Below are 288358 nucleotides of genomic sequence, written 5' to 3' on the forward strand. Positions count from 1 at the left end.
TCCCTCTCCCCTCCTCCTCCCCCCTCTCCCCTCCTCCTCCCCCCCGTCTCCCCTCCTCCTCGCCCCCTTCTCCCCTCCTCCTCCCCCCTCTCCCCTCCTCCTCCCCCCTCTCCCCTCCTCCCTCTCCCCTCTCCCCCACTCCACCCCTCTCCCCCCCTCTCCCCCCTCCTCCCCCCTCACCACCCCTCCTCCCCCCTCTCCCCCTCCCCACACCCCCCTCTCCTCACCTCCCCACCCCCCTCTCCCATCCACTCCCCTCCCCCCTCTCCCCTCCCCTCCCCTCCCCCCTCTCCCCTCCTCCTCCCCCCTCTCCCCTCCTCCTCCCCCCTCCTCCTCCCCCCTTCTCCCCTCCTCCTCCCACCCTCTCCCCTCCTCCTCCCCCCCTCTCCGCTCCTCCTCCGCCCCCGCTCTCCCCCCCTCCTCCCCCCCGCTCTCCCCCCCCCCTCCCCTCCCCCCTCTCTCCCCTCCTCCTCCACCCTTCCTCCTCCCCCCTCCCCTCCTCCTCCTCCTCCCCCCTCTCTCTCCCCTCCTCCTCCCCCCTCTCCCCTCCTCCTCCCCTCTCTCTCCCCTCCTCCTCCCCCTCTCCCCCCTCTCCCCTCCCCCCCTCTCCCCTCTTCCTCCCCCCCCTCTCCCCTCCTCCCCCCCTCTCCCCTTCTCCCCCCTCTCCCCTCCTCCTCCCTCTCCCCTCCTCCTCCATCTCCCCCTCCTCTCCTCCACCCCCATCCCCTCCTCTCTTCCTCCCCCCCTCCTCTCCACCCCTCCTCTCCTCCACCCCCCATCCCCTCCTCTCCTCCTCCTCCTCCCTCTCCCCCCTCCTCTTCCCCCCCTCCTCTCCTCCTCTCCCCCCTCCTCTCCACCTCCCCCCCTCCTCTCCTCCTCCCCCTCCTCTCCTCCTCCCCCCTCCTCTCCTCCTCCCCACATCCCCTGCTCTCCTCCTCCCCTCCTCCCCCCCTCTCCTACACCCCTCCTCCCCTCCTCTCCTCCTCCCCCTTCATCCCCCTCCCTCCCCTCCCCTCCTCTCCTCTCCTCCTCTCCTCCTCTCCTCCCCCCCCCCGGGCCCAGGGGCTGCACTCGGTGTTGTTGCCCCCAGCGTTTCTTTAACCCACTCCCTGGATGTCGCTCACCTCCTGTGTCAGCGTCTGCCACCGCCGCCTGCACATGCTCAGCTCACACTGCCCGGGTGATTGACGGCAGCTCCCCACCAATAGGAAGATTGGGGCGGGGGTGGAGGACCGAATGGGCGGTTGGTCCTCCAACCAATTGGAGTGTGTGAGTGGCGGGGCTTCCGGCAGGCTGTAACCAGTGGGGTGCAGCAAGGATCAGTGCTGGGACTTCAGCTATTTACAATCTATATTAATGATCTAGATAAAGGGACCGAGTGTAATATTTGCTGACGATACAAAGCTAGGTGAGACAGTAAGCTGTGAACAGAACACAACAGTGCAAAGATATATAGATAGACGATGTGAATGGGCAGTAAGGTGGCAGATTGAGTATAATGTCAGGAAATGTGAGGTTATTCACTTTGGTCGGAAGAATAGAAAAACAGAATAGCTTTTAAATGGTGAGAAACTTTAAATGTTTGTGTTGAGAGAGATTTGGGTGTCCTTGTGCAAGAAACACAGAAAGCGAGCATGCAGGTACAGCAAGCAGTAAGGGGGTGGAGTATAAGAGTAAGGATCTATTGCTACAATTGTACAGGGCCTTGGTGAGACCACACCTGGAGTACTGGGCAGTTTCGGTCTCCTTATCTAAGGAAATATATACTTGTCTTGGAGATGATGCAACGGAGGTTCACAAGATTGATTCCTGGGATGAGAGAACTGTCTTACGATGAGAGATTGTGCAGAATGGACCGATACTCTCAGGAGTTTAGAAGAATGAGAGGGGATCTCATTGAAACATACAAGATTCTGAAGGGTATTGACAGGGTAGATGCTGAGAGCTCGACTACCCCGGGCTGGAGTGACTAGAACGCGGGGGCTCAAGATAAGGGGGAGGCCATTTAAGACAGAGATGAGAAATTTCTTCACTCAGAGGGTTGTGAATCTTTGGAATTCTCTGCCCCAGAGGGCTGTGGATGCTCAATCTATTCAAGGCTGAGATAGATAGATTTTTGGACTCTCGGGGAATCAAGGGATATGGAGATCAGGTGGGAAAGTGGAGTTGAGGGCGATGATCTTATTGAATGGCGGAGCAGGCTCGATGGGCCGTATGACCAACTCCTGCTCCTATCTCTGATATTCTAATATTGACATGTAAGGTGCTCTAGATTTAATAGTCCCACCCTTTATCTTAAGGGAACATACTTGCTCTGAACCCTCACTATCTCCTCCTTGAATGCCCCCCACTGCTCTGACACGAATTTACCTTCAAGTAGTTGTTTCCAGTCCACTTTGGTTAAATCACATCTCTGCTTAGTAAAATTAGCCTTACCCCAATTGAGAACTTTTATTCCTGGTCTATCTTTGTCCTTTTCCATAACTACCCTAAATCAAACTGAATTATGATCACCAGCACGAAAATGCTCTCCCACTGATATCCCTTCCACCTGCCCAAGCTTCATTCATGAAACCTAATTCCAGAACCACCCCCTCTCTTGTTGGGCTTGCTACGTAATGGCTATAAAAGTTCTCCTGGATGCATTTTAAGAATTCTGCTCCTTCTATATTTTCATACTAATTCTATCCCAGTTAATATTTGGGTAGTTGAAATCCCCGACTATTACTGCCCTATTATTTTTGCACGTATCAGAAATGTGCAGACATATTTGCTCTTCTGTCTCCCTCTGACTGTTTGGGGGTCTATAGTACATCTCCAGCAGTGTGATCGCCCATTTTTTGTTCTTCACTTCTCCCATGTGGCCTCATTTGATGATCCTTCGAACATATCATCCCTCTCCACAGCTGGAATTGTTTCTTTAATCAACACTGCGATGCGCCCGCCTTTTTTTATCCCTGTCTCTATCTCGTCTTAAAACCCTGTAACCAGGAATGTTGAGCTGCCATTCCTGCAGTTCTTTTAGACGTGTTTCATCAATAGTTACAATATCATACCCCCACATGTCTGTCTGTGGCCTCAGCTTATCTGCCTTAATCCCCAGACTCCTTGCATTGGCATTGAAGTATTTCTAGATTGATTCCTGTGATGAGAGAGCTGTCTTATGATGAGAGTTTGTGTAGAATGGGCCTATACTCTCTGGAGTTTAGACGAATGAAAAGTGATCTCATTGAAACACACTGGCACTGGCATTTAGTGCTGCCAAACTCCCTTATTGTCTATTTCCTAGCCTTTGTTTCCTCTGCCTTCCAAACACTATCAAAACCCCCAGTGAGGATATTGTCCGGTTCTGTTGAGGTGCAACCTGTCCGGCTTGTACTGGTCCCACCTCCCTCAGAAACACTCCCAATGCCTCAGGAACCTAAAGCCCTCCCTCCTGCTCCAAACTCCAGCCATGCATTCATCTGCTCTATCCTCTTATTTCTGTACTTACCAGCACGGGGCACCGGGAGTAATCCGGACATTATACCTTTGAGGTCCGGTTTATTAATCTCTTTCCTAGCTCCCTAAAATCTGGCTGCAGTATCTCATTCCTCTTTCTACCTGTGTCATCGGTCCCGATATGGACCACAACCTCTGGATGTTCATCCTCCCCCCTCAACAATGTCCTGCAGCCGCTCAGTGACATCCTTGACCCTGGCACCAGGGAGGCAACATACCATCCTGGCATCATGTCTGTGCCTGCAGAAGCGCTTGTTTGTTCCCCTAACTATCAAATGCACCACCACTATTGTTCTTCCACTCTTCTTCCTCCCCGCCCTGTGCAGCTGAACCACCCACGGCGTCGTGGACATGGCTCTGGCTGTACTCTCCAGAGAAACCATCGCCCTCATCAGTATCCAGAACTGAAAACCGGTTAGCGAGCGAGATGCACTCAGGGGACTCCTGTCCTACTCTTGCCCCATAACACTGAAAGTTTTTTAAACTCATGTTTATCTCTTTTGAAAGTTACAAGTGAATCTGCTTCCAGCACCCTAACAGGCAGTGCGTTCCAGGCCAGAACATCTCGCTGCTTCATTAGTCCCCTCATGTAGCATCTGGTTCATTTGCCAATCACATTCAATCTGTGCCTCTGGTTACTGAACTTTCTGACACTGGAAATTGTTTCTCCTTATTAAGAGGACTGGCGGGCTGGAGGAGGTTACAGAGATAGGGAGGGGCGAGGCCTTGGAGGGGTTTGAACAAGAGGATGAGAATTTTAAAGCCTGAAGCCACCAGCCGTCTCCCCCAGTGCAGAATGTGACTCACTGCTAACAGAAAGGATTTTTGTTTACTTACAAAAGATGCATAATGAAGGGAAATCAATCTCTGTATCGTTAACTAACAGCGACATGAGGGAAATGAATGATCTTTAAACACCTGGTCCACTTGGCACCGAAGTGTCTGAAACTCATAATACGAACTCCAGGGAAATAAAATACTGACAAATGTTAAACTGTTTTGCTGACAAAAGAAATCTCGATTAACTTTAAAAGATAAATCGTTTAACAGGGGTTCACACAGACTCACCTGACAGGCCGACTCAGGATCCACCCCTCAAGCACCGCGATTGGTTGCAGAACACGCTGCTCGCTGGGCCCTCCGGCCTCTGACCTCTCTTCCTGTTGGTTCCCAGGGCAATCAATCACCACTCGCCAACATTAGCTGCCACATTAAGTTGAGAGGCTCAGAGGAAGAAATAAAATGTGGCCGTGAATCTGAGTTAAGAAATAAAATTAGAGAAATATAATTAAATTCATAAACAAAACTATTTAAAGTAAAATCAAATTAATTGTTGCATTTAATACATCCATCTGGGCCAAGTGGGAAACAAGTGATGTGTGGGCTGTGCAGAGTGTCTGTGCCCGGTTACACAGCGTGTCCCTGGCTCCCCGCTCCAAGTGCACATGTTTCAACTCACATCCAACTGACTGGATAAACCTCGCCCGTCTAAACCCCATCACACAAATAGCTGCATTTGATGTTTAGTTATGCTCAACCTTTATAAAACACTGGTTAGGCCTGAGCTGACACATTGTGCTCAATTTTGGGCACCACACTTTCACAAGGGTATCTACATCTTAGAGAGGGACCAGAAGAGATTTACTAGAATAGTACGAAGGAGGAGGGACTTCAGTTATGTGGAGATACTGGAGAATGCGCGGTAATTCTCCTTGGAACAGAAAAGGTTAAGAGGAGATTTGATGGAGTGTTCAAAATCATGAATGGTTTTAATAGACTAAATAAGGAGAAAAACTTTCCAGTGGCAGAAGGGTCAGTAACCAGAGGACACAGAGTTCAGGTGATTGGCAAAATAAGCAGAGGCGACATGAGGGAACCATTGTATAAGCAGCGAGTTGTTGCAATCTGGAATGCACTGCCTGATAGGGCGGTGGAAGCAGATTCAATAGTGGCTTTCAAAAGTGAACTGGATAAATACTAAAGGGACAATATTTGCAGAACTCTGGGGAAAGAGCAGGGGTGTGGAACTAACTGGATAGCTCGACCATAGAGCCAGCACAGGCACGATGGGCCGAATGGCCTACTGCGCTTTCATTCTATGAAAATGGCGGATGATCTTATCCAGAATGCTGCGACCACATATCCCCAGAAAACCAAGACCGCCTATTTCCACCTGTGTAATATCGGCCCTCTCCACCCCAGCCTCAGCTCACCCTCTACTGAAACCCTCATCCATTCCTCGGTTACCTCAAGACTTGTCTATTCCAGCACACTCCTGGTTGGCTTCCCACATTGTACCCCACGTAATCTTCACCTCATCTAAAACTCGGCTGCCCGTGTCCTAACTAGCACCAAGTCTCGTTCACCCATCACCTGCTGTGCTCACTGACCTACATTGGCTCCCGGTTAAGCAACGCTTAGATTTAAAAATTCTCATCCTTGTTTACAAATCCCTCCATGGCCTCACCCCTCCCTATCTCTGTAATCTCCTACAGCCCCACAACCGCCAGAGATGTCTCCTCCAATTCTGCCCTGCTGAGCATCCCTGATTATAATCGCTCAACCATTGGTGGCCGTGCCTTCTGTTGCTGAGGCCCCAAGCTCTGGAACTCCCTCCCTAAACTGTCTGTGCCTTATCCCTGAAAGTACTGACTCTGGCTTTGTTCAGTTCCACACTCATGGTTCCCCTCCCCTGAAGGTACTGACTCTGGGTGGGTTCAGTTCTACACTCACTGGTTCCCCTCCCCTGAAGGTACTGACTCTGGCTGGGTTCAGCTCTACACTCACTGGTTCCCCTCCCCTGAAGGTACTGACTCTGGCTGGGTTCAGTTCCACACTCACTGGTTCCCCTACCCTGAAGGTACTGACTCTGGCTGGGTTCAGTTCCACACTCACTGGTTCCCCTACCCTGAAGGTACTGACTCTGGCTGGGTGCAGTTCTACACTCACTGGTTCCCCTCCCCTGAAGGTCCTGACTCTGGGTGTCTGTGCTCCCGTCACCTCTTTGTACACTCTGACCCTCCCTATATATCTGTAATATCTCCCTGTTTTGGTGATGGGCTCTCCCTGACCACTCACTCCCTGACTCTAACCATTTCAGGGAATTAATACGGCACAGAATGAGGCCATTCGGCCCATCGAGCCTGTGCGACTCACTGAAAGTCCCACTCCCTGCACCTGCCCCAAAACACCAGAAAATGTTCCCTTTGACCATTGCTGGTTTTGAAAGTTATTATTGATGTCCCAGAATTGAGGCCAACCCTCAATATCTGAGTGTAACTAGTGAGTGATAAAGGTTGACCAGAACTTGCTTGTTGTACTCTATACTGCTATTAATGCTGGAACAGATTGATCAGCGGACCCTGCCCCTCACAGCTTTGTGTTCACCTGCAAATTGCACCATTTGCTTTAGAATGTCTCCCATTTTTCCTCCTTCCCAAATCCCAGCTGGCGGCCGGTGACCCCGCTGACCCCGGGCCTGTCACCGCGGGTCAAGCCCGGGGTCAGCCTCTGGGCTGTGATTGGCCCTGGGTCCTACACCACGTGTTTATGACGCTCACCAGCCCCACGCGCGGCTCCAATTCCTGCCCCGCGCCGACAACCGACATCATCCGGGCTCCACCAACTGTCGCCGCCGCCGCCCGCACATGCTCAGTGCGGGAGATCCGGGCTCAGCCCCGCCCCTCGCATACTCCGATTGGTTGGAGGACCCATCGCCCGCTCGGTCCACCAGTCCCGACCCTGCTCTTCCTATTGGCCCGAGCCGCCGTCAATCACACGGGCAGCGTGAACCGAGCATGCGCGGTGGGGCGGCTGTGTCTGAGGTAGCGGCTGAGATGGGCGGAGGGAGGGAGCGGGTTAATAAACCCCGGGGGGCCGCGGGCTTCACACACACCGAGTGCGGGCCCAGGCCCCGCCCGCCCGAGAGACAACACTCCGCATTATCCGCTTCACACACACCCGCTGTGGGCCTCAGGCCCCGAACAACAACCTGCGGCTCCGGCCTTTCCCCGAGCGGGGCCCCCGGGGAGGTGGGCTCTGGGCCCGTGCGGGGCCCCCGGGGAGGTGGGCTCTGGGCCCGTGCGGGGCCCCCGGGGAGGTGGGCTCTGGGCTCTGGGCCCCCGGGGAGGTGGGCTCTGGGCCCCCGGGGAGGTGGGCTCTGGGCCCGTGCGGGGCCCCCGGGGAGGTGGGCTCTGGGCTCGGGGCCCCCGGGGGGGTGGGCTCTGGGCCCCCGGGGAGGTGGGCTCTGGGCCTGTGCGGGGCCCCCGGGGAGGTGGGCTCTGGGCCCCCGGGGAGGTGGGCTCTGGGCCCGTGCGGGGCCCCCGGGGAGGTGGGCTCTGGGCTCGGGGCCCCCGGGGAGGTGGGCTCTGGGCCCGTGCGGGGCCCCCGGGGAGGTGGGTTCTGGGGGAGATTAGATTATTAAACACACCCTGTCCACACAATGTAAAGTGTTTCAGGAACAAGTATTTCTGGAGAGACTTTTAATCCATTGAACATTTACAGATTTTTAAATTTGTTCCGGGCTGTGGCCGTTGCTGCCAAGGCCGGCATTTATTGGCCATTCCTAATTACACTGGAGAAGGTGGTGGGGAGTCACCTACTTGAACCGCTGCAGTCTGTGTGGTGAAGGTACTCCCACAGTGCTGTTAGGGAGCCAGTTCCAGGATTTTGACCCAGTGACGATGAAGGAACGGCGATATATGACCAAGTCCGGATGGTGTGTGACTTGGAGGGGAACTTGCAGATGATGGTGTTCCCATTCACCTGCTGCCCTTTTCCTTCTGGGTGGTAAAAGCCGTGGGACAGGTTGGGTGGCAGGTTCGCTTCCATCAGAACATAAGGATTAGGAGCAGGATTCAGCCATATGGTCCTTCGAGCCTTCTCTGCCGCTCAATACGACCATGGCTGATCTTCGACCTCGACTTGACTCTCCTGCCCGATCCCCAGATCGCTGAAGGACATTACTGCGCCAGTTGGGATTTTAGTGACAATCCAGCAGCTTTCATGGTGACTGTTTTTCTCGAGCCTTCCCCACAAATTCCCCAATTCATTAAGCTCAATTTTACAACAAGCCTTTGTTTTTTTCTGGGTTCTCTCTCTCCCTTTTATTTGATTTATGTTCATTTTACAGGTTATTAGAAGGGGAGGATTTGTACACGGGAAATTTAACTCCAACATCACATCAAGATCGGCCGGTCTATTCATCGGGATCTGAATATTATCAAACATAACATGGAAGCAAAAAGCAGAGTTGACAGCGGGGAGAAACCGTACACGTGTTGTGTGTGTGTACGAGGATTCAGCCGATTCTGTGGCCTGGCACAACACAAACGCGGTCACACTGGGGAGAAACCGTGAAAATGCGGGGACTGTGGGAAAGGATTCAATTACCCGTCTGAGCTGGAAACTCATTAACACAATCATACTGGGGGGAGGGAGGCTGTTCAGCTGCTCCGTGAGTGGGAAGAGATTCACTCGGTCATGTGAGCTGCTAACACACCAGCGAGTTCACACTGGGGAGAGACCTTCACCTGCTCCGTGTGTGGGTCAGGATTCATTTCCTCAACCCACCGACTGACACACCAACTTGTTCACACCAATGTGAGACCTTTTAAATGTTCTGCATGTGAGAAGAGCTTTAAAAGCAAAAAGGAACTGCTGACACACCAGCGCACTCACACTGGGGAGTGGCCGTTCACCTGCTCCGTGTGTGGAAACACATTCAACAGTAATTACTGTAGTGTTTGCCAGCACTCGAGTAATGACTCCACGAGGTAAGGTATTACACTTGCACTGTTGTGACCTTAGTCCTTTTATTGCAGCTCCTGAATGAGGTGACAGTAAGGTGGGCTCCCTTTTATACCTGCGGTGTGCAGGTGACCTCTAGGTCTCCACCTTTTGCACCCTCTGGTGGTACAGGCTTATTGTATACAATTTAAAGATACATTCATAGGTCTTATGTAACTGTACATTGAGTGTACAGGGTATATACATGCACAACAATTACCACCTTCTGAGACACCAGCGAGATCAGACCGGGGAGAGGCCGTTCATTTGCTCCATGTGTGGGAAGGGATTCACTCGATCATTCAGCCTGCTGAGACACCAGCGAGTTCACAAGTGACTGCAGGGTTTGGATTCTGCTGTTATTGCTGCTGTTAGTTACATTAAGAACTGAACCATGTTCATTCCACCGCTGGAAGAGACACCGTGCAGCAGATTTAAAGGGACCGCGCACATTGGTGAGAACAAAGTGCTAAATTGTTAAATTTGTAACAGTCCCACTCTTGGGGCCCAAATTTGACCAGTAGAGATTTCTGGCGAACTCACCAGAGGTCGCCACTTTTCTACACCGATTAGGGTGCCAAAAATGGAGGCGCAGCCAGGTCCCGGAGCTGAAAACAGTGCCAGGACCTCTGCACATGCGCGCTAGAGTGTGCACGCATGTGCAGTCGCTCCTCAGCCCCAGAATCTCTGCGTGTGCTCTACAGGCTGTGTGGGAGGGGCCCGAAGCACGCCGCCCCTATCCCTGGCCGAATGGGCTCCCTCATCGGCGGCCCGCTGATGCTAGGACTTCTATTTTTTGTGTGTTTATTTATTTATTGATTGATTGTGGTCTATTTTTTATTTTGATTTCTGGGTTGCAAGAGATCTCGAGACCCCAGTTTAAGTTGACTGAAGAGATTCTGAGCTTTCTCTGAGTTTTGACTGCACATACATGCAAGTTGAGTTGCAGTCAGTCGGAGGTTGAGGGTATATCACCAGGAGCAGATCTACACAGTGAGAAAGAACCGATTCTCCGACATTTTTATTTGTTATTGATTGATTGCTTATTGCATAGAAACATAGAAAATAGATGCAGGAGTAGGCCATTCGGCCCTTCGAGCCTGCACCACCATTCAATAAGATCATGACTGATCTTTCACCTCAGTTCCCCTTTCCTGCTTTCTCTCCATAACCCTTGATCCCTTTAGCCGTAAGGGCCATATCTAACTCCCTCTTGAATATATCCAATGAACTAGCATCAACAACTCTCTGAGGCAGGGAATTCCACAGGTTAACAACTCTCTTGAGTGAAGAAGTTTCTCCTCATCTCAGTCGTAACTGGCTTACCCCTTATCCTTAGACTATGTCCCCTGGTTCTGAACTTTCCCAACATCGGAAACATTCTTCCTGCATCTAACCTGTCCAGTCCCGTCAGAATTTTATATATGTTTCTATGAGATCCCCTCTCCTCCTTCTGAACTCCAGTGAATACAAGCCCAGTCGATCCAGTCTCTCCTCATATGTCAGTCCTGCCATCCCAGGAATCAGTCTGGTGAATCTTCGCTGCACTCCCTCAATAGCAAGAATGTCCTTCCTCAGATTAGACGACCAAAACTGAACACAATATTCCAGGTGAGGCCTCACTAAGGCCCTCAACAACTGCAGCAAGACCTCCCTGCTCCTATACTCAAATCCCCGAGCTGTGAAGGCCAACATACCATTTGCCTTCTTCACCGCCTGCTGTACCTGCATGCTAACTTTTAATGACTGATGTACCATGACACCCAGATCTCGTTGCACCTCCCCTTTTCCTTATCTGCTGCCATTCAGATAATATTCTGCCTTTGTGTTTTTGCCACTAAAGTGGATAACATCACATTTATCCACATTGTACTGCATCTGCCAAGCGTTTGCCCACTCACCTAACCTGTCCAAGTCACCCTTCAGCCTCTTAGCGTCCTTCTCACAGCTCACACCGCCACCCAGTTTAGTTTCATCTGCAGACTTGGAGATATTACACTCAATTCCTCCATCTAAATCATTAATGTATAATGTAAATAGCTGGGGTCCCAGCACTGAGCCCTGCAGCACCCCACTAGTCACTGCCTGCTTTTCTGAAAAGGACTCGTTTATCCCGACTCTCTGCCAACCAGTTCTCTGCTACGTCAGTCCATTACCCCCAGTACCATGTGCTTTAATTTTGCACACGAATCTCTTGTGTGGGACCTTGTCAAAAGCCTTTTGAAAGTCGAAATACACCACATCCACTGGTTCTCCCTTGTCCGCTATACCAGTTACATCCTCAAAACATTCTAGAAGTTTTGTCAAACATGATTTCCCTTTCATAAATCCATGCTGACTTGGTCCTATCCGGCCATTGCTCTCTCATCCTTAATGATTGATTCCAACATTTTCCCCACTACTGATGTCAGGCTAACTGGTCTATAATTAACCGTTTTCTCTCTCCTTTTTAAAAAAAGTGGTGGTACATTAGCTACCCTCCAGGCCATAGGAACTGATCCAGAGTCGATAGACTGTTGGAAAATGATCACCAATGCATCCACTCTTTCTAGGGCCACTTCCTTAAGTACTCTGGGATGCAGACTATCAGGCCCCGGGGATTTATTGGCCTTCAATCCCATCAATTACTTTGGTCTTGGTGCTTTAGAAGCAGGGTTCCTTTTATTTTTTATTTGTTAATTAATTGCTTATTAATCTTTTTGCTTTGTAAATCTTGGTGCTAGATGCAGGTTCTCTCAGCTTCCTTGTATTTTTTATTTGTTATTGAATGTTTATTTTTGTTTCGTGCTTGGTGCTTTCTTAATCTCCACAAGGTTTTTCTGTGTGGCCAGATATGCTGGACGAAGTTAGTTTGGCGCAACTATTAGCTATTCAAACTAGCTTAATGACATCACTGCAGTGCCTAGCAACCAACCTCCCTGGGCACTGCTCATTATGGGCACAGTTTAGCATTTGTAGGGACAGTGTCGAGGGAGCTTTATTCTGTATCTATCCCTTGCTGTACCTGTCCTGGAAGTGTCTGATGAGACAGTGTTCCACATAAGAACAAATGAACATAAGGAATAGGAGCAGGAGCAGGCCATACTCGAGCCTGCTTCACAACCCAATACGATCATGGCTGATCCGATCATGGACTCTGGACCACTTCCCTGTCTTCGCCCCATATCCCCTTATTGGTTAAAAAACTGTCTATCTCTGACTTAAATTTATTCAATGACCCAGCTTCCACAGCTCTCTGAGGCAGCGAATTCCACAGATTTACAACCCTCCAAGTCAAGAAACTGCCACCAAAGCAAGTATATCCTTTCGTAAATATGGAAACCAAAACTGTGCACAGTATTCCAGGTGTGCCCTCACCAATACCGTGTATAACTGTAGCAAGACTTCCCTGCTTTTATATTCCATCGCCTTTGCAATAAAGGCCAAGATTTCATTGGCCTTCCTGATCACTTGCAGAACCTGCATACTAACCTTTGCAATTTTTCTCCATTTAATTAATAACTTGCTCTTTGAATTTTTCTGCCAAAGCACATGACCTCACACTTTCCAACATTATACTCCATCTACCAAATCTTTGCACACTCATTTAGCCTGTCTGTCCTTTTGCAGATTTTTTGTGTCCTCCTCACACATTGCTTTTCCTCCTGTCTTTGCATCGTCAGCAAATGTGGCGACGTTACCCTCGGCCCATCGTTAATATAGATTGTAAATAGTAGGGGTCCCAGCACTGATCCCTGCGACACCCCACTAGTTACTGATTGCCAACCCGAGAATGAGCCATTTATCCTGACTCAGTTTTCTGTTAGTTAGCCAATCCTTTATCCATGCTAATATATTACCCCCAGCCCCATGATATTTTATCTTGTGCAGTAACCTTTTATGTGGCACCTTGTCAAATGCCTTCTGGAAGTCCAAATACACCACATCCAATGGTTTCCCTTTATCCACCCTGTCTGTTGCATCCTCAAAGAATTCCAACAAATTTGTCAAACATGACTTCCCCTTCATAAATCCTTAGGGACTCTGCCTGACTGAATTGTGCTTTTCCAAATGTCCTGCTACTGCTTCTTTAATAATGGACTCCAACATTTTCCCAACCACCGATGTTAGGCTAGCTGGTCTATAGTTTCCTGTTTTTTGTCTGCCTCCTTTTTTAAATAGAGGTGTTGCATTTTCAGTTTTCCAATCTGAATCCAGGGAATTATGTTAAATTTTAAATCAATGCATTCACTATCCCTGCCATTACTTCTCTGAAGACCCTGGGATGCAAGCCATCAGGTCCAGCGGATTTATCCGCCTTTAGTCCATTACCTTACTGAGTACCACCTTCTGATTGTGTTAGGTTCCTCCCCCCAGTATAGCCCCTTGACTATCCACTGTTGGGATATTGTTTTTGTCCTCTACCGTATATACAGATACAAAATATTTTTACAGAGTTTCTGCCATCTCCATGTTCCCCATTACTAATTCCCGGTCTCGTCCTCTAAGGGACCAACATTTACTTTAGCCACTCTTTTCCTTTTTATATACCTATAGAAACTCTTGCTATCTGTTTTTATATTTAGTGCTAGTTTACTTTCATAGTCTAACTTCCCTTTCTTCATTTTTGTAGTCTTTCTTTGCTTGCTTTTAAAAGATTCCCAGTCTTCTGTCCTCCCACTAGTTTTGGCCACTTTGTATGCCCTTGTTTTTAATTGGATACCGTCCTTTATTTCTTTAGTTAGCCACGGCTGGCTATCTTTTCTTTTACACCCTTTTCTCCTCACTGGATTATATTTCTCTTGAGAGTTGTGCAATATCTCCTTAAATGTACACCACTGTTCAACAACCGTCCAACACTTCAATCTATTTTCCCAGTCCACTTTACCCAACTCTGCCCTCATACCTACATCGTCTCCTTTATTTAAGCTTAATACGCTGGTTAGAGATCTAACTTTCTCACCCTCCATCTGAATTTGAAATTCAGATCATGCTATGATCACTCATTCCAAGGAGATCCTTTTCTAGGAGATTGTTTATTAATCCTGTCTCATTACACAGGACCAGATCTAAGATAGCCTGCCCCTGGTTGGTTCCGTTACATACTGCTGAAGGAACCCGTCCCTTATGCACTCTATGAATTCTTCCTCAAGGCTATCCTGACCAATTTGATATGTCTAATCAATATGGAGGTTAAAATCGCCCATGATTATTGCTGTTCCCTTTTTACAAGCCCCCACTATTTCCTGGTTTATGCTCCGACCAACTCAGTTGCTACTGTTAGGGGGCCTATAGACTACGTCCACCAGTGACTTTTTCCCTTTATTATTCCTTATCTCCACCCAAACTGGTTCTACATCCTGATCATTTGAGCCAATATTGTTTCTTCTTATTGCAGTGATTTCATCCTTTATCAATAGAGCTGCCCCACCTCCTTTTCCTTTCTGTCTGTCCTTCTGGATTGTCAAATACCCCTGAATATTTAATTCCCAGACCTGGTCACCTTGCAACCACGTCTCTGTAATGCCTATCAGATCATACCAATTTGTATCTATTTGTGCCGTCAACTCATCTATTTTGTTATAAATGCTACGTGCATTTAGACAAAGTGGCTTTAAGTTTGTTTTTTTTACCCTTTTTTCCTCTCTCCTTCAAACTCACTTTCTTTAATTTTGCTTTCTAATCCCAGCTTTACTCCCCTCCCTACTGAATCTGTTTTCAGGTTCCCATCCCCCTGCCAAGCTAGTTTAAACTCTCCCCAACAGCACTAGCAACCCCCGCCCCCGCGAGGATATTGGTCCCGGCTCTGTTGAGGTGCAACCCGTCCGGCTTGTCCCGGTCGGACCTCCCCAGAAGCAGTCCCAATGCCTCAAGAAACTAAAGCCCTCCCTCCTGCACCATCTCTCCCGCCATGTATTCATCTGCTCTATCCTCCTATTTCTGTACTCACTAGCTCGTGGCATCGGGAGTCATCCGGAGATTACTAGCTTGGAGGTCCTGCTTTTTAATCTCTATCCTAGCTTCCTAAACTCTGCCTGCAGGACCTCACCCCTCCTTCTACCTGTGTCATTGGTCCCGATGTGGACCACAACTTCCGGCTGTTCACCCGCTCCCCCCAGAATGCCCTGCAGCTGCTCAGTGACACCAGGGAGGCAACATACCATCCTGGAGTCACGTCTGTGGCCACAGAAACACCTGTCTGCTCCCCTGACTATTGAATCCCCTATCACGATAGATCTTCCATTCTTCTTCCTCCCCCCCTACCCCCCGTGCAGCTGAGACACCCGTGGTGCTGTGGATTTGGCTCTGGCTCACTCCCCAGAGCCACCATCGCCCTCTCCAGTACTGAGAACAGAGAACCAGTTGGAGAGCGAGATGGACTCAGGGGACTCCTGCACTACCTGCCTAGTCCTCCTCTTCTGTCCAGGGGTCACCCAATCCCTATGTGCCTGCACATTCTTAAGCTGCGGGGTGACCACCTCTAGAAACGTGAGATCCCCGGAGCTCTCAGTCTCATGGATGCATCGCAGTGTCTCCAGCCGCCGCTCAAGCTCCAAAACGCGGAGCTGGAGTTGGTGCAGCTGGAGACACCTCCTGCACATGTGGTCATCCCGGCTGTGTGAAGCTTCCGGGATTTCCCACATGCCACTCGATGTGCAATCCACAGGATTGAGCTGTCCTGTCATCCCTCGAGTTACACTCGCAAATATCAAGTAGAACTAAACTCTAAACCTTAGAGAAATACACCCAGCAACTACTCAGCAATCCGCTGATTTAACTAACCTTTATTTACAGACTAAATACTAACTTAACAGAGAAAAAACCTTCATGGGAGGAGAGGGAGGGGAACCAGTGAGTATAGAACTGAACCCAGCCAGAGTCAGTACCTTCAGGGAGGAGAGGGAGGGGAACCAGTGAGTGTGGAACTGAACCCAGCCAGGGTCAGCACCTTCAGGGGAGGGGAACCAGTGAGTGTAGAACTGAACCCAGCCAGAATTGGTGGTGAAAACTGGGAGTGGAGGAGAAACAGTTTAGAAATGTGTGTTGATTTGGATTTCAGCACAGCAGGAGGGACAATGTGTGGGATAGGGATTTACAGCTTTGGAAGAACAAGAGAGGAAAGAATATTCCATGGAAACTAGATGTGTCTATCCTGAATTTCTGCCTTGTACTGACAGTGATGAGTTTTGTTATCTCCTTTTACAGCGTATTATAAGGGGAGATTTTCAGACAGGAAACACAAACCAAACATCGCGTCAAGATGTGACGGAGTCAATCGATTCATCAGGACCTGAATATCATCGGTCTTTGAAAGTGGAAGGAGAAATGTTTGTCTGTCAATGCCTGTGCGAAAATATTTCAAACATCAGTGTGAGTGGAAAAGCACCGAGACACACACACACACGAGCGAGTGTTCCAGTGCACTGCCTGTGGAAAGAGCTTTAACCAGTTACACAGCCTGAAAAAACATCACACCATTCACAGGGCGGAGAATCTGTAAACGTGTTGTGTGTGTGTGGGCGAGGCTTCAACTGATCGTCCAACCATGGAGAGTCACAAGGACACCCGCACCATGGAGAAACTGTGGGAATGTGATGACTGTGGGAAGGTATTTAGGTCGCCTTCTGTGCTGGAAATTCATCGACGCATTCACACTGGGGAGAGGCCGTTCACCTGCCCCATGTGTGGGAAGGGATTCACTGGGTCATCCCACCTTGTAACTCACCAGCGAGTTCACAATGGGGAGAGGCCGTTCACCTGCCCCATGTGTGTGAAGGGATTCACTGGGTCATCCCACCTGCTGACACATCAGCGAGTTCACAAGTGACTGCAGGGGTAGGAATCTGCTGTTAATGCTGCTGTTAATCACATCCCGACTGAACCATGCTCATTGTGACAGTTGGGGTTTGTTTCTGCTGATGTTAATAACCCTATAACTGGGCTGGATTTTAATACTCTGGATATATTGCTGATTGTGTTCTCGGGGCTGCAATGTCCATTTAAGAAACGCTGTGTGTTATCGTTTCCCCTTAATTCAGCGAATCTCAACAGTATTTCAGTTTGCAATAAAATTATGCATTTTTACTTTAATCCTACATTGATCTTTGGTACAAAATCTACAATAGTGTCAAACTTTCCACTGAATATAATCTCCAATTAGAAAGAGCTTGTTGACAATGCTTACTGACTTGCACATTACACACAGTGGTCCCTCCATTATCCACCAGAAAGGAGGAGAATGGGAATTGGTGGGGAATCAGTGTCCCCAAATGATGCCCCTCCCGTCTGGTGTAACAGTCCCCTCGGCACGGGAATGGAGACAAGTCGAGATCAAAACTGTGCGCAGTACTCCAGCTGTGGTCTTACCAACGCCCTGTACAGTTGTAGCAGGACTTCCCTACTTTTATACTCCATCCCCTTTGCAATAAAGGCCAGCATTCCATTTGCCTTCCTGATTATTTGCTGTACCTGCATGCTAACCTTTTGAGTGTCTTGTACAAGAACCCCCAGATCCCTCTGTACTGCAGCATTTTGTAATCGTCTCCATTTAAATAATAATTTGTGCTTTTATTTTTCCGACCAAAGGGGATAACCTGACATTTTACCACATTATAGTCCATCTGCCAGATTTTGCCCACTCACTGAGCCTGTCTATATCCTTTTGTAGATTTGTTGCATCCTCCTCACAACTTGCTTTCCCACCTATCTTTGTATCAGAAAATTTGGCTGCGTTACTCTCGGTCCCTTCATCCAAGTGATTAATATAAATTGTAAATAGTTGAGGCCCCAGCACTGATCCCTGTGTCACCCCACTAGTTACAGTTTGGCAACCTAAAAATGACCCATTTATCCTGAGTCTCTGTTTTATGTTAGTTAGCCAATCCTCTATCCATGCTAATATATTACCACCACCTCCGTGAGCTCTTAGCTTCTGCAGTAACCTTTTGTGTGGCAACTTATCAAATGCTTTCTGGAAATCTACATATAAGACATCAACTGGTTCGACTTCATCCACTCTGCTCGTTACATCCTCAAACAACTCCAGTAAATTTATCAAACATGATTTCCCTTTCATAAAACCATGCTGACTCTGCTTGACTGCAATATGATTTTGTAAATGACCTGCGACTACTCCCTTAATGATGGACTCCAGTATTTTCCCATTGACAGATGTTAGGCTAACTAGTCTATAGTTTCCTGCTTTCTGTCTCACTCCTTTCTTAAATAGGGGTGTTACATTTGCTGTTTTTCAGTCGGCTGGGACCTCTCCAGAATTCCGGGAATATTGGTAGATTACAACCAGTGCATCCACTATCTCTGCAGCCACTTCCCTTAAGACCCTGGGATATATGTCATCAGGTCCAGGAGACTTGTCCACCTTTAGTCACATTAGTTTGCTGAGTACTTTATCTCGAGTGATAGTGACTGTTTTACGTTCCCACCCACCCCCCACAATAACAACTGTTGGGATGTTTTTAGTGTCCTCTACCATGAAGACCGATATAAAATATTTGTTCAAAATCTCTGCCAGTTCCATGTTTCCCATTATTAATTCTCCAGTCCCATCCTCTAAAGGACCAGCATTTACTTTAGATACTCGTTTCCTTATTACATACCTGTAGAAGCTCTTGCTGTCTGTTTTTATATTTCTTGCAGTTTGCTCTGATCTGCTATCTTCTCCGTCTGTATCATTTTTTTAGTCGTCCTTTGCTGGTTTCTAAAAATTTCCCAATCCTCTGGCCTTCCACTGTACTTTGCAACATTGTATGCCTTTTTTTTCAATTTGATACCATCCTTTACTTCCTGGGTTAGCCAGAATTGGTTCATCCTTCTCTCAGCATCTTTATTTCTCACTTGAATAAGTCTTTGCTGAGATTATGAAATATCTCCTTAAATATTTGTCACTGCATTTCTACAATCTTACCCTTGAACATATTTTCCCAGTCCACTTGGTGTCAGTGACAAGGGTTGGTTTATATCACATGGGAGGAGATTGGTGTCAGTGACTGTGGGTTTGGGTCAACCTTCTTTGACCTGACTAAGGCCTTTGACACTGTCAACCGTGAAGGATTATGGGGTGTACTCTTCAAATTCGCCTGTCCTCAAAAATTTGTCACCATCCTCCACTTGCTTGGTGATAACATGCAAGCTGTGATCCTGAGCAATGGATCCACCACAGACCCAATTCATGTACAGACCGGGGTGAAGCAAGGCTGTGTCACTGTACCCACGCTCTTCTCCATCTTCCTTGCTACATCTCACCGTCAGTAAGCTTCCCGCTGGAGTGGAGATAATCTACAGAATAAATGGTAAACTGCTCAACCTCCATCGCCTTCAGACCAGATCCAAGGTCGTGCCATCCTCTGTCATCGAATTACAATATGCAGATGATGCTTGTGTCTGCGCTCACTCAGAGGACGAGCTCCAAACCATCGTCAACACATTCACCGTAGTGTCTGAGAGCATCGGCCTTACACTAAACATCTCCGTAAAAGAAAGCTGCTCTATCAACCTATCCCCACCACACAGCACTGCCCTTCACCCCCACCCCACCCCGGATGATCAAAATCCACGATGGTCCATTTTTTATAACTCGGGAGCCTACTGTCAACAAGGGCACATATCAATGACTAGGTCCAACACAACCTTCTGTCTGCCAGCGCAGCCTTTGGTCGCCTAAGTCATAGAGTGTTTGAAGACCAGAACCGTAAAACCGGCACAAATCTCATGGTCTACCGAGCAGTAGTGATACCTGCCCTCAGACATGCTTCTCAGACATGGACTATGTACAGCAGGCACATCAAAGCACTGGAGAAATAAAATCAAAACTGCCTCCTGAATATCCTGCAAATCCATTGGCAGGATAGACACACCAACGTCTGTTCTCGCACAGACCAACATCCTCAGCATTGAAGCATTGACCTCGCTCGATCAGCTACGATGGATGGGACACATCGTCCACATGCCCGATACGAGACTCCCAAAGCAAGCACTCTACTTGGAGCTTCAACATGGCAAGCGAGCCCCGGGGGGCAGAGGAAACGCTTCAAGGACACCCTCAAGGCCTGCTTGAAGTTCAACATCCCCACCGACACCTGGGAATCCCTGGCACAAGATCGCTCAGAGTGGAAGAGAATAATCCGTGAGGGCGTCGAACACTTCGAGTCTCTCCACCTGGAGCAAGCGGAGACCAAGTGCTTACGGCGGAAGGAGCACACGACAACCCAAGCACTTCAACCAACCGGCACTTCAACCAACGTACTTTCATCCACCGTCTGTCCAACCTGCGACAGAGACTGTAGCTCCCGCATTGGACTTAACAGACATCTGAGACCTCATTTGTAATATGGAAGCAAGTCATTCTCGACTCCAAGGGACTGCCTATGATGATGGTTGTTTTATATCAGACAGGAGGGGATTGGTGTCAGTGACTGTGTGGTGGGTTTATATCAGACAGGAGGGGATTAAGATCAGTGACTGTGGGGTGGGTTTATATCAGACAGGAGGGGATTGGTGTCAGTGACTGTGGGGTGGGTTTATATCAGACAGGAGGAGATTGGTGTCAGTGACTGTGGGATGGTTTATATCAGACAGGAGGGGATTGGTGTCAGTGACTGTGGGGTGGGTTTATATCAGACAGGAGGGGACTGGTGTCAGTGACTGTGGGGTGGGTTTATATCAGACAGGAGTGGATTGGTGTCAGTGACTGTGGGGTGGGTTTATATCAGACAGGAGGGGATTGGTGTCAGTGACTGTGGGATGGGTTTATATCAGACAGGAGGGGATTGGTGTCAGTGACTGTGGGGTGGGTTTATATCAGACATGAGGGGATTGGTGTCAGTGACTGTGGGGTGGGTTTATATCAGACAGGAGGGGATTGGTGTCAGTGACTGTGGGGTGGGTTTATTATCAGACAGGAGGGGATTGGTGTCAGTGACTGTGGGATGGGTTTATATCAGACAGGAGGGGATTGGTGTCAGTGACTCTGGGATGGGTTTATATCAGACAGGAGGGGATTGGTTTCAGTGACTGTGGGGTGGGTTTATATCAGACAGGAGGGGATTGGTGTCAGTGACTGTGGGGTGGGGTTTATATCAGACAGTAGGGAATGGGTGTCAGTGACTGTGGAGTGGGGTTTATATCAGACAGTAGGGGATTGGTGTCAGTGACTGTGGGGTTGGTTTATATCAGACCGGAGGGGTTTGGTGTCAGTGACTGTGAGGTGGGTTTATATCAGACAGGAGGGGATTGGTGTCAGTGACTGTGGGGTGGGTTTATATCAGAGAGGAGGGGATTTGTGTCAGTGACTGTGCAGGAGGAGTCTCCAGCTTCAACTACTCGAGCTCCACTTTTCGGAGCTTGAGCGGCGGCTGGAGTCAATACGGTGCATCCGCGAGGCTGAGAGCTCCCTGGATAGCACCTTTCAGGAGATGGTCACCCCACAGCTTAAAAGCGTGCAGGCAGAGGGGAAGTGGGTGACGACCAGACAGAGTAAGAACGCTCGGCAGGTAGTGCAGGAGTCCCCCCGTGAGTCCATCTCACTTTCAAACCGATATTCACTTCTGAGCATCGGTGAGGGCGATGGTGCCTCTGGGGATTGCAGGTCGAGCCAATTCCAAGGCACCACGGGTGGCTCAGCTGCACAGGGGAGAAGGACGAAGAATAAAAGAGCTGTAGTGATTGGGGATCCTATAGTTACGGGAGCAGAAAGGCGTTTCTGTGGCCGCAGACGTGACTCCAGAATGGTATGGTGCCTCCGTGGTGCCAGGGTCAGGGATGTGACAGAGCAGACGCAGGGAATTCTGGGGGGGGTGGGGGGGAAGAGGGTAAATAGCTAGAGGTCATGGTCCACATCAGGACCAGCACCATAGGTAGAAACAGGGATGAGCTTCTACAGGCAGAATTTAGGGATCTAGGAAGAAAATTAAAGAGTAGGACCTCAAAGGTAGTAATCTCCGGATTACTACCAGTGCCACGTGCTAATGAGCACAAGAATAGAAGGAGAGAGGGAATGAACGCGTGGCTGGAGAGTTCGTATACAAGGGAGGGCTTTAAATTATTGAGGGATTGGGACCACTTCTGTGGGAGATGCGACTTGTACAAACGGGACGGGTTGCACCTCAACAGTGCCGGGACCAATATCCTCGCGGGAAGCTTTGCTAGTGCTGTTGGGGAGAGTTTAAACTAGCTTGGCAGGGGGATGGGAACCTGAGAACACATTCAATAGGGAAGGAAGTGAAGCAGAAATTGGATAGCAAGAATTTAGAAAGCGAATCTGTAAAACAGTGGAAACATGGGTTAATAAGTAGTAATCAAGGAGGTCTTCCTGTGCGAAATGGCATATACTTTAATGCAAGGAGTATAGCGAGTAAGGCAGATGAGCTAAGAGCACAGGTAAATACTTGGGAGTATGACATTATAGCCATCACAGAGACATGGCTGAAAGAGGGGCAGGTTTGGCAGATCAATATTCCTGGTTCCAGGATTTTTCGACAAGACAGAGAGGGGGGTAAAAAGGGTGTCACGGTATTGATTAAAGAAACTATTACAGCGGTGAGGAGGGATATTTTAGAGAGATCATCAAATGAGGCCTTATGGGTCGAATTTACAAATAAAAAAGGGGCGATCACACTGCTGGTCGTGTATTATAGACCCCTAAACAGTGGGAGGGAGATAGAGGAACAAATATGTTGGCAAATTGCTGTGTTGTCCAAAAACCATAGGGCAGTAATAGTAGGGGGTTTTAACTATCCTAATATTGATTGGGACAAATTTAGTGTGAAGGGTATAGAGGGTGTGGAATTCTTAAACTGCATTCAAGAGAACTGTTTTAGTCAGTATGTAACAAGCCTAACACGAGAGGGGCCGGTTTTGGATTTAGTTTTGGGGGATGAAGCTGGGCAGGTTGAAGGGGTATTAGTGGGAGAGCACTTGGGTGCCAGTGACCATAATTCAGTCAGATTCAAGTTAGTTATGGATAAGGACAAGGATAGGCCTCGAATAAAAGTTTCAAACTGGGGAAAAGCTATCTTTGCTAAGTTGAGGAGTGATTTGGCCACAGTGGACTGGAAACTGCAACTTGTAGGTAAATCAGTGTCGGAACAGTGGGAGACATTCAAGGAGGAGTTCTGGGAGGCTCAGGCCAAACATGTGACTTTAAAGAAAAAGGATGGAATAACAATTCTAGAACTCGCTGGATGTCTAAGGACTTACAGGGGAGGATTAAAAAAAACGGGAAGCTTATGTCATACACCAACGACGAAATACTGTAGAATCTTTGGAGGAATATAGGAAGTTAAGAGGTAAAATTAAAAAGGATATTAGGAATGTTAAGAGAGAGCATGAAAAAATCTTGGTTAGTAAAATTTGGGAAAGCCCAAAGAAGTTCTATAAATGTATTAAGAGTAAGAGGAAGCTAAAGAAAGGGTAGGGCCTATTGGAGACCTTGGGCCCAAGTTTCCACGTGATTTGCGCCTGATTTGTAGGAGCAACTGGTGGAGAACGGACTATCTTAGAAATCACAATTCTCCACATTTGTTTTTCTGCAGTTCCAGTCAGTCAGAACAGTTTCACTTTGGAACAGCACTACATGTATACTTAGCAGCGGGAGCAGCATGGTATAAACAGGGCTAAGCAATCCCACAATCAATGAATCAGATCAAAGCTCTGCAGTCCTCCCACATCCAGTCGTGAATGAACACAAGAACATACATAACAAGTAGGAGCAGGAGTAGGTCATACGGCCCCTCGAGCCTGCTCCGCCATTCAATAAGATCACGGCTGATTTTCTAAAACAGCTCCACTTTCCTGCACTATCCCCATCTCCCTCGATTCCCTTAATATCTTATGCTGGGTTCAGTTCTACACTCACTGGTTCCCCTCCCTCTCCTCCCCTGAAGGTGCTGACTCTGGCTGGGTTCAGTTCCACACTTACTCGTTCCAGTCCCTCTCCTCCCCTGAAGTTGCTGATTCTGGCTGGGTTCAGTTCCACACTCACTGGTTCCCCTCCCCTGAAGGTACTGACTCTGGCTGGGTTCAGTTCTACACTCACTGGTTCCCCTCCCCTGAAGGTACTGACTCTGGCTGGGTTCAGTTCTGCACTCACTGGTTCTCTTCGCCTGAAGGTGCTGACTCTGGCTGGGTTCAGTTCTGCACTCACTGGTTCTCCTCCCCTGAAGGTATTGACTCTGGCTGGGTTCAGTTCTACACTCACCAGTTTCTCTCCAATATGTGACCCATGTGCCCAAACTCCATGTGTGAACCTCGACAGTGAGTGACGACTGACTATTCTATTGTCCTCACCGGAGGCCTCACATGAGCATTTTCCAGCAAGGCCACCGGACCCTCCTCCCAATGGCTGAGTGGATAAAGGCATGTAGGATCTGTTCCCCACCCCCCTCACCCCAACTGTAAAATGGACTGTCGAATGCAATATAAAACCTACGGACGGTGGGACGGGTTAATAAAAAACAAACCTCAGTACAAACACCCAGAAGGTGGGCTACACAGTAAGGGGTTCATTCAAACATTGCAGTGAAATGATGATTCATTGAGAGACTGGAAGCACATCATCAATGATACAGGATACCTGCCATCGATCTAATCAACACAGGCAATAGCACCAGACGCCGGCCATGCACACCTTCAATGGCCCCTGGTCCCCGTCAAGAAGGAAGAGGGACATTCACACATTCCCCAAATGTGGAGCCAGATCTATTCCCAAGTAAGATTTGCATTGTACGACACAGGAAGATAGCTGATCGTGCCCCTATCTGGGCCAGGGAGTGGAATACACTGATGATCAAGAGGTTATTAACCATCGGAAGAGTCGACAGGGGAACAGCAGGAAATATGTTTGATGTTGTGATTATGAAGCCCCATAAAAAGAGGACCACTTCGGAGCGCGGGCAGTGAAGTGAAGGAGGATGCAGGGTGGTTACCTGGTCCCGGCCTACAATCCACACCACAACCATAAGCTGTGTGGGTGATTATAAGTTTCAGTCAAACCGTCGTGGAAATTGTCCGAGTCGTTTTATAATCGCAGTCGAATCGCGGAAGGGCGTTAAACTGTGATATTTCCTGTTAGGTTTCAGGTAACCTTGTGTAGGGAGTTTGTATTATGGGTTTATGTTATTCCGGTCGGAATCTCAGGGAGGTTGTGTACTGGGGAATAACGCAAGTTCAATAAACATACAAGTTTAAGGTTGAGCCAAAACCCTGTGCCGAGTGTATTTTGTTCTTGTAAATCCTGAAGTCAAGAACTGTTGGTGAGGGTTTAGCGAATCTCTCACAGGCACCACCCAGTGTGACTGAGTCATAGTTCCACCATTCAATTAGATCGTGACTGATCAGTATCTTATCTCCGTCTACCTGCCTTGGTTGCATCACTCTTAATACCCTTGCCCAAGAAGAATCTAGCAAGCACAGTTTTGGAATTTTCAATTGGGCCCCAGCCTGAGTTTTATGGGGGACAGAGTTCCAGATTTCCACAACCTTTAAGAACATAAGAAACAGGAGCAGGAGTAGGCCATACGGCCCCTCGAGCCTGCTGCACCATTCAATAAGATCCAGGATGATCTTGTACTTCAGCTCCACTTTCCCGCACTATCCCGGTATCCCTCGATTCCTTTAGTGTCCAAACAGCTTTCTATCTCAGCCCTGAATATACTCAATGTCTCAGCATCCACAGTCCTCTGGGGGAGAGAATTCTAAAGATTCACGACCCTCTGAGTGCAGAAATTTCTTTTCAGCTCAGTCCTAAATGGCCGAGCCCGTATCCTGAGACAATAACCCTTAGTTCTCGACTCTCGAGCCAAGAGAAACAGATTCTCACCATTTGTGTGAGGAAGTGCTTCCTGACATCACTCCGGAACCTCAGTGGTGGGAAAATTATTGGAAACAAATCCTGAGGGACAGGATAAATCTTCATTTGGAAAGACATGGATTAATTAAGGACAGTCAGCACGGATTTGTGAAGGGAAGTTCAGGTCTGACTAACTTGATTGAATTTTGAGAGGAGGTAACCGTGAGGGTCGATGAGGGTAGTGTGTATGATGTAGTGTATATGGTTTTTATCAATGCTTTAGATAAAGTCCCACGTGGCAGACTGGTCACAAAAGTAAAAGCCCATGGGATCCAGGGCTAAGTGACAAGTTGGATCCAAACTTGGCTCAGGCTGGAAGCGAAAGGTAATGGTAGATGGGTGTTTTTGTGACTGGAAGGCTGTTTCCAGTGGGGTTCTGCAGGGCTCAGTGCTGGGTCCCTTGTTTTTTGTGGTATATATCAATGACTTGGATTTGAATGTTGGGGGTAAAATTAAGAAGTTTGAAGGTGACACTAAAATAGGCTGTGTGGTTGAGAATTAAGAAGAAAGCTGCGGACTGCAGGAAGATATCAATGTACTGGTCAGGTGGGCAGTAAAGTGGTAAATGGAATTCAATCCGGAGTAGTGTGAGGTAATGCATTTGGGGAGGTCTAACAAGGCAAGGGAATACACATTAAATGGTACGACACTGAAAATTGTAGAGGAACAAAGGGACCTTGGAGTGTAGGTCCACAGATCCCTGAAGGGGGCAGGCCAGGTAGATAAGGTGGTTAAGGCGACATATGGAATACTTACCTTTATTAGTCGAGGCATGGAATACAAGAGCTAGGAGGTTATGCTTGAACTGGTTAGGCCGCATTTGTAATACTGTGTGCAGTTCTGGTCACCACATTACAGGAAAGATGTGATTGTACTGGAAAGGGTACAGAGGAGATTTACAAAAATGTTACCTGGACTGGAGAATTTTGGCTATGAGGAAAGATTGGAGATGCTGCATGTGTTTTCTTTGGAACAGAGGAGACTGAGGGGAGACCTGATGGAAGTCTATAAAATTAAGAGGGGCCTGGACAGAGTGGCTAGGAAGGGCCTGTTTCCCTTGGCAGAGGGGTCAACAACCAGGGGCATAGATTTAAAGTAACTGGTTTAGAGGAGATACGAAGGGAAATTTCTTCACCCAGAGGATGGTGGGGGTCTGGAACTCACTGCCTGAAAGGGTGGTAGAGGCAGAAGCACTCACCACATTTGAAAAAAACTTGGATGTACACTTAAAGTGCCATCACCTACAGGGCTACGGACCGAGAGCTGGAGAGTGGGATTAGGCTGGATAGCTGTTTGTCGGCCGGCACGGACACGGTGGGCTGAAATGATCTCCTGCCGTGCTGTAAATTTCGATGATTTTATGATTAATGACCTAGATGAAGGGACCGAGTGTAGTGCATCCACATTTGCTGATGATACAAAACTAGGTGGGACAGTAAGCTGTGAGAACACAAGAGTCTGCAAGATATACATAGAAAGACTATGTGAGTCGGCAGTAAGGTGGCAGATGGAACATAATGTTGGGAAATGTGAGGCTATTCACTTTGGTAGGAAGAATGAAAAACAGAATATCTTTTAAATGATGAGAAATGTTTAAACATCGGTGTTCAGAGAGACTTGGGGTGTCCTCGTACAAGACACACAGAAAGTGAGCATGCAGGTACGCAAGCAATAAGGAAGGCAAATGGTTTGTCCTTTATTGCAAGGGGGTTGGAGTATAAGAGTAAGGAGGTCTTGCTACAATTGTACAGGGCCATGGTGAGACCACACCTGGAGTACTGGGCACAGTTTTGGTCTCCTGATCTGAGGAAGGATATACTTGCCTTGGAGACAGTGCTACAAAGGTTCACAAGATTGATTCCTGGGATGAGTGGGCTGTCTGATGATGAGATAGTGTAGAATAGGCTGAGACACACTCGAGTTTAGAATATTGAGAGGTGATCTCATTGAAACATACAAGGTTCTGAAGGGGACTGACAGGTTAGATGCTGAGAGGTTGATTCGCCTGGCTGGACTGTCTAGAACTAGGGGGCACAGTCTCAGGATAAGGGTTAGGACATTTAAGACAGAGATGAGGAGGAATTTCTTCACTCAGAGGGTTGTGAATCCTTGGCATTCTCCCCACCAGAGGGCTGTTGATGCTCAGTCTATTCAAGGTTGAGATAGATAGATTTTTTGGCTCAAGGTGAATCAAGGGATATGGAGAACAGGCAGGAAAGTGGCGTTGAGGGCGATGATCAGCCATGATCTCATTGAATGACGGAGCAGGCTCGAGGGACCTTATGGCCTCCTCCTGCCCCTATTTCTTATGCTGATATCCAGGGGGCTCTAGATTTTTTAGTCCCACCCTTTTTCTTGAAGGTAACATACTTCCTCTAAACCCTCATTATCTTCTCATTGAATGCCTCCCACTGCTCTGAGACTGATTTAACTTCAACATAAGAACATAAGATTTCAGAGCAGGAGTATGCCATTCGGCCCCTCGAACCTGCTCTGCCATTCAATGAGATCATGACTGATCTTCTACCTCAACTCCACTTTCCTGCACTATTCCATATCCCTTGATTCCCTTAATAAACAAAAATCTATCGATCTCTGTCTGAAATATGCTGAAAGACAGAGCCTCCACAGCCCTCTGGGGTAGAGAATTACAAAGATTAATGAGTGAATACGTTTCTGCTCATCTCAGTCCTAAATGGCCAACCCCTTATTTTGAGACTGTGGCCCCTGGTTCTAGACTCCTCAGCCAGAGGAAACATCCTCCCTGCATCTATCCTGTCAAGCCTTGTAAGCATTTTGTATGTTTCAATGAGATCATCTCTCATTCTTCTAAACCCTAAAGGATAAATGCCTAGTCTACGCAATCTCTACTCATAGTACAATCCGCCCATCCCATGAATTCAGTTTAGTGAACCGTCTTTGCCATCCTCAATGGCAAGTACATCCTTCCTTTGGTAAACAGCCAATACTCCAGGTGTAGTCTCACTAGGGCCCTATATATCCTTACACTTGTACTCAAATCCTTTTGTAATAAAGGCCAACATACCATTTGATTTCTTCATTGCTTGATGTACCTGCATGTTAACTTTCAATGATTTGTGTACAAGGACACAGAGGTCCCTCTAAACACCAGCATTTCCCAATCTCTCACCACTTCAAATAGCTGTTTCCAGTCCACTTTGGCTAAATCACATCTCAGCTTAGTAAAATTGGCTTTTCCCCAATTGATAACTATTATTCCTGGTCTATCTTTGTCCTTTTCCATAACTGCCCTAAATCTAACTGAATTACGATCACTAGCAGCAAAATGCTGTCCCATCGATACCCCTTCCACCTGCCCAGTTTCAGTCCCTAATACTAAGTCCAGAACTTCCCCCTCTCTTGTTGGGCTTGCTACGTACTGGATAAAATGTTCTGCTGGTTGCTGACCCCTCTGCGAAGGGAAATAGGTCCTTCCTAACCACTCTATCTAGGCCCCTCATAATTTTATACACCTCATTAAGCTCTCCCCTCAGCCTCCTCTGTTCCAAAGAAAACAAACTATTTAAGAGGGTTGGTGGGCTGGAGGAGGTTACAGAGATAGAGAAGGGTGAGACCCTGGAGAGATTTGAACAAGAGGATGCGTATTTTAAAGGCTGATATCACCAGCCATCTCGCCCAGCACAGAATGTAACTCACGACCAACAGGAAGGATGTTACTTTAACTACTACAAATGCATAATGCGGGGAAATCAATCTGTCCCTTCAACTAACAGCGACATGGAAAGAGGGAAATGAAAGACCTTTAAACACCTTGTCCACCTGGCACTGAAGTATCTGAAACTCATAATAGGAACTCATAAATAGAAATAAAATACTGACAAATGTTGAACTGTTTTGTTGACAAAAGAATTCTCGATTTAACTTTAAAAGGTGAATTGTTTAACAGGGGTTCACACAGACTCACCCGACAGGCCTACTCAGGATCCACCCCTCAAGCACCGTGATTGGTTGCAGAACACGCTGCTCCCTGGGCCCTCCGGCCTCTGAGCTCTATTCCTGTTGGTTCCCAGGGCAATCAATCACCACTCGCCAACATTACGCTGCCACATTAAGTTGAGAGGCTCGGAGGAAGAAATAAATTGAGGCCGTGAATCTGAGTTAAGAAATAAAATTAGAAAAGCATAATTAAATGAACGAGGAGAGACAATATAAACTAAAGGGTAAAATCCTAAAGGAGATGCATGAACAGTGAGACCTGCGGGTATATGTGGACAAATCACTGAAGGTGGCAGGACAGGTTGGGAAAGCAGTTAAAAAAAAACTTTCAGGATCCTGGGCATCACAGAGTACAAAAGCAAATAGGTTATGATGAACCTTTGCAAAACACTGGTTCGGTCTCAACTGGTGCATTGTGTCCAATTCTGGGCACCACACATTAGGATGTGATGGCCTTAGAGAGGGTGCAGAAAAGATTGACAAGAATGATTCACGAGCTGAGGGACTTCAGTTCCGTGGATTGACTGGAGAAGCTGGGGTTGTTCTCCTTGGAGCAGAGAAGGTTGAGAGGAGAATTGATCGAGGTGTTCAAAATCATGAGGGGTCCGGACAGAGTAGATAGAGAGATACTGTTCCCATTGGTGGAGGGGTCGAGAACCAGAGGAGACGGATTTAAGGTGATTGGCAGAAAAACCAAAGGCGACATAAGAAAAATCTATTTTGCGCAGAGTGGTTAGGATCCAGAAAGCACGGGCTGAAAGGATGGTGGAGGCAGACTCAATCACAGCTTTCGAAAGGGAATTGGATAAGTATCTGAAAGAAAACATTTGCAGGGCTGGGGGAAAGGGCGGGCAGTGGGACTAGCTGGGAGCCGGCAAGGATTCGACGGGCCGAATGGCCTTCCGTGCTGTAACCATTCTCTGATTGTGTGAGCAGAACCACTCTGTTCCCTGACTCAATCGAAAGCCTTTTTGATTGTGAGCGCCTCTTTTAAACCTGTCTATCTCTGCTTTAAATATATTCAATGACCCAGCCTCCACAGCTCTCTGGGACAGAGAATTCCGCAGATTTACAAACCTTAGAGAGAAGAAATTCCTCCTCATCTCAGTTTTAAATGGGCGGCTCCTTCTTTTCAGACTATGACCCTAGTTTTATTTCCCTCTATAAGTGAAAATATCCTTTCTGCATCCACTTTGTTGAGCCCCCTCATTATCTTGTTAGTTTTAATAAGATCTCCCCTCATTCTTCTAAACTCGAATGTGTACAGGCCCAACCTACTCAACCTATCCTCATAAGTCAACCCCTTCATCTCCGGAATCAACCTGCATTCACTAGTTCCCCTTCCTCTCCTCCTCTGAAGGTGCTGACTCTTTCTGGGTTCAGTTCCACTCACTGGTTCCCCTCCCCTGAAGGTACTGACTCTGGCTGGGTTTAGTTCTACAATAACTGGTTTCCTCTCCCTCTGATTGTGCTGGCTATCTTCGATCTGGTCCTGTGTAATGAGACAGGATTAATAAACAAACTCCTAGTAAAGGATCCCCTTGGAATGAGTGATCATAGCATGCTTGAATTTCAAATTCAGATGGCGGCCGAGAAAGTTGGATCTCCAACCAGCATAGTGAGCTTAAATAAAGGAGACTACAAATGTTTGAGGGCAGATTTGGCTGAAGTGGACTGGGAAAATAGAATAAAGTGCAGGATGGTTGATGAACAGACTCGTACTTTAAAGTTGTATATTTCACAACTCTCAATAAAAATATATTCCAGTGATCAGGAAAGGGTGTAAAAGAAATGATAGCCATCCGTGGCTAACTAAAGAAATAAAGGACGGTATCCAATTAAAAACAAGGGCATACAAAGTGGCCAAAACTAGTGGGAGGACAGAAGACTGGGAAGCTGTTAAAAGCCAGCAGAGAATGACTAAAAAAATGATTAAGAATGGGAAGATAGATTATGAAAGTAAACTAGCACAAAATATAAAAACAGATAGCAAGAGTTTCTATAGGTATATAAAAAGGAAAAGAGTGGCTAAAGTAAATGTTGGTCCCTTAGAGGACGAGATCAGGGAATTAGTAATGGGGAACATGGAGATGGCAGAAACTCTGAACAAATATTTTCTATCAGTCTTTAAGGTAGAGGAGACTAACAATATCCCAACAGTGGACAGTCAAGGGGCTACAGGGGGGAGGAACTTAACACTAAGAAGGTGGTACTCAGTATGATAATTGGACTAAAGGCGGATAAATCCCCTGGACCTGATGGCTTGCACCCTAGGGTCTTAAGAGAAGCAGCAGCAGGGACATTGGATGCATTGGTTGTAATTTAGCAAAACTCCCTGGATTCTGGGGAGGTCCCAGCGATTGGAAAACTGCAAATGTAACGCCCTTATTTAAAAAAGGAGGCAGAAAAAAAGCAGGAAGCTTTAGACCAGTTAGCCTAACATCTGTGATTGGGAAAATGTTGGAGTCCATTATTAAAGAAGCAGTAGCAGGATATTTGGAAAAGCAAAATTCGGTCAGGCAGAGTCAGCATGGATTTATGAAGGGGAAGGCATGTTTGACAAATCTGCTGGAATTCTTTGAGGATGTAACAAACAGGGTGGATAAAGGGGAACCAGTGAGTGTGGTGTATTTGGACTTCCAGAAGGCATTTGACAAGGTGCCACGTAAAATGTTACTGCGCAAGATAGAAGTTCACGGGGTTGGGGGTAATATATCAGCAAGAATAAAGGATTGGCCAACTAACAGAAAAGAGAGAGTCGGATAAATGGTTCATTCTCTGGTTGGCAACCAGTAACTAGTGGGGTGCTGCAGGGATCAGTGCAAGGACCCCAACTATTTACATTCTATAATAAAGGACTTGGAAGAAGGGACTGAGTGTAACGTTGCCAAGTTTGCTGACGATACAAAGATGGGATGAAAATCAATGTGTGAGGACACATAAAATCTGCAAAAGGACATTGACATGCCAAGTGAATGGGAAAAAAATTGGCAGAAGGAATATAACATTAGAAAGTATGAGTTCATGCACTTTGGTAGAACAAAATCAAAGAGCAAGTTATATTTAAATGGAGAAAGATTGCAAAGTGCTGCAGTACAGCGGGACCTGGGGGTACTTGTGCATGAAACACAAAAGGATAGTATGCAGGTACAGCAAGTGATCAGGAAGGCGAATGGAATCTTGGCCTTCCTGATCCATGTTTATGAAAGGATAGACTTGCTTTGGAGGCAAGTCAGAGAAGGTTTCGGGGATGAGGGGGATGACTTATGAGGAAAGGTTGAGTAGTTTGGGCCTCTACCCATTGGAATTCAGAAGAATGAGAGGTGATCTTATCGAAACGTATAAGATTATGAGGGAGCGGGACAAGGTGGAGGCACAGAGGATGTTTCCACTGATGGGAGCGACTCGAACTAGAGGGCATGATCTTAGAATAAGGGGCCACCCATTTAAAACTGAGATGAGGAGGAATGTCTTCTCTCAAAGGGTTGTAAATCTGTGGAATTTGCTGCCTCAGAGAGCTGTGGAAGTTGGGTCATAGAAACATAGAAAATAGTTGCAGGAGTGGGCCATTCGGTGTTTTTGTGACTGGAAGACTGTTTCCAGTGGGGTTCTGCAGGGCTCAGTGCTGGGTCCCTTGTTTTTTGTGGTATATATCAATGACTTGGACTTCAATGTTGGGGTATGATTAAGAAGTTTGCAGCTGACACTAAAATACGCTGTGTAGTTGAGAATTAAGAAAACTGCACACTGCAGGAAGCAAAAAATGTACTGGTCAGAGGGACAGAAAAGTGGCAAATGGAATTTAATCCAGATAAGTGTGAGGTAATGCATTTGGGGACGGCTAACAAGGCAAGGGATTACACATTAAATGGTACGACACTGAAAATTGAAGAGGAACAAAGGGACCTTGGAGTGCAAGTCCACAGATCCCTGAAAGTGGCAGGCCAGGTAGATAAGGTGGTTAAGAAGGCATATGGAATACTCGCCTTTATTAGTCGAGGCATGGAATACAAGAGCTAGGAGGTTATGCTTGAACTGGTTAGGCCGCAGTTGGAATACTGTGTGCAGTTCTGGTCACCACATTACAGGAAAGATGTGATTGTACTGGAAAGAGGAGATTTACAAGAATGTTGCCTGGACTGGAGAATTTTGGCTATGAGGAAAGATTGGAGATGCTGGATCTGTTTTCTTTGGAACAGAGGACACTGAGCGGAGACCTGATGAAAGTGTATAAAATTATGAGGGGCCTGGATAGAGTCGATAGGAAGGACATGTTTCCCTTGGCAGAGGGGTCAACAACCGGGGGCACAGATTTAAAGTAATTGGTTTAGAGGAGATGCAAAGGGAAATTTCTTCACCCAGAGGTTTGTGGGGGTCTGGAACTCACTGCCTGAAAGGGTGGTCGACGCTGAAACCCTCACCACATTTAAAAAATACTTGGATGTGCACTTAAAGTACCATCACCTACAGGGCTACGGACCGAGAGCTGGAGAGTGGGATTAGGCTGGATAGCTGTTTGTCGGCCGGCACGGACACGGTGGGCTGAAATGGTCTCCTGCCATGCTGTAAATTTCGATGATTTTATGATTTATGACCTGGACGAAGGAACCGAGTGTAATGTATCCAAATTTGCTGATGATACAAAACTAGGTGGAACAGTAAGCTGTGAGAACACAAGAGTCTGCAGATATATATATAGACTGTGAGTGGGCAGTAAGGTGGCAGATGGAGTATCATGTAGAGAAATGTGAGGTTACTCACTTTGGTAGGAACAACAGAAAGACAGAATATCTTTTAAATGATGAGAAACTTTTAAACGTTGGTGTTCAGAGAGATTCGGGGTGTCCTTGTGCAAGACACACAGAAAGTGAGCATGCAGGTACGCAAGCAATAAGGAAGGCAAATGGTTTGTCCTTTATTGCAAGGGCTTTGGAATTCAAGAGTAAGGAGGTCTTGCTACAATTGTACAGGGCCTTAGTGAGACCACACCTGGAGTACTGGGCACAGTTTTGTTCTCCTTATCTAAGGAAGGAAACACTTGCCTTGGAGACAGTGCAACAAAGGTTCACAAGATTGATTCCTGGGATGAGTGGGCAGTCTTATGATGAGATAGTATGCAGAATGAGCCGATACACTCTCGAGTTTAGAATAATGAGAGGTGATCTCATTGAAACATACAAGATTCTGAAAGGGATTGACAGGTTAGATGCTGAGAGGTTGATTCCCCTGGCTGGACTGTCTGGAACTAGGGGACAGAGTCTCAGGATTAGGGGTCGGCCATTTAAGACAGAGATGAGGAGGAATTTCTTCACTCAGGGGGTTGTGAATCATTGGCATTCTCTTCCCCAGAGGGCTGCGAATGCTTAGTCTATTGAAAGTTGAGATCCATAGATTTTTGTATATTAAGGGAATCAAGGGAAACGGAGATCAGGCGGGAAAGTGGAGTTGAGGGCGATGATCAGCCATGATCTCATTGAATGGTGGAGCAGGCTCGAGGGACCTTACGGCCTACTCCTGTTCCTATTTCTTATGTTGATATCCATGGGGCTCTAGATTTATTAGTCCCACCCTTTTTCTTGAAGGTAACATACTTCCTCTGAACCCTCATTATCTCCTCCTTGAATGCCTCCCACTGCTCTGAGACTGATTTAACTTCAACATAAGAACATAAGATTTCAGAGCAGGAGTATGCCATTCGGCCCCTCGAGCCTGCTCTGCCACTCAATGAGATCATGGCTGAGCTTCTACCTCAACTCCACTTTCCTGCACTATTCCATGTCCCTTGATTCCCTTAATATACAAAAATCTGTCGATCTCTGTCCTGAATATACTCAAACACAGATCCTTCACAGCCCTCTGGGGTAGAGAATTACAAAGATTAATGAGTGAATAAGTTTCTGCTCATCTCAGTCCTAAATGGCCAGCCCCTTATTTTGAGACTGTGACCCTTGGTTCTAGACTCCTCAGCCAGAGGAAACATCCTCACTGCATCTATCCTGTCAAATAATTTTGTATGTTTCAATGAGATCACCTCTCATTCTTCTAAACTCTAGAGAATACATGCCGAGTCTACTCAATCTCTCCTCATAGGACAATCCTCGCATCCCAGGAATTCAGTTTGGTGAACCTTCGTTGCCATCCTCAATGGCAAGTACATCCTTCCTTAGGTCAGCAGCCAAAACTGTACACAATACTCCAGCTGCAGCCTCACCAGGGCCCTATATAATGGCAGAGAGACGTCTTTACTCTTGTACTCACATCCTCTTGTAATAAAGGCCAACACACCATTTGCTTTCTTCGTTGCTTGCTGTGCTTGCATATTAACTTTCAGTGATTCGTGTACAAGGACACCAAGGTCCCTCTAAACACCAACATTTCCCAATCTCTCACCATTTCCAGGAGCTGTTTCCAGTCCACTTTGGCTAAACCACATTTCAGCTTAGTAAAATTGGCTTTTCCCCAATTGAGAACTTTTATTCCTGGTCTATCTTTGTCCTTTTCCATAACTGCCTTAAATCTAACTGAATTATGATGATTAGCACCAAAATGCTGTCCCACTGATACCCCTTCCACCTACCGAGCTTCAGTCCCTAATACTAAGTCCAGAACTTCCCCCTCTCTTCTTGGGCTTGCTACGTACTGGCTAAAAAGTTATGCCGGTTGCTGACCCCTCTGCTAAGGGAAATAGGTCCTTCCTATCCACTCTATCTAGGCCCCTCATAATTTTATACACCTCATTAAGGTCTCCCCTCAGCCTCCTCTGTTCCAAAGAAAACAAACTGTTAAGAGGGTTGGTGGGCTGGAGGAGGTTACAGAGATAGGGAAGGGTGAGACCCTGGAGAGATTTGAACAAGAGAATGCGTATTTTAAAGACTGATGCCACCAGCCATCTCAACCAGCACAGAATGTAACTCACTACCAACAGGAAGGATGTAATTTTAACTACTACAAATGCATAATGCGGGGAAATCAATCTCTATCCCTTTAACTAACAGCGACATGGAAAAGGGGAAATGAATGACCTTTAAACACCTGGTCCACTTGGCACTGAAGTGTCTGAAACTCAGAATAGGAACTCCAGAAAAACAAATAACTGACAAATGTTGAACTGTTTTGTTGACAAAAGAAATCTCAATTTAACTTTTAAAAGATAAATTGTTTAACAGAGATTCACACAGACTCACCTGACAGGCCGACTCAGGATCCACCCATCAAGCACCGCAATTGGTTGCAGAACACGCTGCTCCCTGGGCCCTCCGGCCTCTGAGCTCTCTTCCTGTTGGTTCCCAGGGCAATCAATCACCACTCGCCAACATTACGCTGCCACATTAAGTTGAGGAAGAAATAAAAATAGACCATAAAACTGAGTTAAGAAATAAAATTAGAAAAGCATGATTCAATGAATGAGGAGAGACAATATAATCTAAAGGGTACAATCCTAAAGGGGGTGCATGAACAGTGAGACCTGCGGGTGTATGTGCACAAATCGCTGAAGGTGGCAGGACAGGTTGAGAAAGCAGTTAAAAAAGCTTACAGGTTGCTGGGCATCACAGAGTGCAAAAGCAAGGAGGTTGTGATGAACCTTTGTAAAACATTGGTTCGGTCTCAACTGGAGCATTGTGTCCAATTCTGGGCACCGCACATTAGGATGTGAAGGCCTGAGAGAGGGTACAGAAAAGATTGACAAGAATGATTCACGAGATGAGGGACTTCAGTTCCGTGGATTGACTGGAGAAGCTGGGGTTGTTCTCCTTGGAGCAGAGAAGTGCTCAAAATCATGAGGGGTCCGAACAGAGTAGATAGATAGATACTGTTCCCACTGGCGGAAGGGTCGAGAACCGGAGGAGATGGATTAAAGGTGATTGGCAAAAGAACCAAAAGGTGACATCAGAAAATCTATTTTATGCAGCGAGTGGTTAGGACCTGGAATGCACGGCCTGAAAGGGTGGTGGAGGCAGACTCAATCACAGCTTTCAAAAAAAAGTTGGAGAAGTATCTGAAAGGAAACATTTGCAGGGCTGGGGAAAAGGGCAGGGCAGTGGGACTAGCTGGGAGCCGGCAAGGGCTCGACGGGCCGAACGGCCTTCCGTGCTGTAACCATTCTCTGATTCTGTGAGCAGAAACACTCTGTTACCTGACTCAATCTAAAGCCTTCCTGATTGTGAGCACCTCTGTTAAACCTGCCCTGCACCTTCACTGCTCCAAGGAGAACCACCTCAGATGCTGCAGTCATCATCTTATTGAATGGCGGCAGGCTCGAGGGGCCAAAGGGCCGACTCATCTCCTATTTCTGATGTTCTCATGTATTCTCGTCACCAGCCCACCCAGCGCGCTGCTCCGCACCAATCACTGGTCCCTGAAGGAACTGACTCTGGCTGGGTTCAGTTCTACACTCACTGGTGCCCCTCCCAGGGAGGTGGGGTAGCTCTGTTAATAAGGGATGATATCAGGGCAGTTGTGAGGGATGATATTGGCTCCAATGAATAAAATGTTGAATCATTGTGGTGGAGATTAGAGATAGTAAGGGGAAAAAGTCACTGGTCGGTGTAGTTTATAGGCCCCCAAATAATAACTTCATGGTGTGGCGGGCAATAATCAAGGGAATAATGGAGGCATGTGAAAATGGAACGGCAGTAGTTATGGGGGATTTTAACCTACATATCGATTGGTCAAATCAAATCGCAGGGGGTAGCCTGGAGGAGGAATTCATAGAATGCATATGGGATTATTTCTTAGAACAGTACGTAACAGAGCCTACAAGGGAGCAAGCCATTTTGGATCTGGTCCTGTGTAACGAGACAGGAAAAATAAACAATCTCCTTGTAAAAGATCCTCTCGGAATGAGTGATCACAATATGGTTGAATTTGTAATACAGTTTGAGGATGAGGAAGTTGTGTCAGAAACGAGCGTAATATGCTTAAACAAAGAGGACTACAGTGGGATGAGGGCAGAGTTGGCTAAAGTAGACTGAAAACAAGGACTAAATGGTGGCACAATTGAGGAACAGTGGAGGACTTTTAAGGAGCTCTTTCAAAATGCGCAACAAAATATATTCCAGTGAAAAAGAAGGGCGGCAAGAGAAGAGAAAACCAGCCGTGGATAACCAAGGAAATAAAGGAGAGTTAAAATCAAAGACCAATGCGTATAAGGTGGCCAAGGTTAGTGGGAAACTAGAGGATTGGGAAGATTTTAAGCAACAGCAAAGAATGACTAAAAAAGCAATTAAGAAAGGGAAGATAGATTATGAAGGTAAACTTGCGCAAAACATAAAAACAGATCGTAAAAGCTTTTACAGATATATAAAACGGAAAAGAGTGACAAAAGTAAATGTTGGTCCCTTAGAAGATGAAAAGGGAATGTGGAAATGGCCGAGAACTTAAACAATTATTTTGCTTCCGTCTTCACAGTGGAAGACATAAAAACCATGCCAAAAATTGCTGGTCATAGGATTGTGGGAAGGGAGGTCCTTGAGATGATCACTATCACTAGGGAGGTTGTGCTGGACAGACTAATGGGATTGAAGGTAGACAAGTCCCCTGGTCCTGATGAAATGCATCCCGGGGTATTAAAAGAGATGGCGGAAGTTATAGCTGATGTACTTGTTACAATCTACCAAAATTCTCTGGACTCTGGGGAGGTACCAGCGGATTGGAGAGCAGCTAATGTAACGCCTCTGTTTAAAAAAGGGAGCAGGCAAAATGCAGGTAACTATAGGCCGGTTAGTTTAACATCTGTAGTGGGGAAAATGTTTGAAACTATCATTAAGGAAGAAATAGCGGGACAACTGGATAGGAATAGTGCAATCAAGCAGACGCAGCATGGATTCATAAAAGGGAAATCATGTTTAACTAACTTACTGGAATTCTTTGAGGATATAACGAGCATGGTGGATAGAGTTGTACCGATGGATGTGGTGTATTTAGATTTCCAAAAGGCATTTGATAAGGTGCCACACAAAAGGTTACTGCAGAAGATAAAGGTACGCGGAGTCAGAGGAAATGTATTAGCATGGATAGAGAATTGGATGGCGAATTGAAAGCAGAGAGTCGGGATAAATGGGTCCTTTTCCGGTTGGAAATCAGTGGTTAGTGATGTGCCACAGGGATCAGTGCTGGGACCACAACTGTTTACAATATACATAGATGACCTAGAGGAGGGGACAGAGTGTAGTACAACAACATTTGCAGATGACACTAAGATTAGTGGGAAAGCGGGTTGTGTAGAGGACTCAGAGAGGCTACAAGGAGATTTGGATAGGCTAAGGTTTGGCAGATGGAATACAATGTCGGAAAGTGTGAGGTCATCCACCTTGGGGAAAAAAAAACAGTAAAAGGGAATATTATTTGAATGGGGAGAAATTACAACATGCTGTGGTGCAGAGGGACCTGAGGGTCCTTGTGCATGAAACTCTTTTAGAGTTTATCTCTAAAACAAAACATGAAACCATGCCATACGACCTGGATGACACACCAGACATTTACAAGGCCCTTTTTTTTTCCTTTTTTTGTTTTTTTTTGTGTTTTCTTTTTTTTTTGTTTTTTTTTTGGACACTAAAATCACATTTTTTCCCCAGTGCCCCCTATAAAAGGGAAGGGGGCCACTAAAAGGACTGGCAATTAAAACAAATTAAACTTTAAAACGTAAAATCAAATTAAAATTTGGTTGCCGGGCGTGATGATGCACTCCAGTCCCTCCGGTGCCCACCTCTCGCGGAAGGCAGCGAGCGTACCGGTGGACACTGCGTGCTCCATCCTTGTGCATGAATCCCAAAAGGTTAGTTTGCAGATTCAGCAGGTAATCAGGAAGGCAAATGGAATGTTGTCCTTCATTGCGAGAGGGATGGAGTACAAAAGCAGAGAGGTGTTCCTGCAACTCTATCAGGTATTGTTAAGGACACACCTGGAGTACAGCGTGCAGTTTTGGTCACCTTACTTAAGGTAGGATATACTAACTTTGGAAGCGGTACAGAGACGATTCACTAGGCTGATTCGAGAAATGAGGGGGTTACCTTATGATGATAGATTGAGTAGACTGGGTCTTTACTCGTTGGAGTTCAGAAGGATGAGGGGTGATCTTATAGAAAAATTAAATTCATGAAAGGGATAGACAAGATAGAGGCAGAGAGGTTGTTTCCATTGATGGGGGAGACTAGAACTAGGGGGCACAGCCTCAAAATACGGAGGAGCCAATTTAAAACCGAGTTGAGAAAGAATTTCTTCTCCCAGAGGGTTGTGAATCTGTGAAATTCTCTGCCCAAGGAAGCAGTTGAGGCTGGCTCATTGAATGTTTTCAAGTCAAAGATAGATAGATTTTTAAGCAATAAGGGAATTAAGGGTGACGGGGAGAGGGCGGGTAAGTGGAGCTGAGTCCATGACCAGATCAGCCATGATCTTATTGAATGGTGGAGCAGGCTCGAGGGGCTAGATGGCCTACTCCTGTTCCTAATTCCTATGTTCCTACCCTGAAGGTACTGACTCTGGCTGGGTTCAGTTCTACACTCACTGGTCCCCCTCCCCTGAAGGTACTGACTCTGGCTGGGTTCAGTTCTACACTCACTGGTTCCCCTCCCCTGAAGGTACTGACTCTGGCTGGGTTCAGTTCTACACTCACTGGTCCCCCTCCCTTGAAGGTACTGACTCTGGCTGGGTTCAGTTCTACACTCACTGGTTCCCCTCCCCTGAAGATACTGACTCTGGCTGGGTTCAGTTCTACACTCACTGGTTCCCCTCCCCTGAAGGTACTGACTCTGGCTGGGTTCAGTTCTACACTCACTGGTTCCCCTCCCCTGAAGGTGCTGACTGTGGCTGGGTTCAGTTCTACACTTACTGGTTCCCCTCCCCTGAAGGTGCTGACTCTGGCTGGGTTCAGTTCTACACTCACTGGTCCCCCTCCCCTGAAGGTACTGACTCTGGCTGGGTTCAGCTCTACACTCACTGGTTCCCCTCCCCTGAAGGTACTGACTCTGGCTGGGTTCAGTTCTACACTCACTGGTTCCCCTCCCCTGAAGGTACTGACTCTGGCTGGTTTCGGTTCAACACTCATAGGTTCCCCTCCCCTGAAGGTACAGACTCTGGCTGGGTTCGGTTCTACACTCACAGGTTCCCCTCCCCTGAAGGTACTGACTCTGGCTGGGTTCAGTTCTACACTCACTGGTTCCCCTCCCCTGAAGGTACAGACTCTGGCTGGGTTCAGTTCTACACTTACTGGTTCCCCTCCCCTGAAGGTGCTGACTCTGGCTGGGTTCAGTTCTACACTCACTGGTTCCCCTCCCCTGAAGGTACAGACTCTGGCTGGGTTCAGTTCTACACTCACTGGTTCCCCTCCCCTGAAGGTACTGACTCTGGCTGGGTTCAGCTCTACACTCACTGGTTCCCGTCCCCTGAAGGTACTGACTCTGGCTGGGTTCAGTTCTGCACTCACTGGTTCCCGGCACCTGAAGGTACTGAGTGGCTTGGTTCAGTTCCAGACAGTGACATCTTTCACTTTGTGCCTGCACCAAGATGGCTGCGCATGCGGTGTGCTACTCACTGAATCAAAATGGTGGAACGCGGTACCTACAAACCTTTACCACGATGGCCGCCCTTAGCCTGTGCCTTTGACCGGAGAAAGCCCCGAAGCTGCAACCGCCGATATTCCGGGCTTCCGGCGGGCACCGGTTGTTAGTGAAGCCTCCCCACCTCCCCGCTGGTCCCTTATCCCGCTCCGTTCCGCTGAAAATGACACTTCTGATGAGCCTGTCCAAAACATGTCTTCTCCGCAATTACAAACCTCGCGCATGCTCCAAACCAAGGCAAGGCACGCGCCTGCGCACTGAGCTCCTGTAGTCTGCGTGCAGCACATTCTACCCCGGGGCATGCTGGGTACAGAAGACCATGTGAAATCGGAGCAGGAGTGGGCAGATACTGCACGGTTCTTTCCAGAGTAAAGCTCCCTCTGTACTGCCCTACAGAATCCCAGGGCAGGTACAGCACGGGTTAGTTACAATTTAAAGCTTGCTGCACGCTGACCTATCAAACACTCCCAGGGCAGGTACAGCACATATTAAATACACAGTAAGGATCCATCTGCACTGTCCCACCAGGTATTCCCAGGGTATGCACAGCACAGGTTAGATACAGAATAAAGCTCCCTCTCTCTTGTCTCAAGAAAAAATCACAGGGCAGGTACAGCACAACTATTTTGTTGTTGATCTGTAAATCAAATGCACCCTGATTAAAGGGGGGAGGGAACACTATAACCGGCAAAATAAACCAATTAAACTTTGGACTGTTAACTTAAATCAAATTAAAATTTGGTTGCTGGAGGTGATGATGCACTCCAGTCCCTCCGGTGCCAACCTCTTGCAGAAGGCTGCAAGCGTACCTGTGGCAGGTACAGCACATGTTAGATACAGAGTAAAGCTCTCTCTACAGTGACCTATCAAACACTCCCAGGGCAGGTACAGCACGGGTTAGATACAGAGTAAAGCTCCCTCTACACTGTCCCATCAAACACTCCCAGGGCACGTACAGCACATGTTAGATACAGAGTAAAGCTCCATCTACAGTGAGGAATGAAACACTCCCAGGTCAGGTACAGTATTGGTTAGATATGGAGTAAAGCTCCCTCTACACTGTCCCATTAAACGCTCCCAGTGCAGGTACAGCATAGGTTAGATACAGAGTGAAGCTCCCTCTACACTGTGCCATCAAACAATCCCAGAGCAAGTACAGCATAATTTAGATGCAGGGTAAACATCTCTCTAAACAGCCAATCCAAAAATACACAGGGCAGGCACAACACAGGTGAGATACACATCATCATTATCACAGGCTGTCCGTCTAAATCGAGAAAGACTTGCTTACACTCTAAAGATGAGTTCTTAGGTGACGAAACAGTCAAGTACGGGAATGACATTCTCTGTCACAGGTGGGACAGAGAGTCGTTGAACGAATGGGTGGGTGGGACTGGTTTGCCACATGCTCCTATGCTTGGTTTCTGCATGCACTCAGCGATGAGACTCGAGGTGCTCAGAGCCCTCCCGGATGCACTTCCTTAATTTAGGGCGGACTTTTTTCAGGGACTCCTAGGTATCGGGGGGTTGGTGAATTTCATCAAGGAGGCTTTGAGGGTGTCGTTGAAAGGTTTCCTCTGCCCACTGTAGGCTCGCTTTCCGTGTAGGAGTTCCGAGTAGAGCCTTGCTTTGGGAGTCTTGTGAACAATGTGTCGAGCCATGGTATCCCTGGAGATTGAGCATGGAGTGTCCACTGGTAGATTCGTGGCCTTCCATGAGAGGTGAGCACCAGAGAGACTGGAGTGCATCATTCAAGAGGGAACAGAATTGTAATTTTAATTCATTTGATTTGATTTGACAAAAGTTACCTTTATGTTGAATTGTTAATTTGTGTTTTTGGTTCCTTAAAAAAAACAAAGGGGCACTTTAATGAAAGTTTCTGGAGTGTGACCCCCCTCCACCCTTTAATCAGGGGGAACTTGATTATTGTTCTACTTAAAATAGTTGTGAACAATGTGGCCAACCCAACGCAGCTGGTCGAGTGTGGTCAGTGCTTCCATGCTGGGGATGTTGCCCTGATCGAGGAAACACCAGGACTGGTTTGATGAGAATGACCAGGAGATCCAAGAGCTAATTAATCTCAAGCACAGGGCAATTCTGAACCTAAAACAACAACCCAACTCTGGAGCAGCAAAGCAGCATTACAGATGGCTTAATGCCGAGGTCCAAGAAAAAACCTGTGACCTAAAGCATAAATGGTGGGTGGAGAAATCACAGGAGTTTCAGCAGCTGGCCGACAGCCATGATGTGCGAGGATTCTTCATCACAGTTAAGGCCACCTATGGCCCAAGCACCCAAGGCACCGCTCCACTGCTGGCCAAGAATGGGGAAACACTCATCAAGGACACTGAGGCAGTCAGGACCCGCTGGAAGGAGCACTTCGAAGATGTCCTTAACCGAGACTCTGCCTTTGACTTGAGTGTCCTCGACTCCATCCTGCAGCATGCTACCCCCCAACATCTCAGCAAAACCTCAGCCCTGCACGTGATAGAAAAGGCCATCCGCCAGCTCAAGAACAACAAGGCAATGGGAGCGGATGGAATCCCCGCTGAGGCACTAAAGTATGGTGGAGAGGCAATATTGGCATGAATACATGACCTCATCTCTCTCATCTGGAAGGAGGAGAGCAGGCCTGGAGATCTCAGAGATGCAGTAATCATGATCATCTATAACAAAGGGGACAAGTCCGACTGTGGCAATTACAGATGAGTCTCCCTGTTACCAGCCACTGGGAAAGTCATCACTAGAATCCTCCTCAACCGTCTTCCCCTGTGGCTGAGGAGCTCCTCCTGGAGTCACAATGAGGATTTCGTCCTCTACGGAGTACAACGGACATGGAGTACATACAGATTAAAGCTCCCTCTACACTGTCCCATCAGATATTCCCAGGGCAAGTACAACATGGGTTATGTTATGTATGCAACCCAATGAAACCAGCAATCTACCGCCATCAGAGGGCATATCTGTTGGAGTCCCAAGGAATCCCAGTATCCCTTGGGAGCACTGTATATAAGCAGGCCTCCCATGCTGTACGTGCACTCTGGAGTTAGAAAAAAGAGACCAAGGTCACACTTACTCATGTCTACAGTACTCAATCACATTACTTTATTCTGGACATAACAATTAGCGACGAGATAATGAACCATCATGTGAAAGTGCAGAGAACTGTTGATATCCTGCAGAAATTCTCAGAAGGGGACGATTGGGAGGTCTTCATGGGAATGTGAATGATGCCAAACAAAGGGCGATCCTCCTCACTCTCTGCAGGGCAACAACCTATGGTCTCATGAAGAATTTTCTTGCTCCGGTGAAACCAACAACCAAATCGTATGAAGAACTGTGTACGCTGATTCAGGAGCACCTACATCCGAAGGAGAGCATTCTGATGGGAAGGTATCAATTTTACAGATGTCAACGGTCTGAAGGCCAGGAAGTGGCGAGCTACGTCGACGAAATAAGGCACCTTGCAGGACATTGCGAATTTGATGGATGCCTGGAGTAAATGCGAAGAGATTTTTTGTGCTTGGCATTGGCCATGAGGATATCCTTCGCAAACTATTGACTGTTGAAACACCGCACCTGAGCAAAGCCATAACGATAGCCTAGGCATTTATGTCCACCAGCCAAACAAATTTCGCAGCATACAGATGTTTCGGCAAGTACTGTACACAAAGTAACATCGTTTTCAGGCAGAAATGCATATGGCAGAATGTACACGCCTGCAGCTGCATGATCTCAGATGACTCAGACTCTGCCATCAAGCGTTTGTGCGAGGCAGTTAACAGCTTGTTGGCACTGCGGAGGTGATCATCGTGCCCATTAATGCAGCTTCAAATACTATGCGTTCAAAGGCTGTGGAACAATGGGACACCTCCAGCGAATGTGCAGATGAGCTGCAAACACTGCAAAGCACTACATTGCAGTGGTAGACCGATCCATGGTGGATCAAATGAACTAGAGACTCAAACCGAGGATGCAGAAGTGTACGGCGTACACACCTTCACCACGAAATGTCCACCAATCATGTTAAATGTTGAGCTGAACGGAATTCCAGTATCTGTGGAATTGGACATGGGTGCGAGTCAGTCCATCATGAGAAAAGGGCCTTCGACAGGCCCAAGCTGAGCCCCATTCACACCAAACTGAAAACTTACACTAAAGAGCTGATCCCAGTAATTGACAGCACAGTATTAAAAGTCTCTTATAATGGAACAGTACACGAACTACCACTCAGGATAGTGTCAGGAGATGGACCCACACTGTTCGGCAGAAGCTGGCTGAGAAAAATACATGGAACTGGGATGACATCCGAGCGCTTTCATCCATCGATGACGCCTCATGTGCCCAGGTTCTGAGCAAGTTTCCGTCATTGTTTGAGCTAGGGATCGGAAGTTTCTTGAGGGTGAAGGTGCAGATCCACTTGATTCCCGGTACATGACCCATCCATCACAAGGCACGGGCAGTGGCAGAAATGATGCGAGAGAAAGTGGAGATCGAGTTAGAAAGGCTTCAACGAGAGGGCATCATCGCACTGGTGGAGTTCAACGAGTGGACCAGTCAGATTGTTCTGGTTCTCAAGGCTGATGTCATGGTCAGAATTTGCGGGGACTATAAAGTAATGATTAACCATTTTTCGCTACAGGACCAGTACCCGCAACCCAAGGCAGACGAACCTTTTGTGACACTGGCAGGAGAAAAGACATTCACCAAGTTGGACCTGACCTCGGCCCACATGATGCAGGAGCTGGCGGAATCTTAAAAAGGCCTCACCTGCATCAACACGCACAAAGGTCTGTTCATCGATATTAGATGCACGTTTGGAATTCGATCGACCGTGGCTATTTTTCAGAGGGACATGGAGAGTCGGCTAAAGTCGGTTCTTCACATCGTGGTTTTCCAGGATGATATACTGGTCACAGGTCGGGACACCATCGAGCAATTGCAGAACGTGGAAGAGGTTCTAAGTCGGCTAGATCATGTGGGACTCAGGTTGAAACGCTCGACGTGTGTTTTCCTGGTGCCAAAGGTCGATTTCTTAGGGAGAAGAATCGTGGCAGATGGCATCAGACCCACTGACACCAAGACGGAGGCCATCAAGAATGCGCCGAGACCACAGAATGTGATGGAGCTGTGGTCCTTCCTGGGGCTCCTCAATTATTTTGGTAATCTCCTACCCGGGTTAAGCACCTTGCTGGAACCTCTACACATGTGGCTGCGCAAGTGAGATTATTAGGCATGGGGGAGATCAAAAGAGACTGCTTTTGAGAAAGCCCGAAATCTGTTATGTTCCAACAAACTGCTTGTCCTGTATTGATCCATGTAAACGTTTACTGCGAGCTTGCGATGCATCTTTGTACAGGGTCGGGCGTGTGTTACAATAAGCAAACGAATTGGGAACATTGCAACCGGTCGCCCATGCGACCAGGAGTTCGTCCAAGGCCGAAAGGACCTACAGCATGATTGAAAAAGAAGCGCTCGCATGCGTTTACGGGTTAAAAAATGCACCAGTATCTGTTTGGGCTTTAGTTCGAGTTAGAAACTCACCATAAGCCGCTCATATCGCTATTCACAGAGAGCAAAGGTATGAATACCAATGCTTCTGCTCGCATCCAAAGATGGGCGCTCACGCTGTATGCATATAAGTATGTAATTCACCACTGGCCAGGCACAGAGAACTGCACTGATGCCCTCAGTCGGCTACTTTTCCCACCACCGGGATGGAAATGGCACAACCTGCAGACTTGCTCTTGGTGATGGATGCATTTGAAAATGAAAAGTCACCCGTTACGGCCGCCAGATGAGGATCTGGACCAGCCAGGGTACTTTACTGTCCCTTGTAAAAACTGTATCCTCCATGGGAGCTGGTCCAGCGTCCCAGCGGAGATGCATGAAGAGATCAAGCTGTTCCAGCAGCGTAAAGACGGACTGACTTTTGTGGGGTAATCACGTGGTTTTGCCCAAGAAAGCGAGGGAAATGTTCAAACGTTACCTACACTGTGCCCACCCAGGCATAGTAATGATGAAAGCTATAGTCAGACCCCATGTGTGGTGGCACGATATCGACTCAGATTTGGAGTCTTGCGTGCGCCAATGCACCACTTGCTCGCAACTGAGCAATGCACCCAGGGCACCCAAGTTTGTGTTCATGGCCCTCCAAACCGTGGTCTAGGATCCACGTTGACTTTGCCGACCCATTTTAGGCAAAATGTTCTTCGTTCTTGTGGATGTTTATTTTAACTGGATTGAGTCTGTAATAATGTCTGTAAGCACGTCCACTGCCATCCTCGAAAACCTACGAGCCACGCCTGATGTCCTTGTTAGCGACAACGGGCCATGCGTGCTTCACCAACGCTGAATTCAAGCATTTAATGACACGTAATGGGATCAAGCACATCACATCTGCCCCGTTCAAGCCCGCATCGAATGACCAGACAGAACGTGCAGTCCAAACCATCAAGCAAAGCTTGAAACACATGTCAAAAGGCTCTCTGCAGACCCACCTATCCCGAGTTCTGCTCAGCCACTGCAGCAGACACCATGCTCTCACCGGGGTTCCCCAACTGAGCTGCTCCTGAAAAGGATGCTCAAAACAAGGCTTTCTCTTGTTCACCCTGATCTCCATGATCAAGCCGAGGGCAGGCGGCATCAACAAAGCATGTACCGTGATCGCACAGATTTGTCACGCAATATTGTACTCAACTATGGACATGGTCCCAAATAGCTTGCTGGCACTGTCATAGCCAAAGAAGGGAGGAGGGTATTTCAGGTCAAACTCGCGAATGGATTAACTTGCAGAAACATTTGGACCAAATCAAACTTCGATTCACAGACAGCCACAAGCAACCAACTTCGACCCTCCGACACACACACAAGTGGCAACCAGCATCATGGTTGACCACGAAATTGAACTCATCATCCCCAGCAGCCCAGCAAGGTCAGCTGCACAGCAGCACAGCGAAGAACCAACCACCTCACCTGCACCTGTATGTGTACCGAGACGATCGACTCGGGAGTGAAAAGCCCCAGATCGTCTCAACTTGCAAATAGGAGGGAGTGATGTGATGAAAATAACTCGATGTAACCAGAATTCTACCACCACCACAGGGCGTATCTGTTGGAGTCCCAAAGGATCCCAGTTTCCCTTGGGAGCACTGTATATAAGCAGACCTTCCATGTTGTAGGTGCACTCTGACGTTAGAATAAAGAGACAGGTCACACTTACTCACGTCTATAGTACTCAATCACGTTACTTTTTCTGGACTTAACAGGTTAAATATAGAATAAAGCTCCCTCTATACTGTTCCACCAAACGTTTCCAGTGCAAGTACAGCACAGGTTAGACACAGACTACATCTCCCTCTAACTTGTCCCAGCCATTCTAGGGCAGATACAGCACATGTTAGATGTAGAGAAAATCTCCCTGTATACTATTCCAGCGGATATTCGCGGGGCAGGTGCAGAACGGGTGAGATACAGAGTAAAGCTCCCTCTACACTGTCCCTTCAAACACTCCCAGGACAGACACAACACGGGTTAGAGACAGAGTAAAGTTTCCTCTACACTGTCTCATTAACCATTCCCTGGGCAGGTACAACCAAGCTCATGGTCTACAGGGCTGTAGTAATACCCGCCCTCCTGTATGGCTCAGAGGCATGGACAATGTACAGTAGACACTTTTCCTCGCTGGAGATATATCACCAACGATGTCTCCGCAAAATCCTACAAATCACCTGGCAGTACAGGCACACCAACATCAGCGTCCTCGTCCAGGCTAACGTCCCCAGCATTGAAGCACTGACCACACTCGATTAGCTCCGCTACGCAGACCACATAGTTTGCATGCCAGACACGAGACTCCCAAAGCAAGTGCTCTTTGCGGAGCTTCTTCATGGAAAATGAGCCAAAGGTGGGCAACGGAAACGTTACAAGGACACCCTCAAAGCCTCCCTGATAAAGTGCGAGATACCCACTGACATCTGGGAGTCCCTGCCCAAAGACCACCCTAAGTGGAGGTAGTGCATCCGGGAGTCTCATCGCCAAGGGCATGCAGAATACAAGTGCAGGTAGTGGAAAGAGCGTGCTGCACCCAACCACCCCTTCCTTCAACGACTATCTGTTCCACCTGTGACAGAGTCTGTGGCTCTTGTATTAGAATGTTCAGCCGCCAAATAACTCACTTCAGGTGTGGAAGCAAGTCTTCCTCGATTTCGGGGGACTACCTATGATGATGATGATGATTATGACAGGTTAGATACAGAGTAAAGCTCCCTCTACAATGTCTCACCAGACATTCTCAGGTAGATACAGTCTTGGATATTGAAGGTTAAATCACCCTCTAGCCTGTCCCAAACAGTCCCAGGGTAGGTACAGCATTGGTTAGATGCAGAGTTAATCTCCCTCTACACTGTCCCATCAAACACTCGCACAATAGGCACATGGGTTAGTCAGAGTGTAAAGCTCCCATAGACTGATCCATCAAACACTCCCATCGCAGTTACGGCATGGGTTAGATATAGAGTACAACTCCTGCGACATTGTCCCATCAAACACTCCCAGCGCAGGTACAGCACAGGTTACATACACTGTAAAGCTCCCCCGACACTGTCCATGGAACACTTCCAGGACAGGTAAAGCAAGGGTTAGATACAGAGTAAATCTCCCTCTACACAATCCCATCAAACACACCCAGAGGAGGAACAACGCGGGTTAGATACTGAGTAAAGTTCACCCTACACTCTCCTATCAAACACTCAGTGGAAAGATGCAGCATGGATTAGATAAGAGAGAAAAGCTTGCTCTGCAGTAGCCCATCAAGAACTGCCAGGGCAGGTACTGCACAGGTTAGACAGAAAGGTTTAGGCTGGGTTTTCAAGAACTTGGGGCCTGGACAACAGAAGGCACAGCCACCAATTATAATCAGGGATGCTCAGGAAGATAGATATCTCATGGGTGGGCGGCGGGGGGTGTGGGGGGGGGAGGTGGCGGTGTGGTGCTGGTTGGGGCTGGAGGAGTTTACAGAGCTCGGGAGGGGTGAGGCCATGGAGAGTTTTGAAAATAAGTATTAGAATTTTGAAATCAAGTTGTTGCTGAACCAGAAGCCAATGTAGTTCAACGAGCACAGGGCTGATGGGTGAGCTGGAATTGGTGAGAGTTAGGGCACTGGCAACCGAATTTTGGATCAACTCTAGTTTATGCAGGTGAGATTGTGGCAGGGGTGCGTTGTAATAGTCAAATCCAGAAGTAAGAAAGGCAGGGATGAGGGGTCAGCAGCGGATGAGGTGAGGCAAGGGCGATGTTACAGAGGTGGAAATATGCATTCTTAATTATGCTGCGGATATGTGGTTAAAAACATAGAAACGTAGAAACATAGAAAATAGGTGCAGGAGTAGGCCATTCGGCCCTTCTAGCCTGCACCGCCATTCAATGAGTTCATGGCTGAACATTCAACTTCAGTACCACATTCCTGCTTTCTCGCCATACCCCTTGATGCCCCTAGTAGTAAGGACCTCATCTAACTCCTTTTTGAATATATTTAGTGAATTGGCCTCAAAAACTTTCTGTGGTAGAGAATTCCACAGGTTCACCAATCTCTGGGTTAAATATGGCACCAAGGTTGCAAACAGTCCGGTTCAGGCACAGACACAAGTTGGGGAGAGGGATTGAGTCGGTGGCTAGAGAGCTGAGTTTGTGGCAATGACAATTACAAATATCAGAATATTTCACAGGCTATCACGTGCAAAATGTGTGGATGCATTTTAAAATTCAATCGGTTCCAAAACCAGGTTACAGAAAGTAACGGATTTCAAATCTTTTGCAAGGCAGTTCAATAAAGGGGTGGTTCAAAGGATTTCAGCTGAGTTTAAAATAAGACACTGCAGTTAAGTCTACTACAATTGCAACTCATGTACTCAAACGGGACAAGTTTGGGGTTTGATTTGATAGAAGAATAACGAGGTGAGAAGTGATATAAGTTAGATTAAGAAAAAGCACTAAAATGGAACAGTCGGTAGCAGAACATCAATTAGTCTCCTCTGATCATGGAGGAATTAAATATTCGACACACTGTGTTTGAAACGAAGATAATTTGTTCTACATTTATACAAGATATTAATCTCCAGCCCATATATAGGGGTTATTAAGATAATCAGAAACAAACAAGAGCTGCCAGAATGAACATGGTTCAGTGCCCAAAGCAATCCCAGTAAATCCTGTTCTATTTACAAATGCAGCCTTTCTCCTCAGACCATTTAAAAATGAGATGAGGAGGAATTTCTTCTTGCAAATCTGTGGAATTCTCTGCCCCAGAGAGCTGTGGAGGCTGGATCATTGAATATATTTAAGGCGGAGATAAAGAGGTTTAAAAGAGGTGCTCACAAACAGGAAGGCTTTAGATTGAGTCAGGGAACAGAGTGGTTCGGCTCACACAATGAGAGAATGGTTACAGCACGGAAGGCCATTCGGTCCGTCGAGCCCTTGCCGGCTCTCAGCTAGTCCCACTGCCCGCACTTTTCCCCCCCCGGCCCTGCAAATGTTTTCTTTCAGATATTATCCAATCCCCTTTTGAAAGCTGTGATTGAGTCTGCCTCCAGCATCCTTTGAGGCCCTGCATTCCAGATCCTGACGATTCGTAGCATGAAATAGATTTTTCTAACATCGCCTTTGGTTCTTCTGCTCATCTACCTTAAATCCATCTCCTCTGGTTCTTGACCCTTCCGCCAATGGGAATAGTATCTCTCGATCTACTCTGTCCGGACCCCTCATGATTTTGAACATCTCTATCAATTCTCCTCTCAACGTTCTCTGCTCCAAGGAGAACAACCCCAGCTTCTCCAGTCAAGTCACAAAACTAAAGTCCCTCATCTCGTGAATCATTCTTGTCAATCTCTTCTGCACCCTCTCAAAGGGTATCCCATCCCAATGGGCGGTGCCCAGAATTGGACACAATGCTCCACTTGAGGCCGAACCAGTGTTTTACGAAGATTCATCTTAACCTCCTTGCTTTTGTACTCTGTGATGCCCAGGACCCTGCAAGCTTTTTTAACTGCTTTCCGAACCTGTCCTGCCACCTTCAGCGATTTGTCCACATATACCCGCAGGTCTCACTGTTCATGCATCTCCTTTAGGATTGTACCCTTTAGTTTATATTGTCTCTCCTCGTTCATTTAATCATGTTTTATCTAATTTTATTTCTTAACTCAGATTTACGGCCTCATTTTATTTCTTCCTCCGAGCCCCTCAACTTAATCTGGCAGTGGGATGTTGGCGAATGGTGATTGATTGCCCTGGGAACCAACAGGAAGAGAGATCAGAGGCCGGAGGGCCAAGGGAGCAGCGTGTTCTGCAACCAATCGCCGTTCTTGAGGGGTGGATCCTGAGTAGGCCTATCGGGTGAGTATGTGTCAACCCCTGTTAAACTATTTATCTTTTAAAAGTTAAATCGAGATTTCTTTTGTCAACAAAACAGTTTAACATCTGTCAGTATTTTAATTCCATTTATGAGTTCCTATTATGAGTTTCAGACACTTCAGTGCCAAGTGGACCAGGTATTTAAAGGTCATTCATTTCCCTCTTTCCATGTAGCTGTTAGTTAAAGGGACAGAGATTGATTTCCTCAAATTATGCATTTGTAGTAGTTAACGTAACATCCTTCCTGTTGGTAGTGAGTCACATTCTGTGTTGGGCGTGATGGCTGGTGGCATCAACCTTTAAAATACGCATTCTCGTGTTCAAATCTCTCCAGGGTCTCACCCTTCCCTATCTCTGTAATCTCCTCCAGCCCATCAACCCACTTAATGGTTTGTTTTCTTTGGAACAGAGGAGGCTGAGGGCAGACGTTAATGAGGTGTATAAAATGATGAGGGGCCTAGATAGAGTGTATAGGAAGGACCTATTTCCCTTCACAGAGGGGTCAGCAACCAGCTGAATCTTTTAGCCAGTACGTAGCAAGGCCAGCAAGAGAGGGGGGAGTTCTGGACTTAGTATTAGGGACTGAAGCTGGGCAGGTGGAAGGGGTAGCAGTGGGTGAGCATTGGTGCTAGTGATCGTAATTCAGTTAGATTTCGGGTAGTTCTGGAAAAGGACAAAGATAGACCAGGAATAAAAGTTCTCAATTGGGGAAAAGCCAATTTTACTAAGCTGAGATGTGGTTTAGCCAAAGTGGACTGGAAACATCTACTTGAAATGGTGAGAGATTGGGAAATGTTGGTGTTCAGAAGGATCTTGGTGTCCTTGGACACGAATCACTGAAAGATAATATGCAGGTACTGCAAGCAATTAAGAAACCAAATACTATGTTGTTTATTACAAGAGGATTTGAGGATAATAGTAAACATAAGAACATAAGAAATAGGAACTGGAGTAGGCCAGACGGCCCATAGAGCCTGCTCCGCAATTCAATAAGATCATGGCTGATCTGATCATAGACTCAGCTCCACTTACCCGCCCGCTCCCCATAACCCCTTATCTCCTTATCATTGAAGAAACTATTTCTGTCCTAAATTTATTTAATGTCCCAGCTTCCACAGCTCTCTGAGGCAGCAAGTTCCGCCGATTTACAACCCTCTGAGAGAAGTAATTCCTCCTCATCTGTTTTAAATGGGCGGCCCCTTCTTCTAAGATCATGGCCTCTAGTTCGAGTCTCCCCCATCAGTGGAAACCTCAGCTCTGCATTCACCTTATCAAGACCCCTCATAATTTTAAACGTTTCGATAGATCACCTCTCATTCTTCTAAATTCCAATGAGTAGAGGCCCAAACTACTCAACCTTTCCTCATAAGTCAACCTGCTCATCCCTAATATAAACCTAGTGAACCTTCTCTGAACTGCCTCCAAAGCAATTATATCCTTTCGTAAATATGGAAACCAAAACTGTACGCAGTTTTCCAGGTGTGGCCTCACCAAAACCTTTTATAACTGCAGCAAAGCTTCCCCACTTTTATACTCCATCCCCTTTGCAATAAAGCTCAAGATACCATTGGCCTTCCTGATCACTTGCTGTACCTGCATACCATCCTTTTGTGTTTCATGCACAAGTAACCCCAGGTCCTGCTGTACTGCGGCACTTTGCAATCTTTCTCCATTTAAATAATAACTTGCTCTTGGGCGTTTTACTGCAATTATATAGGACCCTGGTGAGACTACACCTCGAGTATTGTGTACAGTTTTGATTGCTTACCTAAGGATGGATGTACTTGCCATTGCGGATGTCAACGAAGGTTCACCTGACTGATTCCTGGGATGGGGGGATTGTCCTGTGAGCAGAGATTGAGTAGACTAAGCCTATATTCTCTACAGTTTAGAAGAATGAGAGGTGATCTCATTTTAAAACAAACAAAATTCTTATTGGGCTTGACAGGGTAGATCAGGGGTGTCAAACATATGGCCTGTGGGCCCCCACCCCCCGCCCATGCCCTAACCGGCCCGCCATGTGTTTTAATTTATACGAGCCCTCTCCCCGCGCTGCCCGGATATTTTTCTTGCTAACTGGAACACAACCTGAATTTGTCGGCCGTCATGGAACAGGAGGGGGGCGGCGGAGGCACGGGGAAGGTCAGTCGGTGTCCAAGGGGAGCAATCCTGGGACGGCGAGGGCACTCACACGGACTGTCAATGGGAGATAAGCTTTGAGTGAGGCAGTGAGTACATAAATACCAAGAGAGAGAGGGAGGAGTGTCGCAGGAACTCCAGGTGATTTAACAGATGATGGGGGTTAGTGCAGGGTAGGTAGTGAGGGGGTTGCGTTCCTGCACTTCTCCCCCCTCCTCGGCCCCAGCGAGGCGCTGCTTTTAAAATTCTCAGCCTCGTGTTCAAATCCCTCGATGGCCCCGCCCCTCCCTATCTCTAACCTCCTCCAGCCCCGACACCCCTCCCTATCTCTGTAACCTCCTCCAGCCCTACACCCCTCCCTATCTCTCTAACCTCCACGGGCCCCTACACCTCTCCCTATCTCTATAAACTTGTTAGGGTTAACTTCAAACCACCACTCGGATTCTGTTAGCCTTAAACTAAATGCAGGTTTTATTAATACAAGCCGGCAGGGGAGCTATCCTTGAAAGAATGCTCGAAGATACTGTCAGAGACAACTTACATTATACAGTTGCAAATTATAGCATTACGTAATTACGCAAGTTACAATTAATAAATGCTGATTAATACATGAATGATTGGTACAGCGATTCCTCCAATCTGGCTTCTATATGCCTTAATTGGGAAATCCAAACACATGTTGTTATGATTCTTTTTATTTAACTCTTATCTTGCTATACAATTCAAATTCTCTGTTATCTGTGTCCGTGCCCAGCTCCCTTTGGTCTATGAATTGGAACACCTGCTCCTCTGTGGAAGGCATCCCACACATGCTTCCCACAGTCTGAAAAACAGGCTGTGGGTTCCATTTTAAAAACCTGTTAACTCCATTTTAAAACATGGCAATTATTATTATTAATTGTAATTACAATTTGTAATCTGCCCTTTCAGTCTCTCCTGTTGGTCCCTGATTATTTCTAAATAATCAGCTGAGCACATATATGTTCTGAGCCATCTGCTGGAAATGGTGATATCAAGTCCATATCCGTGGGATCGCTCGTAGTTCCATCTTTTGCGGAGTCTTTACATACTACCCCTGACCATTTCCCTGGGATATTGGCACGCCACTTATATTTCTTTTTGTACAGACAATGCATAAGCTCGGGGTCTTGGTTTTTTCCCAAATGCATTACAAAATCAGTCGCCTCCCTATCATGCCTACATTACATACTTAACAAGGCTGTTTGCTGTTCGGCTAGAACCACGTGGTTGTATATCTCTCTGATCTGACACATCCGATATATTTGGATCACGATACATATCCCTTCCACTACCATTATTACCTCAATTGAATGCCACATCAATTTGAGGACTGCTTAGGCTTCAGGTGGCCAGCCCTTAAAAATATCGCACCATGAACAACAATTTTCCTTTCCCTGCCTTATTCTGTCTTGATTCGTGTATCTCCTGCCCCGGTTTCGTTGAACAGGCGATAGGATTGGGACACTCACGACTCAGATCAGGTGTTCATGCCGTCTTTTTGTTTGATTAATCTTCTTTGGATCTAGCAAAGGCGTTCTGCGTTCTTGGTTACGGGCCTTGGCCAACCTCTTCTTTCTGCGTCTCTTGTATCTGCCTCCACAGTCTCCCAGGAGCATCAACACCACTATCAGCTGCACTAGGACTAACACATGGGATATAATTCTAATCACTATCTTGCAAATTTGCTCGGGTAAGCCTCGCCTATCTTTGTTACATAACATCACCAACCAACTCAATGCTATAACAATCTGTACTGCCACTAGGTTATGTGAAAGGATCGTTATCCAGGGATGTATAATCTCAAGTACTATGGCAGGTTTTTCAGGTTATCCTTTATTTCACTGTCCAGTTCTTTTGCTTTATCCTTCAGCTCTTGATATCTTTTACTGTTATTTCTTGAGCTAGTTAAATCTTCAAGTAACAGGGGAATTGATTGTGCTTGCTCTTACATTTAAACATCAATATCTTGCTTAATCTCAGCGCTTATATTTCATGTCATTGTCTTCCTGGCATGTCATGCGTGCTCTTCCCACTGCCACCGACAGTCTTGGAGTAACGTAAGTTCCCAGGCTAGTTACCGCACAATATTCTCCTCGCGCTTGATAGTTGTAATGTGTGGGTTCGGTTCGGGCAGGGTTTATTTCACTGACACATCCTTCCGTAGTATTGTCATACCCGCAGCTATCCTTGCTCCCGTATCCCACTAGGCGAGGACCTATAGTTAGGCTTCTTTCCCTCCGGCACACGGATAACGATATTCCCCTTATATTTCCATTCATTTTGATCTCGTTGGGTCCATCGCGGATGTACTCTTCCCATCGTATTATGTTTGTTTCCCCTCACATCCTCCTGTAACCGCATATACCCTTGTCATTCCTTTCAAAAAGGGCCACATTATAGCAAAAGTCTAAAGGGACAAAGTTGTTAAAAAGACAAGCCTGAAGGCTCTGTACCTCAATGCGAGGAGTATTCGTAATAAGGTGGAAGAATTAACTGCACAGACAGCAATTAATGAATATGATATAATTGGCACCACGTTGACATGGCTGTCCTAAGGCTGTGTCCCCTGGTTCTGGACTTCCCCAACATCGGGAACAAGCTACCCGCATCTAACCTGTCCCATCCCGCCAGAATCTTTATGTTTCTATGAAATCCCCTCTCATCCTTCTAAGCTCCAATGTATAAAAATCCAGTTGATCCAGTCTCTCCTCACATGACAGTCCAGCCAACCCGGGAATGAGTCTGGTGAACCTTCGCTGCACTCCCTCAATAGCAAGAACGTTCTTCCTCACATTAGGAGATCAAAACAGAACACAATATTCCAGGTGAGGCCTCACCAAGGCCCTGTACAACTGCAGTAAGAATCTGTTGAATCTGCATTTTACTGTAACTCTATGACATTCTGAACCGATAAAGAAATGGAATCGTGAAATGTATCTCTGTCTCTCAGTTTCTGCCTCACTCTCTACCTCTGTCTCTTTAGAGATCTGTGCATGTGTTTGCGTGTTTGAGTCTTTGTCTCCCTCACTCTGCCTCGCTCTGACTCACTCTGTCTCTCACTGTTTCTCTGTTTGTCTCGGTCTCTCAATCTGCCCGTGTCTTTCTCACAGTGTCCAGTTCTGTTCCAAAGGGATTCTCTCAGTCTCTCTGTCTGATGTCTCTCTCTTTCCCATCATCACTGTCTGTCGATGTCTCTGCCTGTCTGTCTCTCTTTGCCTGTCTCTGTTCGACCCTGTCTCTAACCTGTTGAGTATTTCCATCATTTTTGTGTTTATCTCTGTCTCTCTCTATCTTCTCTCTCACTATCTCTCTCTCTCTTTGTTGCTCTCTTTGTCCATGTCTTTGTCTTTGTCTCTGGCTTTCCATTACTATTTGCTTCCCTCTCTTTATGGAGCACACAAACACACATCTCTGTGTATGTGTGTGTTTGAGTCTTTGTCTCACTCAGTCTGCCTATCCCTCTCAGTCTCACACTTGCTCACTCACTCTATTTCTCTAGCTCGCTGTCTGTCTCTCCCTGTTTCTCTTTTTGTGTCTGTCTCTCAATATGTCTGTCTCTTTCTCATGGTGGCCAGTTCTTTTCACAGCGCGATTCCTGCTGTCTCAAAATCTACACCCGTCAGCACCTCGTTAGTATCGTCGTGAGTATCCCCGCCTGTCATGCGGGAGGAAGCATTTTCGAAATGTAGAATTGTACTTCTGTTATTAGGTATAGATTCATATTAAAAGTTCCAGAGCAACATAGAAGAGTAAAAATACAGCAAGAGGAGATTGGCTCTTCCAAATTTTTCGGAAACGGAGACTTTTTCAGGACACTGTGGCGTTCTGATGCAGAGAGATAGATGATTGAGTTTTATCTGAGTAACATTTAAAGAAGCAGAAACCCAGTATCGTGCCTGGTTGGTGAATGCAACGGACGAAGAAACTCATTGGGGTTTTCCTGCGCAGGTTCGATCCTGCCGACTACTGATTTCAGCATTTTTCATTCCATTTCACAATTTAACCAGATCTCTGCAAAACGGATCCAGAGTTAGGTAGAATAATGTCCCACACCTTTCAACACTGACATTTTTTCTAATTTACATTAATCTGCAATATTCACGATACATAGGGATAGAAAAACGCAAAAATCAGCCAAATTAGCGACAGTGATTCAGCCTGTCTATCCCTCTATATGTCTAAGGCACTCTGTGTATGGCCGTTGGTGCATGTACATTTTTGGTAGTGTATGTGTGTCTCTATGTGTGCCTATCTGTATGTATGTCACTGTGTGTGTGCAACTGTCTGGATATCATCACCATGAATTTGGTATGTACTGGAACTTGTTAAAAAGACTTGGGGAAAATAATACGGTTGTGACATTTGATATCGGCTTTGGTTCAGCGGCAGTATTTTCGACTTCAAGTCCCACTCCTGAGACTTGAGCATATAATCTTGGCTGACACTCAAGTGCAGTACTTGCAGAATTTTGCATTGTCGAAGCTGTTGAATTTCGGATGAAATGTTAAATTGAAGCTCTGTCTGCTCTCTCGGGTGAATGTTAAAGTTCCAACAGCATTATTCGATAAAGAGTAGTGAGTTGCCCCGTGTCACTTTTATATAAATATTCTGAAATGCTCACTGAAAACCTCTGTGTATGCGTGTGTCTGTGAGGGTGGAGCTCAATCCCAGATTCTCACAGAGACAGAATGTGAAGGTTCACAAGTCCCGAATGGCCGAGTGTATATGTCGTTGCATTTAAGATCAAATGGGTTTATACCCGCGTGGTGTCGAATCCCACTCCTGGTAACTCTTGAATTTAACACCGATTTTCTCCCATCCTGCTCAGTGTTACCCGAATGGCTTCTGTTGAATTTGTAACTCTGTCGCACTCTCAACTGACAAAGAAATGGAATCGTGAAATGTATCTGTGCCTCTCACTCTCTATCTTGAGAGAGCCCTGTATATGTTTGAGTCTCTGTCACTCTCTGACTCACTCTGTCTGAGGACCGACAAGCTGAATTCAGGGAGCTCGGAGTTAAATTAAAAAGTAGGACCTCAAAGGTCGCAAACTCAGGATTGCTACCAGTGCCACCTGCTAGTCGGAGCAGTAATCGCAGGATAGCTCACGTGAATACGTGGCTTGAAATGTGGTGCAGATGGGAGGGATTCAATTCGTGGGACTTTGGAACCGGTTCTGGGGGGGATGTGGGACCAGAACTAAACCGGAAGGTCTGCAGCTGGGCAGGACCAGAAACAATGTCCAAGGGGGAGTGTTTTCTAGTGTTGGGGCATGTTTAAAGTAATATGGCAGGGCGACGGGAGACAGAAGGATGTAGAAGGGGCGCAGAAGAGAAAAAATAAAAGTAAAGGTGGAGGGCAGAAATCAAATCGAGCCACTTTACAGGAAAGTTTTCAGGGTCAAAATGTACTAAAATAACAAGCCTGAAGGCTCTGTGCCTCATTGCGAGGAGTATTCGTAATAAAGTGGAAGAATTAACTGCCCAGCAGCAATTACTGAGTATGGTATAATTGGCATGATGGAGACATAGCTCCAGGGTGACCAAGGCTGGGAATTCAACATTCAGGAAGCACAGACAGAAATGAAAAGGTGGTGGGGTAGCATTGCTGGTTAAAGAGGAAATTAAGGCAATAGTAAGGAACGACATTAGCTTGGATGATGTGGAACATGTATGGGTGGAGCTGCGGAATACCAAAGGGAAGAAAACGCTAGAGGAGTTTGTAGAGATCAGTAAACAGTCGAAGTGAAGTTGGGAACAGCATCCAACAAGAAATTAGGGATGTGTGCCATAAAGATACAGCAGTTATCAAGACCTTACTCTACATGTAGATTGGGTCAACCAAACAGGAAGCAATACGGTGGAGGAGGATGTCGAGGTGTAAATTCCTGGATTCTTTTACCTTAATCTGGTTCAGAAAAATTACTCAGTCGAATACCTCTTGTGCTTTGAACAAAGCAGTCTTTATTACCGGCCAGTAAGACCCATCAGACAGAAGATATACTCTCTGGATAGAGCGTACACACACCCTACGGATAGGTGAAGTTACATCGTAAAGCATTAATAGTTATACAGTTTTGAAATCAGATAACAAAATACAAATGGATTGACAGTCTAACTCAGCCACTCATTAGTCAATCTATATGAGATGTTTTTCTTGAAAGCTCAAGCATTGCCTCTAAATGTTCCAATCTAGTGGTGTGACTATTCATGTTACAATTAGATGTTATTGGCAGGAGTAGTGACTTGAAACCTTGAGACAGACTGTTAGCTATGCTATTTGCAATCTGACATTCTCCCAGCTATTCCTCCATGGCTTATACATTTTCATATATCCCGTTTACCTTACTGCCTTAATTCCATATATTCCGTTCAGATATCCACATACCCCCTTTTATCATTCTATGATAACATTTAGGATCATTCTATGAGTATTGCATTGTTGAGTAGTTCGCTAGTTTGTTGGATCATAACCCGGGAACCCTTGACCACAAGAGGGTCTGCTAACCTTGTCATTACTTTACAGCAGAGGTTAAGGCAACCAACAATCAAACAGCAGGTAATTACGATGAGAACAATTGCCCCATGTATTAGATAGGATCTCCAAGACTCACCCAGAAACCAATCAAACCTGCTAAGTTCTTTTGCTGGTGTGGATAACTTTTTCACCTCCCTCCTTATGTGATCGGCAAGGTGGGTTATGTTTTCTGAACTATCAGGAATGTAAGTGCAACATTCAGATCCTATCAGGGCACACGTTCCCCCCTTCTCAGCTAACAGGTAATCGAGGGCCATTCGGTTCTGTAATGCTACGGTCCTTATCACTATCATTTCAGCTGTGATGCCCTCCAGAGCCTAAGCAGTGCTGTTCGCTACCTGTTCCAATATCGTTTCTTTGAATCCATCTAACAGTCTCAGTTAGGGTCAGGGGAACGGTGCGCAAAGGAATTCCCCCTTTGGAATGTATAGGGATATGTGAACACACCCAGCATCTAGTGAAGCGCCCTTTTTCCGCATAAAAGTAAGATGTATACAAAAAGGTGTTTACATGGAGCTCCCGCCTTTGTCTTCCTTCCCGTGCGCCAAAACTGTCATATATCAACACTATTATGCAGACAGTGGCATACAGACACAGTCTCATCTTAGAAATAGTCCAATTATTTAGCTGATAAAAATAGTTCTGTTTTCCCGTTTCCCTTCTTCAGGTCTCCGTCAGTGTATTTGGCTGTCTTACGGGTAAAATTTCAAACTGATCCTCCTTCAACTGCCTTGTTCACCTATGGGGAAGAGGAGACCTGGAGCAGAAATAGGAATTAGACTAACCAGCAAAATTTGTTTAAATGTTGATGAGCTTGCAGTGGTGCAGGTGAACCCAGGCACTTTTCCCCTCAACCTTGGCTGCAGTGGGGTTAGTGAGTGACACCTAAAAAGGCCCCTCCCATTGTGGCTTTAATCCCTTCCGAATCCATACTTCCCTGGTGCCACGAGGGACAATTCGGGTAAAACTGGGAGGTCGAGGTGAGCATCTAGAACCTCGTTGTGAACTAGTCGCAGAGCCTGAGTCAGAGAAAGAACATAGGTGGTCATTAGTCTAGCTGAGATCTAATATCTAGGAACAATTTCCCTCATTAACACCTTAACAATAGTCTGAGTCTTATTGTCCAGGTTAGGGTAGGCTTCAATCCAACTGCTAAACACATCTACTATTACTAACACATATTTGTAACACTGAACTTTTTGCAACTCAATGTAGTCCAACTGAAATGTCTCAAAGGGACCTTCGGGAAGGGGCGTTTTACCCCAATTACAGGGGACTCCCTTCCCTGGATTATGTTGCTGGCCAACCAGGCAACGACTACTGATGTTCTGCGTGAGCGCCTGGAGTCTAGGGTGCCACCAAGTAGCCAAAAGCGTATCACTTGTTGCCCTTGCTCCACAATGAATAGCAAAATGCAGACATTCTATAACCCATGAGGCCAACTCTTCAGACATGCAAGTCTGTTCCGCGGGAATGGTCCAGAGTTTAGAAACATTGTCATAAGTACATGCATAATATTTCCACAACAGTTTATCTTTTTCAGGAGCGTCCCCCTGTGCTTTTATAACATCTTGGATGGATGGCATTGGTTTTTCCGAGGCTAACTTATCCTTCGCAGGATTTTTAGTCTGACTCATAATTTTAGGCACTACCATCTGTTGGTCACGAGAGGCCTGTTTGGCCTCTTGGTCAGGACAACGATTCCCTATATCAACCAGAGAATTTCCGGTAGTATGGGCGATACATTTGACAATGGCAATGCGTTTGGGGAACATGACGGCTTGCAACAAATCAGATACTAACTGTTTATGAGATATCTCATTCCCCTGTGATGTTAGGAATCCTCTATTTTTCCATAATTGTCCGAAATCATGGACCACCCCAAAGGCATACCCAGAGTCGGTATAGATATTAACCTTAAGGTCTTTAGCCAGGATACAGGCTCTGGTAAGGGCGAATAGTTCAGCTTATTGGGCAGAATAGGCGGTTTCAAAGCTGCAGATTCCAAGACCTGATTCTCCTAGTTTACTATGGCGTATCCTGAGATTCGTGTATCTTCTGGATTAATAGAAGTACTTCCGTCAACATACATAATCAATCATGACTGGGTTCTTCCTCATCTTGGGGTGGCTCAGTAAGAATACAGGCCGGATTAATTGCAGTACAGTGCCGAAAGGTCAGTTTAGGATTGCCTGTGATTGCCCTGCACTGGGATCTCAATCGGATCAATGGGAGTATAACCCACTTGGGAGGGGTCCTCTGCCCACACATGAGGATCCACATAGTCAGGTATGTCCGAGCCAGTATGATGCTGTAGAGTCTTTAAGACCTTCTCGGGGTCCCCATGAAATTGGACTGTTCGGCCATGTTTTACGATTTGCACATCCCGGCTGGTAGGGTCAGCCTCATCTATGGCCTTGCGTACCATAACTCCCAAATCTTTAGCATGGTGAGGGGCTAATACTTCACGAGCAATATGTGGTGCTATTGTTAGGGGCTGTTTCCACAGATTCTTATTCACTTCCACAAAATCTGCCTCTCTTTCCAGTTCAGTCACTCTAGCCCTCAATAGAATTCCCTTCACTTCCCCTTCGTGATCCTGATAAGAGTTCTGCAGGGCCTGATTCTTTCCACTGGGATCGTATGCTAGGGTCACGTGATAGGGAGCCTGCGGCAGGTCCAGAGACCACCACTGAGGGGTTCTAGTGGTATAATACTGCCGCTTAAGGGTTTCCTGTTTTACAATAATCCCATTATCTCCACACTCCAAATGCAACTGGAATTTGCGGAGGAGGTCTCTAGCCATCAAGTTACAGTCCAGATTGGTTGTGATAACAACTCGATGTTCCACCGATTCTTCCTGGTAACCCATTTTAACCGGTTCTGACACTGGGAATGTCGAGATTTGTCCCAGGAATCCTGAAAGTTCCTGTGTTTCAGTAGAGGCAGGGAGTTTAAGCTTTGATTGTACAGAAGGCATGAAGGCTCCCGTATCTATCAAAAAGGGTTGCCACTCATTCAGAATGGGTTCGTCGTCCGGGGAGGATCCCTGCACAATCAAGCTGTGTAGTCAATTGGGGGACAAGTGACCAAAGGGGTTGTTCTGGGAGAAGTTAGTGTAAAATCCACCTCTCCCCCCTTGCCCCCCCCCTCCTCTTCCTTTTCCATGTTGACGGTAGGGGCAATTTTTATTCCAATGTCCTTCCTTTCCACAATTAATACAGTCAATTCCTCTTACCCAGTCCCGGCCTCTTCCCATACCATGCCGGGGAAAATAGGGAGGTTTATTAGCAGGGCTCGGCCCGTTTGGTTGTTTAGTATAACCGTATCCTTGCTTATTCATCCAATCCTGTATGCAACACTACGGTTCTATTGATTCTTCCTCCCGAGATGGCTCTTCCTTTCTAGTCATGTATTCTGTCTTGACCCGGGTTGGGGGTGCACCTCCCCCCTCCCCTTTCTTTTCCTGCCAATAATATCTAACTGTCCTCTGCATCTGTCCGGATAGCGTGAGCAATCAAATAGTTGTTTGAAGATCACAGACATCTATAGAGAGGTGGTCTGCAGCTTGTTGTGCATCAGGGTTTGGCATTGGTCTGACAGGGAATTGGTGTTGGGACTTTGGGATCTTGGAAATCATTTCTAGGTCGGAGGATGTTTCGGAGCTGTCTGACTGCTTGACAGTTCTGCGTCTCGATCGGCGGGGGTGTTTGAGATATAGTTCTGCCATTTCGAGTGTGAGATCTGGTCCTTTCGGCTATATTGCCTGTGAACTGGGGATCCGTATCACTATCAGAGGATGAGGAGTCAGTTTGGGTTAGTTGCTTTGGTGATATGGGGTTGTTCCTAACTCTTTTTACCGGAGTGTTAGGTGGAGGGTGTTGGGAAGAGAACTGGAGCAAGAGGCCAGAGGGTGCGGGAGGCGCCGTTGGGCGCTGAGTCCGTGACCACTCATCAATTTCATCATCAGCCTCGGTTAACACAATGCCAGCCATTTTAACTCGTAATTGCTCAATACCTTTCTCAGAGGTCCCAGAGGATCTCTTAGTAAGTTTCTCGTGCGCACATTCTCTTCTTTTTTTGAAGACATCTGCAGTTTTAACATGTGTTCCCTCTGTCAATGCAAGTCCTAATTTAATAGCATTTGTTTGCCAACTTGACAGAAGTGATGCATCTTTTAATTTCTGGCAATAATGTCGCCAGGTTGCAATTAAATTTTTATCCCCTTTTCCTCGTCCCCTTCTCCAAATTAATCCCTGTGCGTTTTTTGCTACCTCTACGCTTCTAGCGCCACCTAGAGGCCACTGGTCATCCCCTAATAATTTATTCAGGGCTCCTGATAATTTTCTAAAGTCTTCAGCTCTTTCAGGGAATTCCTCACATAGCTTTTTAGCAGACTATCCGCATCCGTGGTTTTATCTAACTGATTACCCATTTTCACACTGCCCCTCGTATTACTGTGTCGCTACGCGTTCGTGTCGTCATGCAATTTAAACAAACTTAAATATAGACACAGACTTTACAGAAACTAACACTGACTTTAACTAACTCCAAATAACCAAACTTTACTAATGCTAACACTTACCCGCATCGCCGCGCGGTTCGCGTCGCCGCGCGATTTCAATACTAAAACTACCACGTCGCCTCGCAGTTCACGTCGCCGCGCAATCCGCGTTGCCTCGCAGTTCACGTCACCGCGCAATCCACGTCGACCCGTGGCTCACGTCGCCGCGCGAGTTAAGATACTTAAAACTTTAAAAGATAAACAAGGACTTCTAATACTTACCCGCGTCGCCGCGCGATTTCAATACAAAATAGACAAAGACTACTAACACTTACCCGCATCGCCACGCGGTTCGCGTCGCCGCGCGATTTCAATAATTAAAACTTTACTTAAAACTCTAAACACTTAAGACTTACAAAGACTTACTGCCATTAGCACTGACTTTTGCGATTCGCGTTGCTGCGCCTCTGCGTCACTACGCGTCGGCGTCACTGCGCGTTTACATCACTGCGCGTCTACGTCATTGCGCGTTTTCATCACTGTGCGTTCGCTTCACTGCGCATTCGCTTCCCTGCGCATTCGCTTCGGCCCTTCTCCTCTCGGCCGCACGCTCGCACCGCTGCGCGTCTTGCGTTGTTTGTGCGTCTGCGCCGCTGCGCGTTCGCGTCGGCCCTAGCTTCCGAGTTGCTGCGGGGTTTGTTTTTTTTTTAAATTCAATCAGAGCCTAGAAGGGCCAAGTGATATACAAGGTCGACGTCGTACCTGAGTTGAACACCTATCCTCTATTTAAATCCCCATTTTATTCCCTGTGAGCCTAACTTTCTAAATTTGATTTCTTATGAGCCTCAATTAATTTCTTTTAGTCTCCAAATTTCTCTATCCTTTCGCGTTACTGCGCAGTTTAAATTCAATCAGTCAATGAAAGCCCTAATTTAATCGAGCTTTTCTGCCAACTGGACAGGAGTGATGTATTTTTTTCATAATTTAAAATCTCAGAACATTTTTTTCTTTCAGCACCTATTTAGTACGTTACTTTTTTTTATAACTAGAGAGAAGTCTGGCACGTAGGCCGTGAACTGCTTTTCGTTATCTCAATTGTTCCAGTCTCAAGGTCGTGTTATTTAATATAATTTTTTTTTTAAAATCCTTTTGAATCCATCTCAGTTGTTTTGCTGTGCCTTCTCTGAATGTTTTCTTTCAACAAGTTTTTCTTTTTTTTTAAACCACCTGGTCCATGTAATTTTTTCTTTTTTTTTTCAACAAACCTATCCTTTTGGCATTTCCTGGCTCCGTAACTTATCATCAGAATATATGTAATTCAATAATATTCACACTCTTAAACTTCCCACATACAGGACAACACTACGAAGGGTTAAAACAAACTTTCATTCTGTTTGAGATAAAACAAACCACAACTCCCCGGCTTTTTTTTACAGTAAAAATCACAGAAGCATTTCTCATTTAAACAGATATTCACAAGAGTATCTTTTCTTTCCTATAAATTTTTGGATCCATGATTGATCATCCCTATCTAGCTCTAACTATAACCTATCTTTCCAAGTCGCTGCTTGGTTTGCGTCATCGCGTAATTTCCCTATCTCTATCCCTATTCTAAGTTTGAAAGGTATTCACCAGATTGTCCTGGATCTCGTTCAGACAGTACCTGAGAACCAGCGAGTGGCTAAACTTTCCTCAGACTTTTGAAACCGAGGGAAACTGCAGCAGTATTGAAATCATACTCACTCCAGTGGCCATTTTCCCCTCGTCTCGTCCAAGGCTAGACTGGCTCTTAATTCGCAAGTTTTCGGCAGTCGTCCGTTGAGATCCCACTTCTGACACCAAATGTAAATTCCTGGATTCTTTTACCTCAATCTGGTTCAGTAAAATTACTGAGTCGAATACCTCTTGTGCTTTGAACAAAGCAGTCTTTATTAGCGGCCCGTAAGACCTATCAGACAGAAGATATACTCTCTGGATAGAGCGTACACACTCCCTACGGATAGGTGAAGTTACATCGTAAAGCGTTAACAGTTATACAGTTTTGAAATCAGATAACAAAATACAAATGGATTGACAGTCTAACTCAGCCACTCATTAGTCAATCTATATGAGATGTTTTTCTTGAAAGCTCAAGCATTGCCTCTAAATGTTCCAATCTAGTGGTGTGACTATTCATGTTACAATTAGATGTTATTGGCAGGAGTAGTGACTTGAAACATTGAGACAGACTGTTAGCTATGCTGATGTTGCACTATTTGCAATCTGACATTCTCCCAGCTATTCTTCCATGGCTTATACATTTTCATATATCCCGTTTACCTTACTGCCTTAATTCCATATATTCCGTTCAGATATGCACAGAGGGACCATCTAGAGGGCTGGCCATCCTAGACTGGGTGATGTGTAATGAGAAAGGACTAATTAGCAATCTTGTTGTGCGAGGCCCCTTGGGGAAGATTGACCATAATAAGGTAGAATTCTTTATTAAGGTGGCAAGTGACACAGTTAAATAAGAGACTAGGATCCTGAACTTAAGGAAAGGTAACTTCGATGGTATGAGACGTGAATTGGCTAGAATAGACTTGCACATGATACTTAAAGGGGTTGACGGTGGATAGGCCATGGCAAACATTTAAAAATCACATGGATGAACTTCAACAATTGTATTTCCATGTCTGGAGTAAAAATAAAACGGGGAAGGTAGTTCAACCGTAGCTAACAAGGGAAATTAAGGATAGTGTTAAATGCAAGGAAGAGGCATATACATTGGCCAGAAAAAGCCGTAACCTGAGGACTGGGAGAAATTTAGAATTCAGCATAGGAGGACAAAGGGTTTAATTAGGAAGGGGAAAATAGATAATGAGAGGAAGCTTGTTGGAAACATAATAAAGTTCTACAGATATGTGAAGACAAAAAGATTAGAGAAGTCAAACGTCGGTCCCTTGCAGTCAGATTCAGGTGAATTTATAATGGGGAACAAAGAAATGGTAGACCAGTTGAACAATTACTTTGTTTCTGTCTTCACGAAGGAAGACACGCATAACCTTCCAAAATACTAGGGCACCAAATATCTAGCGAGAAGGAGGAACTGAAGGAAATCCTTATTAGTCAGGTAATTGTGTTAGGGAAATTGATGGGATTGAAGACCGATAAATCCCCGGGGCCTGATAGTCTGCATTGGAAAGTACTTAAAGAAGTGGCCCTAGAAATAGCGGATTAATTGGTGATCATTTTCCAACAGTCCATGGACTCCAGATCAGTTCGTATGGACTGGAGAGTAACTAATGTAACACCACATTTTAAAAAAGGAGGGAGATAGAAAACGGATAATTATAGACCGGTTAGCCTGACATCAGTAGTGTGGAAAATGTAGGAATCAATTATTAAAGATGAAATAGCAGTGCATTTGTAAAGCAATGACAGGATCGGTCCAAACTGCATGAATTTATGAAAGGGAAATCAAGCTTGACAAATCTTCTGGAATTTATTGAGGATGTAACTAGTATAGTGGACAAGGGGAACCAGGGGGTAATGTACTGGCGTGGATAGAGAACTGGTTGGCAGACAGGAAGCAGAGAGTCGGGATCAACGGGTCCTTTTCAGAAAAGCAGGCAGTGACTAGTGGGGTGCCACAGGGCTCAGTGCTGGGACCCCTGCTATTTACAATATACATTAATGATTTAGATGAAGGAATTGAGTGTAATATCTTCAAGTTTGCAGATGATACTAACAGGGTGGCGGTGCGAGCTGTGAGGAGGACGCTAAGAGGCTGCAGGTTGACTTGGACAGATTAGGTGAGTGGGCAAATGCATGGCAGATGCAGTATAATGTGAATAATTGTGAGGTTATCCACTTTGGTGGCAAAAACACGAAGGCAGAATATTATCTGTATGGCGGCAGATTAGGAAAAGGGGAGGTATAATGGGAGCTGCGTGTCGTGGTACATCAGTCATTGAAAGTTGACATGCAGTTACAACAGGCGGTGAAGAAGGCAAATGGTATATGAATATGTTTGAGTCTTTTTCTCACTCAGTCTGTCTCTCCTTCTCAGACTCACACATTCTGTCTATCGTTGTGTCTATCTCGCTGTCTGTCTCTCCCTGTTTGTTCCAGAGCAATATCGAACTGTAAAAATACAGGTAGAGGAGATTGCCTCGTCCAGATTTTTAGCAAACGGAGAATTTTTCAGGAGTCTTTGGCCGTCTGCTGCACAGAGATGGATGAATGAGTTTTTTCTGAGAAACGTTTAAAAAGGCAGCGACACAGTAGTCGTGGCCGAGTGATTAAGGCGATAAACTAAAAATCCATTGGGTTATCCTGCGCAGATTCGAATCCTGCCGACTATGATTCTCAGCATTTTTCATTTCATTTCACAATTTAACCGGTTCTCTGCCAAACTGATCCTGAGATAGATGGAGTAACGTCCCACACCTTTCAACACTGACATTTTTTTCTCATTTTTACGAATCTGCAATATTCACGATACATCCGTTTCAAAAATCGCAAACATCAGTCAAAGTTGCGACAGTGATTTAGCCTGTCTATCCCTCGAGATGACGAAGGCATCTGTGCATGCCCGTTGGTGGGTGCAAATTTTTGGTTCTGTGTTTGTGTGTCTCTATGTCTGTCTATCTCTATATATTTCTCATTTTTATGTGCAACTGTATGTGGAAATCATCACCATGAATTTGGTATGCCCTGGAACTTAGAAAACAGACTTGGGGGAAATAATAAGGTTGTGAACTTTTGTATCGGCTTTGGTTCAGTGGCAGCATTCTCGACTGAATCGGGAGTTTGTGTGTTCAAGTCGCACTTCTGAGACTTGAGTATTATCATCTTGGCTAACAATGAAGTGCAGCACTTGGGGAATTTTGCAAAGTTGAAGCTGTTGGCTTTCGGATGAAATGTTAAATTGAAGCTCCGTCTGCACCATCGGGTGGATATGAAAGTTCCAGTACATTACTCGAAAAAGAATAGGAGAGTTGCCCCCGTCTCAATATTACTAAAAATGTTCGTAAATGCTCACTGAAAGCCGATGTGCATCTGTTTGTATGTGGGGTTGGGGTTGAAGACCAGATTCTCACAGAGACAGAATGCAGGTTCTCACAGGACCAGGATAGCCGAGTGGTTGAGGCGTTGGCCTTAAATTTTAATGGTTTTTTCCCGCGTGGGTTCGTACCCCACTCCTGGTATCTCTTCAATTGAACACGGATTTCCTCCCATTCTGATCAGTGAGACCGGATTTTCATCGGTTGAATCAGCAATTTTCTGTAACAATCTGAAACTCTGAACCGATGATGAAATGAAATTGTGAAATGTATCTGCGTCGCTTGGTCTCTACCACTCTCTCTCTCTTCAGAGAGTTGTGTATGTGTTTATATGTTTGAGTCTTTGTCTCTCTCAGTATGACTCACTCTGTCTGTCCCTGTTTCTCTGTTTGTCTCTGTCTCTCAATCTGTCAATTTCTCAAGGTGCCACGTCTGTTCCAATTGGATTCTCTCAGACTCTTTGTCTGACTGGCTCTCTCTTTCCCATCATTTCGGTCTGTCCATGTCTTTGCCTGTCTCTGTTAGTCCCTGCCTGTAAGCTGAGAAGTATTTCCATCATTTTCTGTTTTAGTCTCTATCGCTCTCTCTCCATCTGTCTCCTTGTCACTGTCTTTATCATTGTCTTTCTATTACTCTTCCCCTCTCTCTCTTAATAGGTCACACACACACATCTCTGTATATGTATATGTTTGAGTCTTTTTCTCACTCAGTCTGCCTCTCCTTCTCAGACTCACACTTTCTGTCTCTCGTTGTCTCTATTTCGTGTCTGTCTCTCCCTGTTTGTCGGTTTGTCTCTGTCTCTCAATGTGTCTGTCGACTTCTCATGGTGTCCAGTTCTGTTCACAGTGGCTCGATTCCTGCTCTGACAGAACTGGTGCACGTCGGTTCCTCGTTACTATAGTGGTGAGTATCCCTGCCTGTCACGCGGGAGACCGGGTTTCAATTCCCCGACGGGGAGGCAGTTGTTTCAAATTGTAGAATTTTACTTCTGTTTCTTGGAAGAGATTCATCTTAAAAAGTTCCAGAGCAATATCGAACTATAAAAATACAGGTATCACAGATTGCCTCGTCCAGATTTTTAGCAAACGGAGAATTTTTCAGGAGTCTTTGGCCGTCTGCTGCACAGAGATGGATGACTGAGTTTCTTCTGAGTAACGTTTAAAAAAGCAGCGACACTGTAGTCGTGGCCGAGTGGTTAAGGCGATGGACTAGAAATCCATTGGGTTATCCCGCGCAGGTTCGAATCCTGCCGACTACGATTCTCATCATTTTTCATTCCATTTCACAATTTAACCGGTTCCCTGTCAAACTGATCCTGAGATGGATGGAATATGTCCCACACCTTTCAACACTGACATTTTTTTCTCATTTTTATTAATCTGCAATATTCACGATACATCCGTTTCAAAAATCGCAAACATCAGTCAAAGTTGCGACAGTGATTCAGCCTGTCTCTCCCTCGAGATGACGAAGGCATCTGTGCATTCCCGTTGGTGCGTGCAAATTTTTGGTTATGTGTGTGCGTGTCTCTGTGTCTGTCTATCTCTATATATGTCTCTGTGTATGTGCAACTGTCTGTGGAAATCATCACAATGAATGTGGTATGTCCTGGAACTTATAAAAAAGACTTGGGGGAAATAATAAGGTTGTGAACCTTTGTATCGGATTTGGTTCAGTGGCAGCATTCTAGACTGAATCGGGAGTTTGTGTGTTCAAGTCGCACTTCTGAGACTTGAGCATTATCATCTTGGCTAACACTCAAGTGCAGCTCTTGGGGAATTTTGCAATGTTGAAGCTGTTGACTTTCGGATGAAATGTTAAATTGAAGCTCCGTCTGCACCCTCGGGTGGATACGAAAGTTCCAGTACATTACTCGAAAAAGAATAGGAGAGTTGCCCCCGTCTCAATATTACTAAAAATGTTCGTAACTGCTCACTGAAAGCCGATGTGCATGTAAACGTATGTGGGGTTGGGGTTGAAGCCCAGATTCTCACAGAGACAGAATGCAGGTTCTCACAGGGCCAGGATAGCCGAGTGGTTGAGGCTCTGGCCTTAAATTTTAATGGTTTTTTTCCCGCGTGGGTTCGTACCCCACTCCTGGTATCTCTTGAATTGAACACGGATTTCCTCCCATTCTGATCAGTGAGACCGGATTTTCATCGGTTGAATCAGCAATTTTCTGTAACAATGTGACACTCTGAACCGATAATGAAATGAAATTGTGAAAGGTATCTGCGTCGCTCGGTCTCTACCTCTTTCTCTCTCTTCAGAGAGTTGTGTATGTGTTTATATGTTTGAGTCTTTGTCTCTCTCAGTATGACTCACTCTGTCTGTCCCTGTTTCTCTGTTTGTCTCTGTCTCTCAATCTGTCAATTTCTCACGGTGCCACGTCTGTTCCAATTGGATTCTCTCAGACTCTTTGTCTGACTGGCTCTCTCTTTCCCATCATTTCGGTCTGTCCATGTCTTTGCCTGTCTCTGTTAGTCCCTGCCTGTAAGCTGAGAAGTATTTCCATCATTTTCTGTTTTAGTCTCTATCGCTCTCTCTCCATCTGTCTCCTTGTCACTGTCTTTATCATTGTCTTTCTATCACTCTTTCCCTCTCTCTCTTAATAGATCACACACACACATCTCTGTATATGTATATGTTTGAGTCTTTTTCTCACTCAGTCTGCCTCTCCTTCTCAGACTCACACTTTCTGTCTCTCGTTGTCTCTATTTCGTGTCTGTCTCTCCCTTTTTGTCGGATTGTCTCTGTCTCTCAATGTGTCTGTCGACGTCTCATGGTGTCCAGTTCTGTTCACAGTGGCTCGATTCCTGCTCTGACAGAACTGGTGCACGTCGGTTCCTCGTTACTATAGTGTTGAGTATTCCTGCCTGTCACGCGGGAGACCGGGTTTCAATTCCCCGACGGGGAGGCAGTTGTTTCAAATTGTAGAATTTTACTTCTGTTTCTTGGAAGAGATTCATCTTAAAAAGTTCCAGAGCAATATCGAACTATAAAAATACAGGTATCGGAGATTGCCTCGTCCAGATTTTTAGCAAACGGAGAATTTTTCAGGAGTCTTTGGCCGTCTGCTGCACAGAGATGGATGACTGAGTTTCTTCTGAGTAACGTTTAAAAAAGCAGCGACACAGTAGTCGTGGCCGAGTGGTTAAGGCGATGGACTAGAAATCCATTGGGTTATCCCGCGCAGGTTCGAATCCTGCCGACTACGATTCTCATCATTTTTCATTCCATTTCACAATTTAACCGGTTCTCTGTCAAACTGATCCTGAGATGGATGGAATAACGTCCCACACCTTTCAACACTGACATTTTTTTCTCATTTTTACCAATCTGCAATATTCACGATACATCCGTTTTAAAAATCGCAAACATCAGTCAAAGTTGCGACAGTCATTCAGCCTGTCTCTCCCTCGAGATGACGAAGGCATCTGTGCATTCCCGTTGGTGCGTGCAAATTTTTGGTTATGTGTGTGCGTGTCTCTGTGTCTGTCTATCTCTATATATGTCTCTGTGTATGTGCAACTGTCTGTGGAAATCATCACCATGAATGTGGTATGTCCTGGAACTTATAAAAAAGACTTGGGGGAAATAATAAGGTTGTGAACTTTTGTATCGGATTTGGTTCAGTGGCAGCATTCTAGACTGAATCGGTAGTTTGTGTGTTCAAGTCGCACTTCTGAGACTTGAGCATTATCATCTTGGCTAACACTCAAGTGCAGCTCTTGGGGAATTTTGCAATGTTGAAGCTGTTGACTTTCGGATGAAATGTTAAATTGAAGCTCCGTCTGCACCCTCGGGTGGATATGAAAGTTCCAGTACATTACTCGAAAAAGAATAGGAGAGTTGCCCCCGTCTCAATATTACTAAAAATGTTCGTAACTGCTCACTGAAAGCCGATGTGCATGTGTTTGTATGTGGGGTTGGGGTTGAAGCCCAGATTCTCACAGAGACAGAATGCAGGTTCTCACAGGGCCAGGATAGCCGAGTGGTTGAGGCGCTGGCCTTAAATTTTAATGGTTTTTTTCCCGCGTGGGTTCGTACCCCACTCCTGGTATCTCTTGAATTGAACACGGATTTCCTCCCATTCTGATCAGTGAGACCGGATTTTCATCGGTTGAATCAGCAATTTTCTGTAACAATGTGACACTCTGAACCGATAATGAAATGAAATTGTGAAAGGTATCTGCGTCGCTCGGTCTCTACCTCTCTCTCTCTCTTCAGAGAGTTGTGTATGTGTTTGTATGTTTGAGTCTTTGTCTCTCTCAGTCTGACTCACTCTGTCTGTCCCTGTTTCTCTGTTTGTCTCTGTCTCTCAATCTGTCTCTTTCTCACGGTGCCACGTCTGTTCCAATTGGATTCTCTCAGACTCTTTGTCTGACTGGCTCTCTCTTTCCCATCATTTCGGTCTGTCCATGTCTTTGCCTGTCTCTGTTAGTCCGTGCCTGTAAGCTGAGAAGTATTTCCATCATTTTCTGTTTTAGTCTCTATCGCTTTCTCTCCATCTGTCTCCTTGTTACTGTCTTTATCATTGTCTTTCTATCACTCTTTCCCTCTCTCTCTTAATAGATCACACACACACATCTCTGTATATGTATATGTTTGAGTCTTTTTCTCACTCAGTCTGCCTCTCCTTCTCCGACTCACACTTTCTGTCTCTCGTTGTCTCTATCTCTCTGTCTGTCTCTCCCTGTTTGTCGGTTTGTCTCTGTCTCTCAATGTGTCTGTCGACTTCTCATGGTGTCCAGCTCTGTTCACAGTGTCTCGATTCCTGCTCTGACAGAACTGGTACACGTCAGTTCCTCGTTAGTATAGTGGTGAGTGTTCCTGCCTGTCACGCGGAAGACAGGGTTTCAATTCCCCGACAGGGAGGCAGTTGTTTCAAATTGTAGAATTTTACTTCTGTTTCTTGGAAGAGATTCATATTGAAAAATTGCAGAGCAATATCGAACTGTAAAAATACAGGTAGAGGAGATTGCCTCGTCCAGATTTTTAGCAAACGGAGAATTTTTCAGGAGTCTTTGGCAGTCTGTTGCACAGAGATGGATGACTGAGTTTCTTCTGAGTAACGTTTAAAAAAGCAGAGACAAAGTACTCGTGGCCGAGTGGTTAAGACGATGGACTAGAAATCCATTGGGTTATCCCGTGCATGTTCGAATCCTGCCGACTACGATTCTCATCATCTTTCATTCCATTTCACAATTTAACCGGTTCTCTGCCAAACTGATCCTGAGATGGATGGAATAACGTCCCACACATTTCAACAGTGACATTTTTTTCTCATTTTTACTAATCTGCAATATTCACGATACATCCGTTTCAAAAATCGCAAACATCAGTCAAAGTTACGAAAGTGATTCAGCCTCTCTATCCCTCGAGATGACGAAGGCATCGGTGCATTCCCGTTGGTGCGTGCAAATTTTTGGTTGTGTGTGTGCGTGTCTCTGTGTCTGTCTATCTCGATATATGTCTCTGTGTATGTGCAACTGTCTGTGGAAATCATCACCATGAATTTGGTATGTCCCGGAACTTATAAAAAAAACTTGGGGGAAATAATAAGGTTGTGAACTTTTGTATCGGCTTTGTTTCAGTGGCAGCATTCTCGACTGAATCGGGAGTTTGTGTGTTCAAGTCGCACTTCTGAGACTTGAGCATTATCATCTTGGTTAACACTCAAGTGCAATTCTTGGGGAATTTTGCAATGTTGAAGCTGTTGACTTTCGGATGAAATGTTAAATTGAAGCTCCGTCTGCACCCTCGGGTGGATATGAAAGTTCCAGTACATTTATCGAAAAAGAATAGGAGAGTTGCCCCAGTCTCAATATTACTAAAAATGTTCGCAAATGCTCACTGAAAGCCGATGTGCATGTGTTTGTATTTGGGGTTGGGGTTGAAGCCCAGATTCTCACAGAGACAGAATGCAGGTTCTCACAGGACCAAGATAGCCGAGTGGTTGAGGCGTTGGGCTTAAATTTTAATGGTTTTTTCCCGCGTGGGTTCGTACCACACTCCTGGTATCTCTTCAATTGAACACGGATTTCCTCCCATTCTGATCAGTGAGACCGGATTTTCATCGGTTGAATCAGCAATTTTCTGTAACAATCTGAAACTCTGAACCGATGATGAAATGAAATTGTGAAATGTATCTGCGTCGCTTGGTCTCTACCACTCTCTCTCTCTTCAGAGAGTTGTGTATGTGTTTGTATGTTTGAGTCTTTGTCTCTCTCAGTATGACTCACTCTGTCTGTCCCTGTTTCTCTGTTTGTCTCTGTCTCTCAATCTGTCAATTGCTCACGGTGCCTCGTCTGTTCCAATTGGATTCTCTCAGACTCTTTGTCTGACTGGCTCTCTCTTTCCCATCATTTCGGTCTGTCCATGTCTTTGCCTGTCTCTGTTAGTCCCTGCCTGTAAGCTGAGAAGTATTTCCATCATTTTCTGTTTTAGTCTCTATCGCTCTCTCTCCATCTGTCTCCTTGTCACTGTCTTCATCATTGTCTTTCTAACACACTTTCCCTCTCTCTCTTAATAGATCACACACACACATCTCTGTATATGTATATGTTTGAGTCTTTTTCTCACTCAGTCTGCCTCTCCTTCTCAGACTCACACTTTCTGTCTCTCGTTGTCTCTATTTCGTGTCTGTCTCTCCCTGTTTGTCGGTTTGTCTCAGTCTCTCAATGTGGCTGTCGACGTCTCATGGTGTCCAGTTCTGTTCACAGTGGCTCGATTCCTGCTCTGATAGAACTGGTGCACGTCGGTTCCTCGTTACTATAGTGGTGAGTATCCCTGCCTGTCACGCAGAAGCCCGGGTTTCAATTCCCCGACGGGGAGGCAGTTGTTTCAAATTGTAGAACTTTACTTCTGTTTCTTGGAAGAGATTCATATTGAAAAATTGCAGAGCAATATCGAACTGTAAAAATACAGGTAGAGGAGATTGCCTCGTACAGATTTTTAGCAAACGGAATATTTTTCAGGAGTCTTTGGCCATCTGCTGCACAGAGATGGATGACTGAGTTTCTTCTGAGTAACGTTTAAAAAAGCAGCGACACAGTAATCGTGGCCGAGTGGTTAAGGCGATGGATTTGAAATCCATTGGGTTATCTCGCGCAGTTCGAGTCCTGCCGACTATGATTCTCAGCATTTTTCATTCCATTTCACAATTTAACCGGTTCTCTGCCAAACTGATCCTGAGATAGATGGAATAACGTCCCACACCTTTCAACACTGACATTTTTTTCTCATTTTTATTAATCTGCAATATTCACGAAAGATCCGTTTCAAAAATCGCAAACATCAGTCAAAGTTGCGACAGTGATTCAGCCTGTCTGTCCCTCGAGATGACGAAGGCATCTGTGCATGCCCTTTGATGCGTGCAAATTTTTGGTGATGTGTGCGTGTGTCTCTGTGTCTGTCTATCTCGAAATATATCTCTGTGTATGTGCAACTGTCTGTGGAAATCATCACCATGAATTTGGGATGTCCCGGAACTTATAAAAAAGACTTGGGGGAAATAATAAGGTTGTGAACTTTTGTATCGGCTTTGGTTCAGTGGCAGCATTCTCGACTGAATCGGGAGTTTGTGTGTTCAAGTCGCACTTCTGAGACTTGAGCATTATCATCTTGGCTAACACTCAAGTGCAGCTCTTGGGGAATTTTGCAATGTTGAAGCTGTTGACTTTCGAATGAAATGTTAAATTGAAGCTCCGTCTGCACCCTCGGGTGAATATGAAAGTTCCAGTACATTACTCGAAAAAGAATAGGAGAGTTGCCCCCGTCTCAATATTACTAAAAATGTTCGTAAATGCTCACTGAAAGCCGATGTGCATGTGTTTGTATGTGGGGTTACTGTTGGGGTTGAAGCCCAGATTCTCACAGAGACAGAATGCAGTCTCTCACAGGAACAGGATAGCCGAGTGGTTGAGGCGTTGCCCTTAAATTTTAATGGTTTTTCCCGCGTGGGTTCGTACCCCACTCTTGGTATCTCATTAATTGAACACGGATTTCCTCCCATTCTGATCAGTGAGACCGGATTTTCATCGGTGAATCAGCAATTTTCTGTAACAATGTGATACTCTGAATCGATAATGAAATGAAATTGTGAAATGTATCTGCGTCGCTCGGTCTCAACCGCTCTCTCTCTCTTCAGAGAGTTGTGTATGTGTTTGTATGTTTGAGTCTTTGTCTCTCTCAGTCTGACTCAGTCTGTCTGTCCCTGTTTCTCTGTTTGTCTCTGTCTCTCAATCTGTCTCTTTCTCACGGTGCCACGTCTGTTCCAATTGGATTCTCTCAGACTCTTTGTCTGACTGGCTCTCTCTTTCCCATCATTTCGGTCTGTCCATGTCTTTGCCTGTCTCTGTTAGTCCCTGCCTGTAAGCTGAGAAGTATTTCCATCATTTTCTGTTTTAGTCTCTATCGCTCTCTCTCCATCTGTCTCCTTGTCACTGTCTTTATCATTGTCTTTCTATCACTCTTTCCCTCTCTCTCTTAATAGATCACACACACACATCTCTGTATATGTATATGTTTGAGTCTTTTTCTCACTCAGTCTGCCTCTCCTTCTCAGACTCACACTTTCTGTCTCTCGTTGTCTCTATCTCGCTGTCTGTCTCTCCCTGTTTGTCGGTTTGTCTCTGTCTCTCCATGTGTCTGTCGACGTCTCATGGTGTCCAGTTCTGTTCACAGTGGCTCGATTCCTGCTCTGACAAAACTGGTACACGTCAGTTCCTCGTTAGTATAGTGGTGAGTATCCCTGCCTGTTACGCGGGAGACCGGAGTTCAATTCCCCGACGGTGAGGCAGTTGTTTCAAAATGTAGAATTTTACTTCTGTTTCTTGGAAGAGATTCATATTAAAAAATTGCAGAGCAAGATCGAACTGTAAAAATACAGGTAGAGGAGATTGCCTCCTCCAGATTTTTACCAAACGGAGAATTTTTCAGGAGTCTTTGGCCGTCTGCTGCACAGAGATGGATGACTGAGTTTCTACTGAGTAACGTTTAAAAAAAAGCAGCGAGACAGTAGTCGTGCCCGAGTGGTTAAGGCGATGGACTAGAAATCCATTGGGTTATCCCGCGCAGGTTCAAATCCTGCCGACTGCGTTTCTCAGCGTTTTTCATTCCCTTTCACAATTTAACCGGTTCTCTGCCAAACTGATCCTGAGAGAGATGGAATAACGTCCCACACCTTTCAACACTGACATTTTTTTCTCATTTTTATTAATCTGCAATATTCACGAAAGATCCGTTTCAAAAATCGCAAACATCAGTCAAAGTTGCGACAGTGATTCAGCCTGTCTGTCCCTCGAGATGACGAAGGCATCTGTGCATGCCCTTTGATGCGTGCAAATTTTTGGTGATGTGTGCGTGTGTCTCTGTGTCTGTCTATCTCGAAATATGTCTCTGTGTATGTGCAACTGTCTGTGGAAATCATCACCATGAATTTGGGATGTCCCGGAACTTATAAAAAAGACTTGGGGGAAATAATAAGGTTGTGAACTTTTGTATCGGCTTTGGTTCAGTGGCAGCATTCTCGACTGAATCGGGAGTTTGTGTGTTCAAGTCGCACTTCTGAGACTTGAGCATTATCATCTTGGCTAACACTCAAGTGCAGCTCTTGGGGAATTTTGCAATGTTGAAGCTGTTGACTGTCGGATGAAATGTTAAATTGAAGCACCGTCTGCACCCTCGGGTGGATATGAAAGTTCAAGTACATTACTCGAAAAAGAATAGGAGAGTTGCCCCCGTCTCAATATTACTAAAAATGTTCGTAAATGCTCACTGAAAGCCGATGTGCATGTGTTTGTATGTGGGGTTGGGGTTGAAGCCCAGATTCTCACAGAGACAGAATGCAGGTTCTCACAAGACCAGGATAGCCGAGTGGTTGAGGCGTTGCCCTTAAATTTTAATGGTTTTTTCCCGCGTGGGTTCGTACCCCACTCCTGGTATCTCTTTAATTGAACACGGATTCCCTCCCATTCTGATCAGTGAGACCGGATTTTCATCGGTTGAATCAGCAATTTTCTGTAACAATGTGACACTCTGAACCGATAATGAAATGAAATTGTTAAATGTATCTGCGTCGCTCGGTCTCTACCTCTCTCTCTCTCTTCAGAGAGTTGTGTATGTGTTTGTATGTTTGAGTCTTTGTCTCTCTCAGTCTGACTCAGTCTGTCTGACCCTGTTTCTCTGTTTGTCTCTGTCTCTCAATCTGTCTCTTTCTCACCGTGCCACGTCTGTTCCAATTGGATTCTCTCAGACTCTTTGTCTGACTGGCTCTCTCTTTCCCATCATTTCGGTCTGTCCATGTCTTTGGCTGTCTCTGTTAGTCCCTGCCTGTAAGCTGAGAAGTATTTCCATCATTTTCTGTTTTAGTCTCGATCGCTCTCTCTCCATCTGTCTCCTTGTCACTGTCTTTATCATTGTCTTTCGATCACTCTTTCCCTCTCTCTCTTAATAGATCACACACACACATCTCTGTATATGTATATGTTTGAGACTTTTTCTAACTCAGTCTGCCTCTCCTTCTCAGACTCACACTTTCTGTCTCTCGTTGACTCTATCTCGCTGTCTGTCTCTCCCTGTTTGTCGGTTTGTCTCTGTCTCTCAATGTGTCTGTCGACGTCTCATGGTGTCCAGTTCTGTTCACAGTGGCTCGATTCCTGCTCTGACAAAACCAGTACATGTCAGTTCCTCGTTTGTATAGTGGTGAGTATCCCCGCCTGTCACGCGGGAGACCGGAGTTCAATTCCCCGACGGGGAGGCAGTTGTTTCAAATTGTAGAATTTTACTTCTGTTTCTTGGAAGAGATTCATATTAAAAAGTTCCAGAGCAATATGGAACTGTAAAAATACAGGTGGAGGAGATTGCCTCGTCCAGATTTTTGGCAAACGGAGAATTTTTCAGGAGTCTTTGGCCGTCTGCTGCACAAAGATGGATGACTGAGTTTCTTCTGAGTAACGTTTAAAAAAAAAGCAGCGACACAGTAGTCGTGGCCGAGTGGTTAAGGCGATGGACTAGAAATCCATTGGGTTATCCCGCGCAGGTTCGAATGCTGCCGACTACGATTCTCAGCGTTATCCATTCCATTTCACAATTTAACCGGTTCTCGGCCAAACTGATCCTGAGATAGATGGAATAACGTCCCACATGTTTCAACACTGACATTTTTTTCTCATTTTTATTAATCTGCAATATTCACGAAAGATCCGTTTCAAAAATCGCAAACATCAGTCAAAGTTGCGACAGTGATTCAGCCTGTCTGTCCCTCGAGATGACGAAGGCATCTGTGTATGCCCTTTGATGCGTGCAAATTTTTGGTGATGTGTGTTTGTGTCTCTGTGTCTGTCTATCTCGATATATGTCTCTGTGTATGTGCAACTGTCTGTGGAAATCATCACCATGAATTTGGTATGTCCTGGAACTTATAAAAAAGACTTGGGGGAAATATTAAGGTTGTGAACTTTTGAATCGGCTTTGGTTCAGTGGCAGCATTCTCGACTGAATCGGGAGTTTGTGTGTTCAAGTCGCACTTCTGAGACTTGAGCATTATCATCTTGGCTAACACTCAAGTGCAGCTCGCGGGGAATTTTGCAATGTTGAAATGTTAAATTGAAGCTCCGTCTGCACCCTCGGGTGGATATGAAAGTTCCAGTACATTACTCGAAAAAGAATAGGAAAGTTGCCCCGTCTCAATATTACTAAAAATGTTCGTAAATGCTCACTGAAAGCCGATGTGCATGTGTTTGTATGTGGGGTTGGGGTTGAAGCCCAGATTCTCACAGAGACAGAATGCAGGTTCTCAGAGGACCAGGACAGCCGAGTGGTTGAGGCGTTGGCCTTAAATTTTAATGGTTTTTTCGCGTGTGGGTTCGTGCCCCACTCCTGGTATCTCTTTAATGGAACACGGATTTCCTCCCATTCTGATCAGTGAGACCGAATTTTCATCGGTTGAATCAGCAATTTTCTGTAACAATATGACACTCTGAACCGATAAGGAAATGAAATTGTGAAATGTATCTGCGTCGCTCGGTCTCTACCTCTCTCTCTCTCTTCAGAGAGTTGTGTATGTGTTTGTATGTTTGAGTCTTTGTCTCTCTCAGTCTGACTCAGTCTGTCTGTCCCTGTATCTCTGTTTGTCTCTGTCTCTCAATCTGTATCTTTCTCACGGTGCCACGTCTGTTCCAATTGGATTCTCTCAGACTCTTTGTCTGACTGGCTCTCTCTTTCCCATCATTTCGGTCTGTCCATGTCTTTGCCTGTCTCTGTTAGTCCCTGCCTGTAAGCTGAGAAGTATTTCCATCATTTTCTGTTTTAGTCTCGATCGCTCTCTCTCCATCTGTCTCCTTGTCACTGTCTTTATCATTGTCTTTCTATCACTTTTCCCTCTCTCTCTTAATAGATCACACACACACATCTCTGTATATGTATATGTTTGAGTCTTTTTCTCACTCAGTCTGCCTCTCCTTCTCAGACTTACACTTTCTGTCTCTCGTTGACTCTATCTCGCTGTCTGTCTCTCCCTGTTGGTCGGTTTGTCTCTGTCTCTCAATGTGTCTGTCGACTTCTCATGGTGTCCAGTTCTGTGCATAGTGGCTCGATTCCTGCTCTGACAGAACTGGTACACGTCAGTTCCTCGTTAGTATAGTGGTGAGTATCCATGCGGGAGACCGGGGTTCAATTCCCCGACGGGGAGGCAGTTGTTTCAAGAAGTCGAATTTTACTTCTGTTTCTTGGAAGAGATGCATATTAAAAAGTTCCAGAGCAATATAGAACTGTAAAAATACAGGTAGAGGAGATTGCCTCGTCCAGATTTTTAGCAAACGGAGAATTTTTCAGGAGTCTTTGGCCGTCTGCTGCACAGAGATGGATGACTGAGTTTTTTCTGAGTAACGTTTAAAAAGGCAGCGACACAGTAGTCGTGGCTGAGTGGTTAAGGCGATGGACTAGAAATCCATTGGATAATCGCGTGCAGGTTCGAATCCTGCCGACTACGATTCTCAGCATTTTTCATTCCCTTTCACAATTTAACCGGTTCTCTGCCAAACTGATCCTGAGATGGATGGAATAACGTCCTACACCTTTCAACTTTGACATTTTTTTCTCATTTTTATTAATCTGCAATATTCACGAAATATCCGTTTCAAAAAGCGCAAACATCAGTCAAAGTTGCGACAGTGATTCAGGCTGTCTATCCCTCGAGATGTCTAAGGCATCTGTGCATGGCCGTTGGTGCGTGCAAATTTTTAGTTATGTGTGTTTGGGTCTCTGTGTCTGTCTATCTCTATATAAGTCTCTGTGTATGTGCAACTGTCTGTGGAAAGCATCACTATGAATTTGGTATGTCCTGGAACTTATAAAAATGACTTGGGGAAAATAATACGGTTGTGAACATTTGTATCGGCTTTGGTTCAGTGGCCGCATTCTCGACTGAATCGGGAGGTTGTCTGTTCAAGTCGCACTCCTGAGACTTGAGCATGTCATCTTGGCGAACACTCAAGTGCAGCACTTGGGGAATTTTGCAATGTTGAAGCTGTTGACTTTCGGATGAAATGTTAAATTGAAGCTCCGTCTGCACCCTCGGGTAGATATGAAAGTTCCCAGTGCATTACTCGAAAAAGAATAGGAGAGTTGCCCCCTTGTCAATATTACGAAAAATGTTCGTAAATGCTCACTGAAAGCCGATGTGCATGTGTTTGTATGTGGGGTTGGGGTTGAAACCCAGATTCTGTCAGAGACAGATTCCAGGTTCTCAAAGGACCAGAATAGACGAGTGGTTGAGGCGTTGGCCTTAAAACTCAATGGATTTGTCCCGCGTGAGTTCGTCCCCCACTCCTGGTATCTCTTTAATTTAACACGGATTTCCTCCCATTCTGATCAGTGAGACCGGATTTTCATCGGTTGAATCAGCAATTTTCTGTAACAATGTGACACTCTTAACCGATAATGAAATGAAATTGTGAAATGTATCTGTGTCGCTCGGTTTCTGCCTCTCTCTCTCTCTTCAGAGACTTTTGTATGTTTGAGTCTTTGTCTCTCTCAGTCTGATTCACTCTGTCTGTCCCTGTTTCTCTGTTTGTCTCTGTCTCTCAATCTGTCTCTTTCTCACGGTGCCACGTCTGTTCCAATGGGATTCTCTCAGACTCTTTGTCTGACTGGCTCTCTCTTTCCCATCATTTCGGTCTGTCCATGACTTTGCCTGTCTCTGTTCGTCCCTGCCTGTAAGCTGAGAAGTATTTCCATCATTTTCTGTTTTAGTCTCTATCGCGCTCTCTCTATCTGTCTCTCTCCTTATCAATGTGTTTATCATTGTCTTTCTCTCACTCTTTCCCTCTCTCTCTTAATAGATCACACACACACATCTCTGTATATGTACATATTTGAGTGTTTTTCTCACTCAGTCTGCCTCTCCTTCTCAGTCTCACACTTTCTGTCTCTCGTTGACTCTATCTCGCTGTCTGTCTCTCCCTGTTTGTCGGTTTGTCTCTGTCTCTCAATGTGTCTGTCGACTTCTCATGGTGTCCAGTTTTTTTAACAGTGACTTGATTCCTGTTCTGACCGACCTGGTACCCGTCAGTCCATCGTTAGTGTAGTGGTGAGTATCCCTGCCTGTCACGCGGGGGACCATGGTTCAATTCCCCGACGGGGAGGCAGTTGTTTCAAGAAGTCGAATTTTGCTTCTGTTTATTGGAAGAGATGCATATTAAAAAGTTCCAGAGCAATATAGAACTGTAAAAATACAGGTGGAGGAGATTGCCTCGTCCAGATTTTTAGCAAACGGAGAATTTTTCAGGAGTCTTTGGCCGTCTGCTGCACAGAGATGGATGACTGAGTTTTTTCTGAGTAACGTTTAAAAAGGCAGCGACACAGTAGTCTTGGCTGAGTGGTTAAGGCGATCGACTAGAAATCCATTGGATAATCGCGCGCAGGTTCGAATCCTGCCGACTACGATTCTCAGCATTTTTCATTCCCTTTCACAATTTAACCGGTTCTCTGCCAAACTGATCCTGAGATGGATGGAATAACGTCCTACACCTTTCAACTTTGACATTTTTTTCTCATTTTTATTAATCTGCAATATTCACGAAATATCCGTTTCAAAAAGCGCAAACATCAGTCAAAGTTGCGACAGTGATTCAGGCTGTCTATCCCTCGAGATGTCTAAGGCATCTGTGCATGCTCGTTGGTGCGTGCAAATTTTTGGTTATGTGTGTGTGTGTCTCTGTGTCTGTCTATCTATTTATATGTCTCTGTGCATGTGCAACTGTCTGTGGAAATCATCACTATGAATTTGGTATGTCCTGGAACTTATAAAAAAGACTTGGGGAAAATAATACGGTTGTGAACTTTTGTATCGGCTTTGGTTCAGTGGCCGCATTCTCGACTGAATCGGGAGTTTGAGTGTTCAAGTCGCCTGAGACTTGAGTATATCATCTTGGCGAACACTCAAGTGCAGCACTTGGGGAATTTTGCAATGTTGAAGCTGTTGACTTTCGGATGAAATGTTAAATTGAAGCACCGTCTGCACCCTCGGATGGATATGAAAGTTCCCAGTGCAGTACTCGAAAAAGAATAGGAGAGTTGCCCCCATGTCAATATTACTAAAAATGTTCGTAAATGCTCACTGAAAGCCGATGTGCATGTGTTTGTATGTGGTGTTGGGGTTGAAGCCCAGATTCTCACAGAGACAGAATCCAGGTTCTCACAGGACCAGAATAGCCGAGTGGTTGAGGCGTTGGCCTTAAAATTCAATGGGTTTGTCCCGCGTGGGTTCGTCCCCCACTCATGGTATCTCTTTAATTTAACACGGATTTCCTCCCATTCTGAGCAGTGAGACTGGGTTTTCATCGGTTGAATCAGCAATTTTCTGTAAAAATGTGACACTCTGAACCGATAATGAAATTAAATTGTGAAATGTATCTGTGTCGCTCGGTTTCTGCCTCTCTCTCTCTCTTCAGAGAGTTTTGTATGTTTGAGTCTTTGTCTCTCTCAGTCTGACTCACTCTGTCTGTCCCAGTTTCTCTGTTTGTCTCTTTCTCTTTGTCACGGTGCCACGTCTGTTCCAATGAGATTCTCTCAGACTCTTTTTCTGACTAGCTCTCTCTTTCCCATCATTTCGGTCTGTCCATGTCTTTGCCTGTCTCTGTTAGTCCCTGCCTGTTAGCTGAGAAGTATTTCCATCATTTTCTGTTTTAGTCTCTATCGCTCTCTCTCTATCTGTCTCTCTCCTTGTCACTGTGTTTATCATTGTCTTTCTCTCACTCTTTCCCTCTCTCTCTTAATAGATCACACACACACATCTCTGTATATGTACATATTTGAGTGTTTTTCTCACTCAGTCTGCCTCTCCTTCTCAGTCTCACACTTTCTGTCTCTCGTTGTCTCTATCTCGCTGTCTGTCTCTCCCTGTTTGTCGGTTTGTCTCTGTCTCTCATGCATCTGTCGAATTCTCATGGTGTCCAGTTCTGTTCACAGTGACTCGATTCTTGCTCTGACAAAGCTGGCACCCGTCAGTTCCTCGTTAGTATAGTGGTGAGTATTCCCGCCTGTCACGCGGGAGACCGGGGTTCAATTCTTCGATGGGGAGGAAGTTGTTTCAAGATGTCGAATTTTACTTCTGTTTCTTGGAAGAGATGCATATTAAAAAGTTCCAGAGCAATATAGAACTGTAAAAATACAGATAGATGAGATTGCCTCGTCCAGATTTTTAGCAAACGGAGAATTTATCAGGAGTCTTTGTCCGTCTGCTGCACAGAGATGGATGACTGAGTTTTTTCTGAGTAACGTTTAAAAAGGCAGCGACACAGTAGTCGTGGCCGAGTGGTTAAGGCGATGGACTAGAAATCCATTGGGTTATCCCGCGCAGGTTCGAATCCTGCCGACTACGATTCTCAGCATTTTTCATTCCATTTCACAATTTAACCGGTTCTCTGCCAAACTGATCCTGAGATCGATGGAATAACGTCCCACACCTTTCAACACTGACATTTCTTTTCTCATTTTTATTAATCTGCAATATTCACGATACATCCGTTTCAAAAATCGCAAACATCAGTCAAAGTTGCGACAGTGATTCAGCCTGTCTATCCCTCGAGATGACGAAGGCATCTGTGCATGCCCGTTGGTGCGTGCAAATTTTTGGTTATGTGTGTGTGTGTCTCTGTGTCTGTCTATCTCTATATATGTCTCTGTGTATGTGCAACTGTATTTTTGAAAAATCACCATGAATTTGATATGTCCTGGATCTTACAAAAAAGACTTGGGGGAAATAATAAGGTTGTGAACTTTTGTATCGGCTTGGTTCAGTGACAGCATTCTCGACTGAATCGGGAGTTTGTGTGTTCAAGTCGCACTTCTGAGACTTGAGCATTATCATCTTGGCTATAACTCAAGTGCAGCACTTGGGGAATTTTGCAATGTTGAAGCTGTTGACTTTCGGATGAAATGTTAAATTGAAGCTCCGTCTGCACCCTCGGGTTGATATGAAAGTTCCCAGTGCATTACTCGAAAAAGAATAGGAGAGTTGCCCCCGTCTCAATATTACTAAAAATGTTCGTCAATGCTCACTGAAAGCCGATGTGTAGGTGTTTGTATGTGGGGTTGGGGTTGAAGCCCATATTCTTACAGAGACAGAATGCAGATTTTCACAGGACCAGGATAGCCGAGTAGTTGAGGCGTTGGCATAAAGTTTAATGGGTTTTTTCCCGCGTGGGTTCGTACCTCACTCCTGGTATCTCTTTAATTTAACACGGATTTCAACCCATTCTGATCAGTGAGACCGGATTTTCATCGGTTGAATCAGCAATATTCTGTAACAATGTGACACTCTGAACCGATAATGAAATGAAATTGTGAAATGTATCTGCATCGCTCGGTCTCTACCTCTTTATCTCTTTTCAGAGAGTTGTGTATGTGTTTGTATGTTTGAGTCTTTGTCTCTCTCAGTGTGACTCACTCTGTCTGTCCCTGTTTCTCTGTTTGTCTCTGTCTCTCAATCTGTCTCTTTCTCACGGTGCGACTTCTGTTCCAATGGGATTCTCTCAGGCTCTTTGACTGACTGGCTCTCTCTTTCCCATCATTTCTGTCTGTCCATGTCTTTGCCTCTCTCTGTTAGTCCCTGCCTGTAAGCTGAGAAGTATTTCCAATCAGTTTCTGTTTTAGTCTCTATCGCTCTCTCTCCATCTGTCTCTCTCCATGTCACTGTCTTTATCATTGTCTTTGTATCACTCTTTCCCTCTCTCTCTTAATAGATCACACACACACATCTCTGTATATGTATATGTTTGAGTCTTTTTCTCACTCAGTCTGCCTCACCTTCTCAGTCTCACACTTTCTGTCTCTCGTTGTCTCTCTCTCGGTGTCTGTCTCTCCCTGTTTGTCGGTTTGTCTCTGTCTCTCAATGTGTCTGTCGACTTTTAATCGTGTCCAGCTTTGTTCACAGTGGCTCGATTCCTGCTCTGACAGAACTGGTACACGTCAGTTCCTCGTTAGTGTAGTGGTGAGTATCCCCGCCTGTCTCGAGGGAGACATGGGTTCAATTCCCCAACGGGGAGGCAGTTGTTTCAAAATGTATAATTTTACATCTGTTTCTTGGAAGAGATTCATATTAAAATGTTCCAGAGCAATATCGAACTGTAAAAATACATTGCCTCGTCCTGATTTTTAGCAAACGGAGAATTTTTCAGGAGTCTTTGGACGTCTGCTGCACAGAGATGGATGACTGAGTTTTTTCTGAGTAACGTTTAAAAAGGCAGCGACACAGTACTCGTGGCCGAGTGGTTAAGGCGATGGAGTAGAAATACATTGGGTTATCCTGCGCAGGTTCGAATCCTGCCGACTACGATTCTCAGCATTTTTCATTCCATTTCACAATTTAACCGGTTCTCTGCCAAACTGATCCTGAGATAGATGGAATAACGTCCCGCACCTTTCAACACTGACATTTTTTTTCTCATTTTTATTAATCTGCAATATTCACGATACATCCGTTGCAAAAATCGCAAACATCAGTCAAAGTTGCGACAGTGATTCAGCCTGTATATCCCTCGAGATAACGAAGGCATCTGTGCATGCCCGTTGTTGCGTGCACATTTTTGGTTATGTGTGTGTGTGTCTCTGTGTCTGTCTATCTCTTTATATGTCTCTGTGTATATGCAACTCTCTGGAAATCATCACCATGAATTTGGTATGTCCTGGAACTTATAAAACAGACTTGGGGGAAATAATAAGGTTGTGAACTTTTGTATCGGCTTTGGTTCAGTGGCAGCATTCTCGACTGAATCGGGAGTTTGTGTGTTCAAGTCGCGCTTCTGAGACTTGAGCATTATCAACTTGGCTAACACTCAAGTGCAGCACTTGGGGAATTTTGCAAAGTTGAAGCTGTTGCTTTCGGATGAAATGTTAAATTGAAGCTCCGTCCTCACCCTCGGGTGGATATGAAAGGTCCCAGAGCATTATTCGAAAAAGAATAGGAGAGTTGCCACCGTCTCATTATCACTAAAAATGTTCGTAAATGCTCACTGCAAGCTGATGTGCATGTGTTTGTATGTGGGGTTGGGGTTGAAGCCCAGATTCTCACAGAGACAGAATACAGATTCTCACAGAACCAAGATAGCCGAGTGGTTAAGGTATTAGCCAAGTGGCTAATGTGTTGACCTTAAAATTAAATTGTTTTTTTCCCGCGTGGGTTCGTACCCCACTCCTGCTATCTCTTCAATCTAACGCGGGTTTCTTCCCATTCTGTTTGTCATCCGTTGAATGAGCAATTTATGTAACTATGTGACACTCTGAACCGATAATGAAATGAAATTGTGAAAAGTATCTATGTCGCTTGGTCTCTGCCTCTCTCTCTCTTTAGATAGGTTTGTATGCTTGATCCTTTGTCTCTCTTTGTCTGACTCACTCTGTCTGTCCCTGTTTCTCTGTTTGTCTCTGTCTCTCAATCTGTCTCTTTCTCACGGTGCCACGTCTTTTCCAATGGGATTCTCTCAGACTCTTTGTCTGACTGGCTCTCTCTTTCCCATCATTTCGGTCTGTCCATGTCTTTGCCTGTCTCTGTTAGTCCAGCCTTTAACCTGATAAGTATTTCCATCATTTTCTGTTTTAATCTCTATCTCTCTCTCTGTGTCTGTTCCTCTCCTTGTCACTGTCTTTATCATTTTCTTTCTCTCAATCTTACCCTCTCTCTCTCCTAATAGATCACACATACACAGGTCTCTGTATATGTATGTGTTTGAGTCTTTTTCTCACTCAGTCTGCCTCTCCTTCTCAGTCTCACACTTTCTGTCTCACGTTGTCTCTATCTTGCTGTCTGTCTTTCCCTGTTTGTCGGTTTGTCTCTGTCTCTCAATGTGCCTGTCTACTTCTCATGGTGTCCATTTCTGTTCTCAGCTCGATTCCTGCACTGACAGAATCCACACCCGTCAGCTCCTCATTCGTGTCTTAGTTAATATCCCTCTCTATCACGCGCGAGATAGGTGTTTAATTCCCCGACGAGGATGAAGCTTTTTTAAAATGTTGAATATTACTTCTGTATGTCCTGAAACTTTATAAAAAGACTTGGGAAAATAATACGGATGTGAACTTTGGTATCGCCTTTGGTTCAGTGGCAGCATTCTCGACTGAATAAGGAGGTTGTGTGTGTAAGTCCCACTCCTGAGACTTGAGCATATAATCTTGGCTGACACTCAAATGCAGTACTTGGGGGATTTTCCATTGTTGAAGCTGTTGACTTTCGGATAAATTGTTAAATTGAAGCTCCGTCTGCACCCTCGGGTAGATGTGAAAGTTCCCAGAGCATTACTCGAAAAAGAACAGAAGAGTTGCCCCTGTGTCAATATTAATATAAATATTCGAAAATGCTCATTGAAAACCTGTGTCTGTGAGAGTGGAGCTGCAGCCCAGATTCTCACAGACATAAAAACCGAATACTGAGAAAACCAGGATGGCCGAGTTGTTAAGGCGTTGGACGGAAAATCCAATGGGTTAATACCTGCATGGGTTCGATCCCCACTACTGGTAAATCTTTAAATCCAAACCGATTTCCTGCCATCCTGCTCAGTTATCCCCGAATCTATTCTGTTGAATCTGCATTTGTCGATAACTTTGTAACATTCAAACAAATGGCATTGTGCAATGTATCTGTCCCTCTCACTCTCTGTCTTTAGAGTGCTCTTTATGTGTTTGAGTCTGACTCTCTGTGTCTGAGGAATTAGAAGCTGAATTTCGGGAGCTGGGAGCGAGATTAACAAATCGAACCTCAAAGGTAGCAAACTCAGGGATAGCTACCACTTTTCAGAGCAGGAATCGCAGGATAGTTCAGATGACTGTGTGTTGCAGAAGGGAGGGATTCAATTTCTTGGGACATTGGAACCGTTCTGTGGGAGCTGGGACCTGTGCAAACCGGACGGTCTGCACCTCAGCAGAATGAATGTCCACGAGGGAGAGTTTGCTCGTGTTGTTGGGTAGGGGTTAAACTGATATGGCAGCGGGATGGGAACCTTTGGGTGCAGAAAAGTAAGGGTGGAGGGCAGAGAAACCCAAAGGAAAAAATCAAAAAGGGCCACATTGCAGCAAACTTCTAAAGTGACAAGGTGTGTTAAGATAACAAGCCTGAAGGCACTGTGCCTCAATGCGAGGAGTATTCGTAATAAGGTGGACAAATTAACTGCACATGCATCAATTAATGATTATGATGTAATTGGCATCACGGAGAAATGGCTCCAGGGTGACGAAGGCCGGGAACGCAACATCCAGGGGTATTCACCAGTCAGGAAGGATAGACACAAAGGAAAAGGAGGTGGGGTGGCATTGCTGGTGGAAGAGGAAATTAATGCAATAGTCAGGAAGGACATTCGCGTGGATTCTACGTGGGTGGATCTGTGGAATATCAAAGGGAAAAAAACGCTAGTGGGAGTTGTGTACCACCAAACAATCGTAGTGAGTTTGCTGCCAGCATCCAACAAGAAAGTAGGGATGTGTGCAGTAAAGGTACATAAGTTATCATGGGCGACTTTAATCTACACATAGATTGGGCGAACCAAACTGGTAGTAATACGGTGGAGAAGGATTTGCTGGAGTGTATTCGGGATGGTTTTCTCGACCAATGTGTCGAGGGACCATCTAGAGGGCTGTCCATCCTCGACTGCTTAATGTGTAATGAGAAAGGACTAATTAGCAATCTTGTTGTGCGAGGCCCCTTGGGGAAGCATAACCACAATAACGTAGAACTCTTTGTTAAGGTGGAGAGTGAAACAATTAATTCTGAGACTGGGGTCCTCAACTTAAGGAAAGGTAACTTCGATGTATGAGACATGAATTGGCTAGAATAGATTGGGAAATGATACATAAAGGTTTGACGGCAGATAGGCAATGGAAAACATATAAAGATCACATGGATGAACTTCAACAATTGGACATCCCTGTCTGGAGTAAAAATAAAATGGGGAAGGTGGCTCAACCGTGGCTAACAAGGAAAATTAAGGATAGCGTTATATCCAAGGAAGAGGCATATAAATTGGTCAGAAAAAGCATCAACCCGAGGACGGGGAGAAATTTAGAATTTAGCAGAGGAGGACAAAGGGTTTAATTAGGAGGGGGAAAATAGAGTATGAGAGGAAACTTGCTGGGAACATAAACACTTCTATAAATATGTGAAGAGAAAAAGAGTAGTGAAGGCAAACGTAGGTCCCTTGCAGTCAAATTCAGGTGAATTTATAAAAGGGAACAAAGAAATGGTAGACCAGTTGAACAAATATTTTGGTTCTGCCTTCACGAAGGAAGACGCGCATAATCTTCTGGAAATGGTACGTGACCGAGGGGCTAGTGAGAAGGATGAACTGAAGAAAATCCTTAATTGTGGGAAATTGTGTTAGGGACATTGATGGGACTAAAGTCCGATAAATCCCCGGGGCCTGATGGTCTGCATTCCAGAGTACTTAAGGAAGTGGCGCTAGAAATAGTGGATGCATTGGTGATTATTTTCCAACAGTCCATCGATTCTCGATCAGTTTGTATGGACTGGAGGGTAGCTAATGCAACACCACATTTTGAAAAAGGAGGGAGAGAGAAAACGGGTAATTATAGACCGGTTAGCCTGACATCAGTGGTGGGGAAAATGTTGTAACTAATTTTTAAAGATGAAATAGCAGCCCATTTGGAAAGCAGTGACAGGATTGGTCCAAGTCAGCATGGATTTATGAAAGGAAAATCATGCTTGACAAATCTTCTAGAATTGTGTGAAGATGTAACTAGTAGAGTCGACAACGGAGAACCAGTGGATATGGTGTAGTGGGACTTGCAAAATACTTTTGACAAGGTCCCACACAAGAGGTTGGTGTGCAAAATTAAAGCCATGGTATTGGGGGTAATGTATTGACGTGGATAGAGAACTCGTTGGCAGACAGGAAGCAGAGAGCCGGGATAAACGGGTTCTTTTCATAATGGCAGGCAGTGACTAGTTGGGTGTCGCAGGGCTCAGTGCTGGGACGCCAGCAATTTACAATATACATTAATGATTTAGATGAAATAATTTTGTATAATATCTCCAAGTTTGCAGATGACATTATGCTGGATGGCGGTGTGAAATGTGAGGAGGATGCTAAGAGGCTGCAGGGTGATTTGGACAGGTTAGGTGAGTGGGCAATTGCATGGCAGATGTAGTGTAATGTGGATAAATGTGAGGTTATGCACTTTGGTGGCTGAAACACGAAGGCAGAATATTATTTGAATGGTGGCAGATGAGGAAAAGGGGAAGTGCAACGAGATCCGGGTATCATGGTACATCAGTCATTGAAGGTTGGCATGCAGGTGCAGCAGACAGAAAGAAGGCAAATAAAATGTTGGCCCCATATCTTGGGGATTTGAATATAGCAGCACGGCGGTCTTGCTGCAGCTGTACAGGGCCTTGGTGAGGCCTCACCTGGAATACTATGTTCAGTTTTGTTCTAATCTGAGGAAGGACGTTCATGCTATTGAGGGAGTGCAGCAAAGGTTCACCAGACTGATTTCCGGGATGGGAGGACATATGCGGAGAGATAGGATCGACTGGGTCTGTATTCACTGGTGCTTAGAAAAATGAGAGGGGACCTCAGAAACATTCTGACGGGACTGGGCAGGTTAGATGCACGATGAATGTTCCCGATGTTGGGGAAGTCCAGAACCAGTGGTCACAGTCTGAGGACAAGGGATAAGCCGTTTAGGACCGAGATTAGGAGAAACGTCTTCACTCAGAGAGTTGTTAATCTGTGGAATTCTCTTCCGCAGAACGTTGTTGATGCAAGTTCATCAGATATATTCAAGAGGGAGTTGGATATGGCCCTTAAGTTAATGGGATCAAGGGGTGTGGAGCGAAAGCTGGAAAGGGGTACTGAGTTGAATGATCAGCCATGATCTTATTGAATGTTGGTGCAGGCTCGAAGGGGCGAATGGTCTATTCCTGCAACCTTTTTCTATGTTTCTATGTTTCTATGTTTCAGCGTGCATGCATCTAATTGCCCAGTGTGTTGTGCCATTTCTTTTAACTGGGTGCTATTTATTGAATCTGTAACTCGCCCGGTTTGTATCTGATCCATATTGTGTCTCACCTGACCAATCATCCACATCCCATAGGCATGACACATGTCTCTTTTCCTGTCCTCGGCATCGTCCTCTCAATTCCTGCTTATTTAGCTCGTTAATTGTTCGTGCATGGCCTTCCAATACGGATACACCCTGTAGCATTTTTTTGGATGTTTTGGATCCTAACTCTGAAGATTCTATCCCAATCCTGGTCTGTTTCCTGATTAGTAAATCCGTTGTTCACCTCAAACTATCTACACTTGCCTGGATCGCCTGTTTATCTGGTGCACCTACTAGAGATGTCCCTGTACAGTTAATACGTCATTAGCTATAGACCTCCTCTTTCTTCCTTCTTTGTGTCTCAGCTGTTTGTGTTACTCCCTTGCTCAAGATGTGTCACTAGCTATTCTCAGGATTGTGTCTAGCAATCATGTTTACAATGCTTTAGTCTTGTGGCTAATTTTATCTGGCTGTACAATTTATGCTCACAGGTCACATTTCATGCTGGACATTGTCAAATAACAACATTACTTCTGTTCCAGGTTTAACTACCACGCATAACTATCACGCAATTTCCCAAGGTTTATTCCCCTGGTTTACAATATTCAGGTAACGTTTTTTACACAATTTATTTAAAAATACTTTTACTGAGCTAGAAGCTTTTGCATCAAGTGTTTACACAAAGGAATATGGGGCGTACTTCCCCAGTAATTCTTTTTTAAACCAACATGCATTTTTTATCTTTTGCTTAACAAATCTATCCTTTGTGCATTTCCTAGCTCCAGAACATATCTTCACAATAACTCCACAACTGGGTTTCTAAATTAAAATGTAATTCAATTCTAGGTTCATGCTTTCTTAAAACTTCCCTCATACAGGACAACACTGCAAAGGGTTAAAAAAAACTTTCACTCTGTCTGAAAAAGTGGGTGGAGCCAAAACAGCAGACAACTCCACCACCTTACAAAGCAGGCTTTCAGACACATGAAAAATTCATTAATTCCCACCTCAAATATTCCGCAGTCAAAAATCACACAATCACTTTCATTCAAAGACAGACATTCACAAAATTCTCTCTTCATTCAGCAAAGCTTATTGTTTGGCCGGCTCTAATTTCGGATCCATACTTCACTTAAGGTAGTCAGTAACAGTTTTTATTATGGTCTTCGGGAAAATATCTACTAATCTAGTCTTCTGGCCCCCAATGAATCCTTTATTTTCCTCTGCTCCTAATCATAACCCTGTTAGTGTGGGGATACAAATTTGGGGCAAATTCCTCTGTCCATTCCCTTCTCTCATCTATATCTATTTTTATACTTACATCCTCTTGTCTTTTGTCACTTTTTCTGTCCATCTCACCTTCGGGTATCTTTCTATTCATCTTTCCGGCTGTTAAACTGCTCTTTTCCGCTTCATCATATCCTGCCTTAACCATCTTCTTAACCTTTTCAGATTTATCTCTCAGAAACTGTTCTGATAGTTTATACCTCACCCCTCCAAATGCCTTGGCAGATTCCTTTGCCATTTCTTACACAGGGGCTTTTTCCCCAGTTCCCGTTTTGCCATCTTTACTTAAGCGGAACTATTTACACCGAGGCTTTTACCCCGATATCCCGTATACGTACTTATTCTGCCGACACATGTATTTACTTATTTTGTCCTGATGCACCCCTCAACTGGATTTACTGGCTGCATGGACTCTGCTTCAGATTCGTTGGATCTGGTTACTTTGCGAGGAGAATTTCTCGAGGTAATTCTCTACTCACTCGTTGTTAGGTTGGTCGGCTTTTTGAGTCTAATCTGCCCGTCCAGTAGATCCTGCTGACTGCGCCAAGTTGTTAGGGTTAACTTCAAACCGTTAGCCTTAAAGTAAATGCAGTTTTTATTAATAAAAGATACAAGCCAACAGGGGAGCTATCCTTGAAGGAATGCACAGAGAAACTGCCAGAGACATCTTATTTTATACAGTTTCAGATTATACCATTATGTAATTACGCAAGTTACAATTAATACGTGCTGATTGATTAATACATGATTATCTGGTAGGTTGCTTCCTCCAATCTGACCTCTATATGTTTAATTGGTATTTCAGGATACATGTTGTTATGATTCTTTTTATTTAACTTGTATTTTGTTATAGAATTCAAATCCTATGTTATCTGTGTCTGTGCCCAGCTCCCAAGGCCTTTGGTCTATGAATTGGAACATCTGACCCTCTGCGGAAGGCATCTCACATATGCTTCTCACAGTCTGAAAAACAGGCTGTGGGATCCATTTAAAAATCTGTTAACTCCATTTCAAAACATCCCAATTATTATTATTAATTGTAATTACGATTTGTGATCTGCCCTTTCAGTCGATTATGGGGCATCTTATCGAAGGCCTTTGGAAAATCTAGATAAATTACATCTACTACATTCTGTTAGTTTACGCTATCTGTTACTTCTTCGAAAAATTCAAAGAATTTGGTCAATTCAAGACTTTCCCTTTTATAATCCATGCTGACTATTCATTTTTGGTTTCTAGTTGTTCTTCCACTTTCTCCTTTATTAGGGATTCCATTATTTTTCCTACCAACGATGTTAAGTTGACTGGGCTATAGTTCCTCAGACACGTTCCATCTCCCTTCTTAAAAATAGGTATTACATTAGGTATCTGCCAATCCTCCGGCACTGCATCTTATTCTAACGAAATATTAAATATGTTTATTAATGCCTCTGCTATCTCTTCCCAAGATGTAATTCGTCCGAAGCAAGCATTTTATCCTTTTTCGGTTTGATTAGTTTAAATAATATTTTGCTTTTGTTCTTATTAGAAATGAAATAACTGCATTTAATATCATCCGATGTCATGTCCACCTTTTTGTCTCGCTGATAAATACTGATGCAAAGTAATTGTTTAATATTTCTACCTATCTCTGCCTGTGGACAACCTTCTGAGCCACGTACCTTGGTATGTATTGTGGCTGTCCTCCACTCAATCTGTATCCTTCTCGTTAAAGGTAACGAGTATATCTTACCTTTTGGACAAGAGCAGTGTCTCATTCTCAGCCTCTCCTCAGTTCTCGCTACATGGCACCCAACCAGCCACGGACTTTCCTGAACCTGCGCTTTTCTGTGGGGTGTGACTGTTTTCTGGCTTAAACTATCCAGAAATCACTTCTCCTGTGTGTTTCAGAATGTGTCGAACTCGCACTCCAGCACAATTACCCTGAGCCAGAGAGAATAAAGCAGAGACATTTCCTGCAGATGTGGAAATGCGGGACAGATTTGCTGTCCACAAACTCTCACACACTGCAGTCTCGACTCATTGCCTACCCTGCCATCTTTAGTTATTTTTTAAAAATGTATTTGCTTATTTACACACTGAATTAATTTAAATAGTTAGTTTTTATTCAAACGGTTATTTATAATTATATTAATTAATTAGGTTATATAGTTAAATTATTAATTTAATTAAGTGTTGTTATTGCTCCCAGGTCTTAGTTTAGACCAAGCTTCGAGAAAAAGGCAATACTCACCAAGCATTCATCTACCTGCTGTATTTTGGAGACCAAAGCAGCACCTCCTTCCATCACTGTTCCCATTCCAATTCTCTCCAATTTCCGTTTAATATCACTGTGCTGAACACACTGTGCATCAGCAGTTCGTGTTTATTCTTACCTTTGGAGCCACACACAAGTTGTCTCAGCTCCATGCCCATTGCTCGCAGTAATGAGCACATATTGAAGACTAACACTTACAGCTGACTGATATTTAACTACCACTAACAGGCAGTTTCTGCTAACTACATTTGTTAAAGTTCTAATTTCAATTCAAAACGGTAAACTAAATTTCCCTTCTTTCAGTTAATACTCAGCCAGACTCACCCAGGACTTACCATTGAATCCCACTCGCTCCCCATTCCCAAGTTTAACACTCTCTTTGTGCCCTCCGTTTAAGATCAGGATGTGGTGATAGAGTAAACTCTGGCATGGTGTGCTGGGCCGAAATGGGACGGGGTGGGGAAGGTCGCTCTGTAAATTTGCAGTCTACAGGCAGTCGGGCTGCTGACTCCACGAGCCCGCAGGGAAACCACAAGAAACAGGCTCAGACCAACGTGCAGCCGTGGCCACCAAATGACCCCTTTCTATGTTGCAGACGTTAAGTAACTCTCTGTAAGGTGATGGGTGAAGGAGAAGGGATGTCTGAAATGCGATTGTGGGTCAACAACAGACCAGGGCTTGGTCAGAAGGGCAGATCTGTGATGTCACAATGCTCAGGCACAGTGTCATGGGGGTTTCACCGCTCTATTACTTCACATGTACAGCAATACCTAGCAACAAACTCTTTACCACCCTCTTTGAACACTGAATATTATGGGCTATGTTTAGCAAGGAGAATTTACAGAGAGTGATGAGGAGCTGAGTTCAATTTGCGGGGATCACTTCATCCTGCAGATCACTGCATTGTTCAGGCAGATTTACAAAGGAACGTTACAGTGGTGAATGTCACTGGGACATACTCCGTCTGCAGAAGACCCTTTAATCCCAAAGGTAGATTATCTGAAAGAAGGATTCGTCGCTATCAGCAGGCGCTGGGGCTGCTCAGGTTAAACCCCACTGGGAGAAAAACACAAGGAGCCTGTAAAAGGCTGAAAGCACTGAGCTTTGAGCCTTTGAAAGCCTCCCTCCCTGGCTGTTGTTTGGTCCCAGGCCATTTCCACCGTGGTTTCCCTGGGAGTGCTGGGACTGAACGGCCCTTCCGCCCGTGGAAGGTACAGTAACAGAGACACTTTCCCCACGCCTTTGGGTAACCACTTCAGACCCGAGCCTGGCGGTCGGGAGCTTTATAAACCTGTCCCAGGCAGCACCAGAGGTCTTAGCGGGGTTAAAACCTGCAGGGGCCCAGCTGTACTGATCCCCGTGGACTTCCCCACCTCCAACATTTTTGTTAGTCGCTGAATCCGCGCGGTGAAAGATGAAAACAGGCCTCACTGTGCATGAATCACAGAGATGAGCGGATTGGGCAGAACACCCGCCCAACACATTGTGTGATTCTTATTATTTAATACATTTAAAAATTACAGTAAAGGGATATTTCACCACATTCTTCAACTCCTCTCTGAATTTCACAGCAAAAATACATGTGTTGATGCATCAGCTCAGGAGCTGAAGCATAAATCCCAATTCCTGTATATAATCAGGTAGATATGCAGAAAGAAATTTTAACGAATACAATCGATTAACCACAGAAGACAACAGAAACACTGCCCATAAGAGGATAAAATTGCCGGATATAACAAAGAGTAAAATGATGGATTTCCTTCGCATCTCCATCTCTGGGTCACTGGGACCCTCCCCACTAATGTGGGCCCGGAGTCGCCTACGAGATCTGCTCGATACTAAAAGTGTTTGACAGTTAAAGCATTGAGCAGAAGAATCAGAACAAATGGAAAAACGGTGTAATAATATAATGAAGGAATTCAATTACTGCCCATGCTAGTGACGCATAGACATCCCATGTAACAAAACAAAACCAGGGATTATTGGAAATCTGATACATACCTCCAAACATAAACTACCACAAAGTGTTCTTTGCACAGAACAGCGCACTCACTGTTCCCACAACCCCAGTCACCGTTTTCTCGGTGCAATATTTGGGTTTGAGCTTCTGACAACAAATGGCTATACATCGATCAAAGGTGAAATCAACTGTGAACCAGACGGAACAGTCTGTGACTGCGTAAAGCAGGATGGCATGGATATTACACACTTTAATGGTCCACATGAACTCAAAAGCGGTTGAATAACGAATAGGAATCTGCTTGGATATCAGGTCGAGGATAACGACCAGTCGATCCACCGCTGCCATTGCCACCAGGTAACGGCTGACACACTTGGAGAGACCGCACCTTCGTCGAGACAGGATCATTATTGTCACTAAGTTCACTGCAGGGAAGAGAAAAACAGGGAATTTATATTTCAGATTGAGAGCAATAACAGCTGTCTCAAACAATTACGTGTGAAATGTGTCAGGATTAAATGAACCAGCCAATGGGACTTGTGGTGTGTGGGTCAGGACTGATGAAATCATCGGATGGGACGTGTGCTGTTTGGCACAGGTACAGAAATAATCAATGTATGGGACGTGTGGATGGTGGGACATGAACTGAATGTACCAGTGGAAGGGATGTTTGGGTGTTGTGACAGGGAGTGAGTGAAGCGGTGGATCTTATGTGAGGGTGCTGGGTCATGACCGAAATAATTAATGGATTGGACTTTTGCCGGTGGGTAAAGCGCTGAATGAGACTCTAATATAACGCCATATCCAAGTCAGAGGAAGGAATACTTCAGCACAAGAAGAAGTGGACGTGAGTCTTGCCCACGCCCCACCATAGCCTCAAGAAGTACCTCAACTTCTCCATCGCTGTCATGCTCTGCGGGGCACCGGAGCGGTCTCTCACCTCGAGGGTGCAGTTAAAATCCCCCCCGAGGACAATGCAGTCGCCGACGTCGACGGAGCCAAGAAGAGCGGACACCTCTTCAAAGAAGCGCGTTTGCTGCAGTCCGGGCTGAGGGGCGTACACGTTCACGAGATGGAGCGGCACGTCCCCCAGGCGAACCGTGATGTGCAGCAACCGGCTGGCACGGGCTCCTCGACCCCCAAGATCTCAGGCTGAAAATGCGGGGCCAACAATATGGCCACCCCACTAGAAGTGGTGGTGAGGTGGCTCATGCGGACCTCTCCTTGCCATTCCAGGAGCCACGTGGCTTCGTCTCCCGGAACGGTGTGGGTTTCTTGCAGGAAGCACACCGCATATTTCCCCTCCCGCAGGAGCGAAACATTGTTAAATCTACGGCGTGCCTCTCTGCCGCCGGTGATGTTGAGGCTGGCTATGGTTATCTTCATGACAAATGCATAGTGCAACCTCTACCTAACCTATTGTGGTGGGAGGAAGCGGAGTCTTTTGTTGACCTCCACTCCTTTAGCAGCCAAGCGAGGAACCCTTTGAGCCGGCGCAACTCAAGGCCTTGCGCTTTTGATAAGGGCCCGCCCGCGGCCATGGTTTTAGCGGCGGCGCGGACGGACGCGACGAGCAGCCCCTGCTCGGATCATCTTTCCAGGGACAGACGGGTTCGGTTGCGGTGACCCTGTCTCTGGCCCAAAAAGTCCCGGAGCTCCTTTGCAGGAATGAGGGGGGACTCAGCGGCGGGCACGAGGAGATCCATCGCCTCACTGGCGATGGACTCGAGATCTTCTCCCGAGTCCCCCATCGAGTTCCCGTCCTCCTCCGGGAGGTCGCCACCAGCAGCCGGACCGACGACCGCACGAGGTACAGCAAACGGCCCGACCGCTCCATCCGACCCTGGCTCTGCCCCGATCCCACCCCATGGATCGTCGGCAGAGCATTCCGCACTGGGCTCTTTTAAAAGTGGTGCTGGGTCAGGAAGCGACAGCGGAAGGGGTTCCTCCTCCGCCCCAGGAACCGGGCAACACGGAGAGACCTGGTCAAAGAAATGTTCCACGTCCTCCAAGTACCCCAGCTCCAAAGGAGGGGGCGAGGGTTGTTGCTCTTCCCCCTCCCCGCCGCCACCCTCCGGCCCAGCGTGTGCAGATTCATTAAAATTGTTAATGCTGTGTAATTCTGCCGAGTCGAGCAAATCCCGGGGGAAGTTGGATAATAGCTGGGCATGCTCAGGTTCGGCCCTGAGACGCTCGACCCGGCGGCATCGTATTCCTCCGCTGGCCCCACGCCCCCCACGACAGGCAGATCATCCTCGACTGTGCAGCCTCGACTGCCCCTCCCTCCCCGGGGACAGATTCCTCCCGTCTACGGCGCAGTTTGGGGACGCTGGTGGGGGATGCGGGACACGCGGCGTGCACCGACTCCTCCGCAGAGGGATGTTGTTCCCCCTCCGCCTCATTGGAACGCGCCTCCTTTTGTTCCTGGGGGTGCGCGGAGGCAGGGAGACCTCCATGTCTGCCGAGGCCTCCCGCTCCGCCCCCCCCCTTTTTCTTATCTTGCCCGCGCCCGAGCCCCTCTGTGGTATTGGTCAAGGGCACGGGCAAGGGCTCAGGGCACCCCGCGCTCGCCGGTGACGGGGTTGGGCTGAGCGCGGTGGTCAAACTTTCTGGCGCACTGAGGGGACCCGCCTCTAGATGGTTCGCCTTGTTCCGCGCCTTCTTTCCGGTCGGACGCTCTCCCTCGCCCCCGCCAGAGGCCGTGAAAACAAAGGCCCCCGACGATGCCTGCGCACCAACGGTTCCCGGCACGCGGATGCTACGATGGGGAGTGGTGGCGGCGGCGCCAGCCTTGGCTGCCTTCGGTGGTTTGGTTGCCTTGGAGGCGGGGCAGTTCTTGCGAACGTGCCCCATCTCCCTACAGGCATGGTACCGCACGCCGTCTGACGTCCAGAAGACGCGGTAGGCAGTCCCCTCATGCACCACATTAAAATGCCCTCTGTTGTCTCCTCCCGCGCAAGCCGGACAAGAGCTAATGGCGGAAGGAGAAGACGTGGCACAGGCTGCTCTCCCTGAGGCCGAGCGGTATGGGGTTGAGCCCTGACCTTACCTCTCCCAGTTGGTGCAGGCGAGGGAGGAGAATCTCAGCGGGAACAAAGGGCGGGACGTTTGAAATGATGACCCTCTGCATGGTGTCCTCGAGAGGGTCCACCGGCAGGAACGTCCCGCCCACCGTGAGCCCATTTTCGAGGGCCAGGTACACCGCCCGCTCCGACCCCAGGAAGAATACAGCCTTCCCAGACATCTTGGAGGCTGCGACAATGGCCGAGGGGCAGACTACCCCAGCCATCACCCGCACGCACTCCTCGATGCTCATTGTGGGGTGAGTCTAGCTCTTAACCCCGTTTTTCTTAGTAATTAGTCTGTATGGTGGCAGGGCAGCAGGAGGCACAGGAGGCGCTGTGGATGTGGACGCCGCCTGCACATAAGTCTTAGCTGGCCCTGCCACCGGTGTGGATGGAGTCGATATCACGGGGTCCCTTTAAGGGCTACACCCACCCCAGAGTCACAGGCCTTAATGGTCTTAAATTGGCCTCGTTTGAATTTATGAGCAGAGGAGCTCTCAATGAGGCACACCTCTCCCCTAGTTCACAATTGGGGAGGGACCTAGCTCCCTCTGCTCAGTTGTCTTAATTGTTTTTCCAATTAAGGAGGAAAGGAGCTCTCAGAGAGAGAGGGGAGAGACAGAGTGAGCGTGGAGGGTGGGAAAGAGGGAAGCTGTGAGGGCAGGTCTCCCCTCACAGCGATGGGTGGGTGTTTTTCTGGGGCGCACTCCCTAGATGATGGAAAACAAAGCAAGGCACAGTCTTATGGGATGGTCTTCGGGTGGGAGGAGAAGATGTCTTCACCTGGGACAGCTGGAGCCACCCAGGCACACACGCACAACGATGTTTAATAGGGTGATTTGTAAATCTTCAGCCAGGTAGCTCCAGCTATCCCAGGCTAGGCAATGGGGGAGGGGTGCTTCAGTGGTGTGTGGGGCCTAGCTGTAAGCAAGACCCCCAAACACTTCCACACACACACCCCCCGCGATGTTCCGGGCCTCGAAGAAAATCTTCTTTTCTCCCCCCACCAATAAAACAATGTCTTTCGGGGAATGCACCAACACCCACCTGTAGAATGTTGTAGAATCTCCCTCCTTCCACACAGGTTGTTGCTCTTTTCCCACTCTCTCCAACTCTTTGTAGAAGTAAATAAAGTTGTTGAAATTTTCAGCTCTTCTCCTCTCCCTCCAGACGTTGTATTGTAGCAAGCCAGCCCTTTCCTCCTACTCCTGGGCTGGTCTCAGGGCTCACTCTCGGCCTTCCAGACAGGAGCTTCAGCAGGGAATTCCTTCTCTCTCAGCAGCACAGCTCCAACTGAATAGGCCACGCCTCCAAAGTTCCACCATTGGTCCACAGATCCCTGAAGGTAGCAGGTCAGGTGGATCAGGTGGTTAAGAAGGCAGACAGAATGCTTGCCTTTATTGGCCGAAGCACAGAATACAAGAGCACGGAGGTTATGCTTCAATTGTATAATACTCTGGTTAGGGCACAGCTGGAGTTCTGGTTGCTGTATAATAGGAAGCATGTGATGGCACGAGAGATGGTGCAGAGATTTACTTGGATGCTGCCTGGAATGCAGCATCTTAGCTGTGAGGGCAGATTGGATAGGCTGGGTTTGCTCTCATTGGAACAGTGGAGGCTGAGAGGAGACCTCATTGAGGTGACAAGATTTTGAGAGGCGTGGATATAGTGGATAGCAAGGGTCTATTTCCCTTGGTGGAGGTGTCAATTACGAGGCATTGTTTTAAGGTGGTTGATGGACGGCTCAGAGGTGATTTGAGGGGAGGCTTCTTCACGCAGAGGGTTGTGGGGGTCTGAAACTCACTGCATGGAAGGATGGTGGATGCAGAAACGCTCACCACATTTAAAAGGTGCTTGGATGGGCACTTGAAGTGCCGTAATCTGCAGGGTTACAGACCTAGAGCTGGTAATTAGGATTAGACTGGATAACCTCCTGTTGGCTGGCGCAGATGCGATGTTAAGTACTGCAGCAAATCGAATATGGCCAGGGTGATCTCCTGGGCTCGTTTCGATCGCCTGGATGGGTCAGAGAGGAATTTTCCCAGATTTTATTTCCCCGAAATTGGCCTGGGTTTTTATCTGGGTTTTGCCTCTCCCAGGAGATCACATGGCTCCGGTTGGGGTGGAGTGTAGAATGTTTCAGTGTAAGGGGTGTCGCAGTTGTGTGAGGCGGACTGGTTGGCCCGGGTGCTCTTTACCTTTCCGCCATTGTTCATTGCTCACAGGTTTATATGTAACCTTCAGGGCTGCTGACCGAGGGCCGTGCGGCTCTTTATCGTTCGGCGTGGACACGATGGGCCGAAATGACCTCCTGCACTGTAAATTTCTACGTTTCTACCAAATACTTTAAATCTATGTCCCTAGTTATTGACCCCTCTGCTAAGAGGAATAGGTCCCTCCTAACCACTCCATCTCTGCCCCTCATAATTTTAGAAAGCTCAATATGGTCTCCCCTCAGCCTCCTCTGTTCCAAAGAAAATAACCCCAGCCGATCCAATCTTTCCTCATACCTAAAATTCTCTCGTCCCGGCATCACCCTGGTAAATCTCATCTATACCTTCTCTTTACTGTAATGTGATGACCAGAATTGCACGCAGTATTCCAGCTGTAGCATAACTAGTGCTTTATACAGTTCAAGCTCTTGTATTCTATGCCTCGGCTAATAAAGTCGAGTATCCCGTATGCCTTCTTAACCACTTTATCGACCTGTCCTGCTACCTTCAGGGATCAGTGGACAAACACTCCAAGGTCCCCCTGTTCCTCTACACTTCTCAGTGTCCGACCATTTTTTGTGTATTCCTTTTCCTTGTTCGCCCTCACCAAATGCATTACCTCACACTTCTGCGGATTGAATTCCATTTGCCACTGATCTGCCCACCTAACAGGTCCATTGATACCTTTCTGCAGTCTGCAGCTTTCTTCTTCATTATCAACCACACGGACAATTTTCGTATCATCTGCAAACTTCGTAGTCATACCCCTGACATTCAAGTCTAAACCATTGATGTATCCCAGAAACATCCCTCCAGTCACAAAAACACCAATTGACCATTAACCTTTGCTTCCTACCTTAGCCAATTTTGGATCCAAGTTGCCACTTTGCCTTGTATCCCATGGGTTATTACTTTCATTACCAGTCTGCCATGTGGGATCTTATCAAAAGCCTTGTTAAAATCCATATACACAACGTCAAACACAACACCGTCATCGACCCTCCGTGTGACCTCCTCAAAAAATGCAATCAGGTTAGTCAGACACGACCTTCCATTAACAAATCCGTACTGAATGTCCCTGATTAATCCCGGTCTTTCTGAATGAAGATTTATCCTGTCCCTCAGAATTTTTTCCAATAATTGGAAGTCCAAACTGGGAGAACTGAATTTTATTTTGTCATGCTATCGAGATTGGGGCCAGAAGGACAATAAATAATAATAAATAAATTATTTTAAAAATCGGTGATCAGACCTGCAGTATGATCAAAATCTCCAGCTGACGCCAAAAATGGGGAGCGCGGGGCTCTGTGAAGCGAACTGTAAGTGAGCTCAGTCTGAATGCACAGGTTTGTAAATGGGCTGGATGAATGGCAGATGAAATTTAGTGCAGAGAAATCTAATGCAAAACATTTTGGAAGAAAAATGGAGGAAATGTACATTAAATGGTAACATTTTAAAAGGAGTGGAGGGGTAGAGAGATTTGGGGATGTAAAAGTCCCTTTTCTTATTAATTAGCAAGTTCCAGAGTCCAGTGTCAGCAACGTTAATACCTTAATAAGAAATAAGGAAGGATAGAATAAAAGGAAAAGGAGGTGGGGTAGCATTGCTGGTTAAAGAGGAGATTGATGCAATAGTTAGGAAAGACATTAGCTTGGATGATGTGGAATCTAGATGGGATGAGCTGCAGAACACTAAAGGGCAAAAAACGTTAGTGGGAGTTGTGTACAGACCTCCAAACAGTAGTAGTGATGTTGGGGAGGGCATCAAACAGGAAATTAGGGGTGCATGCAATAAAGGTGCAGCAGTTATAATGGGTGACTTTAATATGCACATAGATTGGGCTAGCCAAACTGGAAGCAATAGGGTGGAGGAGGATTTCCTGGAGTGCATAAGGGGTGGTTTTCTCGACCAATATGTCGAGGAACCAACTAGGGTGGGAGGTCATCTTAGACTGGGTGTTGTGCAATGAGAGAGGATTAATTAGCAATCTCATTGTGCGAGGCCCCTTGGGGAAGAGTGACCATAATATAGTGGAATTCTGCATTAGGATGGAGAATGAAACAGTTAATTCAGAGACCATGGTCCAGAACTTAAAGAAGGGTAACTTTGAAGGTATGAGGCGTGAATTGGCTAGGATAGATTGGAGAATGATACTTAAGGGGTTGACTGTGGATGGGCAATTGCAGACATTCAGAGACCGCATGGATGAACTACAACAATTGTACATTCCTGTCTTGCGTAAAAATAAAAAAGGGAAGGTGGCTCAACCGTGGCTATCTAGGGAAATCAGGGATAGTATTAAAGCCAAGGAAGTGGCATACAAATTGGCCAGAAATAGCAGCGAACCCGGGGACTGGGAGAAATTTAGAACTCAGCAGAGGAGAACAAAGGGTTTGATTAGGGCAGGGAAAATGGAGTAGGAGAAGAAGCTAGCAGGGAACATTAAGGCGAATTGCAAAAGTTTCTATAGGTATGTAAAGAGAAAAAGGTTAGTAAAGACAAACGTAGGTCTCCTGCAGTCAGAATCAAGGGAAGTCATAACGGGGAACAAAGAAATTGCAGACCAATTGAACAAGTACTTTGGTTCGGTATTCAGTAAGGAGGACACAAACAACCTTCCGGATATAAAATGGGTCAGAGGGTGTGGTAAGCAGGAGGAACTGAGGGAAATCTTTATTAGTCGGGAAATTGTGTTGGGGAAACTGATGGGATTGAAGGCCGATATATCCCCAGGGCCTGATGGACTGCATCCCAGAGTGCTTAGGGAGGTGGCCTTGGAAATAGCGGATGCATTGACAGTCATTTTCCAACATTCCATTGATTCTGGATCAGTTCCTAGCGAGTGGAGGGTAGCCAATGTAACCCCACTTTTTAAAAAAGGAGGGAGAGAGAAAACAGGGAATTATAGACCGGTCAGCCTGACCTCAGTAGTGGGTAAAATGATGGAATCAATTATTAAGATGTCATAGCAGCGCATTTGGAAAATGGTGACATGATAGGTCCAAGTCAGCATGGATTTGTGAAAGGGAAATCATGCTTGACAAATCTTCTGGAACTTTTTGTGGTTTCCAGTAAAATGGACAAAGGAGAACCAGTTGATGTGGTATATTTGGACTTTCAGAAGGCTTTCGACAAGGTCCCACACAAGAGATTAATGTGCAAAGTTAAAGCACATGGGTTTCGGGGTAGTGTGCTGACGTGGATTGAGAACTGGTTGTCAGACAGGAAGCAAAGAGTAGGAGTAAATGGGTGCTTTTCAGAATGGCAGGCAGTGACTAGTGGGGTACCGCAAGGTTCTGTGCTGGGGCCCCAGCTGTTTACATTGTACATTAATGATTTAGACGAGGTGATTAAATGTAGTATCTCCAAATTTGCAGATGAACTAAGTCGGGTGGCAGTGTGAGCTGCGAGGAGGATGCTATGAGGCTTCAGAGTGACTTGGATAGGTTAGGTGAGTGGGCAAATGCATGGCAGATGAAGTATAATGTGGATAAATGTGAGGTTATCCACTTTGGTGGTAAAAACAGAAAGACAGACTATTATCTGAATGATGACAGATTAGGAAAATGGGAGGTGCAACGAGACCAGGGTGTCATGATACATCAGTCATTGAAGGTTGGCATGCAGGTACAGCAGGCGGTTAAGAAAGCAAATGGCATGTTGGCCTTCATAGCGAGGGGATTTGAGTACAGGGGCAGGGCTGTGTTGCTACAGTTGTACAGGGCCTTGGTGAGGCCAGACCTGGAGTATTGTGTGCAGTTTTGGTCTCCTAACTCGAGGAAGGACATTCTTGCTATTGAGGGAGTATAGCGAAGATTCACCAGACTGATTCCCGGGATGGTGGGACTGACCTATCAAGAAAGACTGGATCAACTGGGCTTGTATTCACTGGAGTTCAGAAGAATGAGAGGGGACCTCACAGAAACGTTTAAAATTCTGACGGGTTTAGACAGGTTAGATGGAGGAAGAATGTTCCCAATGTTGGGGAAATCCAGAACCAGGGGTCACAGTGTAAGGAAAAGGGGTAAGCCATTTCGGACCGAGATGAGGAGAAACTTCTTCACCCAGAGAGTGGTGAACCTGTGGAATTCTCTACCACAGAAAGTAGTTGAGGCCAATTCACTAATTTATTCAAAATGGAGTTAGATTAAGTCCTTACTATTCTGGGGATCAAGGGGTATGGCGAGAAAGCAGGAAGGGGGTACTGAAGTTTCATGTTCAGCCATGAACTCATTGAATTGCGGTGCAGGCTAGAAGGGCTGAATGGTCTGCTCCTGCACCTATTTGCTATGTTTCTATGTTTCTATAAGATGAGCAGATTCTCCGTCATCCACCGTATCTTATACTGATCCACCAATCAGAGTAAAGATGCAAGTCCCGCGTGTCCACAGTAACTGACACCAGGTCAGCCCGCTGGATGGAACCTCGGGCGCCCTGAGCTTGATCTCCGGTGTCTTCACTCCCCACTGCCCCCTTACATCCGTCTCCCCTCACTTTTATACCCTGCACTGATCCACCTCTGCCACCGGACTCTTCTTTGTCTTCTCTGCTGGGTTTGGGCAGGAAGTGAGGAAATGACAGCTGGAACTTCTCTAATCTCTGATTTACCAGGACACTTTCCCTGGTTCCCAGCACTTACTTTTCTTCAGTAATTTTCTCATTGTCCCTAAACTACCCTGCCTGCTGTTATTTCTTATAGTTTCACAATTATAGGTATAAACATATCACATTATAATCTAATCTATTCTATTATTCACACTGGTTTAAGCTTGGAAGAAGCACTGAGGGTAGCAAGGGCACAGAATGTACTCTGGGTTGGGAACTTCAATGTCCATCACCAAGCGTCACTCGGTAGTACCACTACTGACTGAGCTGGTCGAGTCCTGAAGGACATATCTGCCAGACTGGGCCTGCAGCAGATGGTGACAGAACCAACACGAGGAAAAAACCGACTTGAGCTGGTCCTCACCAATCTACCTGTCAGAGATACGAACAATGACGGACAGGTAAAGACCATCGGGTACATCGAGCCTGTCCCACATGGAGCTGCCTCTGTCTATGACAGCATTGGTAGCAGTGACCACCTCACACAGTCATTGTGGAGACAATGTCACACCGAACACACTGTCAAATGTGTTCTGTGGCACCATCACCGTGCTAAACGGGATAGATGCAGAACAGATCTAGCAGCTGAAAACGGGTCATCCTTAGGGTGCTGTGGGCCATCAGCAGCAGCATTGTATTCCACCACAATCTGTAACCTCATGGTCCGGCATATCCCTCACTCTAACATTACCATCAAGTCTGGTTCAATTAGCAGTGCAGAAGAGCATGCCAGGAGCAGCACCAGGCGTACCGAGAAATGAGGTACCAGCCTGGGGAAGCTGCAACACAGGACTGCATGTATACAAAGCAGCGAGAGCAGCATGGTATAAACAGGGCTAAGCAATCCCACAATCAATGAATCAGATCAAAGCTCTGCAGTCCTCCCACATCCAGTCGTGAATGAACACAAGAACATACATAACAAGTAGGAGCAGGAGTAGGTCATACGGCCCCTCGAGCCTGCTCCGCCATTCAATAAGATCACGGCTGATTTTCTACCACAACTCCACTTTCCAGCACAATCCCCATATCCCTTGATTCCCTTAATATCCTTTGCTGGGTTTAGCTCCACACTCACTGGTTCCCCTCCCTCTCCTCCCCTGAAGGTGCTGACTCTGGCTGGGTTCAGTTCTACACTCACTGGTTCCCTTCCCTCTCCGCCCCTGAAGGTGTCTTCTCTGGCTGGGTTCAGTTCTACATTCACTGGTTCCCCTCCATCTCCTCCCCTGAAGGTACTGACTCTGGCTGGGTTCAGTTCTACACTCACTGGTTACCCTCCCCTGAAGGTGCTGACTCTGGCTGGCTTCAGTTCTACACGCACCAGTTTCTCTCCAATATGTGACCCATGTGCCCAAACTCCATGTGTGAACCACGACAGTGAGTGTCGACTGGCTATTCTACTGTCCTCACCTGAGGCCTCACACGTGCATTTTCCAGCAGGGCCACCGGACAGTCCTCCCAATGGCTGAGTGGATAAGGCATGTAGGATCTGTTCCCCACCCCCCCTCACCCCAACTGTAAAATGGACTGTCGAATGGAATATAAAACCCACGGACGGTGGGACGGGTTAATAAAAAACAAACCTCAGTACAAAAGCCCAAAGGGTGGGCTATACAGTAAGGGGTTCATTCAAACATTGCAGCGAAACGATGATTCATTGAGAGACTGGAAGGACATCCTGAGAGACAATGATACAGGACACCTGCCATCGATCTAATCAACACAGGCAATAGCACCAGACGCCGGCCATGCACACCTTCAATGGTCCCTGGTCCCTGTCAAGAAGGAAGAGGGACATTCATACATTCCTCAACTGTGGAGCCAGATCTGTTCCCAAGGAAGATTTGCATTGTACTACACAGCAGGAGAGCTGATCGTGCCCCTGTCTGGGCCAGTGAGTGGAATACACTGATGATCAAGAGGTTATTAAACATCGGAAGAGTCGACAGGGGAACAGCAGGAAATATGTTTGATGCTGTGATTATGAAGCCCCATAAAAAGAGGACAGTGCAGTGAAGGAGGATGCAGGGTGGTCACCTGGTCCCGGCCTACAATCCACAACACAACCACCAGCTGTGTGGGTGATTATAAGTTTCAGTCAAACCGTCGGGGAATTTGTCCGAGTCATTTTATAATCGCAGTCGAATCGTGGAAGGGTGTTAAACTGTGATATTTCCTGTTAGGTTTCAGGTAACCTTGTGGAGGGGGTTTTATTATGGGTTCGGTGTTATTCCAGTCGGAATCTCAGGGAGGTTGTGTACTGGGGAATAACGCAAGTTCAATAAACATGCAAATTTAAGGTTGAGCCAAAACCCTGTGCCGAGTGTATTTTGTTCTTCTGAAGCCTGAAGTCATGAACTGTTGGTGAGGGTTTAGCGAATCTCTCACAGGCACCACCAAGTGCGACTGAGTCATAGTTCCGTCATTCAATTAGATCGTGACTGATCAGTATCTTATCTCCGTCTACCTGCCTTGGTTGCATCACTCTTAATACCCTTGCCCAAGAAGAATCTATTAATCACAGTTTTGAAATTTTCAATTGGGCCCCAGCCTGAGTTTTATGGGGAACAGAGTTCCAGATTTCCACAACCTTTAAGAACAAAAGAAACAGGAGCAGGAGTAGACCATACGGCCCCTTTAGCCTGCTGCACCATTCAATAAGATCCAGGATGATCTTGTACTTCAGCTCCACTTTCCCGCAGTATCCCCGTATCCCTCGATTCCTTTAGTGTCCAAACAGCTTTCTATCTCAGCTCTGAATATACTCAATGACTCAGCATTCACTGTCCTCTGGGGGAGAGAATTCTAAAGATTCACGACCCTCTGAGTGCAGAAATTTCTCATCAGCTCAGTCCTAAATGGCCGAGCCCGTATCCTGAGACAATAACCCTTAGTTCTCGACTCTCGAGCCAAGAGAAACAGATTCTTACCATTTGTGTGAGGAAGTGCTTCATGACATCACCTCGGAACCTCAGTGATGGGAAAATTATTGGAAACAAATCCTGAGGGACAGGATAAATCTTCATTTGGAAAGACATGGATTAATTAAGGACAGTCAGCATGGATTAGTTCAGGTAAGGTCATGTCTGACTCACTTGATTGAATTTTGAGAGGAGGTAACCTTGAGGGTCGATGAGGGTAGTGTGTATGATGCAGTGTATACGGATTTTAGCAAAGCTTTTGATAAAGTCCCACATGGCTGACTGGTCACAAAAGTAAAAGCCCATGGGATCCAGGGCTAAGTGGCAAGTTGGATCCAAAATTGGCTCAGGCTGGAAGCAAAAGGTAATGGTACATGGGTGTTTTTGTGACTGGAAGGCTGTTTCATAACATATGAATTAGGAACAGGAGTAGGCCATCTAGCCCCTGGAGCCTGATCTTCTATTCAAAAAGATCACGGCTAATCTGGCCGTGGACTCAGCTCCACTTACCCGCCCGCTCCCCATAACCCTTAGTTCCCTTATTGGTTAAAAATCTATCTATCTGTGATTTGAATATATTCAATGAGCTAACCTCAACTGCTTCCTTGGGCAGAGAATTCCACAGATTCACCAATGTCTTGGAGAAGAAATTCCTTCTCAACTCGGTTTTAATTTGGCTCCCCCGTATTTTGACGCTGTCCCCCCTAGTTCTAGTCTCCCCGACCAGTGGAAACAACCTCTCTGCCTCTATCTTGTCTATTCCTTTCATTATTTTAAATGTTTCTAGAAGATCACCCCTCATCCTTCTGAACTCCAACGAGTAAAGACCCAGTCTACTCAATCTATCATCATAAGGTAACCACCTCGTCTCCGGAATCAGCCTCATGAATCGACTCTGTACCCACTCCAAAGCCAATATATCCTTCCTTAAGTAAGATGACCAAAACTGCACGCAGTACTCCAGGTGTGGCCTCACCAATACCCTGTACAGTTGCAGCAGGACCTCCTTGCTTTAGTACTCCATCCCTCTCGCAATGAAGGCCAACATTCCATGTGCCTTCCTGATTACCTGCTGCAGCTGCAAACTAACTTTTTGGGACCGGTCAGTTCCTCGATTATATATTAGTGAGTATCCCCGCCTGTCACGCGGGAGACCGGGGTTCAATTCCCCGACGCGGAGGCAGTTGTTTCAAAATTTAGTCCGAAAAGAGTTTCATGCATAAGGCCCAATGGTGGAGCTTTGGAGGCGTGGCCTATGCACTTGGAGCCTGGAGCAGTGAGAGCAGGAAGGCCTGTCTGGAAGGCCTGGAGTGAGCCTTGAGACCAGCCCAGGAAGAGGAGGAAAGGGCTGGCTTGCTGCAATACAACATCCGGAGGGAGAGCAGGAGAGCTGAAAAATTTTACGACAACTACAGAGAGTTGGAGAGAGGGGGAAAAGAACAACCTGAGGAAACACCATCCAGTGTAGAAGGAGGGAGAGTCATTTCCACATCTTCGACAGGTAGGTGTGTTTTGGTGCATTCCCCAAAAGACTTTGTTGTATCGGTGGGGGCGGGAAAGAAGACAACTTGAGGGCCGGAACATCGTGGGGGGTGTGTGTGTGTGGAAGTGTGTGTGGGGGTCTTGCTTACAGCTGGGCCCCACACACCACTGAAGCACCCCTCCCCCATTGCCTAGCCTGGGATAGCTGGATCTACCTGTCTGAAGCATCTTTATTCACCCTATTAAACATCGTTGGGAGTGTGTGCCTGGGTGGCTCCAGCTACCCCAGGTGAAGACATCTTCTCCCACCACCCTAAGACCACTCTACAAAGACTGTTATTTGCCATCTGGGGAGTGCAGCCCAAGAAACACCCACCCACGGCTGTGAGGGGAGACCTGCCCTCGCAGCTTCTCTCCTTCCCAACCCCTCCCTCTATCTCTCTCTCTCTGTCTCTCCCCTCTCTCTCTGAGAGCCCTTTCCTCCTAATTTCTTTAAAAAAAAACACAATCAAGACACCTGAGCAGAGGGAGCAAGGCCCCTCCCCAATTGCCAACAAGGGGAGAGGTGTGCCTCTTTCAGAGCTCCTCTGCTCATACATTCAAACGAGGCCAATTTAAGACTATTAAGGCCTGTGACTTTGGGGTGGTGTAGCCCTCAAAGGGACCCCGTGATGGCGACCCCATCCACGCCGGTGGCAGGGCCAGTTAAGACTTATGCGCAGGCGGCGTCCACATCCACGGCGCCTCCTGCGCCTCCTGCTGCCCTGCCCCCATTCAGACTAATTACCAAGAAACACGGGGTCAAGAGCTACACTCACCCCACAATGAGCATTGAGGCGTGCGTGCGGGCGATGGCTGGGGTAGTCGGCCCCTCGGCCATTGTCGGAACCTCCAAGATGTCTGGGAAGGCCATGTTCTTCCTGGGGTCAAAGCGAGCGGTGTGCCTGTCCATTGAAAAGGGGCTCACTATGGGCGGGGCGTTCCTGCCGGTGGACCCTCTCGAGGCCACCGCACAGAGGGTCATTCTATCGAACGTCCCGCACTTTGTTCCCGCTGAGCTCCTCCTCCCTCACCTACACCAACTGGGGAAGCTAAGGTCGGGGATCAACCCCAAACCGCTCGGCCTCGGAGAAAAGCCTGCGCCATGTGTTCTCCTTCCACCGCCAGCTCTTTGTCCGGCTTGCGCAGGAGGATACAACAGAGGGCAATTTTAATGTGGTGCATGAGGGGACTGCCTACCGCGTCTTCTGGACGGCGGACGGCGTGCGGTGCCATGACTGCAGGGAGGTGGGGCACGTTCACAATAACTGCCCCACCTCCAAAGCCGCCAAACCACCGAAGGCGGCCAAGGCTGGCGCCACCGCCACCCCTCCCCCTAGTTGCGTCTGCGTGCCAGGAGCCATAGGTGCGTGGGCATCGTCGGAGGCCTTTGTTTTCACGGCCTCCGGCGTGGGGGAGGGAGAGCATCCGAGCGGAAAGAAGGCGCGGAAGAAGACGAGACATCCAGAGGCGGGTCCCCTCGGTGCGCCAGACAATCTGTTTGCCGCGCTCGGCCCAACCCCGTCACCGACGAGCGCGGGGTGCCCTGAGCCCGTGCCCGAGCCCTTGACCAGTATCACAGAGAGGCTCGGGCGCGGGCAAGAAAAAAGGGGGGGTGGAGCGGGATGCCTCGGCAGACATTTAGGTCTCCCTGCCTCCGCACACCCCCAGGAAAAAAAAGAGGCGCCGCTACAATGAGGCGGAGGGGGAATAACATCCCTCCATGGAGGAGTCGGTGCCCGCCGCATGTCCCGTGACCCCCACCAGCGCCCCCAAGCTGCGCCATAGGCAGGAGGAATCTGTCCCCGGGGAGGGAGCGGCAGTCGAGGCTGCCCAGTCTCTGCCTCCCGGGGATGGCGTGGAAGATCTGCCTGTTGTGGGGGGCGTGGGGTAGCGGAGTAATGCTTTGCCGCCGGGCCGAGCGTCCCGGGGGCCGAACCTGAGCCCGCCCAGCTATTAACCAACTTTCCCCGAGAGTCGCTCGACCCGGCAGAAACCGTAATTATGAATAATTTTAAAGATTCTGTACACGCTGGGCTGGGGGGTGGCGGCGGGGAGGGGGAAGAACAACAAAGCTCGCCCCCTACTTTGGAGCTGGGGTACTTGGTGGACCTGGAACATTACTTTGACCAGGTCTCTCCGTGTTCCCCGGATCCTGGGGCGGAGGAGGAACCCCTTCCACTGTCGCTTCCCGACCCAACACCAATTTTAAAAGAGCCCAGTGTGGACTCCTCTGCCGACGATCCTGGGGGTGGGATTGGGGCAGAGCCAGTACCAGATGGAGCGGCCGGGCCGTTTGCAGTACCTCGTGCGGTCGACCGGCCGGCTGCTGACGGCGACCTCCCAGAGGTGGAAGGGGACTCGGTGGAGGACGCGGGAGGAGATCTCGGGTCCATTGCCAATGAGGCGGTGGATCTCCTCGTGCCTGCCGCTGATTCCCCCGTCATTCCCGTAGAGGAACTCCGGGACTTTTTGGTCGAGAGCCAGGGTCGCTGCAACCGAACACATCTGGCCCGGGAAAGATGGTCGAAGCCGGGGCTGCTCATTGCTTCCGACCGCGCCGCCTCTAAATCCATGGCCGCGGGCGGGCCCTTATCAAAGGCGCAAGATCTTGAGTTGCACCGGCTCAAAAAGTTCCTCACGGGGCTGCTCATTGATTCCGTCTGCGCCGCCTCTAAAACCATGGCCGCGGGCGGGCCCTTATCAAAGGCGCAAGATCTTGAGTTGCACCGGCTCAAAACGTTCCTCACTGGGCTGCTAAAGGAGTGGAGGTCAACAAATGACTCCACTCCCCCCCCCCTCCCACAATAGGTTAGGTAGAGGTTGCACTCTGCTCTAGTCATGAAGATAACCATAGCCAGCCTCAACATCAACGGCAGCAGAGAGGCACGCCGTAATTTTAACAATTTTTCGCTCCTGCGGGAGGGGAAATATGTGGCGTGCTTCCTGCAAGAAACCCACACCGTTCCGGGAGACGAAGCCACGTGGCTCCTGGAATGGCAAGGAGAGGTCCGCATGAGCCACCTCACCGCCACTTCTAGTGGGGTGGCCATCTTGCTGGCACCGCATTTTCAGCTGCAGATCTTGGGGGTCGAGGAGCCCATGCCAGGCCGCTTGCTGCATGTAACGGTTCGCCTGAGGGACGTGCCGCTCCATCTCGTGAACATGTACACCCCTCAGCCCGGCCCGCAGCAAACGTGTTTCTTCGAAGAGGTGTCCGCTCTTCATTGCTCCGTCGACGTCGGCGAATGCATTGTCCTCGGGGGTGATTTTAACTGCACCCTCGAGGCGAGGGACCGCTCTGGTGCGCCGCAGAGCATGACGGCGATGGAGAAGTTGAGGGACCTGGTCGGGTCCTTCGACTTGGTGGACGTCTGGCGAAATCTCCATCCCGACTCCAGCGCCTTTACTTGGGTGAGGCCTGGAGTAGGTTGGTCCAGAGTCGACCGCCTTTACGTGTCTCGGGCGTACGTTTCCTGCTTCCCGGCGGCCTCCATGCGGCCGGTGCCGTGTTCGGACCATCACCTGGTGTGGGCGGAGCTCGCTTTGCTCCGTGCGAGGACGGGGTCCGCGTACTGGCATTTTAACAACCAGCTGCTGGAGGACGTGGGGTTCCAGGACTCGTTCCGTCGATTCTGGTCCGACTGGAGAAGGAAGCAGGGGGGCTTCCCCTCCTTGAGGCTATGGTGGGACGTGGGCAAGGCTCATGTCCGCTTCTACTGTCAAGAGTACGCGAGGGGGTCGACCAAGAGGCGGGCGGCCAAGTTCGGGCGCCTAGAAAAAGAGGTGCTCGACCTGGAGTCCCGTCTTAGTCAAGTCATCGGGGACCCGGCCCTGCGGACGGTGTACGAAGCGAAGAAGGCTGCGCTGAAGGAGGTCGCGTTCGTGAGGTCACGGATCCAGTTCCTGTGGGATGTGGATCGCGGCTCCCCCTTCTTCTACTCGCTGGAAAAAAGACAGGGTGTCTGTAAGCAGCTCTTGACGCTGCTGGCCGACGACGGTTCTCTCGTCTCGGATCCGGAGCGCGTCAACAACAGGGCCCATGAATATTACGGGGCTCTGTTCTCTCCAGAGCCATCCAGTGAGGAAGCGCATAATGTTTTGTGGGAGGACCTGCCGAAGGTCAGCGCGGAGGGCGCTGAAAATCTGGAAGCTCCGCTAAGCCTGGCAGAGCTGACCGGCGCCCTCGACCGGCTCTCGAGGGGAAAAGCCCCGGGGCTGGACGGGCTGACCGTGGAATTCCACAAGGCGCTCTGGGACGTCCTGGGGGCGACTACGCGCGGTACCTGGGGAAAATCTGGCGACCGGGGAGATGCCTTCATTTGGCACAGGGCAGTCAACGTCCTGCTGCCCAAGAAGGGCGAACTCCGCCTCCTTAAGAACTGGTGCCCGGTCTCTCTCCTCATCACGGACTACAAAATCTTCGCCAGGGTGATGTCTGCTCGCCTTGGTGCCGTGCTGGACCACATGATCCACCCCGACCAGTCCTACACGGTCCCGGGCAGGACAATCCACGATAACATCCATCTCGTCCGGGACCTCATTCATCATTACCAGGAGGCTGGTCTGTCGGTCGCCTTCCTATCCCTCAACCAAGAGAAGTCGTTCGACAGGGTGGATCACGACTATCTGCTCGGAACTCTGCGCGCTTTCGGGTTCGGGACGCATTTCGTCGCCCGGATCCGACTTTTGTACACCGCCGCGGAGTGTCTGATTCAGGTTAACGGGTACTTGATGGCGCCCCTTCGCTTTGTGAGAGGGATGCGCCAGGGATTCCCCATGTCCGGCCAGTTATATGCCATCTGCGTGGAGCCTTTCCTGCGCCTCCTGCGGACGAGATTGACGGGACTGGCTCTGCAAGGGCCGGGAATGGAGGTCGTCCTCTCGGCTTACGCCGATGACGTGCTCCTCACGGTAGAGGATCCCGCTGACCTGCGGAGGATGCATGAGTGCCAGGAGATTTACTCGGCCGCATCCTCCGCCAGAATCAACTGGGAGAAATGTTCCGGACTCCTGTTGTGTCAGTGGCGGGTGGACTCCCTGCCGGAGGAGCTCAGGCCTTTTGCCTGGAGCACGACCCATCTCCTCTATCTGGGAGTCTACCTTAGCCCCGACGAGGAAGCCTGGCCGGCGAACTGGCAGGAGATGGAGGCCAAGGTCGCCGCTCGCCTAGGGCGCTGGACAGGACTGCTCCGAGTGCTGTCCTACAGGGGTCGAGCGCTAGTCATAAACCAGCTGGTGGCCGCCATGTTGTGGTACCGGCTGGTCACTTTGACCCCTCCCCCTGCGTTTTTCACCAAGATACAGAAGAAGCTGGTGGACTTCTTCTGGAACAACAGGAAGCAGTGGGTCTCTGCCGCAGTCTTGAGTCTCTCGCTTGGGGAGGGCGGTCAGTCGTTGGTGTGCATCAGCGCCCAGCTCGTGACTTTCCGTCTTCAGACCCTGCAGAGATACCTTTACGTTGAGCCCCCTTCTAGGTGGCGTGCTCTGGTGACGTATTATGCCGCCAGCAGCATGGCCTCAACTACGACACGCAGCTCCTGTTTTGAGTGTGGGGGGCGTCTGGACCGCCCTCCGGGAGCTGCCTGTCTTTTAGAAGGAACTCATCAGGGTCTGGAACAAAGTCTCCACCAAGCGCAGCTCTCCACCAGCTGGAGTGGCGGCCGTCCTGCGTGAGCCGCTGCTCGGGAATCCGTACCTCCACGACCGAGGTTTATTGTGGCGGTCGGACGAGAGGGCTGTGGCTGGTGAGGTGACCAGGGTCAGGGACCTGCTCGATGGCGGAGGAGCGGGCTGGATGGCGCCAGACACGCTGGCTCAGCGCTTAAATTCTGCCAACGTCCGCCACGCAGCCGATGCCATCAAGTCGCTAAAAAGAGCTCTGGGCCCCGACTCCGTTAGGTGCATCGAGGAGGTTCAAGCACGTGGGGTGATCCCGTCCGAACTGACCCCCGTCCGGACGGAATTCCTCATCGGCGCCAAACCCCGGAACCTCCCTCGGGGGCCGGCGCCTCACAACTTGAGCCACCTCGGGGAAATCCCCTCCGTGCCTTTCAGTTCCACGTGGAGGGGTTTCCTGTACGGGCTGCTCCTGCACACTCTCAACTTTGCCATCCTCGCCTGTCGTCTGGACACACCATGGCATAACTTCTTGCCGTCTGGAGGAGGCGGGTGTCCCCGATGGAGGGCACTCTACGCAGGGGTCCTCCCACTATTTATTGGGGACTTGACCTGGAGGGTGGTGCACGGAGCAGTGCCGAGCAATAAATTATTAAGGCTGTTCACGGACTCCCAGGCCGCCTGCAATTCCTGCGGTCTGGAAAATCCGTGTTCCATGTTTTTATTGAGTGCACGAGGTTGCAGCCCCTGTTTTGTTATCTAAAGGGGCTGCTCCTGAAATTCTGGCTGCACTTCAGTCCCACACTCCTGATCTTCGGGCACCCTGTGCGGAGGGGAACGGGTAGGTCCGAGGGCTTCCACGTAGGACTGCTCCTGGGCACGGCCAAGGGTCCCTTCAGCCGGTCCAGACAGCGGCCGGTCGAGGGGGTCGTTTAGCCAGACTGCCTGCCTCTCTTCCGTGCCGACATCCGGTCCAGGGTGTCCCTGGAGATGGAGCACGCGGTTCCCACCGATACGCTCGCGGCCTTCCGCGAGAGGTGGGCACCACAGGGACTGGAGTGCATCATCACGCCCGGCAACCAAATTTTAATTTGATTTTATGTTTTTAAAGTTAATTTGTTTTAATTGCCGGTGCTTTTAGTGTCCCCCTTCCCTTTTATAGGGGGCACTTGGAGGAAAAAAAAGGAAAAAAAAGCCTTGTAAATGGTTGGTGTTTCCCCCAGATCGGGGGGGGGGGGCACGGTTTAATGTTCTTTGTTTACACCCAAAAAGAGTTTCATGCACAAGAACCCCCAGGTCCCTCTGCACCACAGCATGTTGTAATTCTCCCCATTCAAATAATATTCCCTTTTACTGTTTTTTTTTCCCCAAGGTGGATGACCTCACACTTTCCGACATTTAATTCCATCTGCCAAACCTCAGCCCATTCGCTTAACGTATCCAAATCTCCTTGCAGCCTCTCTGAGTCATCTACGCAACCCGCTTTCCTACTAATCTTAGTGTCATCTGCAAATTTTGTAGGACTACACTCTGTCCCCTCTTCCAGGTCATCTATGTATATTGTAAACAGTTGTGGTCCCAGCACTGATCCCTGTGGCACACCACTAACCACCGATTTCCAACCGGAAAAGGACCCATTTATCCCGACGCTCTGCTTTCTGTTCGCCAGCCAATTCTCTATCCATGCTAATACATTTCCTCCGACGCCACGTACCTCTATCTTCTGCCGTAACCTTTTGTTTGGCACCTTATCGAATGCCTTTTAGAAATCTAAATACACCACATCCATCGGTACACCTCTATCCACCATGCTCGTTATATCCTCAAAGAATTGCAGTAAGTTAGTTAAACATGATTTCCCATTCATGAATCCATGCTGCGTCTGCTTGATTGCACTATTCCTATCAAGATGTCCCGCTATTTCTTCCTTAATGATAGTTTCAAGCATTTTCCCCACGACAGATGTTAAACTAACCGGCCTATAGTTACCTGCCTTTTGCCTGCCCCCTCTTTTAAACAGAGGCGTTACATGAGCTGCTTTCCAATCCGCTGGTACCTCCCCAGAGTCCAGAGAATTTTGGTAGATTATAACGAATGAATCTGCTATAACTTCCGCCATCTCTTTTAATACCCTGGGATGCATTTCATCAGGACCAGAGGACTTGTCTACCTTGAGTCCCATTAGCCTGTCCAGCACTATCCCCCTAGTGATAGTGATTGTCTCAAGGTCCTCCCGTCCCACATTCCTGTGGCCTGCAAATTTTGGCATGGATTTTTGTGTCTTCCACTGTGAAGACCGAAGCAAAATAATTGTTTAAGTTCAGCCATTTCCACATTTCCCATTATTAAATCCCCCTTCTCATCTTCTAAGGGACCAACATTTACTTTCGTCACTCTTTTCCGTTTTATATATCTGTAAAAGCTTTTACTATCTGTTTTTATGTTTTGCGCAAGTTTACCTTCGTAATCTATCTTCCCTTTATTTATTGCTTTTTTTAGTCATTCTTTGCTGTTGTTCAAAATTTTACTAATCCTCTAGTTTCCCACTAACCTTGGCCACCTTATATGCATTGGTTTTTGATTTGATACTTTCCTTTATTTCCTTGGTTATCCCTTCTCGTGCCGCCCTTCTTTTTCACTGGAATATATTTTTGTTGCGAACTATGAAAGAGCTCCTTAAAAGTCCTCCATTGTTCCTCAATTGTTCCACCGTTTAGTCTTTGTTTCCAGTCTACGTTAGCCAACTCTGCCCTCATCCCATTTTAGTCCCCTTTGTTTAAGCATAGTACGCTCCTTTCTGACACAACTTCCTCACCCTCAATCTGTATTACAAATTCAACCATATTGTGATCACTCATTCCGAGAGGATCTTTTACTAGGAGATCGTTTATTTTTCCTGTCTCATTACACAGGAACATATCTAAGATGGCTTGCACCCTTGTAGGTTCTGTTACATACTGTTCTAAGAAACAATCCCGTATGCATTCTATGTATTCCTTCTCCAGGCTACCCCGTGCGATTTAATTTCACCAATCGATATGTAGGTTGAAATCCCCCATGAGTACTGCCGTTCCTTTTTCACATGCCTCTATTATTCCCTTGATTATTGCCCACCCCACGGTGAAGTTATTATTTAGGGGCCTATAAATTGCGCCGACCACTGACTTTTTCCCCTTACTATCTCTAATCTCCACCCACAATGATTCAACATTTTGTTCATTGGAGCCAATATTATCCCTCACAACTGCCCTGATATCATTCTTTATTAACAGAGCTACCCCACCTACTTTCCCTTCTTGTCTATCCTTCCGAATCGTCAGATACCCCTGTATGTTTCATTCCCAGTCTTGGTCATCCTGCAACCATGTTTCTGTAATGACCAGCAAATCATACCCATTTGTAATGATTTGTGCTGTCAACTCATTTACTTTATTTCTAATGCTGCTTGCATTTAGGTAGAGTGTTTTCATCCTAGTTTTTAAACCATGATTTTTAGTTTTGACCGCTCCTGCAGCCCCTTTATATTCAATGGCCCTTTTTGTTTCTTGCCTTGGGTTTCTCTGCCCTCCACATTTACTTATCTCCTTTCTGTCTTTTGTTTTTGTCTCCTTTTTGTTTCCCTCTGTCTCCCTGTATTGGTTCCCATCCTCCTACCATATTAGTTTAACTCCTCCCCAACAGCACTAGCAAACACTCCCCCTCGGACATTGGTTCCGGTCCTGCCCAGGTGCAGACTGTCCAGTTTGTACTGGTCCCACCTCCCCCAGAACCGGTTCCAATGCCCCAGGAATTTGAATCCCTCCCTGCTGCACCACTGCTCAAGCCACGTATTCATCTGCGCTATCCTGCGGTTCCTACTATGACTAGCACGTGGCACTGGTAGCAATCCCGAGATTACTACTTTTGAGGTCCTACTTTTTAATTTAGCTCCTAGATCCTTAAATTCGTCTCGTAGGACCTCATCCCTTTTTGTACCTATGTCGTTGGTCCAATGTGCTCCACGACAACTGGCTGTTCTCCCTCCCTTTTTTGAATGTCCTGCACCTGCTCGGAGACATCCTTGACCCTTGCACCAGGGAGGCAACATACCATCCTGGAGTCTCGGTTGCGGCCGCAGAAACGCCTATCTATTCCCCTTATGATTGGGGATTCAATCACTATCGCTCTACCACTCTTTTTCCTGCCCTCCTGTGCAACAGAGCCAGCCATGGTGCCATGAACTTGGCTGCTGCTGCCCTCCCCTTATGAGTCATCTCCCTCAACAGCACTCAAAGCAGTTTATCTATTTTGCAGGGGGATGACCACATGGGACCCCTGCACTACCTTCTTTGCACTACTCTTGCTGCTGGTCTTCCATTCCCTAGCTGGCTGTGGATCCTTCTCCTGCGGTAAGACCAACTCGCTACACGTGCCACTCACGTCATTCTCAGCATCGTGAATGTTCCAGAGTAAATCCACCCTCAGCTCCAATTCCGCAACGCGGTCCGTCAGGAGCTGGAGGCGGATACACTTCTCACACACGTAGTCATCAGGGACACCGGAAGTGTCCCTGACGTCCCACATGGTACAGGAGCAGCATAACACGTGACCGAGCTCTCCTGCCATGCCTTAACCCTTAGATACCCTTAAATTGGCAACAACAATGTTACAGTTTACTCACTGATATGAAAAAAAAGCAAAGCTACTCACCAATCACCAGCCAATCACTTACCCCCTTGGCTGTGATGTCACCATTTGATTCCTTTCTACTTCTTTTTTGCCTTCTCTCCCCGCTGCAGCTGCACAAGGCCCGCCTTTATAGGCCTTCCGAGACTGCTCCCACCTCTCACCAACTGCTGCTACCTGTGGAATACTCTCTGGGCATTTATAGGGCGCTCCGACACTGCTCCCGCCTCTCACCAACTGCTGCTGTCTGCGGAACACACTCTGGGCCTTTTATAGGCCGCTCCGACACTGCTCCCGCCACTCACCAACTGCCGCTTTCCTCTCTTGTTCCTCCGACATCCCTAATGCACGGCCTGACACAATCTCTCTCCCCCTACATCCTCACTGTGCTGGAATCCACACCAGTCTCCCCATCTGCTCCTTGTTCTCTCCCTGGATCCTGAAACAACAGAACTCACTGATCCCTCCTGAAGTCTACAGGCTCTAAAACTGAAGCTTGTTGGCCCTCAGTCCCCACTCCTTGATTTACCTCCCCTCTCTCCTTCTCTTTCCCCCTTGGTTGTGTTCCACACTCTGGGCCTTGGGCCTTGGGCCTTCCCCGGGGATTCTCAGTATGAACAGGGGGATGTGTGTTGAGGCAGGATGTCCCAGCTCTCCAGCTTTAAAGGGACAAGGAGAGAACCAGCTGGGCTCAATGGCCCTGCTTTATGACATCACTGCAGTGCCTATCAACCACCCTCCCTGAGCCCTGCTAATTATGGGCTGGGTTGAGCTCAGTGCTGTTGCAGGAAGGGAAACAGGAGCAGGATTTGAGCCGTGTGGAGCACAGGATTAATTGGTAGAGGTACAGGATCAATTTACACCTTATTGAGTGAGAAATGTCAGTGTCCCAGACACTCCCTGCCCCTCAGTATCTGTGTCGGGGAGCAGCCGATGTGTTCACTCTGTATCTGACCCGTGCATTGCGCGACTGGAGAGTGTTTGATGCTGGCATGAGCTGCTCAGCTCAATGAGCACAACATTTAACCCAAAGATGATCAGATAAACCCATCAGCTTCTCCCCTGTATACAGGTCCTAAAGGACAGGAAGTCTCTCTATTAATTTGGCTGGTGTCCTTGAACAAATTTCAACACCTCACATTGCTTTTTAAAAATTTGTTCATGGAATGTGTGTGTCACTACTCATCTCTCATTCTTCTAAACGCTGGAGAATATAGGCCTGGTCTACTCAATCTCTCATAGGACAATCCCCCCCATCACAGGAATCAGTCGGGTGATTCTTCATTGCACTCCTTATATAGCAAGTTTATCTTTCCTTAGGCAAGGAGATCAAAACTGTACACAATACTCCTGGTGTGGTCCCACCAGGCCCCTGTATAATTGCAGTAAGACGTATTTATTCTTATACTCAAATCCTCTTGTAATAAAGGCCAATATACCATTTGCTTTTTTAATTGCTGGCTGTACCTGCATATTGTGTGCAAGAACAACCAGGTCCCTCTCTACACAATGTTTCCCAATCTCTCACCACTTAAAATAAATACTCTGCCTTTCTATTTTTACTGTCAGCATCTAACTTAACATTTATTCACATTATGTTCTATTTACCATGTTCTTGCCCACTCACTGATCCTGTATATATCCCTTTGAAATCTCGTTTCATCCTCCTCACAACTTACATTCCCAACTAGCTTTGTATCCTCAGCAAACTTCGATATATTACATTTGATCCCCTCATCCAAATTATTGATATAGATTGCGAATAGCTGGGGCCCAAGCACCGATCCTTTCAGCACCGACCAGTTACAGTCTGCCAACCCGAAAATCACCCGTTTATTCCTACTCTGTTTTCTGTACATTAACCAATCCTTAATCCTTGCTCGTATATTACGTCCAATCTCATGAGCCCTAATGTTGTTTAATAATCTCTTGTGTGGCACCTCATCGAATGCCTTCTGTAAATCTAAATACACCATATCCAATGGTCTCCCCTTATCTATCCTGCTCGTTACAACCTCGAAAAACACTAACAGATTGGTCAAGTACAATTTCGCTTTCATAAATCCGTGTTGATTCTGCCCAATCCTGTTATTACTTACTACGTGCTAATAATAGATTTTAGCTTTTTTGCAATACTTAGATCAGAACAACCGGTAATGCACGGGTAAGATACATTGTGAATCTCACTCAATTCTGTCCCAAACACTACCAGCGTTGGTACAGAGTAAATCTCTGTCTACAATATCCCAAACATTCCCAGGGCAGCTACAACACAGGTTTGATGCAGAGTAAAGCTCTGTCTACACCAGCCCATCAAACACTCCCAGGTCAGGTACAGCACAGGTTAGACACAGAGTGCATCTCCATCTACCCTGACCCAGCCATTCCATTGCAGATACAGCATTTGTTAGATATAAAGTAAATCTCCCTCTACACTGTTCTATCAAACACTCCCAGGGCAGTTACTGCACTGGTTAGACGCTAAGTAAAGCTCCCTCTACACTGTCCAAATAAACATTCCTAGAACAGTTACAGCACAATTTCGATAGAGTGTAATTCTCTTTCTAATCTCTCTTTGCAATTGTGCACAGTTTTGGTCGCCTAATCTAAGGAAGGATATACCTGCCCTGCTTAGATACAGAATAAAGCTTTCTCGACACTGTCCCACCAGACATTCCAAGGGCAGGTAGAACACAGGTTAAATATGGAGTATATCTCCTGCTACCCTGCCCCAATATTACAGAGTAGATCCTGCATTGGTTAGATACAGAATAAAACTTCATCTGCACTGTTGCATCAAATCACAGGGCAGGTACAGCACGGAATATATAGAGAGTAAAGCTCACTTTACAAGGTCACAACAAACACTCCCAGGGCAGGTACAGCACAGGTTAGATACAGGGGACATCTCCCTCTACCCTGTCCCAACCATTCCAGTGCAGGAACAGCATGAGTTAGATACAGATTAAATCTTCCTATATACTATTGCACAGGACATTCCCAGGGCAGGTACTGCATTGGTTAGATATTAAGTAAAGCTCCCTCTACACTGTCCAAATAAACATTCCTAGAACAGTTACAGCACAATTTCGATAAAGTGTAATTCTCTTTCTAATCTCTCTTTGCAATTGTGCACAGTTTTGGTCGCCTAATCTTAGGGAAGGATATACCTGCCCTGCTTAGATACAGAATAAAGCTTTCTCGACACTGTCCCACCAGACATTCCAAGGGCAGGTACAACACAGGTTAAATATGGAGTATATCTCCTGCTACCCTGCCCCAATATTCCAGAGTAGATCCTGCATTGGTTAGATACAGAATAAAACTTCCTCTGCACTGTTGCATCAAATCACAGGGCAGGTACAGCACGGAATATATAGAGAGTAAAGCTCACTTTACAAGGTCACAACAAACACTCCCAGGGCAGGTACAGCACAGGTTAGATACAGGGGACATCTCCCTCTACCCTGTCCCAACCATTCCAGGGCAGGAACAGCATGAGTTAGATACAGATTAAATCTTCCTATATACTATTGCACAGGACATTCCCAGGGCAGGTACTGCATTGGTTAGATATTAAGTAAAGCTCCCTCTGCACTGTCCAAATAAACATTCCAAGGGCAGGTACAGCATAATTTGGATACAGTGTAATTCTCTCTCTAATCTCTCACTACAATTGTACAGGGCCGTAATGAGACCACACCTGGAGTACTTTGCATAGTTTTCATCTCCTTATCTAAGGAAGGATATACTTGCCTTGCTTAGATACAGAGTAAAGCTCCCTAAACACTATCCCATCAGATATTCCAAGAGCAGGTACAACACAGGTTAGATATGGAGTAGATCTCCCCCTACCCTATCCCAACCATTCAAGGGCAATTACAGCACGGGAAAGATACAGAATAATTCTCCCTCTACACTGTAGCATCAAACAATCCCAGGACTGGTACAGCACAGGTTAGATACAGAGTAAAACTCATTCTACACTGTCCAATCAAACACGCCCAGGGCAGGTAATGCATTGGTTGATACTAAGTAAAGCTTCCTCTATACTTTCCAAATAAACGCTGCGAGGGCAGGTACAGTACAATTTAGATACAAGGTAATCCTCTCTCAAACCTCACTCTACAATTTTACAGGGCCTTGGTGAGACCACACCTGGAGTACTTTGCACAGTTTTGGTCTCTTAATCTAAGGAAGAATATACTCAGCTTGCTTAGATACAGAGTAAAGCTCCCTCGACACTGTCCCACCAGACGTACATAAGAACATAAGAATTAGGAACAGGAGTAGGCCATCTAGCCCCTCGAGCCTGCTCTGCCATTCAACAAGATCATGACTCAGCTCCACTTACCCGTCCGCTCGCCGTAACCCTTAATTCCCTTATTGGTTAAAAATCTATCTACCTGTGATTTGAATACATTCAATGAACTAGCCTCAACTGCTTCCCTGGGCAGAGAATTCCACAGATTCACAACCCTCTGGGAGAAGAAATTCCTTCTCAACTCGGTTTTAAATTGACTGCCCCGTATTTTGAGGCTGTGCCCCCAGACATTCCAAGGGCAGGTACAACAAAGATTAAATATGGAGTATATCTCCCGCTACACTCTCCCAAGCATTCCAGAGTAGATACTGCATTGATGAGATACAGAATAAAGCTCCCTCTACACTATCCCATCAAACACTGCCCGGGCCGGTACAGCACGGTCAGACCCAGAGTATATCTTCCCCAAATACTCCATGGCAGGATCAGAACGGGATAAATACAGAGTAATTTCTCCCTCTGCACTGTCCCAACAAATACTCCCAGGGTCGGTACAGCGCGGGTTAGATACCAAATAAAGCTCCCTTTGCGCTGTCCTATTAAACACTCCCAGGGCAAGTACAACATGGGTTAGACACAGACTAAAGCCCCCTCTGCGCTGACACATCAAACACTCACAGGGCAAGTACAACATGGATTGGACAAAGACTAAAGCTCCCTCTACGCTGACACATCAAACACTCACATGGCAGGTACAAAAGAGGGTAGTTACCGAATAAAGTTCCCTCTACTCTGCTGCATCAAACACTAAGGTGAAGTACAGCACGGTTTGAACACGGAGTAAATCTCTCTCGACACAGTCCGAGGCCAGGTACAGTATGGGTTATATACAGAGTAAAGCTCCTTCTGCACTGTCCTAAAGAATGTCAGGCCAGGTACAGCAACGGTTCGTCACAATTTTAAGCTCCCTGAAGGCTGACCCATTAAACACTCCCTGGGCAGGACAGCACAGGTTAAATACACAGTAAGAATCCATCTGCACTGTCCCACCAGACATTCCCAGTGCATGCACAGCAACGGTTCGATATAGAGTAATCGCCCTCAGCATTGCCCCATCAAACACTGCTAGGGCCAGTACAGCACAGGATAGACACGGTGTATATCTTCCCGAAATACTCCACGGCAGGAACAGAACGGGATAAATAGAGAGTAATTTCTCCGTCTTTACTGTCCCAACAATCCTTGGGAAGGTACAGGACGGGTTACCTGAAGATTAAATCACTCTCCAACCTGTCCCATCAAACACTGCAGAATAGGTAGAGCACGGATTCGATACAAAGTAAAGTTCCCCCGAGGCTGTCCCGTCAAATGTTATTGAATGGGGAGCAAGCTCGGGGGGTCCGAGTTGCCCACTCCTGCTGCTATTGCTCAAGGTCTTATGTACCCAGCATGCCCCGCGATGGAGAATGTGCCGCACGCAAACTACAGCAGCTCAGTGCGCAGGCGCAGGCCCTGGCTTTGCTTGGAGCATGCGCGAGGTTTGTAATGGCGGAGGAGACGTGTTTTGGACAGGCTCCTCAGAAGTGACGTTTTCCACGGGAGGGAGTGGAGTAAGGGAGCAGCGGGGAGCCGGGGAGGCTTCATAAACATCACCTGCCCGCTGCAAGCCCGGAATAATAACCGGAATATCGGCGGTTGCAGCTTCGGGGCTTTCTCCTGGTCACAGGCTCAGGCTAACGGCGGCCAGCTTCGTAGAGGAAGGAAGGTTCAGTGCTCCGACATCTTGGTTCAGTGAGAAGCACCACGCATGCGCGGCCATCTTGGTGAAGGAACCAAGTGAATGCTGTCCGTGTCGAGAACTGAACCCAGCCAGAGTCAGCACCTGCAGGGGAGGGGAACCAGTGAGTGTAGAACTGAACGCAGCCAGAGGCAGTATTTCCAGAGGAGGAGAACCAGTGAGTGTAGCACTGAACCCAGCCAGAGGCAGTATCTCCAGTGGAGGGGAACCAGTGAGTGTAGAACTGAACCCAGCCAGAGTCAGTACCTCCAGGGGAGGGGAACCAGTGAGTGTAGAACTGAACCCAGCCAGAGGCAGTATCTCCAGAGGAGGAGAACCAGTGAGTGTAGCACTGAACCCAGCCAGAGGCAGTATCTCCAGGGGAGGGGAACCAGTGAGTGTAGAACTGAACCCAGCCAGAGTCAGTACCTCCAGTGGAGGGGAACCAGTGAGTGTAGAACTGAACCCAGCCAGAGTCAGTACCTCCAGGGGAGGGGATCCAGTGAGTGTAGAACTGAACCCAGCCAGAGTCAGTACCTCCAGGGGAGGGGAACCAGTGAGTGTAGAACTGAACCCAGCCAGAGTCAGTACATCCGGAGGAGGGGAACCACTGACTGATTGGTGCCGCTCCCCCCCGCCACTGATTGGTGCGGAGCATCATGTGCTGGTTGGGTTGGTGCCTCGCCATTGGCTGCGGGCTGAGTGCAGCGGGCGGATGGTTGGCGGTCTCTGCTCGCAGCTTTAGAGCTTGGTGGGCCGGGTGAGGCGGGGCGGTGTTGTGCACAGGCGCGGGGCCAGCCGATTGTGGGAGATTGGCCGCAGACAGACGAACGGACAATGTTTTGCCGCTGCCGCGGAGGATGGATAAGCAACACATGCAGCCCTCCTGCAGACTCACATACTCACAGACACGCGCGGGCGGGAAGATTTGGCCGCCAAGTCGGCGGTTGCGGGGTACCTTCGGGGGGAGTAGGCCTTGGTTACTGTCAGGGGTTGTGGGGAGTTTGGCGAGTTCCGCCCGCCTCGGGGAGCAGGGAGCCACAGGGGCGGGGCTTCCTCGACGTCGCAATGCTTTCCATTGTCCAGCTGCAGGGCAGGGAGCATGTGCGGCAGCCATCTTACTGCAGAGAGCAGGGGCAGGATGGGGACCAGTGACATGAACACATGAGAACATCAGAAATAGGAGATGAGTCGACCCTTTGTTCCCTCAAGCCTGCCGCCATTCAATAAGATGATGGCTGCAGCATCTGGGGTGGTTCTCCTTGGAGCAGTGAAGGTGCAGAGCAAGTTTAACAGAGGTGCTCACAATCAGGAAGGCTTTCGATTGAGTCAGGGAACAGAGTGGTTCTGCTCACAGAATCAGAGAATGGTTACAGCACTGAAGGCCATTCGGCCCATCGAGCCCTTGCCGGGTCCCAGCCAGTCCCACTGCCCCGCCCTTTCCCCCCCGGTCCTGCAAATGTTTTCTTTCAGATACTTATCCAATTCCCTTTAGAAAGCTGTGATTGAGTCTGCCTCCATCACCATTTCAGGCCGTGTTTTCCGCATCCTAACCACTCGCTGCATAAAATAGATTATTCTTGCGTCGCCTTTGGTTCTTCTGCCAATCACCTTAAATCCGTCTCCTCTGGTTCTCGACCCTTCTACCAATGGGAACAGTATCTCTCTATCTACTCTGTCCGGACCCCTCATGATTTTGAACACTTCGATCAATTCTCCTCTCAACCTTCTCTGCTCCAAGGAGAACAACTCCAGCTTCTCCAGTCATTCAACGGAACTGAAGTCCGTCACCTCGTGAATCATTCTTGTCAATCTTTTTGCATCTTCTCTAAGGCCATCACATCCTAATCTGCGGTGCCCAGAATTGGACATAATGCTCCAGTTGAGACCGAACCAGTGTTTTACAAAGGTTCATCATAACCTCCTTGCTTTTGTACTCTGTGATGCCCAGGATCCTGTAAGTTTTTTTAACTGCTTTCTCAACCTGTCCTGCCACATTCAGCGATTTGTGCACATATACCCGCAGGTCTCACTGTTCATGCACCCCCTTTAGGATTGTACCCTTTAGTTTATATTGCCTCTCCTCATTCATTTAATCATCTTCTCTAATTTTATTTCTTAACTCAGATTCACAGTCTCAGTTTATTTCTTCCTCTTTGCCTCTAAACTTAATCTGGCAGCGTAATGTTGGCGAGTGGTGATTCATTGCCCTGGGAACCAACAGGAAGAAGGTCAGAGGCCGGAGGCCCAGGGAGCAGCTTGTTCTGCAACCAATCGCGGTGCTTGAGGGGAGGATCCTGAGTCGGCCTGTCAGGTGAGTCTGTGTGAACCCTGTTAAACAATTCTTCTTTTAAAAGTTAAATTGACATTTCTTTTGTCAGTATTTTGTTTTCTTGGAGTTCCTATTATGAGTTTCAGACACTTCAGTGCCAAGTGCACCAGGTGTTTAAAGGTCATTCATTTCCCCTTTTCCATGTCGCTGTTAGTTAAAGGGACAAATATTGATTTTCCCGCATTATGCATTCGTAGCAGTTAAAGTAATAGCCTTCCTGTTGGTAGTGAGTCACATTCGGTGCTGGGCGAGATGGCTGGTGGCATCAGCCTTTAAAATACACATCCTCTTGTTCAAATCTCTCTAGGGTCTCACCGTTGCCCATCTCTGTAACCACCTCCAGCCCAACAATCCTCTTAATAGTTTGTTTTCTTTGGAACAGAGGAGGCTGAGGGGAGACCTTAATGAGGTGTATAAAAGTATGAGGGGCCTAGATAGAGTGGATAGGAAGGACCTATTTCCCTTCACAGAGGGGTCAGCAACCAGCAGAACTTTTTAGCCAGTACGTAGCAAGCTCAACAAGAGAGCGGGAAGTTCTGGACTTAGTATTAGGGACTGAAGCTGGGCAGGTGGAAGGGGTATCGATGGGACAGCATTTTGGTGCTAGTGATCATAATTCAGTTAGATTTCGGGTAGTTATGGAAAAGGACAAAGATAGCCCAGGAATAAAAGTTCTCAATTGGGGAAAAGCCAATTTTACTAAGCTGAGATGTGGTTTAGCCAAAGTGGACTGGAAACAGCTACTGGAAATGGTGAGAGATTGGAAAATGTTGGTGTTCAGAGGGACCTTGGTGTCCTTGTACACGAATCACTGAAAGTTAATATGTAGGTACAGCAAGCAATGAAGAAAGAAAATGGTATGTTGGCCTTTATTACAAGAGGATTTGAGTACAAGAGTAAAGACGTCTTACTGCAATTATATAGGGCCCTGGTGAGATGGCATCTGGAGTATTGTATACAGTTTTGGCTGCTTACCTAAGGAAGGATTTACTTGCCATTGAAGATGGCAATGAACGTTCACCAAACTGAATTCCTGGGATGGGTGGATTGTCCTATGAGGAGAGATTGAGTAGACTAGGCATGTATTCTTTCGAGTTTAGAAGAATGAGAGGTGATCTCATTAAAACATACAAAATTCTTACAAGGTGTGACAGGATAGATGCAGGGAGGATGTTTCCTCTGGCTGAGGAGTCTAGAACCAGGGGTCACAGTCTCAAAATAAGGGGTTGTCCATTTAGGACTGAGATGAGCAGAAACTTATTCACTCATTAATCTTTGTCATTCTCTACCCCAGAGGGCTGTGGAGGCTCTCTCTTTGAGTATATTTAAGACAGAGATCGATAGATTTTTGTATATTAAAGGAATCAAGGGATGTGGAATAGTGCTGCAAACTGAAGTTGAGGTAGAAGATCAGCCGTGATCTCATTGAGTGGCAGCGCAGGCTCGAGGGGCCGAATGGCATACTCCTGCTCTGAAATCTTATGCTCTTATGTTGAAGTTATATCAGTCTCAGAGCAGTGGGAGGCATTCAAGGAGGAGATAATGAGGGTTCAGAGGAAGTATGTTACCTTCAAGAAAAAGAGTGGGACTAATAAATCTGGAGCCCCCTGGATATCAACATAAGAAATAGGAGCAGGAGTAGGCCATAAGGTCCCTCGAGCCTGCTCCGTCATTCAATGAGATCATGGCTGATCATCGACCTCAACTCCACTTTCCTGCCTGATCTCCAGATCCCTTGATTCACCTAGAGTCGAAAAATCTATCTATCTCAACCTTGAATAGACTGAGCATCCACAGCCCTCTGGGGGAGAGAATGCCAAAGATTCACAACCCTCTGAGTGAAGAAACTCCTCCTCATCTCTGTCTTAAATGGCCTACCCCTTATCCTGAGTCTGTGCCCCCTAGTTCTAGACAGTCCAGCCAGGGGAATCAACAACTTAGCATCTAACCTGTCAATCCCCTTCAGAACCTTGTATGTTTCAATGAGATCACCTCTCATTATTCTAAACTTGAGAGTGTATAGGCCCATTCTACACACTATCTCATCATCAGACAGCCCTCTGCTCCCAGGAATCAATCTTGTGAACCTTTGTAGCACCGTCTCCAAGGCAATTGTTTCCGTCCTTAGACACGGAGAACAAAACTGTGCCCAGTACTCCAGGTGTGGTCTCACCAAGGCCCTGTACAATTGTAGCAAGACCTCCTTACTCTTATACTCCACCCCCTTGCAATAAAGGACAAACCATTTGCCTTCCTTATTGCTTGCGTACCAGCATGCTCACTTTCTGTGTGTCTTGCACGAGGACACCCCAAAACTCTCTGAACACCGACGTTTAAAAGTTTCTCGTCATTTAAAAGATATTCTGTTTTTCTGTTGTTCCTACCAAAGTGAATAACCTCACATTTCCCAACATTATACTCCATCTGCCACCTTACTGCCCACTCACATAGTCTATCGAAATATCTTGCAGACTCTTGTGTTCTCACAGCTTACTGTCCCACCTAGTTTTGTATTTGGATACATTACACTCGGTCCCTTCATCTAGGTCATTAATCATAAAATCATCGAAATTTACAGCATGGCAGGAGACCATTTCAGCCCACGTGTCCGTGCCGGCCGACAAACAGCTATCCAGCCTAATCCCACTCTCCAGCTCTCGGTCCATAGCCCTGTAGGTGGTGGCACTTTAAGTGCACATCCAAGTATTTTTTAAATGTGGTGAGGGTTTCTGCCTTTCAGGCAGTGAGTTGCAGACCCCCACAACCCTCTGGGTGAAGAAATTTCCCTTCGTCTCTCCTCTAAACCAATTACTTTAAATCTATGCTCCTGCTTGTTGACCACTCTGCCAAGGGAAACAGGTCCTTCCTATCCACTCTATCCAGGCCCCTCATAATTTTGTACACTTTCATCAGGTCTCTGTTCCAAAGAAAATAGACCCAGCATCTCCAATCTTTCCTCATAGCCAAAATTCTCCAGTCCAGGTAACATTCTTGTAAATCTCCTCTGTACCCTTTCCAGTACAATCACATCTTTCCTGTAATGTGGTGACCAGAACTGCACACAATATTCCAACTGCGGCCGAACCAGTTCAAGCATAACCTGCTAGCTCTTGTATTCCATGCCTCGACTAATAAAGGTAAGTATTCTATATGCCTTCTTAACCACCATATCTACCTGGCCTGCCACTTTCAGGGATCTGTGGACCGACACTCCAAGGTCCCTTTGTTCCTCTACAATTTTCAGTGTTTAATGTGTAATCCCTTGCCTTGTTAGACGTCCCCAAATGCATTACCTCACACTTATCTGGATTAAATTCCATTTGCCACTTTACTGCCCACCTGACCAGTACATTTATAGCTTCCTGCAGTGTGCAGTTTTCTTCTTAATTCTCAACCACACAGCCTATTTTAGTGTCACCTGCAAACTTCTTAATCATACCAACAACAGTGAAGTCCAAGTCATTGATATAAACCACAAAAAACAAGGGACCCAGCACTGAGCCCTGCAGAACCCCACTGGAAACAGCCTTCCAGTCACAAAAACACCGAATGGCCTACTCCTGCAACTATTTTCTATGTTTATATGACCCAACTTCCACAGCACTCTGAGGCAGCAAATTCCACAGATTTATAATCCTTTGAGAGAAGACATTCCTCCTCATCTCAGTTTGAAATGGGTGGCCCCTTATTCTAAGATTATGCCCTCGAGTTCGAGTCTCTCCCATCAGTGGAAACATCCTCTCTGCCTCCACCTTGTCCCGCCCCCTCATAATCTTATACGTTTCGATAAGATCACCTCTCATTCTTCTGAATTCCAATGGGTAGAGGCCCAAACTACTCAATCCTTCCTCATAAGTCATCCCCCTCATCCCCAAAATCGACCTAGTGAACCTTCTCTGAACTGACTCCAAAGCAAGTATATCCTTTCGTAAATATGGATCAGGAAGGCCAAGATTCCATTTGCCTTCCTGATCACTTGCTGTACCTGCATACTATCCTTTTCTGTTTCATGCACAAGTACCCCCAGGTCCTGCTGTACTGCAGCACTTTGCAATCTTTGTCCATTAAGTAATAACTTGCTCTTTGATTTTTTTTCTGTCAAAGTGCATGACCTCTCACTTTCTAATATTATACTCCATCTGCCAAATTTTTTCCCATTCACTTAGCCTGTCTATGTCCTTTTTCAGATTTTTTGTCCTCACACATTGCTTTTCCTCCTATCTTTGTATCGTCAGCAAACTTGACAACGTTACACTCAGTCCCTTCCAAGTCCTTTTAATATAGAATGTAAATAGTTGGGGTCCCAGCACTGATCCCTGTGGCACCCCACAAGTTACTGGTTGCTAAACCAGAGAATGAACCATTTATCCCGACTCTCTGTTTTCTGTTAGTTAGCCAATCCTCTATCCATGCTAATATATTATCACCAATCCCGTGAACTTTTATCTTGTGCAGTAATCTTTTCCTTGGAACCTTGTCAAATGCCTTCTGGAAGACCAAATACACCACACTCACTGGTTCATCTTTATCCACCCTGTTTGCTACAACCTCAAAGAATTCTTGCAAATTTGTCAAACATGCCTTCCCCTTCATAAATCCATGCTGACTCTGCCTGACCGAATTTTGCTTTTCCAAATATCCTGCTACTGCTTCTTTAATAATGGACTCCAACATTTTCCCAACAACAGATGTTGGGCTAACTGGTCCAGAGTTTCCTGCTTTTTTCTGCCTCCTTTTTAAATAAGGGCATTACATTTGCAGTTTTCCAATCTGCTGGGACCTCCCCAGAATCCAGGGAATTTTGGAAAATTACAACCAATGCATCCACTGTCCCTGCTGCTACTTCTCTTAAGACCCTAGGATGCAAGCCATCAGGTCCAGGGGATTTATCCGCCTTTAGTCCCATGACCTTACTGAGTACCACCTTCTTAGTGATTGTGTTAAGTTCCTCCCCCCTGTAGCCCCTTGACTGTCCACTGTTGGGATATTGTTAGTGTCCTCAACCGTAAAGACCGATAGAAAATATTTGTTCAGTGTTTCTGCCATCTCCATGTTCCCCATTACTAATTCCCTGATCTCGTCCTCTAAGGGACCAACATTTACTTTAGCCATTCTTTTCCTTTTTATGTAGCTACAGAAACTCTTGCTATCTGTTTTAATATTTTGTGCTAGTTTACTCTCATCGTCTATCTTCCCTTTCTTAATCATTTTTTTAGTCTTTGCTGGCTTTTAAAAGCCTCCCAGTCTTCTGTCCTCCCACTAGTTTTGTCCACTTTGTATTCCCTTGTTTTTAATAGGATACCGTCCTTTATTTCTTTAGTTAGCCACGGCTGGCTATCTTTTCTTTTACACCCTTTCCTCTGCACTGGAATATATTTTTCTTGAGAGTTGTGCAATCAATATCTACTTAAATGTTCACTACTGTTGATCAACCATCCTACACTTTAATCTATTTTCCCTGTCCACCTTACACAACTCTGCCCTCATACCAACATAATCTCCTTTATTTAAGCTTAGTACGCTGGTTAGAGATCCAAATTTCTCACCCACCATCTGAATTTCAAATTCAGATCATGCTGTGATCAGTCATTCCAAGGGATCCTTTGCGAGGAGATTGTTTATTAATCCTGTCTCATTACACAGGACCAGATCGAAGATAGCCTGCCCCCTGGTTGGTTCCGTTACATACTGCTGAAGGAACCCATCCCTTATGCACTCTATGAACTCCTGCTCAAGGCTACCCTGACCAATTTGATATGTCCAATCAATATGGAGGTTAAAATCACCCATGATTATTGCTGTTCCCTTTTTACAAGCCCCCACTATTTCCTGGTTTATGCGTTGACCACAGAGTAGCTATTGTTATGGGGCCTATAGACTACGCCCACCAGTGACTTTTTCCGCTTATTATTCCTAATCTCCACCCAACTTGTTTCAACATCCTGATCATTTGAGCCAATATCGTTTCTTACTATTGCAGTGATTCCATCCGTTATCAATAGAGCTACTCCAACTCCTTTTCCTTTCTGTCTGTCCTTCCGGATTGTCCAGTACCGCTGAATATTTAATTCCCAGTCCTGGTCACCTTGCAACCTCTGTAATGCCTATCAGATCATACCCATTTGTATCTATTTGTGCCGTCAACTCATCTATTTTGTTACAAATGCTACGTGCATTTAGACAATGTGCCTTGAACTTTGTTTTTTTTACACTTTTATACTGCTTGTTTCCTCTCTCCTTCAAACTCACTTTCTTTATTTTTGCTTTCTAATTCTGGCTTTACTCCCCTCCCTACTGAATCTATATTCATGTTCCCATCCCCCAGCCAAGCTAGTTTAACCTCTCCCCAATAGCACTAGCAAGCCCCCCCCCCCCACCCCGCGAGGATATGGGTCCCGGCTCTGTCGAGGTGCAACCCATCCAGTTTGTACCGGTCCCACCTCCCCCAGAAGTAGTCCCAAGGCCTCAGGAAAGTAACGCCATCCCGCCTGCACCATCTCTCCAGCCACGTATTCATCTGCTCTATCGCCCTGTTTCTGTACTCACTAGCTCGTGACATCGGAAGTAATCCGGAGATTACTACCTTTTGAGGTCCTGCTTTTTAATCTCTCTCCTAGCTCCCTAAACTCTGCCTGCTGGAGAGGGGATGTCGGGGCATCAGTGAGTGTGGAATTGAACACATCCAGAGTTAGCGCCTTAAGGGACGGGGCAGATGGGAGGGAGGGGAACCACTGAGTATACAACTGGACCCAGCCAGAGTCAGCACCTTCAGGGGAGGGGAACCAGTCAGTGTCGAACTGAACCCAGCCAGAGTCAGTACCTTCAGGGGAGGGGAACCAGTGAGTGTAGAACTGAACCCAGCCAGAGTCAGTACCTTCAGGGGAGGGGAACCAGTGAGTGTCGAACTGAAACCAGCCAGAGTCAGTACCTTCAGGGGAGGGGAACCAGTGAGTGTAGAACTGAACCCAGCCAGAGTCAGTACCTTCAGGGGAGGGGAACCAGTGAGTGTAGAACTGGACCCAGCCAGAGTCAGCATCTTCAAGGGATGAGAGGGGAACCAGTGAGTGTAGAACTGATTTCAGCCCGAGACAGCACCTTAAGGGGCGGGGACAGAGGGGAGGGAGGGGAACCAGTGAGTGCAGAACTGAAACCAGACAGATGCAGCATCTTCAGGGGAGTAAAGGAGAGGCAGTTGAGAGAAAGTTCACGAGGTTGATTCCGGAGGTAAGAGGGTTGATTTATCAGGAAATATTGAGTCGGGATAAATGGTTCATTCTCAGTTTGGCAATCAGTAACTAGCGGGTTGCCGCAGGGATCAGTGCTGGGACCCCAACTATTTACAATCTATATTAACGACTTGGAAGAAGGGACCGAGTGTAGTGTAGCCAACTTTGTTGACTATACAAAAATGGGAGGAAAAGCAATGTGTGAGGAGGACACACAAAGTCTGCAAAACAACATTGACAGGCTAAGTGATTTTGCAAAAATTTGGCAGATGGAGTATAATGTTGGAGATTGTGAGGTCATGCATTTTGGCAGAAAAAAATCAAAGAGGAAGTTATTATTTAAAATGGAGAAAGATTACCAAGTGCTACTGTACAGCAGGACCTGGGGGTACTTGTGCATGAAACACAAAAGATCAGTATGCAGGTACAGCAAGTGATCAGGAGGGCCAATGGAATCTTGGCCTTTATTACAAAGGGGATGGAGTATAAAAGCTGTGAAGTCTTGCTACAGTTGTACAGGGCATTGGTGAGGCCACACTCGAAATACTGCGTGCAGTTTTGGTTTCCATATTTACGAAAGGATATACTTGCTTTGGAGGCAGTTCAGAGAAGGTTCACAAAGTTGATTGCAGAGATGAGGGGGTTGACTTATGAGGAAAGGTTGAATATGTTGGGCATCTATTCATTGGAATTCAGAAGATAGAAAAGTGATCTTATCGAAACATATAAGATTTTGAGGGGGCGTGGCAAGGCGGATGCAGAGAGGATGTTTCACTGATGGGGGAGACTAGAACTAGAGGGCATAATCTTAGAATAAGGGGCCCCCCATTTAAAACTGAGATGAGAAATTTCGTCTCTGAGGGTTGTGGATGTCTGGAATTCACTGCCTCAGAGAGCAGTGGAAGCTGGGACATTGCATAAATTATATCAGAAATAGACACTTTCTTAAACAAAAAGGGGTTATGGGGAGCGGGCAGGGAAGGGGACCAGAGTCCATGATCGGATCAGCCATGGTCGTATTAAATGGCGGAGCAGGTTCGAGGGGCCGCATGGCCTACTGCTGCTCCTCTATCTTATGTTAACCAGTGAGTGCAGAACTGAAACAAAACCGATTCAGCATCTTCAGGGGAGGAGAGGGGAGCCAGTGAGTGTGGAACTGATCTCAGTCAGAGTCAGTACCTTCAGGGGAGGGGAACCAGTGAGTGCAGAATTGAAACCAGACAGAGTTAGCATCTTCAGGGGAGGAGAGGGGAACCAGTGTGTGGAACTGATCTCAGTCAGAATCAGCACCTTCACGGGAGGGTAGAACTGAGAATAACCAGAATCACCACACACATGGGAGGGGAACCAGTGAGTGTACAAGTGAACCCAGCCAGAGTCCACTCCTATAGGAGAAGGAAGTGTACCAGTGAGTGTATTTCTGAACCCAGTCAGAATTGGTGGTGAAAACTGGGAGTGGAGGAGAAACAGTTTAGAATTGTGTGTTGATTTGGATTTCAGCACAGCAGGAGGGACAATGTGTGGGACAGGGATTTACAGCTTTGGAAGATCAAGACAGGAAAGAATGTTCCTTGGAAACGAGGAGGCCAAGTTTCAACTGACACATAGAACGGTGCACCTCCGAGAGGTCCGCCGACTTTTTAGAAGGAAAAGTGGGCCTTATACTTACCTCGGGATTCTCCACGGTGATCTGGCCTGCTTTGGGCTGAGCACAAGAGAAGCAGCGGGGGGCGGAGCTACAGCCATGCACCAAAAAGAGTGTCAGCAGCTGCCCGTGTGTGCAGTGAGGTCTGCGTGTGTACACAGTAGCTCCTGGCCCTCCCAGCTTGTCGTGGCTTCGGGCGACCCTATCCCTGGCCGAAGGAACGACGCGATATTCGCTGATCCTAGCCCGGGCCGAGTGGTCTGCCTCGCCTCGCCGCTGCCTAAACTCGGGCCCCGCCTCACCGTCCCTCACCTCACTGCTGCCGGACTCTCGTCTCGCCGCCACTGCTCTTACCTCGAGGCCTCCCTGCCGGCCCGCCCAAACACCAGCTCCGCGATGGGGCCGCCCGACCATCTCTTCGGCGGGGCCCGCCCGAACTCTTCCCCGGCGGCGGGCCCCACACGAACTCTTCAACCGTGAAAATGTAATGAGGCAGGCAGGGCTGTGTGTGCTGCTGGAGGGCTCGCAGTGCTCCGGAACGGAGAGGTGCTGCAGTCGGTGAGGTAGCAACCTTTAATTTTTTATTTGTTGATTGATTTTTAATTTCATTTTAAATTTTATTTATTGATTAAGTTATTGATCATTTATTATTGATGATGGTGCTTTATTTTTATAAGTGAAGTGTTTAATGCTTTTGAAAATCCTCGAACTTCCCTTCCCTCCACAACTCCTCCCCCGCCCGCCATCTCTGGCTACCGGCGCCTGATTTCTAAAGTGTCCACAAGGTATTTCTGAGCGTACAAAAGTGAGCACTGACTCAGGCCTAAGTTAGTTTGGAGTAACTTTTCGCTGTCTAAACTTGCTTAACTGGCCAAAATGGTGCAGGTGGCTGGAAAAAGAAACTGAACTAACTGACTGAAAGTGGAACAAACTAAACCTGGAGAATTGTGATTTATAGGATACTCCAAAACAATAGGACCAACTGCTGTCGAAACTTGGACCCTAGATGTGTCTATTCTGAATTTGTGTCTTGTACTGACAGTTATGAGTTTTGTTATCTCATTTTACAGCGTATTAGAAGGGGAGATTTTCAGACAGGAAAAACAAACCAAACATCGCGTCAAGATCTGACGGAGTCAATCGATTCATCAGGACCTGAATATCATCAGCCTTTGAAAGTGGAAGGAGAAATGTTTGTCTGTCCTGCCTGTGGGAAAATATTGTAAACATCAGTGTGACTGGAAAGGCACCGAGACACACACCCGAGTGAGTGATCCAGTGCACTGCCTGTGGAAAGAGCTTTAACCAGTTACAAAGCCTGAAGAAACATCGCACCATTCACAGCGCGGATAATCTGTAAACGTGTTGTGTGTGTGGGCGAGGTTTCAACTGATCATCCAACCATGGAGAGTCACAAGGGTACCCGCACCCTGGAGAAACCGTGGAAATGTGGGGACTGTGGGAAGGGATTCAGATGGCCGTCAGATCTGGAAATTCATCGACGCAGTCACACTGGGGAGAGGCCGTTTACCTGCCCCATGTGTGGGAAGGGATTCACTGGGTCATCCCACCTGCAGTCACACCAGCGAGTTCACACTGGCGAGAGGCCGTTCACCTGCTCTGAGTGTGGGAAGGTATTCTTTCTGTCATCCGACCTGCTGACACACCAGCGAGTTCACACTGGGGAGAGGCCTTTCACCTGCTCTGTGTGTAGTAAGGGATTCACTCAGTTATCCTCCCTGCTGAGACACCAGCGAGTTCACAACTGACTGCAGTCTGGGGCTGGAATCTGTTGTTAATCACATCCTGACTGAACCATGTTAATTCTGACAATTGGGGTTTGTTTCTGCTGATAACTCCTGTAACTTGACTGGAGTTTAATATTTGGATATAGACAAATAAATAAATAAATGGAGGGATGCAGGAGGTGGGAGGTTGATGTCCAGGTCGCCTGGTCGGAGGCACACCTGCTCGCCAGGCGTCGTCGTGTGTAATCCGGTTTCAAATGACTGAAAATGATGCTAATGAAACACACCAAACTACTTTCTAGTTAGATTGGGGTATAGTTTTCAATTCTTCAATAAAAAACATTTTAAAAGAAAATAATTCTTGAATGTTCTTCCACGTTGGTTAAAAGTTTTTTCAGAAGTTTTAAAAGTTTCTTGGGAGTTTTTAAAAAGTTTTCCCAAGTTATTTATAAGTTTCTCAAGTTGATTTCAAGTTTAAAATGAAAGTCAGTATTAAGCTACCTCCCTTGATACTATTCCATGGGCGCTGCCAGCCCTTTGCAGCTGTACAAAGCCCTGGCTGGACCATACCTGGAGTACTGCGGGGAAGTAGAGGCATGGTCGTCTCCGAAGGGTGTCCGAACGCCTGGACACCATATACAGTTCCATGGTTAGAATCCCCGTGTACAGTGCCAGGGTTAGAATGTCCATGTACAATGCCAGGGTTAGAATGTCCATTTACAATGCCAGGGTTAGAATCCCCGTGTGCAGCGCCAGGGTTAGAATCCCCCTGTACAGTGCCAGGGTTAGAATCCCCACGAACTCTCTCCCAGGGTTAGAATCCCCAACTACTCTCCCCCAGGGTTAGAATGCCCAGATACTCTCCCAGGGTTAGAATACCCATGTACTCTCCCAGGATTAGAATCCCCATGAACTCGCTCCCAGGGTTAGAATCCCCAACTACTCTCCCCCAGGGTTAGAATGCCCAGATACTCTCCCAGGGTTAGAATACCCATGTACTCTCCCAGGATTAGAATCCCATGTACTCTCTCCCAGGGTTAGAATGCCCACATACTCTTCCAGGGTTAAAATACCCACTTACAGTCCCAGGGTTGGAATCGCAATGTACAGTCTCAGAGATGGAATCCTGTGACTGTACACAGTTGAAGAGAATAATTGAGACCTTGAATCTGAGTTGGGGGAAAATATCATAGAAACATAATTCAATTTCTGTACTAAACCATTTGAAATCAAATCAAATGAATTGTTGCATCTCACACATTACTTTCATGCCAAATGGGAAACAAGTGATGTGTGGGGAGTGCAGGACTGTTTGCACCCAGTTACACCGCATGTCCCTGGCTCTCGACTACAAATGCGCTTCTTTAGGTTCGCAGTCTCTTTGACACATCCAACTGACTGGATGTACCTCGCCCTTTAAACCCCCTCAGAGAAATATCAGCATTTGATGTTTAGTTTGCCAAACCTTTATATTAAACTGGTTCGGCCTCAGCTGGAGAATTGTGATCAAGTTTGGGCTCCAAACTTTCGGAATGATGCCAAGCTTTTAGAGAAGGTGCAGAAGGAGTAGTGCCAGGGATGTGGGACTTCCGTGATGTGGAGAGCCTGGTGAAGTTTTCTCCAGAGAGCAGGAAAGGGTAAAAGGAGCTTTGACAGAGATGTACAAAATTATGAATGATTTAGAAGAATGAGTAAATATGGAATTATTTCCAGTGGCATTAGGGAAGGTAACCAGAGGAGTCAGATTTCCGATGATTGGCAAAATGACGAGAGCTGAGATGTCAGATCATTTGTTATCCAGCGAATTGTTATGATCCAGAATGCAGTGTCTGAAAGGATGGTGGAAGCAGATTCAATAGTAACTTTTAAAAGGGAATTGGATAAATACTTGCCGGGGAAAATATACTGAGCTATGGATAAAGAGCAGAGCAGTGAGATTCATTCAACAGCTCCACCAAAGAGCTAACACAGACACGATGGGTCGCATGGCCTTCTCTGCTGTACCACTCCCTGACAATGGTGAATGATTGCACCCAGAGTGCTCCGCCTGGGGGAATACGCCCTATCTCCATCAGCAGGGAGGCAACGCGTAGGAAGGGCTGGTTCCCAGAGAGCACCTCCTTGTGTGGAGAGGCTCCCAGGGACTGACCGGAGCGAGCACGGCGCCGGGCAACACTAAGTGTGGCTCACAGGCCCCGGGCAACACCGAGTGTGGCTCTCAGGCCCCGGGTAACACTGAATGTGGCCCTCAGGCCCCGGGCAACACCGAGTGTGGCCCTCAGGTCCGAGGCAACACCGAGTGTGGCCCTCAGGTCCCGGGTAGCACCGAGTGTGGCCCTCAGGCCTTGGACAACACCTAGTGTGGCATTCAGGCCCCGGGCAGCACCGAGTGCGGCTCTCAGGCCCCGGGCAGCACCGAGTGCGGCCCCCGCCCCGAGTCAGAGAGCTGGGCTCAGCACCAGCAAACACCGGGTGCAACGCCTCCCCCAAACCATGAAAACAACTGGTTGCATTTATACAGCAGGCCCAGTAATTCCCAGCCGCTCTGTATCAGGGTGGGTGCTGGATGCGGAAGTCACTCCCTGTCCTCCTGTACACTACAGTATTAGACAGTCCCTTGAATCGAGGATGACCCACTTCTACACCAAAAGGGATGAGTTCACAGATGTTTCAATATGAGATCTGATATTCCAGGTCCCAAACTACATATTGAAGGGTGGGAGATGCCTTTGCATGGATTATTTTAACGTGTGTGTCCGTTGTACACCAGCCACCACACGGGCTGGACAGAGCGAGGTCTTGGTCCAGTGGCAAGTGTTAAACAAGACGACTGGAGATCAATCTCTGCTGCACAGACCTGGTGCACATACTACTACTGCCCATAGATCACAGTGTGGTCTGGCCCATGCTGTCCCTGGGCCCTTGCCTCTTCTGGGCCCCGAATTCGTGCCTCTCGTAGGCCACAATCTCTCCACCCTAAAATCTCACCTCTTGTGGGCCCCAATCTCTCAGCCCCGATCTCTCGCCGCTACTCCACCCGTACCTCACCACTCCTCTGCTGCTTGCCGCATCGCCTGCTGTCCCTGGACCGTTCCGATGGTCCTGACCCTGCTCCAATCACTGACCTGGATTCCAGTACAAAGCTAAATCTAGACTCTCAGATCTCCAAATCTGTGGCAATTTAGAGTAGATCGCCTCTCAACTATGCTGCAAATGTTAGAAAGATGCTTTGGATACCTGGCCTCCTGTGTGGATCTGTTTGTTGCATCAGTTTGAGCTGGAGTGGAGATGGAGGAAAAGCTGCTGGGTTTCACCCCCAGTAATTCTGGGCGCAGTGGGACCAACAATTCCCCATGGGGGGCTGTCAATAGAGGTGGGTTCCCTTCCCTGAAGGACATTAATGAACCAGTTGGGTTTTATCACAAACTGGCAGCTTTCATGGTTACTTTTTCTAGTGCTGGCCCCACAAATGACCAAGTTCATTAAGCTCAATTTCTCAACATGCCTTTGTGTTTTTGAGGATTCTCTCTCACCCACCCTTTTTCCTGTCTGAAATTCACTTTACAGGGTATTAAAAGAGGAGGATTTGTCGACTGGAGGCTCAAACCAACCAGCACATTCAGATCTGATGGAGTCACTCGATTCATCGGGAACAGAATATCATCAGCCTTTAACCATGGAAGCAAAAAGCACCGTTCACAGCGGGGAGAAACTGTACACGTGCTCTGTGTGTGGACAATGCTTCAGCATATCATCCAACCTGGAGAGACACAAGCCACAGTCACACTGGGGAGAAATTGTGTAAATGTGGGGACTGTGGGAAGCGTTTCAACTACCCGTCACAGCTGGAAACACATCGGCGCGAGTTCACACTGGGAAGAGGCCGTTCACCAGCGCTGAGTGTGGGAAGGGGTTCGCTTGGTCATCCTATCTGTTGAGGCACCAGCGAGTTCACACGTGACTGCAGGGGTTGGGATCTGCTGTTAATCACATCCTGACTGAACCATGTTCATTCTGACAGTTGGGGTTTGTTTCTGCTGATGTTAATAACTCCTGTAACTGGACTGGAGTTTAATATTTGGGATATAGACAAATAAATTCGTGTTGCTTTCAACACATTGCTGTAGATTTTTGTCTTTCCCGAGTGTTAAGCATCACCTGGCTGGAGCTCAGTGAGGACAATCTGGGGGAAGATCGTATGGGGGGAGAACTTCAGCCTGGACACAGTCCTTCAGGGTCACACTGAGAGGGGCAAACGGCACTTTGGTCTTTCTCATCTCTCTTCACTGTCAGCAAAGTCGCCATGCGGGTTAACCTTGACGTGGAAGGTGTGGATTATATCCACACATGGGTGTTTAAAGAGATGGGACGGGTGCTCTGTCAGCCCCTTGCCCATATCTCCAACAGCTCAGTAGATTCATGGGTTGTTCCCTGAGATTGGAAGGTAGCACATGTAGTTCCCATTTTCCAAATTGGGCACAAGTCAGAGCTCAGGAACTGAAGGCCCATCAACGTGACCTCGATCACCGGGAAGGTGCTTGAAGGGATCCTGAGAGATGCTGTTTTCGATCATGGGGAAAGGGAATGGGCCATTATAGATACTGAACACAGATTCCGGTAAACATGGTCACGCCTTACAAACTAGCTTGAGTTTGTAAAGAAGTTGTTAGGTTGGTGGATGGGGGAATCCGGTTGACATTGTCTACCTCAAGGTGTCAAACTCATTTTCTATGGTGGGCCTGATCCAATATTCTTGCACTTGGCATGGGCCACATTCAGCAAAAGCTATTAAAAGAGGAATAAATGAAAATAAACTAAATCAGATTTACATTTACATTTTATGTACAGCCTCTGCTCCCGATCCCTGGCACCTCTGAGCTTGAGCATTCATGAACTGATCCTGCTCAAACCATAACCACAAGGATATCGGTGCATGGTTCTGCCTGTGCCCACAAGACTGTGTCACTGCCACACACAGATAGCGTTTCCTTGTTTCACATCTCCATACAAACACCATCAACCCACACATCCTCTTTCTACATAATTGCAGCAGACATGAGCAAGGATGTGAGGCTTATTAAAATACACATTTCATTACAGCAAAGGTTACACTGGGAAAAATGTTCAGTTATTTTCCATGACAGACAAAATGCTGGACAAACCAGCAGCACACTGGCAACTGAACAGTGTCTCATCGGCCTACAGGCTTTTCTTAAATAGATTTGCTGCCTGGATATAAACTTAAACCAGCTTTGCAGGCGTGATGCTCTATTCACACATTGAAGGCGAGAGAGATTCTGTGGGGCAGACACTCAGTCCAGTAGCTGAAAGTGATTAACAGACTGGGTTTTGTGTTCAGTGATCCCGGGCGTGTTACCAATACCAGCAAAGATGAAGCCCATGGACTAAAAGGGACAATGGATACTGTCTCACTGTAAGCAAGTCAGAATGAAAAGCTTTAACAACAGCCGATGTTTCACAAAGGGAGACCTCACCAGACCAAAGGACATTGGTGGTGTTTAATGGGCTGTTTGTGTCACTGGGCTACAGGAGGCTATTTGTGACAGAAGGAAAGCTGATCACAGCAAACAAACAGTTTACCAGCCTGTCCAGGGCCCACTCTGACCCCCACCTTCTCTCTCACTATTGATGGACACTGCTGCAGTATTTGCTCCTCTGACCTTTCCTCTCTCGTTCCTCCTACACCCCTAATACACGGCCCGACACAATCTCCCTCTCCCGACATTCTCATTGTGCTGGAATCCACACCAGTCTCCCCATCTGCTCCTTGTTTCTCTCCCTGGATCCTGAAATTACAGACCTCACTGATCTCTTCTGAAGTCTACAGGCTCTAAAACTGAAGCTTGGTGGCCCTCAGTCCCCACTCCTTGATTTATCTCCCCTTCTCTCCTCTTCTTTCCCCCTTGGTTGTGTTCCACATTCTGGGCCTTCCCCGGGATTCTCAATATGAACAGTGGGATGTGTGATGAGACAGGATATCCCAGCTCTCCACCTTTAAAGGGACAAGAAGAGGACAAGCTGTGCTGAATGGCCCTGCTTTATGATATCACTGCAGTGCCTAGCAACCACCCTCCCTGAGCCCTGCTAATTATGGGCTGGGTTGAGCTCAGTGATGTTACAGGAAGGGAAACAGGAGCAGGGTGCGACCCGTGTGGAGCCCAGGATTAATGGGGAGAGGTACAGGATCAATTTATACCTTATTGAGTGAGAAATGTCAGTGTCCCGGACACTCCCTGTCCCTCAGTATCTGTGTCGGGGAGTGACCGATGGGTTCACTCTGTATCTGACTCGTGCTGTGCCCGACTGGAGAGTGTTTGATGCTGGCATGAGCTGCTCTGCTCGATGAACACAACATTTAACCCAAAGATGATCAGACAAACCCATCAGCTTCTCCCCTGGACACAGGTCCTGAAGGACAGGGATTGTCTCTATTAATTTGGCTGGTGTCCTTGATCAAATTCAAATACCTCATCTCTTTTTAAAAATTTGTTCATGGGATGTGGGTGTCACCTCTCACCTCTCAATCTTCTAAACGTTGGAGAATATAGGCCTAGTCTACTCAATCCCTCATAGGACAATCCCCCCAGCCCAGGAATCAGTCTGGTGAATCTTCATTGCACTCCCTCTATAGCAAGTTTATCTTTCCTTAAAAGCACCTGAAGGTAACAATGATGTAATTTACTGTGTTCTGTAAGCATGTGCTATTTTGTTTTATTTTATCTGTTCTGTATTGTGTTTAGTTAATAAAATATAGCTCCGAATTAAATTGGATTTATTGAAATTAACTAAGCTATGTTTTATTCAAGGTTAATAATGATAGCTTTACGAATGATTTCTGCTGTTTTAACAGATTTTTAATTCCGAAGGAAGATTTGAAGTTCCAAACTTAAAAAAAAAAGAACCAAGTGTTGATTGAAAACAAACTTCTGTTTGTTCACTTGAGTATTAACGAATTCAGTCTTTTACAAGTGGAGTATAGTCACAGATGGAGCACGTGTAACCAGGCACGGGTATCTCCACGCTAATGAACAAAGGAAAAAGCTTACATTTATAGACTGTTTTCTTATCAAACTGGAGCCGGCTTTGCCTAATATGGTAGTCTCTGGCTACTGCATAGTCCAGAGACACAAGTTTACATCAGCAACACATTTAGAAGCATTGTGGCCTGGCCACGGTGATCATAAACCACTACTTCTGGACTTTTCTTATCCAAACAATATTTCTAATCCATTCTATTATGAATATCGAAGCCTGGTTGGTCGCAAAACACCAGCTGTTGCTCAGTGAAATCTATCTCTCTCTCCCTAATAATACGAACCACATTTTTCCCTCTATCGAATGAATGAAACATAAACCCCTTTCAGAAGCTGAATTAACCAGGGTCCACGTGTTAACCTGTCCCACAGGTTTTTTTTTATGGGTTACATTACCTGTTGACAAAGTGTTTTATATCTTTCTTTGTCTTTACTAATCCTGGTTTTCTCTCAGCGTCCTTCCCTTTCCTTATATTTTCAATGTCCCTTATTGACTTCCTTACAGCATAATGCAATCCCTGAAGCTATTATCCGTGCTATCACCAATCCCAGCTGGAACAATCTAACTAGATGCTACTTTCCACCATTCCTGATTGGCAAGTCTCGGGATTGCCCGTTCTATTTGTCGATATGATTTGCACTGTGTGTTTCTGGGATGACATAATTCGCTGAATTATGAGCTTTAAAGCCAGAAACAGGGAGAATATAGTGCCCTATATGTGGAATGACTCGAATGGCTTCATCCTCCAGAGGCAGTCTCATCTGCAGATAAGTTGCGTTCTGATGATGTACCAGAAACAATGTTTAGCACCGATACACGTGTTCCTCGGTGGAATCAAGCTAAAGTGATGTTCTAGTCTGGGGCATCGGGTTGAACCCACATTCATATACGTGACAGTAGTAGTCACACAATACTGTCCTTTTCCTTGACACGGTATTAGTTTGGCCTTCGCCCCATTTATTTATTTCAATCTGGCATTCTGGAGATCCTTTGTCGAGGGTGAACCCACAAGCTGGAACATCTACAAACCCATGTCGTCCCTTTCAGAGTACAACACTGCATATCTGGTGCTATCCAAGTTCCTCCCTTCTTAATCAGATATCTTGGATATTCCTCATACTGTTTATGGATCGGACCTAACTCAGTCTTCCAGCCTTGCAAACGATTCTACCCTATACACCGGCCAAGGTTTCGTTTCATTTCCATTTTTCATTAGCAAAGGCAAGACCAGTCCCACTGGTCTAATATCTTCACTTCTTTCTCCTTCCCTAGGGGTCAAAATCCCCATTCCTATTGGCTGCATCACATCAAAGCCTATGACTTGGTTCCCCTAAACCATTTTCTCAGTTGTTCTTCATGAATACACAAAGGGATTTGATTACTCTCTCTCTTGTCCAGTCCCTTCTGTTCCACATTCATCATAAATGTCACAGAGGCTACACACAATACCACCAGTGAGCCACATCGTGTTCCCATTCATTTTCTATATCTATTCTCTTTACTCCCGCTAACCATGCTGTGGCTCCTATTCTGAGCTATCCTGTCAGCTCTCACTTTCCTTGCGATTTAAACTGATTCTCCTTGTGTTCCCCATCTTCCTCATCCCTTGGTTCCTGTTTTCAATTCTTTACTAACACATCCTTTATTAATTTTCTTCCAATTTTGTCTATTAACTGTGAATATCTCCCTTCACATAATCTAGTTGATAGATTCACGCTCATGTTTAAATCTTTTGATTTCAATTCACAATTTAAAAACACACATTGTTATATAATACATTTCCTGATTCAGTTACTTCTAGTCCATTAAAATGTGGGTTATTTTACTGGATCGGACAGGTCGAGTTCTTTTTGTGAGGTGGGATGTCATTTTATTTAAGTCCCACATATGATGATCACTATCAGCGTTTCTACTTGGCAAACCAATAGTTAACATTACTGATCAACATATGACATTTCTTACTTTAAAATAACCTGCCATCATTATCTTTTAAGTTTGTATTGAAGTATTTTATAATGGTCTTGAATTACTTATTGCCCTGGTGTGATACTAACTCTTTAAGTGAACACTATTAATTTAGTGTTTGGGGTCAGGATGTGTCCCAACCCACCTGGTTCAGGGGAGTCTTCCTGGTCTCCCAATCTTCCCAAGGAGAACGCTTTAGGGTTCTTTCTCTATTACATTAACACCAGATTGTACCCAGGTGATTTATGACAATTCGCCCAGGAACAATGAGTTAAGAAAAATTTCTATTTGGAGGTGTAACTTTCCTGTTTTCCTCTTATATCCTCACTCATTTCCTCTCATTACATTTTATACAGTGTTCACCATTTCATTCATGAGCCCGGAGGAACTTTACTGTCTAATACAATATTATCAAACATCGATCAAACATTCCCAATTGGTCCAAGTTTTGACCCAGTTTCTTTGTTTAATTTGATTTAACCGAACTTCTTCTTGGACCTTTTATTCTCCAAAATATGCCAGAGAGCAATTCAGTCTACAAGAGGAAGGATGTTAGTTACCTTTAGCATAACAGTCGCCCCCAAAAACTTATTTCTGAATACATAGTTTGGACAGAACAAGAGAGACGGGACTTTTTCAAAAATAAAACCTAATTATCTCAATTTTCAGTAAATTTACCTTCCCATGTGTTTGTCCAGCGATGCTTAGCAATATATATATATATATATATATATATAAAAAATCAGTTTTAATTTCACAAACAAATTATGCCCAGACTTTGTCATTTTACAAAGAAGACAAAAGTAACAATTGTGTTTGGATGCAAGTCATTTATCTTCCCCTTCGAGCAGTGTGACTTGGACAATAGGATTACATCGGATATACGGCACAGAAACAGGCCATGCGGCCCAACCAGTCCATGCTGGCGTTTATGCTCCACTCGAGCCTCCTCCCTTCTTTCCTCATCTAACTACATCCACATAACCCTCGATTCCCTTCTCCCTCATATACTTGTCTAGCCTCCCCTTAAAAGCATCGATACTATTCGCTTCAACCACTCCCTGTGGCAGCGAGTTCCACATTCTCACCACTCTCTGGGTAGAGGTTTCTTCTGAATTCCCTATTTGATTTCTTGGTGACTATCTTATGTTGATGGCCTCTAATTATGCTGGTCCCCACAAGTGGAAACACTGTATCTACTCAATCAAAACCCTTCATCATTTTTGAGACATTAGGTCATCCGTCAGCCTTTTTTTTTTCCAAGAGTAAAGAGACCTGGCCTGTCCATCCTTTCCCCGATAGGTATCCGCTCGCCTTTCTGGTATCATCCTTGTAAATCTTCTCTGCACCCTCTCCAGTGCCTCCGTATCCTTTTTATAATATGGTGACCAGAATTGCACACACAAAGTCTAACCAAGGTTCGATACAAGTTTAGCATAACGTCACCACTTTTCCATTCTATAACAATTCAATTCAATAACAATCAATCCCAATAATTTAACTCAATACTTTAAATTCTTAAGTCCAACTTTGTCAGCATGCTGCGACATTCGATGTCTGCAGATAACTGGAGATAATTTTGTTTTAACTGCTGGATCTTTTGCTATGCCATCAACCTCTTATCCAACTGGAACTAACATTGCCGGATATGGTCGTCTTTGGCTACGGCATAGTCCAGAGACACAAGTCTGCATTTTCTTCAACATACATCAACAATGTTGGAAGCACAAAGCACTAGTCTCTGAACTCTTCTTACTCTAACATAATATTTCTAATCTAAACATTCTATAATGAAAATATCCACGGCCAGTTGGTTGCAAACACCAACTGTTGCTCAGTGAAATCTCTCTCTAATGATAACAACCACATTTTCCCCGATATGGAATGAACGAAACATGAACACCTTTCAGAAGCTGAATTAACCAAGTTCCGGATGCCAACACCCCTTTCATCTTCCATTCACTTCAACCGAAAGGAAAACGCCAGATTTTATCAGTCGGAATTTGAAAGATATTTACAACAGATGCTAGATACTCTTTGAGTTAGCATTTTTCTATATTCTGTCTACTCCAGGAGTTTGATAACAGACTTTCTCCTGTGAATGTAGAGCTGGAATATTGGGCCTGGATGTATTTACTTGTTCATCTTGTTCACTCGAAAACTTTGGCAATTATTTGATGTGATCTGTATTTTTTTAAATACATTTCCTGAATAAATTCAAATTTAAATTGAACCCATGTTTGCAGGCGTGATGCTCCATTCACACATCGAAGGTGAGAGAGATGCTGTGGGACACACGCTAAGTCCAGTATCTGAAAGTGATTCACAGACTGGGTTTTGTGTTCAGGGCTCCCAGGCATGTTACCGACACCTTCCCACAATACCAAGGCTAGGAGAGGCACTCTGGAAGGTAAGGGGAACTGGCATTTGTCCACGAGAGTAACCGAAGGTATGAGAACTGAAATAATCCAGAGTTAGAAAGGAGAAAAGGCCCCAAAATGGTGCAGTCAATAACAGGACATCAATTAGTCTTCTCTTATCTTGGAACATTAAATACCGACACACTCTGTTATTGAAACATCAAAATATTATATTCCACCCAGCTCGAGGGTCATTATCATCAGAAACAAACTTCAACTGTCGGAATGGACACGATTCAGTCGGGATGTGATTAACAGCTGCAATGATAGCAGAATCCAACCCCTGCAGTCACTTGTGAACTCGCTGGTGTATCACCAGGCTGGATGAATGAGTAAATCGCTTCCCACACTCTGAGCAGGTGAACGGCCTCTCGCCGGTGTGAACCCGCTGGTGTGTCAGCAGGCGGGATGACACACTGAATCCCTTCCCACACTCAGAGCAGGTGAATGGCCTCTCCCCAGTGTGAACTCGCTGGTGTATCAGCAGGTCGGATGACTGAGTGAATCCCTTCCCACATTCAGAGCAGGTGAACGGCCTCTCACCAGTGTGAACAAGCTGGTGTTTCAGCAGGTTGGATGACTGAGTGAATCCCTTCCCACATTCAGAGCAGGTGAATGGCCTCTCCCCAGTGTGAACAAGCTGGTGTTTCACCAGGCTGGATGTCTGAGTGAATCGCTTCCCACACACGGGACAGGTGAACGGCCTCTCCCCAGTGTGACTGTGTTGATGAATTTTCAGCGCAGACGGGTAGCTGAATCCCTTCCCACAGTCCCCACATTTCCACGGTTTCTCCGTGGTGCGGGTGTGCTTCTGTCTCTCCAGGTTGGATGATCAGTTGAAGCCTCCTCCACACACACGTTTAAAGTTTCTCCCCGCTGTGAATGGTGCGATGGTTTTTCAGGCTGTGTAACTGATTAAAGCTCTTTCCACAATTAGTGCACTGATACACTCTCACTCGGGTGTGTGTGTCTCAGTGCTTTTTCAGTCACATTGATGTTTGTAATCTTTCCCCACAGACAGAATAAACAAACATTTCTCCTTCCACATTCAAAAGCCGATGATATTCAAGTCCTGATGAATCGAGTGACTCTATCTGATCTTGACGTGACGTTTAGTTTGAGTTTCCCTTCTTCAAATCCTCCCCTTCTAACACCCTGCAAAAGGAGTTTACAAAAGTCGTCACTGTAAGTACAGGATCGAAATTCAAAAGAGACAATTCTAGTTTCTATGGATCATTCTTTTCTTCTGCTGTGTGGTTTTAAGTATTGACTTAATAAAAATAATAAAGAGGGAGAAGGTAGATTGAGATAAACTGGCCAGAAATATAAATACAATCAGAGCTTCTACAGATATATAAAAAGGAAGAGATAGCTAAAATAAACATTGGTCCCTTAGAGGATGAGACGGGGAATTAATAATGGGAAACAGGGAAATGGCAGAGAATTTAAACAAATATTTTGTGTGGTCTTCACGGTGGAAGACACTAAAAGCATCCCAATAATAATAGATAATCAAGGGGTCACAGGGAGTGAGGAACTTAAAACAATCACTATCACTAGAGAAAAAGTACGAGACAAACTATTGGGACTAAAGGTGGACGTCCCCTGGACCCGATGGCCTGCATCCTGTGGTCTTAAAAGAAGTGGCTGCAGAGAAAGTGGATGGATTGGTTGTAATCTGCCAAAATTCCCTGGATTCTGGCAAGGTCCCAGTGGATTGTAAAACCTCAAATGCAACACCCCTATTCAACAAGGGAGGGAGGGAGAGAGAAAGCAGGAAACTATAGAGCAGTTAGCCTAACATCTATCATTGGGAAAATGCTGGAGTCCATTATTAAAGAAATAGTAGCAGGACATTTAGAAAATCATAATAGTCAAGCAGAGACGGCATGGTTTTATGAAAGGGAAATCAGGTTTGACAAATTTGCTCGAGTTCTTTGAGGATGTAATGAGCAGGGTGGATGAAGAATAACTAGTAGCAGTTGTGTATTTGCATTTCCAGAAGTCATTCGATAAGGTGCCAGATAAAAGGTTACTGCACAATATAAGAGCTCACAGGGTTGGGGGTAATATATTAGCAGAGATGTAGGATTGGCGAACGAACAGAAAACAGAGAGTCGGGATAAATGGGTCATTTTCAGGTTGTCAAACTGTAACTAGTGGGGTGCCACAGGGATCAGTGCTGGGGCCTCAACTATTTACAATCTATATTAATGACTTGGATGAAGGGACGGAGTGCACTGCGGCCAAATATGCTGCTGATACAAAGATAGGTGGGAAAGCAAGTTGTGAGGAGGACACAAAGAATCTTCAAAGGGTTATGGACAGGCTCAGTTGGTGGGCAAAAATTTGGCAGATGGAATATAATGAGGGAAAATGTGAGGTTATGCACTTTGTTTGGAAGAATAAAAAAGCAAATTATTATTTAAATGGCGACTACAAAATGCTGCGGTACAGAGGGATCTGGGGGTCCTTGTGCATGAAACACAAAAAGTTAGCATGCAGGTACAGCAAGTAATCAGGAAGGTAAATGGAATGTTGGCCTTTATTACAAGGGGAATGGAGTATAAAAGTAGAGAAGTCTTGCTGCAACTGTACAGGGTGTTCGTGAGACCAAACCTGGAGTACTGCATACAGTTTTGGTCTCCTTATTTAAGGAGGGCTATACTTGCATTGGAGGCAGTTCAGAGAAGGTTCAAGAGGTTGATTCCTGAGATGAAGGGGTTGTCTTAAGTAAGATTGAGCAGGTTGGGCCTGTACTCATTGCAGTTTTGAAGAATGAAAGGTGATCTTATTGAAACGTGTAAGATTCTGAGGGGGCTTGACAGGGTAGATGCAGAGAGGATGTTCCCCTCGTGGGGGAATCTAGAACTAGGGTGCATAGTTTCAGAATAAGGGGTCGCCCATTTAAAACGGATTTGAGGAGGAATTTCTTCTCTGAGGGTCGTGAATCTTTGGAATTCTCTCCCCCAGAGAGCTGTGGAGGCTGAGTCATTCAATATATTTAAAGGGGAGATAGACAGATTTTTGAATTATAAGGGAGTCAAGAGTTATGGGGAGCAGGCAGGAAAGTGGAGTTGAGGTCAAGATCAGATCAGCCATGATTTTATTGAATGTCAGAGCAGGCTCGAGGGATCCAATGGCCTACTCCTGCTCCTATTTCTTATTGTTAATCTGTGAACCTTGACCTGGACGTTCCAAAATGTTACTGATTTTGAGGAATAGACAAAATATCTAAGCATTGATAAATGCATCATCTAACATCTCCAACTGAGCTAACCTGCTCTAACTATGTCAGTATTTGTGTCAGCTGTGACTCAGTGGGTAACACACTTGCCTCTGGGTCACAAGGTTGTGGGTTCACGTCGCACTCCAGAGACATGAACACAAAACTCTCGGCTGATGCTCCAGTGCAGTGCTGAGGGACTGCTGTACTGTCGGAGGTGCTGTCTTTTGGATAAGATGTTAAACCGAGGCCCCGTCTGCTCCCTCAGGTGGACGTAAAAGATCCCATTGCACTATTTCAAGCAGAACAGGGGAGTTATCCCCGATGTCCTGGCCAATATTTTCCCTTAACATCAGTGAAGCAGATTATCTGGTCATTATCACATTGTAAATTGGTTGCTGCGTTTCCTACATTACGATAGTGACTACACTTCAAAAAGAACTTAATTGACTGTAAAGTGCTTTGGGGCATCTGGTGGTGGTGAAAGGTGCAAAATAAATGCAAGTGTTTTTATTTTCTATGTGTCTTTTATTACTCTCCCTTCTCCCATTGTGCGTCCTTTTGTCTGCTGTCACTTCCCCACCTCTTCTTCCCCGCCCAACTTTACAGTTCATTTCTTGTGTACATGGTCTCTCTCTCTCTCTCTCTCCTTTCCCTCACTCTATCGCTCCCTATAAGCTGTCCATCTGCCATATCTGCCAGTTCTGATCAAATGCTCTCCCTCACCCATCACCATTTCTCCTTCCTTTATCAACAACAACAACTTTCATTTATATAGAGCCTTTAAGAACATAAGAGTTATGAGCAGGAATAGGCCATACGGCCCCTCGAGCCTGCTCCACCATTCAATAAAATCATGACTGATCATCAACCTCAACTCCACTTTCCCGCCCGATCTCCATATCCCTTGATTCCCTGAAACGCCAAAAATGTATCTATCTCAGCCTTGAAATAACTCTGTAAAATGGCCCCTGGTGCTTCACAGGAGCATTATCAGATAGAATTTGACACCGAGGGTCAAAGAGGCACATTTTAAAGAGGGTTAAAAAGGAAAAGAGTGGCTCAAGTAAATGTTGGTCCCCTGGAGGATGAGACTGGGGAATTAATAATGGAGAACAGGGAAATGGCAGAGACATTGAACAAATATTTTGTATCGGTCTTCACGGTAGAAGACACTAAAAACATCCCAATAGTGGATATTCAAGGGGCGATAGATAGGGAGGAACTTAATACAATCACTGTCACTAATGAAATGGGACTAAAGGCGGACAAGTCCCCGGACCTGATGCCTTACATCCCAGGGTCCTAAGAGAAATGGCTGCAGAGTGGATGCATTGGTTTTAATCTACAAAAATTCCCTGGATTCTGGGGCGGTCCCAACAGATTGGAAAACCACAAATGTAACGCCCCTATTTAAAAAAGGAGGCAGACAAAAAGCAGGAAACTATAGACCAGTTACCCTAACATCTGTCTTTGGGAAAATGTTGGAGTCCATTATTAAGGAAGCAGTAATGGGACATTTGGAAAAGCATGATTCAATCAAGCAGAGTCAGCATGGTTTTATGAAAGGGAAATCATGTTTGACAAATTTGCTGGAGTTCTTTGAGGATGTAACGAGCAGGATGGATAAGGGGGAACCAGTGGATGTGGTGTATTTGGATTTCCAGAAGGCATTCGCTAAGGTGCCACATAAGAGGTTACTACACAAGATAAAAGCTCACTGGGTTGGGGGTAATATATTAGCATGGCTAGAGGATTGGCTAACTAACAGAAAACACAGTCAGGGTAAATGGGTCTTTTTCCAGTTGGCAAACAGTGACTAGTGGGGTGCCGCAGGGATCGGTGCTGGGTCCTCAACTATTTATAATCCATATTAATGCCTTGGATGAAGGGACAGAGTGTAATGTAGCCAAGTTTGCTGATGATACAAAGATGGATGGGAAAGCAAATTGTGAGGAGGACACAAAAAATCTGCAAAGGCTCAATGAGCGGGCAAAAATTTGGCAGATGGAGTATAATGTGGGAAACTGTGAGGTTATCCACTTTTGGCTGAAAAAATAGAAAAGCAAATTACAATTTAAATGAAGAAAAATTGCAAAGTGCTGCAGTACAGAGAGACCTGGGGGTCCTTGTGCATGGAACACAAAAAGTTAGTATGTCGGTACAGCAAGTAATCAGGAAGGCAAATGGAATGTTGGCCTTTATTGCAAGGGGGATAGAGTATAAAAGCAGAGAAGTCCTGCTACAACTGTACAGGGTATTGGTGAGGCCACACCTGGAGTACTGCGTACAGTTTTAGTCTCCTTATTTAAGGAGGGATATACTTGCATTGGAGGCTGTCAGCGAAGGTTCACTAGGTTGATTCCGGATATGAGGAGGTTGTCTTCTGAAGATAGGTTGAATAGGTTGGGCCTATACTCATTGGAGTTCAGAAGAATAAGAGGTGATCTTATTGAAACATACAAGATAATGAGGGGGCTCGATAAGGTGGATTCAGAGAGGATATTTGCACTCATAGGGGAAACTAAAAGTAAAGGACATAGTCTTAGAATAAGGGACCGCCCATTTAGCACTGAGATGAGGAAAAATTTATTCTCTCAGAGGGTTGTAAATCTGTGAAATTCTCTGCCCCAGAGAGCTGTGGAGGCTGGGTCATTGAATATATTTAAGGTTGAGATAGACAGATTTTTGAACAATAAGGGAGTAAATGGTTATGGGGAGCGGGCAGGGAAGTGGAGCTGAGTCCATGATCAGATCAGCCATAATCTTATGGAATGGCGGAGCAGGCTCGAGGGGCCAAATGGCCTACTCCTGCTCCTATTTCTTACGTTCTTAGGGTGTTAAAGGAAGAGGGAGGGAATTTTGGAGCTTAGGGCCTAGGCAGCTGAAGGCATGGCCAGCAATGGTGGTGTGATTAAAACAAGGAATGTGTAGGAGGCCAGAAATCCTGGAGGGTTGTAGGGCTGGAGGAGGTTACAGAGATAGGGAGGGGCGAGGCCACAGAGGGATTTGAAAACAAGGATGAGAATTTTAAAATTGAGCCTTCGTGCCCAGTCACCATTTCTCCTTCCTTTACAGACGCTCTCTGACCACTCTCCATTTCTCCTTCCTTTACAGACGCTCCCTGACCACTCTCCATTTCTCCTTCCTTTACAGACGCTCCCTGACCACTCTCCATTTCTCCTTCCTTTACAGACGCTCCCTGACCACTCTCCATTTCTCCTTCCTTTACAGACGCTCCCTGACCACTCTCCATTTCTCCTTCCTTTACAGACGCTCCCTGACCACTCTCCATTTCTGCTACATTTTTTGAAATATTTAAAGATTTTAATAAATCTTTGAAGGTCGCAGGACAGGTTAACAAAGCTGTTAATAAAGCGTAAAGGATCCTGGGCTTTATAAATCGAGGCACAGAGTACTAAAGCCGGGAAGTTATGCTAAAGCGATATAAAACACTAGCTCGACCCCAGCTAGAGGATTGGTTCCAATTCTGGGCACACTTCAGGAAGGACACAAAGGCTTTGGAGAGGGGACAGAAGAGATTTACTGGAATGGTGCCAGGGATGAGGAACTTCATTTATGTGGAGACTGGAGAAGCTGGGATTGTTCTCCTTGGGGCAGAGAAGGCTAAGACGAGAATTGATAGAGGTGTTAAAAATCATGAAGATGAGATAGAATAAATAGAGAAACTGTTTCTAACACTGATAACCAGAGGGCACAGATTTGAGGCGATTGGCAAAAACAGAGGTCACATGAGGAAAACCATTTTCACACAAGGAGTGGTTAGGGTTTGGAATGCACTGCCTGACGGAGCGGTGGAGACAGAGTCAATAGTAGCCTTCAAAAGTGAACTGGACAAAGACTTGAAGCAGAATGATATTGCAGGGATTTGGGGAAAGGGCGGGGGAAGCGGGATAACCGGATTGCTCCCCGAAATTATCGGCGCAGTCGATGGGCCGAATGGCCCCATTCTGTGCTGCAAAATTCTGTGATTCGAGAATTCTTTACAGGCGCTCCCTACTCAGTCACCATTGCTCCTTCGTTTACAGACGCTCCCTGGTCCATTACTATTTCTCGTTGATTTACAGACTCTCCGAGAGTTTGACGCAGACACAGCGCATGCACTGACCGCTCCTTCGGGCTGGAACGGACCCAGGACCCGGCAGGCAGGGGGAGAATGTTCCCCGGTTTATATCCCCCCCACCCCCGATGTGGGGAGAATGTTCCCCAGTTTATATCACCACCTCCCCCGGTGTGGGGAGAATGTTCCCCGGTTTATATCCTCCCCGGGTGTGGGGAGAAAGTTCCCTGGTTTATATCACCCCCCCCCTCCCGGTGTAGGGAGAATGTTCCCCGGTTTATATCCCCCCCCCCTCTGGTGTGGGGAGAATGTTCCCCGGTTTATATCCCCCGGTGTGGGGAGAATGTTCCCCGGTTTATATCCCCCCCCCGGTGTGGGGAGAATGTTCCTCGGTTTATATCCCCCCCACCGGTGTGGGGAGAATGTTCCCCGGTTTATATCCCCCCCCCCAGGTGTGGGGAGAATGTTCCCCTGTTTATATCACCCCCCCCGGTGTGGGGAGAATGTTCCCCGGTTTATATCCCCCCCACCCCGGTGTTAGGAGAATGTTCCCTGGTTTATATATCCCCCGGTGTGGGGAGAATGTTCCCCGGTTTATATCTGGGCCCGGGGCCTGCACATGCTCAGCTCACACTGCCCGGGTGATTGACGGCAGCTCCCCACCAATAGGAAGAGCGGGGCGGGGCTGGAGGACCGAATGTGCGGTTGGTCCTCCAACCAATTGGAGTGTGTGAGGGGCGGGGCTTCCGGCATGCTGTAACTCGTGGGGTGCAGCAAGGATCAGTGTTGGGGCCTCAGCTATTTACAATCTATATTAATGACCTAGATAAAGGGACCCAGTGTAATATTTGCTGACGATACAAAGCTCGGTGAGACAGTAAGCTGTGAGTAGAACACAAGAGTGCAAAGATAGATAGATAGACGATGTGAATGGGCAGTAAGGTGGCAGATTGAGTATAATGTCGGGAAATGTGAGGTTATTCACTTTGGTAGGAAGAATAGAAAAACAGACTATCTTTTAAATGGTAAGAAACTTTAAATATTGGTGTTGAGAGAGATTTGGGTGTCCTTGTGCAAGAAACACAGAAAGCGAGCATGCAGGTACAGCAAGCAGTAAGGGGGTGGAGTATAAGAGTAAGGATCTATTGCTGCAATTGTACAGGGCCTTGGTGAGACGACACCTGGAGTACTGGGCAGTTTCAGTCTCCTTATCAAAGGAAAGATATACTTGCTTTGGAGATGGTTCAATGGAGGTTCACAAGATTGATTCCTGGGATGAGAGAGCTGTCTTACGATGAGAGATTGTGTAGAATGGACCTATACTCTCTGGAGTTTAGAAGAATGAGAGGGGATCTCATTGAAACATACAAGATTCTGAAGGGTATTGACAGGGTAGATGCTGAGAGCTCGATTCCCCCGGGCTGGAGTGACTAGAACTCGGGGGCTCAATATAAGGGGCAGGCCATTTAAGACAGAGATGAGAAATTTCTTCACTCAGAGGGTTGTGAATCTTTGGAATTCTCTGCCCCAGAGGGCTGTGGATGCTCAGTCTATTCAATGCTGAGATGGATAGATTTTTGGACTCTCGGGGAATCAAGGGATATGGAGATCAGGTGGGAAAGTGGAGTTGAGGGCGATGATCTTGTTGAATGGCGGAGCAGGCTCGAGGGGGCGTATGACCTACTCCTGCTCCTATCTCTGATATTCTAATATTGACATCTAAGGGGCTCTAGATTTATTAGTCCCACCCTTTATCTTAAGGGAACATACTTGCTCTGAACCCTCTCCATCTCCTCCTTGAATGTCTCCCACTGCTCTGACACTAATTTACCTTCAAGAAGCTGTTTCCAGTCCACTTTGGTTAAATCACATCTCTGCTTCGTAACATTAGCTTTACCCCAATTGAGAACTTTTATTCCTGGTCCATCTTTGTCCTTTTCCATAACGACCCTAAATCTAACTGAATTATGATCACCAGCACCAAAATACTCTCCCACTGATACCCCTTCTACCTGCCCAAACTTCATTCATTAAACCTAAGTCCAGAACCACCCCCTCTCTTGTTGGGCTTGCTACGTAATGGCTAAAAACGTTCTCCTGAATGCATTTTAAGAATTCTGCTCCTTCTATATCTTTCATACTAATTCTATCCCAGTTAATATTTGGGTAGTTGAAATCCCCGACTATTACTGCCCTATTATTTTTGCACGTATCAGAAATGTGCCAACATATTTGCTCTTCTGTCTCCCTCTGACTGTTTGGGGGTCTATAGTACATCCACAGCAGTGTGATCGCCCCTTTTTTTGTTCTTCACTTCTCCCATGTGGCCTCATTTGATGATCCTTCAAACATATCATCCCTCCCCACAGCTGGAATTGTTTCTTTGATCAATACTGCGGCACGCTCTCCTTTTTTTATCCCCATTTCTATCTCGTCTTAAAACCCTGTAACCAGGAATGTTGAGCTGCCATTCCTGCAGTTCTTTTAGCCGTGTTACACTGATAGTTACAATATCATACCCCCACGTGTCTGTCTGTGCCCTCAGCTTATCTGCCTCAATCCCTGGACTCCTTGCATTGGCATTGAAGGATTTCTAGATTGATTCCTGTGATGAGAGGACTGTCTTATGATGAGAGTTTGTGTAGAATGGGCCTATACTCTCTGGAGTTTAGAAAAATGAGACTGATCTCATTGAAACACACTGGCACTGGCATTTAGCGCTGCCAAACTCCCTTATTGTCTATTTTCTAGCCTTTGTTTCCTCTGCCTTCCAAACTCTATCCACACTGTCCCCTCTCTCTATCCACACTGTCCCCTCTCTCTATCCACACTGTCCCCTCTCTCTATCCACACTGTCCCCTCTCTCTATCCACACTGTCCCCTCTCTCTATCCACACTGTCCCCTCTGATAGGGTATTCAAACAGGCTCATTGAGACAGGCTTTGAAAATTCACAGACCCCCAAGTCAAAGCTACTACGTGCTGCTCAGCATGTTGCATTAACTCATCAATCAACTTGACATTTTCAGACCTTGGGTAGCGAGCCAATAAAACGTTAAAAGACTTTCAATTGAGCCAATAAGGTCAAATAAGGCGAGTTCTTTTCTGTAAATTGATCCAGGTATAAAGTACAGCCATTTTAGATCATGTGTCTCAGTAAGACAAAGAAACTGGCAATCAGCCAGCAATTTGTTGCTCTCTGCCAAGATTAAAAAGTTAAAACTACCATCGGAGTTCGTATTTCATTGGAAATTAAGAGATCTAACAATTTTGGCGCTGCGAGCAGGGTCGCTGAGGAAAGAAACTGAATTTTGGACATCGGACCTACATTGAGGTGAGGACTCCTCTTTTTAAAAAAAAGTCCTCGGTCAAAAGTCTAAATTCGCCTCTCCTTCTACGCGATTCCGAAAGCCTCCGGTTTTCGAACCCTCCGGTTGGTAGTCGGCTCGAAGTCCCATAGACATCTAAACTTCGGCGGTGTGTTAGTTAATTAATCACCGACCTATTGATCGGCTAGCAGGCCTACGACTCGAGACCCCAGTAAAGGACTCAGTAAAGAAATGGCAGCAGGAGAAAAGGGCAAAGAATTGCCTACAACTGTTAAATGTGGGCAGGCACCACCTCAAGTTTCGCTCGATTTAATTCTCGAACAGTTGAAAGAATACATAGAGCAACAATTCAACTTATCTAAAACCTGTATTAAGATCGAACAAAAGTACGGAACCTCCAAAGGACAATGGTCCTTGGACGAGATTAAAAGGGTCTGGGGGAAAAACGATCCGTATGAAAAATAAAGAGTGAACTAGATGGTACCTAGCGGTTATGGGCTAGATTCGAAACCGGAATGAAATTATAATGTGTTCCCAAAATGATCGAGAACTGACCAGTACAAAGCATCAATTACAAGCTGTTTGTGCACAGCTGCGACAGAAAAAGCTTGAACTTGAAAAGCTGGAAGCGGAAGTTAAAGATCTTAAAGGTGAAATTAAAGAATGGAAAAAATCATTAGGTCAAGAGACAGTAATAGGAAAAGGAAAATGTATTGATCAATTCCCAGGGTACCCATGTTTGGATAAATTAAAAGCGCAAACTCGAAGACACGACCGAGGAATAGATACGCTTTCTGAATCCTCCGACAATACAGTGTCGGAGGATGATGAAGAATTAGGGGTGCGCTTTGCCCCGTTTAAAAAAAGATGAGTTGTAGTCAAATCAGAAGAGACTGCGGATGAGGGCGGAACAAAAAAAACAAAGAGAAGGGTGTACGAAGAATACTTAGTTCATGATCCGGCAGGCCCAGAGAAAATTGATAAATGGTCCAAGGAATTTCCCAATCCAAAGAAAGAGGGAGTAAAAACGTGGGACCAATTGGACCGCTTACGAAATATGTATCAACTTCATCCCTGGGACGGAGTGCAAATTTTGACCATAATGGTGCCAAAAACACAGGGAAGAAAATTGCACGACAAGGTAGATGAAGCTTTGGGGCAGAATGAGCACGAATTAGATGCAGGATGGGAGGCGATTAAACACTGGCTGCAAGCCTTCAGTCCAGCTAAGACAGACGGGGGAAAAATTGCAGCTTGCCAACAGAAATGAACAGAGGAGGTCCTGGAGTATGATGAGCGGTTTAGATGCATGTGGCTAGAACATTCGGGTATGAATAATACGGATGAGGAAATGGATGAACAAGTGTTTGGACCGCTGAAAGCAGCTTTCGTGGCAGGTCTAAAGCCAGAACTGTCCAAAATGCTTAAGGTAGTGTTACCGGACTGGGAAGGTAGAGGAACTACCTTTGCAGCATTGGTGGATCGATGTAACCAATTAGATAGGGATATGGGAGCTCAAGTCCGAGCTGTACAGGCTATGGGATAGAAATCCCAGGATTCCGATAAACAGTCATTTGGAAAATTACCCGGAAAATGTCGTTATTGTGGGAAAGAAGGTCACTGGGCCAAGACGTGCAGGGCAAAACAGAAAGGTCGTGGCTGGGGAAGAGGATGCAGCCAGGGATACAATTCAGCCAACAAGCCAGGCTTGTCACAAGGTAACGACCTCATAGAAGCATTTAAGCGACTGACAATACAACAACAGAAGGAGTTACTTGGGATAGCAAAAAACAATTAGAGCCCACCCTGGCCCCCCTCCTCGCACTAATACAACAGAGAGGATATGGACTATATATAACTGTGAGGGTGGGCGATAAGGATGTGGACTGTCTTTTAGACACAGGGGTGGAATTAACATGCTTACCCCAACAATATGTAGACGATATCCTGCTAGATTCAAACACAGAAGAACAGCATGAACAAGATTTACGAGCTTTGCTGGATCACCTTCGGCTGAAAGGACATAAAGCCAGCATCGACAAAGCACAAATCACCAAGAAGGAACACCATGGCCCCAGGCACTACCAATAGTGCTATGCAGCATTAGGGCAACCTCGAGCAGAACTACAGGTCTAAGCCCATTTGAAATTATAACAGGAAGACCCATGTCGCTGCCAGGAACTATCGATTTACGGAAAGCTGATGTTCACTTAATGAGTGACACTTTCTTATCATACTGTCAGAACTTAACCAATGCTATTAGTTCTGTTTCCCGACAGGTATCGGCAGCTTGGGGTAAACCACCCGAAGGAGGACATGACATCATCCCGGGAGTCTGGGTGTATGTGAAAAAGTTGCATAAAGAACCTTTGGGTGCCAAGTGTGAGGGACCTTATCAAGTGTTATTGACCACCCAGGCAGCTGTTAAAGTCCAAGGAAAGAAAGCCTGGATCCTCGCTTCACACGTTAAACGAGCACCTGTAACTGAAGCTGAAATCTAATAAGGACAATTACTTTTTGCGAAAATGTATAAATTTACTGTATTATTTTTGTAGGTATTATAGGCACAGGCCTACTTCTTACTAGCTGACCCTCTGCACCAAAGGGAAATAGTAGGGTAAGCAAGGGAATTACATGTAAATACCTTTTTATATATGTCATACATTTATGCCAAACAAGGTAACATTTCGAGTTGTTGGGTGTGTACGCATATTCCTATTCACTCAAAGGGAGGGATTCCCTTGAGGCCAGTTCCCTTGAATATCTTGGAAATGGCTTAGTGGATAATAAAACAGGCAATGCGTTTCAGGATACGGAAAACTGGGCACGTAAATGGAAGTCAGCAGGTTACAATTTGACTACCTTTGAAGGGGGATACCAACCGTGGTACAATAATTCCAAACGGCCACCATTTTTTGTTATCATTAATACAACAGGAATAGGAAGACCGGGGGAATCAGTCTGTCTGATTAGAAACATCAAAGGAGGCCAAAATATGGGGTATAGTAACTGCTCCAGGAATTATAATATAATCAAGCCACGGAACCGTCCAAACTGGGCCGATGTGGGAATTTTTAACATAACGGGGATTCTGAATAAAACAGATGGAAAAGCCTGGACAGGCCCCAGAGTGTTGCTGATAAAGAAACAGCTAACATTCATTGCATATAATGGCACCTATTGGGTGTGTGGCCACAAGGCCTACCCTTGGCTGCCCCAGAATTGGATGGGATCCTGCTATTTAGCCTACATTGTGCCTTATATGTATCATATAAAGTCACTGTCGGAATATTTACACCGTCCTAAGAGAGCTATCACAGAAACAGAGAGGTTCTTTGCCATCCTGGCAAGGGAATCCATTAACATGACATCCGTTGTGGAACGGGTAGCCAATGATTACTCAGAGGCCCTAGTTAAAATCAATGCAGAAATGGTAGTAATCCGCACAGTAGCCCTACAGAATAGACTGACCCTTGACTATATCCTGGCTGAAAAGGGAGGTACTTGCACCCTACTCGGAACTAAGTGTTGCACATATATCCCAGATAGCTCCGAAGAAATTACCCACTTAGTGGAGCATATCCAAAAGGAGGTAGAAAAACTTAAGCAACCCCCATCATTCACTTTGTGGAGTGGAGCCACTGAATGGCTAGGTTCAATAGGAAATTCATTGGTGGAAGGTTTAATTCTATTTGTTGTAATTGTTTTACTTTTATATTGTTTGTTTATGTTGATTAAATGTTGTTGCGACCAGGCGGCTGTAGCTGCTGTCCCGCAGGTGAGGCACTTTGCAGGTCCCAGCAGACCGTCTGTACGTGGCACAGGAGTATGTTATGCTTAAGGAAAGGTTGTTTACTGGTTGAATTAAGATATTGATTTGGATTAAATTGGAATAAGGTTCACTAACGTATTAAAACCATACTTCCATTGTGGCCACGATGGAACTCGGGTTGGTGTAAATTTGTGTGGAAGCTACTAGTCTGACCATGTGGCGAAACACATCAACAAATTTTGGAAGGAAACTCTATTAACATGTATGAAATTATTTTGTAGAATGTTTAACCAGTGATACCTGAAGTTTTATGATTCAGTTTGTGAAAGAATCAAAGGGGGGATTGATAGAGTATTCAAACAGGCTCATTTAGACAGGCTTTGAAAATTCACAGACCCCCAAGTCAAAGCTACTACGTGCTGCTCAGCATGTTGCATTAACTCATCAATCAACTTGACATTTTCAGACCTTGGGTAGCGAGCCAATAAAACGTTAAAAGACTTTCAATTGAGCCAATAAGGTCAAAGAAGGCGAGTTCTTTTCTGTAAATTGATCCAGGTATAAAGTACAGCCATTTTTAACCATGTGTCTCAGTAAGACAAAGAAACTGGCAATCAGCCAGCAGTTTGTTGCTCTCTGCCGAGAGTAAAAAGTTAAAAGTACCATCGGAGTTCGTATTTCATTGGAAATTAAGAGATCTAACACCTCTCTCTATCCATACTGTCCCCCCTCTCTATCCATACTTTCCCATCTCTCTCTATCCAACCATACCATTCCCTCTCTCTATCCATACTGTCCCCTCTCTCTATCCAGTGAGGATATTGTCCGGTCCTGTTGAGGTGCAACCTGTCCGGCTTGTACAGGTCCCACCTCCCCCAGAAACGCTCCCAATGCCTCAGGAATGTAAAGCCCTCCCTCCTGTACCAAACTCCAGGCATGCATTCATCTGCTCTATCCTCTTATTTCTGTACTCACCAGCACGTGGCACCGAGAGTAATCTGGACATTACTACCTTTGAGGTCCTGTTTTTTAATCTCTTTCCTAGCTCCCTAAAATCTGCCTGCAGGATCTCATCCCTCCTTCTACCGATGTCATTGGTCCCAATATGGACCACAACCTCTGGATGTTCATCCTCCCCCCTCAACAATGTCCTGCAGCCACTCAGTGACATCCTTGACCCTGGCACCAGGGAGGCAACATACCATCCTGGAATCATGTCTGTGCCTGCAGAAGTGCTTGTTTGTTCCCCTATCAAATCCACTCCCACTATTGCTCTTCCAATCTTCTTCCTCCCCGCTCTGTGCAGCTGAGCCACCCATGGTGTCGTGGACTTGGCTCTGGCTGCACTCCCCAGAGAAACCAGCAGTATCCAGAACTGAAAACCGGTTAGCGAGCGAGATGCACTCAGGGGACTCCTGTTCTACTCTTGCCCCATAACGCTGAAAATTTTATCAACTCAGGTTTATCTCTTTCTAAAGTTACAAGTGAATCTTCTTACAGCACCCGAACAGGCAGTGCGTTCCAGGCCATAACATCTCGCTGCTTCATTAGTCCCCTCATGTAGCATCTGGTTCATTTGCCAATCACATTAAATCTGTGCCTCTGGTTACTGAACTTTCTGACACTGAAAATTGTTTCTCCTTATTAAGAGGATTGGCGGGCTGGAGGAGGTTACAGAGATAGGGAGGGGCGAGGCCTTGGAGGGATTTGAACAAGAGGATGAGAATTTTAATGCCTGAAGCAACCAGCCGTCTCCCCCAGTGCAGAATGTGACTCACTGCTAACAGAAAGGATTTTTGTTTACTTACAAAAGATGCATAATGAAGGGAAGTCAATCTCTGTATCTTTAACTAACAGCGACATGAGGGAAATGAATGACCTTTAAACACCTGGTCCACTTGGCACTGAAGTGTCTGAAACTCATAATAGGAACTCCAGGGAAACAAAATACTGACAAATGTTAAACTGTTTTGCTGACAAAAGAAATCTCGATTTAACTTTAAAAGATAAAATTGTTTAACAGGGGTTCACACAGACTCACCTGATAGGCCGACTCAGGATCCACCCCTCAAGCACCGCGATTGGTTGCAGAACACGCTGCTCCCTGGGCCCTCCGGCCTCTGACCTCTCTTCCTGTTGGTTCCCAGGGCAATCAATCACCACTCGCCAACATTACACTGCCAGATTAAGTTGAGAGGCTCAGAGGAAGAAATAAAATGGGGCCGTGAATCTGCATTAAGAAATAAAATTAGAAATAAATGATTAAATTTATAAGCAAAACTATTAAAAGTCAAATCAAATGAATTGTTGCATTTAATACATCCTTCTGGGCCAAGTGGGAAACAAGTGATGTGTGGCCTGTGCAGAGTGTCTGTGCCCGGTTACACAGCGTGTCCCTGGCTCCCCACTCCAAGTGCACATGTTTCAGCTCACATCCAACTGACTGGATAAACCTCGCCCGTCTAAACCCCATCACACAAATAGCAGCATTTGATGTTTAGTTCTGCTCAACCTTTATAAACACTGGTTAGGCCTCAGCTGACACATTGTGCTCAATTCTGGGCACCACACTTTCAGAAGGGTATCTACACCTTAGAGAGGGACCAGAAGAGATTTACTAGAATGGTACGAAGGAGGAGGGACTTCAGTTATGTGGAGATACTGGAGAAGCTGTGGTAATTCTCCTTGGAGTAGAAAAGTTTAAGAGGAGATTTGGTAGAATGTTGAAAATCATGAACGGTTTTAATAGACTAAATAAGGAGAAACACTTTCCAGTGGCAGAAGGGTCGGTAACCAGAGGACACAGAGTTCAGGTGATTGGCAAAAGAAGCAGAGGCGACATGAGGAACCATTGTATAAGCAGCGAGTTGTTGCTATCTGGAATGCACTGCCTGATAGGGCGGTGGAAGCAGATTCAATAGTGGCTTTCAAAAGTGAATTGGATAATTACTAAAGGGACAATATTTGCAGAACGATGGGGAAAGAGCAGGGGAGTGGAACTAACTGGATAGCTCTACCATAGAACCAGCACAGACACGATAGGCCGAATGGCCTCCTGCCCTTTCATTCTATGAAAATGGCGGATGATCTTATCCAGAATGCTGTGACCACATATCCCCAGAAAACCAAGACCGCCTATTTCCACCTGTGTAATATCGGCCGTCTCCACTCCTGCCTCAGCTCACCCTCTGCTGAAACCCTCGTCCATTCCTCGGTTACCTCTAGACTTGACTATTCCAACACACCCCTGGCTGGCTTCCCACATTCTACCCAACGTAATCTTCATCTCATCTAAAACTCGGCTGCCCGTGTCCTAACTCGCATCAAGTCTCGTTCACCCATCACTCCCTGTGCTCACTGACCTACATTGGCTCCCGGTTAAGCAACACTTCGATTTCAAAATTCTCATCCTTGTTCACAAATCCCTCCATGGTCTCGCCCCTCCCTATCTCTGTAATCTCCTTCAGCCCCACAACCCGCAGAGATGTCTGTGCTCCTCTAATTCTGCCTCCTGAGCATCCCTGATTATAATCGCTCAACCATTGGTGGCCTTGTCTTCTGTTGCCGAGGCCCCAAGCTCTGGAACACCCTCCCGAAACCTCTGTGCCTCCTCCCTGAAGGTGCTGACTCCGGCTGGGTTCAGTGCTATACTCCCTGGTTCTCCTCCCCTGAAGGTACTGACTCTGGCTGGGTTCAGTTCTACACTCACTGGTTCCCCTCCCCTGAAAGCACTGACTGTGGCTGGTTTCAGTTCTACACTCACTGGTTCTCCTCCCCTGAAGGTACTGATGCTGGCTGGGTTCAGTTCTGCACTCACTGGTTCCCCTCCCCTGAAGGTACTGACTCTGGATGGGTTCAGTTCTGCACTCACTGGTTCCCCTCTCCTGAAAGCACTGACTCTGGCTGGGTTCAGTTCGACACTCACTGGTTCCCCTCTCCTCCCCTGAAAAATTGACTGTCTGGTTTCAGTTCTGCACTCACTGGTTAACATACGATATCGGAGCAGCAGTAGGCCATGCGGCCCCTCGAACCTGCTCCGCCATTTAGTACGATCGTGGCTGATCCGATCATGGACTCAAATCCCATTCCCTGCCCGCTCCCCATAACCCCTTATCGTTTAAGAAAGTGTCTATTTCTGTCTTAAATTTATACAATGTCTCAGCTTCCACAGCTCTCTGAGGCAGTGAATTCCACACATCCACAACCCTCAGAAGAAATTTCTCCTCATCTCAGTTTTAAATGGGGGCTCCTTATTCTAAGATTATGCCCTCTAGTTCTAGTCTCCCCCATCAGTGAAACATCCTCTCTGCATCCACCTTGTCACGCCCCCTCATAATCTTATATATTTCGATAAGATCACTTTTCTATCTTCTGAATTCCAATGAGTAGAGGCCCAACATTTTCAACCCCCTCATCTCCAGAATAAACTTTGTGAACCTTTTCTGAACTGCTTCCAAATCAAGTATATCCTTTCGTAAATATGGAAACAAAAACTGCACGCAGTATTTCGAGTGTGGCCTCACCAATGCCCTGTACAACTGTAGCAAGACTTCCCAGCTTTTATACTCCATCCCCTTTGTAATAAAGGCCAAGATTCCATTGGCCTTCCTGATCACTTGCTGTACCTGCATACTGATCTTTGGTGTTTCATGCACAAGTCCCCCCAGGTCCCGCTGTACAGTAGCACTTGGTAATCTTTCTCCATTTAAATAATAAGTTCTTCTGTGATTTTTTTTCTGCCAAAGTGCATGACCTCATACTTTCCAACATTATACTCCATCTGCCAAATTTTTGCCAACTCACGTCGCCTGTCAATGTCGTTTTGCAGATTTTGTGTGTCCTCCTCACACATTGCATTTCCTTCCATCTTTGTAGCATCAGCAAACTTGGCTACACTACACTCGGTCCCTTCTTCCAAGTTGCTAATATAGATTGTAAATAGTTGGGGTCCCAGCACTGAACCCTGCGGCAACCCACTAGTTACTGATTGCCAAACTGAGAATGAACCATTTATCCCGACTCAATATTTCCTTTTTAGTCAACCCTCTCATCTCAGGAATCAACCTCATGAACCTTCTCTCAACTGTCTCTCCTTTCCTCCCCTGAAGTTGCTGAATCTGTCTGGTTTCAGTTCTGCACTCACTGGTTCCCCTCTGTCCCCGCCCCTGAAGGTGCTGTCTCGGGCTGGAATCAGTTCTATACTCACTGGTTCCCCTCTCATCCCTTGAAGATGCCGACACTGGCTGGGTCCAGTTCTACACTCACTGGTTCCCCTCCATCTCCTCCCCTGAAGGTACTGACTCTGGCTGGGTTCAGTTCTACACTCATTGGTTCCCCTCCCCTGAAGGTATTGACTCTGCCTGGGATCAGTTCTACACTCACTGGTTCCCCTCCCTCTCCTCACCTGATGGTGCTGACTCTGGCTGGGTTCAGTTCTACACTCACTGGTTCCCCTCCCCTGAAGGTGCTGACTCTGGCTGGGTTCAGTTCTGCACTCACTGGTTCCCCTCCCCTGAAGGTGCTGATTCTGGCTGGGTCCAGTTGTATACTCAATGGTTCCCCTCCCTCCCATCTGCCCCGTCCCTTAAGGCGCTAACTCTGGCTGTGTTCAATTCCACGCTCACTGTTTCCCCTCCCTCCCCTCTCCAGCACGCAGAGTTCAGGGAGTGAGGAGAGAGATTAAAAAGCAGGACCTCAAAGGTAGTAATCTCCGGATTCCTCCCAATGTCACGAGCTAGTGAGTACAGAAACAGGAGGATAGAGCAGATGAATGCCTGGCTGGAGAGATGGTGCAGGCGGGAGGGCGGTAGTTTCCTGAGGCACTGAGACCGCTTCTGGGGGAGGTGGGACATGGACAATCCGGACAGGTTGCACCTTAACAGAGCTGGGACCAATATCCTCGTGGCGGGGGGGTTTGCTAGTGCTGTTGTGGAGAGTTTAAAACTAGCTTGGCAGGGGGATGGGTACCTGAAAATAGAGTCAGTAGGGAGGGGAGTAAAGCTGGAATTAGGAAGCAAAAAGAAAGAAAGTGAGTTTGGAGGAGAGAGGAAACAAGCAGGAAAAAAGTGTAAAAAAACAAGGCACTTTGTCTAAATGTACGTAGCATTTGTAACAAAATAGATGAGTTGACGGCACAAAGATACAAATGGGTATGATCTGATAGGCATTACAGAGACGTGGTTGCAAGGTGAGCAATTGGGGAATTAAATATTCAGCGGTACTGGACAATCCGGAAGGACAGACAGAAAGGAAAAGGAGGTGGAGTAGCTGTATTGATAAAGGATGGAATCACTGCAATAGTAAGAAACGATATTGGCTCAAATGATCAGGATGTTGAAACGGTTTGGGTGGAGACAAGGAACAATAAGCGGAAAAAGTCACTGGTGGGTGTAGTCGATAGGCCCCCTAACAAGAGCTACTCTGTTGGTCAGCGCATAAACCAGGAAATAGTGGGGGCTTGTAAAAAGGGAACAGCAATAATCATGGGTGATTTTAACCTCCATATTGATTGGACAAACCAAATTGGTCAGGGTAGCCTTGAGGAGGAGTTCATAGAGTGCAAAAGGGACGGGTTCCTTCAGCAGTATGTAATGGAACCAACCAGGGGGCAGGCTATCTTAGATCTGGTCCTGTGTAATGAGACAGGATTAATAAACAATCTCCTAGTATAGGATCCCTTGGAATGAGTGATCATAGCATGATCTGAATTTGAAATTCAGATGGTGGGTGAGAAAGTTGGATCTCTAACCAGCGTACTAATCTTAAATAAAGGAGACTATGTAGGTATGAGGGCAGAGTTGGGTAAAGTGGACTGGGAAAATAGATTAAAGTGCAGGACGGTTGATGAACAGTGGTGTACATTTAAGGAGATATTGCACAACTCTCAAGAAAAATATATTCCAGTGAGGAGGAAAGGGTGTAAAAGAAAAGATAGCCAGCCGTGGCTAACTAAAGAAATAAAGGACGGTATCCAATTAAAAACAAGGGCATACAAAGTGGCCAAAACTAGTGGGAGGACAGAAGACTGGGAAGCTTTTAAAAGCCAGCAAAGAATGACTAAAAAAAATGATTAAGAAAGGGAAGATAGACTATGAAAGTAAACTAGCACTAAATATAAAAACAGATAGCAAGAGTTTCGACAGGTATATAAAAAGGAAAAGAGTGGCTAAAGTAAATGTTGGTCCCTTAGAGGATGAGACCGGGGAATTAGTAATGGGGAACATGGAGATGGCAGAAACTCTGAACAAATATTTTCTCTCAGTCTTTACGGTAGAGGACACTAACAATATCCCAACAGTGGACAGTCAAGGGGCTACAGGGGGGAGGAACTTAACACAATCACTAAGAAGGTGGTACTCAGTAAGATAATGGGACTAAAGGTGGATAAATCCCCTGGAGCTGATGGCTTGCATCCTAGGGTCTTAAGAGAAGTCGCAGCAGGGACAGTGGATGCATTGGTTGTAATTTCCCAAAATTCCCTGGATACTGGGGGAGGTCCCAGCGATTGGAAAACTGCAAATGTAACGTCCTTATTTAACAAAGGAGGCAGAAAAAAAGCAGGAAATTCTGGACCAGTTAGCCTCACTTCTGTGGTTGGGAAAATGTTGGGAGTCCATTATTAAAGAAGCAGTAGCAGGATATTTGGAAAAGCAAAATTCGGTCAGGCAGAGTCAGCATGGATTTATGAAGGGGAAGGCATGTCTGACAAATTTGCTGGAATTCTTTGAGGATGTAACAAACAGGGTGGATAAAGGGGAACCAGTGAGTGTGGTGTATTTGGACTTCCAGAAGGCATTTGACAAGGTGCCACATAAAAGGTTACTGCACAAGATAAAAGTTCACAGGGTTGGGGGTAATATATCAGCAAGGATAGAGGATTGGCTAACTAACAGAAAACAGAGAGTCGGATAAATGGTGCATTCTCTGGTTGGCAACCAGTAACTAGTGGGGTGCTGCAGGGATCAGTGCTGGGATCCCAACTATTTACATTCTATATTAAAGGACTTGGAAGAAGGGACTGAATGTAGTGTTGCCGAGTTTGCTGACGATACAAAGGATGGGAGGAAAAGCAATATGTGAGGACACATAAAATCTGCAAAAGGACATATACAGACTGAGTGAATGGGAAAAAATTTGGCAGATGGAGTATAATATTAGAAAGTGTGAGGTCATGAACTTTGACAGAAAAAAAATTAAAGAGCAAGTTATTATTTAAATGGAGAAAGATTGCAAAGTGCTGCAGTACAGCGGGACCTGGGGGTACTTGTACATGAAACACAAAAGGACAGTATACAGGTACAGCAAGTGATCAGGAAGGCTAACGGAATCTTGGCCTTCCTGATCCATGTTTATGAAAGGATATACTTGCTTTGGAGGCAAGTCAGAGAAGGTTTCGGGGATGAGGGGGATGACTTATGAGGAAAGGTTGAGTAGTTTGGGCCTCTACCCATTGGAATTCAGAAGAATGAGAGGTGATCTTATCGAAACGTATAAGATTATGAGGGGGCGGGACAAGGTGGATGCAGAGAGGATGTTTCCACTGATGGGGGAGACTCGAACTAGAGGGCATAATCTTAGAATAAGGGGCCACCCATTTAAAACTGAGATGAGGAGGAATGTCTTCGCTCAAAGGGTTGTAAATCTGTGGAATTTGCTGCCTCAGAGAGCTGTGGAAGTTGGGTAATAGAAACATAGAAAATAGTTGCAGTAGTAGGCCATTCAGTGTTTTTGTGACTGGAAGGCTGTTTCCAGTGGGGTTCTGCAGGGCTCAGTGCTGGGTCCCTTGTTTTTTGTGGTATATATCAATGACTTGGACTTCAATGTTGTTGGTATGATTAAGAAGTTTGAAGGTGACACTAAAATAGGCTGTGTGGTTGAGAATTAAGAAGAAAACTGCGGACTGCAGGAAGATATCAATGTACTGGTCAGGTGGGCAGTAAAGTGGCAAATGGAATTTAATCCGGATAAGTGTGAGGTAATACATTTGGGGAGGTCTAACAAGGCAAGGGATTACACATTAAATGCTACAACACTGAAAATTGTAGAGGGACAAAGGGACCTTGGAGTGTAGGTCCACAGATCCCTGAAGGTGGCAGGCCAGGTAGATAAGGTGGTTAAGAAGGCATATGGAATACTTACCTTTATTAGTCGAGGCATGGAATACAAGAGATCGGAGGTTATGCTTGAACTGGTTCAGCTGCAATTGGAATATTGTGTGCAGTTCTGGTCACCACATTACAGGAAAGATGTGATTGTACTGGAAAGGGTACAGAGGAGATTTACAAGAATGTTGCCTGGACTGGAGAATTTTGGCTATGAGGAAAGATTGGAGATGCAGAGTCCATTTTCTTTGGATCAGAGGACACTGAGGGGAGACCTGATGAAAGTGTATTAAATTATGAGGGGCCTGGATAGAGTGGATAGGAAGGACCTATTTCCCTTGGCAGAGGAATCAACAACGGGGCACAGATTTAAAGTAATTGGTTTAGAGGAGATACGAAGGGAATTTTCTTCACCTGGAGGTTTGTGGGGGTCTGGAACTCATTGCCTGAAAGGGTGGTAGAGGCAGAAACACTCAGCACATTTGAAAAATACTTGGATGTGCACTTCAAGTGTCATCACCGACAGGGCTACAGACCGAGAGCTGGAGAGTGGGATCAGGCTGGATAGCTGTTTGTCGGCCGGCACGGACACGGTGGGCTGAAATGTTCTCCTGCAATGCTGTAAATTTCTGTGATTTTATGATTAATGACATAGATGAAGGGACCGAGTGTAATGTATCCAAATTTGTTTAGGATACAAAACTAGGTGGGACAGTAAGCTGTGAGAACACAAGAGTCTGCAAGATATACATAGATAGACTATGTGAGTGGGCAGTAAGGTGGCAGATGGAGTATAATGTAGGGAAATGTGAGGTTATTCACTTTGGTAGGAACAACAGAAGAACAGAGTATCTTTTAAATTATGAGAAACTTTTAAACATTGGTGTTTAGAGAGATTTGGAGTGTCCTTGTGCAAGACACACAGAAAGTGAGCATGCAGGTATGCAAGCAATAAGGAAGGGAAATGGTTTGTCCTTTATTGCAAGGGTTTGGAGTATAAGAGTAAGGAGGTCTTGCTACAATTGTACAGGGCCTTGGTGAGACCACACCTGGAGTATTGGGCACAGTTTTGTTTTCTTATCTAAGGACGGAAACACTTGCCTTGGAGACGGTGCAACAAAGGTTCACAAGATTCCTGGGATGAGAGGGCTGTCTTATGATGAGATAGTGTGTAGAATGGGCCTATACACTCTCGAGTTTAGAATAATGAGAGGTGATCTCATTGAAGCATACAAGGTTCTGAAGGGGACTGACAGGTTAGATGCTGAGAGGTTGATTCCCCTGGCTGGACTGTCAAGAACTAGGGGCACAGTCTCAGGATAAGGGGTAGGCCATTTAAGACAGAGATGAGGAGGAATTTCTTCACTCAGAGGGTTGTGAATCTTTGGCATTCTCTCCCCCAGAGGGCTGTGGATGCTCAGTCTATTCAAGGTTGAGATAGATAGATTTTTGTATATTAAGGGAATCAAGGGATATGGAGATCAGGCGGGAAAGTTGCGTTGAGGGCGATGATCAGCCATGATCTTATTGAATGGCCGTGCAGGCTCGAGGGACATTATGGCCTCCTCCTGCCGCTATTTCTTATGTTGATATCCAGGGGACTCTAGATTTATTAGTCCCACCCTTTTTCTTTAAGGTAACATACTTCCTCTGAACCCTCATTATCTCTTCATTGAATGCCTCCCACTGCTCTGAGACTGATTTAACTTCAACAAAAGAACATAAGATTTCAGAGCAGGAGTAAGCCATTCGGCCCCTCGAGCCTGCTCTGCCATTCAATGAGGTCATGGCTGATCTTCTACCTCAACTTCACTTTCCTGCACTATTCCATATCCCTTGATTACCTTAATTTACAAAAATCTATCGATCTCTGTCTTAAATATGCTCAAAGACAGAGCCTCCACAGCCCTCTGGGGTAGAGAATTACAAAGATTAATGAGTGAATAAGTTTCTGCTCATCTCAGTCCTAAATGGCCAACCCCTTATTTTGAGACTGTGACCCTTGGTTCTAGACTCCTCAGCCAGAGGAAACATCCTCCCTGCATCTTTCCTGTCACGCCTTGTAAGAATTTTGTCTGTTTCAATGAGATCATCTCTCATTCTACTAAACTCTAGAAAATACATGCCTAGTCTACTCAATCTCTCCTCATAGGACAATCCTCCCATCCCAGGAATTCAGTTTGGTGAACCTTCGTTGCCATCCTCAACAGCAAGTACATCCTTCCTTAGGTAAGCAGCCAAAACTGTACACAATACTCCAGCTGCAGTCTCACCAGGACCCGATATAATTGCAGTAAGACGTCTTTACTCCTGTACTCAAATCCTCTTGTAATAAAGGCCAACATACCATTTTCTTTCATCGTTGCTTGCTGTACCTACATATTAACTTTAAGTGATTCGTGTACAAGGACACCAAGGTCCCTCTGAACACCAACGTTTCCCAATCTCTCACCATTTCAAATAGCTGTTTCCAGTCCACTTTGGCTAAATCACATCTCAGCTTAGTAAAATTGGCTTTTCCCCAATTGAGAACTTTTATTCCTGGTCTGTCTTTGTCCTTTTCCATAGCTACCCTGAATCAAACTGAATTATGATCACTTGCACCAAAATGCTGTCCCATCGATACCCCTTCCACTTACCCAGCTTCAGTCCCTAATACTAAGTCCAGAACTTCCCCCTCTCTTGTTTGGCTTGCTGCATACTGGCTAAAAAGTTCTGCTGGTTGCTGACCCCTCTGTGAAGGGAAATAGGTCCTTCCTATCCACTCTATCTGGGCCCCTCATAATTTTATACACCTCATTAAGATCTCCCCTCAGCCTCCTTTGTTCCAAAGAGGGTTGGTGGGCTGGAGGAGGTTACAGAGATAGGGAAGGGTGAGACCCTGGAGAGATTTGAACAAGAGAATGCGTATTTTAAAGGCTGATACCACCAGCCATCTCGCCCAGCACAGAATGTAACTCACTACCAACAGGAAGGATGTTACTTTAAATACTACGAATGCATAATGCGGGGAAATCAATCTCTGTCCCTTTAACTAACAGCGTCATGGAAAGAGGGAAATGAATGACATTTAAACACCTGATTAACTTGGAACTGAAGTGTCTGAAACTCATAATAGGAGCTCCAGGAAAACAAAAGACTGAGCAATGTTACATTGTTTTGTTAACAAAAGAAATCTTGATTTAACTTTTAAAAGATAAATTGTTTAACAAGGATTCACACAGACTCACCCGACAGGCCGACTCAGGATCCACCCCTCAAGCACCGCGATTTGTTGCAGAACTCGCTGCTCCCTGGGCACTCCGGCCTCTGAACTCTCTTCCTGTTGGTTCCCAGGGCAATCAATCACCACTCGCTAACATTACACTGCCAGATTAAGTTGAGGGGCTTGGAGGAAGAAATAAAACAAGACCGTGAACCTGAGTGAAGAAATAAAATTAGAGAAGCATGATGAAATAAACAAGGATAGACAATATAAACTGAAGGGTACAATCCGAAAGGGGGTGCATGAACAGTGAGACCTGCGGGTATATGTGGACAAATCACTGAAGGTGACAGGACAGGTTGGGAAAGCAGTTAAAAAAGCTTACAGGTTGCTGGGAATCACAGAGTACAAAAGCAAGGAGGTTATGATGAACCTTTGTAAAACACTGGTTCGGCCTCAACTGGAGCATTGTGTCCAATTCTGGACATCGCAAATTAGGATGTGAAGGCCTGAGAGAGGGTGCAGAAAAGATTGACAAGAATGATTGACGAGATGAGGGACTTCAGTTCCGTGGGTTGACTGGAGAAGCTGGGGTTGTTCTCCTTAGAGCAGAGAAGGTTGAGAGGAGAATTGATAGAAGTGTTCAAAATCATGAGGGGTGTGGACAGAGTAGATAGAGAGATACTGTTCCCACTGGCAGAAGGGTAGAGAATCAGAGGAGATGGATTTAAGTTGAATGGCAAAAGAACCAAAGGTGACATCAGAAAATTTATTTTACGCAGCGAGTGGTTAGGATCCGGAAAGCACGGCCTGAAAGGGTGGTGGAGGAAGACTCAATCACAGCTTTCAAAAAAAAAAGTTGGATAAGTATCTGAAAGAAAACATTTGCAGGGCTGGGGGAAGGGCGGGGCAGTGGGACTAGCTGGGAGCAGGCAAGGGTTCGATGGGCCGAACGGCCTTCCGTGCTGTAACCATTCTCTGATTGTGTGAGCAGAACCACTCTGTTCCCTGACTCAATCTAAAGCCTTCCTGATTGTGAGCATCTCTGTTAAACCTGCCCTGCACCATCACTGCTCCAAGGAGAACCACCCCAGATGCTGCAACCATCATCTTATTGAATGGCAGCAGGCTCGAGGGGCCAAAGGGCCGACTCATCTCCTATTTCTGATGTTCTCATGTGTTCATGTCACTGGTCCCCATCCTGCACCTGCTCCCTGCAGTAAGATGGCCGCCGCGCATGCTCCCTGCCCTGCAGCGGGACAATGGAAAGTATTGTGACATCAAGGAAGCCCCGCCCCCCGTGGCGGGCGGCCCCGTGCTGCCCAAAGATGGCGGCCGAACTCCCGGCAAAACCCGACAGTAACCAAGGCCCGTCCCCGCCCGAAGGTGCCCCACAGCCGCCACCCGCCGACTCGGCGGCCAAATCTCACCGCCCGCGCGTGGCCATGAGAAGGTGAGTCCTCAGGGAGGCTGAGCGCACTGCCCGGGCTGCTCATCCATCCTCCGCGTGGGGCAAAACATCGTCCGTCCGCAGCTAATCTCCCACAATAGGCTGGCCCCGCGCCTGCGCACAACTCCGCCTCGCCTCACCTGGGCCCCGAGCTCAAAGGCTGCGAGCGGAGCCCACCAACAAACCCCCCAACCGCCCGCCCGCAACACTCAGCCCGCAGCCAATGGCGAGGGGGCGTGCGGCACCAGCCCACCCAGCGCGCTGCTCCGCGCCAATCAGTGGCGGGGGGCGGGGCCGGGCACCAATCAATCACTGGTCCCTGAAGGTACTGACTCTGGCTGGGTTCAGTTCTGCACTCACTGGTTCCCCTCCCCTGAAGGTACTGACTCTGGCTGGGTTCAGTTCTACACTCACTGGTTCCCCTCCCCTGAAGGTACTGACTCTGGCTGGGTTCAGTTCTGCACTCACTGGTTCCCCTCCCCTAAAGGTACTGACTCTGGCTGGGTTCAGTTCTACACTCACTGGTTCCCCTCCCCTAAAGGTACTGACTCTGGCTGGGTTCAGTTCTACACTCACTGGTTCCCCTCCCCTGAAGGTACTGACTCTGGCTGGGTTCAGTTCTACACTCACTGGTTCCCCTCCCCTGAAGGTACTGACTCTGGCTGGGTTCAGTTCTACACTCACTGGTTCCCCTCCCCTGAAGGTACTGACTCTGGCTGGGTTCAGTTCTACACTCACTGGTTCCCCTCCCCTGAAGGTACTGACTCTGGCTGGGTTCAGTGCTACACTCACTGGTTCCCCTCCCCTGAAGGTACTGACTCTGGCTTAGTTCAGTTCCAGACACTGACATCATTCAATTTGTTCCTCCACCAAGATGGCCGCGCATGCGTGGTGCTACTCACTGAATCAAAATGGAGGAGCGCTGAACCTGCCTTCCTGTACGAAGATGGCCGCCGTTATCCTGGTCCTGTGACGGGAGAAAGCCCCGAAGCTGCAACCGCCGATACTCCGGTTATTATTCCGGGCTTGCGGCGGGCACCGGTTGTTTGTGAAGCCTCCCCACCTCCCCGCTGGTCCCTTACTCCGCTCTGTCCCGCTGAAAAGTACACTTCTGAGGAGCCTTCTCAAAACATGTCTTCTCCGCCATTACAAGCCTCGCGCATGCTCCAAACACAGCCAGGGCCCGCGCCTGCGCACTGAGCTCCTGTAGTCTGGGTGCGGCACTTTCTTCTCCGCGGGGCACGCTGGGTACATAAGACCATGTTAAATCGGTGCAGGAGTGGGCCAGATCCTGCACGGTTCTGTACAGAGTAAAGCTCCCTCTGTACTGTCCTAAACAATCCCAGGGCAGGTACAGCACGGGTTAGTTACAATTTAAAGCTTGCTGTACGCTGAGTCATCAAACACTCCCAGGGCAGGTACAGCACATATTAAATACACAGTAAGGATCCAGCTACACTGTCCCACCAGGTATTCCCAGGGCATTTACAGCACGGGTTAGATACAGAATAAAGCTCACTCTGCACTGTCCCAAGAAACAATCCCAGGGCAGGTACAGCACAAGTATTTTGTTGTTAATCTGTAAATAAAAAGCACCCTGATTAAAGGGGGGAGGAGACACAAATAAACCAATTAAACTTTGGACGGTAAACTTAAATCAAATTAACAGTTGGTTGCTGGAGGCGATGATGCACTCCAGTCCGTCTGGTGCTGATCTCTTCCAGAAGGCCGCAAGCGTACTGGTGGCAGGTACAGCACATGTTAGATAGAGAGTAAAGCTCCCTCTACAATGACCTATCAAACACTCCCAGGGCAGGTACAGCATGGGTTAGATCCGGAATAAAGCTCCCTCTACATTCACCAATCCAACACTCCCAGGGCAGGTACAGCAGGGGTTAGATACAGAGTGAAGCTCCCTCTGCACTGTCCCATCAAACACTCCCAGTGCAAGCACAGCATGGGTTAGATACAGAGTGAATCTCCCTCTACACTGTCCCATCAAACACTCACAGGGCAAGTACAGCATAATTTAGATGCAGGGTAAATGTCTTTCTAAACAGGCAATCCAAAATTGCACAGGACAGGCACAACACAGGTTAGGTACACATCATCATCATTATAGGCAGTCCTTCGAAATCGAGGAAGAGTTGCTTACACTCGAAAGGTGAGTTCTTAGGTGACTAAATAGTCGAATACGGGAATTACAGTCTCGGTCACATGTAGGACAGCCAGTCGTTGAAAGAAAGGGTGGGTGGGACTGGTTTGCCGCATGCTCCTCTGCTTGGTTTCTGCATGCACTCAGCGATGAGACTTGAGGTGCTCAGCGCCCTCCCCGGATGCACTTCCTCTACTTAGAGTGGACTTTGGCCAGGGACTCCCAGGTATCAGTGGGGATGTTGCATTTTATCAAGGAAGCTTTGACGGTGCACTTGAAATGATTCGTCTGCCCACCTTGAGCTCGCTTGCCATGTAGAAGTTCTGAGCAGAGTGCTTGCTTTGGGAGTCTTGTGTGAACCATGTGAACAATGTGGCAAGCCAGATTAGGAAAAGGGGAGGTGTAACGAGACCTGGGTGTCATGGTACATCAGTCATTGAAGGTTGGCATGCAGGTACAGCAGGCGGTTCAGAAAGCAAATGGCATGTTTGCCTTCATAGTGAGGGGATTTGAGTACAGGGACAGGGAGGTGTTGCTACAGTTGTACAGGGCCTTGGCGAGGCCAAACCTGGAGTATTGTGTACAGTTTTGGCCTCCTAACTTGAGGAAGGACATTCTTGCTATTGAGGGAGTGCAGCGAAGGTTCAGCAGACTGATTCCCGGGATGGCGGGACTGACATATCAAGAAAGACTGGATCAACTGGGCTTGTATTCACTGGAGTTCAGAAGAATGAGAGGGGATCTCATAGAAACGTTTAAAATTCTGATGGGTTTAGACAGGTTAGATGCAGGAAGAATGTTCCAATGTTGGGGAAGTCCAGAACCAGGGGTCACAGTCGAAGGATAAGGGGTAAGCCATTTAGGATCGAGATGAGGAGAAACTTCTTCACCCAGAGAGTGCTGAACCTGGGGAATTCTCTACCACAGAAAGTTGTTGAGGCCAATTCACTAAATATATTCAAAAAGGAATTAGATGAAGTCCTTACTACTAGGAGGATCAAAGGGTATGGCGCGAAAGCAGGAATGGGGTACTGAAGTTGCATGTTCAGCCATGAACTCATTGAATGGCGGTGCAGGCTAGAAGGGTCCAATGGGCTACTTCTGCACCTATTTTCTATGTTTCTATGTTTCTATGTGTGTCCCTGGAGATGGAGCATGCGGTATCCACGAGAGATGGGCACCGCAGAGACTGGAGTGCATCATTTCAGGAGGGAACTGAATTTTAATTTTAATAAATTTGATTTGATTTGACAAAGCTTCCCTTAATGTTGAATTGTTAAGTTTTGTTTTTGGTGCCCTCAAAAATAATAAAGGGGCACTTTAATGAAAGTTTCTGTAGTGTGACGCCCCTCCCCACTTTAATCAGGGGACATTTGATTATTGTTTTACTTAAAATAGTTGTGAAAAATGTGGCCCACCCAATGGAACTGGTCGAGTGTGGTCAGTGCTTTGATGCTGGTGATGTTGGTCTGATCGAGGAAACACCAGGACTGGTTTAATGAGAATGACGAGGAGGTCCAAGAGCTAATTGTTAGCAAGCACAGGGCATTTCTAAACCTAAAACAACAACCCAACTCGGGAGCAGCAAAGCAGCATTACAGACGGCTTAAGGCCGAGGTCCAAGAAAAAACCTGTGACCTAAAGCATAGATGGTGGGTCGAGAAATCACAGGAGGTTCAGCAGCTGGCCGACAGCCATGATGTGTGACGAGTCTTCATCGCAGTCAAGGCCACCTATGGCCCAAGCAGCCAAGGCCCCACCCCACTGCTGGCCAAGAATGGGGAAACACTCATCAAGGACACTGAGGCAGTCAGGACCCGCTGCAAGGAGCACTTCGAAGATCTCTTTAACTGAGATTCTGCCTTTGACTCGAGTGTCCTCGATTCCAACCCACAGCATGCTACCCGCCAACATCTCCGCAAAATCCCAGCCCTGCACGAGATAGAAAAGGCCATCCACCAGCTCAAGAACAACAAGGCAATGGGAGCGGATGAAATCCCCACTGAGGCACGAAAGTATAGCAGAGAGGCAATATTGGCAAAAATGCATGACCTCATCTCTCTCATCTGGAAGGAGGAGAGCATGCCTGGAGATCTCATAGATGCAGTAATCTTTAACAAAGGGGACAAGTCCGATTGCGGCAATTACAGATGGATCGCCCTGTTATCAGCCACTGGGAAAGCCATCACTAGAATCCTCCCAAACCGTCTTCTCCCTGTGGCTGAGGAACTCCTTCCGGAGTCACAGTGTGGTTTTCGTCCACTACGGTGTATGACGGACATGAGTAGGTACACAGTAAGGATCTCAATACGCTGTCCCATCAGACACTTGCAGGGAAGGTACAGCATGGGTTAGATACAGAGTAAAGCTCCCTCCACAGTGTCCCATCAAACATTCCCAGAGCAAGTACAACATGGGTTAAACAAAGATGATACAGCTCCCTCTATACTGTTCCATCAGTCATTCCCAGGGCAAGTACAGCACAAGTTGGATACAGAGTACATCTCCATCTAACTTGTCCAGTCATTCCAGGGCAGATATAGCATCGGATAGATATAGAGAAAATCTCCCTCTACACTGTTCTGCCAGACATTGCAAGGGCAGGTACAGCATGGGTTAAATACAGAGTAAAGCTCCCTCTACACTGTCCCATCAACCGTTCGCAGGGCAGGTACCACCAAGCTCATGGTCTACAGGATTGTAGTAATACCCGCCCTCCTGTATGGCTCAGAGGCATGGACCATGTACAGTAGACGCTCAAGTCACTGGAGATATATCACCAACAATGTCTCTGCAAGAACCTACAAATCCCCTGGGAGGACTGGCACACCAACATCAGCGTCCTTGTCCAGGCTAACGTCCCCAGCATTGAAGCACTGACCACACTCGATTAACTCCACTGGGCAGGCCACATAGTTCGCATGCCAGACACAAGACTCCCAAACCAAGTGCTCTATGTGGAGCTCCTTCATGGCAAATGAGCTAAAGGTGGGCAGCGGAAACGTAACAAGGACACCCTCAAAGCCTCCCTGATAAAGTGCGACATCCCCACTGACAACTGGGATTCCCTGGCCAAAGACCACCTTAATTCGAGAAAGTGCATCCGGGAAGTTGCTGAGCACTTCGAGTCTCAATGCCGAGAGCATGCAGAAATCAAGCGCAGGCAGCGGAAAGAGCATGTGGCGAACCAATCACACCCACCCCTTCCCTCAATTATTATCTGTCCCACCTGTGACAGAATCTGTGGCTCTCATATTGGACTGTTTGGACATCAAATAACTCACTTCAGGAGTGGAAGCAAGTCTTCCTCGATTCCGAGGGACTGCCTATGATGATGATGATGATGATGAGGAGGACAAGTCAGGTTAGATGCAGAGTAAAGCTCCCTCTACACAGTCTCACCAGACATTCCCAGGTAGGCACAGCATGGGTTATTAAAGGTAAAGTCTCCTTCTAGCCTGTCCCAAACACTCACAGGGTAGGTACATCGTAGGTTAGATACAGAGTTAATCTCCCTCTACGCTGTCCCATCAAACACTCACACAACAGGCACAGCACGGGTCAGTCAGAGAGTAAAGCTCCCCATAGATTGCTCCATCAAACACTCTCATTGCAGGTACAGCACGGGTTAGATACAGAGTAAAACTCCCGCTAGTCTCATTAAACATTCCCAGGGCAGGAACAACACGGGTTAGATAATGAGTAAAGCTCACTCTACACTGTCCCATCAAGCACTCAGAGGGAAGATACAGCACAGGTTAGATAAGAGAGAAAAGCTTGCTCTGCACTATCCCATCAAGAACTGCCAGGGCAGGTACTGCACAGGTTAGACAGCAAGGTTTAGGCTGGGTTTTCCAGAACTTGGGGCCTGGGCAACAGAAGGCACAGCCACCAATTATAATCAGGGATGCTCAGGAAGACATATATCTCATGGTTGAGCGGGTGTCAGCGGTGGTTGTGGGGCTGGAGGAATTTACAGAGCTAGGGAGGGGCAAGGTCACGGAGGGATTTGAAAATAAGTATAAGAATTTTGAAATCAAGGCGTTGCTCAACTAGAAGCCAATGTAGGTCAGTGAGCACTGGGGTAATGGGTGAGCTGGACTTGGTGCGAGTTAGGGCATGGGCAGCCGAATTTTGGATTAACACTAGTTTATGTAGAGTAGAATGTGGAAGAAGTGCATTGGAATAGTCAAGTCCAGAAGTCACACAGGCATGGATGAGGGCTTCAGAAGTGGATGAGCTGAGGCAAGAGCGGGGACGGATGATGTTACAGAGGTGGAAATAGGCAGTCTTAATTATGCTGCTGATATCTGATCAAATAACCTATTTCAGGGTTAAGTATGAAACCAAGGTAGCGAACAGTCTGGTTCAGACTCAGACAGAAGTTGGGGAGAGGGATGGAGTTTGTCACTCGGGAACGGAGTGTGTGGCAATGACAATTACAAATATCAGAATATTTCACAGGCTATCACGTGCAAAATGCATGGATGAGTTTTTAAAATCCAATCGGTTCCAAAAATGGGTTACAGAAAGTAACAGATTTCAAACCTTATGCAAGATGGTTCAATAAAGGGGTGGTTCAAAGGATTTCAGCTGAGTTTAAGGTGAGACACTGCAGTTAAGTCTACAACAACCACAACCCATGTACTCAAATGGAACAAGTTTGGGGTTTGATAGAAGGCGAACTAGGTGAGAAGTGATATAAGTTAGATTAATAAAAAGCACTAAAATGGAAGAGTCAGTAACAGAACATCAATTAGTCTCCTCTGATCATGGAGGAATCAAATATTCGAAACAATGTGTCTGAAACAAAGATAATGTATTCAACATTTATACACAATATTAATCTCCAGCTCAGGTATAGGGGTTATTAAGATCATCAGAAACAAACATGAGGTGCCAGAATGAACATGGTTCAGTGCCCAAAGCAATCACAGTAAATCCTGTTCGAGTCACAAATGCAGCCTTTTTGCTCAGCTCATTTAAAACTGAGATGAGGAGGAATTTCTTCTCTCAGAGTGTTGTAAATCTGTGGAATTCTCTGCCTCAGAGAGCAGTGGAGGCTGGGTCATTGAATATATTTAAGGTAGAGATAGCCAGATTTTTGAGCGATAAGGGAGTAAAGTGTTCCGGGGAGTGGAACATCTAACTCCCTCTTGAATATATCCAATGAACTGGCATCAACAACTCTCTGCGGCAGGGAATTCCACAGGTTAACAACTCTCTGAGTGAAGAAGTTTCTCCTCATCTCAGTCCTAAATGATCTACCCCTTATCCTAAGTCTGTGTCCCCTGGTTCTGGACTCCCCCAACATCGGGAACATTCTTCCCGCATCTAACTTGTCCAGTCCCGTCAGAATCTTATATATTTCTATGAGATCCCCTCTCATCTTTCTAAACTCCAATGTATAAATTCCCAGTTGATCCAGTCTCTCCTCACATGTCAGTCCAGCCATCCCGGGAATCAGTCTGGTGCAGATTCAATAGTAACTTTCAAAAGGGAATTGGATATATACTTGAAATGGAAAAAATTGCAAGGCTATGGGGGGAAAGGGCAGGGTCGTGCGACTAACTTGGACAGCTCTTTCAAAGAGCCGGCACGTGATTGGCTGAATGGCCTCCTTCTGTGCTGCAAAATTTAATGAAATTTAAGTTGATGACCTAATGGTAGCATGTTAAAGTCCTTGGCTTTCCCTACAGATCAGTAACACTATCCTTGCAATAAAATGCAATGAGACACTGAAATGATCTTTTAAACACAAGCAGCTTGGCACCTGTACCAACACTTCGGTACCTGTAACTCGACACAAACACAGATCACAAACATTCTGCTGGGATAGTATGAGCTTGCTTATTTTGCATGTTACTTCTTCAGCCTTGCATCCCTACACATTTCAGGGCAATTCGGTCCTCTTGCTGAGGGCTGAAACCTATCTGAAAAAATTAATACATTATTTCGATGAGATCTGCAGCATCAAATGGTCATAGAGTGTTGATGAACCTTTGGCCACTGGAGACAAGAATAAGACTTCTTTTTTCAACACAGGGTTAAGTTGGACAATTCCTTTCCAGGACACTGCTCAGCTGTCTACCTGCATCGAGGTGCCATTGAGTGGTTGGTTGTACATCAGTAGACTAGTATCGTCATAATCAGAGCTCGATTTTTTTTTGTTCGATTTCCTTTTCGTTATTGACTCTTTGAACTAGTCGACATATCCACGTGGAACATTTGGCTAACAACTCTTTTGGGGAAAACATAATAAATTAATCCAAGTGCCCTCCAATCTGGGGGACACTCCAAACACTTTTAACGTGCCCTTTTTTTTTGTGATTTTTGTGGGGTTTTTTTGTTGTTTTTTTTTCGGTAGTAAAACGATAATTTACAGTGCCCCCTATAAAAGGGGAGGGGGACACTAAAACCCAGCAATTAAAACAAATTAAACTTTAAAACATATAAAATCAAATTAAAATTTGGTTGCCGGGGGTGACAATGCACTCCAGTCCCTCCGGTGCCCACCTCTCGCGGAAGGCCGTGAGCGTACCAGTGGACACCATGTGCTCCATTTCCAGGGACCCCGTGGCCCAGATGTACGCACGGAAGAGAGGCAGGCAGTCAGGCTGAACGACCCCCTCGAACGCCCGCTGCCTGCCCCGGCTGATGGCACCCTTGGCAGTGCCCAGGAGCAGTCCTACAAGTAGGCCTTCGGACCTACCCGCTCCCCTCCGCACAGGGTGCCCAAAGATCAGGAGTGTGGGACTGAAGTGCAGCCAGAAATTGAGGAGCAGCTCATTTAAATAATGAAACAGGGGCTGCAACCTCGTATATTCACTTAAAACGTGGAACACAGACTCTTCCAGCCCGCAGAAATTGTAGGCGGTCTGGGAGCCCATGAACCGACTTAAAAATGTATTGCACGGGCCTGCTCCGTGCACCACCCTCCAGGCCAAGTTCCCGATAAATAGCAGAGGACTCCTGCGTAGAGTGCACTCCATCGGGGACCCCCGCCTCCTCCGGATGGCAAGATGGTACGCCATGGCGTGTCCGGATGGCAGATGAGGATGGCAAGGTTGAGAGTGTGCAGGAGCAGCCCGTACAGGAAACCCCACCGCGCGGAACTGAAAGGCACGGAGGGGATTTCCTTGAGGTGGCTCAAGTTGTGAGGCACCGGCTCCCGAAGGAGGTTCCGGGATTTGGCGCCAATGAGGAATTCCGTCTAGATGGGGGTCAGTTTGGACGGGATCTCCCCACGTGCTTGAGCCTCCTCGACACACCTAACAGAGTCAGGGCCCAGAGCTGCTTTTAGCGACTTGATGGCATCGGCCAAGCAGTGGACGTCGGCCGAATTTAGGCGCCATGCCAGCATATCTGGCGCCATCCAGCCTGCTCATCCACCATCCAGCAGGTCCCTGACCATGGTCACCTCGCCAGCCACAGCCGTCTCGTCCGACTGCCACCTAAAACCTTGATCGTGGAAGTACGGATTCCTGAGCAGCGGCTCCTGCAGGACAGCCGCCACTCCAGCTGGTGGAGAGCTGCACTTGGTGGAGACTTTGTTCCAACATTTGGCTAACAAGTCTGAAAAGAAAATGCCATCTGACTCAATCCTGACATTGGATCCTATTTTCCTTAAATGTACAAGGCAATTTCTTCACCTGTCCCCTCAAGGTGCTAACTCGTGCTGGGGACAGTTTGACAGCACATGGATGGCGTATGCTACTTTCCCAAGTGGCAATCCTTCAGTAAATGTCCGAAAGGAACTTGACCAGGGGTATCACAACCGAGTCCAAATTTGACCAGTTTTCTTGCAAGTAGGGATCAGTGGATCTGGCCGAAATTCTAGTTTCCTGAGTCCAGGGGCACCGAAACCAACTGTATCTCCAAACTGCAGTCTGAGACCAGCTAGCTCTGCAGAAAGCAATGATTGAACCTGGGACTATCTCGCCTCTTGGGCTCAGCTGCACACTAGCTATACCAACTACACCATCAGTGGAAACAAATAAGACAACTGTAAGAAGTAGTGAGGTACTGATGTCTGATTCTGTAATCTGTACAGCGAGACACCAGGTCTATTATTGAGCACCCTTCTGCGCTCAAAGAAATTTCAACATTTTGCTTGAGTAACTCATTGATTGTTCTGTCTCACGCTTCAGAATAGCAGCTTAGAAGTCTGGTGTGGCTTTATGGTTTACATGGGTCCAGGCTTTGGCCTGGAGAAGGTTCTGTCTGTTAAATGTCGACCCATACAATTAGACTGAAATTGCTGTCCAATCATGGTTGAACAACTCTCAAATTGCTTTGCTCTTCGACCTAAATCGGCAATCAGCATGTGACTGATTGATACCTGCCAGCAACAATTCCACACCCATAGATTGGAGCGTTGCATTATTCTGCCCAGTGGTCAGAACATCTGTGCGAGTTCAGAAGCCCATAATAGTCAGAATACTGCAGGATATATTTCCACAAGGAACAGAACGGAGAGAAACGACAGTCCCTTCCCAACTAACAGATGATACTTCTAGTCTTCAAACCTGAGCTTCCTAAAAAGTAGAGCTGAGTCTTTGATCAGATCAGCCATGACCTTATTGAATGGGGAGCAGGCTCAGGATTCTGGGTGGCCCACTCCTGTTCCTATTTCTCATGGTCATATGTACCCAGCATGCTCCGCGGGGGAGAATGTGCTGCACCCAGACTGCAGGAGCTCAGTGCGCAGGCGCGGGCCTGGCTGTGTTTGGAGCATGCGCGGTGTGTGTAATGGCGGAGGAGACATGTTTTTGACAGGCTCCTCAGAAGTGTCCTTTTCAGCGGGACGGAGCGGAGTAATGGACCAGCAGGGAGCCGGGGAGGCTTCATAAACAACCGGTGTCCACTGCAAGCCCGGAAGTGGGTGAGTTCGGGCAAGCAGGGGTGGCAGATGCTGCTTTGTCTTGTTTTTCCTATCTGTGCTGACACGAGAGCAGCTGATTATGAATGCGAAAGTCGGAGACAGAGGCCCAGAGACCAGCCCAACCAGTTGCAGACAAAGATAGAGGGTTTGAAATCGAGAGGTGACGTCGCAGCCAAGCTGGTAAGTGTTTGGCTGTTCAACTGGTAAGTATAACTCTCTTTTAGACTGACTTTTAGATTGGTTTAATTGGCAGCCAACCAATAAGTAGCTGTTTGGTGTTTCAGTAAATTTTAGTAAGTAAATTAATTTAAGGGTTGAGTCATGGCAGCAGAGCTCGGACACGTGTTATGTCCCTCCTGTGTTATGTGGGAAGTCAGGGACGCTTCCAGTGTCCCTGACTACTATGTGTGTGGGAAGTGTGTCCAACTGCAGCTCCTGACAGACCGCATGACGGCATTGGGAAAAAGAGTGGGAGAGCTATTGTGATAGGAGACTCTACTGTTAGGGGAATTGATAGGAGTTTCTGCGGACGCAACCGAGACTCCAGGATGGTATGTTACCTCCCTGGTGCAAGGGTCAAGGATGTCTCGGAGCGGCTGCAGAGCATTCTGGAGAGGGAGGGTGAACAGCCAGTTGTCGTGGTACATGTAGGTACCAACGATATAGGTAAGAAGCGGGAAGAGGTCCTACAAGCTGTATTTCGGGAGCTAGGAGTTAAATTAAAAAGTAGAACCTCAAAGGTAGTAATCTCTGGATTGCTACCAGTGCCACGTGCTAATCAGAGTAGAGGGAGCAGGATAGTTAGAATAAATACGTGGCTTGAGCAGTGGTGCAAGAGGGAGGGATTCAAATTCCTGGGACATTGGAACCAGTTCTGGGGGAAGTGGGACCTGAGCTGCAAGGAGGATGCTATCAGGCTGCAGATTGACTTGGATAGGTTAGGTGAGTGGGCAAATGCATGGCAGATGAAGTATAATGTGGACTAATGTGAGGTTATCCACTTTGGTGGTAAAAACAGAGAGACAGACTATTATCTGAATGGTGACAGATTAGGAAACGGGGAGGTGCGACGAGACCTGGGTGTCATGCAGATACAGGAGGCGGTTAAGAAAGCAAACGGCATGTTGGCCTTCATAGCGAGGGGATTTGAGTACAGGGGCAGGGCGGTGTTACTACAGTTGTACAGAGCTTTGGTGAGGCCACACCTGGAGTATAGTGTACAGTTTTGGTCTCCTAACTTGAGGAACGACATTCTTGCTATAGAGGGAGTGCAGCGAAGGTTCACCAGACTGATTCCTGGGATGGTGGGACTGACCTATCAAGAAAGACTGGATCAACTGGGCTTGCATTCACTTGAGTTCAGAAGAATGGGAGGGGTTCTGATGGGTTTCGACAGGTTAGATGCAGGAAGAATGTTCCCAGAACCAGGGGTCAGAGTTAAAGGATAAGGGCTAAGCCATTTAGGATCGAGATGAGGAGAAACCTCTTCACCCAGAGAGTGGTGAATCTGTGGAATTCGCTACCACAGAAAGTTGTTGAGGTCAATTCACTAAATATATTCAAAAAGGAGTTAGATGTAGTCCTTACTACTAGGCGGATCAAGGGGTATGGCGAGAAAGCAGGAATGGGTTACTGAAGTTGCATATTCAGCCATGAACGCATTGAATGGCGGTGCAGGCTCGAAGGGCCGAATGGCCTACTCCTGCCCTATTTTCTATGTTTCTATAATAACCGGAATATCGGCAGTTGCAGCTTCGAGGCTTTCTCCCGGTCACAGGCCCAAGGTAACAGCGGCCATCTTGGTACAGGAAACATGTTCAGCGTTCCGCCATCTTGATGCAGTTAGTAGCAGAGCGCATGCGCGGCCATCTTGGTGTTGGAATGTTAGTGTCTGGAATTGAACCCAGCCAGAGTCAGCACCCTCAGGGCAGGGGCACCAGTGAGTGTAGAACTGAACCCAGCCACAGTCAGCACCTTCAGGGGAGAGGAACCAGCGAGTGTAGAACTGAACCCAGCCAGTCAGTGCCTTCAGGGGAGGGGAACCAGTGAGTGTAGAACTGGACCCAGCCACAGTTAGCACCATTATTGGAGGAGAGGGAGAGGAAACCAGTGATTGTAGAACTGGATGGACTCAGCCAGAATCAGCACCCTCAAGGGGGGAGGGGAGCCAGTGAGTGTCGAACTGTACGCAGCCAGAATTGGTGGGGAAAATTGGGAGTGGAGGTGAAGCAGTCTATAACATAAGAATATAAGAAATAGGAGCAAGAGTAGGCCATTTGGTCCCTCGAGCCTGCTCCCCATTCAATAAGATCATGGATGATATGATCATGGACTCGAGTTCACATCCGTGCCCGCTCCCCATAACCCTTTATTCCCTTATCACTGAAAATGTGTCTCTCTCCACCTTAAATATATTCAATGACCCAGCTTGCACAGCTCTTTGGGGCAGCTAATTCCATGGATTTACAACCCTCAGAGAAAAAATCTCAGTTTTAAATGGGCGGCTCTTTATTCTGAGACTATGTCCGCTAATTTTAGTTTTCCCGATGAATGGAAATATCCCCTCTGCATCCAGCTTGGCGAGCCCCCTCATTATCATTAAGTTTCAATAAGATCACCTCTCATTCTTTTGAACTCCAATGTGTAGAGGCTAAACCTGCTCAACCTATCCTCAGAAATCAACCCCCTCATCTCTGGAATCAACCTAGTTAACCTTCTCTGAACAGCCTCCAATGTAAGTATATCCTTCCTTACATACGTAGACCAAAACTGTACGCAGTACTCCAGGTGTGGCCTCACCATTATTCTGTACAGTTGTAGCATGACTTCTCTGCTTTTATACTCTATCCCCCTTGCAATAAAGGCCAACATTCCATTTGCCTTCCTGATTATTTGCTGTACCTGCATACTAACTTTTTGTGTTTCATGCACAAGACCCCCAAGTCTCTCTGTAATGCAGCTCTTTGCAATTTTTCTCCATTTAAATTATAATTTGCGTTTCTATTATTTCTGCTAAAGTGGATAACCTCACATTTTCCCACATTATACTTCATCTGCCAAATGTTTGCCCTCTGTCTAAACCTGTCTGTATCCCTTTGCAGATTTTTTGTGTCTTCCACACAATTTTTGTAACAACTGCAACCTCGGTCCCTTCATCCAAGTCATTAATATGGATTGTAAATAGTTGCGGACCCAGCGCCAATCCCTGCGGCACTCCAATAGTCATGTTTGCCAACTGGAAAATGACCCATTTATCCCGACCTTCTGTTTTCTATTAGTTAGCCAATCCCCTAGCCACGTTAATATATTACACCCAACCCAGTGAGCTTTTATATTGTGCAGTAACCTCTTAGGTGGCACCTTATCGAATGCCTTATGGAAATCCAAATACATCGCATCCACTGCTTCCCCCTTATCCACCCTGCTCGTTACATCCTCAAAGAACTCCAGCGAATTTGTAAACATGATTTCTCTTTAATAAAACCATGTTGAATCTGCTTGAATGAAATCATGCTTTTCCAAATGTCCTGCTACTGCTTCCTTAATAATGGACTCCAGCATTTTCCCAACGACAGATGTTAGGCTATCTGGTATATGGTTTCCTGCTTTTTGCCTGCCTCCTTTTTCAAATCGGCAAGTTACATTTGCGCTTTCCAATCTGTTGGGACCGCACTAGAATCCGGGGAATTTTGGTAGATTACAACCAATGCTTCCACTATCTCTGCAGCCACTTCTCTTCAGACCCTAGGATGCAAGCCATCATGTTTAGGGGACTGTTCTGCCTTTAGTCCCATTATTGTACCTAATACTACGTCATTAGTGATTGTATTACGTTACTCCCTACCTATAGCTCCTCGCTTATCCACTGCTGGGATGTTTTTAGTGTCTTCTACCATGAAGGACTCTTACTATATTCTGTGCTAGCTTACTTTCATAATCTATCTTCCCTCTAAATAATTTTTTTAGCCGTTCTCTGCTGGCTTTTAAAAATGTCATAAACCTCTGGCCTCCCACTAGTCTTGGCCACACCATATGCCTTTGATTTCAATTTGATTCCTCCCTTATTTCCTTAGTTAGCCACGGTTGGTTATCCCTTCTCTTCGTCTCTCCTTCTCATTGGGATATATTTTTGTTGCAGGTAATGAAATAGCTCCTTAAATATCAGCCACTGCTCATCAACCGTCCCATTCTTTAATCTATTTTCCCAGTCCACTTTAGCCAACTCTGCCCTCATACCTCTGCAGTCTCCTTTATTTAAGCTTAGGACCCTAGTTTGAGAACCAACTTTCTCACCCTCGAGCTGAATTTGAAATTCAACCATATTATGGTCACTTATTCCAAGAGGATCATTTAGTACGAGATCATTTATTAATCCTGCCTCATTACACAGTACTAGATCTAAGATAGCCTGCTACCTGGTTGGTTCCACAACGTACTGTTCAAGGAAACTATCCTGGATACACTCTATGGACTCCTCCTCAAGGCTACCCTGGCCAATTTGCTTTGTCCAATCAATATGAAGTTTAAAATCACCCATAAATATTGCCGTTCCTTTATTACAAACCTCCATTATTTCTTGATTTATACTCCGTCCAACAGTGCAGCTACTGCTTGGGGGCCAATGGACTCTGCCCACCAGTGACTTTCCCTTTATTATTCCTCATCTCCACCCAAACTGATTCAATATCTTGATCCTCTGAGCAAATATCGTTTCTCACTAACGCACTGATCTCATCCTTTATTAACAGAGCTATCCCACCTCCTTTTTTTTCTGTCTGTCCTTCCAAATTGTCAAATATCCTTGAATACTTAGTTCCCAGTCCTGGTCACCTTGCAACCACGTCTCTGTAATGGCTATCAGATCATACCCATTTGTATCTATTTGTGCCGTCAACTCATCTATTTAGTTACGAATGTTATGTGCATTTAGAGAAAGAACTTTTAAATGTTTTTTTTACCTGTTTTTCCTGCTTTTTTTCTCTGTCCTTCAAACTCACCTTCTACATTTTTGCTTTCTAATTCCAGCTTTACTTCCCTACCGACTGAATCTATTCTCAGGTTCCCATTCCCCTACAAAGCTCGTTTAAACTCTCCCCAACAGCACTGGCAAACCCCCCCCCACCCCGGGCGAGGATATTGGTCCCGGCTCTGTTGAGGTGCAACCCGTCGGGCTTGTACTGGTCCCACCTCCCTCCAGAAGCGGTCCCAATGCATCAGGAATCTAAAGCCCTCCCTCCTGTATCATCTCTCCAGCCACGCATTCATCTGCTCTATCCTCCTATTTCTGTACTCACTAACTCATGGCACCAGGAGTAATTTTAAATATTACCTTAGACCATGTCACTGTTTATAATTACACATGACCCTGTCTCGGTTTATATTACATTCGACCCTGCCTCTGTTTATATTACACTAGACCCTGTCCCTGTTTATATTACTCTAGACAGTATCACTGCTTATAAATAGAAGTATAGAGTACAAATGCGTGGATATTATGATGAACCTGTACAAAACACTGGTTCGGCCTCAACTGGAGTATTATGCCCAATTGTGTGCAACACACTTTGGGAATAATGTGAAGGCCTTGGAGAGGGTGCAGAAAAGATTTACGAGAATGATTCCAGGGATGAGGGACTTCAGTTACCTGGACAACTGGAGCAGCTGAGGTTGCAAGGGGAATAGCAGAGAAGCAGAGAAGTCCTGCTACAACGGTACAGGGTTTTAATGAGGCCACACCTGGAGTACTGCGTACAGTTTTGGTCTCTGTGTATTTAAGGAAGGATATACTTTCAATGGAGGCAGCTCAGAGAAGGTTCACTAGGTTGATTCCTGACATGAGGGGGTTGACTTATGAAGAAAGATTGAGTAGCTTGCGCCTATACTCATTCTAGTTCAGAAGACTGAGAGGTGATATAATTGAAACATATAAGATATTGAGGGGGCTTGACAAGGTGCATTCAGAGAGGATATTTCCACTCATAGGGGAATCTAGAGCTAGGGGGCATAGTTTCAGAATAAGGGATTGCCCATTTAAAACTGAGATGAGGGGTAATTTCTTCTCTCAGGGTTCTAATTCTGTGGCATTCTTTGCCTCAGAGAGCTGTGGAGACCGGATCATTGAATATATTTAAGGCGAAGATAGATAGATTTTTTAGGGATTATGGGAGTAAAGGTTTATGGGGAGCGGGCGGGGAAGTGGAGCTGAGTCCATGATTAGATCAGCCATGATTTTATTGAACGACAGAGCAGGCTCGAGGGGCAAATGGCCGACTCCCATTCTTATTTCTTATGTTCCCCTTAGAGCAGGGAAGATTGAGAGGAGATTTGATAGAGCTGTTCAAAATCATGAGTGGTCTTGCCAGAGTAGATCGTGAGATACTGTTCCCATTGGCAGAAGGGTCGTGAACCAGAGGACACAAATTTGAGGTGATTGGCAAAAGAACCAAAGGCGACACAAGAAAAAAACTTTTTGCGTAGCGAGTGTCTAATATCTGGATTGCACGGGCTGAAAGAGTGGTGGAGGCAGACTCAATCACGGTTTTCAAAAGGGAGTTGGATAAGTACCTGAAAGAAAAACATTTGCAGGGTTGTGGGGTAAGGGCGGGGGAGTGGGACTTGCTGAGGTGCTCTTGCAGAGAGCTGCCACGGGCTCGACGGGCCGAATGATCTTGTTCCGTGCTGTAACCATTCTCTGATTCTATGGTTCTAACTCTCTCATCATAAGCCTCTATTCACTTCTCCCTCATATGCTGATCGTAAGTCCATCGATACTGGAAATATGGGGCGACCAATCCAGAGCCGCTCTGTATCAGGGTGGGCGCTGGATGCCGAAGTTGCTCCCTGGCCTCCTGTGTGGGTCTGTTTGTTGCAAGAGTTTGAGCTGGATTGGAGAGCGGGGAGAAGCTGCTGGGTTTAACCCCCAGTACCTCGGCCCAGTCGGGATCAACAATTTACGATGAGAGACTATCAACGGCGGTGGATTCTAGGGGAGATTAGGTTGTGAAACAGACACTGCCCGCACAAGGTAGAAGCGTATTGTTTTAGGAACAAGTATTTCTATAGAGGCTTTCAATATGCAGATTTGTTTTAATCCATTCTTAGGATGTGGGTGTCGCTCGTAGGGCCAGAATATATTTCCAATTTCCATTTGCCCCTTGACAAGGTGATGGTGGGCCTTCTCGAACTGCTGCAGTCCGTGTGGTGAAGGCCCTCCAACAATGCTGTTAGGTGAGGAGTTCCAGGATTTTCACCCAGTGATGATGTAGGAACGGCGATATATGCCCAAGTCAGGATGGTGTGAGACTTGGAGGGGCACTTGGAGGTGATGGATTTCCCATGCACCTACTGCCCTAGTCCATCTAGGTGTGAGAGGTTGTGGGTTTGGGAGGTTCTGTCAAAGTTCTGGTCGAGTTACAGATGTTTAAATTCCCTCCTCTTCGCCCTGCCCACCTCTCCCTCCTCCCATAGAGGCCAGAGTCTTGTGTAGGCCCAGACCGGGTGGTGCGTTCCCTTCCCTGAAGGACATTGGTGATCAGTTGGGTTATTATGACAATCCGGCAGCTTTCGTGGTCACTTTTTTTCTGTTGGCGGCCGCACAAATAGCCAGGTTCATTCAGCTTAATTTCACAACCTGCCTTTGTGTTTTTATGGGTTCTCTCTCACCCACCCTTTTTTCTGTTTGAAACTCACTTTACAGGTTATTAAAAGGGGAAGATTCGTCGACCAGAGGCTCAAACCAAACATCACATTAAGATATGACGGAGTCACTCGATTCATCGGGAATGGAATATCATCGGCCTTTGACCATGGAAGCAAAAAGCACTGTTCACAGTGGGGAGAAATGGTACACGTGCTCTGCGTGTGGACAAGGCTTCAGCCGATCAGCCAACCTGGAGAGACACAAGTGCAGTCATACTGGGGAGAAACTGTGTAAATATGGGGACTGTGGGAAATGTTTCAAGCTGGAAACACATTGGCGAGTTCACACTGGGGAGAGGCCATTCAGCTGGTCCGATTGTGGGAAGGGATTCACTTGGTCAGCCGACCTGCTGAGGCACCAGCGAGTTCACACTGGAGAGAGGCCGTTCACCAGCTCCGAGTGTGGGGAGGGATTCACTCAGCCATCCAACCTGCTGATACACCAGCGAGTTCACACTGGGGAGAGGCCGTTCACCTGCTTCGATTGTGGGAAGGGATTCGCTCGGTCCTCCCACCTGCTGAGGCACCAGCGAATTCACGCTGGGGAGAGGCCATTCACCTGCTCTGAGTGGGAGGGGATTCACTGAGTCATCCACCCTGATGAAACACCAGTGTGTTCACAAGTGACTGCAGGGTTTGGATTCTGCTGTTATTGCTGCTGTTAATCACATCCGGACTGAACCATGTTCATTCTGACAGTTGAGGTTTGTTTCTGCTGATGCTAATAACTCCTGTAACTGGACTGGAGTTTAATATTTGCGATATAGACAAATAAATTAGTGTTGCTTTCAACATATTGCTGTGGATTTTTGTCTTTACCACCCGAGTGTTTAGCATCACCTAACTGGAGCTCAGTGAGGACAATCTGTGGGGAGGATCGTATGGGGGAGACCTTCAGCATGGACACAATCCTTCAGGGTCACACTGAGAGGGGCAAACGGCACTTTAGTCTATCTCATCACACTTCACTGTCAGCAAAATCACCGTGTGGGGTAATCTTGACGGTGTAAGGTGCGGATGATATCCACCCAAGTATGTTTAAAGAGATGGGATGGGTGCTCTGTTAGCCCCTTGTCCAGATCTCCAACAGCTCAGTAGAATCATGGGTTTTTCCCTGAGATTGGAAGGTAGCACACGTAGTTCCCATTTTTCAAATTGGGCACAAGTCAGAGCTCGGGAATTGAAGGCCCATCAACGTGACCTCAATCACCGGGAAGGTGCTTAATCCTGAGAGATGCTGTTTTCAATCATGGGGAAAGGGAAGGGGCCATTAGAGATACTGAACATGGATTCCGGTAAACATGGTAACGTCTTACAAACTAGCTTGAGTTTGTAAAGAAGTTGTTAGGTTGGTAGATGGGGGAATCTGGTTGACATTGTCTACCTCAAGGTGTCAAACTCATTTTCTATGGTGGGCCTGATCCAATATCCTGGCACTTGGCATGGACCACATTCAGAAAAAGCTATTAAAATAGGAATAAATGAAATAAACTACATCGGAATTTACATTTAGATTTGATTTACTGCCTCTGCTCCCGATCCCTGGCACCTCTTAGCTTGAGCATTCATGAACTGATCCTGCTCAAACCATAACCACAAGGATATCGGTGCATGGTTCTGCCTGTAACCACAAGGCTGTGTCACTGCCACACACAGATACCGTTTCCTTGTTTCACATCTCCATACAAACACCATCACCCCACACATCCCCTTTCAACACAATTGCAGCAGACATGAGCAAGGACATGAGGCTTATTAAAAGACACATTTCATTACAGCAAAGGTTACACTGGGAGACATGTTCAGTTATCTTCCATTACAGGCAAAATGCCGGGCAAACCAGCAGCACACTGGCACCTGAGCAGTGTCTCATCGGCCTACAGGCTTTTCTTAAATAGATTTTCTGCCTGGATATAAACTTAAACCAGCTTTGCAGACGTGATGCTCTATTCACACATAGAAGGTGAGAGAGGTGCTGTGGGGAACATACTAAGTCCAGTAGCTGAAAGTGATTAACAGACTGGGTTTTGTGTTTACTGATCCCGGGCGTGTTACCAATACCAGCAAAGATGAAGTCCATGGAATAAAAGGGACAGTGGATACTGTCTCACTGTAAGCGAGTCAGAATGAGAAGCTTTAACAACAGCTGATGTTTCACAAAGGGAGACCTCACCAGACCAAAGGACATTGGAGGTGTTTAATGGGCCGTTTGTGTCACTGGGCTACAGGAGGCTATTTGTGACAGAAGGAAAGCTGTTCACAGCAAACAAACAGTTTACCTGCCAGTCCAGGCCCACTCTGAACCCCACCTTCTCTCTCTCACTATTGATGGACACTGCTGCAGTAATTGCTCCTCTGACTTTTCCTCTCTTCTCCCTCCTACACCCTTAATACACGACCTGACACAATCTCCCTCCCCCGACATCCTCACTGTGCTGGAGTCCACGCCAATCTCCCCATCTGCTCCTTGTTCTCTCCCTGGATCCTGAAACTACAGTCTGCATCCCACTGTACTTAAGGAAGTGGCCCGAGAAATAGTGGATGCATTGCTCATCATTTTCCAACAGTCTATCGACTCGGGATCAGTTCCTATGGACTGGAGGGTAGCTAATGTAACACCACTTTTTAAAAAAGGGGGAAGAGAGAAAACGGGTAATTATAGACTGGTTAGCCTGACAAGGGTCGTGGGGAAAAAGTTGGAATCAATTATTAAAGATGAAATAGCAGCGCATTTGGAAAGCAGTGATGGGAACTTTCCAAGTCAGCATGGATTTATGAAAGGGAAATCTTCGAGAATTTTTTGAGGATGTAACTAGTCGAGTGGACAAGGGAGAACCAGTGGATGTGGTGTATTTGGACTTTCAAAAGTTTTTTGACAAGATCCCACACAAGAGATTGGTGTGCAAAATTAAAGCACATGCTATTAGGGTTAATGTATGGGTGTGGATAGAGAACTGTTTGGCAGACAGGAAGCATAAAGTCTGAATAAACGGGTACTTTTCAGAATGGCAGGCAGTTACTAGTGAGGTGCCGCATGGCTCAGTGCTGGGACCCCAGCTATTTACGATATACATCAATGATTTAGATGAAGGAATGGAGTGTCATATCTCCAAGCTTGCAGATGATACTAAGCTGGATCGCGGTGTGAGCTGTGAGGAGGATGCTAAGAGGCTGCAGGGTGACTTGGACAGGCAAATTCATGGCAGATGAAGTATAATGTGGATAAATGTGAGGTTATCCACTTGATGGCTAAAACATGAAGACAGAATATTATCTGAATGGCGACAGATTAAGAAAAGGGGAGTTGTAATGGGACAAGGGTGTCATGGTACATCAGTCATTGAAAGTTGGCTTGCAGGTACAGCAGGTGGTGAAAAAGGCAAATGGTATGTTGGCCTTCATTGCAAGCGGATTTGAGTATAGGAGCAGGGAGGTCTTACTGCAGTTGTGCAGGGCCTTCGTGAGGCCTCACCTGGAATATTGTGCTCAGTTTTGGTAACTTATTCTGAAGAAGGACATTCTTGCTATTGACGGAGTGCAGCAAAGGTTCACGTGACTGATTCCCGGGACGGCAGGACTGACCTATGATGATTGACTGGATCGACTGGGCCTGTATTCACTGGAATTTAGAAGAATGAGAGGGGATCTCATAGAAACATATAAGATTCTGACGGGACTTGGCAGGTTCGATGCAGGAAGAATGTTCCCGATGTTGAGAAAGTCCAGAACCAGGGGACATAGTCTAAGGATAAGAGGTAAGCCATTTAGGACCGAGATTAGGAGAAACGCCTTCACTCAAAGTTGTTAACCTGTGGAATTCTCTGCCGCAGAGAGTTGTTGATGCCAGTTCGTTACATATATTCAAGAGTGGGTTAGATATGGCCCTTACCTCTAAAGGGATCAAGTGGTATGGAGAGAAAGCAGGAAAGAGGAACTGAGGTGAATGATCAGCCATGATCTTTTGAATGGTGGTGCAGGCTCGAAGGGCCGAATGGCCTATTCCTGCACCTATTTTCTATGTTTCTATATTTCTAACGAACTCTTCCCCCTCCTGAAGTCTACAGGCTCTAAAACTGAAGCTTGGTGGCCCTCAGTCCCTACTCCTTGATTTACCTCCTCTTCTCCCCTTGGTTGTGTTCCACACTCTGGGCCTTGGGCCTTCCTGGGGATTCTCAGTATGAACAGGGTGTGTGTTTTGAGACAGGATGTCCCAGCTCTCCACCTTTAAAGGGACAAGGAGAGGACCAGATTGGTTGAATGGCCCTGCTTAGTGACATCACTGCAGCGCATGGCAACCACTCTCCCTGAGTCCTGTTCATTATGGGCTGGGTTGAGCTCAGTGCTGTCGCAGGAAGGGCAACAGGAGCAGGATTCGAGCCGTGTGGAGCCCAGTATTAATGGGGAGAGGTACAGGATCAATTTATACCTTATTGAGTGAGAAATGTCAGTGTCCCAGACACTCCCTGTCCCTCAGTATCTGTGTCGGGGAGCGACCGATGGGTTCACTCTTTATCTGACCCGTGCTGTGCCCGACTGGAGAGTGTTTGAGCTGAGCACCTCGTGCCAGCATCAATGAACACAACATTTTACCCAAAGATGATCAGATAAACCCATCAGCTTCTCCCCTGGACACAGGCCCTGAAGGACCGGGTGTGTCTCTAATAATTTAGCTGGTTCCCTTGATTAAATTTAAGCACCTCACATCTCTTTTTAATAATTTGTTCATGGGATGTGTGTCTCGTCTCTCACCTCTCATTCTTCTAAACGCTGGAGAATATAGGCCTGGTCTACTCAATCTCTCATAGGATAATCCCCCCATCCCAGCAATCAGTCTGCTGAATTTTCATTGCACTCCCTCTATAGCAAGTTTATCTTTCCTTCGGTAAGGAGACCAAAACTGCACACAGTACTCCAGGTGTGGTCTCACCAGGGCCCTGTATAATTGCAGTAAGACGTAAATACTCAAATTCTCTTGTAATAAAGGCCAATAAACCTATTGCTTTCTTAATTGCTTGCTGCACCTGCATATTAATTTTTAGCGATTTGTGTGCAAGAACACCCACGTCCCTCTGAACAGAATGTTTCCCAATCTCTCACCATTTAAAAAATACTCTGCCTTTCTATTTTTACTATAAGTGTCTAACTTAACATTTCTTCACATTATATTTCATTTGCCATGTTCTTGCCCACTCACTGAGCCTGTACATATCAGTTTGAAACCTATTTTCATCCTCCTCACACTAACATCCCCAACTAGCTTTGTAGCCTCAGCAGACTTCGATATATTACACTTGGTCCCCTCATCCAAATTATTGATATAGATTGTGAATAGCTGGGGCCCAAGCACCGATCCTTGCAGCACCCCACCAGTTACAGCTTGCCAACCCGAAAATCACCCGTTTATTCCTACTCTCTGTTTTCTGACCGTTAACCAATCCTTAATCCTTGCTCGTATATTGCGCCCAATCCCATGAGCCCTAATTTTGTTTAATAATCCCTTGTGAGGCACCTCTTCGAATGCCTTCTGTAAATCTAAATACACCACATCCAGTGGTTCCCCCTTATCTATCCTGCTGGTTACAACCTCAATAAACATTAACAGATTTGTCAAGTACAATTTACCTTTCATAAATCCGTGTCGATTCTGCCCAATCCTGTTATTAATTACTATGTGCTTAATAATAGATTTTAACTTTTTCGCAAGTCAGAACTACCAGTAATGCACGGGTTAGATACAGTGTAAATCTCACTCAATTCTGTCCCCAACACTACCTGAGTTGGTGCAGAGTAAATCTCAGTCTACAATATCCCAAACACTCCCAGGGCAGGTACAACACAGGTCAGATACAGAGTAAAGCTCCATCTACACCATCCCACCAAACACTCCCAGAGCAGGTACAGCACAGGTTAAACACAGAGTACATCTCCTTCGACCCTGATCCAGCCATTCCTTTGCAGATACAGCATTTGTTAGATATAAAGTAAATCTCCCTTTACACTGTTCTATCAAAAATTCTCAGGGCAGGTACTGCATTCGTTAGACACTAAGTAAAGCTCCCTCTATACTGTCCAAATAAACACTCCTAGAACAGCTACAGCACAATTCAGATAGAGTGTCATTCTCTTTCTAATCTCTCTTTACAATTGTGCACAGTTTTTGGTCACCTTATGTAAGGAAGAATATACTTGCCTTGCTTAGATACAGAGTAAAGCTTCCTCGAAACTGTCCCACCAGACATTCCAAGGACAGGTACAACACAGGTTAAATGCGGAGTATATCTCCCGCTACCCTGTTCCAATATTCCAGAGTAGATCCTGCATTGGTTAGATATAGAACAAAACTTCCTCTACACTGTTGCATCAAATCACAGGGCAGATACAGCACGGAATATATGCAAAGTAAAGCTCACTTTACAATGTCGCATCAAACACTTCCAGGGCAGGTACAGCACAGGTTAGACACAGGGCACATCTCCCTCTACCCTGTCCCAACCATTCCAGGGCAGGAACAGCATGAGTTAGATACAGACTAAATCTCCCTATATACTATTGCACAGGACATTCCCAGGGCAGGTACTGCATTGGTTAGATATTAAGTAAAGCTCCCTCTGCACTGTCCAAATAAACATTCCAAGGGCAGGTACAGCATAATTTAGATAGTGTAATTCTCACTCTATTCTCTCACTACAATTGTACAGGGCCTTGATGAGACCACACCTGGACAGTTGCACAGTTTTGGTCTCCTTATCTAAGGAAGGATATATTTGCCTTGCTTAGATACAGAGTAAAGCTCCCTCAACACTATCCCACCAGATATTTCAAGGGCAGGTACAACACAGAATAGATATGGAGTATATCTCCCTCTACCCTATCCCAACCATTCCAGGGCAACTACAGCACAGGATAGATACAGAATAAAGCTCCCTCTATACTGTCCCATCAAACACTCCCAGGCAAGTACAGCATGGGATAGATAATGAATATAGCTCCATCGACACTGTCCCAACAAACAATACCAGGGCAGGTACAGCACGGGTTAGATACAGAGTAAAGCTCCGTCTACATTGTCCCATCAAACACTCCCAGGGCAGGTACAACATAGGGTAGATTATAATAGAAGAAATAGGAGCAGGAATAGGCCACTTAGCCCCTCGAGCCTGCTCTGCCATTTAGTAAGATCATGGCTGATTGGAGCAGAGCCCAAGATAACTTTCCTGCCCGTTCCCCATAAGCCTTTATTCCCTTATCGCTCAAGGATCTGTGTATCTCCGCCTTTAATATATTCAATGACCCAGTATGCACAGCTCTCTGGGGCAGAAAGTCAATAGATTTACAACCCTTGAGAGAAGAAATTTCTCCTCATCTCAGTTTTAAATGGGCGGCTTCTTATTCTGAGACTATGTCCCCGAGTTTTAGTATCCCCTGTGAGTGCTAATATCCTCACTGCATTCAACTTGCTGAGCACCCTCATTATGTTATATGTTTTGATAAGATCACCTCATTCTACTGAACTCCAATGATATACGCCCAACCTACTCAACCTATCTTCATAAGTCAATCCCCTCCGGAATGAACCTAGTGAACCTTCTATGTACAACCTCCATTGCAAGTATATCCTTCCTTAAATTCAGAGACCAAAACTGTACGTAGTACTCGAGGTGTGGCCTCACCAATCACCTGTACAGTTGTAGCAGGACTTCTCTGCTTTTATACTTTATCCCCCTTGCAATAAAGGCCAAAATTCCATTTGCCTTCTTGATCACTTGCTGTACCTGCACATTACCTTTTCCGGATTCATGCACAAGGACCCCCAGGTTCCACTGTAATGCAGCACTTTACAATTTTTCTCCACTTAAATTATAATTTGCTTTTCTATTATTTCTGCCAAAGTAAGTAACCTCACATTTTCCCGGTTATACTCCATCTGCCAATTTTATGCCTACTCAATTAGCCTGTCGACATCCCTTTGCATATTTTTTATGTCCTCTTCACAATATGCTTTCCCATCCATCTTTATATCATCAGCAATATTTGCTACATTACACTTGGTCCCTTTATCCAAGATTGTAAATAGTTGAGGACTGAGCACTGATCACTGCAGCACCCCAGTCGTCACTGTTTGCCAACCGGAAAATGGGCCTTTTATCCCGACTCAAATACAAAGTAAAGCTCCGTCTACATTGTCCCATCAAACACGCCCAGGGCAGGTACTGCTTTGGTTGGATACTAAGTAAATATCCCTCTATACTTTCCTAAAAAACACTCCGAGGGCCGGTACAGTATAATTTAGGTACATCATGGGTTAAATACAGAGTAAAGCTTTCTCTACACTGTCCCATCACAAACACTCCCAGTGCAGGTACGGCACGGGTTAGATGCAGAGTAAAGCTTCCTCTACACTGTCCCATAAAACAATCCCAGGGCAGGCATAGCACAGGTTAGATACAGAGTAAAGCTCACTCTACACTGTCCAATCAAACACGCCCAGGGCAGGTACTGCTTTGGTTGGATACTAAGTAAATATCCCTCTATACTTTCCAAATAAACACTCCGAGGGCCGGTACAGTATAATTTAGTTACAAGGTAATCCACTCTCAAACCTTGCTGTACAATTATAAAGGGCCTTGGTGAGATCATACCTGGAGTATTGTGCACAGTTTTGATCTCCTAATCTAAGGAAGAATATGCTCGCCTTGCTTAGATACAGAGCAAAGCTTCCTCGACACTGTCCCACCAGACATTCCAAGGGCAAGTACAACAAAGGTTAAATATGGAGTATATCTCCCTCGACACTGTCCCAAGCATTCCAGAGTAGATAATGTATTGGTGAGATACAGAGTAAAGCTCCCTCTACACTGTCCCATCAAACACTGCCAGGGCCGGTACAGCATGAGTTAGAAAAAGAGTAAAGCCCCCTCAACATTGTCCCAACAAATACTGCCAGAGCCAGTACAGCACAGGTTAGACATGGAGCATATCTTCCCCAAAACACTCTCCATGGCAGCAACAGAACGGGATAAATACAAAGTAATTTCTCCCTCTACAATGCTGCAACAAACACTCCCAGGGCAATTACAACATGGGTTAAACACAGACTAAAGCGCCCTCTACGTGACATATCAAACACTCACAGGGTAGTTACCAAGTAACGTTCCCTCTACTCTGCTGCATCAAACAGTGAGGTGAAGTACAGCACGGTTTAAACACAGAGTAAATCTCTCCCTACCCAGTTCCAAGGCAGGTACAGTACAGGTTATATACAGAGTAAAGCTCCTTCTGCATTGTCCTGAAGAATCCCAGGGCAGGTACAGCAAGGGTTCGTTTCTATTTAAAGCTCCATGTAGGCTGACCCATTAAACGCTCCCAGGGCAGGACAGCACAGGTTAAATACACAGTAAGGATCCCTCTGCACTGTCCCCCCAGACATTCCCAGCGCATGCACAGCACAGGTTAGACTGAGAGTAAAGCCCCCTCAGCATTGTCCCATCAAACACTGCCGGGGCCAGTACAGCACAGGATAGACACGGAGTATATCTTCCCAAAACACTCCATGGCAGGAACAGAACGTGATAAATAGAGAGTAATTTCTCACTCTACACTGTCCCAACAAACAATCCCTGGGAAGGTACAGCACGGGTTACATAAAGATTAAATCTCCCTCTAGCCTCTCCAAACACTCCGAGGCTTGGTACTGCATTGGTTAGATACAGAGTTAATCACCCTGTACGCTGTCCCATCAAACGCTGCAGAACTCGTATAGTACGGGTTAGATACAAAGTTAATCTCCCTGTACGTTGTCCCATCAAATGTTATTAAATGGGGTGAGCACTCCTGCTCCAATTTCTCATGGTCTTATGTACCCAGCATGCCCCGCGGGGGGAAATGCCGCACCCAGACTACAGGAGCTCGGTGCGCAGGCGCGGGCCCTGGCTGTGTTTGGAGCATGCGCGGTGCGTGTAATGGCAGAAGCGACATGTTTTGGATAGGCACCTCAGAAGTGTCCTCTTCAGCGGGACGGAGCGGAGTAATGGACCAGCGGGGAGCCGGGGAGACGTCATAAACAACCCGTGCCCGCCGCAAGCCCGGAATAATAACAGGAATATCGGCGGTTGCAACTTCGAGGCTTTCTCCTGGTCACAGGCACAGGCTAACGGTGGCCACCTTGGTGCAGGAGGACATGTTCAGCGTTCCGCCATCTTAATTCAGTGAGTAGCACAGCGCATGCGCGGCCATCTTGGTGTAGGAACAAAGTGAATGATGTCAGTGTCTGGAACTGAACTCAGCCAGAGTCAGTACCTTCAGGGGAGGGGAACCAGTGAGTGTAGAACTGAACACAGCCAGAGTCAGTACCTCCAGGGGAGGGGAACCAGTGAGTGTAGAACTGAACCCAGCCAGAGTCAGTACCTTCAGGGGAGGGGAACCAGTGAGTGTAGAACTGAACCCAGCCAGAGTCAGTACCTCCAGAGGAGGGGAACCACTGACTGACTGGTTGGTGCCGCCCAGCCCCCCCCGATTGGTGCGGAGCAGCATGCGCTGGTTGGGTTAGTGCCCCGCGCCGCCTCGCCATTGGCTGCGGGCAGAGTTGAGCGGGAGGGCGGTTGGCGGACTCCGCTCGCGGCTTTTGAGCTTGGCGGGCCGGGTGAGGCGGGGCGGTGTTGTGCACAGGCGCGGGGCCAGCCTATTGTCGGAGATTCGCCGCAGACAGATGAACAGATGATGTTTTGCCGCTGCCGCGGACGATGGATGAGCAGCACGTGCAGCCTCCCTGCAGACTCACATACTCACGGACACGCGCGGCCGGGGAGATTTGGCCGCCAAGTCGGCGGGTGTTGGCTGCGGGGAACCTTCAGGGGGAGTGGGCCTTGGTTACTGTCGGGGGTTGTGGGTAGTTTGGCCGAGTTCCGCCCGCCTCGGGGAGCAGGGAGCCACAGGGGTGGGGCTTCCTGGACGTCACAATGCTTTCCATTGTCCCGCTGCAGGGCAGGGAGCATGTGCGGCGGCCATCTTACTGCAGGGAGCAGGTGCAGGATGGGGACCAGTGACATGAATATATGAGAACATCAGAAATAGGAGATGAGTCGGCCCTTTGGCCCCTCGAGCCTGCTAGCATTCAATAAGATGATGACTGCAGCATCTGGGGTGGTTCTCCTTGGAGCAGTGAAGGTGCAGGGCAGGTTTAACAGAGGTGCTCACAATCAGGAAGGCTTTAGATTGAGTCAGGGAACAGAGTGGTTCTACTCACACAATCAGAGAATGGTTACAGCACGGAAGGCCATTCGGCCCGTCGAGCCCTTGCCTACTCCCAGCTAGTCCCACTGTCCTGCCCTTTTCCCCAGTCCTGCAAATGTTTTCTTTCAGATACTTATCCAATTCTCTTTTGAAACTGTGATTGATTTTGCCTCCACCACCCCTTCAGGCCGTGCATTTCAAATCCTAACCACTCGCTGAACTCAGTAGATTTTTCTTACGTTGCCTTTGGTTCTTCTGCCAATCACCTTAAATTCTTCTCCTCTGGTTCTCGACCCCTCCACCAATGGAAACAGTATCTCTCTATCGACTCTGTCCGGACCCCTCATGATTTTGAACACCTCTATCAATTCTCCTCTCAACCTTCTCTGCTCCAAGGAGAACAACCCCAGCTTCTCCAGTCAATCCACGGAACTGAAGTCCCTCATCTCGTGAATCATTCTTGTCAATCTTTTCTGCATCCTCTCTAAGGCCTTCACATCCAAATGTGCGTTGCCCAGAATTGGACACAATGCTCCAGTTGAGGCCAAACCAGTGTTTTATAAATGTTCATCATAACCTCCTTGCTTTTGTACTCTGTGATGTCCAGGATCCTGTAAGTTTTTTTAACTGCTTTCTCAACCTGTCCTGCCACCTTCAGCGATTTCTGCACAAATACCCGCAGGTCTCACTGTTCATGCAACCTCTTTAGGAATGAACCTTTAGTTTATTTTGCCTCTCCTCATTCATTTAATCACGCTTTTCTAATTTTATTTCTTAACTCAGATTCACGGCCTCATTTTATTTCTTCCCCCGAACCCCGCAACTTAATCTGTCAGCATAATGTTGTCGAGTGGTGATTGATTGCCCTGAGAACCAACAGGAAGAGAGGCCGTAGGGCCAAGTGAGCGGCGTGCTCTGCAACCAATCGTGTTGCTTGAGGGGTGGATCCTGAGTCGAACTGTCAAGTGAGTCTGTGTGAACCACTGTTAAACAATTTATCTTTTAAAAGTTAAATCGAGATTTATTTTGTTAACAAAACAATTTAACATTTGTCAGTATTTTGTTCTCCTAGATTTCCTATTATGAGTTTCAGACACTTCAGTGCCAAGTGGACCAGGTGTTTAAAAGTCATTCATTTCCTTCTTTCCATGTTGCTGTTTGTTATCGGGACAGAGATTGATTTCCCCACATTATGCATTTGTAGTAGTTAAAGTAACATCCTTCCTGTTGGTAGAGCGTCACATTCTTTGCTGGGTGAGATGGCTTGTGGCATCAGCCTTTAGAATACACATCCTCTTGTTCAAATCTCTCCAGGGTCCCACCCTTCCCTATCTCTGTAACCTCCTCCAGCCCACCAACCCTCTTAATAGTTTGTTTCTTTGGAACAGAGGAGGCTGAGGGGAGAACTTAATGAGGTGTATAAAATTATGAGGGGCCGAGATTGAGTGGATATTTCCCTTCGCAGAGGGGTCATAGAAACATAGAAACATAGAAAATAGGTGCAGGAGCAGGCCATTCAATGAGTTCATGGCTGAACATGAAACGTCAGTACCCGCTTCCTGCTTTCTTGCCATACCCCTTGATCACCGGAGTAGTAAGGACTTCATCTAACTCCCTTTTGAATATATTTAGTGAATTGGCCTCAACTACTTTCTGTGGTAGAGAATTCCACAGGTTCACCACTCTCTGGGTGAAGAAGTTTCTCCTCATATCGGTCCTAAATGGCTTACCCCTTGTCCTTAGACTGTGACCCCTGGTTCTGGACTTCCCCAACATTGGGAACATTCTTCCTGCATCCAACCTGTCCAAACCCGTCAGAATTTTAAACGTTTCTATGAGGTCCCCTCTCACTCTTCTGAAATCCAGTGAATACAAGCTGAGTGTAGAACTGAACCCAGACAGAGTCAGTACCTTCAGGGGAGGGGAAAGAGTGAGTGTAGAACTGAACCCAGCCAGAGTCAGTACCTTCAGGGGAGGGGAGCCAGTGAGTGTAGAACTGAACCCAGCCAGAGTCAGCACCTTCAGGGGAGGGGAAGCAGTGAGTGTAGAACTGAACCCAGCCAGAGTCAGCACCTTCAGGTGAGGGGAACCAGTGAGTGTAGAACTGAACCCAGCCAGAGTCAGTACCTTCAGGGGAGGGGAACCAGTGAGTGCAGAACTGAACCGAGCCAGAGTCAGTACTTTCAGGGGAGGGGAACCAGTGAGTGTAGAACTGAACCCAGCCAGAGTCAGTACCTTCAGGGGAGGGGAACCAGTGAGTGTAGAACTGAACCCAGCCAGAGTCAGTACCTTCAGGGGAGGGGAACCAGTGAGTATAGAACTGAACCCAGCCAGAGTCAGTACCTTCAGGAGAGGGGAACCAGTGAGTGTAGAACTGAACCCAGCCAGCGTCAGTACCTTCAGGGGAGGGGAACCAGTGAGTGTAGAACTGAACCCAGCCAGAGTCAGTACCTCCAGGGGAGGGGAACCATTGAGTGTAGAACTGAACCCAGCCAGAGTCAGTACCTTCAGGGGAGGGGAACCAGTGAGTGTAGAACTGAACCCAGCCAGAGTCAGTACCTTCAGGGGAGGGGAACCAGTGAGTGTAGAACTGAACCCAGCCAGAGTCAGTACCTCCAGGGGAGGGGAACCATTGAGTGTAGAACTGAACCCGGCCAGAGTCAGTACCTTCATGGGAGGGGAACCAGTGAGTGTAGAACTGAACCCAGCCAGAGTCAGTACCTTCAGGGGAGGAGAGAGAGGGGAACCAGTGAGTGTAGAACTGAACCCAGCCAGAGTCAGTACCTTCAGGGGAGGGGAACCACTGAGTGTAGAACTGAACCCAGCCAGAGTCAGTACCTTCAGGGGAGGTGAACCAGTGAGTGTAGCACTGAACCCAGCCAGAGTCAGCACCTTCAGGGGATGGGAACCAGTGAGTGTAGAACTGAACCCAGCCAGAGTCAGTACCTTCAGGGAAGGGGAACCAGTGAGTGTAGAACTGAACCCAGCCAGACACAGTACCTTCAGGGGAGGGGAACGAGTGAGTGTAGAACTGAACCCAGCCAGAGTCAGTACCTTCAGGGGAGGGGAGCCAGTGAGTGTAGAACTGAACCCAGCCAGAGTCAGCACCTTCAGGGGAGGGGAACCAGTGAGTGTAGAACTGAACCCAGCCAGAGTCAGCACCTTCAGGGGAGGGGAACCAGTGAGTGTAGAACTGAACCCAGCCAGAGTCAGTACCTTCAGGGGAGGGGAACCAGTGAGTGCAGAACTGAACCCAGCCAGAGTCAGTACTTTCAGGGGAGGGGAACCAGTGAGTGTAAAACTGAACCCAGCCAGAGTCAGTACCTTCAGGGGAGGGGAACCAGTGAGTGTAGAACTGAACCCAGCCAGAGTCAGTATCTTCAGGGGAGGGGAACCAGTGAGTGCAGAACTGAACCCAGCCAGAGTCAATACCTTCAGTGGAGGGGAACCAGTGAGTGTCGCACTGAACCCAGCCAGAGTCAGTACCTCCAGGGGAGTGGAACCATTGAGTGTAGAACTGAACCCAGCCAGAGTCAGTACCTTCAGGGGAGGGGAACCAGTGATTGTAGAACTGAACCCAGCCAGAGTCAGTACCTTCAGGGGAGGGGAACCAGTGAGTGTAGAACTGATCCCAGCCAGAGTCAGTACCTCCAGGGGAGGGGAACCATTGAGTGTAGAACTGAACCCAGCCAGAGTCAGTACCTTCAGGGGAGGGGAACCAGTGAGTGTAGAACTGAACCCAGCCAGAGTCAGTACCTTCAGGGGAGGGGAACCACTGAGTGTAGAACTGAACCCAGCCAGAGTCAGTACCTTCAGGGGAGGGGAACCAGTGAGTGTAGAACTGAACCCAGCCAGAGTCAGCACCTTCAGGGGATGGGAACCAGTGAGTGTAGAACTGAACCCTGCCAGAGTCAGTACCTTCAGGGAAGGGGAACCAGTGAGTGTAGAACTGAACCCAGCCAGAGTCAGTACCTTCAGGGGAGGGGAACGAGTGAGTGATGAACTGAACCCAGCCAGAGTCAGTACCTTCAGGGGAGGGGAGCCAGTGAGTGTAGAACTGAACCCAGCCAGAGTCAGTACCTTCAGGGGAGGGGAACCAGTGAGTGTAGAACTGAACCCAGCCAGAGTCAGTAACTTCAGGGGAGGGGAACCAGTGTGTGTAGAACTGAACCCAGCCAGAGTCAGTACCTTCAGGGGAGGGGAACCAGTGAGTGTAGAACTGAACCCAGCCAGAGTCAGTACCTTCAGTGGAGGGGAACCAGTGAGTGTAGAACTGAACCCAGCCAGAGTCAGTACCTTCAGGGGAGGGGAACCAGTGAGTGTAGAACTGAACCCAGCCAGAGTCAGTACCTTCAGGGGAGGGGAACCAATGAGTGTAGAACTGAACCCAGCCAGAGTCAGTACTTTCAGGGGAGGGGAACCAGTGAGTGTAGAACTGAACCCAGCCAGAGTCAGTATCTTCAGGGGAGGGGAACCAGTGAGTGCAGAACTGAACCCAGCCAGAGTCAATACCTTCAGGGGAGGGGAACCAGTGAGTGTCGCACTGAACCCAGCCAGAGTCAGTACCTTCAGGGGAGGGGAACCAGTGATTGTAGAACTGAACCCAGCCAGAGTCAGTACCTTCAGGGGAGGGGAACCAGTGAGTGTAGAACTGAACAGAGCCAGAGTCAGCACCTTCAGGGGAGGGGAACCAGTGAGTGTAGAACTGAACCCAGACAGAGTCAGTACCTTCAGCGGAGGGGAACCAGTGAGTGTAGAACTGAACTCAGCCAGAGTCAGCACCTTCAGGGTTGGAGAGAGAGGGGAACCAGCGAGTGTAGAACTGAACCCAGCCAGAGTCAGTACCTTCAGGGGAGGGGAACCAGTGAGTGCAGAACTGAACCCAGCCAGAGTCAGTAGCTTCAAGGGACGGGAACCAGTGAGTGTAGAACTGAACCCAGCCAGAGTCAGTACCTTCAGGGGAGAGGAACCAGTGAATGTCGAACTGAACCCAGCCAGAGTCAGTACCTTCAGGGGAGGGGAACCAGTGAGTGTAGAACTGAACCCAGCCAGAGTCTGTACCTTCAGGGGAGGGGAACCAGTGAGTGTAGAACTGAACCCAGCCAGAGTCAGTACCTTCAGGGGAGGGGAACCAGTGAATGTAGAACTGAACCCAGCCAGAGTCAGCACCTTCAGGGGTGGAGAGAGAGGGGAACCAGCGAGTGTAGAACTGAACCCAGCCAGAGTCAGTACCTTCAGGAGAGGGGAACCAGTGAGTGTAGAACTGAACCCAGCCAGAGTCAGTACCTTCAGGGGAGGAGAGAGAGTAGAACCAGTGAGTGTCGAACTGAATAAAGCCAGAGTCCGCACCTTCAGGGGAGGGGAACCAGTGAGTGTAGAACTGAACCCAGTCAGAGTCAGTACTTTCAGGGATGAGGTACAGAGGTTTCGGGAGGGAGTTCCAGAGCTTTGGGCCTCAGCAACAGAAGGCACAGCCTCCAATGGTTGAGCGATTATAATCAGGGATACTCAGGAGGGCAAAATTAGAGGAGCGCAGACATCTCTGCGGGTTGTGGGGCTGGAGTAGATTACAGAGATAGGCAGGGGCGAGGCCTTGTTGGGATTTGTAAACAAGGATGAGAATTTTTAAATCGAAGCTTTGCTTAACCGGGAGCCAATGTAGGTCCGCGAGCACAGGGGGAGATGGGTGAACGAGACTTGGTGCGAGTTAGGACACGTGCAGCCGAGTTTTAGATGAGGTGAAGATTACGTGGGGTAGAATGTGGGAGCCCACCCAGGAATGTGTTGGAATAGTCAAGTCTTGAGGTAACCGAGAAATGGACGAGGGTTTCAGCAGAGGGTGAGCTGAGGCAGGGATGGAGACGGACGATATTACACAGGTGGAAATAGGTGGTCTTGGTTTTCTGGGGATATGTGGTCGCAGCATTCTGGATAAGATCATCCGCCATTTTCATAGAATGAAAGCGCAGGAGGCCATTCGACCCATCATGCCTGTGCTGGCTCTATGGTAGAGCTATCCAGTTAGTTCCACTCCCCTGCTCTTTCCCCATAGCTCTGTAAATATTGTCCCTTTAGTATTTATCCAATTCACTTTTGAAAGCCACTATTGAATCTGCTTCCATCGCCCTATCAGGCAGTGCATTCCAGATTGCAACAACTCGCTGCTTATACAATGGTTCCTCATGTCGCCTCTGCTTCTTTTGCCAATCACCTGAACTCTGTGTCCTCTGGTTACCGACCCGTCTGCCACTGGAAAGTGTTTCTCCTTATTTAGTCTATTAAAACCGTTCATGATTTTGAACACTCTATCAAATCTCCTCTTAACCTTTTCTGCTCCAAGGTGAATTACCGCAGCTTCTCCAGTATCTCCACATAACTGAAGTCCCTCCTCCTTCGTACCATTCTAGTAAATCTCTTCTCTCCCTCTCTAAGGTGCAAATACCCTTCTGAAAGTGTGGTGCCCAGAATTGAGCACAATGTGTCAGCTGAGGCCTAACCAGTGTTTATAAAGGTTGAGCAGAACGAAACATCAAATGCTGCTATTTGTGTGATGGGGTTTAGACGGGCGAGGTTTATCCAGTCAGTTGGATGTGAGCTGAAACATGTGCACTTGGAGCGGGGAGCCAGGGACACGCTGTGTAACCGGGCACAGACACTCTGCACAGCCCACACATCACTTGTTTCCCACTTGGCCCAGAAGGATGTATTAAATGCAACAATTAATTTGATTTTCCTTTGAATAGTTTTGTTTATAAATTTAATTATGCTTCTCTAATTTTATTTCTGAACGCAGATTCACGGCCCCATTTTATTTCTTCCTCTGAGCCTCTCAACTTAATGTGGCAGTGTAATGTTGGCGAGTGGTGATTGATTGCCCTGGGAACCAACAGGAAGAGATGTCAGAGGCCGGAGGACCCAGCGAGCAGCGTGTTCTGCAATCAATCGCGGTGCTTGAGGGGTGGATCCTGAGTCGGCCTATCAGGTGAGTCTGTGTGAACCCCTGTTAAACTATTTATTTTTTAAAGTTAATCGAGATTTCTTTTGTCAGCAAAACAGTTTAACATTTGTTAGTATTTTATTTCCCTGGAGTTCCTATTATGAGTTTCAGACACTTCAGTGCCAAGTGAACCAGGTGTTTAAAGACCATTCATTTCCCCCATGTCGCTGTTAGTTAAAGATACAGAGATTGACTTCCCTTCATTATGCATCTTTTGTCAGTAAACAAAAATCCTTTCTGTTCGCAGTGAGTCACATTCTGCACTGGAGGAGACGGCTGGTGGATTCAGGCTTTAAAATTCTCATCCTCTTGTTCAAATCCCTCCAAGGCCTCACCTCTCCCTATCTCTGTAACCTCCTCCAGCCCGCCAATTCTCTTAATAAGGAGAAACAATTTTCAGTGTCAGAAAGTTCAGTAACCAGAGGCACAGATTGATTGTGATTGGCAAATGAACCAGATGCGACATGAGGGGACTAATGAAGCAGCGAGATGTTCTGGCCTGGAACGCACTGCCTGTTCGGGTGGTGGAAGCAGATTCACTTGGAACTTTCGGAAGAGATAAACATGAGTTTAAAAAACTTTCAGCGTTAAGGGGCAAGAGTAGGACAGGAGTCCCCTGAGTGCATCTCGCTCACTAACCTGTTTTCAGTTCTGGATACTGATGAGGGCGATGGTTTCTCTGGGGAGTACAGCCAGAGCCATGTCCACGACACCGTGGGTGGCTCAGCTGCACAGGGCGGGGAGGAAGAAGAGTGGAAGAGCAATAGTGGGAGTGGATTTGATAGTTCGGGGAACAAAGAAGTGCTTCTGCAGGCACAGACTTGATTCCAGGATGATATGTTGCCTCCCTGGTGCCAGGGTCAAGGATGTCACTGAGCGGCTGCAGGACATTGTTGAGGGGGGAAGATGAACATCCAGAGGTTGTGGTCCATATCGGGACCAATGACATCGGTAGAAAGAGGGATGAGATCCTGCAGGCAGTATTTAGGGAGCGAGGAAAGAGATTAAAAAAACAGGACCTCAAAGGTAGTAATGTTCTGATTACTCACGGTGTCCCGTGCTGGTGAGTACAGAAATAAGAGGATAGAGCAGATGAATGCATGGCTGTAGTTTGGTGCAGGAGGGAGGGCTTTAGATTCCTGAGGCATTGGGAGCGTTTCTGGGGGAGGGGGGACCAGTACAAGCCGGACAGGTTGCACCTCAACAGAACCAGACAATATCCTCACTGGATAGAGAGAGGGGACGGTGTGGATAGAGAGAGGGGACGGTGTGGATAGAGAGAGGGGACGGTGTGGATAGAGAGAGGGGACGGTGTGGACACAGAGAGAGGGGACAGTGTGGATAGAGAGGGGGGACAGTGTGGACAGAGAGGGGGAACGGTGTGGACAGAGAGAGGGGACGGTGTGGACAGAGAGAGGGGACGGTGTGGACAGAGAGAGGGGACGGTGTGGACAGAGAGAGGGGACGGTGTGGACAGAGAGAGGGGACGGTGTGGACAGAGAGAGGGGACGGTGTGGACAGAGAGAGGGGACGGTGTGGACAGAGAGAGGGGACGGTGTGGACAGAGAGAGGGGACGGTGTGGACAGAGAGAGGGGACGGTGTGGACAGAGAGAGGGGACGGTGTGGACAGAGAGAGGGGACGGTGTGGACAGAGAGAGGGGACGGTGTGGACAGAGAGAGGGGACGGTGTGGACAGAGAGAGGGGACGGTGTGGACAGAGAGAGGGGACGGGGTGGACAGAGAGAGGGGACGGGGTGGACAGAGAGAGGGGACGGTGTGGACAGAGAGAGGGGACGGTGTGGACAGAGAGAGGGGACGGTGTGGACAGAGAGAGGGGACGGTGTGGACAGAGAGAGGGGACGGTGTGGACAGAGAGAGGGGACGGTGTGGACAGAGAGAGGGGACGGTGTGGACAGAGAGAGGGGACGGTGTGGACAGAGAGAGGGGACGGTGAGGACAGAGAGGGGGGACGGTGCGGACAGAGAGGGGGGACGGTGCGGACAGAGAGGGGGGACGGTGCGGACAGAGAGGGGGGACGGTGCGGACAGAGAGGGGGGACGGTGCGGACAGAGAGGGGGGACGGTGCGGACAGAGAGGGGGGACGGTGCGGACAGAGAGGGGGGACGGTGCGGACAGAGAGGGGGGACGGTGCGGACAGAGAGGGGGGACGGTGCGGACAGAGAGGGGGGACGGTGCGGACAGAGAGGGGGGACTCGGTGCGGACAGAGAGGGGGGGCGGTGTGGACAGAGAGGGGGGACAGTAGGTATCGTGTTTGGAAGGCAGAGGAAACAAAAGCTAGAAAATAGACAATAGGGGAGTTTGGCAGCACTAAATGCCAGTGCCAGTGTATTTCAATGAGATCACTTCTCAGTCGTCTAAACTCCAGAGAGTATAGGCCCATTCTACACAAACTCTCATCATAAGTCAGTCCTCTCATCACAGGAATCAATCTAGAAATACTTCAATGTCAATGCAAGGAGTCTAGGGATTAAGGCAGATAAGCTGAGGGCACAGACAGACATGTGGGGTTATTATATTGTAACTATTAGTGAAACACGGCTAAAAGAACTGCAGGAATGGCAGCTCAACATTCCTCGTTACAGGGTTTTAAGGCGAGACAGAGACAGGGATAAAAAAAGGGGAGCTCGTCGCAGTGTTGATTAAAGAAACAATTCCAGCTGTGGAGAGGGATGATATGTTCGAAGGATCATCAAATGAGGCAACATGGGAGAAGTCAAGAACAAAAAAGGGGCGATCACACTGCTGGGGATGTACTATAGACCCCCAAACAGTCACAGGGAGACAGAAGAGCAAATATGTCGGCACATTTCTGCTACATACAAAAATAATAGGGCAGTAATAGGTGGGGGAATTTAACTATCCAAATATTAACTGGGATAGAATTAGTATGAAAGATATAGAAGGAGCAGAATTCTTAAAATACATTCAGGAGAACCTTTTTAGCCATTACGTAGCAAGCCCAACAAGAGATGGGATGATTCTGGAATTAGGTTTAATGAATGAAGCTTGGGCAGGTGGAAGGGGTATCAGTGGGAGAGCATTTTGGTGCTGGTGATCATAATTCAGTTAGATTTAGGGTAGTTATGGAAAAGGACAAAGATGGACCAGGAATAAAAGTTCTCAATTGGGGTAAAGCTAATTTTACTAAGCGGAGATGTGATTTAACCAAAGTGGACTGGAAACAGCTACTTGAAGGTATATTAGTGTCAGAGCAATGGGAGGCATTCAAGGAGGAGATAGCGAGGGTTCAGAGCAAGTATGTTCCCTTAAGATAAAGGGTGGGACTAATAAATCTAGAGCCCCTTAGATGTCAATATTAGAATATCAGAGATAGGAGCAGGAGTAGGTCATACGGCCCCTCGAGCCTGCTCCGCCATTCAATAACATCATCGCCTTCAACTCCACTTTCCCACTTGATCTCCATATCCCTTGATTCCCCGAGAGTCCAAAAATCTAACTATCTCAGCCTTGAATAGACTGAGCATCCACAGCCCTCGGGGGCAGAGAATTGCAAAGATTCACAACTCTCAGAGTGAAGACATTTCTTTTCTCTGTCTTAAATGTCCTCCCCCTTATCTTGAGCCCCCGAGTTCTAGTCACTCCAGCCCGGGGGAATCGAGCTCTCAGCATCTACCCTGTCAATACCCTTCAGAATCTTGTATGTTTCAATGAGATCACCTCTCATTCTTCCAAACTCCAGAGAGTATTGGTCTATTCTACACAATCTCTCATCGTAAGACAGCTCTCTCATCCCAAAAATCAATCTTGTGAACCTCCGTTGCACCATCTCCAAGGCAAGTATATCTTTCCTTAGATAAGGAGACCGAAACTGCCCAGTACTCCAGGTGTGGTCTCACCAAGGCCCTGTACAATTGTAGCAATAGATCCTTACTCTTATACTCCACTCCCTTACTGCTTGCTGTACCTGCATGCTCGCTTTATGTGTTTCTTGCACAAGGACACCCAAATCTCTCTCAACACCAACATTTAAAGTTTCTCACCATTTAAAAGATATTCTGTTTTTCTATTCTTCCGACCAAAGTGAATAACCTCACATTTCCCGACATTGTACTCAATCTGCCACCTTACTGCCCATTCACATCGTCTATCTATATATCTTTGCACTCTTGTGTTCTGCTCACAGCTTACTGTCTCACCGAGCTTTGTATCATCAGCAAATATTACACTCGGTCCCTTTATCTAGGTCATTAATATAGATTGTAAATAGCTGAGGCCCCAGCACTGATCCTTGCTGCACCCGACGAGTTACAGCCTGCCGGAAGCCCCGCCCCTCACACACTCCAATTGGTTGGAGGACCAACTGCACATTCTGTCCTCCAGCCCCGCCCCGCTCTTCCTATTGGAGGGGAGCTGCCGTCAATCACCCGGGCAGTGTGAGCTGAGCATATGCAGGCGGCGGTGGCAGACGCTGACGCAGGAGGTGAGCGAGCTCCAGGGAGCGGGTTAAAGAAACGCTGGGGACAACAACACCGAGTGCAGGCCCCGGGCCCAGATATAAACCGGGGAACATTCTCCCCACACCGGGGGGGGGGATATAAACCGGGGAACATTCTCCCCACACCGGGGGGATATAAACCGGGGAACATTTGCCCCACTCTGGGGGGGGGGGGATATAAACCGGGGAACATTCTCCCCAATACCGGGAGGGGGATATAAACCGGGGAACATTCTCCCCACACCGGGGGGGGGATATAAACCGGGGAACATTCTCCCCACACCGGGGGGGGGGGGGATATAAACTGGGGAACATTCTCCGCACACCGGGGGAGGGGATATAAACCAGGGAACATTCTCCCCACACCGGGGGGGGGATATAAACCGGGGAACATTCTCCCCACACCGGGGGAGGGGATATAAACCGGGGAACATTCTCCCCACACCGGGGGGGGGGGGATATAAACCGGGGAACATTCTCCCCACACCGGCGGGGGGATATAAACCGGGGAACATTCTCCCCACACCGGGGGCGATATAAACAGGGGAACATTCTCCCCACACCGCGGGGGGATATAAACCGGGAAACATTCTCCCCACACCGGGGGGGGGGATATAAACCGGGGAACATTCTCCCCACACCGGGGGGGGGGCTATAAACCGGGGAACATTCTCCCCACACCGGGGGGGGGGGCTATAAACCGGGGAACATTCTCCCCACACCGGGGGGGGGGCTATAAACCGGGGAACATTCTCCCCACACCGGGGTGGGGGGGATATAAACCGGGAAACATTCTCCCCACACCGGGGGGGAGGGGATATAAACCAGGGAACATTCTCCCCACACCGGGGGAGGGATATAAACCGGGGAACATTCTCCCCACACCGGGGGGGGGGGCTATAAACCGGGGAACATTCTCCCCACACCGGGGGGGGGGGATATAAACTGGGGAACATTCTCCCCACACCGGGGGGATATAAACCGGGGAACATTCTCCCCACACCGGGGGGGGGGGATATAAACCGGGGAACATTCTCCCCACACCAGGGCGGGGATATAAACCGGGGAACATTCCACCACACCGGGGGGGGTGATATAAACCGGGGAACATTCTCCCCACACCGGGGGGAGGGGGGATATAAACTGGGGAACATTATCCCCACACCGGGGGGGGCCCGGATGTAAACCTTGGAACATTCTCCCCACACCGGGCGTGGGGAATATAAACCGGGGATCATTCTCCCCACACCGGGAGTGGGGGGATAAAAACCGGTAAACATTCTCCCCCTGCCTGCCGGGTCCTGGGTCCACTCCAGCCCGAAGGAGCGGTCAGTGCATGCGCTGTGTCTGCGTCAAACTCTCAGGGAGCGTCTGTAAATCAACGAGAAATAGTAATGGACCAGGGAGCGTCTGTAAATGAAGGTTCAATGGTGACTGAGCAGGGAGCGTCTGTAAAGAATTCTAGAATCACAGAATATTGCAGCACAGAAGGGGGCCATTCGGCCCATCGAGTCTGCGCCGATACTTTCGGGGAGCAATCCGGTTATCCCGCTTCACCCGCTCTTTCCCCAAATCCCTGCAATATCATTCTGCTTCAAGTCTTTGTCCAATTCACTTTTGAAGGCTACTATTGAATCTGTCTCCACCGCTCCGTCAGGCAGTGCATTCCAAACCCTAACCACTCCTTGTGTGAAAATGGTTTTCCTCATGTGACCTCTGTTTTTGCCAATCGCCTCAAATCTGTGCCCTCTGGTTATCAGCCGTTAGAAACAGTTTCTCGATTTATTCTATCTCATCTTCATGATTTTTAACACCTCTATCAAATCTCGTCTTAAGCTTCTCTGCTCCAAGCAGAACAATCCTAGCTTCTCCAGTCTCCACATAAATGAAGTTCCTCATCTCTGGCACCATTCCAGTAAATCTCTTCTGTCCCCTCTCCAAAGCCTTTGTGTCCTTCCTGAAGTGTGCACAGAATTGGACCCAATCCTCCAGCTGGGATCGAGATGGTGTTTTATATAGCTTTAGCATAACTTCCCGACTTTAGTACTCTGTGCCTCGATTTTTAAAGCCCAGGATGCTTTACGCTTTATTAAAAGCTTTGTTAACCTGTCCTGCCACCTTCAAAGATTTATTAAACTCTTTAAATATTTCAAAAAATGTAGCAGAAATGGAGAGTGGTCAGGGAGCGTCTGTAAAGGAAGGAGAAATGGAGAGTGGTCAGGGAGCGTCTGTAACGGAAGGAGAAATGGAGAGTGGTCAGGGAGCGTCTGTAAAGGAAGGAGAAATGGTGAGTGGTCAGGGAGCGTCTGTAAAGGAAGGAGAAATGGAGAGTGGTCAGGGAGCGTCTGTAAAGGAAGGAGAAATGGAGAGTGGTCAGGGAGCGTCTGCAAAGGAAGGAGAAATGGAGAGTGGTCAGGGAGCGTCTGTAAAGGAAGGAGAAATGGAGAGTGGTCAGGGAGCGTCTGTAAAGGAAGGAGAAATGGTGACTGGGCATGAAGCCTCAATTTTAAAATTCTCATCCTTGTTTTCAAATCCCTCCGTGCCCTCGCCCCTCCCTATCTCTGTAACCTCCTCCAGCCCTGCAACCCTCCAGGATCTCTGGCGTCCTGCACATTCCTGATTTTAATCACACCACCATTGGTGGCCATGCCTTCAGCTGCCTAGGCCCTAAGCTCCAGCATTCTCTCCCTAAACCTCTCCCTCCTCCTTTAACACTCGAAGAATGTAAGAAATAGGAGCAGGAGTCGGCCATTCGGCCCCTCGAGCTTGCTCCACCATTCCATAAGATTATGGCTGATCTGATCATGGACTCAGCTCCACTTCCCTGCCCGCTCCCCATAACCCTTTAGTCCTTATCGTTGAAAAATCTGTCTATCGCCACCTTAAATATATTCAATGACCCAGCCTCCACAGCTCTCTGGGGCAGAGAATTCCACAGATTTACAACCCTCTGAAAGAAGAAATTTCTCCTCATCTCAGTACTAAATGGGCGGTCCCTTATTCTAAGACTATGTCCTTTACTTTTAGTTTCGCCTATGAGTGCAAATATCCTCTCTGCATCCACCTTATCGAGCCCCCTCATTATCTTGTATGTTTCAATAAGATCACCTCTTATTCTTCTGAACTCCAATGAGTATAGGCCCAACCTATTCAACCTATCTTCATAAGACAACCTCCTCATATCCGGAATCAACCTAGTGAACCTTCTCTGACAGCCTCCAATGCAAGTATATCCCGCCTTAAATAAGGAGACTAAAACTGTACGCAGTACTCCAGGTGTGGCCTCACCAATACACTGTACAGGTGTAGCAGGACTTCTCTGCTCTTATACTCTATCCCCCTTGCAATAAAGGCCAACATTCCATTTGCCTTCCTGATTACTTGCTGTAACAACATACTAACTTTTTGTGTTTCATGCACAAGGACCCCCAGATCTCTCTGTACTGCAGCACTTTGCAATTTTTCTTCATTTAAATTATAATTTGCTTTTCTATTATTTCAGCCAAAAGTGGATAATCTCACAGTTTCCCACTTTATACTCCATTTGCCAAATTTTTGCCCACTCATTGAGACTTTGCAGATTTTTTGTGTCCTCCTCACAATTTGCTTTCTCACCCATCTTTGTATCATCAGCAAACTTGGCTACATTACACTCTGTACTTCATCCAAGTCATTAATATAAATTGTAAATAGTTGAGGACCCAGCACCGATTCCTGCGGCACCCCACTAATCACTGTTTGCCAACTGGAAAATGACCCAATTACCCTGACTCTGTTAGTTAGCCAATCCTCTATCCATGCTAATATATTACCCCCAACCCAGTGAGCTTTTATCTTGTGCAGTAACCTCTTATGTGGCACCTTATCGAATGCCTTCTGGAAATCCAAATACACCACATCCACTGGTTCCCCCTCATCCATCCTGCTCATTACATCCTCAAAGAACTCCAGCAAATTTGTCAAACCTGATTTCCCTTTTGTAAAACCATGCTGACTCTGCTTGATTGAATCATGCTTTTCCAAATGTCCCATTGCTGCTTCCTTAATAATGGACTCCAACATTTACCCAACGACAGATGTTAGGGTAACTGGTCTATAGTTTCCTGCTTTTTGTCTGCCTCCTTTTTTAAATAGGGGCGTTACATTTGTGGTTTTCCAATCTGTTGGGACCACCCCAGAATCCAGGGAATTTTGGTAGATTACAACCAATGCATCCACTATCTCTGCAGCCATTTCTCTTTAGACCCTGGGATGTAAGGCATCAGGTCCAGGGGACTTGTCCACCTTTAGTCCCATTATTTTACCTAGTACCACTTCATTAGTGATAGTGATTGTATTAAGTTCCTCCCTACCTATAGCCCCTTGATTATCCACTATTGGGATGTTTTTAGTGTCTTCTACCGTGAAGACCGATACAAAAATTTGTTCAACGTCTCTGCCATTTCCCTGTTCTCCATTATTAATTCCCCAGTCTCATCCTCCAGGGGACCAACATTTACTTTAGCCACTCTTTTCCTTTTTAACCCTCTTTAAAAGGTGCCGCTTTGACCATCGGTGTCAAATTCTATCTGATAATGCTCCTGTGAAGCACCAGGGGCCATTTTACAGAGTTATTTCAAGGCTGAGATAGATACATTTTTGGTGTTTGGGGAATCGAGGGATATGGAGATCGGGCGGGAAAGTGGAGTTGAGGTTGATGATCAGTCATGATGTTATTGAATGGTGGAGCAGGCTCGAGGGGCCGTATGGCCTACTCCTGCTCATAACTCTTATGTTCTTAAAGGCGCTATATAAATGAAAGTTGTTGTTGTCTATAAAGGAAGGAGAAATGGTGATGGGTCAGGGAGAGCATTTGATCAGAACTGGGAGATATGGCAGATGGACAGCTTATAGGGAGCGATCGAGTGAGGGAAAGGAGAGAGAGAGACCATGTACACAAGAAATGAACTGTAAAGTTGGGTGGGGAAGAGGAGGTGGAGAAGTGACAGCAGACAAAAGGAGGCACAATGGGAGAAGGTAGAGTAATAAAAGACACATAGAAAATAAAAAGACTAGCATTTATTTTGCACCTTTCACCACCACCAGATGCCCCAAAGCACTTTACAGTCCATTAAGTTATTTTTGAAGTGTAGTCACTATCGTAATGTAGGAAACGCAGCAACCAATTTACAATGTGATAATGACCAGATAATCTGCTTTACTGATGTTAAGGGAAAATATTGGCCAGGACATCGGGGATAACTCCCCTGTTCTGCTTGAAATAGTGCAATGGGACCTTTTACATCCACCTGAGGGAGCAGACGGGGCCTCGGTTTAACATTTTATCCAAAAGACAGCAACTCCGACAGTACAGCAGTCCCTCAGCACTGCACTGGAGCATCAGCCGAGAGTTTTGTGTTCATGTCTCTGGAGTGTGACATCAACCCACAACCTTGTGACCCAGAGGCAAGTGTGTTACACACTGAGTCACAGCTGACACAAATACTGACATAGTTACAGCAGGTTAGCTCAGTTTGAGATGTTAGATGATGCATTTATCAATGCTGAGATGTTTTTTCTATTCCTCAAAATCAGTAACATTTTGGAAGCTTCAGGTCAAGGTTCACAGATTAACAAAAGAAATAGGAGCAGGCGTAGGCCATTTGATCCCTCGAGCCTGCTCTGCCATTCAATAAAATCATGGCTGATCTGATCTTGACATCAACTCCACTTTCCTGCCTGCTCCCCATAACTCTTGACTCCCCTGTATTTCAAAAATCTGTCTATCTCCCCTTTAAATATATTGACTGACTCAGCCTCCACAGCTCTCTGGGGTAGAGAATTCCAAAGATTCACCAACCTCAGAGAAGAAATTCCTCCGCATCTCCGTTTTAAATGGGCGACCCCTTATTCTGAAACTATGCACCCGAGTTCTAGATTCTCCCACGAGGGCAAACATCCTCTCTGCATCTACCCTGTCAAGCCCCCTCAGAATCTTACACGTTTCAATAAGTTCATCTCTCATTCTTCGAAACTCCAATGAGTACAGGCCTTACCTGCTCAAGCTTACTTCATAAGACAACCCCTTCATCTCAGGAATCAACCTCGTGAACCTTCTCTGAACTGCCTCCAATGCAAGTGTAGCCCTCCTTAAATAAGGAGACCAAAATTGTACGCAGTACTCCAGGTGTGGTCTCACGAACACCCTGTACAGTTGCAGCAAGACTTCTCTACTTTTATACTCCATTCCCCTTGCAATAAAGGCCAACATTGCATTTACCTTCCTGATTACTTGCTGTACCTGCATGCTAACTTTTTGTGTTTCATGCACAAGGACCCCCAGATCCCTCTGTACCGCAGCATTTTGTAGTCTCCATTTAAATAATAATTTGCTTTTTTATTCTTCCTACCAAAGTGCATAACCTCACATTTTCCCTCATTATACTCCATCTGCCAAATTTTTGCCCACTCACTGAGCCTGTCTATAACCCTTTGCAGATTCTTTGTGTCCTCCTCACAACTTGCTTTCCCACCTATCTTTGTATCAGCAGCATATTTGGCTGCAGTGCACTCCGTCCCTTCATACAAGTCATTAATATAGATTGTAAATAGTTGAGGCCCCAGCACTGATCCCTGTGGCTCCCCACTAGTTACAGTTTGCCAACCTGAAAATGACCCATTTATCCTGACTCTCTGTTTTCTGTTAGTTAGCCAATCCTGCATCTATGCTAATATATTACCCCCAACCCTGTGAGCTCTTATATTGTGCAGTAACCTTTTTTCTGGCACCTTACCGAATGCCTTCTGGAAATGTAAATACACAACTGCTACTGGTTCCTCTTCATCCACCCTGCTCATTACATCCTCAAAGAACTCCAGTAAGTTTGTCAAACGTGATTTCCCTTTCATAAAACCATGCCGTCTTTGCTTGACTATTATGATTTTCATAATGTCCTGCTACTATTTCATTAATAATGGCCTCCAGCATTTTCCCAATGATAGATGATAGGCTAACTGCTCTATAGTTTCCTGCTTTCTCTCTCCCTCCCTCCCTTGTTGAATAGGGGTGTTGCATTTGAGGTTTTCCAATCCACTGGGACCTTGCCAGAATCCAGGGAATTTTGGTAGATTACAACCAATCCATCCACTTGCTCTGCAGCCACTTCTTTTAAGACCCCAGGATGCAGGCCATCAGGTCCAGGGGACGTCCACCTTTAGTCCCAATAGTTTGTCTGGTACTTTTTCTCAAGTGATAATGATTGTTTTAAGTTCCTTGCTCCCTGTGACCCCTTGATTATCTATTATTATTGGGATGCTTTTAGTGTCTTCCACCGTGAAGACCACACAAAATATTTGTTTAAAGTCTCTGCCATTTCCCTGTTTCTCATTATTAATTTCCCGTCGCATCCTCTAAGGGACCAACGTTTATTTTAGCTATCTCTTCCTTTTTATATATCTGTAGAAGCTCTGACTGTATTTATATTTCTTGCCAGTTTACTCTCAGTCTATCTTCTCCCTCGTTATTATTTTTATTCAGTCAATACTTAAAACCACACAGCAGAAGGAAAGAATGTTCCATAGAAACTAGAATTGTCTCTTCTGAATTTCGATCCTGTACTTACAGTGATGACTTTTGTAAACTCCTTTTGCAGGGTGTTAGAAGGGGAGGATTTGAAGGAGGGAAACTCAAACTAAACGTCACGTCAAGATCTGATAGAGTCATTCGATTCATCAGGACTTGAATATCATCGGCCTTTGAATGTGGAAGGAGAAATGTTTGTTTATTCTGTCTGTGGGGAAAGATTACAAACATCAATGTGACTGTAAAAGCAGAGACCCACACACCCGAGTGAGAGTGTATCAGTGCACTGATTGTGGAAAGAGCTTGAACCAGTTACACAGCCTGAAAAACCCTCGAACCATTCACAGCGGGGAGAAACTGTAAATGTGTTGTGTGTGGAGGAGGCTTCAACTGATCGTCCAACCTGGAGAGAAGGAAGCACACCCGCACCACGGAGAAACAGTGGAAATGTGGGGACAGTGGGAAGGGATTCAGCTACCCGTCTAAGCTGAAAATTCATCAACACAGTCACACTGGGGAGAGGCCGTTCACCTGCTCTGAGTGTGGGAAGGGATTCACTCAGTCATCCGACCTGCTGACACACCAGCGAGTTCACACTGGGGAGAGGCCATTCACCTGCTCTGAGTGTGGGAAGCGATTCACTGTGTCATCGCACCTGCTGGCACACCAGCGAGTTCACACTGGGGAGAGGCCGTTCACTTGCTCGGAGTGTGGGAAGCGATTCACTCAGTCAGCCCACCTGCTGACACACCAGCGCGTTCACACTGGGGAGAGGCCGTTCACCTGTTCTGAATATGGGAAGCGATTCACTCGGTCATCCTACCTGCTGACACACCAGCGAGTTCACACTGGAGAGAGGCCGTTCACCTGCTCTGAGTGTGGGAAGGGATTCGCTCGGTCATCCAACCTGCTGACACACCAGCGAGTTCACAAGTGACTGCAGTGGTTGGATTCTGCTATCATTGCTGTTGTTAATCACATCCCGACTGAAGCGTGTCCATTCTGACAGTTGAAGTTTGTTTCTGATGATAATAACCCCTATAACTGGGCTGGAATATAATATTGTGATGTTTCAATAACAGAGTGTGTCGACATTTAATGTTCCAAGATAAGAGGAGACTAATTGATGTCCTGCTACTGACTGCACCATTTTGGGGCCTTTTCTCCTTTCTAACTCTGGATTATTTCAGTTCTCATACCTTTGGTTACTCTCGTGGACAAGTGCCAGTTCCCCTTACCTTCCAGAGTGCCTCTCCTAGCCTTGGTATTGTGGGAAGGTGTCGGTAACATGCCTGGGATCACTGAACACAAAACCCAGTCTGTGAATCACTTTCAGATACTGGACTTAGCGTGTGCCCCACAGCATCTCTCTCACCTTCGATGTGTGAATGGAGCATCATGCCTGCAAACCTGGGTTCAATTTAAATTTTAATCCACTCAGGAAATGTATTTAAGAAAATACAGGTCACGTCAAATAATTGGCAACATTTTCGAGTCAACAAGATGAACAAGTAAATACATCCCGGCCCAATATTCCAGCTCTGCATTCACAGGAGAAAATCTGTTATCAAACTCCTCGAGTAGACAGAATATAGATCAATGCTAACTCTAAGAATATCGAGCATCTGTTGTAAATGTCTTTCAAATCCCAACCGATGCAATCTGGCGTTTTCCTTTCAATTGAAGTGAATGGAAGATGAGAGGGGTGTTGGCATCGGAAACTCGGTTAATTCAGCTTCTAAAAGGTGTTCATGTTTAGTTCATTCCATATCGGGGAAAATGTGGTTGTTATCATTAGAGAGAGATTTCACTGAGCAACAGTTGGTGTTTCCAAGCAACTGGCCGTGGATATTTTCATCATAGAATATTTCGAATCTAAACATTCTGTTAGAATAAGAAAAATTCAGAGACTAGTGGTTTGTGCTTGCCACAGGAAGACCAGTGTTTTACGTGCTTCTAACGTTGTTGATGTATGTTGGAAGAAAATGCAGACTTGTGTCTCTGGACTATGCCGTAGCCAAAGACGACCATATCAGGCAATGCCAGTTCCAGTTGGATAAGAGGTTGATGGCATAGCAAAAGATCCAGCAGTTAAAACAAAATTATCTCCAGTTATCTGCAGACATCGAATGTCGCAGCATGCTGACAAAGTTGGAATTAAGAATTTAAAGTATTGAGTTAAATTATTGGGATCGATTGTTATAGAATTGAATTGTTATAGAATGGAAAAGTGATGAAGTTATGCTAAACTTGTATCGAACCTTGGTTAGACTTTGTGTGTGCAATTCTGGTCACCATATTACAAAAAGGATATGGAGGCACTGGAGAGGGTGCAGAGAAGATTTACAAGGATGATACCAGAAAGGCGATCGTATACCTATCGGGAAAGGATGGACAGGCCAGGGCTCTCTTCCCTTGAAAAAAGAAGGCTGAGGGGTGACCTAACGTCTTTAAAATGATGAAAGGTTTTGACAGATTAGATACAGTGTTTCCACTTGTGGGGACCAGCATAATTAGAGGCCATCAACATAAGATAGTCACCAAGAAATCAAATAGGGAATTCAGAAGAAACCTCTACCCAGAGAGTGGTGAGAATGTGGAACTCGCTGCCACAGGGAGTGGTTGAAGCGAATAGTATCGATGCATTTAAGGGGAGGCTAGACAAGTATATGAGGGAGAAGGGAATAGAGGGTTATGTGGATATAGTTAGATGAGGAAAGAAGGGAGGAGGCTCGAGTGGAGCATAAACGCCGGCATGGACTGGTTGGGCCGAATGGCCTGTTTCTGTGTCGTATATCCGATGTAATCCTATTGTCCAAGTCACACTGCTCGAAGGGGAAGATAAATGACTTGCATCCAAACAAAATTGTTACTTTTGTCTTCTTTGTAAAATGACAAAGTCTGGGCATAATTTGTTTGTGAAATTAAAACTGATTTTATATATATATATATTGCTAAGCATCGCTGGTCAAACACATGGGAAGGAAAATTTAGCTGAAAATTGAGATAATTAAGTTTTTTTTTTTGAAACAGTCCTGTCTCTGTGTTTCTGTCCAAACTATGTATTCAGAAACAAGTTTTTGGGGGCGACTGTTATGCTAAAGGTAACTCACATCTTTCCTCCTGTCGACTGAATTGCTCTCTGGCATACTTTGGAGAACAAAAGGTCTAAGGAGAGGTTCGGTTAAATAAAATTAAACAAAGAAACTGGGTCAAAACTTGGACCAAGTGGGAATGTTTGATCGATGTTTAAAGACAGTATGATAATATTGTATTGGACAGTAAAGTTCCTCCGGGCTCATGAATGAAATGGTGCACACTGTATAAAATGTAATGAGAGGAAATGAGTGAAGATATAAGAGGAAAACAGGAAAGTTACACCTCCAAATAGAAATGTTTCTTCACTCATTGTCCCTGGGAGAATTGTCATAAATCACGTGGGTACAATCTGGTTTTCATGTAAATTCTTGTTAAAGTCAGGGAAGTGCAGGAAATTGCTAAGATTTCTCTGTGAGATATTTTGTCATTGCCTACACTGAACAATAAGAAAACTGAATTTGATCATCTGGCCACTACCCGAGACATCGGGACCGTGCAGAGGGAGATGAGCAAAGATCTTCAGATACCCCACGATCTTTTGATAAGATCACCTCAAATGGCTTGGATCAGATGTCACATGTGGCATGATACTGGGATACCGCTGCGTGTGTGTGTGTGAACGAGTCTCAGGCATGCTCAGTTATCGACAACAGCACAACATGAAATGGCTAATGTGGCTCAGGAGAGTGAGACAACTTTTTAAATCATCAAGGCCGTGACACATTCTCCATAGAGAAAGCGACTTTGAAATAATCAGGATAGAGTTAAACACACTGCTACCTGTCAGAGGCATTAGAATTAATAGGAGCGAGAATGCTGATCAAATTAGGATTTCCTTACAGCTAGAATGGTCATCGGTTTCAAGGCCTCCACTAAGTACTGAACAAAGAAAGCTTGTAGAGAGGCTAAAAACAAAAAAAGTCAGCCTGTCTCTGTCTGGACAAGGTGGCCATGGCTGTGTACAGATCAGCTACAAGCTGCAGGTGGAAGATAAGGAGGCCAGACCTCACAGGCTCCATAACAAAACATGAATCCAAGTGAGAGGCAATCTCCAGGAGGAAGCAGAGGACCTCAAAAGGGTTAGTTTTGGAATCCGTGATAAACCGAGGTATAGACCCTCAAAAGCACATTTTGGTGGTAATAGAGAAAGAACCCTAAAGCGTGCTCCTTGGGAAGATTGGGAGACCAGGAAGTCTCCCCTGAAGCAGGTGGGTTGGGACACACCCTGACCCCAAACACTAAATTAATAGTGTTCACTTAAAGAGTTAGTATCACTCCAGGACAATAAGTAATTCAAGAACATTATAAAATACTTCAATACAAACTTAAAAGGTAATGACGGCAGGTTATTTTAAAGTAAGAAATGTCATATGTTGATCAGTAATGTTAACTATTGGTTTGCCAAGTACAAATGCTGATAGTGATCATCATATGTGGGACTTAAATAAAATGACATCCCACCTCACAAAAAGAACTCGACCTGTCCCATCCAGTAAAATAACCCGCATTTAATGGACTAGAAGTAACTGAATCAGGAAATGTATTATATAACAATGTGTGTTTTTAAATTGTTATTTGAAATCAAAAGTTTTAAACATGAGCTTGAATCTATCAACTAGATTATGTGAAGGGAGATATTCACAATTAATTGACAAAATGGGAAGAGAATTAATAAAGGATGTGTTAGTAAAGAATAGAAAACAGGAACCAAGGGATGAGAAAGATGGGGAACACAAGGAGAATTAGTTTAAATCGCAAGGAAAGTGGGAGCTGACAGGATAGCTCAGAATAAGAGACACAGCAAGGTTAGCAGGAGTAAACAGAATAGATATAGAAAGTGAATGGAACAAGATGTGGCTTACTGGAGGTATCATGCGTAGCCTCTGACATTTATGATGAATGTGGTACAGAAGGAACTGGACAAGAGAGAGAGTAATCAAATCCCTCTGTTTATTCATGAAGAACAACTGAGAAAATGGTTTAGGGGAATCAAGTCATAGACTTTGATGTGATGCAGCCAATAGGAATTGGGATTTTTATTCCCTAGGGAAGGAGAAAGAAGTGAAGATATTAGACTAGTGGGACTGGTCTTGCCTTTGCTGAGGAAAAATGGAAATGAAACGAAACCATGGACGGTGTATAGGATAGAATCGTTTACAAGGGTGGAAGACTGAGCTAGGTCCGATCCATAAACAGTATGAGGAATAGCCAAGATATCTGATTAAGAAGTGAGGAACTTGGATAGCACCAGATATGCAGTGTTGTACTCTGAAAGGGACAACATGGGTTTGTAGATGTTCCAGCTTGTGGGTTCACCCTCGACAAAGAATCTCCAGAATGCAGATTGAAATAAATAAATGGGGAGTAGGCCAAACTAATACCGTGTATAAAGGAAAAGGACAGTATTGTGTGACTACTACTGTCACGTATATGACTGTGGGTTCAACCCGATGCCCCATACTAGAACATCACTTTAGCTTGATTCCACCGAGGAACACATGTATCGGTGCTAAACGCTGGTTCTGGTACATCATCATAACGCAACTTATCTGCAGATGAGACTGCCTCTGGAGGATGAAGCCATTCGAGTCATTCCACATATAGGACACTATATTCTCCCTGTTTCTGGCTTTAAAGTTCATAATTCAGCGAATTAGGTCATCCCAGAAACACACAGTGCAAATCATATAGAGGAAGAGAGAGACAGAACAGGCAATCCCGAGACATGTGAATCAGGAATGCTGGAAATTAGCATCCAGTTAAATTGTTCCAGCTGGGATTGGTGATAGCAGGGATAATAGCTTCAGTCATTCTGGTCATTGCATTATGCTGTAAGGAAGTCAACAAGGGACATTGAAAATATAAGGAAAGGGAAGGACGCTGAGAGAAAACCAGGATTAGTAAAGACAAAGAAGGATATAAAACACTTTGTCAACAGGTAATGTAACCCATAAAAAAACCTGTGGGACAGGTTGACATGTGGACCCTGGTTAATTCAGCTTCTGAAAGGGGTTTATGTTTCATTCATTCAATAGAGGGAAAAATGTGGTTTTTATTATTAGGGAGAGAGAGACAGATTTCACTTAGCAACAGCTGGTGTTTTGCGACCAACCAGGCTTCGATATTCATAATAAAATGAATTAGAAATATTGTTTGGATAAGGAAAGTCCAGAAGTAGTGGTTTATGATCACCATAGCAGGCCGCAATGCTTCTAAATGTGTTGATGATGTAAACTTATGTCTCTGGATTATGCAGTAGCCAGAGACTACCATATTAGGCAAAGCCGGCTCCAGTTTGATAAGAAAACAGTCTATAAATGTAAGCTTTTTCCTTTGTTCGTTAGCGTGGAGATACCCGTGCCTGGTTACATGTGCTCCATCTGAATCTATACTCCACTTGTAAATTGATTATAAACAGAACACTGAATTCGTTACTACTCAAGTGAACAAACAGAAGTTTGTTTTAAATCAACACTTGGTTCTTTTTTTAAGTTTGGAACTTGAAAACTTCCTTCGGAATTAAAAATCCGTTAAAACAGCAGAAATTATTCGTAAAGCTATCATTATTGACCTTGAATAAAACATAGCTTAGTTAATTTCAATAACTCCAATTTAATTCGGACCAATATTTTATTAACTAAACACAATACAGAACAGAGAAAATAAAACAAAATGGCACTTGCTTACAGAACACAGTAAATTACATCATTGTTACCTTCAGGTGCTTTTAAAGAAAGATCTACTTGCTATAGAGGGAGTGCAATGAAGATTCAGCAGACTGATTCGGGGGATGGGGGGATTGTGCTATCAGAGATTGAGTAGACCAGGCCGATATTCTCCCGCGTTTAGAAGAATGAGAGGTGAGAGGTGACACCCACATCCCATGAACAAATTTTTAAAAAGAGATGAGGTGTTTAAATTTGATCAAGGACACCAGCCAAATTAATAGAGACACTCCCTGTCCTTCAGGATCTGTGTCCAGGGGAGAAGCTGATGGGTTTATCTGATCATCTTTGGGTTAAATGTTGCGCTCATCGAGCTGAGCAGCCCATGTCAGCATCAAACACTCTCCAGTCGGGCACAGCACGAGTCAGATACAGAGTGAACCCATCGGTCGCTCCCCGACACAGATACTGAGGGACAGGGAGTGTCCGGGACACTGACATTTCTCACTCAATAAGGTATAATTTGATCCTGTAACTCTCCCCATTAATCCTGGGATCCACACGGCTCGAATCCTGCTCCTGTTTCCCTTCCTGCAACAGCACTGAGCTCAACCCAGCCCATAATGAGCAGGGCTCAGGGAGGGTGGTTGCTAGGCACTGCAATGATGTCATAAAGCAGGGCCATTCAGCCCAGCTGGTCCTCTCCTTGTCCCTTTAAAGGTGGAGAGCTGGGACATCCTGTCTCAACTCACATCCTCCTTTTCATACTGAGAATCCCTGGGGAAGGCCCAAGGCCCAGAGTGTGGATCACAACCAAGGAGGAAAGAGGAGGAGAGAAGGGGAGGTAAATCAAGGAGTGAGGACTGAGGGCCATCAAGCTTCAGTTTTAGAGCCTGTAGACTTCAGGAGGGATCAGTGAGTTCTGTAGTTTCAGGATCGAGGGAGAGCAGAAGGAGCCGATGGGGAGACTTGTGTGGATTCCAGCACAGTGAGGAGGGAGATTGTGTCGGGCTGTGTATTAGGGGTGTAGGAGGGACAAGAGAGGAAAGGTCAGAATTACTGCAGCAGTGTCCATCAATAGTGAGGGAGAGAAGGTGGGGGTCAGAGTGGGCCCTGGACAGGCCGGTAAACTGTTTGTTTGCTGTGACCAGCTTTCCTTCTGTCACAAATAGCATCCTGTAGCCCAGTGACACAAACAGCCCATTAAACACCACCAATGTCCTTTGGTCTGGTGAGGTCTCCCTTTGTGAAACATCAGCTGTTGTTAAAGCTTCTCATTCTGACTCGCTCACAGTGAGACAGTATCCACTGTCTCTTTTATTCCATGGGCTTCATCTTTGCCGGTATTGGTAACACGCCCGGGATCACTAAACACAAAACCCAGTCTGTCAATCACTTTCAGCTGCTAGACTTAGCGTGTGCCCCACAGCATCGCTCTCCCCTTCAATGTGTGAATAGAGCATCACGCCTGCAATGCTGGTTTAAGTTTATATCCAGGCAGAAAATCTATTTAATAAAAGCCTGTAGGCCGATGAGACACTGTTCAGGTGCCAGTGTGCTGCTGGTTTGTCCGGAATTTTGCCTGTAATGGAAAATAACTGAACATTTTTCCCAGTGTAACCTTTGCTGTAATGAAATGTGTCTTTTAATAAGCCTCACGTCCTTGCTCATGTCTGCTACAATTGTGTAGTAAGGGGATGTGTGAAGTGATGGTGTTTGTATTCAGATGTGAAACAAGGAAACGGTATCTGTGTGTGGCAGTGACACAGCCCTGTGGTCACAGGCAGAACCATGCACCGATATCCTTGTGCTTATGGTTTGAGCAGGGTTAGTTCATGAATGCTCAAGCTAAGAGGTGCCAGGGATTGGGAGCAGCGGCAGTAAATAAAATCTAAATGTAAATTCTGATGTAGTTTATCTTCAATTATTCCTATTTTAGTGGCTTTTGCTGAATGTGTCCCATGCCAAGTGCCAGGATATTGGTTCAGGCCCAGCCTAGAAAATGAGTTTGACACCCTGAGGTCGACAATGTCAACCGGATTCCCCCATCCACCAACCTAACAACTTATTTACAAACTCAAGATAGTTTGTAAGACGTGACCATGTTTACCGGAATCCATGTTCAGTATCTCTAATGGCCCCTTCCCTTTCCCCATGATGGAAAACAGCATCTCTCAGGATCCCTTCAAGCACCTTCCCAGTGATCGAGGTCACGTTGATGGACCTTCAGTTTCCGAGCTCTGACTTGTGCACAATTTAAAAATGGGAACTACATGTGCTACCTTCCAATCTCAGGGAACAACCCATGAATCCACTGAGCTGTTGGCGATATGGGCAAGAGGCTGGCAGAGCACCCATCCCATCTCTTTTAGTACCCTTGGGTGGATATCATCCGCACCTTACACTGTCAAGATTAACCCGCACGGGTTGCTGTCAGTGAAGAGAGATGAGAAAGAACAAAGTGCATTTGCCGCTCTCAGTGTGACCCTGAAGAGCTGTGTCCATGCTGAAGTTCTTCACCCATCTGATCCTCCCCCCAGATTGTCCTCTCTGAGCTCCAGCCAGATGATGCTAAACACTCGGGTGGGAAAGAGAAAAGCCTGCAGCAATGTGTTGAAAGCAACACGAATTTATTTGTCATTATCCCGAATATTAAACTCCAGTCCAGTTAAAGGAGTTTTCATCAGTGGAAACAAACCCCAATTGTCAGAATGAACATGGTTCAGTTGGGTTGTGATTAACAGCAGCAATAACAGCATAATCCAACCCCTACAGTCATTTGTGAACTCGCTGGTGCCTCAACAGGTGGGATGACTGAGTGAATCCCTTCCCACACTCAGAGCAGGTGAATGGCCTCTCCCCAGTGTGAGCTCGCTCGTGCCTCAACAGGTGCGATGACTGAATGAATCCCTTCCCGCACTCAGAGCAGGTGAACGGCCTCTCCCCGGTGTGAATTCGCTGGTGTGCCAGCAGGTTGGATGACTCATTGAATCCCTTCCCACACTCAGAGCAGCTGAACGGCCTCTCCCCAGTGTGAATTCGCTGGTGTGTCAGCAGGGCGGATGACTGAGTGAATCCCTTCCCACACACGGAACAGGTGAACGGCCTCTCCCCAGTGTGAACTCGCTGGTGTGTTTCCAGCTGGGACGGGTAGTTGAAACGTTTCCCACAGTCCCCACATTTACACAATTTCTCCCCAGTGTGACTGCGCTTGTGTCTCTCCAGGTTGGATGATCGGCTGAAGCTTTGTCCACACACAGAGCATGTGTACACTTTCTCCCCGCTATGAACAGTGCTTTTTGCATCCAAAGTTGCTGGATGATATTCCATTCCCGATGAATCCAGTGACTTCGTCAGATGTTAATGTGATGTTTGAGCCTCCGGTCGATAAATCCTCCCCTTTTAATACCCTGTAAAGTGAATTTGAGTCAAGAAAAAGGGTGGATGAGAGAGAATCCTCAAAAACACAAAGGCACTTTGAGAAATTGAACTTAATGAACTTGGTAATTTCTGGCACCAGCACTACAAATAGTAACCATGAAAGTTGCAGTTTGTGGTAAAACCCAACTGGTTCATTAATGTCCTTCAGGAAACGGAACCCACCTCCATTGATAGCCCCACATGTGGAATTGTTGGTCCCACTGGGCCCAGAAATACTGGGGGTGAAACCCAGCAGCTTCTCCTCCATCTCCACTCCAGCTCAAACAGATGCAACAAACAGACCCACACAGGAGACCAGGTATCCAAAGCGTCTTTCTAATATTTGCAGCATAGTTGAGAGGCGATTTATTCTAAATTGCCCTCGATTTGTAGAATTGAGATTCTAGATTTGGCTTTGTACCGGAATCCAGGTCAGCGATTGGAGCATGGACAGGATCATCAGAATGGCCCATGTACAGCAGGTGGTGCGGCAAGCAGCAGAGGAGTGGTGAGGTCGGGGTGGAGTAGCACCGGGAGATCGGGGCTGAGAGATTGTGGCCCACAAGAGGCGAGAGTTGGGGGCTGAGAGATTCGGGCCAAGGAGAGGGAAGAGTTCGGAATGGACAGATTGGGGCCAAGGAGAGGTGTGTGTTCGAAATGGAGGGATTGGGGCCAAGGAGAGGTGAGTGTTCGGGGAGGAGAGATTGGGGCCAAGGAGAGATGAGAGTTCAGGGCGGAGAGATTGGGGCCCAGGAGAGGTGAGGGATCGGAGCGGTGAGATTGGGGCCCACAAGCGGCGAGCGTTCTGGGCGGTGAGATTGGGCCCCACGAGAGGCGAGAGTTCAGGGGGGGAAGAGATTGGGGCCCACGAAAGGCGAGAGTTCGGGGCGGAGAGATTGGGCCCCACAAGAGACAAGAGTTTGGGGCGGAGAGATTGGGGCAACAAGAGGCGCGAGTTCGGGGCCCGGGATAGGCAAGGGCCCAGGGACAGCATGGGCCAGACCACACTGCGATCTATGGGCAGTAGGAGTATGTGCACCAGGTCTGCGCAGCGGAACTTGGTCTCCAGTCGTCTTGGTTAACCGTTGCCACTGGACCAAGACCTCACTCTGTCCAGCCCGTGTGGTGGCTGGTATGCAACGGACACACGCGTTAAAAGAATCCACGCACAGGCATCTCCCACCCTTCAATATGTAGTTCGGGACCTGGAATATCAAGTCTCATATTGAAACATCTGTGAACTCATCCCTTTTTGGTGTGGAAGTGGGTCATCCTCGATTCAAGGGACTGCCGAATACTATACTGTTCAGGAGACCAGGGAGTGACTTCCGCATCCAGCACCCACCCTGATACGGAGCGGCTTGGAATTGCTGGGCATGCTGTATTTCATGGTGTGGGGGAGGCACTGCCCCTGGGGTTTGCTGGTGCCTGGCCCGGAGGCTTTGACACGCAGGCTGAGAGCCGCAATCGGTGTTGCCCGGGGCCTGAGAGCCACTCTCGGTGTTGACCGGGGCCTGAGAGCCGCACTCTATGATGCATGGGGCCTGTTGCATGAGGCCTGGGAGCCACAATCGGTGCTGCCCGGGACTGAGAGTCACACTCGGTGTTGCCTGGGGCCTGAGAGCCACACTTGGTGATGCTGATGCCATGCTCGCTCCAATCAGTCCCCGGCTCTCCAGGGACCAGGCCTACCCACGTTGCCCCCCTGCTGATGGAGATAGGGTGTATTCTGCCAGGCGGAGCACTCTGGGTAAGATCATCTGCCATTGTCACAGAGAGTACGGCACAGGAGGCCATGCAGCCCATCCTGTCTGTGCCGGCTCTTTGGTGGAGCTGTTCAATGAGTCTCACTCCTCTGCTCTTTACCCATTACTTGATATATTTTTCCCAGCAAGTATTTATCCAATTCCCTTTTAAAAGTTATAATTCAATCTGCTTTCACCACCCTTTCAGACCGTTCAATCTGGATTGGAACAATTTGCTGAGTAACAAATGATCCCACATCTCACCTCTCGTTATTTTGCCAATCATCGGAAGTTTGGCTCCTCTGGTTACGTTCCCTCATGCCACTGGAAACACTTTCTCCATATTTACTCTATCTAAATCGTTCATATTTTTGTACATCTCCATCAAATCTCCTTTTACCCTTTCCTGCTCTCTGGAGAAAACTTCACCAGGCTCTCCACATCACGGAAGTCCCATCTCCCTGGCACCATTCCTTCTGCACCTTCTCTAAAAGCTTGCCATCATTATGAAAGTTTGGAGCCCAAACTTGAACACAATTCTCCAGCTGAGGCCTAACCAGTGTTTTATAAAGGTTCAGCAAATTAAACATCAAATGCTGATATTTCTCTGATGTGCTTTAAAGGGCGAGGTCCATCTAGTCATTTGGATGTGTCAATGAGACTGTGAACCTAAAGAAGTGCATTTACAGTGGAGAGCCAGGGACATGCCGTGTAACCGGGCGCAAACAGTCCTGCACAGCCCACACTTCACTTGTTTCCCATTTGGCATGAAAGTAATGTGTTAATTGCAAAAATTCATTTGATTTGATTTCAAATAGTTTAGGATAGAAATTTAATCATGTTTCTATGATTTTTCCCCAACTCAGATTCAAGGCCTCAATTTTTCTCTTCATCTGTGTAGTCACAGGATTCCAAACCCGAGACTGTACATTGGGATTCCAATCCTGGGACTGCACATGGGGATTCGAACCCTGGGAGAGTACTTGGGCATTCTAACATTGGGAGAATACATGGGGATTCTAACCCTGGGGCCATACATGGGGGTTCTAGCCCAGGCACTGTAAATGGGGATTCTAACCCTGGGACTGTACATGGGGATTTTATCCCTGAGCGAGTATGTGGGCATTCTAACCCTAGGAGAGTACATGGGGAATCTAACTGTGGGACTGTATATGGGGATTCTAACGCTGGCATTGTACATGGGGATTCTAACACTGGGAATGTACATGGCGTCCAGGCATTCGGGCCCCCTTCAGAGATCACTGAGCCTCTACTTCCCCGCAGTGCTCCAGGTGTGGTCTAGCAAGGGCTTTGTGCAGCTGCAGAGGGATGGCAGCACCATGGAACACTATGAAGGCAGGTAGCTTACTACTGACTTTCATTTTAAACTTTTAATCAACTTGTGAAAATTTTTAAAACTTCAAGAGAAACTTTTAAACAACTTGGGGAAATTTTTGAAACCTCTGGAGAAAATTTTAAATAACTTGGAAAACCTTTTTTAAAACTCCGGGAGAAACTTTTAAAACTTCTGAAGAAACTTTTAAACAACGTGGAGGAACGTTTAAGAATAATTTTATTTTAAAAATGTTTTATTAAGCAATTGAATACTGTACCCCAATCTAAATAGAAAATAGTTTGATGTGTTTTATTAGCATCATTTTCAGCCATTTGAAACCAGGTTACTCACGACGACGCCCAGCAAGCAGGTGTGCCTCCGACCCAGCGACCGTGACATCACCCGGCCCCTCCTGCGGCGGGCCTACATCCCTCCAGCGGCGGGTTTTCATCCCTCCAGCAGCGGGCCTACATGTCTCTCCTCATCGATGGCTGGTGGCCTGGCTATGATTCTTTCACCCTCCTACTCCTTGCTGGCCTCCCACTTGGAACTCCAGCGGACAACTGACTTCCTAATGCCTGCCCCGAACCAAGCCTCGGACCACTTACCAACAAGGGTGCAACTCAGCACCGAGCTTGCAGCCAACATTTCACCTTCGGCAATTAGGCTCATACAGAAGTGCCTGGTCTCCAGTCGTCTTGGATCCCTTGCCACTGGACCAAGACCTTGCTCAGCTATGCCACCCCACGTTGAATGAACTCACACACAGGCATCTTCCACTCCGTTAACATGAAGTTATGGACCTGAAACGTCAGGACTTCCATTGTACAACTCCAACAGCAACAGGCCAGAATGCCACACCACCATAATTGCCCGGGAACATAGAAGCTTTGACATCGACATCGCCACCCTAAGCGAGATCCGGCAGGCAGGGGAAGGCCAGCTCAAGGAACAAGATGGAGGTTACACCTTTTTCTGGAAAAGAAAAGAGAGGAAGAACTCCACCTTCATAAAGTCGGCTTCGCCATCAAAATGAGCTGGTCGACAGCCACAAGGACACCCCCTGTGGGGTTAACAAACGCCTCTTGACTCTTCAACTCACCCAAACTTCTTCACCCAGAGAGTGGTGAACCTGTGGAATTCTCAACCACAGAAAGTAGTTGAGGCCAATTCATTAAATATATTCAAAAGGGAGTTAGATGAAGTCCTTACTACTCGGGGGATCAAGGGTTATGGCGAGAAAGCAGGAAGGGGGTACTGAAGTTTCATGTTCAGCCATGAACTCATTGAATGGCGGTGCAGGCTAGAAGGGCTGAATGGCCTGCTCCTGCACCTATTTTCTATTCCGGAACCAATGCGCAACAGTCATCGGTGCGTATGTCCCAACAGTCGATTCAATAGAGGAGACCAAAGAGGGTTTTTATTCCAACCTCGAAACATCCCTGTCCTGCGTCCCTGCAGGTGACAAACTGATCCTCTTAGGTGACTTCAACGCCAGGGTCGACAAAGACACAGTCCTCTGGGGTGGCATGATTGGCAGTGAGGGGGTAGGGAAGGCCAACTCCAGTGGTACCCTAATCCTGACAAAATGTCAAGAACATGAACTTCTCATCACCAACACCTTGTTCCACCAGAGGGACAAATACAAGGCATCGTGGCAACACCTTCGCTCCAAACACTGGCACCTGCTCGACTATGTCATCGTCCGAGCCAGGGATCGTGAGGGTGTGCGAATCACCCGCGCCATGACAGGAGCTGACGACTGCTGGACGGACGACCGCCTGATCCATCATCGACATTAACATAGCCCCAAAGCGGAGGGGACAGTAGAAGCAGTGCCACAAGAAAGTCAATGCCGGGGCACTTAAAGACCCAGCTAAGAGAGCCCTATACAGCCAACGCTTCAGAGCTAACCTGTCGTGTCTTGATGACGCTGAGATGCTGAATGCCCACAGCGCTTGGTCTGCCCTCCAGGCCTCCATAACCAGTGCCTGTGAAGAGACACTTGGCCATTCAACCAGAACACACCAGGACTGGTTTGATGAGAATTATCAGGTGATCCAAGAATTAATATTTCTGAGCCTCAAGCAACAACCCAACTCAGGAGCAGCAAAGCAACATTACAGGCGGCTCAAAGCTGAGATCCAACAAAAAACCTGAGACCTAAAGAACAGCTGGTGGATGGAGAAAGCACAGGAGATACAATAACTGGCCAACAGCCATGATGTGCGAGGATTCTTCATATCAGTCAAGGCCACCTACGGTTCAAACTCCCAAGGCCCCACCCCACTGCTGGCCAAGAATGGAGAAACACTCATCAAGTACACCGAGGTTGTCGAGGCCCGCTGGAAAGAGCACTTCGAAGATCTCCTCAATCGAGATTCTGACTTTGACTCGAGTGTTCTCGACTCCATCCCACAGCATGCGTCCCGCCACCACCTCAGTAAAACACCAACGTTGCATGAGGTAGGAAAAGCCATAAGGCAGCTCAAGAACAACAAGGCTACGGGAGCGGATGGAATCCCTACTGAGGCGCTAAAGCATGGCGGAGATGTACTGTTAGCATGGATACATGACCTCATCTCGCTCATCTGGAGGGAGGAGAGCATGACGGGAGATCACAGAGATGCAGTGATCGTGACCATCTTTAAAAAAGGGGGCAAGTCCAACTGCAGCAACTACAGAGGAATCTCCCTGCTAATCAGCCACTGGGAAAGTTATTGTCAGATTCCTCTTCAACCGTCTTCTCCCTGTGGCTGAGGAGCTCCTCCTGGAGTCACAGTGCCCCACGGGGCACATCAGACATGATCTTTGCAGCGCGACAGCTGCAGGAAAAATGCAGGGACCAGCGCCAGCCGTTATACATGGGCTTTTTCAACCTTCCAAAGGGATTTGTCACTGTGAACCATGAGGCTCTATGGAGCATCCTCCTCCATTTCGGATGCCCTCAAAAATTTGTCAACATCCTTCGCCTGCTCGACGATGACATGCAGGCCATAATCCTTACCAACTGATCCATTACAGACCCAATCCACGTCCGGACCGGGGTCAAACAGGGATGCGTCATCGCTCCCATCCTCTTCTCAATCTTCCTCACTGCCACGCTCTAACTCACAGTCAACAAATTCCCTACTGGAGTGGAACAAAACTACAGAACCAGCAGGAAGCTGTTTAATCTTTGCCGCCTCTGGTACAAAGTCCAAGATAACCCCAACCTCTGTTGTTGAGCTACAGTATGTGGACAACGCCTGCGTCTGTGCACATTCTGAGTCTGAACTCCAGGATATAGTCGATGTATTTACTGAGGAACACGAAAGCCTGGGCCTTACGCTAAATATCCATAAGACAAAGATCGTCCACCAGCCTGTACTCGACGCGCAACACTGCCACCCAGTCATCAAGATCCATGGCATGACTCTCGACAACATGGAGCATTTCCCATACCTCGGGAGCATCCTATCAACAAAAGCCGACATTGATGAGAAGATTCAACACCACCTCCAGTGCGGCAGTGCAGCCTTCAGCCAGCGGAGGAAAAGAGTGCTCAAAGACCAGGCCCTCAAAGCTACCACCAAGCTCATGGTCTACAGAGCTGTAGTAATACCCACCATCCTGAATGGCTCAAGACATGGACTATGTACAGTAGACACCTCAAGTCGCTGGAGATATATCACCAACGATGTCTCCACAATATCCTACAAATCCCCTGGGATGACAGGCACATCAACATCAGTGTGCTCGTCTAGGCTAACATCCCCAGCATTGAAGCACTGACCACACTCGATCAGCTCCGCTGGGCAGGCAAATTAGTTTGCATGCCAGACATGAGACTCCCGAAGCAAGTGCTCTATGCGGAGATCTTTCATGGTAAACGAGCCAAAGGTGGGCAGCGGAAACGTTGCAAGGACACCCTCAAAGCCTCCCTGATAAAGTGCGACATTCCCACTGACACCGAGGAGTCCTGGCCAAAGACCGCCCTAAGTGGAGGAAGTGCTTCCGGGAGGGCGCTGAGCACCTCGAGTCTCAATGCAGAGAGCATGCAGAAATCAAGCGCAGGCAGCGGAAAGAGTGTGCGGCAAACCAGTCCCTCCCACCACTTCCCTCAACGACTATCTGTCCCACCTGTGACAGAATCTGTGGCTCTCGTATTCGACTGTACAGCCGCCAATAAACTCACTTCAGGAGTGGAAGCAAGTCTTCCTCGATTCCGAGGGACTGCCTATGATAATGATGAGATGGGGATTCTAACCCTGGGACTGAACATGGGGATTCTAACGCAAGGAGTGTATATTTCTGGGCCTTCTCTGTTACAATTATGTAGGACTTAAACCATAAGGTCGGTACTAAGCATCGCCTTTAGGGGAGATGGTGAGAAATTCGAGGTGTGGAGAGTGAGAATGAAATATCTCAGAAACTGCTTTTCCCACTGGGACCCGGTTGGAAACAGACACTGACACTTTGTTCCTGAACCAAGATGGCCGCGCATGCGCGGTGCGACTCAGCAAATCAAGAAGGCGGAGCGCTGAAGCCGGCTTCCTGCACAAAGATGGCCGCCGTTAGCCTGGGCCTGTGACCGGGAGAAAGACCCGAAGCTGCAACCGCCGATATTCTGGTTTTTGTTCCGGGCTGGCGGCGGGCACCGCTGGTTTATGAAGCCTCCCGCGCCACCCGCTGGTCCATTGCTCCCCTCCACCCGCTCAAATTGAGCGCTTCTGCGGAGGGCATGTAACCCATTTCTCCTTCGCCACTACATTCGCCGCGCATGCTCCAAACACAGCCAGGACACGCGCCTGCGCACTGAACTCCTGTCGTCTGGGATCGGCATTTTCTTGCCCGTGCTGCATATTGGGTAAATACGCCGCCATTGCTGCACTGCGTTGGTGAATTGAATAGGATTTACTGGGATTGCATTGGGCATTGAACCATATTAATTCTGGCAGTTATTGTTTGTTTCTGCTGATGTTAATAACCCCTATATCTGCGCTGGAGATTAATGTTCTATATTAATGTCCTGTGTTAGTTTGAACTGTTGCTCTCCTCTCTCTATCCTGCGAAAGTTGGTGCTGGTGCTTTCCACTCTCTCGTCCTGTGATACTTGGAGCTGGTGCTCTCCACTCTCTCTCCTGCGACAGTTGGAGCCGGTGCTCTCGACTCTCCCGTTGGTGTAGGAGGGAGGGCTTTAGTTTCCTGAACAATTGGGACCGCTTCTGGGGAAGGTGGGCCCTGTACAAGTCGGGACAGGATACACCTCTACAGCGACGGGACCAATGTTCTCACGGGTGGTTTTGACAGTACAGTTGGGAGGGCTTTAAACTCGCTTGGCAGGGAGATGGGAACCCAGGAGAGGTCTCTGAGCTAGTTAGAGTGGGTGAGAGCTCAGATGAACAGAACACCAAGAAAGAATGCAAAAGCCAGGAGGCAACAAAGCAGATTAGCAATGGTGGAAGTGTAAACCACAAGGTGATAAGAAGGGACAATATGTATGAATATAAAGGGGCTGCAGGAGGCGTCAAAACTAAAAATCATGGTTTAAAAACTAGTATTAAAAATCTCTACCAAAACGCACGAAGTATTCGAAATAATGTAAATGAGTTGATGGCACAAAGCATTACAAATGGGTATGATTTGGTGGCCATTACAGAAACGTGGTTACAGGGTGGCCAAGACTGGGAATTAAACATGCAGGGGTATCTGACAATTCGGAAAGATAGACAAGAAAGGAAAAGAGGTGTGTTAGCTCTGTTAATAAAGGATGATATCAGGGCAGTTGTGAGAGATGATATTGGCTCTAATGAACAAAATGTTGAATCATTGTGAGTGGAGATTAGAGATAGTAAGGGGAAAAAGTCAATGATGTGCGTAGTTTATAGGCCCCCAAATAATAACTTCATGGTGGGGCGGACAATAATCAAGGGAATAATGGAGGCATGTGAAAAAGGAACAGCAGTAATCATGGGGGATTTTAAACTACATATCGATTGGTCAAATCAAATCACACGGGGTAGCCTTGATGAGGAATTCATAGAACGCATACTGGATTGTTTCTTAGAACAGTATGTTACAGAACCTACAAGGGAGCAAGCTATCTTAGATCTGGTCCTGTGTAATGAGACAGGAATAATAAACGATCTACTAGTAAAAGATCCTCTCGGAATGAGTGATCACAGTATGGTTGAATTTGTAATACAGATTGAGGGTGAGGAAGTAGTGTCTCAAACGAGCGTACTATGCTTAAACAAAGGGGACTACAGTGGGATGAGGGCAGAGTTGGCTAAAGTAGACTGGGAACACAGACTAAACGGTGGCACAATTGAGGAACAGTGGAGGACTTTTAAGGAGCTCTTTCATAGTGCTCAACAAAAATATATTCCAGTGAAAAAGAAGGGTGGTAAGAGAAGGGATAACCAGCCGGGGATAACAAAGGAAATAAAGGAGAGTATCAAATTAAAAACCAATGCGTATAAGCTGGCCAAGGTTAGTGGGAAACTAGAAGATTGGGAAAATTTTAAACGACAGCAAAGAATGACTAAGAAAGCAATAAAGAAGGGGAAGATAGATTACGAATGTAAACTTGTGCAAAACATAAAAACAGATAGTAAAAGCTTTTACAGATATATAAAATTGAAAAGAGTGACTAAAGTAAATGTTGGTCCCTCAGAAGATGAGAAAGGGGATTTAATAACGGGAAATGTGGAAATGGCTGAGACCTTAAACAGTTTTTTGCTTCGATCTTCACAGTGGAAGACACAAAAACCATGCCAAAAATTGCTGGTCACGGGAATGTGGGAAGGGAGGACCTTGAGATAATCACTATCACTAGGGGGTAGTGCTGGACAGGCTAATGCGACTCAAGGTAGACAAGTCCCCTGCTCCTGATGAAATGCATCCCAGGGTATTAAAAGAGATGGCGGAAGTTATAGCAAATGCTTTCGTTATAATCTACCAACAGTCTCTGGATTCTGGGGAGGTGCCATCGGATTGGAAAGCAGCTAATGTAAGGCCGCTGTTTAAAAAAGGGGGCTGACAAAAAGCAGGTAACTATAGGCCGGTTCGTTTAACATCTGTCGTGGGGAAAATGCTTGAAGCTATCATTAAGGAAGAAATAGCGGGACATTTATATAGGGATAGTGCAATCAAGCAGACACAAGATGGATTCATGAAGGGGAAATGATGTGTAACTAATTTATTGGAATTCTTTGAGGATATAAAGTGCATGATGGATAGAGTTGTACCGATGGATTTAGATTTCCAAAAGGCATGCAATAAGGTGTCACACAAAAGGTTACTGCAGAAGTTAAATGCACGCGGAGTCAGAGGAAATGTATTAGCATGGATCGAGAATTGGCTGGCTAACAGAAAGAAGAGAGTCGGGTTAAATGGGTTCTTTTCGGGTTGGAAATCGGTGGTTTGTTGTGTGCCACAGGGATCGGGGCTGGGACCACAACTGTTTACAATATACATAGATGACCTGGAAGAAGGGACAGAGTGTAGTGTAACAAAATTTGCAGATGACACAAAGATTAGTGGAAAAGCGGGTTGTGTGAGGACACAGAGAGGCTGCAAAGAGATTTAGATTGCTTAAGCGAATGGGCTAAGGTTTGGCAGATGGAATACAATGTCGGAAAATGTGAGTTCATCCACCTTGGGACAAAAAACAGTAAAATGGAATTTTATTTGAATGGGGAGAAATTACAACATGCTGCAGTGCAGAGGGACCTGGGGGTCCTCGTGCATGAAACTCTTTTTGGATAAAAAACATGACAGTTCACGCAGCGAATTAACTGACCACGGTAGGACTCGAACCTGCAATCATCTGATAATATCGCAGATACAATCGCAGTTAGACGCCTTTCCCATTAGGCCACGCGGCCTCGTCCTTGTGCATGAATCCCCAAAAGTTAGTTTGCAGGTGCAGCAGGTAATCAGGAAGGCGAATGGAATGTTGGCCTTCATTGCGAGAGGGTTGGAGTACAAAAGCAGGGAGGTCCTGCTGCAACTGTACAGGGTATTGGTGAGGCCGCACCTGGAGTACTGCGTGCAGTTTTGGTCACCTTTCTTAAGGAGTACTTTGGAAGGGGTACAGAGACGATTCACTTGGCTGATTCCGGAGAAGAGGGGGTTACCTTATGATGATAGATTGAGTAGACTGGGTCTTAACTCGTTGGAGTTCAGAAGGATGAGTGGTGATCTTCTAGAAACATTTAAAATAATGAAGGGGATAGACAGGATAGAGGCAGAGAGGTTGTTTGCACTGGTCGGGGAGACTAGAACATGGGGCACAGCCTCAAAATACGGCGAAGCCATTTTTGAACCGAGTTGAAAAGGAATTTGTTCTCCCAGAGGGTTGTGAATCTGTGGAATTCTCTGCCCAAGGAAGCAGTTGAGGCTAGCTCATTGAATATATTCAAATCACAGATCAATAGATTTTTAACCAGTCAGGGAATTAAGGGTTATGGGGAGCGGGCGCATAAGTGGAGCTGAGTCCATGGCCAGATCAGCCGTGATCTTGTTGGGTGGCGGAGCAGTCTCGAGGGGCTAGATGGACCACTCCTGTTCCTAATTCTTATGTTCTTTTGTTATTATGTTCTTATTAATGTTGGGGAAGTCCAGAACCAGGGGTCACAGTCTTAGGATAAGGGAAAGCCATTTAGGACCGAGATGAGGAGAAACCTCTTCACCCAGAGAGTGGTGAACCTGTGGAATTCTCTACCACAGAAAGTTGTTGTGGCCAATTCACTAAATATATTCAAAGAGGAATTAGATGTAGTCCTTACTACTAGGGGGATCAAGGGGTATGGTGAGAAAGCAGGAAGCGGGTACTGAAGTTGCATGTTCAGCCATGTACTCATTGCAGGCTCGAAGGTCCGAATGGCCTACTCCTGCACCTCTTTTCTATGTTTCTATATTTCTATAAATATTGAATAAATCAGCTTGGTTCAAAGACAGTGTGTCGAATGTTTGATTTCTCCATAATAATAACTAATTAATGTTCTGTTACCGACTGTTCCATTTTGAAGCCTTTTCTTAATGTAGATTATTTCACTTCTCCCCCAGTTGATCTTTTATGATATCAAATCCCAAGGTTGTTCTCTTTGAGTATACGGCTTGTGGGTGTCAGAAACTGAACCGGAATGTTTCACATTACACTCATATGATATTCCTTTCAAGCAACCATTGAAAGAACTATGTTGCTTAAGACTGGAAATCTATTATTTTGTACATTATTTAACGCTTTTTGAATGTGGTTACTACATGTCATCGTCTTTGAAATGTGTGATCTTTTTAACTGTCTTTCCTGATTTAATAGTTTTGTTGATATAATTTCTTGTTACTAACATAGCTTGCAGCATTTCTTGCATCAAGATAATTGTTTAAGTACTTCCATTATCGGGTCTTTAGCTCCTCCACTGATCCCTGTGAACAACCTTTGATTCGGGACTGGGTTTGGGCGCGGGTTTAGGGTTTAGTGGTTGTAGTTATTTGTTAGGATTGGGGTTAGTGGTTGGGATAGTCAGTAGGATATTAGGCACCTTGGAATCCCTGGCCAAAGTCCACCATAAGCGAAGGAAGAGCATCCAGGAGGGTGCTGCACACCTCGAGTCTCATCGCCGAGAGCATGCAGAAAACAAGCGAAGGTAGCATCTGACAAAGCAGACTCCTCCCCCAGACTTTCCATCAACGACTGTCTGTCCCACCAGTGACAGTGACTATAATTCCCATATTGCACTGTACAATCACCTGAGAACTCACTTTTAGAGTGGAAGCAATTCTTCCTCAATTTCGAGGGATTGTCTATGATGATGATGATGAGGCTTAGGAGATAGTAATTCTCTGAACACCTCGAGTCTCAACGCCGAGAGCATGCAGAAATCAAGTGCAGGCAGCAGAAAGAGCGTACACAAACCAGTCCCACCCACCCGTTCACTCAACGACTATCTGTCCCATCTGTGACAAGTCAGTGGCTCTCATATTGAACTGTTCAGCCACCACAGCTGGGGGAGGCATATACTGGGATTGGGGTAGGGCACTTTGGCTGAGAAGGCATGCACTGGGACTGGGGTAAGGCACTTCAACTGGGGGAGGGATAAAATTGCACTGGGGTAAGGCACTTCAACTGGGGGAGGGATAAACTGGCACTGGAGTAAGAAACTTCAGCTGGGGAGCGATACACTGTGACTGGAGGAAAGGCACTTCAACTGTGGGAGGGATACACTGGGTCTGGAATAAGGCACTTCAACTGCGGGAGGCTTACACCGGGACTGGGCTAAGGCACTTCAGCTGGGGAGGGATACCCTGGGACTGGGGTAAGATACTACGGCTGGGGGATGCATATAATGGGACTGGGGTAAGGCACTTCAACTGGGGAAGGGATACACTGGACCGGGGTAAGGCACTTCAACTGAGGGAGGGATACACTGCCACTGAGGTGAGGGACTTCAACTGGGGGAGGGATACATTGTGACAGGAACAAGGTACTTCAACTGGGGGAGGCAGACACTGGGACTGGGGTAAGGCACTTCAACAGAGGGAGGGGTACACTGGGACTGAGGTAAGGCACTTCAACTGAGGGAGAGATACACTGGCACTGTGGTAAGGCACTTCAACTGAGGGAGAGATACACTGGCACTGGGGTAAGGCACTTCAAATGAGGGAGGGATACACTGGCACTGGGGTAAGGCACTTTAACTGGGGGATGCTAACACTGGGACTGCAGTAAGGAACTTCAAATGGTGGAGGGATACACTGGGACTGGGGTAAGGCACTTCAACTGGGGGAGGGATTCCCTGGGACTGGAGGAAAGGCACTTCAACTGTGGAGGGCAACACTGGGTCTTGAATAAGACACCTCAAATGGGGGAGGCATAAACTGGGACTGGGCTAAGGCACTTCAACTGGGGGAGGGATACACTGGGATTGGGGTAAGGCACTACGGTTGGGGGAGGCATGCACTGGGACTAGGGTAAGGCACTTCGGCTGGTGGGGAATATACTGGGACTGGGGTAGGGTACTTCGGCTGGGGGTGGCATGCAGTCACACTGTGGCAAGGCACTTCGGCTGGGGGAGGCATGCACTGGGACTGGGGTAAGGCACTTTGGCTGGGATAGGCATAAACTGCGACTGCTTTTAGGCACTTTGGTTGCTGGAGGCACATACTGGGACTGGGAGAAGGCATTTTGGCTGGGAGAGGCATGTAATGGACTTCGGCTGGCAGAGGTGTGCACTCGGACTGGAGTAAGGCACTTCAACTGGTGGAGGCATACACTGGGACTGCGGTTATGCATTTCAACTGGGAGAGGCATGCACTGGGACTGCAGTAAGGCACTTCATCTGATGGAGGGATACACTGGGACTGGGGTAAGGCACTTTGGCTTGGGGAGGCATTCACTGGGACTGGTTTAAGGCACTTTGGCTGGGTGAGGCATATACTGGGACTGGGGTAGGGTACTTTGGCTGACGGAGGCATGCATTTGCACTGAGAAAGGCTACTTCGGCAGGGGGAGGCATATATTGTGACTTGGGTAAGGCACTTCGGCTGGGGGAAGCATGCACTGGGTCTAGGGTAATGTACTTCAACGGCTGGAGGGATACAGTGGGACTGGGGTAAGGCACTTCGGCTGGGGGAGGAATACACTGGGACTTGGGTAACGCACTTCAACAGGGGGAGGGATAGCTGGGACTTGTGTAATGTACTTCAACTGGGGGAGACATGCACTGGGACTGCGGTAAGGCACTTCAACTGGTGGAAGGATACACTGGGACTGTGGTAAGGCACTTCAACTGGGGGACGCTAACACTGGGACTGGGCTAAGACACTTCAACTGGTGGAGGCCTGCACTGGAACTGGGGTAAGGCACTTCAACTGAGGGAGGGATAAACTGGGACTGGGGTAAGGTACGTCGGCTGGGGGAGGTATTCACTTGGACTGCGTTAAGGCACTTTGGCTGGGGGAGGCTTGCACTGGGACTGCTGTAAGGCACTTCGGCTGGGGGAGGCATATACTTGGACTGGGGTAAGGCACTTCAGCTGGGGGAGGCATGCACTGTGACTGGGATAAGGCACTTTGGCTGGCGGAGGCATATGTTGTGACTGGGGTAAGGCACTTTGGCTGAGGGAGGCATGCAATGAGACTGGGGTCAGGCACTTCGGCTGGGGGAGGCACATACTGTGACTGGGGTAAGGCACCACAGCTGGGGAAGGCATGCACTTGTACTTTGGTGAGGCGCTTCGGCTGGGGGAGGCATGTACTGTGACTGGGTTAAGGCACTTCGGCTGGGGGAGGCATATACTGAGACTGGGGTAATGCACTTCGGCTGGGATAGGCATAAACTGCGACTGGTTTAAGGCACTTCGGTTGTTGGAGGCATATACTGGGACTGGGACAAGGTACTTTGGCTGGGAGAGGCTTGCACTGGCACGGGTGTAAGGGACTTCTGCTGGCAGAGGTGTGCACTCGAACTGGATTAAGGCACTTCAACTGGTGGAGGCATACACTGGGACTGCAGTTATGCATTTCAAATGGGGGAGGCATGCACTTTGACTGGGGTAAGGAACATCATCTGGGGAGGGATACAGAGGGACTGGGGTAAGGCAATTCGGCTGGGGGAGGCATTCACTGGGACTGGTGTAAGGCACTTCAGCTGGGGGAGACATGCACTCTGACTGGGGTAAGGCACTTCGGCTGGGGGAGGCATGAACTGGGACTGGGGTTAGGCACTTCGGCTGGGGGAGCATATATTGGGACTTGGGTAAGGCACTTCGGCTGGGGGAGGCATTCACTGGGACTGGTGTAAGGCACTTCAGCTGGGGGAGGCATGAACTGGGACTGGGGTTAGGCACTTCGGCTGGGGGAGCATATATTGGGAATTGGGTAAGGCACTTCGGCTGGGGGAGGCATGTACTCGGACTGGGTTAAGGCACTTCAGCTGGGGGAGGCATATACTGGGACTGGGGAGTATGTGTCTTCAGTTGGGGAGGCTTGCACTGGGACCGAGGTAAGGCACTTTGGCTGGGGGACGCTTATACTGGTACTGAGGTAAGGCACTTCGGCAGTGGGAGCATATATTGGGACGGTGGTCAGACAATTCGGATGAGGGAGAAATGCAATGGGACTGGATTAAGCCACTTCGGCAGGGGGAGGCATGCACTCTGACTGGGGAAAGGCACTTCGGCTGGGGGAGGCCTGCACTGGGACTGGGGTAAGCCACTTCGGCTGGGGGAGGCATGCACTCTGACTGGGGAAAGGCACTTCGGCTGGCGGAGGCATGCACTGGAACTGGGGTAAGGCACTTTGAGTGGGGGAGGGCTGCACTGGGACTGGGGTAAGCCACTTCGGCTGGGGGAGGCATGCACTCTGACTGGGAAAAGGCACTTTGGTTGTGGGAGGCATGCACTAGGACTGGTGTAAGGCACTTCGGCTGGGGGAGGCATGCACTTGAACTTTGGTAAGGCACTTTGGCTGGGGGAGGCATATATTGGGACGGTGGTAAGACACTCACTTCGGATGAGGTAGAAATGCAATGGGACTAGGGTAAGGCACTTTGGCTGGGGGAGGCCTGCACTCTGACTGGGGTAAGGCACTTCGGCTGGGGGAGGCATGCACTCTGACTGGGGTAAGGCACTTCGGCTGGGGGAGGCATGCACTCTGACTGGGGTAAGGCACTTCGGCTGGGGAGGCATGCACTCTGACTGGGATAAGGCACTTTGCCTGGGGGAGGCATTTACTAGGACTGGGGTAAGGCACTTCAGCTGGGGGAGGCTTATACTGGTACTGGGGTAAGGCACTTTGGCTGTGGGAGGCATATACTTGGACGGTGGTAAGACACTTCGGCGGGAGGAGCAATTCAATGGGACGAGTGTCGGGCACTTCTGCTGGGGGAGGCATGCACTGGGACTGGCGTAAGGCATTCAGCTGGGGGAGGCATATCTTGGGACTGCGATAAAGCCCTTCTGCTGGAGGAAGCATGTATTGGGACTTGGGTAAAGCACTTCGGCTGGGGGAGGCATGTATTTGGACTGGGGTAAAGCACTTCGGCTGGGGGAGGCATGTATTGGGACTGGGGTAAAGCCCTTCTGCTGGGGGAGGCATGTACTGGAACTGGGGTAATGCACTTTGACTGGGGTAGGCATGCACTGGGGTAATGCACTTCGGCTGGGGGAGTCATGCACTGGGACAGGGGTAATGCACTTCGGCTGGGGGAGGCATGCACTGGGATGGGGGCAAGGTACTTTGGCTGGCCCTTGCTATCTTATGGGGAGCTCTGTCCTTTGTCACTTCAGGAATTCAAAGTGGATCAAGTTACAATTTGCAAAGTCAGTGAGACCTTGGGATGGGTGGTTCCAGTTACACATTCCAGTGAAATCTCAGGGTGTGGCTTATCCTCCAAGGGACCAATCATAGACAAATGGTGCGGCGTGGCGGCCATTTTGGCAGTACAAATAAGCGCGTTCTTTATTAACCCGCTCCCTCCCTCCGCCCATCTCTCACCTGCTGACTCACCCACTGTGCATGCTCAGTTCACACTGCCCGGCTGATTGACGGCAGCTCCCGACCAATAGGGAGAGTGGGGGCGGGGCTGGAGGACCAGGCAGGAGGTTGCAGCCCCCAGTGGGCTGGGCTGGGTCTGGATCTCGCTCATTGGCTGAAACTCTGCCCCATTGTTAAAGCTGATGTCCCTCAAACTCCAGGAGGAAATGGGACATTTCTGTCGTGGCTTTAAACAGACGGAACTCTGTGGGGTGGAGGACACATTGCAGCATTTGGTAGTGACATGGATTCATTCAGGCCAGACAGCGGGGATTATTTCTGGAAATAACACAGTGTAGTTGTTTCTGTTGAAACAGATGAAACCCTGTCGTTGTGGAACAACCACACTTCTCGTGTCCTGGTCAATCACGTGTGCAACAAGTGTCGTCATGGAAGTAAAGGATGGTATCAAATTGGAAAAAATGGCAGATAATGTTGTGAAGGACAGTGGAAGGCCAGAGGATTGGGAATTTTTAGAAATCTGCAAAGGACAACTAAAAAATGAAAAAGACAGAGAAGATAGCAGATGAGAGCAAACTAGCAAGAAATATAAAAACAGACAGTAAGAGCTTCTACAGGGACATAAAAAGGAAATGATTATCTAAAGTAAACATTGCTCGCTTAGAGGATGACATTGGAGAATTACTAATGGGAAACACGGAAACGGCAGAGATTTTGAACAAATATTTTGTATTAGGCTTCACGGTAGAGGACACTAAAAACATACCAACAGTTGATAACCAAGGAGCTATTGCGGAGGGGGAGTGGGGGGGATGACTTAAAACAATCACTATCACTACAGATAAAGTGCTAATCAAACTAATGTGACTAAAGGTGTACAAGTCCTCTGGACCTGATGGCATGCATCCTCGGGTCTTAAAATAATGAGTTGCAGAGATAGTGCATGCATTGGTTATAATCCACCAAAATTCACTGAATTCTGGAGAGGTCCCAGTGGACTGGAAAACTGCAAATGTAACACGCCTATTCAAGTAAGGAGGGAGACAGAGTGCAGGAAACTATACATCAGTTAGCTTACCATCTGTCAGTGGGAAATACTCGAGTTCATCATTAAGGAAGTACTAGCAGGACATTTAGAAAACCATACTGCAGTTAGGCAGAGTTAGCATGGTTTTATGAAAGGGAAATCACGTTTGACAAATTTTCTGTAGTTGTTTAAGGATGTAACGAGCAGAGTGGATAAGGGAGAATCACTTGATGTTGTATATTTTGATTTCCAGAAAGCATTCAATAAGGTGCCACACAAAATATTACTGCACATGCTAAGAGCTCACGGGGTTGGGTGTAATATATCAGCATGGATAGAGGATTGCTGAACTAACAGAAAACAGAGAGTCCGGATAAATGGGTCATTTTCAGGTTGGCAAACAGTAACTAGTGGGGTGCCACAGTGATAAGTACTGGGGCCTCAACTAATTACAAGTTATATTAATGACTTGGATGAAGGGACCGAGTGTAACATAGCCAAATTTGCCGATGGTACAAAGATAGGTGGGAAATCAAGTTGTGAGGAGGACGCAAAGAATCTACAAAGGGATATAGATAGGTTCAATGAGTGGGCAAAAATCTGGCAGATGGACGATAATGTGGTAAAATATCAGGTGATTTCCTTTGGTAGGAAAAAAAAAGAAAATTATTATTTAGATGTGGACGATTATAAAATGCTGTTATACAGAGAGATCTGGGGATTCTTGTACATGAAACTCAAAATGTTTGCATGCAGGTACAGCAATAATCAGGAAGGCAAACTGAATGCTGGCCTTTATTGCAAAGGGGATGGAGTCTAAAAGTAGGGAAGTCCTGCTACAACTGTAAGACCACACCTGGGCTACTGTGCACAGTTTTGGTCTGGACTTGTCTCCATTCTCGTGCCGAGAGGATTGATACACCCAGATGGGAACAACAACATTTGGATACACTGATTCCCCACCAATTCCCATTCCCCTTCTTTCTGGTGGATATGGAGGGGCCACTGTGTGTAATGAGCAAGGCATTAAGAATTGTCAGCAAGCTCTTTCCAATTGGAGATTTTATTCAGTGGAAACTTTCACAAACTATTGTAGATTTTGTACCAAAGATCAAGTTAGGGTTAAAGTAAAAGTTCATAAATTTATTGCAAAGTAAATTTCTGTTGAGAATTGCTGAATTAAGGGGAAAGATAACCCACAGTGTTTCTTAAATGGACACTGCAGCCCTGAGAACACAATCAGCAATATATCCAGAATATTAAAGTCCAGCCCAATTATCGGGTTATTAACATCAACAGAGACAAACCCCAACTGTCAGAATGAACATGGTTCAGTCGGGATGTGATTAACAGCCTCAATAACAGCAGAATCCAACTCCTGCAGTCACTTGTGAACTCGCTGGTGTTTCAGCAGGTGGGATGCCTGAGTGAATCCCTTCCCGCACTCCGAGCAGGTGAACGGCCTCTCCCCAGTGTGTACTCGCTGATGTCTCAGCAGGTTGGATGACAAGTGAATCCCTTCCCACACTCATAGCAGGTGAACGGCCTCTCCTCAGTGTGAACTCGCTGGTGTGCCAGCAGGTTGGATGAACAAGTAAATCCCTTCCCACACTCCGAGCAGGTGAACGGCCTCTCCTCAGTGTGTACTCGCAGGTGTGACTGCAGGTGGGATGACTGAGTGAATCCCTTCCCACACTCATAGCAGGTGAACGGCCTCTCCCCAGTGTGAACTCGCTGGTGTGCCAGCAGGTTGGATGAACAAGTGAATCCCTTCCCACACTCTGAGCAGGTGAACGGCCTCTCCCCAGTGTGACTGTGTTGATGAATTTCCAGGACAGATGGTGATCTGAATCCATTCCCACAATCCCCACATTTCCACGGTTTCTCCATGGTGCGGGTATCCTTGTGACTCTCCAGATTGGACGATCAGTTGAAGCCTCGCCCACACACACAACACGTTTACAGTTTCTTCCCGCTGTGAATGGTGCAATGTTTCTTCAGGCTGTGTAACTGGTTAAAGCTCTTTCCACAGGCAGTGCACTGGAACACTCACTCGGGTGTGTGTGTCTCGGTGCTTTTCCAGTCACACAGATATTTGAAATCTTTTCGCAACGACGGAACAGACAAACATTTCTCCTTCCACTTTCAAAGCCGATTATATTCGATGAATCGATGAATCGATTGACTCCGTCAGATCTTGACATGATGTTTGGTTTGTGTTTCCTGTCTGAAAATCTCCCCTTCTAATATGCTGTAAAAGGAGATAACAAAACTCATCACTGTCAGTACAAGACACAAATTCAGGATATACACATCTAGCTTCCATTGAACATTCTTTCCTCTCTTTTTTTTTCCAAAGCTGTAAATCCCTGTCCCACACATTGTCCCTCCTGCATCACTGAAATCCAAATCAACACACATTTCTAGCCTGTTTCTCCTCCACTCCCAGTTTTCACCACCAATTCTGGTTGGGTTCAGTTCTACACTCACTGGTTCCCGTCCCTATCCTCCCCTGAATGTTCTGACTGTGGCTGGGTTCAGGTCGACACTCACTGGTTCCCCACCTCCCCTGAAGATGCTGAGTCTGGCTGTGTTCAGTTCCGCACTCACTGGTTCCCCTACCTCTGCTCCCCTGATGGGGCGGTCTCTGGCTGGTGTCATTTCTACAATCACTGGGTCCTCACCGTCCCTCCCCTCTTTCCCCACCGCTGAAGATGCTGACTCTGGCTGGGTTTAGTTCTACTGTCACTGGTTCCTCTCCCTTGAAGGTACTGACTATGGATGGGTTTAGTTCTACACTCACTGGTTCCCCTCCGCTAAAGGTACTGACTCTGGCTGGGTTCAGTTCTAGACTCATTGGTTCCCCTCACCTGAAGGTGCTGACTCTGGCTGGGTTCAGTTCTACACTCACTGGTTCCCCTCCGCTGAAGGTACTGACTCTGGCTGGGTTCAGTTCTAGACTCACTGGTTCCCCTCACCTGAAGGTGCTGACTCTGGCTGGGTTCAGTTCTACACTCACTGGTTCCCCTCCCCTGAAGGTACTGACTCTGGCTGGGTTCAGTTCTACACTCACTGGTTCCCCTCACCTGAAGGTACTGACTCTGGCTGGGTTCAGTTCTACACTCACTGGTTCCCTTCCCCTGAAGGTGCTGACTCTGGCTGGGTTCAGTTCCAGACATTGACATCATTCACTTTGTTCCTGCACCAAGATGGCCGCGCATGCGCTATGCTGCTCAGTGAATCAAATTGGCGGTGTGATCGGTGCAGAGGCGTGATGAGGAAGCATGCCTGAGATTTGGTGGGTGATCGTGATGGAGGTTCAGTGAATGTTTGGTGCAGAGATGGGGCAGGAGATTGTGGCGGAGGTGTGGCGAGTGTTTTTTGGAGGGGAAGCGGAGAGGGATCGTGGCGGAGGTGAAGCGAATGAGGGTACCGGGCGTAAAAGAGGCGAGAGCCCAGGGGCAGCACGGACCAGCCCACACTGCAATATTTGTGCACACTAGCTCCGTACAGCAAAACAGGTCTCCAGTAATCCTGATTAACCCTTGCCACTGGACCAATCCTAGCTCTGTCATGCCCGTGTCGTGGCTGGTGTGCAACGGTCACCACACGTTAAAAACAATCCACCCATAGGCATCTTCCACCTCCTCAATTGGAGGTCAGGACTGGAACATTGGGTCCTTCATTGAAACATCTGTGAACTCATGTGGAAACAAATAATCCTCGTTCGAGGGACCGGCTATGATCATCTAACCCGAGCTTTACCTGCCCTGGGATTGTTCAGAACAGTGTAGAAGGAGCTTTATTCTGTATCTATCCCATGCTGTAGTTTCCTCTGGCACTGACTCTCAATGGGGTACAGTTCCTTTGGCATGGATTTACTGTATATTTAATTTGTGCTGTACCTATCCTGGGAATGTTTGATAGGATCGTGTAGAGTGAGCTTTATTCATTATCTAACCAATGCAGTATCCACTCTGGAATGCATGGGACAGGTTGAGGGAGAGAAACTCCATATCTCACCTTGGAATGTCTCGTGGGATAGTGTTGAGGAAGCTTTACTCTGTATCTAAGTAAGGCAAGGATATCCTTCCTGAGAGAAGGAGACCAAAACAGTGCACAGGACTCCAGGTCTGGTAAGGGAGTGAAGGGTTCTGGGGAGTGGGCAGGGAAGTGGAGCTGAGTCTATGATCAGACCAGCCATCACCTTATTGAATGGGGAGCAGGCTCGGGGGTCCGGGTGGCCCACTCCTGCTCCTATTTCTCATGGTCTTATGTACCCAGCATGCCCCGGATGGGAGAATGCGCTGCACCCAGACTACAGGAGCTCTGTGCGCAGGCGCGGGCCCTGGCTGTGTTTGGAGCATGCGCGGTGCGTGTAATGGCGTAATCGACACGTTTTGGATAGGCTCCTCAGAAGTGTCCTCTTCAGCAGGACAGAGTGGAGTAATGGACCAGCGGGGAGCCAGGGAGGCTTCATAACAACCGATGCCCGCTGCAAGCCCGGAATAATAACCGGAATATCGGTGGTTGCAGCTTCGAGGCTTTCTCCCGGTCACAGGCCCAGGCTAACGGCGGCCATCTTCGTGCAGGAAGGCAGTCTCAGCGCTCCGCTATTTTGATTCAGTGAGTAGCAGAGCGCATGCACCATCTTGGTGCAGGAACAAAGTGAATTATGTCAATGTCTGGAACTGAACCCAGCCAGAGTCAGTACCTTCAGGGGAGGGGAACCAGTGAGTGTAGAACTGAACCCAGCCAGAGTCAGTACCTTCAGGGGAGGGGAATCAGTGAGTGTAGACCTGAACCCAGCCAGAGTCAGTACCTTCAGGGGAGGGGAACCAGTGAGTGTAGAACTAAACTCAGCCAGAGTCAGCACCTTCAGGGGAGGGGAACCAGTGAGTGTAGAACTGAACCCAGCCAGAGTCAGCACCTTCAGGAGGCGGGGGAATCTAGTGAGTGTCGAACTGAACCCAGCCAGAGTCAGTACCTTCAGTGGGTGGGGGGGACATGGAGGGGATAACAGTTCACGGGGTTGGGGGTAATATATTAGCATGGGTGGAGGATTGGCTGACTGACAGAAAACAGAGAGTCAGGATAAATGGTTGTTTCTCGAGTTGACAATCAGTAACTAGTGGGGTGTCGCAGGGATCAGTGCTGAGACTCCAACTATTTACAATCCATATTAATGACTTGGAAGAAGGGACCGAGTGTAATGAAGCCAAGTTTGCTGATGATACAATGATGGGAGGAAAAGCAAGGTGTGAGGCAGGGACACAAATTCTGCAAAAGGACACAGGCAGGCTGAGTGAGTGAGCATAAATTTGGCAGACAGAGTATAATGTTGGAAAGTGTGAGGTCATGCACTTCAGCAGAAAAAAATTAAACAGCAAGTTATTATTTAAATGTTGAAAGGTTGCAAAGTGTTGCAGTACAGCGAGACCTGGAGGTACTTGTGCATGAAACATAAAAGGATATGCTGGTACAGCAAGTGATCAGGAAGGCCAATGGAATCGTGGCCTTTATTGCAAAGGGGATGGAGTATAAAAGCAGTGAAGTCTTGCTACAGTTGTACAGGGTATTGATGAGGCCACACCTGGAATATTGCGTGCAGTTTTGGTTTCCATATTTCCGAAAGGATATACTTGCTTTGGAGGCAGTTCAGAGAATTTTCACAAGGTTGATTGCAGGGATGAGGGGGTTGACTTTTGAGAAAAGGTTGAGGTTGGGCCTCTACTCATTGGAATTCAGAAGAATGAGTGGTGGTCTTAATGAAACGTGTAAGATTATGGGCCCAAGTTTCCACAGGATAAAAGACGGGCGCCCCTCCGAGCTGGGCGCCCGTTTTTCGCACCCAAAACAGTGCCAGATAAAAAACGCGCTATTCTCGAGCGCTTTGCAGCTCCTTGTCTGTTTGGCGCGGCGCCCAGGGGGGCGGAGCCTACACTCGCTCCGATTTTGTAAGTGGGAGGGGACGGGTACTATTTAAATTAGTTTTTTTCCTGCCGTTGCGCATGCGCGTTGGAGCGTTCGCGCATGCTCAGTGTGAAAAAAACATTGGCACTCGGCCATTTTTGTAGTTCTTTGTAGCTGTTTAATTTTTCAACATTTTTTAATTAAACCAAATTGCCATCAGCACATCAGCACTGAGGCTATCCTTCTCACTGTCTCCTCCCCCCGTCCCCTCCACGGCAACAAACGGCGGTTTCCTCCCCCTCCCTCCCCTCCGCGGCAACAAACCGGTCTCCTTCCCCTCCCTCCATGGCAACAAACCGGTCTCCTTCCCCTCCCTCCCCTGCATGGCAACAAGCCGCTGTCTCCTTCCCCTCCCTCCCCTGCGCGGCAACAAGCCGCTGTCTCCTTCCCCTCCCTCCCCTGCGCGGCAACAAGCCGCTGTCTCCTTCCCCTCCCTCCCCTGCGCGGCAACAAGCCGCTGTCTCCTTCCCCTCCCTCCCCTGCGCGGCAACAAGCCGCTGTCTCCTTCCCCTCCCTCCCCTGCGCAGCAACAAACGGCGGTATCCTTCAAACGATGGCTGAAGCACTTTCACACAGGTAGGAAGATGGTTTATTTAATCTTTTCTTTGCTTATAAATGTTTATTCAGTTTGGATTTATTTGTATAATATTTGTAAAATTTTAATAAGGACTGATTGTAGAATTTAATGAGTTCCCTTCCCCCCTGACCTCGTTCTGGACGCCTAATTTGTAACCTGCATCTGATTTTTTAACGTGTAGAACAGGTTTTTTCAGTTCTACAAAAATCTTCACTTGCTCCATTCTACTTTAGTTTGGATTACATTTTCACTGTGGAAACTTTGAAATCAGGCGTCAGTGGCCGGATACGCCCCCTTTTGAAGAAAAAATTCTGTTCTAAAGTAGAACTGTTCTACCTCACTAGAACTGAAGAAAAAAAAGTGGAGAATTGCGATTTCTAAGATAGTCCGTTCTCCACCAGTTACTCCTAAAAATCAGGTGCAAATCATGTGGAAACTTGGGCCCTATGAGGGGGGTTTGACAAGGTGGATGAAGAGAGGAATTTCCACTGATAATGGGGAGACTAGAACTACGGGGCATAATTTTAGAATAAGGGGCCGCCCACTTAAAAGAAGACATTTCTTCTCGCAGAGGGTTGTGGATCTGTGGAATTCACTGCCTCAGAGAGCTGTGCAAGCCGGGACATTGAATAAATTTAAGACAGAAACAGAGTTTCATAAACGCTAAGGGAATAAGTGGTTATGGGGAGCGGACAGGGGAGTGGACCCGAGTCCATGATCGGATCAGCCGTGATCGTATTAAATAGAGGAGCAGGCTCGAGGAGCTGTATGGGCTATGCCTGCTCCTATTTCTTATGTTCTTATGTTAACTAGTGAGTGCAGAACTGAAACCAGACAGAGTCAGTACCTTCAGGGGAGGGGAACCAGTGAGTGTAGAACTGAACCCAGCCAGAGTCAGTACCTTCAGGGGAGGGGAACCAGTGAGTGTAGAACTCAACCCAGCCAGAGTCAGTACCTTCAGGGGAGGGGAACCAGTGAGTGTAGAACTGAACCCAGCCAGAGTCAGCACATTCAGGGGAGGGGAACCAGTGAGTGTAGAACTGAACCCAGCCAGAGTCAGTACTTTCAGGGGAGGGGAACCAGTGAGTGTAGAACTGAACCCAGCCAGAGTCAGCACATTCAGGGGAGGGGAACCAGTGAGTGTAGAACTGAACCCAGCCAGAGTCAGTACTTTCAGGGGAGGGGAACCAGTGAGTGTAGAACTGAACCCAGCCAGAGTCAGCACATTCAGGGGAGGGGAACCAGTGAGTGTAGAACTGAACCCAGCCAGAGTCAGTACCTTCAGGGGAGGGTAACCAGTGAGTGTAGAACTCAACCCAGCCAGAGTCAGCACATTCAGAGGAGGAATGCGAAGGGAACCGAGTGTCGAACTGAACCCAGCCAGAGTCAGTACCTGCAGGAGACGAGAGGGAGGGGAACCAGTGAGTGTAGACCTGACCCCAGCCAGAGTCAGGTCATTCAGGGGAGGGGAAACCAGTGATTGCCGAACTGAACCCAGCCAGAGTAAGCACCTTCAGGGGAGGAGAGGGATGGGAACAAGTGAGTTTAGAACTGAAACCAGACAGAGTCAGCATCTTCAGTGGAGGAGAGGAGGCAGTTCAGAGAAGGTTCACAAGGTTGATTCCGTATATGAGGGGGTTGACTTATGAGGAAATATTGAGGAGGTTGGGAGCAATATATTAGCATGTACAAAGGATTGGCTAACTAACAGAAAACAGAGTATTGGGATAAATGGTTCATTCTCAGGTTGGCAACCAGTAACTAGTGGGGTGCTGCAGGGATCAGTGCTGGGACCCCAACTATTTACAATCTATATTAACAACTTGGAAGAAGGGGCCGAGTGCAATGCAGCCAAGTTTGCTGATGAAACAAAGATCGGAGGAAAAGCAATGTGTGAGGAGGACACAAAAAATCTGCAAAAGGGCATAGACAGGCTAAGTGAGTGGGCAAAAATTTGGCAGATAGTATATAAAGTTGGAAAGTGTGAGGTCATGCACTTTGACAGAAAAAAATGAAAGAGCAAGTTATTATTTAATGGAAAAAAATTGCAAACTGCTGCAGTATACGGGACCTGCGGGAACTTGTGCCTGACATGCTAAATGTTAGTACGCAGGTATAGCAAGTGATCAGGAAGGCCAATGGACTCTTGGCCTTTATTACAAAGGGGATGGAGTATAAAAGCAGGGAAGTCTTGCTACAGTTATACAGGGTATTGGTGAGGCCACACCTGGAATACTGCATGCAGTTTTGTGTTCCGTATTTACGAAAGGATATACTTGCTTTGGAGGCAGTTGAGAGAAGGTTCAGTAGGTTGATCGGAGATGAGGGGGTTGGCTTATGAGGAAAGGTTGAGAAGGTTGGAGTTCAGAAGAATGAGAGGTGATCACATCGAAACGTATAAGATTATGAGGGGGCTTGACACGGTGGATGCAGAGAGAATGTTTCCACTGATGGGGGAGACTAGAACTAGAGGGCATAATCTTAGAATAAAGGGGCGCCCATTTAAAACTGAGATGTGGAGGAATTTCTTCTCAAAGTTGTAAATCTGTGGAATTCACTGCCTCAGAGAGCTGTGGAAGCTGGGTCATTTAATAAATTTAAGACAAAAATAGACAGTTTATCAACCGATAAGGGAATAAGGGGTTATGGAGAGCGGACAGGAAAGTGGAACTGAGTCCATGGTCAGATCAGCCATGATTGTATTTAATGGTGCAGTCGGCTCGAGGGACTGTATGGCCTACTCCTACTCCTATTTATGTTCTTATGAGTTTGGAACTGAACCCAGCCACAGTCAGCACCTTCAGGGGAGGGGAACCAGTGAGTGTAGAACTGAACCCAGCCAGAGTCAGTACCTTCAGGGGAGGGGAACCAGTGAGTATAGAACTGAACCCAGCCAGAGTCAGCACCTTCAGGGGAGGGGAACCAGTGAGTGTAGAACTGAACCCAGCCAGAGTCAGCACCTTCAGGGGAGGGGAACAAGTGAGTGTAGAACTGAACCCAGCCAGAGTCAGCACCTTCAGGGGAGGGGAACAAGTGAGTGTAGAACTGAACCCAGCCAGAGTCAGCACCTTCAGGGGAGGGGAACCAGTGAGTGTAGAACTGAACCCAGACAGAGTCAGCACCTTCAGGGGAGGGGAACCAGTGAGTGTAGAACTGAACCCAGCCAGAGTCAGTACCTTCAGGGGAGGGGAACCAGTGAGTGTAGAACTGAACCCAGACAGAGTCAGTACCTTCAGGGGAGGGGAACCAGTGAGTGTAGAACTGAACCCAGCCAGAGTCAGTACCTTCAGGGGAGGGGAACCAGTGAGTGTAGAACTGAACCCAGCCAGAGTCAGTACCTTCAGGGGAGGGGAACCAGTGAGTGTAGAACTGAACCCAGCCAGAGTCAGTACCTTCAGGGGAGGGGAACCAGTGAGTGTAGAACTGAACCCAGCCAGAGTCAGTACCTTCAGGGGAGGGGAACCAGTGAGTGTAGAACTGAACCCAGCCACAGTCAGCACCTTCAGGGGAGGGGACAGAGGGCAACCAGTGATTGTCGATTAAATTGGATTTTAGAATCTCACTGTCGAAAGACCCTGGCAATAGTCAAAGTAGGACAGCAGCAAACCCGGTTGCCCGAGCAACAGGAGGATGGAGCTGTAATAATAAAGTACATCACAGACAATGTTCCAAGAAATCGCATGGGACAGGATGTTCGGCTGCTAGAATGTAAACCAGTCAGCTGAGACCGCGAGGTGTGCACTTCTCTGGAAATGTCACAAACATTGTGGTTGAGATGTACAAACCACACAATTCGAGCAAAGTTGTATTAATGCACTATCAACACCATGTTTTAGAAGCAATGTTAAATGTCATGAAAGCTTGCGTCGGGCCGAGCAGGTGTGTCTCTGACCAAAATAGGTCAATGTCGCTGTAAAACTGAACCCAGCCAGAGTCAGCACCTTCAGGGGAGGGGGAGAGATGGGAGGGAGGGAGGGGGAGAGATGGGAGGGAGGGGGAGAGATGGGAGGGAGGGGGAGAGATGGGAGGGAGGGGAAGCATGGAGTATAGAACTGAACCCAGCCACAGAAGGTACCTTCAGGTTCACTTCCTGGTTGCCCTCCCGTCTGGTGTAGCAATCCCCTCAGCACGGGAATGGAGACAAGTCCAGACCAAAACTGTACGCAGTACTCCAGGTGTGGTCTTACCAACGCCCTGTCCAGTTGTAGCAGGACTCCCCGACTTTTATACTCCGTCGCCCTTGCAATAAAGGCCAGCATTCCATTTTCCTTCCTGATTACTTGCTGAACCTGCACACTAACTTTTTGAGTTCCATGTACAAGAAACCCCAGATCCCTCTGTATAACAGTATTTTGTAATCGTCCATTTAAATAATAATTTGCTTTTTTATTTTTCCTACCAAAGGAGATAACCTGACATTTACCACATTATAGTCCATCTGCCAGATTTTCCCCCACTCACTGAGCCTGTCTATATCCCTTTGTAGATTTGTTGCGTCCTCCTCACAACTTGCTTTCCCACCTATCTTTGTATCAGCAGCAAGTTTGACTGCGTTACACTGGGTCCCTTCATCCAAGTCATTGATATCAATTATAAATAGTTGAGATCCCAGCGGCACCCCACTAGTTACAGTTTGCCAACCTGAAAATGACCCATTTATCCCGACTCTGTGTTTTGTGTGTTACCCAATCCTCGATCCATGCTGAAATAGTATCGACAACCCCGTGAGCTCTTAGACTGTGCAGTAACCTTTTGTGTGGCACCTTATCGAATACTTTCTGGAAATCCAAATATACAACATCAACGGGTTGTCCTTTATCCACTCTGCTCGTTACATCTTCAAACAACTCCAGCAAATTTGTCAACCATAATTTCCCTTTCATAAAACCATGCTGACTCTGCTTGACTGCAATATGATTTTCTAAATGTCCTGCTACTACTTCCTTAATGATGGACTCCAGTATTTTCCCATTGACAGATGGTCGGCTAACTGGTCTATAGTTTACTGCTTTCTGTCTCCCTCCTTTCTTCAACAAGGATGTTACATTTCCAGTTCCAGTCCACTGGGACCGCTCCAGAATTCAGGGAATTTTGGTAGATTACAACCAGTGCATCCACTATCTCTGCAGCCACTTCTCTTAAGACCCTGGGATGCATGCCATCATGTCCAGGGGACTTGTCCACCTTTAATCCCATAAGTTTGCTGAGTACTTTATCTCCAGTGACAGTGAGAGTGATTCTTTTAAGGTCCTTGCCCCCAGCAATAACTCTTATCAACTATTGGGATGTTTTTAGTGTCCTCTATCGTGAAGACCGATAGAAAATATTTGTTCAAAGTCTCTGCCATTTCTGTGTTTCCCAATATTAATTCTCCAGTCCCATCCTCTAAGGGACCAATGTTTCCTTTAGCTACTATCTGCAGAAGCTCTTACTGCCTGTTTTTATATTTCTTGCTAGTTTGATCTCGTATGCTATCATCTCGTCTTTATCATTATTTTTAGTCGTCCTTTGCTGGTTTCTAAACATTTCCCAATCCTCTGGCTTTCCACTGTCCTTGGCAACAATGTATGTGTTTTTTTTCAATTTGATACCATCCTTTGCATCCTTCGTTAGCCAGGGATGGTTCATCCTTCTCTTAGTATCTTTATTTCTCTGCTGAGATTATGAAATATCTCCTTAAATGTTTCGCAATGCATTTCTACAGTCTTACCCTTTTACATATTTTCCCAGTCCACTTGGTGCCAGTGACAAGGATTGGTTTATATCACATGGGAGGAGATTGGTGTCAGTGACTGTGGGGTTAATTCAACCTTCTTTGACACTGTCAACCGTGAGGGATTATGGGGTGTACTTTTCAAATTCGGCTGTCCTCAAAATTTGTCACCATCCTCCACTTGCTTGGTGATAACATGCAAGCTGTGATCCTGAGCAATGGATCCACCACAGACCCAATTCATGTACGGACCGGGGTGAAGCAAGGCTGTGTCACTGCACCCACGCTCTTCTCCATCTTCCTTGCTGCATTGCTACATCTCACCGTCAGTAAGCTTCCTGCTGGAGCGGAGATAATCTACAGAATAAATGGGAAACTGTTCAACCTCCATCACCTTCAGACCAAATCCAAGGTCGTGCCATCCTCTGTCATCGAATTACAATATGCAGATGATGCTTGTGTCTGCGCTCACTCAGAGGACGAGCTCCAAACCATCGTCAACACATTCACCGTAGTGTCTGAGAGCATAGGCCTTACACTAAACATCTCTGTAAAAGAAAGGTGCTCCATCAACCTATCCCCACCACACAGCACTGCCCTTCACCCCCACCCCACCCCAGTGATCAAAATCCACGATGAGGCCTTTGGCAAAATGGTCCATTTTTCATATCTCGGGAGCCTGCTGTCAACAAGGGCACATATCAATGACTAGGTCCAACACCACCTTCTGTGTGTCAGCACAGCCTTCGGTCGCCTAAGTCATAAGTCAAGGACACCATCAAGGCCTCCTTGAAGAAGTTCAACATCCCCGCCGACACCTGGGAATCCCTGGCACAAGATCGCTCAAAATGGAAGAGAATAATCTGTGAGGGCGTCGAACACTTCGAGTCTCTCCACCTGGAGCAAGCGGAGACCAAGTGCTGATGGCGGAAGGAGCACACGACAACCCAAGCACTTCAACAAACCGGCACTTCAACCAATGTACTTTCAACCACCGTCTGTCCAACCTGCGACAGAGACTGTAGCTCCCACATTGGACTTAACAGACATCTGAGACCTCATTTGTAATGTGGAAGCAAGTCATCCTCGACTCCAAGGGACTGCCTATAATGATGGTTGGTTTATATCAGACAGGAGGGGATTGGTGTCAGTGACTGTGGAGTGGGTTTATATCAGACAGGAGGGGATTGGTGTCAGTGACTGTGGGGTGGGTTTATATCAGACAGGAGGGGATTGGTGTCAGTGACTGTGGGGTGGGTTTATATCAGACAGGAGGGGATTGGTGTCAGTGACTGTGGGGTGGGTTTATATCAGACAGGAGGGGATTGGTGTCAGTGACTGTGGGTTGGTTTATATCAGACAGGAGGGGATTGGTGTCAGTGACTGTGGGGTGGGTTTATATCAGACAGGAGGGGATTGGTGTCAGTGACTGTGGGGTGGGTTTATATCAGACAGGAGGGGATTGGTGTCAGTGACTGTGGGGTGGGTTTATATCAGACAGGAGGGGATTGGTGTCAGTGACTGTGGGGTGGGTTTATATCAGAAAGGAGGAGATTGGTGTCAGTGACTGTGGGGTGGGTTTATATCAGACAGGAGGGGATTGGTGACATGGAATCATAGCAGTTTACAACACAGAAGGAAGCCATTTGGTCCACTGTGTCTGTGGCTGAAAAAGAGCTATCCAGCCTAATCCCACTTTCCAGCTCTTGGTTCAGAGCCCTGTCGGTTACGGCACTTCCAGTGCGTATCCAAGTACTTCGGTAAATGCGATGAGGGTTTCTGCCTCTACTGTTCTTTCAGGCAGTAAGTTCCAGACTCTGGAGGTTATGCTTGGACTGTGTAAAACACTAGTTAGACCACAGCTAGAGTATTCACACAGTTCTGGTTACCACAGTGCAGGAAATATGTCTTTGCACTGGAGAGGGTACAGATGAGATTTACAAGGATGTTGCCTGGACTAAAGAATTTTAGCTGAAGAATTTTAGATGGGCTGGTGTTATTTTCTTTGGAATAGAGGAGACTGAGGATAGAATTGCGTACAAAATTATGGAGGGTCCCAGATGGAGTGGATAGGAAGGACACAAGAACATGAGGACAAATAAATAGGAGTAGGCCATCGGACCCCTCGAGCCCACTCCGCCATTCAATAAGATCATGGCTGATCTGATCTTGGTCCCAACTCCACTTCCCTGCCCACTCGCATAAACTGTCGACTTCTTTATCTATCCAAAATCTGTCGATCTCCACCTTAAATATGTTCAATGACCAGCCTCCACAGTTCTCTGGGGCAGAGAATTCCAAAGATTCACGACCCTCTGGGAGAGAAATTCTTCCTCATTTCCATTTTAAATGGACAACCCCTTATTCTGAAACTATGCACCCTAGTTCTAGTTTCCCTCACGAGGGGAAACATCCTCTCTGCATCAAACCTGTCAAGCCCCCTCAGCATCTTATACATTTCAATAAGATCACCTCTCAGTCTTCTAAACTCCAATGAGTACAGGCTCAACCTATCCTCATATGACAACCCCTTCATCTCAGGAATCAACCTTGTGAACCTTCTCTGAACTGACCTATTTCCCTTCGCAGACAGGTCAATAACCAGGGGGCACAGATTTAAAGTAATTGGTAGAAGGATTCGAGGGGAGTTGAGCAGAAACTTTTCATCCAGAGGGTGGTGGGGGTCTGGAACTCACTGCCTGAAAGGGTGGTAGAGGCAGAAACCCTCACCACATTTGAAACATACTTGGATATGCACTGGAAGTGTCATAACCCACAAGGCTGTGGAGCAAGAGCTGGAAAGTGGGATTAGGCCGGATAGCTCTTTTTCGACCGGTACAGACACAGTGGGCGAATGGCCTCCTTCTGTGCTGTAAATGTCTATGATTCTGCGGTCGTTGAAATCCCCGACTATTGCTGCCCTATTGGTTTTGGACTTCTCAGAAACCTTCCTCCATATTTGCTTTTCTATCTCCCTCTGACTGTTTATAGTACACTCCCAACATTGTGATTGCCCCGTTTTTGTTCATCAGTTCAACACATATGGCCTCATTTGATGATCCTTCCAACATCTCATCCCTCCTCACTGCTGTAACAACACCTCAGCTTATCTGCCTTATCCCCTAGACTTCTTGCATTGAAGTATATACCATTAAGCACGGCCAAACTCCTTTGTTGTCGATTTTCTAGCCTTTGTTTCCTCTGCCTTCCAAACTCATTTACGAATTTTCTGCTCTCATTTCCAAGCTTTGCTTCTCTCCCTCCTGAATCTACGCTCAGGTTCCCATCCCCCTGCCAAGCAAGTTTAAACCCTCCCCAACAGCATTAGCAAACCCCCGGGAGGATAATGGTAGGGGCCCTGTTGAGGTGTGACCTTATCCGGCTTGTACAGTCCCCAGTCCCTCAGGAATTTGTCTGTTCACCCTCGCCCCTCAGAATGTCCTGCAGTCTCTCAATGATATCCTTGACCCTGGCACCAGGAAGACAAACTACCATCCTGGAGTTATGTCGGTGGCCGCAGAAAGGTCAGTCTGTTCCTGTAACTATTGAAATCCCTTTCAATATTGCCGACCTGACCTTGCCCTTCCCCCCGTTCCGTAGAGTTGAGCCACCCATGATGCCTTGGACTTGGCTCTGGCTGTACTCCCTGAGGAACCACCAGTACAGAGAGTGAGATGCACTGAGAGGTATCCTGCACTACCTGCCTGGTCCTCCATGTCTGTCTGGGCAGTCACCCATTCCCTCTCTGCCTGCAAACTCTTATGCTGCGAGGTGACGACCCCCTGAAAGGTGCTATCCATGTAGCTCTCAGCCTCGCGGATGCAGTGACACTCACTGCTGCTCAAGCTCCGAAACCCAGAGATCGAGCTCCTCCAGATGACGACACTTATTGCACATGTACTTGACCAGGGCACGAGAAGCGTGGTTGTTCCACAATGACAGGGTTTCATCTGTTTAAACAAAAACAACTCAACTGTTATTCCCTGAAATAATCCACGCTGCCCGGCCTGAATGAATCCATGTCATTCCCAAACGCTGCAATGTTTGCTCCACCTCACAGGGTTCCATCTCTTGAAATGCATGCCTCACCCAGCCAAAGTGCCTTGCCCCAGTCCCAGTGCATGCCTCCCCCAGCCGAAGTGCCTTACGCCAGTCGCAGTGCATTCCTCCCCCAGCTGAAGTGCCTTACCCCAGTCCCAGTACATGCCTCCCCCAGTCCTGTTTCTCAGCACCACCTGCATGGAATGATTCGGGGGAGAGGGGGGAGGCTAGACAGTGGGCGGGGCTTGTCGCCTGTCGGTCTCAAAGTGCAGAACCAATAGTTCCCTTGGGTTAAATAAACCCGGGGGGGGGGGGGGGGGAAGGGGGGTTCACATACCCGAGTGCGGGCCCAGGCCGGAGTGACAACACTCCGCACCATCTGCTTCACACACTCCCGGGCTCAGGCCCAGGCCACGACTCACAGCCGGGAGGCCCCGTATTCACCCCCCGGTTCCAGGCCCGGCACACACTATTGGGCCAGCCTGGACACACCCTATTGGGCCAGCACAAAAGACCCAATATAAACCGAGACAGGGTCTAGTGTAATATAAACCGGTACAGGGTCTAGTGTAATATAAACAGAGACAGGGCCCAGTGTAATATAAACAGAGACAGGGTCTAGTGTAATATAAACAGAGACCGGGTCTAGTGTAATATAAACAGAGACAGGGCACAGTGTAATATAAACAGAGACAGGGTCTAGTGTAATATAAACCGGTACAGGGTCTAGTGTAATATAAACAGAGACATGGTCCAGTGTAATATAAACAGAGACCGGGTCTAGTGTAATATAAACAGAGACAGGGCCCAGTGTAATATAAACAGAGACAGGGTCAAGTGTAATATAAACCGGTACAGGGTCTAGTGTAATATAAACAGAGACATGGTCCAGTGTAATATAAACAGAGACCGGGTCTAGTGTAATATAAACAGAGACAGGGCACAGTGTAATATAAACAGAGACAGGGTCTAGTGTAATATAAACAGGGACAGGGTCTAGTGTAATATAAACAGAGACAGGGCCCAGTGTAATATAAACACAGACAGGGTCTAGTGTAATATAAACAGAGACAGGGTCTAGTGTAATATAAACAGAGAGAGGGTCTAGTGTAATATAAACAGGGACAGGGTCTAGTGTAATATAAACAGGACAGGGTCTAGTGTAATATAAACAGAGACAGGATCCAGTATAATATAAACAGAGACAGGGTCCAGTGTAATATAAACAGAGACAGGGCACAGTGTAAAATAAACAGAGACAGGATCCAGTGTAATATAAACAGAGACAGGATCCAGTGTAATATAAACAGAGACAGGATCCAGTGTAATATAAACAGAGACAGGGTATGGTGCATTAATAACTGACACAAAGCCTAGTTTTACACTAAAAACAAGTCTTGAATATTGAAATAATTTTTTGGCAATAATAATTGAAAGAGGTGATAGTGTCACACTAACAGAAGTCTTTAACACTTTAACAATACCAGAAACATACTCTATAGAATACAACAGAGACACGATCTACAGTTATAATCATAATAGAGGTGTGCACTAGAACTGGAACTACAGGGGAAAGTTATTTTCAGGTCAAGTGTAACGATTCTAGAGACAGGGTCCGGAGTAATAACAGGAAATGCATGGCCCACTGTTAGAGTAACAAAGACAGTGTTTGATCCAATAATAACAGAGGCAGACTCGAGTGTAATACTGAACACAATGCTGGATCGAGTGTGATGGTCACACAGGCAGTGTCCAGTGCAACAAAACAAAGATTGGGTCTCCTCCAATAGTGTGTGCAAGTCAGGGCCTATTGCTATAACCTCATTCACCCATCCCCCTGTGCTCACTGACCGACATTGGCTCCTGGTTAAGCAACGCCTCGATTTTAAAATTCTAATCTTTGGTTTCAAAACTCTCCCTGGCCTCGCCCCTCCCTATCTCTGTAAACTCTTACAGCCCCACCACCCTCAGAGTTTCTGCACTCCTCCAAATCTGTCCTTGCCCATCCCTGATTTTAATCGCCCCACCATTGGTGGCCGTGTCTTCAGCTGCTGAAGCTCTAAGCTCTGGAATTCCCCCCTAAACCTCCACCTCCTCTTTCAAGGTTCTTTTTAAAAACTACCTCTTCAATCAACCTTTTGGGAATCTGTCCTGATATCTTTCTCTGTGGCTCTGTGTCAAAAATGTTTTCTTATTGATATCGATCGTGTTAAGTGCCGTGAGATGTTTCATTGCATTAAAGGCGCTATATTAATGTAAGTTCTGGTTGTTTTCTTGTTGTAACAAATGCTTTGCCGAATGTGTGATAAGAGAGTCAAGGCCCACTGCAGTATGAATGTGTGGGTCAGTGTAATAACACCGGCACGGTCTAGTGTAACGGGAACAGGGAACAGACCCTGTCAGCCTGGGCTCAGTGGTAGCACTCTCGGCCGAGTGAGGGTTCAATTCCCAATCCAGAGCCCGAGGACATCATCTAGGCCCAGACTCCAGGTGTCAGTACAGAGGGAGTGCTGCACTGTCAGAGGTGCCGTCTTTCAGGTGAGACACTAAACCGATGCCCTGTCTAGATTTTAAGTTGGATGTGAAAGATCTCACGGCCACGATTCAGAGGAAGAACAGGCGGAGTTCACCCCGGTGTCCTGGGCAATGTGTATCCCTCAACTTACATCACTGAGAACGGATTGTCTTGTCATCATTAAACGGCTGTTTGTGGGATCCTGCTGTGCACAAATTGGCTGCTGCATTTCCTACATTACATCTCCTCTCCATCCCCACCTGACCCCAACCCCTCTTTCACCCCGACTCTCAAAACCCCCCGCACCCCAACCCCTTTCACCCCAATCCCTCCTTCACCCCTACTCTCCAACCACCCTCACCCCAACCCCTCCTTCACCCCTACTCTCCAACCACCCTCACCCCAACCCCTCCTTCACCCCTACTCTCCAACCACCCTCACCCCAACCCCTCCTTCACCCCTACTCTCCAACCCCCCTCACCCCAACCCCTCCTTCACCCCTACTCTCCAACCCCCTCACCCCAACCCCTCCTTCACCCCTACTCTCCTACCCCCCTCACCGCATCCCCTCATTCACCCCAACGCCCCTAACCCCAACCCCTCCTTCACCCCTACTCCCAGCCCCTCTTGTGTCTTGAATTGCCTTCACTGTAATGGAAACTGACAATTGGAACCGGTCAGGATTTGAACGATATTTACAACAGATTCGAGATGTTCTGAGAGTCAGTATCTTTCTCTATTCTGCCCACTCGAGGAGTTGGATGACCAACTTTCTCCTGTGAATATAGAGCTGGAGTATTGGGTCGTGATGTATTCACTAGTTCATTCTGTTGACTCTAAATATTGAGTCTTGTGGTTTCAGACACCAGATAATCATGCTCAGAACACCAGACTGACTTTTACTGACGTTGTTAACAGCACTGCAAACATACAGACAGTATAGTTACCGGATCCGGAGAACAGGGATACTGGAGTGGGTTCCCAGGGCTCCTCTCCCCAGGTGTGTCTAACCAGCTGCGGTTACACTGGCGATATTTATACTGAACTTGTTTGCTACATTCCAGATCTGACGCTGCTCAAACCATAACCACAAGGATATCGGTGCATGGTTCTGCCTGTGACCACAGGGCTGTGTCACTGTCACACACAGATACCGTTTCCTTGTTTCACATCTCCATACAAACAACATCACTTCACACATCCCCTTTCTACACAATTACAGCTGACATGAGCAAGGACATGAGCCATATTAAAGTACAAAAACATTTTCTGATAGCAAAGGTTCAACTGGGATAACTGTTCAGTTATTTTCTGTTCAGGCAAAATGCAGAACAATCCAGCAGCTCACCAGCACCTTTACAGCGTCTCATCGGCCGACAGGCTTTCATTAAGTACATTTGCTGAGTGCATTTAAATTTAAAACCAGGTTTGTAGGCGTGATGCTCCATTCACACATCGAAGGTGAGAGAGATGCTGTGGGGCACACACTAAGTCCAGTATCTGAAAGTGATTAACAGACTGGGTTTTGTGTTTAGTGATCCCGGGTGTGTTGCAGACACCTTCCCTTGATACCAAAGCTCGGAGAGGGACTCTGGAAGGTATGGGGAACTGGCACTTGTCCCTGAGAGTAACCGAAGGTATGAGAACTGAAATAATCCAGAGTTAGAAAGGAGAAAAGGTCCCAAAATTGAACAGTCGGTAACAGGACATCAATTAGAAACAAATACTCAAAGCTGACCTGTTTTTTTTATTTGTTCATGGGACATGAGATATGGGTGTCACTGGCAAGGCCAGCTCTGGGCCAATAGGAAGAGCGAGGAGCAGGGCTGGAGGACTGAGCGAGCAGTTGGTCCTCCAACCAATCGGAGTGAGCGAGGGGCGGGGCTTGCCCCCCCAGTGGGCGGGGCTGGGCCCGGATCTCCCGCACTGAGCACGACGGGTTGCGGCGGCCACAGTTGGTGGATCCCGGATGATGGCGGACAGGAGACAGTCGACTGTCGGTGCAGGGCAGGAATTGGAGCCACGAGTGGGCGGGTGAACGTCAAACACCTGCTGTAGGCCCCAGGCCCCAATCACAGCCCAGAGGCCCCGGGTTTGCCCCGTGGTGACAGGCCCGGGTCAGCGGGGTCACTGGCCGACATCTTGGACGGGTTAGAACATCAGAACATCAGAAATAGGAGCAACAGTGGGCCATCCGGCCCCTCGAGCCTGCTCCGCCATTTAACACCATCATGGCTGATCCAATCATGGACTCAGTTCCACTTCCCTGTCCGCTCCCCATAATCCCTTATCCCCTCATCATTTAATAAACTGTCTATTTCAGTCTTAAATGTATTCAATGTCCCAGCTTCCACAGCTCTCTGAGGCAGTGAATTCCACAGATTTACAACCCCGAGAGAGATTCCTTCTCATCTCAGTTTTAAATGGGCTGCCCCTTATTCTAAGATTATGTCCCCTAGTTCTACTCTCCCCCATCAGTGGAAACATCCTCTCTGCATCCACCTTGTCAAGCCCCCTCATAATCTTATGCGTTTCGATAACATCATCTCTCATTCTTCTGAATTCCAATGAGTAGAGGCCCAACCTACTCAACCTTTCCTCATAAGTCAACCCCCTCGTCCCTGGAATCAACCGAGTGAACCTTCTCTGAACTGCCTCCAAAGCAAGTATATCCTTTCGTAAATATGGAAACCAAACCTGCACGCAGTATTCCAGGTGTGGCCTCACCGATTCCTTATATAGCTGTAGCAAGACTTCCCTGCTTTTATACTCCATCCCCTTTGCAATAAATGCCAAGATACCATTGGCCTTCCTGATCACTTGCTGTCCCTGCATACTATCCTTGATTCATGCACAAGTACCCCCAGATCCCGTTGTACTGCGGCACTTTGCAATCTTTCTCCATTTAAATAATAACTTGCTCTTCGATTGTTTTCTGCCAAAGTCCAGGATCTCACACTTTCCAACATTATACACCATCTGACAAATATTTGCTCACTCACTGAGCCTGTCTATGTCCTTTTGCAGATTGTGTGTGTCCACCTCACACATTGCTTTTCCTCCGATCTTTGTATCATCAGCAAACTTGGCAACGTTACACTCGGTCCCTTCTTCCAAGTCGTTAATATTGATTGTAAATAGTTGGGGTCCCAGCACTGATCCCTGCGGCACCCCATTAGTTACTGGTTGCCAACCAGAGATTGAACCATTTATTCCGACTCTCGATTTTCTGTTCGTTAGCCAATCCTCTATCCATGCTAAATTATTACCCCCAACCCCGTGAACTTTTATCTTGTGCAGTAACCTTTTACGTGGCACATTGTCAAATGCCTTCTGGAAATTCAAATAAACCACATCCATTGGTTCCCCTTTATCCATCCTGTTTGTGACATCCTCAAAGAACTCCAGCAAATTTGTCAAACATGACTTCCCTTCATAAATCCATGCTGACTCTGCCTGACCGAATTTTGCTTTTCCAAATGTCCGACAACTGCTATTTTAATAATGGACTCCAACATTTTCCCAACCACAGATGTTAGACTAACTGGTCTGTAGTTTCCTGCTTTTTGTCTGCCGCCTTTTTTAAAAAGGGGCGTTACATTTGCAATTTTCCAATCTGCTGGGACCTCCCCAGAATCCAGGGAATTTTGGTAAATTACAACCAATGCATCCACAATTCCCGCCGCTACTTCTCTTAAGACCCGAGGATGTAATCCATCAGGTCCAGGGGATTTATCTGTCTTCAGTTCCATTATCTTACTGAGTACCACCTCCTTAGTGATTGTAATTGTGTTAAGTTCCTCCCCCACCCTACAGCCTCTTGACTATCCACTATCGGAATATTGTTAGTTTCCTCTACCCATGTCATTGGTCCCGATGTGGACCACAACCTCCGGCTGTTCACCCTCTCCCCCCCCCCAGAATGCCCTGCAGCCGCTCAGTGACATCCTTGACTCTGGCACCAGGGAGGCAACATACCATCCTGGAGTCACGTCTGTGGCCGCAGAAACACCTGTCTGCTCCCCTGACTATTGTATCCACTACCACTAGGGCTCTTCCATTCTTCTTCCTCCCCCCCCGTGCAGCTGAGACACCCGTGGTGCCGTGGATTTGGCTCTGGCTGCACTCCCCAGAGCCACCATCGCCCTCACTGGTACTCAGAACAGAGAACCGGTTGGAGAGCGAGATGGACTCAGGGGACTCCTGCACTATCTGCCTAGTCCTCCTCTTCTGTCCAGGGGTCACCCAATCCCTATCTGCCTGCACATTCTTAAGCTGCAGGGTGACCACCTCTAGACACGTGAGATCCCCGGAGCTCTCAGTCTCATGGATGCACCGCAGTGACTCCAGCCGCCGCTCAAGCTCCAAAACGCGGAGCTGGAGTTGGTGCAGCTGGAGACACCTCCTGCACATGTGGTCGTCCCGGCTGTGTGAAGCTTCCAGGATTTCCCACATGCCACAGGATGTGTAATCCACGGGACTGAGCTGTTCTGTCATCCCTCTAGTTACACTCACAACTATCAAGTAGATCTAAACCTTAGAGAAATACACCCAGCAACTACTCAGCAATCCGCTGATTTAATTAACTGGCTCTCCTTAGATAATAAAGTTCACATATATTTACTGGCAGATCCGACTTCCAACAATGCCAAAGATTTCCTACTGAAAAGCAAAAGAAAAAGATTTACCAATCCACCAGCCAATCACTGACCCGCTGGGCTGTGACCCTGCACCAGCTGGTTCCTCCCGGAACTCTCCCCCCCCCCCCGCCCCCCCATCCCGGACCGCCCCTCCTCCCCTCTCCCCCCCTCCTCCCGGACCGCCCCTCCTCCCCTCTCACCCCCCCCCCCATAGACGACCCCTCCTCCCCTCTCCCCCGACGGCCCCTCTCCCCCCCCAGACAGCCCCCCCCCTCCCCCAGACGGCCCCGACTTAATGAAAGCCTGTAGGCCGTTGAGACGCTGTTAGGGTGCCGGTGAGCTGCTGGATTGTTCTGCATTTTGCCTGAACAGAAAATAACTGAACATTTATCCCAGTTTAACCTTTGCTGTTATGAAATGTTTGTGTAGTTTAATGTGGCTTATGTCCTTGCTCATGGCGGCTGTAATTGTGTAGAAAGGGGATGTGTGAAGTGATGGTGTTTGTATGGAGATGTGAAACAAGGAAACGGTATCTGTGTGTGACAGTGACATAGCCAGTGGTCACAGGCAGAACCATGCACCGATATCCTTGTGGTTATGGTTTGAACAGGGTCAGATCAGGAATGTAGCAAACCAGTTCAGTATAAATATCGATAGTGTTTCCGCAGCTTGTTAGACACACCTGGGGAGAGGAGCCCTGGGAACCCACTCCATTATCCCTGTTCTCCGGATCCGGTAACTATACTGTCTGTATGTTTGCAGTGCTGTTAACGTCAGTAAAAGTCAGTCTGTCGTTCTGAGCTTGATTATCTGGTGTCTGAAACCACAAGACTCAATAGTTAGAATCAACAGGATGAAGTAGTGAATACATCACGACCCAATACTCCAGCTCTATATTCACAGGAGAAAGTTGGTCATCTAACTCCTCGAGTGGGCAGAATAGAGAAAGATACTGACTCTCAGAACATCTCGAATCTATTGTAAATATCGTTCAAATCCTGACCGGTTCCAATTGTCAGTTTCCATGACAGTGAAGGCAATTCAAGACACGAAGGGGCGAGAGGGGGGGGGGGGATGTAATGTGGGAAATGCAGCAGCCAATTTGTGCACAGCAGGATCCCACAAACAGCCATGTAATGGTGACAAGACAATCCATTCTCAGTGATGTAAGTTCAGGGATACACATTGCCCAGGACACCGGGGTGAACTCCGCCTGTTCTTCCTCTGAATCGTGGCCGTGGGATCTTTTACATCCAACTTAAAATCTAGACAGGGCATCGGTTTAGTGTCTCACCTGAAAGACGGCACCTCTGACAGTGCAGCACTCCCTCTGTACTGACACCTGGAGTCTGGGCCTAGATGATGTGCTCGGGCTCTGGATTGGGAATTGAACCCTCACTAGGCCGAGAGTGCTACCACTGAGCCAAGGCTGACAGGGTCTGTTCCCTGTTCCCGTTACACTAGACCGTGCCGGTGTTATTACACTGACCCACACATTCATACTGCAGTGGGCCTTGGCTCTTATCAGACATTCGGCA

The 288358-nt window shown here is 46.9% G+C and overlaps 4 non-coding genes across 4 annotated transcripts; all 4 read left to right on the forward strand.

Annotated features, from left to right (window-relative positions):
- The first annotated feature begins 73495 nt into the window (after positions 1-73495).
- trnas-aga (transfer RNA serine (anticodon AGA)) lies at positions 73496-73576 on the forward strand. Its single transcript has one exon. It is a non-coding gene; the product is annotated as a tRNA-Ser (tRNA).
- A 1878-nt stretch (positions 73577-75454) lies between these two features.
- On the forward strand, positions 75455-75535 carry trnas-aga (transfer RNA serine (anticodon AGA)). The gene has a single exon. It is a non-coding gene; the product is annotated as a tRNA-Ser (tRNA).
- Positions 75536-83302: 7767 nt separating this feature from the next.
- trnas-aga (transfer RNA serine (anticodon AGA)) lies at positions 83303-83383 on the forward strand. Its single transcript has one exon. It is a non-coding gene; the product is annotated as a tRNA-Ser (tRNA).
- Positions 83384-89122: 5739 nt separating this feature from the next.
- Positions 89123-89203, forward strand: trnas-aga (transfer RNA serine (anticodon AGA)). The gene has a single exon. It is a non-coding gene; the product is annotated as a tRNA-Ser (tRNA).
- Positions 89204-288358: the final 199155 nt, after the last annotated feature.

Source organism: Pristiophorus japonicus, unplaced genomic scaffold, assembly GCF_044704955.1.
Source record: "Pristiophorus japonicus isolate sPriJap1 unplaced genomic scaffold, sPriJap1.hap1 HAP1_SCAFFOLD_629, whole genome shotgun sequence".
NCBI classification, from domain to species: Eukaryota; Metazoa; Chordata; class Chondrichthyes; family Pristiophoridae; genus Pristiophorus; species Pristiophorus japonicus.